We start from the raw sequence: 243,793 nt of genomic DNA on the forward strand, positions 1-243,793 counted from the left end.
CGGGAATCCACTAACATTACCTTCTTCCTATAGACGTACATTGTGCTTATCTGATTACCATGGAGCGTGTGTCCTGCTCAGAAGAAAAGTCAGTCCCTCTACTTGAGCTATAGATTCAGACCTCAACTTCAGGGATTTTGTTCTTCTTTCTTGTACATTCTGTGTTATATTTCTCCCTCTCTATTGGGTGATTTCCACCAAGATAAATACATATTATTCTCTAATTTTTTGAAATCCTCCTCCATCTACTATACCATTTCCCTTATCCTTTTTTGTAGCAAATATTGCTACATTTTTTTCAGTGCCTTCCACCTGGACTTCAATTCCCACCATTCCACAATTTGCTCTTGGGGATTTATAAAGTCCATGCTGTGAAACCCAATAGACTCTTTACCTTGTATCTTTTCCACCCACCCCAGCTTTATTGCAGTACAATTGGTGTGCAAAAATGTGTACATAATTAATGTATACAATTTGGTGAGCTTGGACACACGTATACACTCTCATCTATCCCCTCCCGTAACAAGCAACCCCTGCCCCTCACCATATCCGTCGTCTTCCCTCTTTTTACCCGGAGGCTGGGATGCTCCCTGTGCTCCTCTAGGTCGTTCAGACTCAGCCACTTGGCTTTTCTCTTGCAGCGGCTGGAGTTGAGGCTGGATTTGACCAGGTGGCTGGGTCTGCATGGTTTTGGAAGCAGAAATAAAGAATAGTGTTATCTCTATGTTTATTCATCATCTAAAAGTTATTTTCTGCCTGCCACGTGCCAGACACTGCCGGGGCCTAAAGCAAGGACCTTCCTTTGAAGACCTCACATTCCAGTGACATAAAATAAAAACAACAAATAAGGTATATAGCCACAGTGTGGTCATTGCTAGGGGAAATGCAGAAAAAAATAGCAAAATAAGGGAAATTGGGAGTTACTGGGAAGGTGGGATGTAAAGGGGGCTGGTTGCATTAATTAATGGAGGACAGGTGAGAATCAAAGACTTGAAGGAAGTGAGTGAACGAGGTTACATGAGCTATAGGTGGAGGCAAGACAGCAAATCTTTCAGGTAGAGGTGTCCAAGGAAGAATAAAGTGGCCAGGGCAGCTGGAGCCAAGCAGACCGAGGGGGAGAGAAGCAGGAGAAATCAGAGAGGTAGTTGGTGGGGGGAGGGCATCTGAAGGAATTTTCTCTGACTGCGAAAACGGAAACCCTCATGGGTTGGTGGGAAGAGGAGCCACATGAACCAATTTACCTGGTTCTGTGTTGAGAACAGATTGAGGGGAAGACCCTGGCAAAAACCTGACCATTAAGGTGACCACTTGCAGTGTCCAGCAGGGGGAGCTGGTGGTTTGGACCAGATGTAGTAAAAGAGGTGATGAGAACTAGTCAGAGACTGGCTAGCTAGTCTTGAAAGACAGAGGCAACAGTATCTGTGCCTGTGAAGGGTTTGAGGTAAAAAGAGGAGTCTGGATGAATCAAAAGACTTTGCCTGGGCAACTGGAAGAATATGACTTCTTCAAGTGAAGTGTAGGGGGGCAAGTCAGAAGTGTGAGACATCCATGAGGTATTAGGTCGTGCAGGAAAGGGATCTGGCCAGAGATATCTGGGAATAAGTGGAGATATTTTCTTTAGGTAGAAGCAGAGCTAGTCCCTCAGGGTCTTAGGGAGGGAGATGTGGTAGGGGAAGATGTTGAAGTTTTGTTCTGATGTTCTATTTGTCTCGTTAGGATGGAGGAGGAGGGTGGAAGGTTGAGGCTTTAGTGAAGACAAGAAGGAGAGGGGCATGAGATTCAGAGGAAATGAATGAACCTGGATGGTGTTGTGTGCGTGCCAGGTCAGCAGGGGACCCACTGGAGGTCATAAAAGCAAGTCCCCTCAGCACAGCTGTGGATTCTGCTACATGAATACCAAGTGGATACAGGATAAGATAATACAGAAATGCATGCTCACGGCAGGGATAACAAGTTTAAACCATATTGAAACCTCTGTCCAACTCAGGCTGTTCAAGTACTCTAACGAAGGGTGGGTGCTGTGCCCACCCCAATTTCAACCCTGTAGGCCCAGCTTTTCCGGCACCATGTCCATCCTGGACCATATTAGGCTGATATTGAGCTGCATCTGGCAGGGTCTCAGACCCACCGAGTCTCAGTGGAATGGGAGTGGGGCCCTCTGCCTGATTTTTTTTTTGGGGGGGGGGGAAAGAGAGAGAGTAGAGAGAAGAGAGAAACATCGAGGTGAGAGCAAAACATCAGTCGGCTGCCTCCCACACGTGCCCCTACTGGAGATCAAACCACAGGCTGGGCTTGTGCCTGGACAAGAATCAAACCTGCTACCTCCTGGTGTGCCGCACCCAACTGAGCCACACCAGCTAGGGTGTCTGCCTGATCTCTTGCCCCCCCCTTGTCTCGACCACCAGCTATCCTCAGATTAACCTGCCAGGGGACCTTACTAAATGACATGCACTTGAAAATCCAGAAACATATGCCCTTACCACTTAATACTTCAACCGAATCCCTGCTATTGCCAAGGTAGCTAAATTTTAGCTGCTGTAACTGTCCTTAAATTCAAACCAAGGCTCATCTGTAATCCTCTAGGCAGATTTGTGCAAGTGGATTCACAGTGATTTGTAAGCTTTCAAATATTTTGGGTCATTTTTAAAAAAATGATATTTGTCGTATCAGTTTTTTGTTGACTGCTTACAGAGAAGAAGACGGATATGGTGAGATGCAGGGATGCTTGGTATAGGAGGGGATAGGTTAGAGCAGCAGTGGGCAAACTACGGCCCGTGGGCTGGATCCGGCTGTTCTATCCGGTTCTCTTGCTCTCCCTTCCGCTCCTTTACTTTGAATTTATATTAGTTCACATAAACACTCCTTCCATGCTTTTGTTCCAGCCCTCCGGTCCAGTTTAAGAACCCATGGTGGCCCTCGAGTCAAAAAGTTTACCCACCCCTGGGTTAGAGTGTATACGTGTGTCCAAGCTCACCGGGTTTCTTTGGCCTTGCACTTAAATTTTTTTTAAATCACAAGTTCTTTCTTTTAATATTTTTATAATTGCCTTGTTTGACATTTAAATCTTTGCTGCACACAGTGAATACCCACTTTAATTAAGAGAGAGATCGTTATCTGACACTTTTTCTTGAGCAATCCTGACCTTACCCACTGCTTTGAAATGGCAGTGTTAGCTCATAGAAACCAGCATGCACCCTCAGCTCTAATTCTAAACGCAATTCTGCACTGTCCATGGTGCTCCAGGAACAGCAATGTTCAATTTGCTACATCTTGAAAAAAATTCTAAGGACTAGAAAAAACTAAATCTGCTAAGCACTGGAAAATTCCTGGCTGTTTTTTCAAATGAACTTTAGAATCACTGCATTGAGTTCCAGGATATAACAAATTCTGTTGTCCGTTAATTTGGGGTTGTATTGAATTTAGACATTAATTTAGTTACTCCAAGTTGCAGGGCTTCACTAGGGTTTTCCTGGAAAATCCTTGCACTCATAAGTGATTCCAAAGAAGATGCCTGTATGTGTCCAGGTTACTGCTTAGGTTTAGCTGTAGAAACCGGCCCTGGGTGCCTTCTGGTAGTGGCCATGCCTATTGTGTGTTCTGGTTTGTTTGATTCTGGTTTGTCTGGTGGAGGGTAACCCAGGAGAGAGGGTGTGAGAGAAGAGAAGAGGATCAGAGGAGAAAACTTTGGAGTGTTGGGTTGGATAAGTCCTATTCCTCTTTGCTCAAATGTCACCTCCTCATTGGGGCCTCTCTCAGCCACCCTACCTCAAAATACAAACCCCACCCATCTGGGCCGGCCTGTCTCCCTCGTCTAGTTTATTTTTCTCCAGAATCTTCCAACATACTGTATCATTTGCTTATTGATTTTGTTGTCTACCTCCTAAGCTCCACAAGGCAGGGCTTTTTGTCTGTCTTGTTCACTTCAGCACCCGCAGCACGGTATCCTGGCACAATAAATATTGGTTGACTTGAGTTGCATGCTGGGTGGATGCAGTCGGAAACTTGGTGGAACTAGCCTTGGTCCCACAGAGCCCATAGCCTGCACAGTGCTGGAGATCCTGGCAAACAGCTGCGCCCTATTGGGGACAGGCTCCTGGGAGGACCCCACTCTCCCAGTGACCTGCATGTGGTGGGGGGAGTGGGCCACTTAAGGCCTGGCCTCTCCTGGATGGAGAGCCAGTATATCCTGTAACACTGTCAGCAATAATATTGTAATAATATTAATAATATTAATACTGGTAAAAATAGCAGCTGCAGTAACATTTTATAGGTGCTGGACTTTTCCTCCTGTGTCTGTATTAAGTGTTTCACATTCCTCATTTAAGTCTCATATCATTCCCATGAGGTAATCACATACCCGTTTTAAAGATGAGAAGACTGAGGTGCAGAGAGAGTGCCCCACCATCTCCGGCCACTTTCTAGAGCCTGGCACACAGCAAACATTGAATAAAGGTGCTGTCCTTCTCTACCCCACAAAAGGGGGGCACTGGCGTTGGGCAGGAAGGTGGGGGTTCGTTGGGAGGTGCAGGAGTGAGGATGTGCATCTGGCAGGGAGGATCTTCGCACTGGGAACCAGGGGCCCAGGCAGTGTGTTTCCGGGGGGCGGGGCCGCGCGCTTGACGGGTCCTGACGTCTTGGGGCGCCTGGTCCCGCCCCAACGCAGCCGCAGCTTGGGAGCCCAGCGCCCAGGAGCCGCCACCACCGCCACCACTGCAGGCGCCCGGGACTCGGAACGTCGCGCGCCCAGCCATGGCTTCGGGCCCTGCGGGTGAGGGGGCGCGGGGTGTGGGGCGCAGGGACGGCGGGAGGGCAGCCCCAGGCCCCGGTCCCAGCTTTCTGCTGACCCGCTGTCTTGTCCCACAGGGGCGGAGACCCGGCAAAGGCTGCTGCGCACCGTCAAGAAGGAGGTAGGTGGTGAGGTGGGGGAGGGTGGGGGCGCCACCCCTGAGGGAGGGGGCAGTCGTAGCCCCCCCTCCCAGGAAAGAGTCTCAAAGGCGGGGTTGCCACTGGCAGAAGGGGGCGGCCACCTTGGTTGTGGGCTCACCTGGGTGGGTACTTAACCTCCCTCAGGACTGGAGGCTGCTGAATTTGGGGGTGGGGCTTCAGGTATGGGGGGGTGGGGCTCTGGATGTTTTTCTGCTACGTGCAGGGGTGAATGCAGCGGGAGGGCACTCCCACTGTGGGGCGCTCCTGCGTTTGGGTAGAACCCCCTCATGGAAGAGCCAGTGGGTGGGTCTCACTACAATGAGACAAGCACCTGCGGGCCCGATAGGGCATGGGGGGGGGGTCTGGATGGGGCTACAGAAGGAGGACCAGACTTTAGGAAAGGGGAAAGACAACTCTGTGGGAAAATAAAGCTTCCCCCACACACCTCCATGCCCCCATCTGAATTCTCAGTCCTTGGGCCACCCCAGGAGCCAGGGGACTCCCTCCCTGAAAGTCTCTGGTTAGTGGGTTACTTCATTTGTGGGCATGAGCCCACATTCTCCTGGTAGGCAAGGGCCTCTCAACCCCCCACCCAAGAAGGAGGGTGAGCTGCCCCTCTACCCCTCTCCCTCTCTCCCTGGACTGCAGGGAGCCCAGTCTAGCCTTTAGAGTTAGTGGCCCATGACCCCTGAAGAGAGGGGAGAATCTATAGTGATGGGTGTCTGGGGAAGCATTTAGATGCCTGGACTCTGTGTGTGTGTGTGTGTGTGTGTGTGTGTGTGTTTGTATATGTATGTACATGCCTGTATGGGTAAGGATATATAACTGTGTGTGTATCTGAGAATATCTGTGCATCTGTGTATTGTGTGTACATGTATCTGTGTGTGTGTTTGTATTTTTAGTATGATGTGTATCTGTGTGATGCAGGCATCTGTGTGAATGAGTGAGGCTGTGACTATGTATATACATGTGTGTATCCACGTGTGTGTGTATCCACGTGTGTGTGATGTGTGATGCATGAGTCTGAGTGTGAGTGAGTGAGACTGTGACTGTGTGTATTACCCTCCTCATGTCACTCACATCCCTCAGCCTTGGACCCCTTTGCTGCTGAGCCGGCATCACTGGTGTATCTTGAGTCCTTAGCCTGTAGACCGTGGGGGCTGGCCTGATCCCTCTGTTTCAGTGTGTTTGGGGTGTCAGCATCCGGTGTCCTCATTGAGCACCAAGAAGCCCCTCCCCGCTTGATGGCAGACAGCCAGCACTGGCAGCCTCCAGGCTTCGACCTGTTGCTGCCCCTCCCTCCTCTGGGAGCATCAGGGTGTGTGTGTGTGTGTGTGTGTGTGTGTGTGTGTGTGTGCGCCCCCATGTTGTTTCAAGAAGCAGCCCAGGTTGCACATCCTGGCCTCTCTGAATAAGGAGACACATAGGATACAATGGAATCCCTCAGAAAGGCCCAGAACTTTTCAGCTCAGCCCTCGTAGAGACCCCTGTGGGGACCTGAAGAAAGCTCTGTCTAGATCTAGAACCTCTTTCCAACAAAACCTACAGACCCACACATTATGATGACTATTTCAGGGGAGGGTGTGTATAGACATCCCTCCCCCAAAGCCTTCAGGTTAAAAACCTCCAATATTTTTGTTAATTGTTTAACCAAACCAAATGTTTTCACCTAGAATGGCTGTGTTTTTAAGGAAATGGTTGGCTGGTTCCATTGGGAGGGGGCTGCAAGCAGATGAGCATGTCAGCAAGGCAGCTGGGGAAGGCAGTGCTTTCTGCCTCTGGGCGGGGCTGCAGTTGGGCTCTGGTCTCAGCCCTGCCACCAGATCCCTTGGTGCCCTTGACAAGTCCCCTTCCCTCTCAAGGACTCAGTTTCCACATCTGGAGAAGAGAGCATTGGTCCATTGCGCTTGGAGATCCCATCATACCCGTCTAGTTTGGGTTATTGGCCAAGCTGAGGGGAACACTTTGTCCCTGGTGGCCAGTGGTCTGAGCCTGCATCCTCTCTCCTGGGAGGGGCTGGGTTTGGGGCGCGGAATGAGCTTTCTGCCTGGCTGCCAGCCAAAATCATCTCCTGATCAGAGGGACCTCCTGGCATCCTGCTTGGACCTGAGAGGGGCAGGGGCAACCGAGCAAGTTTGGACAAAGGGCCTAAGTACCTATTGACCCTGGATCTGCACTCAGAAGGCAGGACCTAACCGTCACAAGTTGGTGGCTGTTTCTGAATTCTGCATTTTTGGGGGCACATCATTTTAGTAACCAGAGCTCCCATTCACCCTGCGTGCACAGTGACTTTGTGAGGTCAGCGAGGTTGTCCCATCTTACAGACAAGGAAACAGGCTTGGAGAGGGAGGGTGAGTTGCTCAGAGCACACAGCTAAGAAGGGACAGAGTTGAGGACTTAACCCCAGGTCTGTCTGAGCCAGGCTCTTGGCCCTTATGTCACAAACACGCCCTTCCACAGCTACACGGCGCCATCATTTCAGCATGTGTGTGAGGTACAGTTCCCGCTGTACAGGTGAGGAAACTGGCCCAGAACGAGTAAGTAATGTTTCAAGGGTACAGCCGAGTGAAGAGAAACAAGTTCAAGTCTTCTGTTCTGCGAGCTCCTCTGTTTAGCATGGGTGCCCCCAAGGGCATGGTGACAGGTTTGTTCCCCCCAAAGCAGACCCCTCTCCTTTCCTTGCATGTCCCCCTAATACCAGAGAGCCAGTCTCCAGTGGAATGCCTAAAAATCTGGGGGTCAGGTTGTTACAGAGAACCGGAGTAATCAAACAATGCCGGAGAGTTTGGAGTCACACTTTATTCACCGGTGGGCTTAGAGAAAATGAATTCAAATTCTAAGCAAGGCGACAAGCAGAACTTCCCTTTTTGTTAAAGAGCCAGCCCTATGTGCACTTAGTGGTTATCTCGCTGCTGGCCTTGAAAACAACACAGTTCTAGCCAATTAAAAAATGCACCTGGCCTGGCATTGAGAGTCTGGGCATATCTAGTCTCTGGCCTACAAGGTCAGACAGCTAAGTTTATCTTCCTCATTATTCAAGAAGGCCAAAGCAGGCTAGAAAGCAAAGTTATTTTTTTTAGAATAAGAGTCCATCTAAAAAAACAGCAGAGAATTCCAAGTAGTAGTTTTACAAAATAGGGGTTAGCCTTCTCAGGGTCAACTGTTGCTTCTCCTCACCGTCTGGGTTCAGAGGAGCCACATCCCTGCTGTCATGGTCTGCCTGCAGGCTCCCCACATCCTTCCTGTGGAAGAGCAAGAGGCGGCTTCATAATCAGTGTCTGTAGGTAGGCCTGGCTGGTCCGCAAGCTTTGCCTGAGCCACTGAAGCCACAAAGGCCAGCAGGGCTTGTGGGGCTGGAAGCTCTGTCCAGTGCTGACTCAGGGAGCCACTGTGGAAGCAGGCCAGGAAGGAGCCTTGGGATCCGCCAGAGCTGGGTTCAAATGCCGGTGCACTTATTTACTGAGGGGCACCTGTGTGCCAGAGGCAGGGCTGGACTCTGTGGATGAGGCAGTGAGCAAGATAGGCCCTGCCCTCTTGGGGCTGACTTTCTAGTATGGAAGACAGACCCCAGCAGACATTCTGAGTGTAATTAAAAAGATAATTATAGGCTGTGCACCGCGGTCTGAAGGAGAGGTACTTTGCAGCACAAGAACATAACAGAGAAGTAACTGCATGCACTACGTATCTTAAATTACCTTATGTTTAAGAAGATATGTGAAGGATATGTAAATTTTACTGATTTTTTTTTTTTTTTGAGAGAGAGAGGGAAAGGGAGAGAAAGAGGAAGAAAGAAACATCGATTTGTTGTTCCACTTATTTACTAGTATGCATTCATTGGTTGCTTCTTGTATGTGTCCTGACTGGCGATCGAACCTGCAACCTTGGCGAATGGGGCTGACACTCAAACCAACTGAGCTACCCGGCCAGGGTAACGTGTAGGCCTTTCCTGTGAAGGTGGGAGGTGAGAAGAGACAGAAGAAAACCATTCCTGGCAGAGGGAACTGCATCTGTGGCTGGAGGGGGCACTGTGAACATGAGTAATGGGTGGACTCGGAGTAGGGGGAGTTCCAAGAGAAAGGAGAACAATGTGGACAGAGCGCTTGGTCCTGTCATAAAAGCAGGAGGGAAGGAGTGGGGAGAACTTGGGGAATATGGAAAGAAGAGGGAGAAGCTGACATTGATCGCTTGTAAACTGCACAGTCTTGGATGAGCATCCCTCTTTATATTCACAAGTGTCTGGGTTTCAGTTTATTCATAATGGAGATGAAAATTACTCAAGCATCAGGATAAACAATGTGAAAACACCCACCACATTAGCCTGAGCTTTACCAGGGGGCAGGCATCTTATTTTTTCCATCTCCCCAATGCCACCAAGGGAAAGCTGGAGACAGGGTGGCCCCAGCATGATTTCCTCCGGTTAAACCCAACCAGCTCCATCCTGGCTCCCTTCCCTCCCCACCTCCACCACTTAATTTTGTTTTGGTTTCCAGAGGGAGCAGGCACTGGCTTCCTGTTGCCATGACAACTGCCATTAAAGGAGCTAGCCATGTGACTCAGAGTTGATAAAGGAAGCAAAGTGACTAACTGCCTTGTTTTCCTGCCTCCAGGCTGGGATTAGGAGGCCACTTAATTGGAGGAGAGAAGGCAGGGGCTTGCTGGCCAGAGGGCAGACCCCAGGAAGGAGAGGGGAGGATGAAGTGGTGCTGGAGAGGAAGCTGCTTTAGTTCTGTAGTCTGGAGCTGATGGAAGGGCTATCATTGGGAGCAGTCAGCACAAGGGCTGAGCTGGGCTTGCTTGGGTAGCTAAGCCTCCAGTGCACTGGAAGGCGATAGGGGAGGGAGGTGGGCTGGACTTTCTAAGAAGGTAGGAGGAAGGTGAGAGAAACCACTGATGTTACTACTGGGATGCCATGGTGATTCCACTTCAACCCAGTGGTTTGTAATGAAGGTTCTCAATCCCGCTCCCCCACCCCCCATAGGGTTACCAGATGACATACAGACAGGTCACACAATTAAATTGAATTTCAGATAATGAATAATTTTTAGTATAAGTATATATTGCTGGGTCTGGCAACCTTACCCAGAGGACATCTGGCAATGTGTAGAGACATGGTTGTCACACCTGTGGTTGCTACCAGCAGCTGATAGGTAGAGGCCAGGGATGCTGCTCCACTTCCTTTAATGACAGGGTGGCCCCACCACAAAGGATCCAGCCCACGGTGGCACTACTGTTGAGATTGAGAAGGCTCTGTGCTGGGCACTGTCCCAAAGGCTCCCCAAGTGTCTCCTCCTTCACTCTCGGGACAGGCAGTCCACAGAGAGGCCAGGATTCAAATCCCACTGTGTCAGGACCTGGAGGATGGCTTCATGACCCGGATTCACAGAGGGCAGTGGTAGGGAGCCGTGAGCTTCAGCAGAGTCCCTGGAAACACGGCGTGGGTTCAGATGTGTGCAGGGGAAGGAGATGAGGCAGGAAGAGTCCATTAGTCTAGCTTGTGCAGGGCTGTGAATGCCAGGCTGCAGTGTCTGCTCCATTTGATAGTGGGAGCTATAGAGGACTGATGAGCAAGGAGGGTCTTGTGTGGAATTGTACTTAAGGAATTTTCAGCTGATGGCAGGGGCCAGGATGGACCCTTTCTGTTAGTTCTTAGACAGAAACTTCCTCTCTTCCTTCCTCCTTTACTTTCCCTTCTCTCTTCCTCCCCGCCTCCTTTCTCTCCTGTTCTGCGAGCCCCTCTCCTGCATTCCTTTCCTTCCACTAATATTTATTGACCATCTACTATGTGCCAGGCGCTGTTCTAGGATCTACAGATTGGGAAGTGAGCAAATAACATCCCCGTGCACATGCTCTCATGAAGCACACAGTCCAGTTGGGGGTCAGAGAGATAAGCAATCTATATATATAAAAGCCTAAGTGACGGTTATGACTGAATGACTGGTCGCTATGATGTGCACTGACCACCAGGAGGCAGACACTCAACGCAGGAGCTGCCCCCCTGGTGGTCAGTGCACCCCCACAGGGGGAGTGCTGCTCAGCCAGAAGCCGGGCTCACAGCTGGCGAGTGCAGCTGTGGTGGCAGGAGCTTCTCCTACCTCCATGGCAGTGCTATGGAGTGGCGGCAGCAGGTGGGGCCAGGATGAGCAGCAGTGGAGCTGGGCCTGGCCAGGCTGGGGCTCCTCCCCAGCCACCTGCCGCTTCGGCACTGCTACATCCCTCAGGAAGGTGTCAGACTGAATCCGGATTGTGAGAGGGCGCAGGCCAGGCTGAGGGACCTCACCAGTGCACGAATTTGTGCACTGGGCCTCTAGTAAATATAGTATATTAGGAGTGACAAGCACTATGAGGAAATAAAGCTGGGAAGGGCTGGACAGTGGTGGGAAGGGCTCACCAGAGGAGGGTCAGGGATGGCCTCTCTGATGGGGTGACATATGAGCAGAAGGAAAGGAGGGAGCCATGCTGACAACTGCAGGAAGGGTGTTCCTAGCATAGGGAACAGCATGTACAAAGGCCTTGAGTCATGCATAGCAAGGGGGCCAATGAGGCTGGAGGGAAGTAAGCAAGATGGAGGAGGAGGAGGAAGAGGAGGAGGAGGAAGAGGAGGAGGCTCATCATCCCTTGGAAGCTTTGGCTTTTACTCTGAGTTAATGGGCGCCGTGAGAGGGTTTGAGCAAGCGGGGAACATGAACTCACCTGTGTTGTAGGCTGCTCAGGCCGCAGGGCAAGCAATCATTGTAGGTAACAAATGGGAGCAACACAAAGTCATTAGGCTAGAGAGGAAGCTTCTATCTTGTTCTCTGAGCTTCCAATTCTTGGGCAGGAAATCACAGCTCTCCCTTTACTCCCCTGCTGGGCCAAGTAGGGGTTCCAGAAATGCTTGCAGAAGGAATCTAGACATCTGGATGGGATATTTTGGGGCTCTCTGATGCTGGCAGGGTTGACTCAAACAAGTTCTGTGTGTCATGCTTTCAGGCTTAAGTCGGCAGAACTTCTCTTTATGAATAATGCAACCATATCAGTCGGTGCATTTTGATATTTTTTTTCCAGGTCTCGGACAATGCAGCTTCCAGGAGCTTCTGATAGTAATGGCTTGGGCTTTAGCCCCCTGGCTCAATGTGACAGCAGGGGCCCTGGCTTTCCTGCTTGGTTCTCTCTCCCGTGCAGGCTGGCCTGGTCTCCACTGCAGTAACCTCCCGAGGGGCTCCGGGAGAGGGTGGTAGCCTTTGTTGCTGGTTGGCAGGTAGGAAGGACACTTTTGCCATCACCATGGGGAGTGAGGACACCCGAGTCTTTGACCCAACTCTGCTTCTATTACCTGTGGCCTCCTAGCAGTTCCCCTCTCTCTGTCTCATTCTCCTGCTTTCTAAGTGGACAAGATTGGACAAGATCCAGGACTCTAAGAACCTCGAGTCATCTAATTTGGCTGACATCACTCTCCAAGAGCCAAGTCTTTCTGATATTTTCTGTCTTCTGAATTTGCCAAGTCTGTATTTAAGACTTATTAAAACTCAGTAGTTGATAAGACTTTTTGGGAGCCTTTACTTCACTTAAGGAAACCAAGGACTCAACTGCAGCCATTCTAATGGGATAAAGTTTTTTTTAAAAAAACATCATTTACTGAGCATTTTATATGGATGACCTCATTTAACTATTTCAACACCCCTTGAGGTGGGAAACACTCTCCCTTATAGATAAGGAAATTGAGACACAGAGATGGCAAATAATAGGCCTAAGGCAGTGGTCGGCAAACCGTGGCTCGCGAGCCACATGTGGCTCTTTGGCCCCTTGAGTGTGGCTCTTCCACAAAATACCACGTGCGGGCGCTCATGTACAGTGCGATTGAAATTTCATGGCCCATGAGCGGAAGTCGGTTTTCGGCTCTCAAAAGAAATTTCAGTCATCGTACTGTTGATATTTGGCTCTGTTGACTAATGAGTTTGCCGACCACTGGCCTAAGGGAGCGGAGATCATCAATGGCACAGCTTGGGGATCTGGTTCCAGAACCCTGCTTTTCATCCCTCTGGAGCCAAAATCAGTGACCCACATGTGGTTATGAGCTCTCTGAGAGTGTGGAGTCAGGGAAAGGGCCACCCTTTGGAGCTGGTCAGTCCGGAGTTCAGGTCTTGGCCATGCCATCAGTAGGTGTGTGAATCTCTCTGGCTTCCGTTTCCTCGTGTATCTGAGAGTGGGGGCATCACCTACCGCACAGCAGTGCTGTGTGCCATCCCTGCCTGCCAGGCATTCAACAGAATTTGTGGGTGAGCCAAGCACAGAGTTTGGCTCACCCAGTTAGGAGCCAGATAAACTCAGTTCCACAAGGACATTTTGCCACGCTTTCTGGTCCGACCTGAAGTTGCAGGTGCTCTCAGCATGGGATCTTGTTCTCCCTGGGTAAACCCTGGGCTGGGGTGCTGTGGCCACAGGAGCAGTGCTGTAGACTGGGAAGGTGTATTTATGGGATCCAAAGGTTCGAGCCCTTGCGTAGGAATCAGGAGGACTGAGTCTTGACTGGCTGTATGGCCGTCCTGGTGGGCAGCTGGATCTTCCCTCTGGGTCCAGTTGCTCATTGGCCCCTGAGGTAATCCCTCAGCCTAGGGAGGTCAGAAACCCCCATGAGCCTGCTGGCCCTGCCACTTAGCCGCTAGGAGCCCCTGGGTGAGGCGGCTAAGAGTGCTGAACTCCAGTGGGGAACAGCGTATTTTTCTTTCTTTTGATAATACAAGAAGATAGGAGATGGGCTACGGCCGGGTAGGTCACTTGGTTAGAGCGTCATCCCCATAGGCAAGATTGCAGGTTTGATCCCTGGTCAGGGTACATACAAGAATTAGCCAATGACTGCATAAATAGGGGGACAACAAATCTATGTTTCTCTCTCTCTCTCTCTCCCTCTCCCTCTCCCTCTCCCTCTCCCTGTCTCTCGCTGTGTGTGTGTGTGTGAATATATATATATATATATATATATATATATATATATATATATTTGTGCCTTTTCTTTGCAAAATCTTGAAGGAATTCAGATTGTGGATATTTACAAAGGACATTATCAGGTCCTTTTGCAGTAAGGCTCCGTTTAAAAATCAGAGAATTGAAGTCCTAAGAGTTCAAGAGACTTGGTGATACTTGGGCCCAGAGTGAATTCTTCTTTAATTATTTAGTTAGTAAATTATGTTTAATTAGTAATTTAGAATTACAGCAACTACCATTTCTTTTTTTTTAAAGTATATTTTATTGATTTTTTACAGAGAGGAAGGGAGAGGGACAGAGAGTTAGAAACATCGATGAGAGAGAAACATCGATCAGCTGCCTTTTGCGCACCCCCCACTGGGGATGTGCCCGCAACCAAGTTACATGCCCTTGACCGGAATCGAACCTGGGACCCTTCAGTCCATAGACCGACGGTCTATCCACTGAGCCAAACCGGTCAGGGTGACTACCATTTCTTAAACAATGCTTTACTTTATCTCATTCAGCCCACAAAGCAATCTTCCTATAGAGTAGGTACAAATAGAAACGCCTCTTTACTGATGAGGTTAAGAAGTCGGACCAAGGTTACATAGCTGAGAAGCAGCAGAACAGGATAGTTTAGTGAGCTTCATTCATTTCAAGTTGGATAATAACTTGCTCACAAAACTAACTAGAACAATAAGTAAATATATCAACACAAAGTGAAAAGGAAAAAGAGACACTAAAAATAGATTTACTGGTTTAGGAGTTTTGGATGAGTCCAGCTTCAGGTACAGCTGTATCCAGGTTTTCCAGTGGTGTCCTTAGGACCCCCATCTCTCTCCATCTCTCTGTGCTTCCTTCCTCTGTGTTGGCTTTATGTTCTGCCCTCTCTGTGGGGAGGTAGAATGTTTCCCAGCAGCTCTCAGGGCACAATCTGCCGACTTGGCATCACAACAAAAAGAGAGCTCCCCCGACTCCATGGTTCAAGCAAAAGTCTCAGTTCTCGTTGGACCAGTTTGAGTCAAGTGCTGCTTTGGTGCCAATCACTGTGGGATGGAGTGCTCTGATTGGTCCAGTCTGAGAGGTGAAGTGTGGAGCCAGCTCTCTGAGAGCGAAGGGGGGTCCCAGAGGAGAGTCAAGGTGAAAGGACCAGACAGGGAGATGGAAACCAGGCAGAGAAGTCACAAATGTCCATCTCAGAGGAGTGAGGGCCCCTGCCTTTGGAGCCCAGCCTCTAACAGTGGACGTATGCACTCTTGTGCTCTGTGCCTGGCTGTGATCCCAGGTGCTGCCTGGGTACCTGTGTGCCAGCTGTCTGCCGGATGAGGGATGAGAGACTTCTACTTGGGGGTGTACAGAGCCCTGAAATTGTACCAACAGTTGGTACTTGGTGTGTGGAGAAGGTATCCTTAGCTATCATCATTAGCTCTAAGTGGTCCACAACCCAAATATCCAAATACGGTTCAGAACCACCCTGTAATATGCCAGAATACATAGGTCAGCACAATACAGCGCCATGCTCAGAATGACATGGTGCCTCCTAATGTCTAACCCAGTGAGCCTCTAATGTAACAACCCCTAATGATAATCATAACTAGCATTTATTGGGTACCTGCTGTGTTCCAGATCTGCACTGTCCAATGTGAGCCACAAGTCACACGCCTAGTTATATTTAAATTATGTATAATTAAGTTAATAATACTTCCTGTCCTGGGTGGGTGGCTCAGTTGGTTAGAATGTCATCCTGTATACCACAAAGGTTGCGGGTTTGATTCCTGCTCAAGGCACATACCTAGGTTTCAGGTTCAGTCCCCGGTTGGGGTGCCTGTGGGAGGCAACCGATCTATGTTTCTCACATCGTTGTTTCTCTCTCTCTCCCTTCCTTTCCCTCTAAAAATCAATAAAAACATGTCCTCAAGTGAGGATTTAAAAAAAAAAAAAAAGAAAAGAAAAACTTTGCCAGTCAACTAGCCATGTTTCAAGTACTCAGAAGCCACGTGTGGCTAGTGATACTTACTGTTGGACAACACGGGGTTAGAGCATTTCCAGAGGTTCTATCGTGTCCTAGACTTTGTGCTAAGTGCTTTACATCCATTAACATATTTAATATTTAAAAAAGCCTCAGAGGGGTAGATCCTATTTATTATCCCGTATTCCAGGGAGTAAAGCAAAGCACAGGGAAAGTGAAGTCAGGTCACACAGCTGGTAGGAGGCGGAGCCAGGATGCTAGTCCAGTCTTTAGAGAATATTCAACTGCTTTTCCTCCTAAGCTTGCCTAGAGGTGGTTAGTCTGTTTTCTGGTTCACGCTGTGTGTGTTTTAAGCAACCATCTGTGAATCTCATTTCTTACTTTCCTATAGCTGCCCAGCCCCCGAAGTCTGGGCAGCCTTCCAGAGAATCTAGGTACGCTTGAGAGTCTGTGTGTTTCTCGTGCATGAGGCCCGTGGGTCTGGAAGTGAGGCACGTTGCCAGGGGAGCTGCCACACGCAGTGGGCAGCGTACCCAGGAGAAAGCTGTCTGATCTCCAGGATGTGGGCTGGGAACGTGACACACGGTGCTGTTTTCTCTGGGAGTGGGGGGTGGCCTGGCATTGTCTTCAAGGCCCCATCATCTCCAGCGGTGACTGTGGGTGGGAGCGTAGGCCAGAAGGCCCTTTGCCAAGGTGCCCCCAGGTGAATGCTCCAGGATCAGGCACTGGGAGAACCCCCTTGTCAGGGGCTGTCGGAGGCTCCTGTGCAGGACGGTGATGGGACGCCCGTTTATGGGAACCCCATTCTCAGCCCCAGAATACCCCCTCTATCCAGGTTGTGACACGTTGGCCAGTCTGTGTACTGTTAGGGCACGGTGCTGGCGCCTGTTTATAGCGCACCGGTAAATGATTAACTGGGGTCAGGCTGGCAGCAGCTGAGTGGGAGGCATTCCCGTCTCCTGCCAGCCCTACAGCCACAGTTAGGCCAGGTTAGAAGGGAGGAGCTGGAGGGAGGAGTTTTCTAACACTCCAGAGATCCGCGTGCCACTGCTTTATCCTTGATGTCCCCTCCCCTCCCGCTCACTCCCATCACAGGATGCAGCTGTGGAGGACAGTCCTGTGGCTTTGCTTTCGGAATCTGAGGATGTCAGGGCAGGATGGAGGTGTGGAGGAGGGTGGGGCAGGCTGTCCAGGAACTGAGTGAGAGAGTCCAGAGAAGGAAGCTCTGAGCCATTGGCCAGTGGCTGCCGAGCTCCTGCCAGATGCCCTCAGGCTCCTCTCTGCGAAGGCCCCAAAGCCCCCGGCAGGCCATGAGCGAGGGTGTGGAGGTGCCCATCTGGAAGGAGGCGCTCAGCCTGTCTGCTGAAAGGTCGAGATCCCTGCTGACATCCTCCATTAGTGCCAGAGTGAGGAGAGGACTTTTTTTTTCTTTCATTTTTTTAGAGCAGTTTTAGGTTCACATTAAAAATAGAGTGGTAAGTACAGAGATTTCTCATATACCCCCTATTCCTACATGCACAGCCTCCCCTACTACCAACATCCTGTACCAGAGAGGGTCATTGTCACCCATAGCCCACCGGTATATTTGGATTCACTCTCAATGGTGCCCATTCTATGGGTTTTGGCAAATTCATAATGGCATGTGTCCACCACTGTAATATCATACAGAATAGTTTCCCTGCCCTAAAGTCCTTTGTGTTCTGACTGTTTATCCCTCCTTCCCTGCCGACCCCTGGCAACCGTGGTCTTTCAGCTGTCTCCATGGTTTTGCCTTTTCCAGAATGTCATGTACTCGGAACCACACAGTATGTAGCCTGTTCAGGTTGGCTTCTTTCACTTTGTAATAAGCGTTTCAGGTTGGACATTTCCTTTTGTTACCACAGTTCTCCTTTTGGGAATGGACGTGTAACAGAGAGAGGGAGCGAGGAGGCTCCCGGGTATCCTGGGAGAGATGAACAATGATGCCTGGGGCAGAGGTGGACGCTGGCAGGTGCTGTTGGACCCCGGTTCTGAGAGCAGGGAGTTGACTGTGAATGTGACAGTCAGCTGACTTGGGCTAAGGGAGCAGGTGCATTGGCCACCTGGCTGCTTGGGTCCCCACCTTGACCTGGGACAGTGGAGTAGGAGACCTTGATTCAAATCCCAGCTTCTTCACAGCCAGATGATCTTTGCCCCCCCACCCAGATCAGCTGCCTCATTGGGAAAATGGGACACCTGTGTTGCACAGTTATATTGATTCTTTAGGCTAGTGCATGTAAAGCTCCCACTCGGCTTGTGGGAAGCACCTGTATGTGAACCTACTATGTGCCAGGGTCTGTACAGGATAGACAGTCACAGGTTTGAATTTCCATCCTGCCATTTGCAAGCCACGTGCTCTTGGGCAAGTCATTTAACCTCACCAAGACTCCATTTCCTTGTCTATAAGCCGGGGAGGGTAACTGTACCCATCCCACCTAATTACCCTGAGGATTAGGTGAAATAATGCCCCTAAGCTTGGTGCCAGCACACAGTGAACACTTTATAAATAAATGCTGGTTGTCATCACATAAAACTTACTATGTGGCTGCTCTTGTGTTTAATGCATTTGATGCATTATCTTACACCTGTGAGGCAAGTACTAATGTCACCCATTTTACTGATGGGAATGCTGAGGCTCAGAGAAGGGATGTGCTTTGCCCAAGATCACGAGTGCAAGAGCTGGGATTTGAATTCTGGAAGTTTGACTCCAGAACGCAATACTCATAGCCATAAAGGGGGGTGAGGTGGGAATAATGTCAACTTTGGAGGTTTATGGAGAGAATGAAACGAAGGGCGCCAGGTCCTAGAGGATTTGGTGGTTTTTCCAGAGCTGGAGATGGAGGCGGGAATGGATGGGAATATCAGGTGGAGGGGCTGTGCCAGCAAAGGCAAGGTGGGGGTGGAATCTCGCGGGTCACCCAGGCGGAATGGCACGTGTAGCCAGAGATCAGCATGTGGGAAGGGGAAGGGAGAGGATTTGGCAGGAAAGGAAGATTGGGCCACACCATGAAAACAGTCACAGCTTGCAGGGTGGCACCATCCTCCCCCACCCCCTGCATCATGTCTGTTGGTGTCTAGGCTTGGGAGCTTCCTAAAATATTCCTCCCCCCCCCCCACCGGCAGCCCTGTCCTGCCCCTCCTCTCTCTCACCTCCCGCATGCCTCGCCCATAACAAATGACAAACAAAAAGCCGCCAGCTGTTCCCATGCAGTGCTTTTCCCTGCCACATCCTCCTCACACCTGCTCCTCCTCCGAGCTCCACGGCAGCTCTGGGGGCAGTTGCAGGGAGAGCTTTTTCCTCTGCTTTAAAGTTGGAGAAACCGAGGCCCCAGAGAGTTCCTTTCTACTTGAACTTCAGATCTGGAATGTCACCTCCTTTAGGAAGCCTCCTGACCTCCCTATCCACCCCGTTTTCCATGGATATTTGTTTAATAGAACCAAGTGCTGCTGCTGCAGAGGACGAGCTCATTTTGTAGTTACCCCGTGGTGTGATTTACTTAACGTCTTTACATTGTGCTGGATGTGACCTCCATGAGGATAGGGACTCTGATGGTCACGTGGTGCCAGACACATAGGAGGCACTGATACAAGTTGAGTGAATGAGCAGCAGTTGAGGTTCATGTGGTAAATGCTGGGAAGGCAGGTGTTAGTGGAACGTGGAAGAGGCACACTTATTCCCGTTTGGGGTGTGGATAGTCCAGGAAGGCTCCTGGGAAGTGACACCCGAGCTGAAGCCTGAGTTGCAGGTGGCCAGCGGGAGCACACATGGAGGGACACCTGGCAGAAGGCATCGTGTGAGCAAAGGCAGGGCGATGAACCCATGGCACTGCCTTTGGGGACCTGTGTTCAAGGGTCAGGGGTTTGAACTAGGGCTGGAGATGCTGGCCTGCTAAAGCACATGCACTTTTTAGTATATTGATTTTATGCGAGAGGAAGGGAGGTAGAGATGGGGGCAGGAGGGGGAGAGGGAGGGAGGGAGGGAGGGAAGGAAGGGAGGAAGGTAGGGAAGGAAAAGGAAGGAAGGGAGGGAGGGAGGAAGGAAGGAAGGAAGGAAGGAAGGAAGGAAGGAAGGAAGGAAGGAAGGAAGGAAGAAGGAAGGAAGGAGAAAAGAAAAGAAAGATAAACATCCATTCGTTGTTCTACTTATTTATGCATCGTTGGTTGATTCTTGTATGTGCCATGACCGGAGATGGAACCTGCAACCTTGGTGTATGGGGACAACGCCCTGACCAGGGCCAGGCGTGTGCATTTGTTCTCAGCAGCTGGGGCGCCTGCAGAGCGGCACAGCCATCCTCAGCTCACCCCCCTAGCCCTGGTGGTTGTCAAGGGGCCTTTGAGTCATCCCCCTCTTTTCCCCACAGGCTGTTATTTTTAAAGCCACCTCAAGGCCCCCCAGGCATCCTAATTTAACCATTCTCTCCACCCCTGAGTTTCTTACAAATGTAAGAGTCAGGTTGCCTGGGGGCCTCCCTCTCATAGGCCAGTGCTGGTTCAGCATTAGTCACCCACCTGCACTGCCAGGCACCCACCACCTGAGTCAGGGCTGAGGCAGCAGGCCTCTGAGGAGCAGGTGACAGCTTGATGATATTTATTTAAGTCTGTTATGTGCCACAGGCACTGTGCTGGGTGCTTTAAACCAGGGGGCCCAGTGAGCCAAATCCAGCCTGTTTATGTACTGCCCCTGAGCCAAGAGCAGTTTTGACTTTTTCAAAGGGCTGTACAAACAAAAGAGACTATGCGACATAGACGGTTATGATTGAAAACAGTTTTGCAGATTGAGCAAATAAAATTTCAGAGTGCCTGGTTAAATTTGAATTTCAGAAAAAAAAAAAATCTTTTCGTATGTGTTCCATGCAACATTTGGTACATATACTAAAAAAAAAAAAAAAAAAAAAAAAAAATTTTATCTGAAATTTGGATTTCACTGGGCACCCTGCATTTTATCTGGCAGCCCTAGCTCAAAGCCTAAAATAGTTGCTGTCTGCCTCTTTACAGAAAAAGTTTGCCGACCCCAGCCTTACACATAGCAAACAAGATCGGGTGTCCAAAGGCCTTAGGACACTGCGTGAAGCTGAGGTCCATAAGCACTGGCTGCTGGTACTAGTGTTATTAGTCAGAATGATCACCAAAGAGATAGTGAGCACTTTCCGCATGCCAGGCACTGTCCTAGGAGCTCAAGATCTACGTGGGAGAGACAGACACTAAATGGATAAACCCACAGATGTGTGGGAAAGTCAGGCCGAGCGTAAAGCCAGACACTTTATTTTAGACAGGGTGGTCTAAGCCCTCATCCTTTTTTGAGCTCTGTGCATGTTTTGTTTTAAGTTTTTAAAGCAGGAATTTATATTTAGAAACTCTCAAGAGACTTGAAAAAGGCCCAAAGACGTCCAAGTTTAATAGAAGATCATCCTGAGGCAATGTCTGTTGGTTTCTCCATTACTAAGGCATCTATTTGATCCTTGTTAATGAAACACCCTGATGATTCTTCTGGTTGGGTCCTGGTGATTTCCTCTGATCCCTGGTATCTTTCATAAGTGGCCATCAGCTCACAAACAGTGACAAATTTATTACCAGAAATAATCACGAAACATCTGCAGATTCTACTCCAGTATCCTTTCTGCATTCTTTGAAACCAGGTCCAGTGATTATCAGTTTGGGTAGTGGAGACCTTGGTGAGTGTCATCTGCAAAGACTGGTATGATCGGCAGCTCTTTCAGACAGAAACCAGAGAACACCCTTCAAGACAAAACACCCAGAGCTCTGCGCACGTTTTTATGAAATTCTCCCGTAGCAGCCCTGAGAGGTGGTGTGGGTTTCATCCCCATTTCACAGATGAGGAAACTGAGGCCTGAAGTCACCCAGCCAATGGCACAGCTGGAGTTTGAACTGGGCCTGGTGGCTCTCAAGTTCATGTTCTTACTCAGTGCACTAGAGCCTCCCTTTAGAATTCAGTGGTTCTCAACCTTCCTAATGCCGCGACCCTTTAATACAGTTCCTCATGTTGTGGTGACCCCCAACCATAAAATTATTTTCGTTGCTACTTCATAACTGTAATTTTGCTACTGTTATGAATTGTAATGTAAATATCTGTGTTTTCCGGTGGTCTTAGGCGACCCTGCTAGCGGTTCTCAACCTGTGGGTCGCAACTGTAGAGCCTAAGACCATCGGAAAACACGGATATTTACATTACCATTCATTAACAGTAGCAAAATTACAGTTATGAAGTAGCAACGAAAATAATTTTATGGTTGGGGGTCACCACAACATGAGGAACTGTATTAAAGGGTCGCGGCATTAGGAAGGTTGAGAACCACTGCTTTAGATGGTGCCAACGAGTGCTGGGTCCTGTTTGAGGCCCTTGGCCTGCATTTTCCACAATCCTTTTGACAGCCCTGAACACTGGGCCGTGTTATTTCCGTTCGGAGCTTAGAGAACATGAACACAGCAGTGTGGACCTGCAGGGTTCGAGGTGGGCAGCATGAGGGTACCTGGGTGTGGGCAGGTGGCAGATAGGAGGAGGGGAGTAGACAGGGCAAGCCTGGGAGCCCCAGGAGCCTTCCTTCCTGCTTTGCATATTGGCCAGGATTTCCGTGCCTGACACCCTCCTGAGATTAATCCTCCTCTTAGGTTGTTTAAATATTTGCAGGGAGAGGGAGGGATGGCGGAAGGGCGGGGCTGGTTTCCAAAGGTTTGCAAGGTAGGACTGAAGGTGGGGAGGGCACACGCTCTGAGGTCTGACGTGGAGGGGTGGAGCCAGGCCAGGCCCGCAGGCCAGTGAGGCCCTGATTTGGAACATCCATTGTGGGCCAGGTTGTGGACTGAATAGTTACTGTCGGCTCAAGAGTCCCTACAGTTTGTAGAATTCCTACCAGGTGCCTGCTGCAGGTACTGTCTCCATGATCTCCTTCAAGCCTCTCATTACCCCTGTGAGGTAGGGGTGCTGTTGTCTCCATTTTACAGATGGGGAAACTGGTCCAGCATCATGCAGATAGTGAATGGCCAAGGGTTTGACCTCAAGTCAGTGACTCCACATTCCGGTTTCTTAGCCCCTTTCAGCTGCTTCCTGACATCTTGTCCTTAACATGGCTCCGTGTTCAGGGCTAATCTAGATCCAAATTGATCTGTTCAATGAGAGCCCCATCATTGAAGCAGCTGTTGGACGACTCCTGAGAATGGATGCCAGAGAAGGATAAAAGCTTCTTGACCATTTTGACCTTTGAGGTCCCCTCATCCTACAGACCCCCACAGGAAGTGGTTGGCAGAGTCAGATCCTTACTCCTAGTACTTCTTTTGGTCCCTAAGTTCAGAGAGACTGAGGAATTCCTTCTCACAGGTTTCTCACCACCTTGGGATTTCAGAGGGCCTGACCCAGTAGCGGGCGGGGCCGGCGGCAGAGCTCTGGGTTCAGATCCCAAGTGGGCCCCTTCCTGGCTTTGTCCTTCAGGCAAACTGCATAAACTCTCTGAGCCTCAGTTTATCTGTCTTTTAAATGGGGAAAATAATGCTTTTGTGAGTATTAAATAAAATGTTCTATAAAAAGCACCTGGTGCAGAGGAGGCACTCAGTAAACGTTCTCTCTACTGTAAGCTGGGAAGTAACAAAAGCATTGCTTCTGAATGGCCTCCAGACAAGCAAAGGCCCTGGGTCTGAATCCTGCCTCCTCTGCCTGCCCTTTCATTGAGTGATCTAATCTTTCTGTGTCTCAGTCTCTCCATCTGTAAAATGGGAATAATTTGGGAAACTACCTCATTAAGGTTGTGCCGACAATCAGTCCCTGGAGCATAGTGAATGCTCAGAAAACAAACAAAATAAAACCTGAGCTTCAGTGTCATAAAACTCCCAACTGTTTGCTAGCCCAGCCTACCTTTTCACATGTAACAGCACATTTAATCCTCATCACAGCCCGCAGGACACTAGGTCCACTTTACAGAAGAGGAAACTGAGGCACCAGGAGGGGTGCATAACTGGCTGGGCTCACCTAGGACGTGACTCCGAAGTCACACCAACCACAGCGTTGCCTCTGTGCTTCCAAAATGGGGCGTGATTTCTGGGCCAAAGCTTAGAAAATCACACAGGTTGCCAGGAGCCAGGATTCCTGCCACATTGCTTTCTCCCCCATCTCCAGACCACATGCAGGTCCTTCAAAAATGCTGAACAAGTTCAAGCCCTTGGCTGGGAGGCTGAGGGGGAAAGGTGGTTGAGCTAAATTTCGGAGGTTCTGTGGCTGCCTGGCCCTCTCCCCTGGCTCACAGGTCTGTCTGGTCTGTCCCCTGGGATGGGGAGCAGCATCTTTCTTCCTGCGGTGAGGCAGTGCAGTCTTCTGTGAGCCTCTCGGTGACCTTCTGGGGAAGGCCCCCGTCCACATTGCCTTTTCTATCTCCTCTCCTGGCCTCAGGCTGTCAGCTTGTTATTAACTAGGGCTAGGTTCTAGCCCAGCGGAGCGGTGGGGAGGAGTCCTCACTTGCTGGAACCCGTGGTGCTGCAGTCCCACCTGCACCACCCACTGCCTGAGATCCATCCCCAGGACAGGAGGCCTGGGGCCAGACAGTCACGGGCTCCTCCCTGTAGCAGACTTAGCGGCTGTGCGACTGAGAAAGGGGTTGCCCTTCCTGAAATTCAGGATCCACACTGTAAACAGACAGCCTGCTCTGCTCTGCAGTGTGGACTGGACACAGTGTGTGTAGTCAAGGTGCCAATAGGAAGCAGATGGTCCCCCCAAACGGAGTAAATTAAGGTGACTAATAAAGGGGCTATTGACTAAGGCAAGGGATGCCGGGAGACAAGGAAGGGTGCAGCACCCTGTGACTGTTAATGGGGGCAAGGAGGACCTGAAGCCAGGAGAGGGGGGCTGGCTGTGTGGGAGGGTCCCGGGACAGGAGCTTTGACTGCTCCTGCTCTTCCTTAAGGATCGTGGGAGATCATTTAGATCCTCCCGCTCCTCTTCCCTCCCCACTCTCCCCCTCCTCCTCCTTCCCCTCCAGTCTTCTACTGCAATCTGAGAGCTTGAGAATCACCGGGAAGGCTTCATAATCACCCTGGAGTCTGATTCAGTGGGTCTGGGTGAGCTTGAGCATTTGTATTTGAACACGTTCCCACCGGTGCTGGGCTGCTGGATCCTGCATCTCTCTTAGCTTGTGCTGCCTTGGGCCTCACTGGAGGGGCTTCCCGTCCAGTGAAAGCTGCCCTGTCAGGACCAGATCCCCGCCTGGCACATCAGAGGTGCTTGAGAAGGATTCGTTGAGTGACTGAATCTGGTAGGAAAAGCATGTAGCCTGGGAGTCAGACGCAGGCTGGAATTCTGTCTCCACTCTGGGTGAGTTGCTTCACTTCCCCGAGCCTGTTTCCCCAAATAAGATCACAGATCCAGCTGGCAGGTGACGACTAGGGATTTGAAACCAGGTCTGCCAGATGCCAGGGCTGAACTCTTACACAACACCCTCCTGATTCTTTTATATACCTGTTTTGTTCATTCGTTCGTTCATTCATTCACCGACTCATTTAGAAAATATTCATTGAACACTTACTGTGCACCAGGCACTGTTCTTACTGTGCACCAGGCTCCATGGGCACAGCAGTGAACAAGGCAGATGAGGCCCTGCCCTCGGGCAGTGTATATTCTAGCACAGGGAGACAGACAGTAAACAGCACTTGGGATGGGAATAGTGTGAGTCTTCCTTCTAGAATGGGATGGATGGAGGCGGGAGGGCTGCCTCAGATAATGTGGTCAGGGAAGGAGATGACATCTTGAGTGACACCCGAGAAGAAGACTGCCATGCAAGGAGCCTGAAAGAACGACGCAGTAAAATGTGAAGCGTGGAGTTAGCCCAGGCCACAGGCCTTGGACCTACAGAAGACACGGTGCAGGGGGTGTGGGAAAGCCGTTATCAAAATTCCCCAGACAGCCTGGGAAGGCTCCGGGGGGTCTGCGCCCCAGGTCGCATTGGGGTCTCCCCTCCAGCTGCCTCTGCCTTCCAGGTGAAGCAGATCATGGAGGAGGCCGTCACACGGAAGTTTGTCCACGAAGACAGCAGCCACATCATCTCCTTCTGTGGTGAGTCTGTGGCCCGTGGCCTTAAACAGTGGCTTCTTCCTCTATGCGCTGCCTTGGGAGGGCGTGTTTGAGCAAGGATTCTCACATCATTATTTTGCTTTGTAACTTTGAAAGTATTTTTGGATCCTTTCATTAGGGAATTGGGAAATACAGAAAAGTCTAGAGAGGAAATTAAGCATGACCTCTGTACCCCATGAAGAGGTAATCATGGTTAACATTGGCGGCCTGGCTTCCTCTGCTGTGGGCTCAGTTCACACGACCCTATCCCATGCGACAGGGGTCCTGCATCTGAGGAATAGACTCCATGTCCTTTCCTCACTCTGCCTATGGCTGGCGCCAAGTGAAAGAAGAGGATGGATGGGGACTTTTTAAAAACGGAATTAAGAGCTGTGGACACATCCTGAGGTCCTGAAGGATCCTGTCTAGCTGGCTCAGCAAAGGAGGCAGGACCAGGGCTCAGAGCGTGACTCACTTCTCTCCTTGAACCAGCTCCGCTCACAACGTTCCAGAAATAACCTCACTGCCAGGTTCTTACTGTACATTCCAAATGGCTAGAGACACGTGTTTTGCATGTCCCTGAAGTCAGGATTTAGCTCATAATCAGTGTGTACGTACAAGCAGACGTGTTTCTTTTTTTCTCCCCAAAAAGCTATTTATTTCACGATTGGAGTATCTTGTAATGAAGGACATGCTGTAATTTCCCTCTCCTGGTCTTAGCCCCATGAAGCTTCTGTTCAGATGACTGGGGACACCACCAGGGTCCTGTTACAATGTTATCATGTCAGCTGTCCCTGGAGTCTCAATAGTGATAATGATGATGATGTGGTTCCTTAACACAGATGACGCTCAACAGTCCTGTGGTCCAGTCTCCCCTCCCCCATTAACAGGAGGAATAGGTAACAGTCGGAAAATACTCACTAGGTCCCCGGCTCTGTGCTAAGTGCTTTTCATGCATTTTTCCCACCTCATCCTAACAGCAACCTTATGAGGTTAATGTTCATACTGTCCCCATTTTACAGATGAGGATATAGACTCAGGAAGGGGAAGTCATGGCCTAAGTCACGCAGCTGGGGAGGGGCCGGGAAAGGATGTGAGAGGGGTGGTCTGACCTTGGGCTGTGAGTGTGGGTTAACCACCAAGCTCTCTCTCTCCCTTTTGAGGGGGTTGAAGGTGGAGAGGCATACATGCTTTTCCCTGTGATGTTGTCACAAATCTGCGATTCTGGGGGCTCCCGCTCTCCCAGGTGCCTGTGTGACTGAGCTGGGTGCTGGGGAGCATGGGCAGGGCAGGGCCTGCTGACCATTGTCTCTGCAGCGGCTGTGGAGGCCTGTGTCTTGCACGGGCTGCGGCGGCGGGCGGCTGGCTTCCTGCGCAGCAACAAGATCGCGGCTCTCTTCATGAAGGTGGGCAAGAGCTTCCCTCCAGCTGACGAACTGAGCCACAAGGTCCAGGACCTGGAGCAGCTGATAGAGAATGCGTGAGTGCAGAGCATGGTTGTACAGGCTGGGGTAGTCCCCCAGTCAGTCAGTCCAGGCTCCTCCCTGGGCTCTGTGCGAGCTCCGGCCTCCTAGCACTCTCTCCGCTCTCCTTTCTGCTCCTCTGACCTGTCAGACTCTTTTCCACCCTAGGGCCTTTGCTTATGCTGTGTCCTCTGCCTGGTTCTTGTCCCCCATCTTCCATGGCTGGTTCCTTGTCACAGTCAGGCCTGCCCCTAGCTAAGGGTACAGTCCAACCCTCATCCCATTTCTCTTTCATATCATCTTGTTTATTTTCTTCCCAATTGTTATCACTATCTGTAATTATTCATTCATTTGTTTGTTTACTATTTACTTGATTATTGTCTGTCTCCCCTTTCTGCCTGAACTCCATGAAGACAGGCGACTACATCTGTGTTATTCCCCATTATGTCCCCAGCGTCTGGGAGAGCCTAGCACCTGGTAAATGCCCAAGAAACAGGTGTTGAATGAGTAAGTGCCTCCTGTGAGCTAAGTCCTTTTCTAAATGCAACAAGACCAACGTTTAATAGAACCAGTGTGGTCTTGTTCACATGGGCCTCTGGTTAAACTCACATCGAGGCAACCACTAAAGGGGAGGTGGCTTCACGTGCTCATCTTGGTGGCTGATTGTATGTGTTGGGATGGGGAGAGGGAGGCTCTGGCCTGAGTGTTTGAACATAAGTGCCTCCTGCCAGTGTCACTCCCAGAGTTCTGACCCGGAGCCTGGTCAGGGATGGCAAATAAGCTGCAACTCCAGTGGCTCCTAGTGGCTGCCTGAGGACCATGTTATGAAAGATTCTGCAGCTGTGATTGGGCTTCTTGGGAAAGAGTGCGTGGATTGATTAGCCATGTCTGTTATGGGCAAGGGAAGGGAGAGATATATATGCATGCCATGTGCTTACCATCTCTGCCACGGGTGGTCACTCCACTTCACTGGATGAGAAATGGCCCTTTTCTTGACCTTCAGGCCCTGCCGCCCAGGGCTGCTGGCCAGAACTGCATGATGGGCGGGGCTCTAGATTTGGCATTGCCAGCTCCCATTTGGTATCTGAATCCTCAGCTATTTGGTCTTCAGGATACTCTAGTCCATCTGCTAAATCCCCAGATGCTGCTGATAAATTTCTTAAAGGGATGAGTTTCCATGGGCCTTCCATAATACTGGGAGTGACTTGTTAATGGGGGAATTAGAGATGCCCATAGCCAGTGGTAAAGGAGCGCCATCATTCATTCATGCAATCATGCATTTATGAATAGATATACTGAGCCCCTCCTACCTACCAGGCACTCTGCTAGGCTGTGACATGAAGAGGAACTGTTCTTACCCTGGGGTAGACTCTCAGGAAGTATTGTATTTAAAAATAATTGCATCACTTAGTTCATGCCCTCATGGTCACAGTGTGGAGGGGAAGACAGAAAAGTGAGCAGGAAGTTATGCTTCAGAGTCATAAGGGCACAGAGGAGAGCCCCTCCCCCAGTTCTGGCTGGTCTGAGAGGGCTTCTGCGGGAGGGAACATCCTCACTGAGACCTAAAGAGTAGAAGGGGTGAGCCTGGGAATGGGATGGGGATGGGGAGGGAAAGCAGGAACAAGCAGCTCATGGAAAGTCCTCAGATGAGAGCCTGGCAGCCTCAGAGATCTGCACATTTCTCTGTCTAGCTAGATCATGGGTCAGAAAGGAGAATAGTAAGGAGATGGATGGAGAGGTGATCAGGAGAAAGGACACAGAGCGCCCTGTCTGTCATGTTAAGCTTGCGTTTCAAGGGCAGTCAGGAGCCACTGAAGGATCTATAATCCAAGACTTTCTTTGACCAGCACTCCTTTCTAGCAGAGAGAGAGAGAGAGAGAGAGAGAGAGAGAGAGAGAGATTGAGAGAGAGAAATAACAGTTTGAGATTCTAGCTTACCCATCAACAGTGTATGAAATTGTCTCTTTTTACCACCTCTTCACGCTCACTGGGTATTATTTTTTTCAACTTTTTACCCATTTTCTAAGAGCAATATGGTTTTAGTTGCCATGTCTTCATTTCCTAGATAGGTTGACCATTTTCCCATTTGCATATTGATCCTATTGGATTTTCCTTTTTGGTGAATATCTTTTCTCCTTCCTTCCTGGTCTCAAAGGCGAAACCAGATCCAGGGCCTCCAGGAGAATGTGCGGAAGCTGCCGAAGCTACCCAACCTGTCCCCACTTGCCATCAAGCACCTGTGGATCCGCACGGCCTTGTTTGAGAAGGTCCTGGACAAAATTGTGCATTACCTTGTGGAAAACAGCAGGTGAGCTGGAAAGACCAAACACCTGGGTGCACTCTGCCTCCACCTGTTGGCATTCTTGGAAATTGCACCCCTTGTACAAAGCCACTTTCTTTTTTTCCCCTTGATTGTGCACTTGATTTAAAGTTATCAAACACAGGTCATCTGGACATTTGAATCTGAACTGGCCTAGCTTAGAACCTTAGGAAGATCCAGGTGTTTAGTAGCAATTCGGGATATTCGCATTTGGAGTGAGTTATAGGATCTTGAGATTTTGGTGATCTTTCTTCTCCAGTGAGGTAAGCCCCAGTCTGCTCGCCAACCATATGGCTGCAGGGAAATCACTTAGCTTCTCTGTGCCTCTGTTTCCTCTTTTGGTAAGTGGGATAGGGATTGCTGCCACTCCGAAGAAGAGATGAGAAGGGGAGTCAGTCATTTTGGAAGTGAATAATGACTCTTTTTACATTTTCTCTCCTAGCTCAGAATTACCTGATGTAAAGGTTTTATAGCATGAGTCCTCTTGGCAAGCATTTATCCCTGTATTTATATATTCATCCAGATAAGTAGTGATCATCTACTATGTGCCAGGCACTAACCTAGATGTTGGGGATACATTGCTTTTACCTGTCATATTATGCCAAGAGCAGTGGGCAGCCCTGAAGAATCTATAGTTTGAGATTCCTCATGGCCAGCACTCCTTTCCAGCCAGAGAGAGAGAAATATCTAATAATCTCCCCATCTTTTGGGATAGGAAAGTGCCTGTTTAACTTAACTACATCTTCACGCACAGTGGATATTAGATAATAAAAGAATATCTTATATTTTTTGCCTGTTTGCTAGGAAAATATGTATGGAAGTACAGAGCAAGGTCCTTTCCCTCATGAAGCTGACATTGTAACAAGGGAAACAGTCAGATAGTAATTTAATAATATGTGGTGAGTGTTCCAAGACAAGAGGGTGGTGTTTCATCTCCTCCCGGTGCTTATGGAGAGTGTCCTGGAAGGTATGACAGTTAAGCTTCCATTTGAAAGGTGTGTGAGCATTAATCAGGTGAAGGGGGTGGGGAAGAGTGTTCCCCGCAGAGGGAACAGCAGGTACAAAGGCATTGAGGCAGGAGAGGAACTGAATGAAATCCAGGCTCTGGGGCTGCAGTTAATCTCTTCACCTTCTTGTAAATTGTAACACGTCTCTGTCCCCTGCCCTGTCCCCAGAGCCTCTGAGGTTACCGCCTGTGGTGTGTGACCGTGTGTTTTACTACTGAATATGTCAGTCAAAAGGAATGAGAAATTATTTGAGCATCAATGCTAACTTGCTGTTGCTTCATTAAACTTTTTATTTTGAATTTTAGATTCACACAGAAGTTGCAACATTAGTACAGAGAGTTCTTGCCTCCCCCCAATGATAGCATTCTACACACCCAGAGTACAAGACTCAAAACACGAAGTTGCCATTGGTACAACACTGTTAACTAAACTACAAGCTTTATTTGGGTTTCACCAGTTTTTACATATACTCATGTTTTTGCTATATAGTTCTATGAAATGTTAAAACATGTTGTTTCATATAAACATCACCACACTCAGGATGAAGAACTGTCCGACAGAAACCCATCACCTTAAAGAAACCCTTTCAGGTGCCTTTACAGTCACACCTTGCTCCCAGGCCTCCCTTGTGTTTTTTAAGTCACCATTTCCAAGGTCACATAACTGCCAATTTTTGGAAGGGACACGGAATGGTGGAATGGAAAATGTCTGGAAGTATTATCTTTAGATCTGACACTTAACTGTATAAACTTGTTGAGCATGCCTGGGGCATGTCAGTTATGCCTCAACCAATATTCTGGTTGATAGAAGATTTCTTTGCGGTAAAATTACAATGATGCTGCAGCCATTTAGTGGGAAATTCCTGGTGTCAGAGTTGGTGCTGTTGCTGTACATGCAGGTCAACATTTCATCCTCCCAACAGCCTGGATAGAGGCGTCTGTCATTCCATTTTGCATCGAAGCTCAGAGAGGGTAGTCCCCTGCCCAGGGGCACACAGCGTGGGAGAGAGTAGCCGAGATGGGCTCCCCCTCGGTCTGTCTGACTTCAGATCCTTTGCCCTTCATCCCCACTATAGGATGGAAAGAGCCAAGCCATCTGGGTGTGGCCTCCAGCAGGTTACCCTCTCTGGGGCTGAGATCCGTCAGGAGGTCAGAACATGATCCTTTCCAACTCCGAAATTCCGTTATCTTTAGACCCGTGGTTGGCAAACCGCGGCTTGTGAGCCACATGCGGCTCTTTGGCCCCTTGAGTGTGGCTCTTCCACAAAATGCCACGGCCTGGGTGAGTCTATTTTGAAGAAGTGGCGTTAGAAGAAGTTTAAGTTTAAAAAATGTGGCTCTCAAAAGAAATTTCAATCGTTGTACTGTTGATATTTGGCTCTGTTGACTAATGAGTTTGCCGACCACTGCTTTAGACTATCTAAGGTTTGCACAGACTCACACACCACTACACAACTCAAACAAAAACAAAAACATTCAGCACAAACACTGTAGTCGTGATGGCTTCTCATGTCATTTTGAAGAGCCAGAATCCAGGGGTGTGTGCCAGGCCAGCGTTGTCCACATTAGTTATCTGGACAGGAAGGCCTGTTCATACAGCCTTTTGGGACAGCCACAGCTGAAAAGCATTTTATCGCCTCAATAATATTAGAGGGGTAGATATCATCTGTGCCTCCTAATGACTTCCTGTGTGAAATGGAAGATGCGGTAGAAGCAGACGAAACCAGCCAGGCCTCAGCAGCCTTCTAATTATCCCCATTACCTCATTAAGGCTTTTATTTCAGCCGTGTATTAAGCAGTTACATGCTCAGCCCCAGAGAGGGTAAGTGACTTGCTGGAGTGACTGCGCTAAAATCAGTGCCTTACATCTGTTGTCTCTCTTGAAAGTCCTTCCAAAAACCCTCTGAGATAGATTATCATCTTCCTGTTACAGATAGGGCAGCTGAGGCTTACAGAGGTAACCTCATCACAAGAGGGGGATCGAACCCATTCTGTCTGCTTTTAACCACCGGGCCATGGTGCACCCCCTGCCGGTCACCTCCCAAACCTGCATGTTCTTTCCTCTCTTGCTAGCAAATACTACGAAAAGGAAGCACTCCTGATGGACCCTGTGGATGGCCCCATCCTTGCGTCTCTGTTAGGTAAGCGGTCCAGCGCTCTGAGCTTCATGTGAATCTCTAGTCTCCGCTCACAGGGCCCCTCCTAAGGGCCTCTCTCACTCCCTCCAGCCTCCCCCATCAAAACTCACTTGTTCCCTGTCTGTTGTTCCCAGGGTCTTGTTTCTCGCCTTAGCAGGACTCTGGGGCATCCTAGCTGACCAGATGAGAGGGAGAGTGCAGTGGGTGGCCCACCTGGTGGTAGACGGGAGGGCAGACTTTCAGGGGCCAAGGATTACCAGCCCCTCTGCTCTGCAGTGGGGCCCTGTGCCCTGGAATACACCAAGATGAAGACGGCGGATCACTTCTGGACCGACCCCTCTGCCGACGAGCTCGTCCAGAGGCACCGCATCCACAGCTCGCATCTGCGACAGGACTCGCCCACCAAGCGCCCAGCCCTCTGTGTGAGTGGGGTGGGCAGTGAGACCCTGTGGCAATTAGATAATAAAAGAATATCTGGGCGTGGGGGCAAGGGATGGAGTGGGGCCTTGAAGATCACTCCAGCCTCATCCTCTACCTTCGCTCACACTGCCAGATCCAGAAGAGGCTTTCGAGTGGCAGCATGGATGACCGCCCATCCCTCTCTGCTCGCGACTACGTGGAGTCCCTGCACCAGAACTCCAGGGCCACCCTGCTGTATGGCAAGAACAACGTTCTCGTTCAGCCGGTGAGAGCTCATCGTGGGCCCAGATCTTCCACTGGGAGTCTGGCTCCAGGTTATAGAGAAGTTCCCTTTGGCTCTAGGTTGCTCATTCATTCATCCATCCACCTACTCACCCATCTATTCATTCATCTGCCAGTATTTCCGCTACCCATTCATTCATCTGTATGCTACTATTTCCTTCATTCATGCATCCACATGCCAGTATTTCCTTCTATCAAATCCATCCATGCATCCATTCACATGTCACTATCTCCAGCCAGCCAGCCTTTCACTCCTCTTGCAGTGTCTATAGCCACTATCCCTCTATTCTTGCACTTCCCACCATTCCTTCATCCATCTTCCTGTATTTATATCCACTCACCCATCCATCCATCCATTTGTCCATTTATTTTCTAGTCCATCTGTCCATCTACCTGTTCACCCAGACATCTCTTCATTCATTCTCTCATTACTACTCATTCAGCACACCTTTATATGGAACCTGCTAAGTGTTAGATGCTTAGGATATCAAGATAAACATCTTCATAGTTAATATTTATTAAGCACTTCCTATGTGTCGGGCACTGTGCCAAGTGCTTTTAATTATATCAACTCATTTAAACTTTACAACAACCATTTGAGGCAGGTGCTGTTATCATAGCTGATTACACTGAGGCCCATGAGGGCAGAGTAAGGGACAGAGTTATTATTTAAATTCAGGATGGCTGGTGCCAGAAGTTGCCACTCACCAGTCACCCTCTGTGCCCTGCACTGGGCCAGGCCCCAGGAATAGCGATGAGTAAGGCATATGAAGCCCCTACCCTCATGGGAATTCTCCTTTGCTGTCCCCTCCTCGGGAACATTAGGGTCAGTGTAGTGTTTGGGCTCAGCTGAGAGGAAGCAGAGGGACAGCTGTTGGCCACCCAGCTCTGTGGTCACAGTTAACAATCACTGGGTGACCCTGAGCAAGTCACTCCTCAGTATCCACATCATAGTGGGTACAGCACCCTATTTCCTGAGACCTAAGAAGCATCAATTTAAGATGCACCATTTTTTAACATAACTATCAGGAAATTAAAAGTGCTATTAAATTATATACAGTGTTTTCTCTCTACTTGAAACTCTTATTTTATGTGTTTTGCAAGCTCTTTGAGATTTATTTGGATATAGTTTTAATAAATGCCAGGCCTCCTTCCAAGAACTTTTCTCCATATGTGCAGGAACCGCCATGCACAAAACTTAACTGAAATGACAATGTGAACAGCTGTGACTGAGTTTACATGAGATCAGGCAATGATAACGGCATCCCAGTGGTAAAATGCTGCTGATTATAAGATGCATCCTCGTATTAAGGCACATTGAAATGTGAAAGACAGATGTGCATCTTATAATGGATGAAAGACTGCAACTGTGCTCCGTGGTGGAGCTGCAGGCTTGGGTGGTTAAATTGAGACGTGTGACCCTGAGCCATACTGGATACATACCAGATGCTCAGTAAATGTTAGTTGTTGGTCTACAAATGTTGTTGCGGTGAATTTGGTGGAGGAGCTGCCACCTCTATGGTGAGGCTTAGAGACACCCCTCTCCAGTCCCTTCCCCACTTGGGATACAGAATAGCAGGTGAGAAGCTCTGCAGGCAGATTGGGAAGCCAGAGGCTCAGGCTGCTGGGCGGGGAAGATGCTGCGGGTATTTGGGGAGGGGCTTCTGGGTAATGTCTGGGGGATCAGACAGAGGTTAGCTGTAATTGTTTTCTCCCTTAAGACTGGCTAAAATGATGGTAGATAAATGTCTTCTGCTTTGAAAAGGTGATGTTGACAGGGACAGAGCTCCTTCTTGGTTCTAAAGAATTCCCAGGTCCACCCTTGCAGCAGGGCCCTGGACCTCAGGAGGGAGGTGTGGGTGTGAAAGTGCTAGGGGCAGGTAGCTCTCACAGCTGGGTCTACTAGTATAATACCCATCCTGGGTGGTTGGCTGCAATAGCTTTGCTTAGTATGGCCACTTAGAAGGAGGTTCAGGGTCTTCCAAATAGCCATGACCTTGGAGGGAATGACCCAACCTCTTGGTTCCGGTTATGTGTTCTTGAGTCAAATGGACCATGTTAACTGTTGACTCTGGCACTACAACCAAGCCTGAGTCCTTCTCTCTCTACAGAGGGATGACATGGAGGCTGTCCCAGGGTACCTGTCCCTGCACCAGACTGCTGACCTCATGACCCTGAAGTGGACACCCAACCAGCTGATGAATGGGTCTGTGGGAGATCTGGACTATGAGAAGAGGTAGGGTGCCAGGTCCCTCCCCTTCCCTTGGCACAAGGAACTTTGTGCCCTGTCCCTTGTGCCCTGACCCTGCTCCATCTGGTTGTTACAGCCGCTTGGCCCAGCCTCCCTGTGGCAGTGGCCTCATGGGTAACTCAAGAACTTGGGAGGACCCAGTAACCGACTGGAAGAATCTTAGGGTGTGGGAACTAGGCAGAGCCCTGGCCAAAACACCACCCAGAAATACCTTAACAAAGATTTCATAAGCTTGGCCAAATCAATTGGGAGTTCCCAGGCTAAAGTCTACCATTCGAGGAGTCCCCTGTCCCACAGGAATAGGCCGACACTGGCCCCACTCGTGCTCAGTCCTGGCTGAGAGGGAGTGTGGCCTTGGCATAGCATGGCGGTGCATCCAGGGGGGTGGCCTCTCAGGCCATTGGTCAACTGCTCCCCACAGCAAGGTCTCGGGTCTCCTGAAGGAGTGCATTCCTGTGGCCCCACCTCCCACTGTGTTCTGAGGGGGAAAGCTGAAAAAGGGAAACCTGAAGTAAATCACAGGGCCCATTAACCCAGTACTTTTTAAAATGTATCAGTGCCATGTCGAGCCCTTCAATAGGCGATTCCATTTAATCCTCACAGCAACACTGTGCAGTGGGCATTATCCTCCTCATTTTCAGAGGAGGAAGCTGTGGCTCATAGAAGCCTCTACATCACACTGCTGGGACCTACCTGTGAAGTCAAGGCTGTTGAATGGCTATTCTGACTCCTGCCTGTGGACATAGGGTGGCCTGAAGTTAGGGTCAGCATTAGTCAAGACTCAGGTACCAGTGACAGAAAACCAAACTCAAGCTGACTTAAGCATTTTCACACATGAACTGAAAAACCCCAGGGCAGTGGCTTCAGGCGTGGCTGGATTCAGGGATTCAAGTGAGGAAGACATGAACATTTTCCATCTCCTGGCTCTGCTTCCCTGACTGTTGACTCCATTTTTCTTGCCATAGCCTCACATCTCCAGACTTCTAGCATCCTTACCACTACTTTTCTAGGATCAAGGAGCATCTGTTTCCCAGTAATTCTAATATAAATTTGGTAATTGAATCTCATTGGTTCTGCTTGTGTCATAGGGTCATCCCTGAACCAATCAATCACTGTGGCCAAAACAGTAGAATATGCTGATTGATCAGGCCTCAGTCAGGTGGCCATTCTGGAGTTCTGGTGTGGAGGGTGGGTGAGGTCAGCTTCAGCCACATGGAGTGGGGGCAAGGGAGAAGGGGGTCCTTAGAAAATTGGGGCCAAAGAAGAGGAGATAGTCTGATAGGTACAGATGTTAGGGTCAGGTGGGTCCTGGTGAGAAGGGTGGAGGAACCCATGGGTGTGGTCTTCTGGCCTCCTGGGCCCTCCCCCACGATGATGTGGACAGACATCCTGCAGCTCTAACCTTCCCTCACCTTCCAGCGTCTATTGGGACTATGCCATGACCATCCGCCTGGAAGAGATCGTCTACCTGCACTGCCACCAACAAGGTACGGACTGCCTGCCCCCCCCCGACCCCCCGCTTATTGCCTGTGTAACCTCAGGCAAGTGACTTCACCTCTCTGAGCCTCGGTTTCCTCTCAGTGGGAATCATACCAGGACCTACTCATGGGGTTATTGTGAGGATCAAGTGGCATATGTTAAGGGCTCAGCATCAAACCCATGATGTTAGTTGCTAATACTGAGCAATTATGATGTGCCAAGCATGGCTCTGAGTATTTACATGCCTGTTACTTGGTCAACACAACAACCTAGTGGTAGGGGCTCCGTCACTGCCAGTTCACAGGTGAGGAAGCCGCATGGCACAAAGACATGCAGCTTTTAAGCTCCAGAGCCTGGACCTGAACCCAGGTATTTGTCACTCCAAAGTCAGTGCTCAGCCGATCTGGGATTAATAACTAGCATTCCCCTTTAAAGCTCAAAGAAGGTATATTCATAATCAGAGAGTCATCCTGCTTTGGAAAGCAAGGGACCTATGGCCAACCAAGGTGCAAAACATGTAAGCTTATTTAATGAGATAGAACTGGGTTCCAATGCACACCCTGCCATTAACTAGCTGTGTGACCCTTGGCAAGTGATATAACCTCTCTGAGCCTCGGTTTTATCTTTTGTAAACTAGGCAGTAATAGATATTTTGAGTACTCAATAAGATGGTACCTTTAACGTGATGTGCTTATATACAGTAAGTGCTCAATCCATGCTACTGACAGTTACTACTGCGCTGAGAATGGCTCCATACAAAAACAGATCAAGTAGTTTTGTAGAAGGTGCTTGAGGGGCATGGGTGTTTGGAGGCAGCCCCCTTTGGTGGGGGGCTGTAGGACATGTTCCTCTTGACCATGTCCTACAGTTTCCAGTCAACAATGATCATAGGTGGGATAAGAGGGACTTGGGGGAGGTGAAACTGCCCCTGACCTTCTGTCCAGGCCTGTCCCAGAGCCTCAGAGCAGGTCCATGTGTCTGGGCCTGGAGGTATGTGTTGGCCGGGAGGGCCTGTCACCATGCCTCTTAGTGACTTTCTGCTGGGTCTTCTCTGGTCGGTCACATGGCAGTGGACAGCGGCGGGACGGTGGTGCTGGTCAGCCAGGATGGGATCCAGAGGCCACCCTTCCACTTCCCCAAGGGAGGGCATCTCCTGCAGTTCCTCTCATGCCTGGAGAATGGGCTGCTCCCTCACGGGCAGCTGGACCCACCACTCTGGTCTCAGCGGGGGAAGGTGAGTGATCGTGGCTGGGGGTGGGGTCAGCCAGGGTGAATGGTCATTCTTGCCCAGGGGCCCTTTTGTGGCTTTTCGGGCTCATGCACACCCCATCAACACCCTCATGCCATGCAGTTGGGGGACAGGCGTGTTCCAGGGACTGTGCATTGGGACATGTTCTTTCAGGGCAAAGTATTTCCCAAACTGCGCAAGCGAAGCCCTCAGGCTTCTGCTGAGTCCACAGCTTCAGACAAGGAAGATGACGAGGCCACAGATTACGTGTTCAGGATCATCTACCCCAGCCTGCAGTCCGAGTTCGGTAAGTTGTCCTGTTCCTGGGCCCAGGGAGCCAGCCTTAGCTGATCCTAAAAATGAACTAGGTGTTTGGAAATAGAGGACAAGTTAGGTCTGGATTCTGGGGCTAACAGGGGACCTGGAATTTGTTCTCATATGGGGGCCTTGATTTGCCCCCATATGAGAACAAATAACCACTCTTCTTAGCTAATAAAGATGCCATTGGCTGGGAGGTGGCATGGGATAGTGGCAGTGACATGGACTCTGGAATTCACGTTGAACTTGGGCAAGTCGCTTTAACCCCCTGTGCCTCAGTTTCATCATCTGTAAAATGGGGATGTCTACAGCACATATTTCATGGGGCTTTTGGATGATTAAAGGAGATAAGTCACTTGACACAGAGAGAACACTCAAATGTTAGCGCTATTGTGTTATTATACTTAAACTTATTGTTGTAAGGATTTAATGAGATAATGAGGTGATCAATGTAAAGCTCTTAGAATAAGGCCTTGCACAGAGTAGGCACTCAATAAATGACAGTCAAAGCAGCAGAAGGGAAGCAAAGTGGTTGGCCCTAGCACAGGAGATGATCTGCCTGCTGACTGCCGTGAGACAGATGCTTAGTGAATGGAGATTGTTGCTATTAAGATGATCATTGCCATGAACTGTTGTTAGGATTAAGTGAATTACTATTTGAAAAGTTCTTAGGAGGAGGCCTGGCATTTATTAACACTGTATGGACGCCTGTTAAACAAATCAGTATTAAGTTATACATCCTTTCTGTTATTTAACCCTCTGTGGCCCCATTGATCCAATCAGATGGATAATGGCTTGAAGCCTCCCTTTGCTTAAGTGGCCTCGGCTGGGCAGTGAGAGGCTCTTTTGAAAGCAGATGTCCTTCCCAGCAAGGTTGAACTAACCATGCCCGGCCACTTAGTGCTCCATCTCATCCATCGCTGAGTTGGGTTGGGGTGTGAGGCAGGCTTGGCAGTAAGGTCCTACAGGGCTTGGGTTAGTGTGTTTTCATCCATATATTCCTTCATGAAGAGCCACAGAGTGTCCTGAAGTGTTGGTTAACATGTGCATTCCTGCCCAGGCTGTCTATGCACACAGCCCCACCAGAGAGCTGGTTCATTAGCCCAGACCAGATGCCCTGTGGCCACCTTCCCAGAAAACTCTCTCCACAAGGGCTCATCCTCCAACAGGCTCTTGGCAGAGCCAAGCTGGATTCCCTTATTTGGGGAATATCGATGTGAGCTTCTTGTGGCTGCATGTGCCACCAGGACAGACGCTAGGATTCAAGACACTAGGATGCAACAATTCGTTGTGATGGGGACTGTCCTGTACACTGAAAGATGTTGAGCAACAACCCTGGTCTCCACCTACTAGATGCCAAGTGCCAAATCCATCCCCTGCCCACCAAATGTGGCAACCAGAATGTCTCCAGTCATTGCCAAGAAATTGGAGGCAAAATTGTCTCAGGCTGAGAACTGCTGGTTCAGAGAAAAGCTTACATCACTGCATTCAACTCTGCTGCTGTGTGTGGGGCGGTGGGGGTTGTGGGGAAGAGGGAAGGTTCAAGTCCCGAAGAATTGGTTCTTCGGGTCGGTTCAGTGTTCTGCCCACCTCAGACTTTCCATTTCACCGGTGCTTTTTGTTTTGTGTCTCAAGTTGTTCCCGACCCCTTGGGCAGCACATCCTCGGTCTCCGTGGGCCCTGCCTGGATGGTGGTTCCTGTGGGCCGGTCCATGCTGGTGGTGGCCAGGGGCAGTTGGTTGGCCCAAACCAGATGGGATGCCACCCTTCCCATACCAGGCTTGAAGCAGCAGCCCCCCAGTAATGTCTGGGTCCCCCCATTCCTGGGACTGGGTGCCAGCCACCTCTGCCATGTTGTCATTTGAGTCTTGGTCCTAGTGGAGTTGGAGGTGAAAGACAAATAAGTACCCTTATGCTGTCCAGTTGGTACCCTGCGTGATGCAGCTTGGAGTGTTGTGGGTTCAGGAGTGAAGGGATCCATTGGTGATGTCTACAGGGTGGGAGGGGCTGGGGGCAGAGGCATGCCTGCCACACCTGGGTGGCACAACTGATCAATGCTTTCCTGAAATTGGCTAAGAACTGGGGCTGTTTTTCTAGAACATTTTACAGGGGCTTACTGGTCATTTTTGGCCAGCTTATTGGTGAGTCTACTTGGGAAGGTTTAGTGTAACAAGACACTTTTGGTGGCCCCAAAACCTCATTCTGGAGGCAGCTTTCTCCTATGTCATTGGGTAGGAGCTGACCCTGTCAGCCACTGAGCTCTGATGACAAGTGGGGCTGAATCCACAACTCCCCTCCCCTTGGAGCCTGAGGGAAGATGCCAGGTATTACCACTCAGCCTTGAGGAAGCATGGCACAAAGGTAAATACGCGTCCCTCTTAATTTCCTAGAGCAGGGCTTGGCAAACATGGCCTGCAGGCCAAATCCAGCCTCATTCTGTACAGCCCATGAGCTGAGAATGGTCTTTACATTTTTTGAATAACTGAAAAAATCAAAAGCAGAATAATATTTTGTGACAGGTGATAATGATATGAAAGTTACATTTCAGTGCTCATAAAGTTTTATTAGAACACACCCATGCTTATTTGTTTACATTTTACTTATGGCTACTTTTGCACTACAACAGCAGAGTTGAGTGACTACAAAGCAACCAAGTGGCTCACAAATCCAAAACTATTTTCTACCTGGATCTTTACAGAAAATATTTTTTGAGCCCTATCGAAGAGAAAATAATTTTTGCACCTGTCTCAAACTGCTAAGAGGCCAAGAAGTTAACTATAGAAATTGTGATGTATATGTCACCAGTATGTTTGTTCTGCAGCATCACAGATCCTGCAGTGCTCTTGGAGCTGGGAAAGAAAACAGTGAGGGAAACTTAAGGGCCATATCCTGGGAGCAGTTGATTATGAATCACCAATGTCCAGGAGTTAGGAGCTCAGTCGTGCTTTCTTGGTTTTCAAATGTGGCTGCTATAGCAGAATTGTTTTTGAAATATAGACTCAAGGGATGTATGACCAGGAGGTTTTAATTGGCTAGGTCAGGGGTGGGATACAGGCTTATTGCTTTTTAATAAGTCCCCTGCCCCCATGTGATTCTGGGGGTGGCCAGCCTGCTTGAGACCCATTGGAGCAGCTGGATCAGGACCACGGACAGCACAGGTGCCCTCTTCCTTGTCAGTGGGAGGCTACACTGGGTTCTCGCCCTTGTGTGCCCTGCCTCACCAGATGAGTCAGGCTCCCTCTGTCTCGCCACCAGAGACTCTCTCACCAGAGAGTCTGTCTCTGAGTACTGGAGGCCATCTGCCTTCCCAGAAGCCCCCAGCAGGTCCCCTTTCATGCCAGCCTCCTGTGAGGACAGCTAAATGACAACATGGTGTGAGGCTTGGCCTCCTACTCTGGGATTGGGCCTGTTTTCTTGGCTCTGGTCTCTCTCTGGGTTCTCTTCCACACTCTACTGTCATAAGCACTGCCCATTTGCTGGGGGCCCCAAATTTTGGTGGTGGATTTCACTGGATCAGGCGGGCTTAAGAACTTGGGTCAGACAACGATTGTGGTCGCTGTTTCCTACTGTGACATTAAGGGGCTTTTCCTATCCCTATGCTGGCCTAGGAGTGATCTGCTTGTTTTGGGGTGAGGCTTCTATAACCCACATATGCTCAATCAGGGCTCTTCTTCTGCCCCTTCTACTCCCCACAGTGCCCCAGGACCTGATGGACGTCTCCATGAGCAACCTGCCATCCCTGTGGCAACCCAGTATCCACAAATCCTCTTGCTCATCCTGTTCACAGAGTGGCTCAGGTGATGGTGGCTCAACCAATGGCTGCAAACATGAGAGGTATGAGGGGCTTGAGCTGTGGATGGAGGGAATTGGAAGGATTTACCAAAGATTTAAGAGTTACTTGCCTTGCACTGACTTCAGAGGCTCTGGAATCATCCAGATCTAAGTTAAATCCTAGCCTTGTGAAGTCCTAGCTGTTGGAGCTTCCTTACATGGAAAAAGAAGGTATGTCGCAGTAGCAAACAGCCCTAAAATCTCAGTGGCTGTTACAACAAAGGTTTATTTGTCATGCATGCTATGTGTCTATTATGGATCAGTTGGAGACTCTGCTTTCTGTACATCAAAGGCCCCGCTGATGGAGCCAACACCATCTTGAGTATTGCCAATCACAGGGACCGAGGGAAATGGCTTGGAGGGACTCAAAGCAGCATTTAAATGCTCCAGGTCAAATGAGGCACCTGTCATTTCCACTCACACCTCATTGGCCCTGTCTACAAGGAGCCAGGAAGTGAAGTCCCCCCCATACACTTGCAGGCAGAAACCAGAAATAATATTAAATGACAACCACACGTGCCTAAATGGGACACTAATGCTTACTTTATATAGCTATTATAAGGACAAATCAAATAATGGTTTGAAGTGGCCAACATGTGGTACATGGTAATGCTCAATAAATTACACACTATTTTATTGTATAAAGTTAAATCCCAAGATCAACTCTTTCTTTGCACATGGAACTGTGGTCTCTTTGGAAGAAAGACTCAGCCCATTCATGAGAATGGTCTTGTTTCCTACTGACCTGGCCTGGCCTGCAGGAGTGGAATCCTTTTTTCCCTTCTGGGCCTCTGTCCCAATGGGTGGTCAGTCTTCAGCTGTAGGAACATGAAGGGCCGGGGTCTGGATTCAGATTTTTTAAGTCTTCTAAGCCCTGGAGACCAGAAACCTTATCACTTGAGCAGATTCTCAGTCTCTCATCCCAGACCTGCTGAAGCAGAATCTGCAATTTAACAAGATCCCAAGACCATGTGTACTTTTAAGTTTGAAAAGCACTGATATAACCAAGAGACTAACAGGTTAATGTGCGTCAGAATCCCCTGGGGAGGAAGTAAAACCTACTGGTGCCTAGACTACTTCCTGGAGATCCTGACTGAGTAGGTCTATACGGGGCCCAGGAATCCCCGTGGTGGAGAAATTCCAAGTGATTATGGGCTGGTGGTCCGTGGACCACTGAAAAGTGCTGTTCTAACTTAATAGCCCCTTTCATTGTATCTGTTTACACACTTCTAGTGACAGGGAGCTCACCACCTTGCAGGGAGCTAAGTACACTGTGGGACAGCTGTCAGTGAGATGCTCTTCTCATGTAATCTGAGCAAGCCTGAGTCTTGCCAACCTGAGGGCACAAAGAGGGTGATTTTAAAGTTTAATGCCTCCGGTATACCTGGAGGACTTCGGCCTGCTTTCTGCTCAGTGTCCCTGGGTTTTCCTGGGTGTCCCTTGGGATGATTTTCCTCTACTCTGTTTTTTGCAAGAAGGTATGACACTCTCTTCAGCAGCCGTTGTTTTCTCCAACAATGCTGGGGCCTTATTCCTCTCTCCTCTTTCAGCCAAAAAAGCCCCCCAGAATTCCCATGCAAGGAGAATTTATACGGCATCACCTACTTTGCAATCAGCTAGACTCTGAGTCCAAGTTTGGCTCAGTTTGGTTCAGGTGGGTCACTTCAGAAGTCAGAATTCTTTCTGAAAGTGTCAGAAACCCACTTCAAACTGCTTCAAGTAAAAAGGAAAATCTGCTGACAGAATTGGAAAGTCCACAGGTGCAGTGGCTTCAGGTATGGCTGGATCCAGATGCTCAAAACAGGAATCTCTGTTTGTTCTTTGGCTCTTGCTTCTGTTAGCCACTATGATGGTTTCATGCTTAGGCAGGAGGCCCTTCTATGCAGTAGCAAAAATGGATCCCAGCTGCCACTGCCTCATATCCCATTGGCTTTGGAACTTAATCAGGGGAAAGAGTGTCTGTTTCCCAGTTATCCCAACAAAAGTCCCGGGGCTGATTCTCATTGGTCCAGGTTGGATTACATCACCATCTCTGGCCCAATCACTGTGATTCCAATGTGAGTCATGCACTGGGCAGAATCAGCTCTACCCAAACCACAGGGACAGAGTTATGGAGTGACTCCCAAGCAGATAGCAGAAGGGGCATTGATGCTGTATGAGCAGAAATAATACCCTCACAGCTCCCTTGACCGGCTGGCTTTAATCTGCTCCTAGAGATAACGAGTTGTCTCCTCTCCAGGAAACCTGGGCTGTGTGTGAGTCTGTTCCAAGTGTCTCCCTTTCTCCACCAGCAGGGCTCCCCTGAAGCTTCTCTGTGACAACATGAAGTACCAGATCCTTTCCAGAGCCTTCTATGGATGTGCGTATTGACCTTCTTTGCCATCGTGATCTCCAGAGAACATTCATTGAGTGCCTGCTACGTGCCATCAATATCAGGGGGAGGAGCCTGGCTCTGGAGTTTGAACCCATGCTCCTCTGTTTCCTAGATCCCTGGTTTTAGTGAAGTGATACTAACTTCTCTGAACCTCAGTTTCCTCATCTGTAAATTGGAGATAAATATACTTTGATCCTAAGAGAGGGCAGTGAACAATGGGGTTCCTTGGTGGCAGGGGTTTGGTTTAATCGCCATTGCATTCCCAGTGTCCACCTTAGAGTGTTTGTTTTCAAGACTGAATGAGAAGCATGTATAAAGCCCCTGCAGCTAGGGTTGCACATCCATAGGTGCTCATAACTGTGTGTTCCCTTTTCCTGTGGGCAGAAGCAGAAGAGAAAGGTGGCCTGATCCCTTCCCAAGAACTTAAAAATGAAATTCATAATATAAGTACTCTGATTATTTCATTTTAACAGATGAGGAAACTAAGATACAGAAAGGGGGGAATGACTTGCCCAAGGTCACACAGCTAATAAGCAACAGACTCAAACCCAGGCTTGCCTGACGCAAAGGCTCTGTTCCCCCCACCCCTCTGCTATATCAATTCTTAGCAGGGTTTAGTTCCCCAGTCTCTCAGCCTAAATGTGTGTATTTCAGGATTCTAGAAAAATGTTAAGACATGCTGCATGGGCCTGTGAAATAGCATTGTGCAGGTCCTATCCCTGAGTGCCTGGAGAGGCAGGGAGAGTGTGAGCTCTCCAAGATCAAGGCTTTTGCCTATTCTGTGCTGACCCATCCCCAGTGCCTAATGCAGGGCCTGGCATGGAGCAGGCATTGGGTGAGTATTTATGGAACCCAAATGGAAGAGCCTCCTGGAGGAAGGGGAGAGGGTTTAAAGGGATCTTGAATGATGTCATCACATGATGTGGCTCATCCCTGATGGCAGCTGAGAGCCCAGGTTCTGGAACTAGGCAGTTTGGGTTCAAATCCCAACTCCACACTTCCTGGCTATGAAATCTGAGCAGGTGATGAAGCCAGTCTGTGCTTCAGTTTCTCCATCTATAAGATGGGGATAAGAGTACCTGCTGTGGTGAGAATTAAATGAGTGAAGTTGTGTAAGCTCAGGTGGCAGCTCCCTGGCACATAGTGTGTGCTGTGTGTTAGCCATTATATCATCATCATCATCACTGTTGGTAGGGGTGAGTCCTCAGGCTCAGGAAGGTCCAGGGTCCTCTCTGGGAGTTAAGGATGAGATGGTGGGGAAGATCCAGAAGAAAGATATGCAGTCAGAACCAGCAAAAGCCAGTATTTGCTGAGTGCCTCGTGTTCCAGGCACTGTGCCCTCTAGGTGCCCAGGATGGATTGGGTGAAGGTTGGCAGGCATTCTGATTAGAGTGCAGGGCCATATTTGAAAGCAAACCAGTGCCCTCAACATCCTCTTGGTTATAACTCACTGGGACCTTGTTTATCCAGCTCCACTTTTTCTCCTACTCTCTTTCCCTCTGTGTGTGGGTTGGGGGCACCCAGAGGCACAGGGAGCCTACCCCTACTCTGCTTCCAGCCTGTGAGTTAAACACCTTGGATTCTAGTGGAGGTGGTGTCACCCTGACCAAGGTTGAGAAAGGTGATAGGACCTCCCCACGGTCACAGAGCAGTTAAGTAGTCAAGACCCCCTCTGATTTCCCCCCTCTGAGCCTAAGCTCCTTACCTGGAAAAGTGGGTGATGAGAACTCGTTGGGTCATGAGGGTTCAGGAAGATTATGGGCAGCATTTTGGAGACTCTGAGACAAGGCATGGAGGGTTGGATGGTGGATGATGACCCTTTCTCTGTCTCCCCCCACAGGGCTTGCCTACTGCAGACACCTGTCCACCGTGAGGACCCACCTGTCAGCCCTGGTCAATCACATGATTGTGTCTCCAGACTTGCCCTGTGATGCTGGACACGGGCTGACGGCCGGGATCTGGGAGCAGTACCTGCAGGACAGCACAGTAAGGCTTGGCCTGGCTCGGCCTGTGGTGGGACTGCAGCGGGTGGGGGGCATCTTGCATTCTAAGGAATAGACCTATTTGCTTGTGGGGACTCAAGGATGTTGTGATATCTTTGGGTTCTGCAAACCCAAACTCAAGAGTTCCAAGACCCTTAGCCTGCTTCTGCCCGTTGGGGTGAGGATCAAGGAGGTTGGAAAATACACATGCTCTTCTGGAAGGAGTAAGAACCCACCAGTGGCTAAGCATTTATTAAGCACCAGCTGTATGCTCAGTCCTGCATGAGGTGCTATGAGTCCCCAGTGAGCAGGAATTCATAATGCGGTCGAATCTACTTAGAATGATGAGAGGTGCTAAGTTAGAGGGAGATAAAGTCATCCTAGTGTGTCCCCAAATCATTAGTGTATGCAGAACCAGCTACTAATGTTCACTGTGGATTAATTTGCTTTAAAACAATTTTCTTAGAGTTTAGTTGAGATGAAAAACTCCAAGATAATATTCCCAAATAAGCACAGTATACAAAATGGATTGAAAATTAAGTAGAAATATAAGTTCATTATACCCTGGCTTTTCCTTTTTTCTTTAATAAAAATGAGTTCACACTAGACATGATCTGCATCTTGTTTTTTTTCCACTAACAGTACACATTGAACATCACTTTCTGTAGGTTCTCATAGATGCACCTTTCTACTTTCTGTGTGGTATTCCCATGTCGGGGTGTACTGTTCTCCCATTGGTGGGCCGTTGAGGGGTTCCCAGGGCTTTGCTCTTCATGTCACATTGTAGTGGGTGTTGGGTACATATGGCTTTGCTCATTCATGCCAGCTTTCCTAAGGGCTAGGTGCGAAAAGAAGAACTGGATCACAGCGTCTGCCCCTAACTTCCTGTTGACCAAACAAACCCTTTGCTCTCCCCTGTCTCCCACCACAGAGTTACGAGGAGCAGGAGCTGCTGCGCCTTATCTACTACGGGGGCATCCAGCCCGAGATCCGCAAGGCCGTGTGGCCCTTCCTGCTGGGCCACTACCAGTTCGGGATGACAGAAACGGAAAGGAAGGAGGTTGGTTACCCTGAAGGGCATTGGGGTCTTTGGCAACCGATGGAGCCACGTACTGTGAGGCTGGGGGAGCTCTGGTTCCTTTTGGATCAAGGTGGGGCAGGGAGCTGGGGGGAGCCAGGAAGCTCAAGGCAGCGCTCTCCCATAGAAATACAGCACAAGCCACGGATGTCATTTTTTTAAATAAACATTTATTTTGAGATAATTATAGATTCACATCCTTCTTTATTGCCTTCCTTCTCCCCTTCCTGGCACATAATAGGTGCTCAGTTAATGTCGGTTGAAAGTTATGCCATGAGTGTTAGATGGGTGCTTCCAGGGCTCAGGATCCCAGGTCAGAGCCACCTGGTCTTCCCAGTGGTGTTGGCTTTCCCCAGGGGTCCAAGCACTTCTGATGACCTTGCATCTGCCCTGCAGGTGGACGAGCAGATTCATGCCTGCTATGCACAGACCATGTCCGAATGGCTGGGCTGTGAGGCAATTGTGCGGCAGAGGGAGCGGGAGTCCCACGCAGCTGCCCTGGCCAAATGCTCATCAGGGGCCAGCCTGGATGGTCACCTGCACCGGATGATGCACAGGGACTCCACCATCAGCAACGAGGTGATGGGCGGGTCACCTGAGGGACTGGAGGGTGGGGTGTAAAAGCCAGGATCCTCCCCATCAGGCTGTGGTAGGAATGGTGAGGGCTGGGTGTCTGGGGCCTAAGGACAGAGCCTCACCCCTAGTTTTTGGGTGGAAGGAGACTTTGTAGTTTGACAGACCTAAGTTTGAACTCTAGCCCATTTTCTAGCTCTGGAGCCTCAGGCAAGTCCCCATACTTCTGGGCCTCAGTTTCCTCATCTGTCAAAGGGAAATAATCATTTAGAGGGGAGATTTGTGTGCAGCTTAAATGAGCAGTGTATATAAAGCACCTACCACAGGGCTAGACTTTTATTTATTCAACAAATGCTTATTAAGTGCCTACCATGTGCCAGGTACTGTCAGGAATGTTCTGAGATATCAGGAATACTTCAGTGACCAAGTCAGACATAGCTGTTCTCACAGAGTCTCCAGTTTAGTGGCCCAAAGCAGGAGCTGAAAAAAAAGTTAATTCCCTTCACTAGTGATGTATCAGCTATCATTTTGCTACACTAATACTGCATAACAAGCAATCCTCAAAGGTCAGTGGTTTCCAACAACACACATTTCTTTTTTCTCCTGAGTCTGTGTGTCAGCAAGGCAGTTCTGAACTCTGAAGGTCAACTAAGGTTTTGTTGACCTTCACAGAGCACTCTCACCTGCCTGGACTGACTCAGTTGTGCTCCACGTCTTATCCTCCAGCTGGTTACCTGGGTATGTTCTCACAGTGAACACAGATTATAAAGAGAGACATACACAAGCTCTTTTTCAGGCTCTGCCCTGGTGACTTTGCTAACATCCCATTGGCCAAAGCAGGTCACATGGCCAAGCCTAGCATCAGAGTAGTTAGGAAGTAGAAGTTATAGGGCCAAAAGCACAAATACAGAGGGACTAAAAAAATCAGGCCATTCATACAAGTTACTCTGCGTCTAACTAAAATGTTAACCAGAAGTCTCAAGTAGAGAGCAGTGAAAGATGGGGTTTCCTGCTCGCAGGGGTGGGAGGTGGAGGCCCAGGGGCTGGTGGAGTGGCCTCTGAAGAGGCTCTTGGGAGCAGACAGTGAGACCCCCACCCCTTTCATTTCATAGATAGGAACCTGAGGCCTTGAGCGGGGACCTCCTGAAGTCAGGAATAGAAATGAAACTAGACTTCTGACTCCGGCCCCAGCAACCCCTCCTGAGCTTAGTGCAGGGGCTCTGAGCCGGGATGCTGCAGCCTCACCCAGGCTCCCTCCTGCCTCCTTTTCTCTCAGTCCTCCCAGAGCTGCAGTTCTGGCCACCAGAACATCCGCCTGCAGAGCGACTCCAGCAGCAGCACACAGGTGATCTTCCCAAGGCCACGCCCCCTACCTGCCCATCACCCTCCCTCCAACCTGGAGTAATAATGGACTTGGATGCCCATCATCTCCGAGTCACTTATGGTTTATTTGTTTTAGCTGTTATATTAGCATTAAAGATTGAGTTTTTAATTATGTAAGTAACATGAATCTATTTTCCCTGTAAAAGAGTTAAAATATTGCAGAGAAAGCTAAATTTGGATTTTACTTTCATCATACAAACTTAAGTGCACATAATTTAAGTAAAGTATTAGTTAACAACACGAGGAACAGGTTAAACAAAGCATATTATATCCATGTAAATTCCTTAGTAATCCCTCCACAGAGTCAACTGCAATGCTTCCTTGTTTCTTTCTGGACTATTCTATGCATTTTCATACATATAAATCACTCTTTTATTCTTCACAAATGGGAGCATGTATTGCACCTTGTTCTGCCTCACTCCTTTTGCTGACTGTGTAGTATTCTATCACATGCTTGTTCCATATTTGAGCCAGTCCCCTGTTGATGAACGTTTAGGTTACTGCTGGAAGCAGTGTCCATCCTAGTCCATCTGTCTGTGCACCTTGTCTTCAGGTGTTCGAGTCTGTGGACGAAGTGGAGCAGGTGGAGACAGAAGGCAAGTTGGAGGAGAAACAGCCGAAGATCCCCAATGGGAACCTGGTGAATGGCACCTGTTCCCCGGACTCCGGCCATCCTTCCTCCCACAACTTCTCCTCTGGCCTCTCGGAGCACTCGGAGCCCAGCCTGAGCACAGAGGACAGTGTCATGGACGCCCAGCGCAGTGCCTCCCTGGTGCTTCGACCTGGGGACGGCAGCGTGGATGAAGGGCAGAGTAGCGAGGCTACCACTTCCCGGGACGAGGCTCCGCGTGAGCAGCTGGCCGTGCAGGACAGCCTGGAGAGTGACCTCCTCGCCAATGAGAGCATGGACGAGTTCATGTCCATCCCAGGCAGCATGGACGTGGCTCTGCCTGAAAAGGAGGGCCCCCCGATGGAGGGCTGGGGGGGCAGCGAGGTGAAGTGCAGCCGGGTGGACAGTGAGGACAACCTCTCAGAGGAGCCCGAGATGGAGAGTCTCTTCCCAGCCTTGGCTTCTCTGGCCGTGAGCGCAGCTGCCAACAATGAGACGTCCCCTGTGTCATCCAGCGGTGTCACCTACTCCGTAAGCGTCTCGAATTCTCCACTCAGTTTCCTACAGCTGCGGTAGGGACGGAGTGTACCCCAAACCTCAGTTTCCACACAACCCTGGTTCATTGCATTTTCCCCATCACAGAGTTTTCACTATGGAAACCCATTTGGGGAATGATGATAAAATACTTAAAGAACACAGCCTTAGGGGTCAGACAGTCCTGGGTTTAAGGTGACCAGTTTAGACAGGTCCCTTCATCCTTCTGAGCCTCAGTTTCCCTATCTGTCTTCCTGGGTGTTTTCAAAATTACTGAGTCAGGTCCTCTGGGCCTACCACACCGTGAGCATTCGATCAATCGACAGCAGCCTTGCTGATAAGCATCTTGACTTACACACAGGTCCAGTATCTTTTAAATCTTTGAGTTTGGCTCTTTGGGGTCTTGCATTAATGTGGAAAGTCTCACTAGATTCCTTACCTTGAGGGCGGGGGAACCACAACACCATTAAATCCAAGCTTAAGTGTTCCCGTGTTGGCAACTTCCCTCAAGCAAAAGCCAGCTTTGGTATTTTCTTGCCTTTTTGGATTAATTTTGGCCTTTAAATGTTCTTTTTTTTTTTTTTTCTTGCCATGTTGAGCCATGTCATCCGGATTTGTGGGTCAAGGCATCAGGTCCAGCATATTTCCAGAATTGGACTTCTGTTCAGTTCTTCCACTTCTTATCCAGTCTTCAGCAGAGAGGGACATGCTTCCAGCTACAGTTAGAACTCTCTTTTAGTTTCTTCATCTATAAAATGGGAGTAATATATCCATGCACCTCATAGGATTGCTTTGTGTTATCAAAGAAAAAAATTAAAAGAATACTCCTCATACAAAGTAAAAGAGCATTTCTTAGAAAACCAACAACAAAAACCAAATCAAACCCTCAACTGGGCCAGGTGGAGGATGTCCTTACAGTGGGGACAGGAGAGGGGAAGAGGAGGGGTGAGAATCTCTAAAATTAGCCTCTGAGAGGAGTTGGGGTGTAATTGTTTTCTTCCCCTCCTGTCGGCTGGCAGCCGGAGCTGCTGGACTTGTACACAGTGAACCTGCACCGCATTGAGAAGGACGTGCAGAGGTGCGACCGCAACTACTGGTACTTCACGCCCGCCAACCTGGAGAAGCTGCGCAACATCATGTGCAGGTGGCTGGGGCGGGGCAGGGCTGCATCTGTAGGGGCTCAGGTAGGATGGGGAGGGTAGAATGTGGGCTGCAGAGAGCCCAGCTAGAACTGCAGCCTCTGCAGCTGGCACCATGCCCACCAGATCTTACTCCAGCCCACACTGACAACATAACAGTCATAGTAGTGTTAATAATAGAGGACATTTATTAAGCACGTACTGTATACTAGGCTCTATCCTGAGCCCTTTACTGACATCATCTCACTTAATCCTCACAAGCCTCTGAGATAAGTATTATCCCCCTTTATAGGTGAGGAAATGGAGGCTCAGGGGGTACGGCATTGCTCAAAGTCCTCCAGCTGGGCCGTGGCTGAGCGGGAACTCACCCCCACATCTCTGGGGCTCTGGAATCTGTGCTTTATTTTCTTAAGCCAAGATCTGGGGCTACTTACTACTTTTCATTAAAAATTATTTTTATTTCTAAAAGTACGGAAGTAACCCATGCTAATTAAAAACCTAAATCAACCAAGGAAATCAGTTCATAGATATAAAGAGAAACTTCTCCCATATTCAGCCATCAATACCACTCACCAGAAGAAGTAAGTTACTGCTAATATGTTAGGGAATATTCCTCTAAAGCTATACATATATAACATAGTATATTATATGATATATAATATAATACCATGTTTTATAGTGTAAAATTTTTTTACCTGCATGGAATTATACTACAAACTTTTTCTACAACTTGATTTTTGCACTCAGTAATACATCCTGGACTTCTTTCCATGCTACTCTAACTTGGTTTGGCAAACTGCTATGGCCCACGGCCAGCTCTAGCCCATCACTTGTTTCTGTAAATAAAGCTTTATTAGAACCCAGCCATGCCTATTTGTTTGCATAGTGCTGTGACTGCTTCTGCAGAGTTGAGCAGTTGAGAAGATGTGGCCTACAAAGCTGAAAATAATTGTTGTCTAGACCTCTCGGAAAAGGTTTACTAATCCCTGCTCTAGCTCATTCTTATTAATAAGCACCACTGCTTAACTATTCTCTATTACTGTCCCCCAAGCAACCAAAATTTAGTCTAGAAAATACAAATATAATGTAACATACTAATGTTACATTAAAATGAAAACGTACTGGGGGAGAAGGAAGGATAGACTGATTTTTGCTAGGTTATGGCATTGGAAAAAGTCATGGAAGACACCATAGAGGTGGTGACAATCGAGATGGACAAAATTAGGAAAAACGGAAGAAACCATTTGGCCTACAGGTTAGGAGCACAAACCCTGGGCTGAGATAGCCTGGGTTCAAATCCTGCCTCTGTCCTTTACTATTAGGCATATGACTCTGTGTCACTTATCTCTGCCTGTCTCCATTTGTGAAATGGGATAATAATAGTTCCTTTTTTGTATTATTCTGAAAATTAAACGATGCAATGTATGTATAGTAGGCTGAGTAAACAGTAAATGATCAGCAAATATTCACTACTTTTAAGTGGCAGATGGGAATTCAAGACAGAGGGAACTGCACAAGCACAGGGGCATGAGCGTGTGCTTTATTTGTACAAGTTAAATACTTCCATGTGGCCAGAGAGGAAGAAGTACTGGGGAGTGATGGGTGAGACTGTGAATATGGAAGGGAAGAGACTGCAAATGCCTTGCGCCCCCATTTACTAGTAAGGAGCTTGGATATTGTCTTGTTATACAGTGGAAGGCTGTGAAGGTTTTGAGCATTCAGTGACCTCCTTGAGCTAGACTTTGGGAAGGTCATGCTGGTGTTGAGCATGTGATGTTTGAAGAGAGTGAGATTGGGGATGGGGATGCAGGCAGGAGGTTGAAGGCGTGGTCCAGGTGAGGGGTGGGGAACTGGACCGCAGAGGAGGCAAAGGAAGAATGGGTTGGAGAGGCACGTTGTGAGTGTCCACACTGAGCCCTGTGTCTCTCTCCTAGCTACATCTGGCAGCACATTGAAATCGGCTATGTCCAGGGCATGTGTGACCTCTTGGCTCCCCTGCTGGTCATTCTGGATGACGGTGAGTGTGTTCTGCCCAAGGGCTAGGGGTGCAGTTTCCTTCCTACTGCGGGGGCAGGGTGGGGGTGAACCTTACTTTGTGTCAGGACAGGTGCTTAGAAGGCCTGTCTGGTGAACACATCAGGGTCCTCATGAAATAAAAAGTCCTCTGTTCATGACGGCCTGTGCTGAGTGCCAAGTGCCCGCCACCCAGCCAGGCTGTTGCTAGCCACTGATGGTACAAACAGGAATGGGAATTGAAAGAAAAACCCAGGCCCAGATTAGAATGACACGTGACCTATGTGGTCGTTCTCCCAGTAACCCATAATCCCAGTCTTATCATGATAAAAAGATCAGACAGATTCCAGTAGAGAGGCATTCTGGAAAGTACCTGACAAGTACTCTCCAAAACTCTCAAGGTCATAAAAAACAAAGAAAGCCTGAGAAACTTTCATAGCCAAGTGGAACCTAAGGAGACATGACAACCATGTCTACCCTAGATGGGTTCTTAGAACAGAAGAGGAGCATTAGGTTAAAAACTGTGGTCTTTAGTAAATAATATATTGTCCGTGGGCCATCAGTTATAACAAATGTACCATATTACATATAAGATGTTCGTAATAGGGGAAACTGGGTGTGGGGGTATATGGAAATTCTCTCTACTCTGTTCTCAGTTGTTCTGTACATCTAAACTGTTTTAAAAAATAGTCTTTAAAAAAATGAATGAGATCCTACTGTGCCTTGGGAAACCTCATAACTCTCCCCAAAATTACTAGGTGTAAAGAGAAAAAAGGTACCCCTTTTAAATAAAATTTTTAAACACTGGGTTAAACAATATGAAATAGATTTCTTTATTGTAGGACTTCTCAGAGCTTTTACTTTTCTTTTTTAACGGTATAAACGGCATTTGGTTGCAACAGGAAGTGGAAAAGGAGGGGATATGAGAGCTCCAGATCCTGTGGTGGCTTCAGACTCCGTGGCCGCCCTCGGAAAGCGAGCTTTTGCTTAATATATGTAGTGACTCTCAAAGCAGCTTTTCTCAACATTATGTTAGCATTTCTTTGCATAACGTCCTTCCAGTATTGACGTTTGCTGTTTTAATAAAGAAGTTCCCAGACTTGAGAATTTCATGAACCCTTCCTTGAAATGGAATGCACCAGCATTCCATTGTCCATGTGTTTCTCATTTGTGGCCCAGCTCAGGGCCTGAGACCAGTGGTCGGCAAACTCATTAGTCAACAGAGCCAAATATCAACAGTACAACGATTGAAATTCCTTTTGAGAGCCGAAAACCGACTTCTGCGTATGGGCCACAAAATTTCAATCGCACTGTACGTGAGCGCCCACACGTGGTATTTTGTGGAAGAGCCACACTCAAGGGGCCAAAGAGCCGCATGTGGCTCGCGAGCCGCAGTTTGCCGACCACTGCCTTAGACCATCCCTTTGGGACCTCCAGTTCCTTGGGCAGTGGTGGAGTTGATGGTTTCTCCTGTGCTCTTTCCCCAGAGGCCCTCACCTTCAGCTGCTTCACGGAGCTTATGAAGAGAATGAACCAGAACTTCCCCCATGGAGGTGCCATGGACACACACTTTGCCAACATGAGGTCACTAATCCAGGTATGATTCAGTCCTATTCAATAATATAACTTATTCCAACTCAACCCAATGGACCTCAGGTCAACTTAATAGCCACGCCTAGTTTAACTCAACTTAGTAACTCAGCCCTGCTGACTTGAACTCAGAAACTCAAGTCTGCCCAGCCAGCATGGCTCAGTGGTTGAGTATTGACTTGTGAATCAGTAGGTCAGGGTTTGATTCCTGGTCAGGGCACGTGCTCGGGTTGCGGGCTCGATCCCCAGTGTGGGGCGTACAGGGGGCAGCCGATCAATGATTCTCTCTCATCATTGATGTTTCTATCTCTCTCTTCCTCTCCCTTCCTCTCTGAAATCAATAAAAATATATATTTTTTAAAAACTCAAGTCCACTTAACCTCTGAATTGAACTAAAAAATTTAATTCAGCTCAACCTTAAGTCAACAACTCAAATCAATTCTACAGGATTCATTTTCACTGAGCATTTGCTCAGTCCAGGCTCTATGACCACACAATGACCAAGACATGGCCCCAGCCCTAAAAGGATGTTTGATTGTATTGGTCTTTTTCCTCAAAGTAATGTTTGGGTATATTACACACACACACACACACACACACACACACACACACACACCTTTATTGAGATGTAATCCACATATCATAAAATGTACCCTTTTAAAATGTACAGTTCAGTGGGTTTTAGAATATTCATAGTTGTGGAGCCAACATCACAGTCTAATTTCTGAACATTTTCATCCTCCCAAAAAGAAACTCCATACCCAATAACATCAGTTCCTCTCCCCAGCCCCTGGCAACCACGAGCCTACTTTCTGTCTTACACATTTATCTTTTCTGGACATTTCATATATATGGCATTATACAATATGTTGCTTTTGGGACAGGCTTCTTTCACTTAGCATAATGTTTTCATGGTTCATCCACGTTGTAGCATGTAGTATTTGTTTTTATTGCCAGATAATATTCTATTGAGTGTATATACCATTTTCAATTTACCCATTAATCTGCTGATGGACATTTGGGTAGTTTCCACTTTTTGGCTATTATGAATAACGTTGTACATTCATGTACAAGTTTTTATGTGGACATACGTTTTCATTTCTCTTGGGGGTATATCTATATGCAGCCACACCATTTTACATTCCTACCAGCAGCATATGAGGATTCCAATTTCTCTCCATCTTTATCAACACTTTGCTGCCTGTCATTTTTATTATAGTCATCCTAGTGGTGTCAAATAGCATCTCATTATGGTTTTATTTGCATTTACCTAATAAGTCATGTCGTTGAGAATTTCTCATGTGCTTATTGGCCATTTGCATATCTGTTTTAGAGAAATGACTGGTAGGTTGAGCTAGGCTGATTTCTTCTTCAAATCCTTTCCCACTTTTTACTGCACCTGGTTATTAAGGACTAGCTGGTGTCCGGTAGGGGATGGACCATCATTTTTCCAGCTGTCCCCTCTAGTCTGGCCTTTTCCCAGGAGGCTGATGCCCACCTTTCCATCCTCTGACAGATCCTGGACTCAGAGCTCTTTGAGCTGATGCATCAGAATGGGGACTACACTCACTTCTACTTCTGCTACCGCTGGTTCCTGCTGGATTTCAAACGAGGTACAAACTTCAAACTGGGGCCTTGTTCCCAGACTCTTTGTAGCAGAACTTCAGAGAAGAGATACTACAGAGCAAACGCTAGTAGAAGAGAGCAGCACCTGTTTATTGAATTCTCGTTATCAGTTCACCTCCCTTATCTTGCAGTGACACTATGCAGTAGTATTGTCGCAGTCCCCGTTGTACAGATGAGGAAACTGAGACTGAGAAAATTGGAATTCAGAGCTGGGAGGAATAGAGCCAGGATATGAGCTCCCCTCCTCCTAAGACCAGCTCACTTCCATTCTATTACGCTGCTTATCAGAAGCCAAGAACTCTGAAGCCTTTGGAGCATGTTTCCCATGGGACTTAGATATTATGTAGAACACAGTAGTTACTATTGCGCTCATTTGGGATGATACTGAGAATAACATCTAACACATACAGAGGTGTTCATTAAGTGCCAGGCACTGTGCTGAGCCCTTGTTAGTCTCTTACTACCATCAGCATCACTCCACTTAGAGGTGAGGAAAGAGAGTATCTAGCCCAAGGTCACCTTGGTGGAGCTTGAATTCAGACTGAGTTTATTGGACATAGAAAGTCTTGCTCTCTTTTTTTTCTTTTTGAATTACATTTATTGGGGTTACATAGTAGCATTACGTAAGTTTTAGGTATACAAAGCCTTGCTCTTAACCATTGCTCTATTCTATCTCTTCACTAGACCCAGATGCAGCAGCCAGTTCTGTGTACAGGGGAGAGGGGAGATATACCCCCCATGGGTGCTAAAAGAGATGGGAGGGTACAGGCAGAGAGGGGGAGACTGGTCAAGGGGTAGAACAGGGATAGGTTAGTGTCAGTCAAACTGCACATGCTCATTTCCTCCACTTGCAAAATGTCAGAGCTGGAAACTTACAACCCACCTTATTTGTTAGCCCATTCTACAGATGGGGAAAACTGAGGCTTTTGATGGTCAAATGGCAGAGTCCAGGTCTCCTAGCTCCTGGCTTGAGCTCTGTCTGCTGCACCAGGACAGAAGCTCAGAGCACAGCTGGCCTGGGATTTTTCCAGAGGGTGGGCAGCGCCATGAGCCCTGTGGCTGACTCTCTCCCCATGTGTGTGTGCGTTGGTGTCTGTCTCGGCAGAACTTGTCTATGATGATGTCTTCTCTGTCTGGGAGACCATCTGGGCAGCCAAACACGTCTCATCCACCCACTACGTCCTGTTCATCGCGCTGGCTCTGGTGGAGGTCTACCGTGACATCATCTTGGAGAACAACATGGATTTCACAGACATCATCAAGTTCTTTAATGGTACCCACATGACTGGGGTCTCATCTGAGGGGTGCAGGCTTCTGGAGGGCCCCTTCCTGGGGCCTTGGGAGGGATGGAGATTTACTGAGATTGACACACAGCAGGGGCTGGAGCGGGTTCTGCCCACTTCTTGTGTCTCTTCCCAATGGGTGAGTCGACCTGTGGTAATGCTGAGGATATGTTTCCCCGGGGATCTGGCCGAAGGAGCATGGGTGTTGAAATCAAGCTCGGGGCAAACCCTGGCTCTGCCACTGGCCAGCTGCGCCCATGGACAAGTCACTTCCCCTCTGTAAACATCTGCTTTCTCATCTGTGAAATGGGGTAACGTGTCTGCTTCAGAGGGTTGGTGTGTAGGAAAAGCAGGCGAAGGAAGGCAGTTGACGTGAATGAAAAGGGTATAGCCTTGGAAATCAGAACAGATGTGGATTCTGACCCCCGCTCTGCCGCTCAGGGGTTGGGGGGCCTTAGGCAAATGGCTTCTTGTCTCTGGGCTTCAGATCCTGGAGGATGAAAGGGTGCTAGACCTCAATCACAGAGATGTCAGGAGAGTTAAATGAGACATGAACAAAGCCCATCACATACATGATAGCTAATCCATATGAGGGGCCCATAGCAGGAAGCTGTTGTTACTGTTTTTACTACTTATAACATTTTTTTAACTAAATAAGGTTTTGGAAAAAGCAAAAGAAGAAGAAAAGCCATCTGTGACCTTGCCCTGGAAACATCATTATTTTATTTTAGGATAACTGTAGATTTGCAGAAAAGTTGCAAAGAGAGTACCAAGTGTTCCTGATGCCCCTTACCCAGCTACCCCTAGTGCTAATGAGTACAGTTACTGCTGGGGTGTGTGCGCCCGCTGGACTTGGCCCGCCTTCTCAAGCCTTGGAATTGGGTTGACACCACCACCTTCATTCCCTGTGCCACAGGATTTCCATCCACTTTCTGAAAACCGAGCTGTGCAAAGCTGTAAAGTCATCGACAGGAATACAATGTAGTTTGTGAACTCCCTCACACTAGTGTTCAATAGATGTGGCCTATTGCGGTGTTTCCCTCTAATTTTTTCTGGGTTCACAGTGGTGCCCTCAGGTACCTCGGCACCCAGTTCGGGAACCAGGGTCTTACTGCCTCTTTCCTCTACTAAATGACTTCCTTATGGTATATGTCTAAGTTTATGATTATTCTGCCTTAAAGATTTGACCATTTTGTGTGGCTCTTGATAAATTTACTTATTTATTTTGCTTTCTGTCTTTCCCTCCCCTTCTTTTGCTTCCTTCCCCTCACACTTCTAAGCATTTACTGTGTGCCCAGCATTGCTTTCTTAAAAAGTTCCCAGGCACTGTATTTGTAGGAAGAGGATGCGAAGACCTAACATTTGTAAGCATGCACTGAACCAACGTCATCTCATTTGATCTCACAGTAACCTGGTGAAGCAGGTACTATTACAATCCCCATTTTACAGATGAGGAAACAGGTCCAGAGGTGCCGGCCTTCCCCAAGGTCTCTGCTTCCAGATCCCTCTGGGGATGAAGTTAGATGACAATGATGGGAACGCCCCAGAGACCCTTCCAGGTGCTGGAAGTGTGTCCCGAGGATGGACACAGAAGGAGGCTCACGATCTATCACCTTCTGCTCTTTCAGAAATGGCTGAGCGACACAACACCAAGCAGATCCTGAAGCTGGCCCGGGACCTCGTGTACAAGGTGCAGACTCTGATTGAGAACAAGTGAGGGCCGCCTCACCCAGGCAGCACCAGCCAAGCTGCCACCTGCCTGTCATGCCCACTTTTCCTCCCGGCCACCCGGGGAGCGAGGTCCTGGTGTCTGTCTGTGAGCATGGACTTCTGTGCAAAGAGAAACTGGCCCGACTTTGGCCGCCGGGCCGGTGGGGCCGAGGGCTTGCCCCTTGAGTTCAGCCTTACGTTTTCCTGTTTGACCAAAGATCGCCTGAGTCTGCGATTTCTCCTTGCGGGAATTGTTGGTGGACGGAGGGAACATCCTTGTTCAAGGCCTCCAGACGTCTCCTCTCTTCTCTCCCCATCCCTCCAGACTGTCTTGTCAGATGAGACTTGGAATGGGATTGTTTTGGAAGTTGGTATAGGAGTCTGTGGGGCGCCCTCTGTACTCTGGAAGGGGCCTTTGCAGATGTCCCAGAAGAGCCTGGAAGACCGGCTGGCCGCAGCGTTTCTGCACTTGGCACTGTTGCCATTTGGGCTGGGTCATCCCTTTTTTGGAGGGGGGAGGTGGAGGGAGGGTGTTCTGCACATTGTAGGATGTTGAGCAGCATCCCTGGCCTCTACCCGCCAGATGCCAGTAGTACCCTCCTCCCCACCCCATTGGGACAACCCAGAATGTCCCCATATATTGCCAAATGTCCCCACTGGCTTAGAGGAGGGGCTACCAATGTATCTCCCAACCAGTTCTCTTTCTGCCTAAGCCGCCTGTGTCCTGAGGCCCCTCCCATTTAGAAAAGGCACGCGGGAGGCCTCACACTTCTCCCCTTGAGGTTTGAGATTCTGTTTGCTGTATTCTCTCATTTTTCTCCTCCACCTGACTCTGGGAGAGACTTCTTTTCAAGAAGGGAGTCATCCTGCAGGGCAGTGGGATCCCAGAAGTGTCTGCAGGTGGGAGACAGTCGGGGCTCTTCTGGGTTCGCCCAGAACCCCCTATGATCCCCCCAGGAAAGACTGCCTCTCCTTCCACACATTGGGTCTGGCACTCCAGGAGCTTGGAATGTGTGTGTTGGTTCAGCTTTTCCTAAGTGCCCTTGCTCACTCAGGACGAAGGAAGAGGAAGACAGAGAGCAGCCAGGGTGATGTGTGTGTTTTCCACGGTGGCTCAGGCAGGAAATGGTCCCCACCATGTCTTCTCTCAAAGGGTCGCCAGTCCACAAACGGATCCTGAGTTCGGTGGTTCAGCTGCCCACCTGTCCTCCAGGAAAGTGGTCCTGCCCACTGTGTTCTGATAATGCACCGGAATCGGGGAAACAGAGTCGGGGAACTGCTCTTCCCAAGAATGGCAGGTCGGGTTTTGGAGATGGCAGGAGACACGTAAGCACATTGAAGCATTGAAACGGGGTGCTTAGTCCTCCCACCCTGAGCAAACCGGGACTGGAGAAGTCCCTGCCCTGCGTTCTGGGGAAGCTCTTTCCTCGGTCATAGTGTGAGTCCCCACCTTCCCCTGGGAGGGACAGACAGGCCCAGAGGGCCCTAGCTTCTGAAGAGCAGACATCCTCTCACCCTGGTTCCCCAACTTCCTTGGATGGGAAAAATGTGCGAAAGGCCCCTCCGAGAAAAGCGTATTCTGCCACATAGCTGCTCATTGCAGGGGACGTTTCGTTAGCATGACCCAGGTCCTAGACCCTCTGGTTCTTATTTATTTTTTGACAGACTAGTCACAGAGCACAGCACAAGATTTCCTCTCTGCCTTCTCTCGTGGTGTCCAGAGACACGTCATGGTTGTGGCTTGGACTAACTGCTCTCTGTTCAGCTCTCTGTTTATTCAGGTGTCCGTGTGCTGCGTCCTCGTGTCCTGGAGTTGAGTGTGTGGGAGTCGTTCTGTCTGCAGCGTGCCCTTTCTCAGTGTTACCAGCACATCTTGTAACTGTTTACTGAAGAGTTGTGCCTATATAGAGAGAAAACATATATAAACCGAGAGGTGTGTGAATCTGGGTTGTTGTTTTTTTCTGTGTTTGGGGGAATTTTTTTAATTTGAAAGAAATGTTTGTTTCTGAAGACTCCGTCCTCGCGCCACAGTGGCTCAAACCCCCGATGGACACAGAAGGTCAAGGCAGGTGAATCACTTCGCATCCTTGTATCTTAGCTGTTCCCATGAGTAATGCCGCAGAACAAACCACCCCAAGTCTAATGGCTGAAAGCAGACATTTATTTAGCTTGTGACTCTGTGTCAGCAATATGGGCTGTGTTCAGCTGGGAGGTTCTTCTGGTCTCAGCTGGACTTAATGTGTTTGTGATCAGCTGCTGGGCAGCTGGGCAGCTGGGCTGGCTGTTGGCCAGCCAGTGGGGCAGACGGGGCCCTGTGTCTCGTGTCCTCCAGCCGGCTAGCTCAGGTTGTTTACATGGCCATGACGGCATTTCCAAGACTGAGCAGAAGCATGCAAGGCCTCTGGAGACCAAGACTCGAGATTGGCATTAGGTCATTCCTACCATATTCTCTTGGTCAGTCACATGGCTGAGCTCAGACTCAGAGAATGGGGAGTAGACTCCACCACTCCATGGGAGGCTTTGGAAAGTGACATTGAAAAGGGGTGTGGGCCTGACTGGCATGGCTCAGTATGAACCAGGAGGTCATGGCTCGATTCCCGGTCAGGGCACATGCCCAGGTTGCAGGCTCAATCCCCAGTTTGGGGCGTGCAAGAGGCAGCTAATAAGTGCTTCTCTCATCATTGATGCTTCTAGCTCTCTCTCTCTCTTCCTTTCTGAAATCAATAAAAAAAAATTTTTTTAAGAAAAGGGGTGTGGATACAGGCAGGGAAATCATTGAGGCCATTTTGCAAATAGTGTACCATGTACCCCAAGGTCCATGCACAAGAGTGGTCCCTGGGTGGGGATGGTTTCTTGGTTATGACCCCAGTTTCCCTGAGTTCCCATTATAACAGCCAGATAAGGTAGGCAATATTTCACACACCTTCATTTTACAGAAAAATACAGTGAGGTCCAGAGAGGTAAAGTGGCTTGCCTGAGGTCACAAGGAAGTGGTAGAGGTGGCAGTTGAACCTGGATACGTGGTGATTTCATGTAGCTGTAAAATGGGCTCTTTTTGCTCCTGAGAAAATTTTATTTGCTCACTTCTGGCATAAGGATGATTTTCTCAGTGTCGCTGGAGAAGCGGATGGTCCTCCCCTGTACTTTGGTTGCGCCGGGCCACCTGATGACGGGCAGGATGCTGGCCAGGACTGCGTTGAGGATGGCGGTCACATAGCCCCAGCCCAGCTGGCACTGTCCACTGCAGTACACAGAGGAGGCTCCACAGGCCTCCTTGGCAAATGGGGAGGCCAGGCCGATAGGGAAAGCCAGCAGGCCCACAATGGTGGTGGTGGCTGGAGAGAGCAAGGAAGGAAGCCAGTGTGTCAGGGGCTCTGGGCTAACCTTCCCTCCTGGGACTCCCTCACTCATCCACCCTTCTGTCCACCATCCGTCATCTATGCATCCACCCATTCATCCCTTCATTCACTTATTTATCAGCCTGTCCTTAACATTTTTTATTAAAGTATAGTTGGCATTCAATATAATATTAGTTACAGTTGTACAACTGAAACAAATAGTGATTTGACATTTATATACCTTACGATGTGATCACAATAAGCCTAGTAACAGTCTGTCACCATGCAAAGTTAATACAATAACTCTTCTTCCCTTTTATCCACCCATCACTCAACTGTCCTTGTACCCATTCGTCCATCTACTCATCCACCCATTCAACCATATTCTCATTCACTCATTCTCTCCAGCCCTCTGTCTGCCTATCCATTCACTCATCCAAACATCTAGCCACCTGCCCACTTGGCCACCTGCCCCCTCCCATCTATCCATCCATCCATCTCCACCTTCCATTCATATTCCAACCTACCCATTCATCCTTATCCATTCATCTACTAAGACATCGATTGTCCACTTACTAATTCATCCACCCACTTACCCACCCACTTATTCATTCATTCATTCACCAGTCTACCCATTCATTCACCAGAATTGTTCGAGGTGCTGTTGTGGGCACTGATGATGCTAAGGAAATGGGCTGGACACTCCTCATGTTGGGCTCTCCCAGTGCAGGAGAATCAGGTAAATCCTCAGTCTCCCTTGCTGCTCCTCAGCCACACCAGTCTCCTTGCAGTTTCCTGCACACCCCTGCTCGCTTGTCTCCATGCCTTTGCCCCCGATGTTCCGTTACATGAAATGCCTTTCTATATTTGACCAACTCCCACTTGTCCTTCCAGACTCGGCTCAGGTGATGCCTCCTCCAGGGCATCTTCCTTAACGTCCTTCACCCTCCAGGAATTTTTCCTTGCACCCTGTGCTTATCCCCATTGTGCCAATATCTATTAGTTATACATGCCTGATACACCCCATCCCACTAGCCACTGTGCAAGCCTGGGACAAGGACTGTATCTCCTACTATTGAGCATCTATTATGTGCAAAGCACCATGGTAGGTGCTGGTGGTATTAAGACAGACATATCCTCACCCTCATGGAACTGAGGAGAAATGGACAAGAATCAGGAAAGAGATGGGAGATTTCAGGTAGTAAGTGCTACACAAAACACAAAACAAGGCAAGAAGGAGAATCTAAGGAGAGGGGAGCTCCTACCTGGGGCCACGGAGGACCTCGCGGAGACAGAGCCCTTAATGAAGTAGGGAAGCAAGGTACGTGAAGATGTGAGAACAGGATTGCACGCAGGGGGAACAGGCTGGGTGTATCTGAGCAACAGAAAGCAGGCCGGGGTGGCTGGAGCACGTGGAGCCTGGCAGAGGGGCCCAGAGGTGAGGCTGGTAAGAGAATGGGGCGTTGATCAGGTGGAGCCTCAGGCCACATAAGGAGTTTGGATTTTACTCTGTGAGACAGGACGTCAATGAAGGTGGATAAACCTGTCTGGTGGCAGGATCTGATGTCAGTTTTGACAGGGCCCATTTGGACAGTGTGTGGCAAACATTCTAAGGGGCCAAGGTGGCAGGCAGCAGAGGGGCCCATGAGGTGGTTATTGTTCTAATGCAGATGAGAGATGGTGGAGAATTAATTGGGTATGATTGCCATCAAGGCCTGGGCTAGGTCATTACAGAGACTAAGAGTGAGTCAGAGAAAAGCAACTGTTCAGGGCAGATGCACCCCTGCAGTCTCACAGCTTAGCAAGTGGAGCGTAGGCTGGATTTCAGCATCTGTCAGCCCTCTGCTGGCACCCTGTGCAGTAGCCACGCTGCCCAGCTGTGTGGTGGTCCAGGTAGAGATGATGCAAAGTGGATGGATGAGAGAAATAAAGGGGGGACAGACTATTAGGACTGAGTTTAGCTCAGGGCAGGAGAGGGTGATGTTAAGGATACCATCCCCTCCGCCCCCACCCCCACCCCTGGCCATTTCTGGCTTGCTAAAGGACCAGGAAGAGTCTACACTCACTCCTAGGGCTTATCTCTGAGATTTGACCCAGGAGGCCAGACTCTGCTTACAGGTTTTTCCCTTTCATTCATCATCCATTGCGCAACATGTCTGGACTGCTGACTATGTGACGGGGTTTACCTGCAGCTGCCTGCACCCCCCGCATTTTGCCACTGCCCCTCCTTGGGCACAGCTCTTTGGGGGCCAGGACCCAGGACAGGAGGAGAATTGCATGGAAGGCCACCAGGAGCCAGCCTCCAAGGAGAAGCGCAGCTGAGACCTGCCAGGAGGAGAGAGGAGGGAGAGTGTTGGACTGGGTGGGGACAGGAGGATGTTCCCCTGCATATTGACCAGCTACTGAGTCCTGGAAACCCCGAGAGGTCTGTGCTATTATCCCCTTTTTACACATCAGCAAACTGAGGGCCAAGGAGGTAGAGTCATTTGCCTCAGGGCACACGGCTAATGAGGTAGTAGAGCCAGGATTAAGATCTAGATATACAACCGACTACCTGCTGTACCTTTATAGTTACCGGTTTTGAAGGCTGTATAATTTTCCTTACTGGACTGGACTGGGAGCTCTGCCCCCACTGCCCCCATGGTTGAATTTGGTAATGTGTCTCATAACAGAGACTTCCAACACCTTGGCTGTGGTTTTCCAACCTAGCAGTGCGGCAGGGGTCCTCAAACTTTTTAAACAGGAGGCCAGTTCACTGTCCCTCAGACCGTTGGAGGGCCGGACTATAGTTTAAAAAAAAAATGATGAACAAATTCCTATGCGCACTGCGGGCCCGGGACAAGTCGGCACTAAGCAGGACAGGCAGCGGCACCCGGCGGGCCGGATAAATGTCCTCGGCGGGCCGCATGTGGCCCGCGGGCCGTAGTTTGAGGACGCCTGGTAGAGGATGGCCAGGTAGGTGTGTGCAGATTGTACACTGCACCACTCAGACGCACTGGGATCATAGATTTGCATATTGATTACAGTAATTCTCCAGCAGATGGCAGTATAGTGTCCTGAAGAAGGGGCCCCTTGTCTTAATTTGTACAAAGGTGCTATATGGGCTGACAGCTGCTTTTAGAATCATCCTGTGTGTTTGCTAAAATGCAAATAGCCAGTCCTGACCCCACACCTACAGAGTCAGAAGCTCAGGTCAGGGGTGGTGGTGGTGGTGCAGAACTTGGCTTTGTTTCGCTCCCCGAGTTTTCATAGTCCTCCATCCCCCACACCCCAGGTCCCAGTGAATTGATGAGCAGAAGACTCAACTTCCAGGCAGAGTCCGGAATATCATCCAGGGACCTGAAGATCCCACAGCTCTGGTTCCAGCTGTCACCTTGAGGCCAGGAGCAGTAGGAGAGGACGCCAAAGGAGAAGGTGGGCGTCTGGAACCAGGCAGGGGAGAGGAGGCTGAGGGCCGAGATGCAGGTCAGGGAGAGTCCCAGAGCAACCCACACGCTGCCCACCATCGTGGCAAGTCAGTGACCTGGGGGTCAACGAGCAAGATTAGAGGTGGAGAAGTGGGGCGAGGAGAGGAACGGAGCCTTCAAAGGTGCCCCCACTCCCACCCCGAGCCAGGGATGTGTTTCTGTGTTCATACCCCAGGTCATCAGACTCCCCTCGACCTCACGATGCAATGGGAGATGCTAACAACTGGTGTGGAGAAGTGGTTCTCCCCAACTAGTCCTGGAAGTAGGGACCCCAAATCTCCGAATAAATGTTAGTGCTTAGACCTTTGAATAATCCCACCCTGCGTTGCATGTCATCACCACTGCCCCATGCAAGGCCCCCTCAGTTCCGTTAGTTCATTCGTTTGCTCATTCATTCTCTTTGCCCGTCAAGCCTTGCACTGTCCAAAAGGACTGTTTCTCTCTACCCAGAGGGGTCACCTTTTCTAAGTCACACAAACATGCTGTGTTTCTAGCAACCACCCTGCCCATCAGCGACCATTTTAATTATCTAATGTGTATCTTTTTGTTCGGAGGTATTTTTGCAAAATTGATATTGATCAGTATGCAGGTATCTTTTTTTTTAAGTAAATGGCATTATTTTAGAAAACCACATGGAGACCCAGAGAGGTTATGTGACTTGCCCAAGATCCCCTGGCAAATCGCGAGAACTGGAAATAGAAGCCAGTACTCCTGCCCCTGATTTATAGAAAGAAACACCCCTTCTTCCCCCAGCCATATCCCTACCACTCCTCTTCCCCAAGTTTGTGTCCCCGTGGCTAGATCTGAGAGAGAGAGAGAGAGAGAGAGAGAGGGAGGAAGGGGGGGAGGGGAGAAGGTGGGGAAGGAAGGGAAGGACTCCAGTGATCCAGTGATGGATGGAGAACTGAGAGTGAACCATGAGGACAGGGAGAGTGCGATGATGGAGTGCAAACTGCTACAAAGGGAAGGTGAGACCCCACTTCAACCACTAACCAGTAAGCACCCCTTAGCATCCCCTCCACCCTTCCCTGAAGGGGTGAGCATGACACCCCTCCCTCACACCCTCCTCTCTGCCCTCTCCAACACACACATCAACAAATACAGAGAGTCTATGACATAACCTCGTGCTGCGAGGTACATAGAGAACCTGCTGTAGAGTTTTCCAAATGAGGAATGTGGATGCCACGGTGCTTCTGGTGGTTCTTGGGGGACATATTCCGATGGCACCTGGACCCAGCCTTCAGTGTCACTCAATCATAAAACACCGGAATTGTTTAGTTCTCAGTTCTCCTTCCGTCCCTCTCTACATCTAAGACTAAGTCTCTGTGGAAGCTGATGGGTCTTAAACTCCTCTCAGGCATTTATTTGTCATCCTCTCTCTCTCACAAAGACGGAGCCCCGAGCAGGCAGCAGAGTCAAGTGGGGACCTGGGGATATAGCTGGATTTTCCTTGTATTTGTAATGGTGGCTTTGTTTTTGTTTTTGGCACAAAAGCGATTGCCATTTACCATTAAAATTTATTTCAGTGAAAAAGTGAGTCCATATAAAGTCTGACCTACACAGCAATAGAGGAGGCAGGAAGGGGGTATGCCTGCCCTGTCACTGATGGCCAGAACCGCCCAGGGGGTGGAGCCTACCCAGGGGCACCCAAGGTCAGAAGCAGCTGAGCTGTCAGCCAAGCCAAGAGCCCGTCCTTTTCAACCTTAGTTTCACTTTGGGACGCTAAGCCTGGCCAGCACCTTCCACATGGCAGGAGCCCTGGGCTTGGATGCCGGCCAGTCACTCTGCCATTTCCCAGCTGTGTGACTGGGGCAAGTGGCCCCATTTCTCTGGGCCTCAGTTTCTCCCTCTGTGAGAGCGGATTAGGATCTGGGCCTCAGTTTCTCCCTCTGTGAGAGCGGATTAGGATCTGGGCCTCAGTTTCTCCCTCTGTGAGAGCGGATTAGGATCTGGGCCTCAGTTTCTCCCTCTGTGAGAGCGGATTAGGATCTGGGCCTCAGTTTCTCCCTCTGTGAGAGCGGATTAGGATCTGGGCCTCAGTTTCTCCCTCTGTGAGAGCGGATTAGGATCTGGGCCTCAGTTTCTCCCTCTGTGAGAGCGGACTAGGAATCCCAAGAGGCAGGCGGCACTGGGCTCCCTCACTGAGCAGGGCGATGTTGTAGAACTGCCCTTCCCAGTGCTGTGACCTTGGGGATGTCCCCTCGCCTCTCTGGAAAATGGGGGTGGGGTGGTTGTGAAGGTCAAAAGGAATAAAATCACGTGTGTGTTGCAGAGGGGAGGGGAGAGAAGCCTGGTCAGGTAGGTAGGTAGGTTATGTTGCCTAGACTTTTTATTCCCAGGATTAGAATAACCTCATGGCTGCTGTCCAGCAAGTGAGAGGTGGCCCTTTGAATGAGGGAAGATGGATTTTTTTTCCCTCCTCCACCAAAACCAGCCTCTCCTTGGGGTTTGGCAGGATCCCAAGGGGTGTAATTCCAGCCAGGAAGCCGGGGAGCCCAGGCGGACCGAGGCCCGTGATTTTGCCTCTTTGGCCGTCCCAGTGGCTCTCCGGGCGTTTCTGACCTTGAAAGGAGTTTTGTTCTCCAGATAATGTGCTCAATGTCACCTGGGAAAATCACGCTGACTGTCCAGGTGCCCAGAAAGCTAAATGAGGCATTATAACCCAAAACCACATCCGGCCAGGCTCCCCTGAGCCGGACTCCAGCTAAGGGACGCTTGCAAGGGACTGGGCCATTCCTCCTCCCGCTCAGCATTAACTGTCCGTGGCGGTCAGCGCTTCTTGAGCACCCACCAGCCCTAGCCCCGCGCTAAACACGTGGAGCATCTTGTTTCATTTAAGCCTCACGGCTGCTGCATGGTAAGCGCTGTTGTCCTGGTTCCCATTTTACAGATGACAAAATGAAGGCTAATTTTACACCTGCCAGAGTGGTGGGCCAGGGACTTTCACCCAGGGTATCGGGCACCTGACTCTGGGCCCTAAGCCCAAAGTGATATTAAAGAATTAGATTAAAAGTCAGATACCCCAGTGGTTTCCTGGGGCTGTCCGGGCAGTCGCCCCTCCCATTGCTGCCACCAGGGAGCATGGACAGTCCCGGGGGAGCCCTAGTCGGCCAGCGCGGAAGAGCTGGGGTTTGGGAGCTCAGAGGTGGCTGCTAGAGCTTTGTTATGTCCCCAAGCCAAGTCCCTCTCTTATCCTGGCTTCCAGATCCTCATGGGTCGGCTGAAGGGGTTCATCATTTATTCAGCTGACATGTACCCAGCTCTGTGTGACCCTCACGGATACAGTGTGAACAGAACATAAGTCCCTGCCCTCAAGGAGCTTAGGGCTTTGTGGGCTAGACCAGCGGTCGGCAAACTCCTTAGTCAACAGAGCCAAACATCAACAGTACAACGATTGAAATTTCTTTTGAGAGCCACATTTTTTAAACTTAAACTTCTTCTAACGCCACTTCTTCAAAATAGACTCGCCCAGGCCGTGGTATTTTATGGAAGAGCCACACTCAAGGGGCCAAAGAGCCACATGTGGCTCGCGAGCCGCAGTTTGCCGACTACTGGGCTAGACAGATAAACAGGATAGAACAAATATAGTCCATCTGTCCTTCCATCCACCCATCCACCCCACCCTCCCACCCATCCACCAACTGTTCTAGGTGCTGGGGATTTAGCGAAATTACTGCCCTCGTGGAGCTCACAGTTTTGTGGGGAAGACAGTAAGAAAAGAAACAAGTCAACAAATAAAGTGCCAGATGTTAATAAGTGCCAGAGAAAAATGAGCAGAGAAGGGGGATGGTGAGTGATGGGGCATGGGCATGGAAGCCTCAAAGAAGGTGACCTTTGAGCAAGAGCTGAGGGAGGCAGCCATGTGGGCGTGTGGGGGAGGAATATTCCAGGCAGAGGTGGGGGCAGTGCAAAGGCCCTGGGGTGAGCGGGTGCTTGGCATGTTTGAGAAAGCAAAGGCCCAGGTGACTGGGAGGAACGAGGAAGGAGGTGAGTGGTGGGCCTCGTTGGCAATGGAGATCTCTGGCTGTGATTTCTGAGTGAGTTGGGGAGTCTGCCGATGGTCATGAGCCGAGGAGTCACATGACCTGTCTTGTGTTTTAAGATCGCTCTTGCTGCTGGATGAAGAGTAGGTGGAAGGGAGGACAAGGGAGAAGCAGTCAGGAGGCAGCTCCAGACAGTCAGGTGAGGGACACTGCTGGATGGGGTGGAGGGGCAGAGAGGAAGGGCGGGGCAAGGAGGGGATGGAGTCTAGATCTTTGTTGAAGGTCAAGGGTCAAGCCAACCGGAATTGCTGATGGAGTGGACTTGGAGTGTGAGAGACCTTGAGGAGGCAACGATGCCCCCAGGGCTTTTGACCTTGGCACCTGGGACAGGGGAGCTGCCATTACTGAGATGGGGGATGCAGGGTTGCTAGGAGAGGGACAGGTATCTGAGTGTGATGAAGTTTGAGATGTGCATTTCACCAGCCCTTCGATGAACAGAAGCGAAAGGCAAGCCCCACACCGAGAGAAGGCGCAGGGCCATGTTTGGGGCAGGCATGGAGCAGGGGCCCCTGATCCTGCCGGGGGCACATGATGTCCAGACTGAGATCTGAAGATGGGCAAGTCGGACCGGGGAGGACTTTAACCTGCACCCTTTGTCTCCTCCCAGTGGCACAGCCGAGTAAGCTGGACTTCTGGTTCCGTTCCAGGCTCTGTTACAAGCTGGCTGTGTGAGCTGGGTCTCGTTATGCAGTGCAGTGGCTCAGAGCCTCAGTTTCCCCACTGCAATTGCCCCCCCCCAATTCATATGTTGAAATTCTACCCCCCAAGGTGATGGCCATAGGAGGTGGGCCTCTGGGAGGAGATGAGGCCAGGAGGGTGGTGCCCTCATGTGGGATTAGTACCTTATAAAAAAGACCTCACAGAGCGCTCTTGCCCCTTCCGCCTTGTGAGGCCATTATGAACCAGGAAGTCGGCTCTTACCAGATACCAGATCTGCCTACGTCTCATCTTGGACTTGCCTCCCAGCCTCCAGAACTATGACAACTAGATTTGTGTTGTTTACAAGCCACTCTGTCTGTGGTACTTTAACAGCAGCCTGAACAGACGAAGACACCCACCTCCAAAAGGATGGCCAAGTCCTACACCAGCAACTTAACCTTTCAGATGTGATGGATTTCTTTGAAAATAGGATTTAAAACGATGGATGCATTCCCCCATGCAGGCTCATGTACACATACACACACCACATCACACACACACACACCACATCACACACACACACACACACACACACACCACATCACACACACACACACACACACACACACACACCCCACATCACACACACACACACACACACACACACATCACACACACACCACATCACACACACAATAGTGTATGTAATTTCCGGGGCTCACGGACCCCTGAAGCCCATTATGGCCCCTGGATAATACTTCCCTCCTGACCTCAGAACACTCTTGCTTCCAGACTCACCGCGCTTCAGGTCAAGCCCCTGTACCGTGGCCTCTTCGGCTTGGGCTCCGGTGTTAGGCTAAGTCTGTGACCTCGTAAGTTGTCTCCTTGCCTCTGAGGGAAACACTCAGGTTGGTGAACAAAGCTCAGGTGTGTGATAAGCTGGGGGTGTGTGTATGTTTCTTCCCACTTCCTTCAGTCAACAGCCTTTCATTCTAGGCTGTCCGGTGGGCTGGGCAAAGAGGGAAAAGCCAGCCCCAAATCAAAGCGGGGTGAGGGTGTGGTGTTTCTGGGTGGAGAAGGCATGAACAGGGATTACCGATCCACACCTAAACCTCAGGGTGGACCTTCTTGCCACTGTGCTCTCTACCTTTCTGCCTTGGTCATTCTAGTCCTGCGAACAGATTGACGTATTTCTCTGGGTCCCGAGGATCTCCCCCGCAGGCTGTGAAAGTTATGGGCACTGCCTCTGAAAAGTCTTTACCCCAGCATCCGGCGTAAGACTTGCAGAGCGGGTGCTGGTCTTGTGCTCTGCTATACGCGATGCAGGTACAACTCCGGCAGAAATGGGAAATGTATTGGGCTACATGCTGAAAATGCTGTGGTGCAGCTTTAGGCATGGGGAGCAAGCAGCTCAGGACCTCGCTCTCTCTCCCTCTCTCAGCTGTTTTCTGCTGGAGTGGCTTCACTCTCGGGCACATTCTCCCTCACGGCGGCGTTGGCTTCTGGTGGCTCCAGGCTGACCTTCTGAGGCTTAGCAACCCCAGAGAGAAAATTAAAAAAGCTCCCCTGCACATAGTTGCAGCAAATATTGTGATGAACTCTCATTGGACAAACTTGGGTCACGTGCCCACCCGGGAGCCAATCACTGTGGCCAGGGAAATGGGATGTTTTGATGGCCAGACTTAGGTCCTGCACCCTAGGATTGGTGTTGAGGGATGGAGATTGGGGACCGGGTTGGGGTGTCAGGAGGTTCATTCACCCCACTGGAACTACATGGAGTAAAGGTGGGGGTGGGGTGGTTTCTAGGAGGAAAACCGAGGTGCTGGTGGCAGAGGTTGAGGGATGGATGCTGGGCAGGCGAGAGCCAGAGGTGTCACTAATGCTGGAAATGCTGGGTGACAAATGAGCACGTACCCGTTGGAGGGTTCAGTGAACCATGAGACGGAGGTTCAAGTCCCAGCTCTGCCACTACACTAGGGTGACCTTGATGAGGGCATCTCTGCCTCTCTCGGCCTCAGTTTCTTCACCTGTAAAATGAGGACACTTGGAATAGATAATTGCCAGGGATTTTTCCCACTCCTTCAGTCATTTATTTATACATTTTTTCCTCCCAATTAATATTTGTTCAAGGGCTTGGGAGTGAGTCTGAGCTATTCTGGTGTTTACTCGCTGTATCAGGCTTGACTGATGCACCTTGTTAGGTGTGCTCAGCTGTATCCTTCCCGGGCACCCAGCAGCACTGGACGTCATGCGGTCTCTGCTTGCCTCCCACCGTGGGTGGCCTGGGTCAGTTGCTGCAGTCACGTGGCCAGCTCAGCCTAAAGCGTCATGGTTGAGTTATGGCCCAGTCTCCCAGCATCCCCAGCTGTCGTCCAAGCCATCCTGACCGGAATTCTTGGCAGGGGAGGGGAGGACCTCTTGGCCTCTTCTTCCAGACTCAGGTGAAGGAATTGACTTCCCTTTTGGCTGCCCTAAGGCTCAGGTAACGCAACCCAGAAGTGAGGAGCAGTTGGGCTCAATGGTGGAAGTGAGGAGCAGTTGGGCTAATAGTGAACAGGAGATGGGACATGCTGCGGATGGAGTTCCTGCCCTTCATCCCTGCAATGTTTCCTGTGGCTTTTGCGGAGACACCCTGAGTGACAGAACTCCCGGATGTGTTTTATTGACTCTGTGGCCAACTCAGTAAGGCATGATTTGTATTTGTTTTTCCTCTTTCCCTGTCTCACAGTCCCCTTTCCTTCATTTCTGTTGGGTCCAGATTACATCCCCAGTAAAGCATTAGCATAGAAGTTTTGCCTCAGGCTCTATTTTCTGGGGGAACTCAGAGATGCTGGCTGTGTGACCCTGAGCAATTGACTTACCCTCTCTGAGCCTCAGATCCCTCATCTGCAAAAGGGAGATAATAATAGAGCAGCTATTATAGGATTGTTCAATAAATGATAGCTTTCATTAGTATCATTACTGTGAACCAGGTGCTGGTTGTATCATGTGAAAACATTTATTCAACATTGAATTCCAAGAATATTTATTGAGTGTCAACTGTTCCAGGTTCTCTGCTAGTGTCCGCTCCCAAGATGCTCAAAGTGAGGCAGAGAAGTAATTGGGCAATTATCCTATGGTGTTATCAGTGCTTGAGAAGATTCAGGGGCTAGGCATGGTGGTCCAGGATGGTAGGGATGGCTTCTCAGAGGAGTTGATGTTAAAGCTAAGATCTGAAGGATTTGAGGGAAAATGTTTCAAAGGTTATATTGGCTGTCATAATGAAGAAGCGGGTAAATTATAGGAGAAACAAAGTGGATAAATATACGCTGGCCAAAACCCATGAATATGGTCTCTGCCAAGGAGTGTGTGGGTTATTGTTCAGTATGGGAACCATAGCCACATATGCCTATTTAGATTTAATTAATTAAAATTAAATGAAATTTAAAATTCAGTTCCTCAGTTGCACTGGCCGCATATCAAATGTTCAGTAGCCATCTGTGGCTAATGTTACAGCGCAGACATAAAACATTTCTGTCGTTGCACAAGTGCTATTGGACAGAACTGCCAGAGAGTCCGAGAAGAGTCAGCCAAATCAGGACAGACTTCCTGGAGGAGGGGGTAGAAGATGGCAGAGAAAGGGTTCTGGGAAAGTCCCTGGGTGGCACTGTCCTCTATCATTAGGAAGAGAAAAGCCAGGACTGGGAATGGGGGTGGGTTGTTGGCTCTGGAAACAATGTACAACCTGACACCTCCTTGGTCAGAGTATAATCTCTGGGTATGTGCTGGCTGGCAGCCTCATGCCTGGGAGAGAGGACACAGGAATGAGGGGGAAATCAGCTAGGGTGGGACTGCCAGGAAGTCCCGCCTCTTCAGGGGCCCGGAGGACTCTGGGAGTTGTAGTTTGGTACCCCTCTAAGCGTGATAGGGTTAGAAGAGTTGACACTGGGCCTGGGCTCTTTTGGGGATTAGAGTTGCCGTGGTGAAGCTGGTGAGCTCTGGGGACACCTCTGGGTTTGGGGTTTCCACAGGTAATGTCAGTAGGGAGGCTATCTTCTCTCTCCCAATCTTAAATTCTAGGATAGAGGGGAGATGCCTAGGTGAAGGACTAAGTTGGATGTGGTGTTGAGGGGCATGGAACGTTCAGTTAAACAGAACCCTCAGCCCACACATTCTGGCTGACTGAGATTTGCCCAGGAAAGATAGAAAGTTCCCATAAGGTTAGAGAGGAGAGGCAGCAGGTATTCTATCAGACCATTCTCTGACTCCTGCCACACACACTTCTCCCTGGGAGTAGAAGTCATATTTAAAAGCCATTGAATTGGGCCCCATTGATCACTGTGCTCCAGACATCCAGATGATAAAGGAGAATATTCTGACATGGAGCCTCAAGCTCACCAAGGCTGTAAAAGGGGGGTGGTGATTGTAACTTCAAAAGGATTGCTGTGCAGATTCAGTGAAACAGTGGTGTGTATCTCCTATAACAGGAGTTCCCTTTCTACACACACACACCATACACACACGAGGTCAGAGAGCTCCCTGCCAATTCTCCTGAGGCCACACAGTGATGTTCTTCCCCCCCACTCTAACGTTATTGTCTGATTTACAAAATGTACATATGATTTTAGGACCTTCGGTTACTCATGCTGTGTATGTTTCCCTAGGAACACTTCCCACAAATGCAACTAAATTTGTGCAGTTACTGTTTACAATGTGTGTAAACTCCACCAGTGCCTGGAACTTGCAGGCTGCTTTACCACTATGTCCCCAAGCACCCAGCATATAGTAGGTGCTTAATACAGATCTATGGAATGAAATGAGTAAAGGATAGCAAAACCGGCATTTTCCATTCAAGAGAGACCTCCACCGATTTTCTCAACTTGTCTACACGCCTCACTCCTCAGCCCCCACTTCAACACAATGGTAGAGACTGGCATAGGGCAGGCGCCCCAACTTGGGGAACTCAGGCCAGGCTCCCGGCTCTGGGTGCAGTCTCCAAGCTCGCCACCAGGGGGCGCCAGTGAATCGCGCAGACCCTGCCCGCTCTCTGGCACACGAGCGGTTCAATGGGCAAGCCTTTATCCAGCGCCTCTTGAGGTCCCCGGCTGCATTAGGCTCTCGGGGTCGCAGACTCGGCGGCGCGTCAGTGTCCGTTTTGGGGGATCCCGAGAAACGCCCAGGGAACGGTGGCGGGACCATGAACAATATTCCGAGTCGGGCACGTCACGTTCCGGCCTCTGGGGCCTGGGGCGTTTCCCGGAGGAGTGTCCTGGGAGGACTTGCGACCTCTGACCTGGCGAACCGTCCTCAGGCCCCCGAGCCCGCGGGCCAGCGCGGGTCCGGCAAGTTACGCTCCGCCCTGGGGCTCTCCGCGCAGGCGCCGCCCGCCGCGGTTCCCATGACGACGGGGGGCGCTTCCCCGCCCAAAGCCCCGCCCCCAGCAGGCTAGGCTGCGCGGGGCCGCGGGCGGCGAAGGCAGGTGCTGCGGGCTGCGGGCAGGTGGCGGCGCGCCGCGGGCTGGCGGTGACGGCGGCTCCAGGGTAGGTTGCGCGGCGGCCGCGGGGGGGTGGAGGCCGGCCAAATGCCCCCGGTCCCGGGCCATCGAGGGGGCTGGGGAGGCTGCGGCCGGCGGTGGCCACTAAGTTCTGCTCGGCTGAGGCCCCGGGAGAAAAGTTGGCAAAGTTGGCCGGGGAAGAGGCGGGGAGACCCAGTGGATCTCTCCCCGGGCTCCGGGTCTGCGGGGAGGGGGCAATCCCGATTTGGGACCGAGGAGATCTGTTTCCCGAGACTAGGGAGTGGATCCCACGGGTAGGTACCGCGCCACCCGGTTGAAGATCCCAGAGGGGTCGGGGGCCGGCGGCCTGGGGTTCCACTCGGTCCCAGCCTGGGGGTGACGGTGAACGGTGATTGGAGGCTAGAATCTAGTATCCCCACCCCCCGCCCCCCTCACCCCTCACGCTGGTCCAAGAGGAAATCTGGTGGTCGGGAGCTGGGGGATCCCTGCAGATCCGGGGTACCCAGACTGGAGCTGCTAAGATATGGACGTCGGTGCGGGTTGGAGACCTAGGAGGTGGACACGGGGGAACGGGGTGCCGAGCGAAGCGGAGCTCCGGGCAAAGGGATTCTGCGGGCAGCCGGGGCCGAGGAGAGACCGCGCGCCGGGCCCGCGGGCGCCTGGGCTCTGGACGCGCCCTCCCCGCCCGGCCTGCGCTCCGCTCCTAACGCCTTCCCAGGGCTGAGGCACCCTGATCGGTTTAGGGCTCAGGCTCCCGAGCTCCCAGGCGGGTTCCGTCGGTCCCCACCCCTCTGGCGGCGCCGCCAGGGGCTGCAGGCGGGGCCCTAGGGAAGGGAAGTGGCGCATTGACCCCCACCCAAGCCTGACCTTTCCACACCCTCCTGGCACACACTCTCTTCTCCAGCCGGGGCGCCGCGCCCTGAAACCCTGCTCTGAGCCCTGGAGCCGAGCGTGCGACCTCTGCGATTCGCCTAGGTGGCCAAAGCTTCTTGCCGCTGGACAAGTTTCTCTAGCAGGGAGCAGCCATTACCTTTGGAAAGGAAAGGGCTTGTACCTGTTGCACAAAGAAGGAGCTTTTTCTTTGCAGCTTCTTTGTGACCTTGGGCAAAACCCTTAACCTCTCTGAGTTCAGGCCTCTCCTGTGAGCACCATCAGGTGAGGGTGGGGATCACAACCCTCCCTCTTTGGCTGCAAAGAAGATTAGGGGGTATGATAGGCATGGAACAGATCCTAGTGGGCCCTCCTGTGTGACCCCTCCTCTCCCACATCCCATCCCCTGTGCTTCCTCGACAGTATCTGAGGGCGGCTCCAAGAACCCAACTTGTTACCTTTGTAAACTGCAGGGTTAGAGAGATGTTTAACTTGGTCTTTCTTCCGAAGGGGTTGATTGCCTCTAACTCCCCACCACCCCGCCCTCCCCACCCCACCCCGTCCCACCCTCCTCCAGTCCTTGCAGTGAGAAGCTCTGGGGCTTGGCTAATCAGTAACCAGGGCCTTTGGACAAGGCTTCACCCCCGGCCCAGCTTTCCCTTTGCTGATCCATCGAGGCTCCGGGACAAACATGCAATCACCCCCAGACACAGGCATCTCACCCCGGGGACAGTTCCTGAGGGAGCTGTGCAGACACCAGCTCCCGTCCTGGTGGTTTTAGGGGGAATCAATCCCTAAAGGTGTTTTTTAAAGGATTTACATGCTCGACAAGGGTGCAATTACCTGAGAGGAGAGCCGGGTTTCAATACAGTGTCTGGGCACATGTTTCAGTTGGGCACGTGAGCTGCCTCATTTAGTCACCCGTGTGTGTGTGTGTGTGTGTGTGTGTGTGTGTGTGTGTGTGTGACCTACTGTGTGGCAGTCACTATAGACGTGCTATGGCCCAGTGCAATATAGGATCTGTCCTCCTGGCATTACATTCTAACGGTGGAGTAATCAGCTTGCCCTCCTGTCCAGTGAGGCAGCGGTGCTGGCTCTTGATGGGGATGCAGCCCTCACCCCAGATTCTGAGGCTGGAAGGGCCTCTCATTCCCCTTGGAGGTCCTGGGGGCTGGCTTTTGTTCAGGGCTGACCTTGGCAAGAAAATAGAGGATCCCACTGTCTGGCCCTGAGCATTTCTCCCATGTCAGCATCACCTGTTTCATCTCTGATCCACTGAGAAAAAGAGCCCCTGCAGAATATTTTAAATATTCATTCATTCATTCATCCATCCATCCATCCATCCATTCATCCATCCATCCATCCATCCATCCATTCATCCATTCAACAAGTACTTCAAGACACTGGCAGTCACATCCTTGATGGAGGGGTAAAGCCTTTGTGAACCAAAGCAATTGTTTAGAAGGGGGCAGTTGTGATAATGGGAGGAGGGGCTGATGCCTTCAGGATGGGGGGTGGGGGTGGGGAGGAAGAGGTCCAGGGGTTAGTTATTGGAATGCTTGCTGTGGGAAGAAGAGGTTGGTGTTAGGGCCTGGGAGGGGAAACAGAGATAAACCGGGAGCTTTCCGGAGAAAGCAGTGATGGAAAGGAAGGAGCCAACCAGGGAGGTTTGGAGCCAAATCCTGGCCCTGCCCCTTCCTGGCTGTGGTCTTGGGCAAGGTACTTGTTCTGAGACTTGACTTCCTCATCTGTAAAATGGGCTCATGATAGGCTTTTCACGTGAGTTCAGTGAACCAGTGCATGGAAATGCTGGGCAGCCCTAACTGGTTTGGCTCAGTGGATAGAGCGTCGGCCTGCGGACTGAAGGGTCCCAGGTTCGATTCCGGTCAAGGACATGTACCTTGGTTGCGGGCACATCCCCAGTAGGGGGTGTGCAGGAGGCAGCTGATCGATGTTTCTCTCTCATCGATGTTTCTAACTCTCTATCCCTCTCTCTTCCTCTCTGTAAAAAATCAATAAAATATATTTAAAAAAAAAAAAAGAAATGCTGGGCAGTGTCTGCACTGGTCTGTGCTCACTGAGCAACAGGCATGATTATTAATACAGTCTGGCATTAGGATGTGTTTCAGGCAGGATGTGTGTGAGGGTGGAGGGTGGCGGGGGGTGACCACAGGTGACACGAGCTGAGTTTTCAAGGAGGAGGCAAGGAGGAGAGAATGAACAGTCCAGGCAGTAAGAGCAGCACAGGCAGAGGCATAGCTCATTTGGAGAATTACGTATGGATTGGTATATCCAGAATGAAGGGTGTGTTGAATGAATATAAGTTAGACCATCTGCCACTAAAATTCTCTTTACATGTCCCTGCCCCTCCCTAGATACCCAAACAGGAAAGCTTTAGCAGGTTTGGGATAGAGAGGAAGACAAGAGGATGGTTGTCCAGGAGGTCACGTTCCTTCCCACACTCACCCATCCAGATTATAGAAGTGTGACCCCAGACAAGCCACTTCCTTCTTGGAACCTCAGTTTCTTTCTTCTGTAAAATGGGAGGATTGGAGAGACTATGGGTAAAGCACATAACAGAACAGCTGCTTTTCATTGATTGATTTTTAGAGAGAGAGAGAGAAAACATTGATTTGTTGTTCCACTTTCTTATGCATTCATTGGTTGATTCTTGTATGTGCCCTGACTGGGGATCGAACCTGCAACCTTGGCTTCTCAGGAGGACGCTCTAACCAACTGGGTGACCTGGCCAGGGCGTGGCCTAAGCTCTTTTAAAAATATTATTTATTGCCTGGTCAGTGTGGCTCAGTGGTTGAGCATTGACCTATGAACCAGAAGGTCATGGTTTGATTCCTAGTCGTAGCACATGCCCAGGTTTCGGACTTGATCCCCAGTGTCAGGCCCCGAGGAGGCAGCCAATCAATGATTCTCATCATCGATATCTCTCTCTCTCTCTCTCCGTCTCCCTTCCTCTCTGAAATCAATAAAAAATATTTTAAAATATTTATCTTTTTGTGCTTTTTAAAATTCTTCCCATCAAACCCAGGCAATGCCTGCTTTCGGGACCCTTGATTTTGCGGCTTATGAAACTGCGGCTCGGCGTGGTCCTCCTGCCACTCCCACTGCTCAGACTCCTGTCGTTTAAAAGGAAGCTAGCCGCCTTTGGGTTGAGGGATACACATGCACAACATACACTGTTTCCTTCATTGTGATGAATGATTGATCATCTTACCGGGCAATTCCAAAGAGCCCGTCCTCGGGAACCCGCCCTCAGGAATCTGGTCAGTTGGATGGGAGGGAGGGAGGGAGGGACAAGGCGAAGTGAGGCGGCATACACACGGTTTCACATTGACCCCAGGAGGTAGTATGAACTGCTCCGATAATGACCTTTGAAATGTTCTATGGTCTTGTCTCCATTAAGAATATGAAATACATCCCCAAAGTGTGATCTTTGGGTGTTTACATGACTGAGTCGGATGTGATACACACAGTATCTGTCTATCGCTCTCTTTCCTATCTGTTTAGTATGATGAAAATTACGTGTAACATGTCCCCAAAGCATGAACTCTGGATGTTCAGGTCACTGAGTCAGAAGTGATGTACTCACAGGCTGTGAAAATAACACATACCTGGTAGCATACCAAACACTTCAACGATGGCAAAAATGGTATTGTCTTAAGTGAAGCGTGACCTTCCCACCCCAGCCCCTATCACACTCTGCTACTTGTCTAAATGATTTTGCATCCACGCTGGAGCCAGACAGAGGGAATTGAATCTGGGTTCCACCCCTTATTGGCTGTGTGACTTAGTGCAGGTGGCTTAACCTCTCTGAGCCCCAGTCTCCTTGTCAGTTACGGGGATAATGAGAGATCCTGCCTCGGAGGGGTGCCGTGAGGAGTAAACGGAGGGGCCTGGTACACGCCTGAGCCATGTGCATTGCTGTAACGACCCTTGTTGTTTGTGGCCGTCTTAGCGGACTTGTTATTGTTGCCTCTTTCTCCTCTAGCCTTTACACTCCCCGAAGGCAGAAACCCTGTCTGTCTTCATTCACAGCCGTTTCCTCCAGTTAATCGTGGTGGAATAAACAAATGAATCAGCATATGCAGACCTAGCCTTTTCACAGCAACCATAAAACAATAAATTTCGCACTTCAGTTAAAAATAGATTTGGACACGTTCCCATGTCAGAATGTGTTGACTTAGCCCACTCGTTGAGAAAGCTGCGCAGCGCTCCAGAGCCCGAAGGTGCTGTTCGTCACGGAGCAGATCCCCTGTTGGCTGACAGTGAGTTGTTGTTTTTGCTGTGACTATGCAGCACTGCAATAAACTTCCCCGTCCACGTCTTTGCACACTCACTGCGGTCGACGGGAGTACAGATTTCAGGATGGGGAACTTTACCCCAGGCTGGGCTAAAGCCCGTTTAGAATGGCGATCTAGCCTGCCCCGTTTCCCTCCAGCGTGGTTGTACCTTTCACACTCCCACCAAGGCTGTGCGAGAGACAGAGAGAGAGAGAGAGAGAGAGAGAGAGAGAGAGCGCCACCCCGTTTGTACATTTCAGTGAGAGAGAACAGTGGATGGCTGTGTCTTATCAGTGACCATGGGATACAGCCTCTGGCGTGGTGGTAGGGACGGCTATAGTTCCTCCGGGAAGCAGGTTTTGTGGCTCTTTGTTTTGAATCCAACTGGCTGGGGACTGTGTCTTGGAAGATATCTGCCCGTGTATACACCAGTCCACATGCTTCCTTCTGGAGATACACGGTCCCTGTATTAGTCAGGTTTTTCTATGGTAACGGTGTGTAACAAACATCTCCCAAATCGCAGTGGCCTTTCATAGCGAGCATCGGTTTCATGGTTGTGGGTCTGCGAGTTGTGGCTGGGCTTGGCCGGCAAGACTGGACTCCAGCCTTTGGGTTCATGTCTGCCCCGTGTATCTTCATCTTGATACCCAGGCTGACAGGTAGCAGCCAGCCAGGGAGCCCAACAGGAACCTGCAGTGCCTCTGAATGCCTCCACTTGGAACTGGGAACGTTTCACTGCTGACCTCATTCTGTCGGCCAAAACACGTCACATAGCCATGCCCAACATCAAGGAGGCAGAGAGGGGGTCAGGATGTATTTTCTGAGCAGTTAATACAGCCTGCCAAGATCATGTTTCTGACGGGGCAGCATGGGTCCATGCAGGAGAGAAGGGTCAGTCCGGAATGGTGGTGGGAGTCGTGGCCCATGACTTGTGTGGGACACATCGGAACAGGGCTCTGGGTAAGAGGACCTGGTTTGAGTTTATAACCTGGAATAGGCGGTTCGCCTCTCTGAGCCTCAGTTTCCTCATCTGGAAAATGGGAATAACGCATTCTATCTGACAGAGCTGCTGTTAGTGGGTAAAGAGGTGCTTCATGCCTGTGACATGAGATGTGAAGGGGAGGAACGGTCGCCTCCATGATGACTTTTGCTCTGGGTGTGGTTTACAGCTCCTCAGGCTGTGGCCCGTGGAGTGGGAGCACAGGTGAGGCCAAGGGAGGCTGCACAGGAGACAGACCTGGGTCCAGATCCCAGCTCCGCCCCTAGGGGTCATGTGACCTCCCACCAGTCTCATCGCCTCTCTCAGCCTCAGTGAGTTTGCCTGTTTGTAAGGTGGATACAGGGTGCTTGTGTCATTAGCGGAAAGGACCTGGCATGAACTAGACGATAAATAAATGGTGCCTGTGATTGTGGAGCTAAGTGGGTCCTGGTTGGGTGGAATGAGGAATTCTGCAAAATTGGGCATTGGTTCTGCAGAATTGGTTGCAGAATTAGACATTACCCAAGAACCCTTGTGGATATTACTGGGGACCCAGATCCAGACTGCCTGGGTTCAAATCCCAGCTCCACTACTTTCCAGCTGTGTGACCTTGGCCTGGGCAGTAAACCTGTCGATGCCTTAGTTTCCTCATCTGTACAATGAGAGTAACGGCAGTGCCTGCATCATGAAGTTGATGCACGTTAAGTGAGTTAATATGCAGGACCTGCTAATGAATGGATGGGCATTAGCTGGTTGTGTCATTATTACTAGTACTGTTATCAGTCTGTGAGAGCCCAGGGAAGTTGCTTCTCGTTCTGGGAGACACCAGGGCCTTGGGGGAAGGAGTGGGAAGGAGTGAGGAGGCAGATGCTTTTCATTTATTTATTTTTGACTTTTTATTTATTGAATTTAGAGAAAGAGAGAGAGAGGGAGGGAGTTATTTATGCATTCTCTGGTTGATTCTTGCACGTGCCCTGACCGGGGATCAAACCGGGATCCGGCAGCAACCTTGGGTATCAGGACAATGCTCTGTGCTCTAACCCAGTGGTCGGCAAACTGCGGCTCGCGAGCCACATGCGGCTCTTTGGCCCCTTGAGTGTGGCTCTTCCACAAAATACCATGGCCTGGGCGAGTCTATTTTGAAGAAGTGGTGTTAGAAGAAGTTTAAGTTTAAAAAATTTGGCTCTCCAAAGAAATTTCAGTCATTGTACTGTTGATATTTGGCTCTGTTGACTAATGAGTTTGCCGACCACTGCTCTAACCAACTGAGCTACCTGGCCGGGGCCGGGAGGCAGATGCTTTTAGAGCAGGTGCTTTCCTCTTCTGCTGTAGCTGGAGCCTGTTAATGGGTCCCTGATCACCTGGTCCTCTCCCCAGAGCAAGCCTCGTTCGCCAGGGAGGGACCAAGGGCCTCAACCAACCACTCAGCACCCTTCAACCTGAAGCTGCTGCAGTCCAGCCGGGAAGAGTCGGGGAGCTCTGCATGTAAGGGACAGTCACACTGTTCCCGGGTGGAAGCGCCCAGCAGGCTCCAGGGAGCCCCATGATTATGAGACTCTGCAGGAGGCCATCGGCCCAGGTGCCGGGTTAGAAGTCACCCCTCCTTCATTCATTCGTTCACTGGGCAACGGTTTATCCCGGGTCAATTACGTGGTGAATCCTGTGCTGTTTTTCAGGAAATGGGATTCTGCTGGATGTCCGGGGTGGCTTCTGAAGGAAGCTGGGTCAGGAGGTTGAGAGTTCGGAGTGGCACAGGTGTGGCATTCCTGTGTGACCCTGGGCATGCCACTTCACCTCGCTGAGCATTTCCTTGTCTGTGAAGTGAGTCTCAGGTGGGCCAAGGTGTCCTAGGGGGCGAGAGGGGACAGCCTTTGACTTCTGTGTCGCTGGTGGCTCCTGTCCTGGCCCCTGTGCCTTCAGAAGCTTGAAGGAGAGGACTGAGGCAGCCTTGCCTCCATCTGTGGAGGCCTGGCTTTTGAGAGCAGTAAATGGTCTTCACTGTAGAATAAAAATAACAAGTAGAGAGTATCCATTCTGTCCTAGGTACTGTGCACATCATTGTTTTACTTGATTCTCATGTCCCTATTTTACAGATGGGAAAACTGAGGCTCAGAGAGGGAGTTGCATGCCCAAGGCCGCTACTGGGATGGGGGAATGTGGATCTGTGCAGCCCCTGTGCCCTGAATCTCTCTCCCCACTGGTGAAGCAGGGCAGAGCTGGACTATCCTAGTGTTCCTTCCCATCTCCACCACATCACTGCTGTGTGACTCTGAGCAAGTGACTTTGCCTCGCTGAGCCTCAGTCCCCCTCTACAGAAAGAAGATGCTAAGATTTTCCCCTGTGGGGTCATTGTGGGATTGGGTGCGTTAGCTGCACGTGAAACTCCCCAACCAAGTCACTTCCTTGTAAAAAGATCAGCTGGTGTTAAAAAAAAAAAAAGTGTAAGTTATACCAAAGGATTGCTTTATAAATTACAACGTAGATCTTTCTTGTTTGCAGTGCCAGCAGGAATAGTGGCAGTAATAATAATTTGCATGGGCAGACTGCTGCTTATATGCCAGTTCCTATGCTACATGGCTTTATTCATTTTATCAGACCCTTTACCAAATCCTTTCTTCATCCTGTCAAGCAAGGTGCTGGTGTTGCTCCCACCTTACAGATGAGGAGACCGAGGCCCCCAGAGGTGAAAGGCGTTGTCCAACTTACCGGCTAGTGGCAGGCAGGGCGCCCCAGAGCCTTTGGGCTGAGTCCTGCCTGCTGGGGACACAGCTGTCTTTTCAAAGGCTCCAGGTCAGGGCTGCGGCTCCCAGCCGACTGTGGTATTTCTTTTCTTTTTTTGTTTTGCTTCCTCAGGGATGAAAGCCCTTTCTGGGGGCCATCCTGTTTATCCCCTGACACGGGGAGGCCCTGCCTGGGGAAGGAAACTCGGCGTGTGGGGGACCTCCCAGCAGAAGGCGGCCAGCCAGCAGGCGCACTGGGTACACCAGGGTCGCCCTGTGAACTCATGCAGCCCCGCCTGCCAGGACACGAAGCCTGGGCCTTGATGGGCACTGTGCCCGCCGAGCCCCGCCCGGTGCCCTGGGCCGGGCCGGGGAGTGACTTGGTTGGGGAACTCCCAGGGCCCTTTGGCCTAGGAAGCTGTCCAAGTGTGTCTCTCCCTTTCATTTTAGGCCCCAGCACTGGAAACCTCTTGTCTTTGATCCTGGAACTGACACCTGCATGCCAGGCGCTGTGCCTGGCCTGTGAAGGGCTCCTAGGTCACGGGGAGAATCCAGGGGGTGTGAGAACGGTTCTGATACTGAGTGCTAGTACCAGCTTCTCTGCTGTGTGTCCTTAGGTAAGCCCCTTTCCCTCTCTGGGCCCGAAGAACCGGATGAGTAGGTCCTAGAGCCTCTTATTCCTGCTACCCCTTCTGGGAAGAATCAAAATTAGCCATTTAAAAGGTAGGACCTAGCCAAAACCGGTTTGGCTCAGTGGATAGAGCATCAGCCTGCGGACTGAGGGGTCCCACGTTCGATTCCGGTCAGGGGCACGTAACTTGGTTGCGGGCACATCCCCAGTAGGAGGTGTGCAAGAGGCAGCTGATCGATGTTTCTCTTTCATCGATGTTTCTAACTCTCTATCCCTCTTCCTTCCTCTCTGTAAAAAATCATAAAATATATTTAAAAAAAATAAAATAAAATAAAAGGTAGGACCTACAAAACCACCTTTCTCCAAGGGCCTACTGTGTGCCAGGTCCTTTGCTGGGGAGGTATTGTGTATACATCTCGTCAATCCTCAGAGTTGGTATTACTAACCCCCTTTACAGATAAGCAAACTGAGGCTCAGAGACAGAACGCCCTTTTTGTGTCTCTCAGCTTGAGGTAAGAAGTAGCGGAGGCTGGATTTGAACTCAGGTCTGCTCCCTGCAAACCTCGACCTCCCTGTAATAACTCAACTCGTCAGTTCCCTTCTCGCCGCTCTCCCTGGAGTACTCTCTCTCCTCAGAGCTTCCAGTGCAGTGTGCCCTTGCCTCTCTCGGGTTCGTTGATCATTTTCATTGTTGTTATTTATTAAGCACCTCCTGTGTACCAGAGCCAGGCCCTGGTGTCAGAGCTGCCTGGGACACAGCTCCTGCCCTCCTGGCGAGTGAGATGGGTGGTTACAGAGCAGCATGCCCAAGGCTGTGATGGGGGGGGAGGGAGGGCACTGGGATGGGGGGCACACGTTCTCCTGGAAGCAAACCCCCTTCCCTTGCCACACTCAGGACTTTGAGACTGGGGAGCTCGGCAACCAGCAGACCACCTTCCTGGGAGGCGAGATGCTGGTTACTGTCCATGGAACTCCAGAGCGGAAGTGACAATGCTTCCAATGTGGTCTTTATCCAGATGCCTGATCCCAGCCCCTCTTGCCTCTCTTTCTTTTAGATCATGAAAAGGAAGGGGCGGGAGGGGGGCGGTGGTGGGGGGAAGCGGGTGGAGGCAGCAAAAAGCTTTGGAGGAATTTCTGGAATGCCCAGCATACTGGCTGACCCAGCAGAGCAAGTGTGAGCCATCTGCCCTGGCTCTAGTCGGGGTCAGCTGGGTGTCCCCAGGGGCTCTCTGGGTGTCACCCAGTTCCTGTTCCGAGGCCTGAGTCACCCCCAGGAAGGTGGCTCTTCTGTGGACTGCAGCAGCTGCCTGCCACCAAAGTCACTGCCTGGGTTTGAAGCTGCGCAGCCCCAGGGTCACGTCCTGCCTCTGTCTTCTCCCTTCTTCCCTGGTGTCCACGTTCGTGGAATGGGGGTGCTGGTGCCTGCCTTTCAGCCTGGCCAGGCGCTCTCAGCGAGGTCACATGGTGAATGTTGGGGTGAATGGCGTGGCGATGTTGGATAAAGCCCCCACTGTGCGCACTCATCCCTCTGGAGCACAGTAAGGGTCTTGTACCTTGGTGGGCCCTTCTGCTTTGCTCAGCTGTCACCTGCATGCCTGGCACGTGGTGGCTCATTTCATTTTCCTAATTAATAATTTTATTCTCTTTTTATTACAATACGTTCACATGATAATACATTTTCATTGCCCAGCATTTAGAAATCCAGGTAAATATAAAGGGGGAGATAAAACTCTTATGAACCCGTATTAAAGATAACCAGTGGCTGATACTTTGGAATATGATATTTAGGCCTGTCAGTCATGCCAGGCGTGTGATTGAGAGGTGTCAGCAATGCATCTTGGGGTTTAGAATGCGGGCTTTATTCTCAGGTGGCTTGGAATCAGATCCTGGCTCTGTGACCTCCTAGCCGTGTGCCCTTGGGCAGGTGCCTTCCCCTCTCCGAGCCTCCGTTTCTCCTTTGTAAAATGAGGTTGCTGTGAGGGTTACATGAGTTCATGTCCGTGACGTGCTCAGAGAGGGGCCCCGCACACAGCGCATGCTTAATTCTCACTAGCGTTTTGCACGGATGTGTGCTTTTTCTTGTTTGGTGAGATGAGCCCCTTTCTGGGAGTGCTGTAATTTACAAGCGGGGGCGCTGGACATTAGGTTGGGAGGACCCCAGGTTACCTTCTCCGGGCAGGTATTTCAGAGCTGGGGGCTTGCTCAGCACGGGAATGCTGGTCAGGTAGTTCGGCCCGCACCAAGCAGGTGGGCGCCCACAAGCCAGGCCTGGTCCTTATCCCTCAGGGATGCTTCCTGTCTCCGCCGAGGCCTGGGCATTGTCCAAGCTAAAGCCGCTGGGACCCAGCGGGCTGGAGGTGGCCCCTGTAAGACGAGCTGATCGGGAGCCTTCCTCCACCCCTCCTGGCTGCAGCACTGGCTCCAGGAGGCGCAGCCACACCTGGGAAGAGTGTCTGTAAACGAGGAAGTCATCCACGCCCCAGGGGGGACCCGGACTTGCCAGAGAGAGGAAGGGGCTCATGGAGCCCGGTTTTCAGAAGTGAGGGTGGGGGTGGTGACATCCAGGGGGGCGGGGGAAGGGATGCTGCCCTTTACTAGCTCTGTGACCGTGGGTAAGTGCTACGGCCTCATCCGTCCTCGGTTTCCTTGTCTGTAAAATGGGACGAATCAGAGTAGGTTTCACCTTATAAGGTTGTTGTGCCACAACATATAAAGGCTTCAACACAACCAGGAACATAGTCAGGGCCCCCTCCCCTTCCGAATCCCCCTCCCCCTCCCCCCTCCCCCTCTCCCTCCCCCTCCCCCTCCCCCTCCCCCTCTTCCTTCACCACTTACTCATAACAATAACACTGACAGTCCCTAGGCTAACTCCTTGCTGGGCACCATCTTGTTGAATCCTCACAGTACATTAGAGTTGCCGTCATTGATACTCCTGTCCTGCCGTCTGATTCCGCGTTGCTTGTGAGTGTGTCTAACCACGACTTCACACTGGAGCGGGACGAAACGCTCAGCACACAGTAGGTGATCAAGAAAAGGCGGCCGCGGTGCTGACGCGTCTTATTTTTGCTGGTGCTGCACAGAGCCGTTTGCACCAGGAGCAGCCCCTGGCCCACCCGACGTCCGAAACGGGGAGCGTCGGTCCCTGTGCGTCCTCTTCGGGGGCAGACCTCGGGGACCACGATCATTTCACAGTGTTTACAAACACAGAATCATTACGCTGTACACCCGAAACTAACATAATGTCGTGTGTCAGTTACACTTCCATAAAAAAATTGTACACTTTTAGGAAAGTGTACAATTCAGTGGTTTTTAGTATATTCACAGAGTTCCGCAACCTTCACCACAATCAGTTTTAGAATGTTTCTGTGACCACAGGAAGGAATTCTGCACCCGTTAGCCATCGTTTCCTCATTTCCTCTAATTATGCCAGTCCTTGGTAACCACTGATCTACTTTCTATCTCTGTGGGCTTTTCTGGGCATTTTACATACATGAGATCATACAATATAGGGCTTTTTGTGACTGACTTCCTTCACTTTTCATAACGTCCCAAGGCTCATCCATGCTGTGATATGTATCAGGATTCCATTCCTGTTCCTGGCTGAACAATATTCCATTGTGTGGATAGAACCACCTGGGACTCATTTTTCAAAACTTAACACACATCTTTTTTTAAAAAAATATATTTTATTGAATTTTTTACAGATAGGAAGGGAGAGGGATAGAGAGTCAGAAACAACGATGAGAGAGAAACATCGATGAGCTGCCTCCTGCACACCCCCTACTGGGGATGTGCCCGCAACCAAGGTGCATGCCCTTGATAGGAATCGAACCCAGGACCCTTCAGTCCGCAGGCCAACGCTCTATCCACTGAGCCAAACCAGCCAGGGCTTAACACACATCTTACAAGATGTTCGATGGGCTGGTTACATTTGCTCTAATACACATGGAGATGCATCACATAAAATACAGCGTATGTATCAGGGGATCACACACCCCGTGCTCTGCTGTACCGGGAACCTCACCTGGTAAAGCCATGGGCCACCCGCAGGCGAACTGTCTGCTGTGTGGCTGTTATAGTTGGGTGTGTGTACAAGGTGTTTCCCGTGGTGCCCTGTGAATGAGACACTCCTTCCGCTAACACGGAGGAGAGATTCTGATCCCTGCTCGGTTCTGCTCCCGCTGCCTCCTCCTCCGAGCAGTAATCCCCCGGTCATGCTCAGTTTTGACCAGCAGTTATTGCCCTCGCCCATCCCCCTATGGGGCTGAGAGTGGGAAAGTGCCCTCTTTGTGGGTCAACCACGGTGGACTCTGGTGCTTTCATCCGGGACGTCCTCTGGATGGCCCCACCGAGTAGGCAGCATTGATCCCTTTTTGCAGATGAGAAAACTGAGCCTCCGAGAGGGCAATGAGTCAGGACATGCAGGCAGGACGGGCAGAGCCGGGATCCAAAGTCCCTGCTCCTTTCATCTGGCATGCGGTGCCCCTGGGCACTTGGCGAGGACAGTGCTGACTCACCGGCAGAGGTTGGGAGCTCTGGCTTATTTGCTGAGTCGTGGGAATGGTTGTGCTGCTACATCGACACTCCCCTGGAGTCAGAGTGGGCTCGCTGCTTGGCCGGCCCTGGGGGACGTGGCCAGCGTGGGTGAGCAGCTTGGCTGGGGCCTGAGCAAGGTCACTGATCCCTGTCTCCAGGGCCCCTGACAGCCTGCTGCTCCCTCTCCCTCTCCTGAGCCAGCGACTCGAGGCCCTTGGGGATGCTGAGCCGGGCGGCCGCCCCTGGGGAAGGTGGCTTCACGTTCGCGTTCCCTGTCTGTGCAGCAGGCAGCCCAGTCCCAGGGGCAGGCACTGGATCCGGCCCTGACAAGGCCGTCTGGATCTGTGTGCCTTTCCTTTGGAAGCTCTCCTTTCCCGGGGAGGGAACAAAGGGCTTGGAGAGGACGAGTGTTTCGTTCGAGGTCACACAGCCAGCCGGGAGCCGAGCCTGAGCTGGGCCAAGATGTCAGGATTCCTGCTCCTAATTCCCGCTTCTTCCCACCTCCCTTCTCCCCCCGCCCCCCCCGCCTTGCTGGAGGGACCTGTCCTTGCTGTATATCCCCTCGCACCCCCCTCCCCCCAGATGTGAGCTGGCTCAGGCTGCAGAAGCACTGGTGCTGTCTGGGTGGAGCTCAATACCCTCTGGCCACCTGCCAGGCTCGGGCGCTCCCCTGGGTGACACAGGCCCACAGGGAGGGCAGGTTGTGACATGAAGACGCTTCAGCACCCAGCACTGGGTGGGTGGAGGAACAGGTCTGGGCCCTTTCGCCGCTTGTCCCCGCACACCGGAGCCCACCGCCGGCGGGGCCCGGGGGCCACCTGCCTCTGGACAAAGCCTTAGGGGGGCCCTGCCAGTCGGAGGCGGGGGTGGCCGAAGTCCAGCCCAGCAAAGGGTGATCAGGGCCCCACAAAGAGACAACCCCGAGTGCCAGTGCTGCCCCGGACAAGTCCCGTCCCCTCCTGCTTCAGTTTCCTCGTCTGCAAAATGGGTGTGATTATGAGGCCTGCTTCCAAGGACTGTTTAGGACTGGGCGTGTAGTAGGTGCTCAATAAATGGCCCTGTCTGTGGGGGAGAGGACAGAGCCGAGCAGCTAGGTTCCTGTGTCTGGGAAACCTGGGTTCAAGCTGTTAAAATTGAACTCGGGGCAAGTTCACGCCTCAGTTTCCCTTTCGGTACCGTGGGAACCATAGGAGGACCAACCTGTGAGGACGGGGATGCTGACGTTCTTATTAGCGTGGTGCTGGGCTTGTCTTCGGCTGACGTTCTTATTAGCGTGGTGCTGGGCTTGTCTTCGGCAGCTGTTTTTTTTTTTAAAGTTGATTTTAGAGAGAGAGGAAGGGAGAGAGAGAAACTTCGGTTTGTTTTTCCACTTGTTTATGCATTCATTGGTTGATTCTTGTATGTGCCCTGACTGGGGGGTCGAACCCACAACCTTGGAGTATATCGGGGCGACGCTCTAATCAACTGTGCTACCCTGCCAGGACCGGGATGTATTTCTTTAAATTAAAAAAAAAAGGGAAACCAGCAGGGCAATGAAGGTAGGGGGATGTACAGTGTGACTCCTTAGGAGCTCTTCCTGTCCTGGGATTTTGGATGAGATGTTTGGTCCAAGGCCAGGGACTCTGTGTTCTGCCTGCTCTGGGCACTTAATAAATGGGCTGGTGGCCTGGGAGAAGCTCGTCGGTCAATGGCAGGCAGGTTCCACCCCCAACTTCCCTGGGGAACATTTCCCAGGTCTGGCCTCCTGGAGCCTGTGGGTCGGGGACAGAAAGGCCTGAGTGTGTCTGAGACCCTCTGACCCTGTGGCCACCTGGGGGCACCTGCCTCCCTCCCCCCCACTCCTGGGGTTCTGGTGAGGCCCAGGGGCCTGATGTGCTGATAGTTGGGGCCATGGACTGGCTTCTCGCCTTTAGATTCATAGGGGCGTGGGGAGGAGGAGCAGGGGGAGCAGGGGGAGCTGAGGCCCAGCCAGCCGAGGGCAGAGGGCCCTTGGCCCTGGCTCTGAGCAGGGACATGTAACTATTGCTGAATTGGCCTCTGTCCTCAATGGGTTTAATTTCTCCTCTTCCCTCCTGTGGGAAGTCTTCATTCCTTACTCATCACTGGCACCTGGCATTAAACAAACCACAAGGCCAAAATCCATCCCCGTGGGCCCACGTATTTGTATGCGTGTCCTCCACACTCAGCTCCAGCCGGCTGTGGGGGGGTGGTAGTGACCACCACAGTAGCATAGCTGTTATGACCACCACAGTAACATAGCTGTTAACATGCTGAACACCTACGTGAACCAGGCACTCTGCTAAACAGCACGTGGTTTCATCGTTGTAACGCATTTCATCCTCTCAGTGGCCCCAGGAGGCATGCATTATTATTTCCATACCCATTTTGCAGATGAGGAAACTGAGGCACAGAGGAACGAGGCAGCTGGGTCCAAGCCCTACCTTTTTAAAAGAAGTATTTATTTTTAAATTGTAGTGAAATACACATTCAACATCTTAACTATTTTTACATGTAAAAGTGGCATTAAGTATCTTCACATTGCTGGGCCACCGTCACCACCACCCATCTCTAGAAAGTTTTTAATCTTGCAAAACTGAAACTCCGTCCCCATTAAACACTAACTCCCCGTGCCCCTCCCCCCAGCTCCTGGCAACCACCGTTCCACGTTCTTTCTCTGTGAATTTGACTACTTTACATACCTCGCCTAAGGAGAATCATACAGTATTTGTCTTCTTGTGATTGGCTTATTTCACTTAGCATGATATTACCGCTATGGTAGCACCTGTCAGAACTGTCTTTTTAAGGCTGAGTAATATTCCATTGAATGGAGATATACTTTTTTTTTTTTTCCTTTCTGCAAAAAGCTTTATTGTTTCATTTGGTCCAGTGCATGGGAGAGGGCTTCAGGGCGGTTAGAAGAATGGTTAGCAGTTTCGGGAAGAAGCTCAGGTAAAAGCCAGACACCAGGGGATGCAGAGGGGCCTCTCACAGGCCTCTGGGCTCCAAAGGCTCCTAGTCCTGCTTGAGGGTGAGCCTTTCGCCCCGGGGCCGCCAGCCTGCCCATGTGAGTCACGTGATCACCCATCTTCTTGATGCGTTTCACCTGCTCATCCAGGAAGCGGTTCTGCCGGAAGTCACAGAGCTGAGGGTCTGCGACTGCGCGGGTAGAACCCCCTGTAAGGGCCTGGTCCAGGCTCCTCTCCAAGGCCAGGGCGGCTTCCCTGGCGTCCTGAGTGTTGCCCACTCCTCTCGGGGAGGCTTCAGCACGTCCTGGAGAGAATGCGGCCGCTGCGCTGGGTTTGCATCTTTAAGAGACGCTCAGCGCCCTCGCGCTTCTTCTCCACCAACTCGTGGAAGAAGCGGCCCAGGCCCTGGAGAGCCACATCTTCATGGGCGAAATAGAAGCCCCGAGAGAGGCAGGTTGGCCGGACCGTTAACCGCAGCCTCCACCTCGGTGGAATAATTCTGCCGAATTTGGGAGCTCATGGTTGTTCGGCAATAAGGAGTTAAAGGTTGAAAAAAAAAAACCAACCACAGTGTGTTGGCGGGTCCCGGAGGTGGTTCTGAAGGTGATGACTGGATAAGCCGCAGGAGAGCAGAGTGGTCGGAGGCCGGGAGGATGGGCGTCCCTGGGTCTGTTCGGTGCAAACACTGTTGAAGCAAGAGACAGATGCGGGAGCCGAGAGCACTGCCCGCACTTTGTTTATCCATTTCCCTGTCAATGGACACGGGTTGCTTTCACGTTTTAGCTTGTGAACAAATTGGACGTGTGTGTGCCGATATCTCTGATTTCAGTTCTTTGGGGTCTATACCCAGAATTGCTGGATGATATGATTCTATTTCTAGTTATTTGGGGGACCTCCAGACTGTTTTCCACAGCGGCTGCACCATTTTGCACCCCCTCCCCACTTCCCCCTCCGCCCCGGCAATGCTCCAGGGCTCCGGCTTCTCCCCTCGGCCAGCACCCCTTGTTATTTTCTGGCCTCTGGTACCAGCCGTCCTAATAGGAGTGGCTGGCGCCTCGTTATAATGGGAGAGTCTTAGGATCTGTATCTGTGGGGCCTCGGTTACCGTTAGGACATCTGTTGCATCACGATGTGTTTTCTGGAACTTACCTCGGGCTGCCCCGCCCGACCGTGAACTTTCTCGGGACAAACCTCTGGGCCCCACAGAGAGCTGGCCTGGGTTAGACGCCGAGGAAATGCTAACGAACCACTTCTCCCCGGCCCAGGGCTCGCCCTGGCACGTGTGCTTTTTTGGGAAAACACGTAAGGACTGCGTCTAGTTCTCCCAGGATGCTCCCTGCACACCATCCGCCCACTCACTGGGGGAAGCGGCAGCAGCTGAGCACCTGGGACTTGGCTGCTCAGAAGAACCCCCCCCCCCCCCCCCCCGTACCGGGAGCTTTAAGAAAATGCAGGTGCTGGGACCACCACCTGCAGGCTCAGACTCACTGGGAGTGGGGTGGGGTCTGAGCATCGGTATTAAAAAAAGAAATCTCTTGCCCTGGCTGGTGTGGCTCTGTTGGTTGACCGTCATACCATGCACCGAAAGGTCGTCGGTTCGATTCCCAGTCAGGGCACATGCCCAGGTTGCAGGTTCCATTCCCAGTTGGGGTACATACAGGAGGCAACCAACTGATGTTTCTCACATCGATGTTTCTCTCTTTCCCTCTCGCTTCCTCTCTCTCTCTAAAAAATCCATAAAAACATATAAAATAGATAAAACGAAGGTTAAAAAATCTTAAAAAAAAAAAAAAAAGCAATCTCCCCAGGTGATTCTGAGGGGCACCTGGACCAAGAGGCCTGCACATATTAGGCCATGTGACATATTACTCAGTTCTGGGGAAAGCTGAGGAATATGTCATAGAGTTACCTGAGGAACCTGGTGTATGACTGACTGCCTCTTAGCTAGAGAGTGAGTGAGTGAATGAATGAATGAATGCGGTGCTCCCCAAGCTCTCATTCACACATCATCTTTCTGATTTTTGCCAGGTCTGTATACCTCCGATGTTATTACTCACCTAATATTTTATTATTATTTTTTTCTCACCTAATATTTTAATACAAACCTATGTATTGTTACTATAAATTGAAAAAAAAAAAAAACCACCAAAAAACAGCATCTCTGGCCTAAGTAGAGATTTCCTTAAAAAATACAAACCAAGGAAATCAAACCGTGTCACCATTTTCCAGCCAAGTAAATGCTGCCCTCCCTGCAGCCCGAGGCCTTGCCCTCACTTTGTCAAAAAGGGGTGATTAGCAGGCGTTGCAGGAGTGTTAAGGAGAGACTAGCAGCCCCTGGAGATTCGCCTGGAATGACTTGTCTCCCGTGAGTCAGTGCTGTTTAACGCCCAGCCCTTGGACTGTGTGCCTTCCTGAATGCAGTGAGGCAATGAGGGTGTGTGAGGGAGGGGCCAGGGGTGCGGGGTGAGAGGGAGAGCGGTCCCCTGGGCCAGGCCATGGCTGGAATGGCCCTGCGGGTGTCGGGTAACCCAAGTCCAGGGCATCCCAGAAACCTCAGAGAAGTAGTGAAGAGACTTTATCTAATGGGTTCATTGAGCCCAGACCGGTCTCTGCCAAGGTCAGGCTCTGGGTCGGGCGCAGAGCCCAGAGGCCACGGGCCTGGCAGCTGGGAGTCCGGAGGGAAAAGGAGGCTCACCTGCAGGGGCCACATGCTTGCAGGGGGGGCGTCAGCATCCGGGCTTCCCAGAACACCCGTGTGGAAGCCAGAGGTCTGGGGGCTGGTACCCGCCTCTTCTGCAGTGTGACTTTCCGTGAGTCTCTCAACCCCTCTGAGCGTCCCTTGGTGCATCTGTCAGATTAATTCATCTGCAGACTTCCAGTGGATGCCTGTTGTGAGCCAGGCTCTGAGCTGGTTGCTGCAGGGAGCCCATGGCGGGGACCCCTTCTCTCTGGGCGTTTGTGTGTGGAGGGGATGCGGGCATTTCAGTGGGGGAGCAGGAGGCTTTGAAGAAAGCCGGGAGGTTGCACTTCAGCTGGTGGGTGGGCCCGGGCTTTTCTGAGGAAACAGAATCTGGGTGGCGCAGGACAGCACACATTTATTCTCTCGCGGTCTAGAGTCTCACGGTCTAGACTAGAGGCTAGAAGTCCGCGATCAGGGCGTCAGCAGGCCACGCTCCCCTGAAGGCTGCCGGGGAGAGCCCTTCCTTTCTCTCTCCCGGCTCCTGGGAGCTCCCGGCACCCCTGCTGTTGCTCGGCTTGAATGTGCACATCTGCATCTTCTCCTTTTCTCCTGAGGACACCAGTCCTTGGATTAAGGCCCACCTAACCCAGTGGGACCTCACCGAGACCTAATTAATGACATCTGCAAAGACCAAAGGAGGCCACATTCCCGTCATGACTTTTAGGGGGACATCATTCAACCCACCACACTGCGGAAGGGCCATTAAAGCTGAGACCTAAAGGCTGTGTGTGTGTGTGTGTGTGGAGAGGGGTAAGTGGGGGAGGGAGGAGAGTGGGGGGGCGGGGAGGGCGCGTAGAGTCCTTCCAGGCAGAGGGGACAGCATGGCGGGAGTGCAGGAGAGGCTAGTGTGAGCAAGGTAAGCAGCGGGAGCTGAGGGCGGAGAGAAGGGGGGGCTGGGGCACAGAGCCCGGGAAAGGGGATGGACTTCGTTCTAAGCGCTTCCGGGGGATTTAAGCAGGGGCTCCCTTTTGGGAAAAGGTCATTGTAACTATGGACTGGCAAGGGCCACAGCGAAGACCATCTGTGCACATGCTATAAGGTGTACTCCACGCGCGTGTACTTCCCGGGGGTGCTTTACTCTCCAGGGCTCTGGCAGGTGGGTAGGGCAGTCTGAGGAAATGGAGGCCCAGAGAGGTTGAGCAGTTTTCCCCGGAGCACACAGCTCTGAGGAAGGGCCCTTGCCGGTGTCTTCTGTCTTACGATCACGTGATGCACCTGGAGGTGAAGGTCCTTGGAGCTGTAGGGTCCACCTTCGGATGTAGCTGAGCGGGGAGCATTGATTTTGCACCTGCCTGCCCCAGGTTACGTGCCCAGCCCAGGGAAGGTTAGCTATGGGACCGGCCTAAGGCAGCCATGTAGTGAGTGTGGAGTTAATCGCTTACCGTCTGTGAGCTGCTGCGACCCTGCCCGTTCGTAACGGAGCCCCCCTGAGGAGACAGAGCGGGCACAGAGCGGACACACTGCCCTCTTCACCCAGAGCATTTGGGAGGCTGGGATGAAATCTGGGCCTGAGACCCAGAAGAAACGGCAGGCCAATGACAGCTGTTCTGGAGCTGATGTTCTCTGACTTTGGGGATGTATATGCCATCTCCATGGAAAACAACTGTCGTCTTGGGAAATAAAAATACCTGTCTGCACAGCCGAAAACATCCCGAAGTGTGAGCATATCAACCCCCTTCCCCTGCCCTCAACCCGACCCCCCGCCTGGGAATTAAAACCTAAATTAGGTGCTGTCCCCCAGGTATTGAGGATGCTAATATCCTCCTGAGAGACCAGCTTATTAGCTGGGTGTGAAATTCCCAGTGCCATGCAAGGTCCTTATTTCCTGCTGTCTCTTGTTTCTTTAAAAATATATGTATAATATTTGTATTGATTTCAGAGAGGATAGGAGAGGGAGAGAGAGATAGAAACACCAATGATGAGAGAGAATCATCAATCTGCTGCTTCCCCCACGCCCGCCACCGGGGATCGAGCCCACAACTCAGGCATGCGCCCTGACCGGGGATCGAACTTTGACCTCCTGGTTCATAGGTCAGTGCTCAACCACTGAGCCAGCAGGTTGGGCCTCCTCTTTCTTTAGTTCCCTCTTTGTCTCAGTGCTGAGGGGGGAGGGGAGAAGGAGAGGGAGGAGTCTTTCTGAATTACTGCCTTTCTGTTGAGGATTTTCTGTGTTTTGAGAGTCCTGGGTGCTCCTTCCGGGAGAAAGCTGAGCAGTGACTGCCGATGCCTCCATCCCCCACCCCGACGGCTTTGCTGTGTGTGTGTGTGTGTGTGTGTGTGTGTGTGTGTGTGTGTGTGTGTGTGCTGTCTGGGGGGGAGGTGCGTGGAGGAGAGGAGTTAAATTTGGTGCCAGATCTGAGGGCTGACTTCCTTCCTGTCCCGGTGGAATGAATCACGTCCTCCGTGTAGAGTGCTGGGCTCCCAGAATGAGCATCAAGGCCAGGCTGGTGCTCTCCGGGAGATGCCTGCCCAGGGGATGCCAGGCCCTGACCCAGGAGGTACCCTAAGGGATGATGCCTGTGGCTTCCCCTTTGAGGTTTAGATATTCATTCATTCATTCATTCATCGACCCATTGCAAGCCTGGGATGCTCAGTACACACCCCCACCCCCCACCCCCGTTGGGACTCAGCCCCCTGTTGGGAGTGGGGCCTTGTGTTAATCATCTACCTCCTTTGTTGTTTGAGCACCTGCCTGGCGGACTCGCCCAAGGAAGTGCGGACAAGGTCCTGCGCCCTGGGGCAGGGTCAGCCATAAAGGTCTAGATAGTGAATATTTTTTGGATTTTTTTTTTACCGTATTACCTCCTCACAACTGCTGACCTGTTACTGCACAAGCTGCCAGAGACAGTGGGTAACCGAGGGGGTGCGCCCATCAGATTTTATTTGTGGACCCTGAGATTTGATTTTCATGTATCATGAAATATTATTCTTTTGATTTCCCGTCCCCCAATGATTTAAAAAATGCAAAAGCCATCCTTAGATCACAGGCCATATAAAAATAGGCGGTGGGCCAGACGTGGCCCGTGGCCCATGGCCCAAAGTTTGTCAACCTCTGTTCCAGACAGATACTAAAGGAAGTAAACCATAAAGAGGATAATTTCAGAGAATATAAATATGGCAGGGCCGTGGGACAGGGGCACTGCTGTTGGCTGTTCAGAAAAAGCCCCTTTGAAGAAATGACATTTAAGCAGAGAACTGAAGGTGGAAGAGGCGGCAGTAGAACAGCATGGGCAAAGGTCCTGTGTGGTACAAAGTCGCTGAGGTGGGTGGGGAGGGAGCAGCAAGTGCAAGGGACAGAAAGGTTTGTGGCTGAAGCAGAAGGAGTGAAGTGGAGAGAGATGGGTGGAGAGGTCTTAGAGATGGGAACACCAGTCATCTTGGATTTTTTAAAAAATAAATGTTTTTATTGATTTCAGAGAGCAAGGGAGAGGGAGAGAGAGAAACATTAGAAGCATCAGTGATGAGAGAGAATCATTGATCGACTGCCTCCTGCACCCCCCACACTGGGCCTCGAGCTCACAACCTGGGCAACCCGGACATGTGCCCTGACTGAGAATCGAACCTGGGACCTCTTGGTTCATAGGTCGATGTTCAACCACTGAGCCACATGGGCCGGTGCCTTTTTTCCTTCTGTAGTCAGATCTCCCCTTGCTTCCCTCTTACAAGGACACATGTGATGGCATTCAGAGCCCACCCCGGATGACCCCCCTTCTAAAGATCCTCACGGTCAGCACATCTGCAAAGACCCCTCTCCCAGGGGAGGTAACAGGGCTCTCACTCCAGGAATGAGGCCTGGGTCCCTTCTGGAGGCCCTGTGCAGGGTCGCACGCTCGGGCCTGACTCCAGGCCTCCCTCTTGCCCTCCACCGCTGAATCTCCACGGGGTGCCCGGCGTGAGCTGCCTCGCCATCACAGCCCTGCAGAGGCCCTCCAGGGACTTCCACTCTGGAACACCCTTTCCCGGCTGTTTGCATGGCCGGCTTCTTCTCTTCATTTAGGTCTCAGCTCAGGTGTCACCTCCTCAGAGCATCCTCCCCGTCCTCCCAGTCCTGCCTCTTACTTTCCTGCAACCTGCTGTTGTATTGCCTTCCTAGACCTGGTTGGCTCAGAAATGACTTCGTTCTTTCATTTACCGAAAGCTCCACCTTGCAGAGCAGAGACCCCATCCGTGTGCTTTGTGGCTGTGTCCCCAACACTTCGAGCAGTGCCTAGCACCTGGTAGACGCTTAAATAATGCCTATTTGCCGCCCAGCCGGCGCGGCGCAGTGGTTGAGCGCCGACCTATGAACCAGGAGGTCACAGTTCAATTCCCGGTCAGGGCACATGCCCGGGTTGTGGGCTCCATCCCCAGTAGGGGCCATGCAGGAGGCAGCCGATCAATGGTTCTCTCTCATCCTTGATGTTTCTACCGGTCTCTCCCTCTCCCTTCCGCTGTGAAATCAATAAAAATATATTTTTTAAAAAGTAATGCCTATTTGTTGAGTGAATGGTCCTGGGGAGGAGGTCCAGGCCCCCGCTCCCTGGATGTCCCTGGGCAACTCACGTCCCCTCTCGAGGCTCAGTCTCCTCTGGGGTCTAACCGGGGAGTTTGGGCTGCGTGGTCTTTAAGATGGAAGATTCTGGGTTTCCAGGCCCCAGGAATTCAGGGCCGGTCAGGGCTCTGGGGGGACACGCTGGCTCAAAGTAAGCGTGTGGGAGGAAGGCTGACCCTGAGCCACGGGAAAGGGAGGGTCCTTGGGTGGGGAAGAAACTATTTGGGACGAGTTCCCGAGCCTTAGCAAGAGCTCCCCAGCCCCCTCCCCACGGCCCCCCGAGAAAACACTCGCTGTTGTCTTAGCTGCAGTGTCGGTACCGGGAGGGTGTGTGGGGGAACATCCCCCCACCCGGGACCTCTGCCAAATGGACTTTTGTTTACTTGAGATTTGTACCAAAAAAAAGTCTGTCTTCTTCAAAACGCAGCTCCAGAAACTCATGAGGGTGTGGGGATCTGGACAGAGGATGGCAGGGAGCTTTTCTCGTGGTTAAACATTAAAAAAAAAAAATAAAAAAATCTGGATTGGACAGGATAAAGGCCCGGCAGTAGGAAGAAGAAACGCCATCCGGAAGGCCAGCACAGCACCGTCGGACAAGCGCTGAAACGGTGGGGGGATTTGGTATTTGGGGGGGCGGGGAGGCGGCTGTTTTTCACGTAGGTGGACTCTGCTGATTACATTTTGGAGGGGGAGCAAAACCCCAGATGTAAGCAGCTTTGCACTTTCCTTTTTGCACTTAACCTCATGCCACGAACGGTTTCTCTCATCTCTGGCGTTCAGAAACTTCATCTGGGACAAGTGCATCAATTGCCAAAGGGTAGAGTACCGCGGTCTGGGTGACCAGTCCCCACTCGATGGACATTTAGATTGTTTCACGTTCCTGGCTGGGCCCATCTCTCCAGCCTTGTGGCCCGGGTGTCCTCGGCCCCTGGGGGGCTGTGCACGTTCAGCTCCCCCACGGCACTCCGGCCCCAGGACCTTTGCACAAGCTGCTCTACTGCCTCTCTCTCGTGCCTTCTGGGTGTGCCCCCGTGACTCTCACCAACCACAGTTCGTTTGGAAACCTTTCTGGGGCTCCTCTTTGAGTCCTGCCCCATCTGCCCTTAGTCTAGCCCAGGGGTCCTCAAACTTTTTAAACAGGGGGCCAGTTCACTGTCCCTCAGACTGTTGGAGGGCCGGACTATAGTTTTAAAAAAACAACGATGCGGCCCGCGGGCGGTAGTTTGAGGACGCCTGCGATTCTACCCTGTGTGCGCCCAGAGGACAGGGGTGTGTCACAACGGCCATTCATTGCTGTAACCTGGGGTCCATTTTGAGGTGTCTGGAGGGTGTCAGGGGACTGTTACGTTTCATGCCTCATCCATGTTCCTTCTTGTGTTGTGGACAGGGGCCCTCCGTTTCCTCTGTGTTGAGTGGGGTGTGGATACATGTAATGACGGGGTGGGAAATAAATTTTTATTTTAGCCTCCAAAGCACAAGGAAAAGACGACCCCCACAGATACACAGCATCCCCTCCAGTTCCTCCACCGACTGCCGCCCACGTCGGGACCCACCTGGTGATGGCAGGAAGGCTGCACAGCCAGCGCCTGCACCATCCACTGCTGTACCTGTGCTTGTCCCCAGGCATCCCACACCCACAGCCAGCGCCCCCCCCCACACACACACGTCTGATTACCCACCCAGCCCCCTGCAAATCTGGTCCCTGAACCCGAGCATGTGTGTAGAAACACACGCACACGCACGCACATGCGTGCCGGCCGTGTGCACATCCCAGCCCAGCCCTGGATTGTGGTATTGGCTGTGGGAGGTAGAATATTCCGCCTGTAACCCGGCCTCAGCGTGAACAGGCCACCTCTGGGTATCCACAGGCATGACACAGCAGGTGCAGCCTGTGCCCTGGCCTCGCCCTTCCTCCAGGGCTGGAGTGGACAGATTCACGCGTGCTGGCCTCGTGGACCCCGGCCGTAAGCCTCAATGCCTGTCTTTCCTCCGCAGCCGGAAGGGCTGGGGTTAGCGGGCGTGCCAGGCACCGTGCTAGGCTCTTTTTGTCCAGCTGGGGAAACTGAGGCTCAGGACCCACGGCTGAAGTCGCAAGCCGGGGCCACGGGCGTCCCCCTGTTCACTGACCGGCCAGGCAGCCCCTGGCACTCAGGCCTGCTTTGGGGACCCGCCTCTTTGTGTTTTTAAGGTTGTCCCCTCTCTTCGTTCCTGCCAGTCCTGCTGTGGTTTGGCCTTTTGGCCTCTGGAACTCGACAAGATGAGTGACTTGGGACGACGAGGCAGTTCATCCCCTTAAACCTCAGTTTCCTCCTTTCTCACGTGGGAAAAGGAACAATACCTGTGGTGCCAGGGTAATTGCGAAGAATCCAGGAGATCATCTCGGTCCCGAGTTTATTTTCGAGCTCATGTTTGGGGTCATTTCCGCCGCTGTGGGAGGTCAGGACCTGAGCTTGTCCTGTCCGCTCTCGCCCGCCCCGCTCTCTGCCTGTCCGCTTCTTGGCATGGCCGCATCACATCAGCGTCTTTGGATGTGGGTCTGGTGGACCCCTCCCCGTCCTCTACAGAGCGGGCAGGACATGACTCATGCCCGGGATGACGGACACCGCCCTTGGCATAAGTGACCGCGCCCGCAGCTAATCTCCCGAGAGGCTGGCTCTCAGGTTTAGAGATCTTGCCAGTGGGGGGTGAGGGTAGGTGGCTGGTCTTGGACCTTGCTGTAGCTGAGTTGCCCCTAAAGAGATGAATTCTTTAAAATGTGTGTGTGTGTGTGTGTGTTTCTATTGATTTCAGAGAGAGGAAGGGAGAGGGAGAGAGGGATCAAAACATCAGTGATGAGAAAGAATAATTCATCGGCTGCCTCCTGTACGCCCCCTAGTGGGGATCGAACCCACAACCCTGATCGGGAATTGAACCATGACCTCCTGGTTCATGGGCCAACGCTCAACCATTGAGGCACACCGACCGGGCAAGAGCTGAATTCTTTAAGGATGCCGTGCTTGGGTCTCGGCCAGGAGACAAAAGCCTTAATCTGCAGGCTTCAGGTTGTAGCTGTAGGCTGTGGGTTTTGGTGGGGGACAGGGTCTCAGATTGAGGGAACACACCTACTGTACATTCATAAAATCTCGTGCTTGTGATTACTGACTTGTGTGAGCATCGCATGTCTCCCCTGCCCCACCCAGCTGGCCCCGGCTCCCAGGACAGTGCCTGGTGCATTGACCAGCAGGAGACCAGGAAAAGTGGAATCGGTTAATAAACAGTGCCAAGGGCTTTTACATGGACCACAGGCTCTTAGCAAATCTCTCAGCCGATTTTGGAAATACGAGGGATTATTCACCCACTTGACAGGTGAGCAAACCGAGGCTGAGGAAGATAAGAAACTTGCCGAAGCTCATAAAGGCAGGAGAGGCGTGTGAGTCTGAGGGTGATGAACGGCTATCCAAAGCTCTCTTCCGACTCAGACGCCCACTTACCGGGTGCTGATCGCAAAGCACCTCCCTCCGTCTCTCTCTAGCTGCCTTGAAGCCAGCAATTCTCACCTGGACGCACAGGATAGAGGATGCTGACATGTGAGACGCCCTCCCCCGGGACTTGGGGGCTCAGTGTGGCTCCTGGCAGGCGGGCGGTAACTCCACCCTCTCCCACTCAGAGAAGCAGATCAGAATGTAAGGGAGACAGGGAGAGGAAGGTGATTCTGGGAGAGCCTCAGATGCACTGTCACAGGCGGCCTCAGAGCCCTGTAGGATCTGCTCAGCACCCCCTCTCCGGACTCAGCCCATGCCCCCTCCCTGCACTCCACTCAGCCAGACTGGCAGAAACTTCCATCCCATCAGTCCCCCGAGCTCTCTTTTTAACTAGTCCTCATGGTCTCCCCTTGGCCGGCTCCCTCTGGTCCTTTAGGTCATGCAGCTGAAATGCCACCTCCCCCAGGAAGCCTTCCTTGATTACCCAGTCTGTGGGGCCCACCTGTGATTCTTATCACCGACCAGTTCCCTTCACCTGCCTTGCCATATGCTGCTGTCTTGTCCTGGCATGTTGCCTTATCCATTCCCTGTCTTTTCTACTCCCCGACTCGAAACTCTATGTAAACTGGGACCCCCGACTTTTGGGGTTATCAGTATCTTCCCATCATGTGGGCGGACACGTAGTGGGTCAATAAACCTTTTGAATGAATTGGTAAAGAGCAACCAAAAAAATTCAGCCAGCGCAAACGTGGGAACCTCACATCACCGTGGTAGTCAGCGTGTTGTGGACCCATTTCACAATGGGCTGTGTCTCATCATCATGTCAGGACACCCTGGGGGAGAACGGGTGTTCTGAACAAGTCCATCTCTTATGCGTCAGTGGTTCTAGGAAAGAGGGGTGTCTCAGGTTGGGCTCCCCCAGAGGCAGAGCCTGAGCCAAGGGTGCCTGGGCAAGTGGTTTACTTGACTGATGGTACACCATTAGGGTGTGTTGGTGAGCAGGTTACCTGTGTGGGCGGGACCTTTAAATGGTCCCACCAGCAGGAGAAAGCTGTCCACCTGTGCCAGGAGGGTTTGGGTGAGGCTCAGCCAGCATCAGCTGTGCCCAGGCAGGCCCTGCCCCTGGTGGCTGACAGGTGGTGAGCTCTGCTGCCTCCTGCAGGCAGAGGGCGACTGAGGCTCAGGTGAACCGAGCTCAGAGGCTGTGACCAGGGAGAAGCGCCCTGTGCCTGCGTTTGCCCCAGGTCTGGGGCTGTTTGCACGAAATTGCCGCACTGCACATAGAAGGATCCCTGAGCCCAGAGAGGTTGTTCCCTTGGGTCCCTTTCTGAGGAGGGATTTTACAATAAGCAGAGCTCCTGTATACTGTTTGCTGAGTGCCTGCTGTCTACACTTGTCAGGCCTCTTTAGTTCCGTGTGATCGTTGGGATGCCAGCCATAGCCTGTCCCTCCTCCTGTTTCACTACTTTTTCCTGCACATGTGCAGGCTCTGACCAGCAGTCTAATTCCACAGGCACCCCCTCGTCCTGGTCTCTCTAAATGATTAAAAATAATACTGTCGATGAGGACAGTAATCGATGCATGTGGCAACCACAGGCATTGTAGCAAGCACTTCACACTTTTTTCTTTAATCCTCACCCGAGGATATTTTTTCCATTGATTTCTAGAGATAAAGTGGAAGGGAGGGAGGAGGGGAAGAGAGAGAGAAACATTGATGTGAGAGAGACACATTGATTTGTTGCCTCCCGCATGTGCCCCTACCAGGGCTGGGGAACCTGCAACCAAGGTACATGCTCTTGACTGGGAATCAAACCCGAGACCCTTCAGTTCTCGGGCTGACGCTCTATCCACTGAGCCAAAATGGCCAGGGCACATATATGTAATCTTTAATCCTCAGAAAAGCACGTGACTATACACTCTTCAAGATGAGGAAGCCATGGCTCAGAGAGGTGGAGTGACTTGCCTAAGGTCACACAGCTGGTAGAGTGCTAGGTGGGACTGGACTGCCAGCTGGTTGACGCGGGATATCCATGCTCTGCACAGTCATGCGGAGTGACACAGGCAGGGCCAGGGACCGGGGGCTCCTGGCTGCCAGTCCTGCATGTTATCCCCCGGACACTGTGGCCGCTGAGCTCTGAATAACTGGTGATTATGCTGGGCAAAATTAGGGTCTGGGAGAACGGAGAGCAGACGGTGTTTATCTGCATTTGGGAGATTGTATAGTGTTTTCTGTGACCTGGCCGGGTGAGCTGCCTTCAGGGGAGGGGCTCACAGTGACTCCTGGGGAATGACCCCTGTCTGCCCAGGTGGCATTTCTGGCAGGATGTCTCCGTGGAGGCCTCTCTGGACTCAGCGGGACCTTTTAGAGCAGCCTTGGGCAAACTACGGCCCCGCGGGCCGGATCCGGCTGTTCTATCCGGTTCTCTTGCTCTCCCTTCCGCTCCTTTACTTTGAATTTATATTAGTTTACACAAACACTCCATCCATGCTTTTGTTCCGGCCCTCCGGTCCAGTTTAAGAACCCATTGTGGCCCTCGAGTCAAAAAGTTTGCCCACCCCTGTTTTAGAGCGTCAGTGCCGGTGGCTGAAAAGCAGGGATATTTCTTTTTTTTTTTTTTTTTTAAAAATAATATTATTTTTTAATCTTTTTTGTACATAGTCTAGACATAGTATGCTTTTTTTTTTTCAAATTTTTATTAAGGTATTATATGTGTACATATCTTACCATTGCCCCCCCCCACCCCACTCCCATACCTGCCCTCACCCCCCAATGTTTTGCATCCGTTGGTTACTCTTATATGCATGCATACAAGTCCTTCAGTTGATCTCTTATTTCCCCCACCTCTCCCTAACCTTACCGCTGTAATTAGACACTCTGTTTGATGCTTTACTGCCTCTGTAACTATCTTTTGGTTCATCAGTTTATAATGTTTTTCATTATCCCTAAATGAGTGAGATCATGTGGTATTTTTCTTTCATTGACTGGCTTATTTCACTTAGCATAATGTTCTCTAATTCCATCCAGGTGTCTACAAATGGTAGTAATTCCTTCTTTTTTATGGCAGCATAGTATTCCATTGTGTAGATGTACCATAGTTTTCTGATCCAGTCATCTGCTGACGGGCACCTAGGCTGTTTCCAAATCTTAGCTATTGTAAATTGTGCTGCTATGAACATAGGGGTGCATATATCCTTTCTGATTGGTGTTTCTGGTTTCTTAGGATATATTCCTAGGAGTGGGATTACTGGGTCAAATGGGAGTTCCATTTTCAGTTTTTTGAGGAAACTCCATACTGTTCTCCACAAAGCAGGGATATTTCGATGGGGTCCTTCTGCGTGTCTTTTAGAGATAAAAGTGAAAGGATTTGAAATGGAGGGTAGACTTTCCCCAACATGCACACACCCTAATGGACATTGCCTCCCCTGCGGGCTGGGCTCCTGGCATGTCCTGAGTTCATCACTGCCATTGCCACTCATTTTATTTTTGTTTTTTAATAGAAATGACCTTTTTTTTGTATGTTCACCAAGTTGCTTTATTCGTGTGTGTGTGTGTGTGTGTGTGTGTGTGTGTGTGTGTGTGTGTTTATTGATTTCAGAGAGGAAGGGAGAGATAGAAACATCAATGATGAGAGAGAATCATTGATTGGCTGCCTCTTGCATGCCCCACATGTGCTCTGACTGGGAATCGAACCGTGACCTCCTGGTTCATAGGTCGACACTCAACCACTGAGCCACGCCAGCCGGGCTATTTTTTAAAGTTTATTAAGGGAGGGAGGGAGGGAGGGAAGCAGAGGGGCCAGGGGAGGAGAAGCTGTCTCAGCTGAGTTTAAAACCGGTTAAGCTGCCATGCGTCCAAAATGGAAACCATCCCCACATGCCACGATAATTTGAATTTAATTTAAAAAATCAATTTGCCATGAATATTATAAAAATAAATATATTCCTCACCATTCGGGTGTTCTTGAATATTTTCAGCAGAAAATTGTCACGAAAAAAATGATTTTAAAGTTGGTCAGGGCCGCCACTTAGGGAAAACATTTTTTTTTTTTTTTTAATAGATGCACGTGGTGTGTGGGGAAGGTCCACCGCTGGCATCTAGAGATGCTTATGGCGTACAGTGGGTTAACTTCAGCCTAATCCCACTGGAGCGGGTGGCTGGAGCCACAGAATAAATCCTGCCTATGGCATCATTGGCGATGGATGCCATAGTTTGGGGGGGAGGGTTTACAGAGAGGGACGGGGGACGGGGGTCTTGGGCCAGCCTATTGGAGGACAGCTCTCCTGGAACAGGGTGCACCAGTGAACTGTTAGCAGACAAACCTCACAGCAGTGGCGGGGGGTGGAGAAGGGTGCAGCCCCAGGACAGGGGATCTGGTGGGGTGTGTGTGTTGGGGGGGGTGGGTACAACTGTTTCAGGGAGGTGCTGTGCTGCATTTGTGCCTGATAGGCTGTGAGACCTCAGGCAAGTCACTTGCCCTCTCTGGGTCCAAATTTCACCTTCTATACACTGAGGGGGTGGCCTAGAATCACTCTTGGCCCCACCCCATTCTCATCCTCCCTCAAATGACTCCTTTTCCCACTGGAACATTCATTTGCTTCAGTGAAAGTTTACTGTGGACCTACTGTGTTCCAGGCACCTTGCTGAGCTCTGGCAGTGAGGCAGGGAACAGGACAGAGAGGGTCTCAGCCCTCACAGGGCAAGGCAGACAGGTAAACAGGCTTAAAACAGTGAGGTCAATGTCACAAAGAAGCTGAGAGCTGTGGGAACCAGAGCCTATGATGGGGGGGAGGGGGCGCGTGGAGGGGGGTCCTGGGAAGACTCCCTGGAAGAAGAGGCATCTGATCAGGGTCCTGCCGCTGCATTAGCACACGTGAGTGCTCACATCACCCAGGAAAAAGGGACGGTGGCTGGCAGTTTCCTGCGGGTCTGTTTCCCACCCAAGGGTGGGTTTGTGCAGGTCCTGACTCCTTCCATGTTCAAGCAAACTGAGACCTCCAGGGGGCGTGGAGCCAGGAGAAAGGGGGCGGGGAGAGGATCTGGCAAGCGATGGGTCCCTGGGGATAGGATGCAGGGCTATGGTGAGGGCTGGGGCTTTCTTTCGTAAGCGCCCCGAGGCCACTGGGAATCTCAGGTTTGGTTTCTTAGGCGTAACTGACGTGTAGGGAAGTACGCAAACCGTAAGTGTAAACCTGATCCATGTTTGCATGTGTACACAGCATGGAACCACCACCCATATCAAGATACAGGACATTTCCAGGCCTCCAGAAAGCTTGCTTGTATCCCTCCTGATCAGTAATCCCCACATGGACCGGATCTACCTTCATTCACCGTCGAGTAGCTTTGCCTGTTTCCCGAACTTCATGAAGTTTTACGGCACATGCCCTTTGGGGCCCTCCTTATTTAGCTCCGCATTATGTCTGCGCTTGCCAATGTCCCTCTCTGTCATTCTGGCCATTATGGCAGGTGTGGGGTAGCATCGCATTGTGACTTTAATTTGTTTTTCTGACGACCAGTGAAGTTGAGCATTTTTTTCAAGTGCTTATTAGTCATCTGGAGAATTTTTACTGCGTGTGTAAGGTCTTTTTGTCCTTAAAAAAGGAAAACCAAACCAGATTGTCTTTTTCCTATTGGTTTAGAGTCCTTCACATATTCTGGAGAGTCCTTATGAACTGTGTATATGTGTACATGTAAAATATACTTGTGAATATAATATCCATATGTGCTGTGCGTTGTATACTTTACATGTAAGTTTATCCCAGTGCATATCTCGCCTTTTCACCCTCTGAATGGTGCCTGCTGAAGAAGAGGGTTTGCTTCCCTTGATTTAGTTTATCCCGTGTTTTCTTCTGGAAAGTTCATTGTTCGGCTCTGCTCCGCGTGGAGGAAACCAGGAAGGAGGCTGCTGGGGTCCTCCAGGCTGGCCCCAGGGAGCGGGCGCGGAGAAGTGGGGGCTTGGAGAGAGATGTGAGCAGCAGATTGAATAGGAGCGGATGCGGGTGGTGATCTCTTAGCACCCTCCAGGGCACGTTCTGTTTTAAAGAGTGCTAGCCCATGCGTGCCGGACTGGACCGACTGGCCAGGCTGGTCTGGCCTTTTCCGAGCCAGGCCGGCAGAGTGGCTGGTAGCCTTCCGATGATGCTGGGTGGTGGTGCTGGCAGCTGGCTCCGGATTCCTGTAGCTGGGAGAACCGGTATTTATAGAACCCTTGAGCAAAAACAATCTTCATTTCATATAAATAAGTATATACTATGTTGATATCATGTAAATAAATATATAAGTGAGTATATAATGGCAAGCATTGTGTTGTATGGATTATATAAAATATACAATGCCTAGAAAGTATTTAATAATAATACCTATAAATACATATAAATGCATATAGTCATATGTATACATGTTACATATAAAAAATTGCTTAAAGCCAAAACCGGTTTGGCTCAGTGGATAGAGCGTCAGCCTGCGGACTGAAAGGTCCCAGGTTCGATTCCGGTCAAGGGCACGTAACTTGGTTGCGGGCACATCCCCAGTAGGAGGTGTGCAGGAGGCAGCTGATCGATGTTTCTCTCTCATCGATGTTTCTAACTCTCTATCCCTCTTCCTTCCTCTCTGTAAAAAATCAATAAAATATTAAAAAAAAAATTGCTTAATGATCAGGGACCCCAAGTTCTAGTTGTAATTCTGACGGCTGTGCCCGCCTCTGCGTTGGGACACATTCTCTCCCAACATAGTTCCCCTGGGGTCACCTCCTTCTCGGCGTCCTGCCTTGAAGAGACTAAGGTCACGCAGGGTCAGCTCATTTCTGGAGTCAGCCTTTGTCCCGGAGGTGCCATAGTTTAAAGATCCAGGACGAACACCACTTGGAGTCTTTTCCCAACCCCTGGGGAGTGCTTGGCAGCCGGCTGTCACTGTGAAGGGAGGGCGGGGGCTGCTCCTGGTTACCACTGGTAACCACGGACACAGGCAGAGATGCTGGGCACCCAGAGGTGCTGTAGTGGGGCTCCCCCAGCACTGAGCCCTGAGGTCCGGATGGGAGCATGTGAGTGGTTCTTTGAGGAGGTGACCCCAGGAAACACTAGTGGCGAGAGTGGAGGTGGGACACGGAAGGCAAGGAGCTGATGGTGTGTTATGAAGACAGTGCAGCCCGGCCGGCATGGCTCAATGGTTGAGCGTCAACCTATGAACCAGCCTCCTTCCTGGTTTCCTCCACGCGGAGCAGAGCTGAACAATGAACTTTCTAGAAGAAAACACGGGATAAACTAAATCAAGGGAAGCTAACCCTCTTCATCAGCAGGCACCATTCAGAGGGTGAAAAGGAGAGATATGCACTGGGATAAACTTACATATAAAGTATACTACGCACAGCACATATGGATATTATATTCACAAGTATATTTTACATATACACATATACACAGTTCATAAGGACTCTCTAGAATATATGAAGGACTCTAAATATATGAAGGAGGACGCGGTTCAATTCCCTGTCAGGGCACATGCCTGGGTTGCAGGCTCGATCCCCAGTGTGGGGCATGCAAGGTGATCCATGATTCTCTCTCATCATTGATGTTTCTGTCTCTCTCTCTCCCTCTCCCTTCCTCTCGGAAATCAATAAATATAAAAAAAGGAAAAGACAGTGCAGATCACTCACCTCAGAGATGTCCCCAGAGAGGGAGGAAGCTGGGATTGATACCCCAGTTCCCCCCAGTCTGTTTTTGGTGGAGACCTGCCCCGGGGCATTGACCCCCAGGCACTCTGGCCAGTGCTCCCAGGGCAGAAACCAAGCCCCCAGACAGTGAATGGCAGGCCCCTCTGGAAGCAGCCTTCTGCGTTCGGGCTGAGGGTGCGGGGCACCGAAGGCGTCTGCCGCCTCCTCCTTGAGAAACGCTTGCACACTCGGAGGTTCGTATTCTGTTGAGAAATTCAGTCCGTTTCCCTTCGTGCTTTCACTTAGCTTTAAAAAACGTTTCTTTATTACAAACACATTCATTTTTATCAGAAGGCAGCACCGCAGAGGAATTGAGAGGGTGGGCCTCGTGATCTTAGTATCTCTGAGCCTCAGTTTCCCCATCTGTAGAATGGGAGTAAGATACTCCCTGCCTCAGAGGTTGCTGGGAGAAATGAGTTTTTGCCTGTGAAGTGTTTCACATGAAACCGGCTGCACACTCAATAAACAGAAACTACTTTGTTGTTGTTGTTGTAAAAATTAAAAAACTTATAACTAAGCAAAAAGATTAAAATCAACTATAGTCTCATCTTCCCCTCTTAATAGTTAACCTCTCGAAACATTTCCTATATATTCCTCCATTACTTTCTCGAAGGATCCATACGTTCAAATGTAAAATGGAAGTGGGATCTTTGTTTGAAATATATTTTTATTGATTTCAGAGAGAGTGGGAGAGAGAGAGAGACACAAACATCAGTGATGAGAGAAAATCATCAATCTGCTGCTTCCTGCATGCCTCCCACTGGGGATCAAGCCCACAACCCAGGCATATGCTCTGATTGGGACTCAAACCTTGACCTCCTGGTTCACAGGTCGAGGCTCAACCCTGAGCCACTCGGGCCGGGCGAGAAGTGAGATCTTAATGGTCCATATTGCACCTCAGTGTTTTACATTTTAACTCTTATTTATTTGGCTAGGGCTAGGCAGTGCACTCTCAAGATTCAGAGTGGGAAGTGACCCAAGTGCAGACAGTGAGAAATCTCCCTCCCACCTCTGTCCCCCACCCACCCATTTCCCCGCCTCCCAGGGAGCGAATTTAAAACTTACTTTTCATTGTAGTTTTCCCCCCTGAAACTCTTTGTAACTGCCTTTAGCTCAAAGGGTAAAAGATTGATTGTACTCATTGTAACTCATTATACGTCCCCCAGCGAATCCCAGGAGAATGCCTTATAACCTCGGGAATTGATCCGCCGTGCCCTCTTGTACGTATCGCAGAATTCCGGCCCTGGAGGTAGAGATGGGTCAGCGCCCTGTGTTCCACTTGGTAACGGTGATGGACCTGGAGCCGAGGGGGCAAGGGTCACCGCGGGGACATGTGGCAATCCTCAGTCTAAACCGCAGATGCTCTGTGCCCCGAGTGGATGCATGGCTTCATTCCTGGAGCCGCCGTGAAGCGGAACCTTTCATTAACCAAAGCCGTTCCTCTACCCACCTGTGTTTAAGGCAGAGGGACAGAGAGGTCAAAACAAACTGTTCTCGTTCTCATGACGTTACAGGTCATGACTCCTTACAGCGGGTAAATAACTTATGGTTCAGTTCAATCTTTACCTTCTGAAACCTCAGTTTACCAACCTCTAAAATGGGGATAATAATATTCTCAACCCCAGAAAGTCATTTGTTGAACTGATTGAAAGAAAGTAATCCCTTCAATGAATTAAATGAAATTGATTTAATTAAGGGTAGAGCGCTCGGCACAGTGCCCAGTCCATGGTAGCAACGAATAACACAGCAACTGTTGATGCTGCCAGGATTAATAGGGTGGGATGGGGAGTGTGGCTCCACCCCTTGGGCAAATTGCTAAACCTCCCCAGGCCTTATCTGCACCCATCAAGTGGGTCTAATCCTATGACCCACCTCAGAGGGTGGATTAAATGGGGGAAACCCATTGAATGTGCCATTTGGCACAAAATCAGGGCTCAACTAGTGATTTGATGATGGTAATTATTAATTCCAGGCTTTCCGAGGGCCCCGCACTTAATTGGTGGGGAGACAAAGCAATCGAATAGACTTGGAACAGCTCAGTGGGGTCTCCTTCTGGTAGTGGGGCGGGGTATATATCTCCAGCAGAGGCCCGCCTGGGTTCTGTGCCAAGAGCAGGGCCTGTCTGTCATGCCCTGAGGCTGCCAGGCCAGGCCCTGACAGGTTTATGAGGTGCTAGAGCTAGAAGCTGGTCCAGGAGGAACTGGTTGCCTGCAGGGCGTGGGAGGCACAGTTATCCTCCTGGGAAAGCCAGGAGAGGCCGTGTCACCTGTCCTGCAGGTTGATTGCCATGACAGCGTGCACGTGGGGATGGCTGGTGGGGGTGGGCGGGGACGGGGCAGCAGCCTGAGCCTGTCACATCTCGGGGACATGGGTTCAGTCTCCATCATCCTGTAGGTTTTTCTTTTTTTTTTTTTATATATATTTTATTGATTTTTTACAGAGAGGAAGGAAGAGGGATAGAGAGTTAGAAACATCGATGAGAGAGAAACATCGATCAGCTGCCTCTTGCACACCCCCTACTGGGGATGTGCCCGCAACCAAGTTACGTGCCCTTGACCAGAATCGAACCTGGGACCCTTCAGTCCACAGGCCGACGCTCTATCCACTGAGCCAAACCGGTTTTGGCAATCCTGTAGGTTTTTCTTGCACCCTGGTTTGGGGGGTGCTGTTTGGGGTTTATATTCTTCGGCACTTCCCTCCCCCCACCCCAGCCCTCCCCGATTTTCCTCAAAGCTTGTGTAGATGACAGGCGGATATTGGATCTTAGGCAGCCTTGCAGATAGTATCCAGTTAGTCAGTTGCCCTTCCTTTCTCTCTCCCCAGCTGTGAAAGGGGTACAATTTGAGCATAGGTAAGGGTGGTCTCCCCTGAATCACTGTCTCTCCCAGATTTCTTCACCAGACAGCTGTTTCTTTAGGTCTTAAAGAATTTGAATCCTGCCCCCCTCCCCCCCCCCAAAAAAATATTCCACCAACCCACAAATCCCTCCCGTAGGCTTCATGGTCTGTTCATTTCTTCACTCATTCATTTATGCATTTGCAGAAACCTACTATGTGCTAAGTCTACTGATAGGTGTTTTACAGATGCCGTCTCCTTTCAGCCTAAGAGTCCTTTGAGGTAGGTCTCATGGAACTTAATTTACCCATGAAAATAAATAAGCTTTCAGAAGTGAAGTGGCTTGTCAAAAGCACTATATTCACTGCGGTTACTTAGAAGACATTTGCCCGCTTACCCAGTTTGTACCAAGCTCCCTGTGTTCGATAGGAATGGTTTTGCCTTTCTGTAATAGAAAACTATCTAACAATGGCTTAAATAGTACCTTGTTATTCTTTTACATAACAACAACAACAAAAATCCAGAGGAGAGTGGTTCAAAGTTAGTACAGTGGCTCAGCTATGGCATCAATATCATTTCCATGCCACTAGCCTTAAAGTAGCCCTTATTACCTCATGGTCCCAAGATGGTTGCCAGGGCTCCGGGCATCACATCTTTGTTCCAGGTAGGAAGAAGGAGAGGGAGCACTGCAAGCTGCACCTGCCTGTTTTATCAGCTAGCAAAAGCCTCCCTAGAAGTTTTCTAGCCGTTTCTCTTTACGGGTAAGTCTCTTTGGTCAGAACCGTATCGCATGGCCCCTCCTAGCTGCAAAGGAGGCTAGGAAAGCTTGTGTCTGCCTTCGCTTTAAGAAGGGAAGCTTCTAGAGAGCCTGCACCTGCGGCTTTTGACTCCACTTTACCGGTGATTTCCATAACCCCTGTATCATTATTTTATTTTTAAACTGTTCACTTTTTCTTTTTTTTAAATATATTTTATTGATTTTTTACAGAGAGGAAGGGAGAGGGATAGAGAGTCAGAAACATCGATGAGAGAGAAACATCGATCAGCTGCCTCCTGCACACCTCCTACTGGGGATGTGCCCGCAACCAAGGTACATGCCCTTGAGCGGAATCGAACCTGGGACCTTTCAGTCCACATGCCGACGCTCTATCCACTGAGCCAAACCAGTCAGGGCTAAACTGGTCACTTTTTCAAAAGTCAAATACAATTTTAAAATAACCTATGGAGACAAAAAAAAAACACAAAAAACATAAAATAAAATAACCTATGAAAAACTGTATTGTAAATAGTAAGCCAGTGTCACTTATCTTAAATAAAAAATAACGGTAAAATTAAATGCAATGCAAATAAAATTATGTTTTAAAACCTACTGCTCTAGCTGGTGGTCTGAGCTTGGGGTTGTCTGTCTGCTCATTGTTAAATTGGGAGGTTAGCAGATAATGCAGATGTAGGTGTTCAAGGCGGACCAAGCAGAGACCACCTCAGGGACTGCATGAGAAGGCTCCCGAGACTCAGAAAGGAAGCAGCTTTCACAGAACGCCATTCACAGAAGCTTAATGCTGTGCCTGGGCATCAAAGCATCCTAAGTGTTACCCCAAACCATCTCATGTCCCACAGGGGCTGCCTCCCGCTTGGGGGAACCCCACACTCTCCTATTCTGCCTTCCATGCACCAGGCATTAAGGAGGTTCTAGGAAGGGGAACCCTGAATGCAGGGGTCTATGCCCTGGGTGGACTGGGGAGGGGAGACTGTAAATCTTGCAAGGGGGAGAGCCTCAGGCATTATAATCAGGTAACATGACCAAGGAAGGTTGGAAGGCAATCAGGATAGGCTCCCTGGAGGAGGTGTCCCTTAACAGGGTTCTAAAAGGATGGGTGGGATTTGGGCAAATGGAAATTGTGCTATAGATAAAGGGCTCGCATGGAGAAGGAATAAGTGAAAAAGACACTCGAGTCCTAGAACCCTTTGGGAATTTGGGAGTGTAGGCAGGGCCTGCAGTGTAGAGTAGGTTAACTAGTATTGGGGTGGTCTCGACCTTGTCCAAGGCAACGGACAATGGGAGCCATTTATTTTAGAGCGGGGAGCATCATGACCAGACCTTCCCAGAGTTTGAGCTTTTCACATAAGCCAGCTCTCGGGCCAAAAGAAGCAAATTCCTTCAGAAATCTATTTGTACTTTGAGGGAACGAATTTTTTTTCTTCTTCTTCTGAAATGCAATCTGCACTCCTCAGCCTCCCTAAAGAGGGAGCGTGTTGTCTCCCATTTTTCTGAATCCAGCATTGTGCTGCGTGCCGTGTGTTGAATTGAGCTTTGAGATTGAATTTCCTCTGCTATTCCCGGCTGGGTCTTCCTTCCTAGCCCCTCGTCCACGGCCAGGCCGGACATGGCCTCTGGGCTTGACCCAGACTCGCTGTGAGCAGTTCTAATTGCCCTAACAATCAAGTTTGTGATGATTCTGCCATAAACAAGAACCAGTAAAATTCCCAGTGAGGGCATGGCCAGCCGGTGGCCCCGGTTTATGGCTCATTAGACATCTTTATTGGGTCTGCCCCAGGGAGAGGTTGAGAACCCTGACCTCCAAGCTTTGAATGAAGTCAGCAGGGGATGTGTTTCCCTTAGGTGTGCAGGTGCATTCTGCATCTATCAAAAGCTCTAAAAAGGTTGTGCACCCCTTGAAGCAGCCTGCCCACTTCTAGGCAAAAATTTAGTGCATGGTGGGGGAGGTGTCCATTGCAGGTTTTGATGGTCAGGGATTGGAGACAGCCTAGCGATCCAGTGGTGGGGGTGGATTATCTGATGATGAGCGCGTGCACAGAGCACCACAGAAGCACTAGAAGCGGCTGTGTAGGTCGCGCAGCTCGGGATGTGAAAGATGTCCAGGACCAATTTTGACATTAAACAACCAAAAAAAAAAGGCGAGTTCCTGAAGAACATGCACGATCTGATTTCATTTTTCTTTTGACCAAAAGTTTCCATTTACATTGGAAACGCACACGTCGATGGGCATCGGAATGCCACGTCTTGGGCTGTGCCAAACATGTTTGCTCACGTGCATTTTTTAATTTCCTGCGGTTAGCATGTGGGACATCTGAGGAGATCTGGTGGAGGCCTGGGCCACAGCCAGAGGGGTGGGAGAGCCTTGGATGGTTTAAGGAGGGGAATGTCACCCTGGCAGGTGTTCTTAAGTGGTTAGAGCATCGGCCTGCAGACCTAAGGGTCGAGGGTTCGATTACTGGTCAAGGGCAAGTATCTAGGTTGCAGGTTCAAGCCCCTCGGGGCAGGTGTGGGAGGCAACCAGTTGATCTCTCTCTCCCTCCCTCTCCTCTCTCTTTCTCTTCCTCCTCCCTCCTTTCCACTCTCGTTCTAAAGATCAATGGACAAAATATCCTTGGTGAGGATTTTAAAAACAAATAAATAAATAGGGAAATGTCACATCCTTGTCCAGTTTCTCAGGGGACTGAGTTTTCCACAGTCTAGAGGAGGTGTCCCCAAACCCTTGAAGATTGTAGGCTTTCTGGGTTACACAGCTTCTGAGGCAACTACTCAGCCCTGTCTTCAGACCTAGGAAGAAGGCGGTAGATCACGTATGTAAATAAATGGGCTGTGTTCCAATAAAACTTTATTTACAAAAACAGGCAGTGGGCCGGATGTGGCTGGCAGACTACAGTTTGGCCCTCCCCGATCTAGGCAAAAACAAACAAACAAAGTACAGCTTGATGAATGGTTTCAGGGAGTGCTTCAGCCAGTTCAGAAATAGCACAAATAGCAGGAAGGAACAGGCCCAGGAACATTGAAAAGGCGGATGTTTAGGTAGAGGCGCAAAGATAAGCTGTAATGTTCCTCCTGCTGCGGACCAGCAGCCGCACCTGGACCAGGGGAGAGGAAGGGGGGGAAGCAGTTTGGGGGTGGGGCAGATTGGGGGAAAACCAATTGATCTGAGTCAGAAGTATTGAACGCTGGCTGTGCTTTTCACTAGCGTGGGATCTGGCTCATTGTCTGAACTGCGTTTTCCTCATCTGTAGAACGGTAACCATTTGAAAGGCACAAGGTTGTTGAGAGTGTTAAATGGGAGAGGGCAGAAAGTGCACCGAGTCCCTTGGTATGGTGCCTGACTCAAAAAGTATTAGTTGGAAGTGAATATCGCCAAATTGCTTTTATGACTTTCATTAGCCCTGGGAGCAGATGAGCATATCAATTTCTCCACACCCACGCCTGCATTGGATGTTATTATTTTCCTCTCTCAAGGATGCTCTCCCTTCACGTATTTTTTGCACACGGATTTTATGTCCAGTGTGGTGGTCAGACCCTGGGAATACAGCTGTGAACTGGACCCAGGTCCCTCCTGGCCAGGAGCTCCCAGTGGAGGAAAGAGGGGCAGTTACCAGGTATGCCCTCAGTGCTGGGCGAGGGAGAAGTACCAGGAGTTTGATACCAGGCTCCCAGGAGTCACCTGAACCTGCCCTGGGGCATCAGGGAGGGCTTCCTGGAGGAGGTGGCAGCTTGGAGCTGAAAATTGAGGGATGGCTAGAGATCGGCCAGGTCGTAGGAAATGGCAGTGTGGAGGCTTGAAAGCGTGTCTTGTGACCTGTCTGGGGTTCATTGTGCTGAAGTAAGAATGTGAGAGCATCTGAGAGACAGACAGACGGATAGACAGACGGATGGATGGGAGGTGTCGATCATTAGACTGAAGCTGGTGAGATGAAAAGGAGCCAGATCCTGCCGGGAAGGAGTTTGATCTTTATCCAGAGGTTGGTGGGGAGACTGCATGGGCTTGGCGCAGGGGGGTGAGGTGGTGGTGCTCGCCTATCAGAACCACTCCGGCTGCTGCTAGGAGAGTAGATTGGAGGCATGTCAGCGGGGAAGGCGGATTTTAAATGTCTCTTCTCAGCAAAGTTTCTCTCCTTTGTTGTCATTTATCTAACGTTCTGTATATCTTGCTTATTTATGTTCATTGTCTGTTCCCCTCTTCTTTTAGACAAATTTTGTTTAATTATTGATTTGAGAGAGAGGAAGAGAGAGAGAGAGAGAGAGAAAGAGAGAGAGAGAGAGAGAGGTTGATTTGTTGTTCCTCTTAGCTGTGCATTCATTGGTTGCTTCTTAATATGTGCCCTGATTGGGGATCAAACCTGCAACCTTGGTGTGTCATTGGCCAGGGCCTGTTCCCCTTTTCTTGACTATCAGCTCCACACAGGGACAAGGCTTTCTGGATATGTGTCCCCAGAACTCAGTACATAGTGGGTGCTCAGTGAATGAATGAGCGAAGGAAGCAGCCATGGGGACGGAGAAGAGAGGATGCCTGCGTTCCAGTGACGTGCGGCATCGGGCTGTTTTCATCTGGGGCCTGTGGATGGATGAACCACACGCATTTTCTGCATCCTGGCTCCTCTGGGAGGCCCCGGGCATGCAGGTGGCCCTTTGCACAGTGCCCAACACAGATGCAGACTTGGGAGGCCAGGTCACATTCCGGAAGGTGCTGCAGGGTGTCAGGACTGGCTCGCACCCCTCACCAGATGGTGGCATTCCCAGGGAACAGCACCCAGAGATGGCTGAGTGAATGACTGGTGAGCTCCCAGATCGGATTTGAGGGTATAATTATGAAGAATTGGCAACAGCTGTTAGAATGAATCAACGCCTCTGAATCCGAGCGGAAAAGCTGCCAAACTGTTGGGTTTTGAATGGAAGCACTTCTCTGGCCTCCTCCCGGTGCGGTTCTCTCGGATTTCCCCGGAGACTTTGAGCTCCGTGGCTGCGCCCCCAGCACCGAGCCCAGGGCCCGGTTTGTGGAAGGAAGGTCAGAAGGATGGACGAATGAATGAATGCCCTTGAGAGACACCTGTCTAATTGCAGCAGCTATTGGTCTTGGTGACTCAATTCCCAGGAAAAAAAAAAAATGGTTTTCTCTGCATGAAATCATAGGAAATGGAATTTTAAATTTTGCAAATCAGTTCAGTGAAATCAAGCCTGTGGACTTGGCAGGTTTAGCAAAAGCAGAGACATACCCATCACCACCCTCTGCTCCAGGTCTGCTTGAGGTCTGACATCCTCCGTCTCCTGGTCTAGTGTAGCCTCCTGACCTCCCAGGTCAGCCTTGCTCCCAGTCTGTCCCCCAGGGCGACCTCCATGATGGCTCACCCTGGCCTGTGTGGCTCAGTTGATTGGGTGTCGTTCTGTGCACCGAAAGATTGCAGGCTCGATCCCTGGTAGGGGGTGTGCTGCAGGAGGCAGCCAATCTATGTTTCACTCTCACATCAATGTTTCTCTCTCTCCCACACTCAGTAATTATGTAATTGGTGCTATTATATGCCAGGCCACTGTGCTGACTACTGGGGATTCAGGGTGCCCTCTGGGGGCTTACCAGGGAACTACCGCACTATTAAATGTAACTGCGTAGCTATGATGAAGCCTGCTGAGATTCTGTGGGGCTCCGTGGCCATATAAGAGGGAGATTGTACCAGGTTGGAGAGGGACAGGGATGCCTGAGCAGTGATCTCAGGGGTGGGCCTGTGCCTGCGCAAGAGGGGTCTCTCAGAGAGCAGGCACAGCATGTGCAAAGGCCCTGAGGCAGCATTTGAGAACCACCAAGAGATGCGACGTACAAACACGACTGAGCAGGAGAAGCAGCTCCCAAGTCAGCCAGCACCTGAGTGTTCGTGAGTCACCTCCACTAAGCCGAGGAAGCTTCCAGAACCACCACTGCCACTTCTAGGCGGTTAATCCTCCTCGCCCTGTGCTCCCAGGTACCCCTTTAGGGACCATGATGGATGTTTGTTGCCCATTGCATGTGTGCGTTTCCCACACAGGACTGTGAGTTCCCTGAAAGCAGGGGATATTTCTTGTTCACCTCTGTGCACATAGTAGGTGCTCAATAAACACGTATCCGAGGAACGGGGGAGATTTTTACTGAGCACCTACTGTGGACTCGGCACTGTTTACACGCATGTATATGTAAGGCTGCACTATTGAGAAGCCGGAAGGAGCGTGAGTTTGACAGGCTGGGGGAGATGCCAGCGGACGCAGTTGGAGCTCCAGAGCTCTTGTACCGTCTGTGCACAAATCGCTGGAACCCGGGCTGCCGTCCCTGTCTCCCCAGTCCTGCGGAAACTCAGCCTGCGGGGACGAGTCTTCCCTTCCTCCCCCACGGCTCCTGCCATGGGAGTGTGGGGACAGCCCTGCTGGCGATGAGATGTGACACCATTGGCTTTCTCTGGCAGTCACACATCCCCTGCTAGGGCCTGCCGGCTCCGGTAAGTGGGGCTGGAGTGTCCAGGGGGTGGAGGGTGCCTGCGAGTTCTGCCGGGAATTTTCTCTCTGTCCTTGGAGCCCTGTTATTGCCGTGTCTCATGTTCGGGCTGTGTCTGTGACCCTGAGCAGGGTTGCCAGAGGTCACGGGGGCTGCTCTGAAGCTGGACAGCCCTGATTGTGGGCAGGACCCCCCGTGTCACTGCGGGTAGAATTCTCCCTCTGTCAGATTCCCTGATTCTCCGTCTCTGTCCCTCTCTTCTGCTTCTGACGTGTCTAGACAGCGTTTTCTGGTTTGGGGAGAAGGAATCTGTTAGCACCATGGAGCGTGTAAAGGAAGAGAAAATATCAAAATCTGTCTGCCTTTCTCTCCTGCAGGCTGCCGAGTGCGTCAGAGCCGGTGCAGCCGTGCGGGGCCTCGGGCGGGGAGCGGGGGGCTTGCATCGAACTGAAACACCCTCCAATGTTAGTCCATCCAGGCGGGGGCAGGCTGGGGGCAGTTTTTCGGGGAACGGGGACACTGGTGTGACGGTGGGGACAGGGTGGGGGAGGAATCAAGAACAGTGACTCGTCTGGCACTTTTTAAGACCAGAAAGGAATACAACGTAATTTTTCAAAAAGCCAGAGTCGAATGGATTGAGGACCCGAGGCCAAGTTTCAGCTGTGTGATGTAGGCAGGTCAGACGACCTCTCTGGGCCCTTTGCCTTTATCTCTGTGACGGAGATACCGACCATACCTGGCCCTCGGCGTTGTCGGAGGATTAAGGAGAGAAGAGGGCCCCTGCTTTGAGAGAGCAGGTCATAGACAGCTGGATGGACAAGGGGCTGTGCCCGAGCCTCAAAGGAGGTCGGGTCATCACTGTACCCACCTCGTAGGGTGGTGAGGATGGTACGATTTCTAAAACCCAGGGAGCGCTTGGCTTACCTCAAGCCCTCAGTCGTGGCATATATGCCCTCACCATTAGCTGTGGCTCTTGCTGAGACCATGGAGACAGCCAGCGAGAAGTAGGCATCCGTAGAAAGGAACCCAAAGGCAAATGACCACCGTAGGTGAGTGGCAAGTCAAGGTGGCTTTTCGGAAGGCATCTGGACGGGTGGGGGAGGGGAAGATAAAGGGCAGGCCGGTGGGGCCGGGGGCTGCGGCTTGGGTTCTGTGGACCATTCACCACTTCTGTGACCTCAGGGGCTCTGGCTTTGGGCAACTGTGTGAGCTGGGGCTGGCCACTTACCCTCTCTGAGCGTGGCGCCCCACACAGGCTCGTGAGGGGTTCAGCTGGGATGCCTGAGGCCCGGTGGGCAGGCTCTGAAGTGGGAAAATGGTGACAGGAGACCGGGAACTCGAGGGTGCCGTCAGGGGGCTGATGCTGGGAGCGTGCAGAGTGAGTGTCGCATCCCGACTATGCTCCTTGCTTTCTGAGTGATTCAGGCCGGGTGCTTGGCCTCTCTGAGCCCATTTCCTTATCTGCACAGCAGAGATAAGCCCTCGTTACCTTGACTTGAGCTGAGTCAGGAAAGTCCTGGAGAATGTTGGCGCCTTCCCCCCACCCTTTGATCTGGAAGGAACTGATCAGAAACAGCCGGAGTCCGGAGGGATGGAGGGACTGGCCCAGGCGTGCCCGGCGCGTGGGGAGTTGTTGTCCAGAACTCGGGGCTCCGGCTGCTTCGACCGGACGCTGGCTGAATTTTAAATCCTCCCCCCCCCTTTTTTTTTTTTTTTAGCTGTGGCTTCTCCATTTCGGATGTTTTGAATCCCCATGGATCCACAACCGTAACCATGGTGACGCGGGTGGAGGTCGGCTCCATCACGCCCCTGACAGGAGTGCCAGGCCTCGGTGAGATCGCCAAGGAGGAGACCCTGACGCGGACCTACTTCCGCCAGGCGGGCGACACCTCTGGGGCCCCCTCGGCGCGGCTCTTGGAAGGAAAGAGCCCCCTCAGGAGCCCCGCACGCCTGCTCCCTCTGCCCAGACTCGCCCCCAAGCCCTTCTTCAAGGAGAAGGCCCCGGCCGTGAAGGCCCCAGGGCCCGGCCCAGCCAGGCCCTCTCCCTCCTGTGGGTCGCCCCAGGCTGCGGTGGCAAAGGACCTGGGCGAGAAGATGCCCAGCCTGGGGGGGCAGGAGGCAGGCGACGAGGGCCTGCGGAGAGGCTCGTCCCTATTCCCCAAGGCCACGTTCCTGCGGCCCAGCGCCAGCACCCTGATCCTCTTCGAAACCACCAAAGCCGGCCCTGCCCTGGGGAAGGGGCTCAGCGAGGGGGCCCCCGAGGCCAAGGCGGGCGTGTCTCAGGAGTCCCCCTCGAGCTCGAGGCCTGAAGTGGCCGCCAAGCCCGCCCTGCCCGCCCGGAGGCCTGGGGGGACCCTTCCCCGACCGGCCTCCCTGTCACAGGACACCAGGCTGGCCGCCACCCGAGAGGACACAGGCCCCAGTGAGCCCCTCCCCAAGGCCAGCGGCGGGGAGGACACGGGCAGCCCCGCGGTGGAGCCCCGGCCTCGCCCCAAGAGAAGGCCCGTGTCAGCTATTTTCACGGACTCCATTCAGCCTCAGCGGCTGGGCCCGGGCGGGGCGGCTGCGGTGGGGAAAGCACCCCCCACCCCGCCCGAGAAGACGTGGGTGAGGAGGCCCCGGCCCCTGTCCATGGACCTCACGGCCCCGTTTGAGAGCAGAGAGGCCTTGCTGAGGAAGGCCGCTGGGGAGGCCGCCGCAGGTCCCACCAGCCAGCGCCGGGGACCCGAGAGGCCCCACCCGGAGCCCCACGTGGACGGGGAGCGTCTGGTCAAAGCAGAGGCTCCCCCCGCTGACGCAGACTCCGACTTCCTGGAGGTGGCCAAGAAGATCCGCGAACGGAAGGAGAAGGTGCTCTCTAAGCAGGCCGAGCTGGGCGGCCTCAGAACTGCAGGGGGCTCAGCCAGGGTCACCCCCACAGATGACCAGAAGCCCGGGGAAGAGAAAGCCAGGCTGGACACAGAGCCAGAGAAGGCTCCCGAGTGCCCTCCGCCCAGGCCGGGCAAAGGCCGAGAAACAGCGGAGGTCAAGAGCAGAGCGTCCGACGGGGAAACCCAGACCCGGGGAGAGTGGGTCTCTAGGGGCAGCGTCAAGAAGCGCCTCAGCCTGTTTGGGGAGGAGAACGCCTTGGCCTTGGCAGTGGGGTCTGAACCCCCACTGGCCACCCCCGAGTCCCCATCGGCTGCTCCAGAGCCCGAGAAAGCGGGACTGAGCGTCCAGGATCGGATCAAAGGCTGGGCCACCGAGAGCTCCAAGGTCAAGCCGGAGGTCAGGAGGAGGGCGTTTCAGGCTCGGCCACTGTCAGCGGATATGACCAAACTGTGAGTGGGAACGTCTCATAGGGCTCCCTCTGTCCCTGAGCTGCCTCAAACCCCCGCCAGGGCCCCCCGGGATGAGGCACTGCGGGCGCCAGGCTCCGTGCTGAGCACCTGCCACCGCCTCTCGGGGTTCATCCGCAGCCTCAGGAGGAAGCGGCGTTAGCTGCCATTTCTCAGCTGAGGTGTGTGCCAGCAGTGGGGCCCGGAGCTCGGTTTTCTTGTCTCTTCCCATCTTTGCACTGGGGAGATATTGTGCCCATTTCACAGATCGGGGTAGGAAAGGTCAAGTACCGTGAGGAAGTCGATGTATTCCAGCTCAGCCTGTCTCCATAGCTAAGCTTTCTTCTCCCAAAGTCTGTGGTCACCTAATACATGGCCGAAACCCCCACGAGTGGCCGGCAAAATAACACCAGATGGGTGATGATAACTCGAGCCTCCGTTTCTTCATCTCATGATACTAAGACCTTTCTTAAAGGTAAAGACCCAGAGACGTAACACTGGGAATCACTCTGCCCATGGGAAGCCCTCAGTGCGTTGTAGCTTTAAATGATATTACTAACCCTGTGAGTCGTCCTTTTCTAGGTTCGCCCAGCCTCTGATATCTCTTGTGCCTTTGTTTTCCCACAAACGGCTTCTTGGTTACAACAGGGAGATGCCACTGGGCGTGTCCACTAGCTCAGTAATGACATGCATGCCGCTGACATACTCTGTCGGGGATGGAGCGTCCAGGGGGCAGGACCTCTGGGCAGACTGCCCTCCCAGCCCTGGGAACTAGGGCAGCCAGCTGGGCCAGAATTAGACGGGTGCTCTCAGCATTTGGAATCACCGGGAAAAAATACCAGTGCCTGGGTCCCACCGCCCGAGATTCTGATTCAGTTGGTCTAGGGAGAGGGTCTCCTCGCTTGATTGCTTTTAAAGCTTCTGGGGGTGATTCTCATGTGTGGGCCTGAGAACCCCTGAGCTCAGATAACAGAGAAACGGGCATCAATGTCAGGGACCTCACACCTCCTCTCCCTGCAGTGCCTTGGATTATTCCCATTGGACAGATGGATAAACTGAGGCTCCAAGTGTGGGTCAGGTTTCAGAGTTTTGATTTCTCTCCTTTCTTTCCTCTGCAGTCCCCCCACCCCCGCCCTAAACTAATCTTTAGGAATCCACTCTAAGGAACTTTTCAGAGATGGTAAAATTCTAGCTCAGAGCTCCCCTTTCTCCCTCTTCCCCTTCACAAGTGGGGAAGCAGGCCCAGAGAGGGACAATAACTTGGCCAACGTCACCCGGAGAGGCAGAGACAGGCCCGTGCCCCCACACATTCCCCCAGTCCAGTCCCGTGACCGGTGTGCAGTGTGGCCGCTGTGGTGCCTGTGGTTGCTAACAACAGTCATTAATTATTCCTCCCGGGGCATCCTTGGTCTTCCCTGAACGCCCTCAGGTAGCTATTAGGGCTCTGGGTAGCCTCTTATCCGCCCTACAAAAGGCGATGGGGAGGTGTTAATTATCCCCATTTTATAGATGAAGAGACAGAGGCTCAGGTGAGGTCACAAGCCTGACCCAAGCTCCCACGGTGGGAAGTTGGTAGAGCTGGCATTAGCACCCAGATCTCTTCCCCCCAGCCTGGGGCTCCCGGTACCCCGATGATGCTGTGTTTAAGGTAGGCCGTCCCTCCTGGGCCCTTTTCTGTTGGTTTGATGACCAGGAAGGAAATGTCTTTTCTCAGAGCAAATCGGGCACTGTCGCTTTGATGATCTCCGATTCCACCCTGGGTCCCTGAGTGGGTTGTGGCGTGTGGGATGGAGGGGAGTTGTGGCTGCTGGCCCAGCCAAGTAACCCGGATCTCTGTACCTGGATCTCTGTCCCAGGTTTTCAAGTTCAGCTTCAAGCAGTGAAGTCAAGTATGAGAGATGCTCGGAGCCGAGTGGCGAGCTTGCTAAGGAGCCGAGAGAAAAGGTGAGGAGTCACTGTGTTTGGTAGCTACACTTACTGGAACGGTTTTTCTGACCTGCGAGACCCAGAAAGAATCGGAAGCCTCCCACAAACAACAACACAGTTGAATGCCGAGACTGTTCAAGTCCCTTCCGGCACGCTGGCTGCAAGCCCCCGTTCCCTCGTGCTAAATGCTTTTCACAAACGCGATCGCCAGGTCTGTGTGTGCACAGAGGGAAAGGGACATGGCGTTCCCCTGTGAGAATGCCTGCTTTGTTAAGAAATGAATAAAGCTTAAAAAATGTTCATAGAGCCCTAACTGGTTTGGCTCAGTGCATAGAGCATCAGCCTGCGGACTGAGAGGTCCCAGGTTCGATTCCGGTCAAGGGCATGTACCTGGGTTGCGGGCACATCCCCAGTAGGAGGTGTGCAAGAGGCAGCTGATCGATGTTTCTCTCTCATCGATGTTTCTAACTCTCTATCCCTCTTTCTTCCTCTCTGTAAAAAATCAATAAAATATATATTTTTTAAAAAATGTTCATAGAAACCCCCTCCATTTCCCTAATTATGGCCCCTGCTTCCTTCTCCACTCTGACTTTCACCTAGCAGCCACAGGAGGGAAATTACCGGCAATTAAATTGCTCAAAAAGTGTCTTTATTTAGTTCATTTTGGAAGAAAAAAAACTCATCAAAGAACTCCTAGGGGTAACTGGGTTGTGGTTAATCCCTTCGGCAGAGTTGTAATTTTCTAAAACAGCTTTATTGAGGTATCACTGGCCCACCGTGAACACACATTGAAAGTGTGCAGGTGAAGAGTTCGACACCTGTGAAGCTGCCATCACAATCAGGATAACCGGCACCCAGCACACCTAGGTTTCCTCCTCGCAGTCCCTCCCTCCTCCTCCTCCTCCGAGCAACCACTGACCTGCTTTCTGTTGCAACAGATTCGTATGCATTTTCCAGATTGTTCTATAAATGGGACCAGTGCTCTTTATTCCCCCCCCCCCTCGGTTTTCCTTCTTTCACTCAGAATAGTTATTTTGAGATTCGTCACACTGTAGTGTGTATTAATAATTCATTCCTTTTCTTTGCTGAGTAGTATTCCATTGTATGGGTCAACCACAGTGTATCCTATTCATCCTTTGATGGACATTTGGGTTGTTTCCAGTTTGGGGCCCATGGCAAATAAAACTCCTTGTGGTCACCTCAAAATACTCTGGTGGCAACAAGAGCAAGAACAAGAAGAGCCATGTGAAGCAAGTTGGGTGAAATGTCATTGTCATTGAATTTAGGGGATGGGTTGAGGCAAACTTACTATCTCTGTAAGTTTGTAAATGTTTGAAAACTTTTTTTAAAAATTAACTTTAGGGAGAGAGGAAGTGGAGAGAGAGAGAGAGAGAGAGAGAGAGAGAGAGAGAGAAACATCGATTTGTTGTTCCACTTACCTGTGCATTCATTGGTTTGAGTGTTGTATGTGCCCTGACCACCTGCTTTTAATCCTTTGGGTTACATACCCAGGAATGGAATTAATTGGTGGGTCCTATGGTTAATTCTCTTTTTTAACTTGTTGAAGTAGACTTAGCTCTAACAGAAAAAAATATATATATTTAAAAAATTACTAAGTAGTACGTGCATGTTATGAAAATCAAACAGAACCAAAGAATGTCGGATTAAAAGATGATTTTTTCATCTTTATTCCTTCCTCCTACTCACAGTTCGATTTATATCTTTACTCCACTGTCCATCTACCTGTGTATACACACACAGGTGCAGTTTTTTTTTTTTTTAAATGGTCTTAAATCATGAAGATATACTGTCCTGCAGCTGCTGTTCTCCCATCGACGGGACGTTTTGTGTGTCTTGGGTGCTATGACGGGGGGCCCCCCCTCCTGTGGATGCAAGGGCCTGTGTGGTCCTCCACCGTTTGGACAGATCAAAATGGTCTTAGCCACCGCCTTTCAGACTCACTGGCTTTCACAGACCATGTGGTCTGAACTTTCTTGCTCACATAGACTTGTGCTCATGAGCGAAGAAGGAATCCTGAGAGGAAATTGGCCGGATGAAAGGAAATGAGAATTTTAAAATCATGAGAGATATACTGAATTGTCAGCACGTCTTTTACGTTCTCTCCAACAGTGTCCGAGAGTGTCCATTTCCCCACATCCTCACCCGCATTGGATGGTTTCGTCTTTAAATTGCTATGGTTTATGATTTTAAGAGCAGCCATTTCAGTGACCGCCCCTCTTCCTTTCCATTTCGAATCCTTTAACTTAAGTTTCTTCTTCTTCTTCTTCTTTTTTTTTTTTTCTCAGCAAAAGGAAGGGCCTGGTTTGGACGGAACACCTGCTCCAAGGAGCCCCTGGAAGCCTGGGACGCCCCGGGAGAAGTCCAGGCAGGCCCCGCGGAAGGACAGTTCTAACCAGGTCCCCAGCAGCTGTCGCGGGGCAGGCTCGGCGGGGGCCCTGAGCTCCTCAGACAGCACCCCAGAAGACGAGGGAAGCTTCCAGACCGTGAGGGCCACAGTGTTTGAGCATCACGTGGAGAGACACACTGTGGCTGACCAGTCGGGACGCTGTCCCTCGGCCACACCCCCTGGTGCTGTGACCCACGTCTCGGAGCCCCGACCCAGGCCCGAGAGAGGCTCGTGGCTGGGGAAGGACCCTCCAGAAAAGACGATCCTCAAGAAAGAGAATTCCAGGTGGTCGGAAAACCCCGACACCGAGAGAGGGGGACGGACTGCCCTCTTGAATGGGGACCCCAAACAGTATCACACGCCTCTCCCGGAAAGGTCCCCTCTGGGGGAGAAACGCAGTAGTCATCCCTTCCTGAAGTGCTTGGAGCACCCTCCCAGGTCACAGAGGGTTGAGCCCAAGTACGACGTCATGCACACAGTGGGGGAGCGTGCGCACAGTGAGGCTGTCCCCACGGCGCCCGAGGAGAAAGCCGTGGAGCTCCGGAGCGGCAGCGGCAGGGCCCGGCTCTCGCTGAAGGGGAGGCAGCTGTCCCCCGACGTCACCCCTGCTGACCCAGAGTGCAGGCCGGACAGTCAGGCGGGCTCCGTCCAAAGGGCCAGTCTGATCTGGGAAGCTCGAGGGACGCAGGAGGTCAGCGGGCCCATCCCTGACCCCCGAGAGCCGCAGGGCACGTTCGGGGGCAGTGGCCTGTCACCCAAGTGGAAAGGTGGGGCGGCCGGGAACTGGCACAGAGCCACGCTGGTGGTCAGCGATGACGGCGGCTCGGCAGTGAGCCCCGCGGTCCCCAGCGAGCGTTCGGCCAGGCCCTGTGGCCCCGAGGCCACCTGTGTGAGGACCGTCCAGGCCGCCAGCAGCGAGGCCCAGCCCCGGGGGCCCGAAGGGGCCGGGAACAAGCCGGGAGGCTGTGCTTCAGCGGGAGACAGGGCTGCTCTCCGCGGCTGCCCGCCCGACGCTCCTTCCAGAGCCAAGGATGAGCCCTCGGACCTCCGAGCGCGGCCACCCGCTGACGGGCTTGTGCAGAAAGGGCCCCGCGTGGTGGCCGCCGCCGGGGAGGGTGAGCGGAGGCCGGCCCCGGCCCCCGAGCCTGAAGTCAGGATGCGGAGGGGGAGCCCCGGGGACCAGAGATTCGAGAAGTGGAGGCGGCGGACGTTACCCCACGATGTGAAGTTTGAGGAGTTCAGCTTCCTGCCTTCGGAGGTGGAGCAGCCACGCCCCGATTACCTGAGCCCCACCGCAGGCGTAAGGAAACCTCAGCCATCCCGCAACAGGGCGGAGGCCCAGGAGGGGGACCCCGGTGTTTCCCGGGACTCGGCTCTCCCAGCCGTGAGGCAAGGGCCGTCTGGGGAACCCAAGGCGACCTTTTTTGCAGTGACATATCAGATTCCCGATGCTCAAAAAGCAAAAGGTGTTGTTAAGCCAGGGCCCGGAAACTTGACGGAACATTCTAGAAAAACAGCTCCACCTCCCTCGCCTCATCCTTTCGCTTCCACCTTGGTTTCTCCCAACCCCGAGGAGCCGCTGGAGACCGTGGGCAGTAAGAGCCGGGTGCAGGGCAGAGAGCGTGACAACGCCAGCTTTTCCAACACTCTAAAGCCAACGGATGTGTCATCGCCTCCTGGGGACAGGATTCTGGATCTTTCTGCCGAAAGAACCTTCGACGCAGACGCTGTATGTGTCCATCGGCGACCAGAAGGCCGCACTGGGTTTCAGAACGACTGGAGGGAAGGTGGGAGCAAGACGTCCCCCAGTAGCGCTCCCCAAACCATCCCTGCTTTCCAAAGTTGCCCGAAAGCCGGGGACCCCCTCGTCAGGAGGAGGATCGAGGTGGTCAGCGAGACGTCCCTGGGCAGAGGCACAGGTGGCTACAGATCCAGCGTTCTTGACATAGACGCCCTGATGGCCGAGTACAAGAAGCCGGAGGCCCCGGCGCGGACGGAGGGGCCGCCCGCAGAGCCTGGCTGGGCCCAGGAGCGGCCAGGCCAGCGAGGCGGGGTGGACCGGAGACGGAGGAGCCTGAAGGAGGGCCCCGAAGATGAGGGTCCCCGGAAACAAGCCAGTTTTGCTGAAACAAACCACGGTTCTAGCTCAGCCTCTGGCAAGCAGCTGGCCGAGACCCCGGGGGCCGCCACGAGCCCCAAACTCAGCTCTCCTCTGTGGGCTTTGCCTCCCGGGGCTCCTGAAAAACAGCCAGGGGCCTCTCCCGGCCCCGGGGGTCCCGGGAAGAAGGTCTCGGGAATCGCTGAGGACGAAGCCAAGGCCTTTGCTAGTAAACATCACGGTGCAAAGCGTCAGGATTACCCAGCCGCCTGGGAGGACCCCAGCAGCGGAGCCGGGGTGTTGCCCAAATCCTCCCCAGTGGACAAGAAGAAAGGGACCCCGAGGAAATCTACCGGGCGGGGAGAGGAGGGCCATGTGGCCCAGTGGGGTGACCACCCGCAATATGGCAGGTCACCGCTGGACGTCAAAAGGGCCTCTTCGGAGAAGGGTGCCCCTGCCAAAATCCGCGAGGGCCTGTCCATCATGCAGGAAGCCAGAGAGAGGAGGCGAGAGCAGCCCGAAGGGAGGCCCAGCCTCCCTGGGGAGAGTTCAGAGGCCAAGGAAACCAAAACGGGGCCCTGTCGGCGGGACTCGGGGACTCGAGACAGTCCAAAGGTGAGTGTGAAGGCCGTGTCTGTGTTGTGAGACGTTGGTTAAACATGGAGGCCAGGGGATCAAACTGAGAACCTACGTGGGCCAGGTGGGTAGGGAAATGAGAGTCAAGCTGGGTGTGAGACTAGGGCAGTGGTTCTCAACCTTTCTAATGCCGCGACCCTTTAATACAGTTCCTCGTGTTGTGGTGACCCCCAACCATAAAATTATGTTCGTTGCTACTTCATAACTGTAATTTTGCTACTGTTATGAGTCGTAATGTAAATATCTGTGTTTTCCGATGGTCTTAGGCGACCCTGCTAGCGGTTCTGAACCTGTGGGTCGCGACATTAGAAAGGTTGAGAACCACTGCTGTAGAGCCTAAGATCATCGGAAAACACAGATATTTACATTAGGATTCATAACAGTAGCAAAATTACAGTTATGAAGTAGCAACGAACATAATTTTATGGTTGGGGGTCACCACAACACGAGGAACTGTATTAAAGGGTCGCGGCATTAGAAAGGTTGAGAACCACTACTCTAGGGTGGGGTGGGGATGGTGGCTAATGGAAAGCTCATGCCTTGTCTGAAGGGACAATTGCTGCTCATTTCTTGCTGATTCTTGACCAGTGAGAATGGTGGTCCTGAGACCGCAGATCTGGTTTATCAAGAGAATCTGAAAAAAACAATCCAGGTTTTTATATGTAATTTCCCCATGAAATGAGGACAGCTTACTAAAAAATTCTGTTCAGTCCAAATGAATAAAAATAAAAGTGTCTGCTGGCTCCATTTAGCCACAAGTTTGAAACCTCTGGCCTAGAATGATAATAGTAGGTATCATTTATTGAGCACCTGCTGTATTCCAGTGTGTTGTATCAAGTTCATTATTGTACCCCAGAGGTCAGCATTCTGCTTGACATTTTGTGAACATTTAAGAAATATTTGTTGAATGTGTGAATGAGCCATCTTATGTGAGCCTCGTGTGGCAATCCCTCTTTTGTGGTGTGGGTTTCCACAGAAGCAGGTTCTTGCAAGTATTGTTTGAAGAGGTGATCCTCAGAGGAGCTGGAAGAGGAGTGGAGCGGGGAGGCAGGGAAGGGAAGGCAGATGATGAAGGTACCACTCTGGGCCGCTAACCCCCATTCTCACTGGAGGCCTCAGGGGAGCAGCATCGAACACTTCCGAGTCATCCTGTCCAAGGGGCAAGGAACCTGGAGCATTTATTTTCCCGTTTGTTTCTGTCTTTGCCTGAGGCTGTTTTTGGGGATTTTAACGTTCAGACTCTTCCATTCAGTAATGGAAGGAAAAACCCTCACACATCCCAGCTGGTGTGGCTCAGTGGTTGAGTGTCAACATATGAACCAGGAGGTCACGGTTCAATTCCCAGTCGGGGCACATGCCTGGGTTGCAGGCTCAATCCCCATTGGGGAAGTGCAGGAGGCAGCCAATCGATGATGATCTTCTCTCATCATGTTTCTATCTCTCTATCCCTCTCCCTTCCTCTCTCTCTAAAAATCAATAAAAACATACACACACACACACACACACACACACACACATATATATTTTTTTAAGAGGGTCCAACCTGGAAAGGGATGTTGTGGAAATGCAACATTAGAATTATATCAGTGGAGATCATGAGATGAAGATTCACCCAAGGTTAGGGGTGGAGTTTGGCTTTGAACCCACATCTCTACTCTGCCACTTACCAGCTGTGTGTAAAGCAGGAACTTGGCCTCCTTGAGCCTCAGTTTCCCCACCAGAGTTAACAGGGATCCCTGCCTCAAAGTCCTGTTCCTAGGCTGAATGGAGATAAAGCACCCAGCACACGCCGGGCACCCATTGGGCATGAGCTCAGGGGCCTGCCCCTGGCTTCTGTACAGGTGCTTCTCGAGAGGGGATCCACCTGTCCTCACCCCCAGGGTTATTGTGGGAGCGCGGGGAGAGGGAGGAGACCAGGGAAATGCGACACTGAGGCTGTTTGCAGTGCCTTTTCGGGGCCCTGCTGGCAGCGGAGCCTGCAGGATGGAGGGCCCGCCCGGCCTTGGACGCCCGCCCGGGGTGTGCGGGCCCAGCAGCGCTGTTGTCAGGGGATCTGTTTCCTCACTAAGGACTGGGAGGCCTTGGACCAGCTCCCGTGGCTCTCCTCTCCTGCCCAAAGATATCTTTTTCTTCATCTTTAAAAAATGAAAATCCATACAAGCAACACAGAAGTGCACAATGTTGGTTGCTGAAGATTCAGACCTTACCGAAGTGCCTAAAAGAGTGTTCCCCCGGGACCCCATCCCCTTTTCCGTCCCCCAGATGCAGCCAATGGGGCAGTTTTTGATGTCCTGTGGGACTCTCCTACACAATAGATTGTCTATCATATATGATTACTTATAATAGTTGTATTTTCCTTATTGCAGAAGGCAGTGCATGCTGGTGTAAAACTTAAAATATTATAGAAACAGACGTTTTAGAAAGAAAACCCCCCTTGAAAGGATGGGTCTGGTGCAGGAACTGGGGCACGCCCCTCCAGGCCCATTCACGCTTCTCCGTCTTGCAGAGTTTGCCCCCAGGGCCCATTTGACAAAGTTTGAGACTTTTTTTGTTGTGACAACTGGGGGAGAGTGTGTTCCTGGCATCCAGTGGCCGGAGACCAGGGTTGCTTCCCAGCCCCTCCAAATGCCCAGGACGGCCCCACTGCAGACAGTCATCAGCCGCACGGGGACGAACGCGGCTCCCAGGCCGAGGAACCCTGGGCTAGACACAGATGGAGGGAACATAGAGCACATTCTGTCTATGAAACACGGCAACATTCTTCAGAGCATCTTACAACTTGCTTTTTTTTTTTTTTTTTTTTTTTATCTTAACAGTAAAAAACAGTTCTATTACTTGGTTATTTTGAGTGGCTGCAAAGTATCTTATAATGGGATTGAGCCCCAATTTTTTTATCCAGGTTCTTGTTGATGGACATTTGGATTGGTTCCACTTTGGGGGTTAGAAGCAGGATGCCACTGAGCATTTTGAGGCACATCTTTGCTTCCCCGGGTGAGGACTTCTTGATTCACAGCCAGTTCTGCTCATGTACTGTGCATGAGTGTGATTGTAATTAAAGTGGTCCCTCCCTCTTCCTCTCCCTCCCTTCTTCCCTTCCTTTCTCTCTTTCTTTGTTTCACTTAACATTTATTGAAACTTTGTCCCACGCCTGGTTATTCTATTTCATGTAATTAAATTACTTATTTTTGTTTCAGAAGACCGAATATTTTCACGTGGCTCTAAAAATATTTAAAGGTATGGAGTCAAAATTCCCCCATACCTCTCGTTCCCCATCTTCCCATTCCTCCTCGCCCAGTAATTACTTCCATTCCTGTTTGTACAAATTCCTTTAGAGTTTCTTTCTGAAAATACAAGCAAGTAGGAATGCATATTCTTGGTTTTGCCTCTTTTTTTCTTTTCTTTTTTTTTTTTTTTTTTCACAAAAGAGCATTCTGTACAAGTGGTTGAAACTTTGGTTGCCTGTGGGAGTAACCCCCGGAATCGTAAAAAGAAGTAATGCAGGGAGGGGCCTCACCCCAGACCGGTTCCATTGGGATCTCCGGGGTGGGGTGCGCCTTTGTTAGTTGTAAAAGCTCCCAGGGGATTCTGCTGAACCACAGATCGGCCACTTGCCTTTTTTTCGTAAATGCATCTGGGAGAGTTTTTGGATTCAGCCCACGGAGAGCGGGCTCATTCTTTCTGGTTGCTGCACAGACGGGAACATTGAGGCCCAGAGAGCTCTGGCTGCGACTAGGTGGCCTGAGTCACAGCTGGGGTGTACGTACCTTGTGCGTGCCTACGTCATTCTGCACATGCGCAGTTTCAGCCGGTCCTCGAATGACGTTCATTTCGTTCAGCGCTGAGAAGAGAAAAATGGCTCCCCAGCCGGGGCCACTGTCTGTTGTGGAGTTTGCACGCTCTCCCCATGTCCGCGTGGGCTTCTCCGGGTACCCCGGTTTCCTCGCACACTGCGGAGGTGTGGAGGTGTGCGCGCTGGGGTTCTCGGTGTGTCTGCATCGTCCTCACCTTGGTGAGTACGGGTGTGAGCGGCCTGGGATGGACAGGTGTCCTGTCCAGGGTGGGTGCCCGCCTTGGGCCCCGAGCTGCCGAGAGAGGCTTTGGCCCCCCACGAACTGGAATAATGGGTTGGAAGATTATCGTCTTGTGTGTTGTTGTTTTTTAATCTTTACCTGAGGAATAAGGATATTTTTTTTTCCATTGAATTTTAGAAAGAGTGAAAGGGAGGTGGGGTGGGAGTGGGGGGGAGAGCGAGAGCGAGAGAGAGAGAGAGAGAAACAGTAATTGGTTGCCTCCTGCACGCCCCCCCCCCCCCTCCGGGGCCGGGGATTGAACCTTCTCTCCAGGTGGGTGCCCTTGGTGAGGAATGGAACCTGCGACCCCCTGGGCACAGGCCCAGCCTAACCCTGGAGCCTGGCCGGCCAGCGCCATCATCTTGTTTGTAGTCATCTTTCTTTTTTATTTATTTTTTAAATATATTTTATTGATTTTTTACAGAGAGGAAGGGATAGAGAGTTAGAAACATCGATCAGCTGCCTCCTGCACACCTCCTACTGGGGATGTGCCCACAACCAAGGTACATGCCCTTGACCAGAATCGAACCTGGGACCCTTGAGTCCACAGGCCGACGCTCTATCCACTGAGCCAAACCGGTTAGGGCTGTAGTCATCTTTCTTAAATGTATGCATAGCTCGCATTTATTTCTGTTCTTAATGTTAGGTGGTTTGGGTCTTTATTTAGAGGTGTGATGATGTTTTTGTGACCAGATACATGTCCTAGGAACTTCTGTTTAGATCAATGAGCCTGTGATCCGTTGTTTTGCTTAAAGTCACAGTTTCAAGGCCCTCGGGATGATGCTCAGTGTGGACTTAGTGTCCGTCTGTGGGGTCAGGATGGCGATCGCCTGTCTAGGAGTGGACACGGTTGTCATTTTGCAGGACCCGCTGGTTTGCCCCGCAGTGGGGCTGTCCCAGTTTGCATCCTCACCGTCAACAACAGGGCCCACTTCCCTCAGCCTTGCCAGCCAGATGTGGCCTCAGACTCAGGGGCTCATGGCCCCAATGAGTGCCCCTCGCCCTCGTCTTGTCCCGAGGCTGAGGCCGTCTGTCCTTCCCTCCTGTAACCCGCTTGCTTACCTTCCGCCTGCTTTTCTCATTGAGCTCCTTATGAGGAAGATGAGCCCTTTGTGCTTTTCTGATTTCATGTCTCCCTGGACTGCCGCTTGGGCAGACCTGGGACCAGGCCCTAGCTTTGTGACTTACTTGCTGTGTCACTCTGGGCACTTTGCCAGACCTTTCTGAGCCTCAGTTTCCTCATCTGCAGAATGGGGATCCTCCCTGCTTCACAGACTTGTTGGGGTTTATCAGGAAATCATGTGTGGCCTAGCCCCAGGCCCCGGGGCCTGATGTGAAGGAGGTTTGAGGAGCTAAACTTCCAGGTTAACCTTCATCCCTTCACCTATTTACTACGTTTAGTCAGTGTCCTAACCCCAGGCCAAGCCCTGTTCTGTGGATGGCTCCGGACGCACCTGCCTTTAGACCTTCCCTTGAGATGCGGGGAAACTGAGAAGGACCAGCCAGGGAGGGAAGAGGAGACCCAGAGAGTCTCATAGGGCAGTGGTCGGCAAATTGCGGCTCGCGAGCCACGGTTTGCCGCTCTGTTAACTAATGAGTTTGCCGACCACTGACCTAGACTCTCGATTCCAATAATTACAGGCTGTTGTTGTTCCTTGTGATTAAGCCCCTATCCCAGTGGTCGGCAAACTCATTAGTCAACAGAGCGGCAAACGGCTCGCGAGCCGCAGTTTGCTGACCACTGTATAGGGGGCATCAAAGAAAGACTCTGAGGCAAGAGATCGGGAATCCAGCCTTGCTCTTCACTGGTGCTGCGTGCCCTCAAGCAGGTGCCATCGCTCCCTGGGCTTTCTTCCCCTTCTCTGTGTGGGGAGAGGAGGAGACATGTAAGACCCATTCTGGAGTCCTGTATGCACTGGCCTGTGAACGTATCCTCTACATATAGCTGAGGGGGAAAAGAACGACAGGATTCAGACTAGTGTAGACAGGACTGTTTATATACCTAGATATAGACTATTTGTGTGTCTCTGCATGTGTGCATATGTGTTTGGATGTATGGAGAGATGTCTAAAATGAGGGCACCCAAAGTTACCAGTGGCAGTAATAAGGCTGGATGGCATTTATGGGCTCCCCCTTGACAGGCATGACAGAGAGAATAGTGTGAGACAAGTCAGGTGCCCAGGACCTGTACACGTCCGCCCCCTGGTGGCAGCACTATGTCATACACTTTCTATGTGCAGATCCCAGCTTGGTTCTCCGTGAACCTAGAAGCTGAATACTGTTATTATTGGTCATTTTCCACATGGTCAAGGATCAGAGAGGTTAAGGCACTCACCTGAGCTCACACAGTTATTAATGGCTGAGGCCAGGCTGAATCCAGACTTGCTGATCCTGCATATTACCTCCTATCATTGAGGCTGTGGGGTCAGAGTGTGTGTGTGTGTGGCGGGGGGGAACAGAGGGGAGGAGTGTTGCAGCTTTAATTTTATTTTCCCCCTTTTAGGTACAGAATGGACTCTTGTGGTGTGACCTATTCTTCTTGCATATGGCAAAGCCCCAGTAAAGTCCTTTCCTTGTGTCCTGTCTCAGGTGACATCACGAGACCTGGGGAGGGAGGAGGCCCTCCAGGACAGCGATCCGCCTCTCCAGCAGGTATCCCCTGTGGCTTTGGGTCCCCGGAGGAGCCACAGCTTCTGCAAGGACAAGAGGAGCGGGGCCTTCGTGGTGAGTGATACCGGCGTGGCCGGAGTGGATTTGCAGGTGGTACTGGTCCTCGGACACCACTGGGAATGTGGCTGTGTGGAGCAGGGGTCCTCAAACTACGGCCCGCAGGCCACATGCGGCCCGCCGAGGACATGTATCCGGCCTGCCGGGTGCCGCTGTCTGTCCTGCTTAGCAGCCGACTCGTCCCGGGCCCGCAGTGCACATAGGAATTTGTTCATAGTTTTTTTTTTAAACTATAGTCCAGCCCTCCAACGGTGTGAGGGACAGTGAACTGGCCCCCTGTTTAAAAAGTTTGAGGACCCCTGGTGTGGAGAGTCAGGACTGGCACGGGGGCCTGAGGGGTCAAGGCCAGGCAGGCGCCTGTCTGGAAATGTGGTGTTGTCCAACCCGCCCGGCTGCGGTTCCCGATGTAGAGGAGGTTTGGAGGCTCTGCGAGAAAGCCTTCCTCCCTCTCAGGTTTCCGGCCCAGTGCGGAGAGGTAACCCCAGCTACGGGCATGGACCCGTTAAGAGAACGTGTGCTGGGGTCTGAAAGTCCTGGGTTTGAATCCCACCACCCTCTCCTTTTAGCCTGTTTGAGCAATTTGCTTCATTTCTCTGTGCTTTAGTTTCTTCACTGGCAAATGGGATCACGAGTCTTAATTCTGCACCATTGGGAGGACGGAGTAAGAATGTGCGTAGGGCCTAGCACACAGCACAGTCTCTGGTAGTGGTGGTCCTCGTGGGAGGCAGTGTTAGGCTGGCGGAGCCAGATCGCCAGGGTTCAGATCCTAGCTCTGCATGCAAATGGGCCTCTGGCCTCAGTTTCCTCATTTGTAAAACGGGGATAATAATAGTATCTACTTCACAGGGCAGATGTGGGGGTCGGATAGGGTCATGTGAGGAGTGTTTAGCATGGTCCCTAGTTCACAGCAAACACCTTATTAAGTGTTATTGTTGTTATTATTATTATTATTATTACTACTGTTTTTGCGTCTTCTGGGGCCAGCACCTCCTCTCCCTCGGCCTGTTTCCTCACCTGTGGAAGGAGGCGGGTCAGTGATGCAGCAGGACCCAGGGAAGCTCCCTTCTCCAGAGCCTGTGTCCCCAAATGGGTTCCAGGGCTTCACCACCTTAGATTTTCAGTGATTTCCTTTCCTTTTCTGTTTTTGGCCTTTAGTTCCATGATACTTGGAGATCTGCTGAGCACTACGCTTGCTCATGAGGTCCCTCCCGGGTCCGGGGCCCATGTGGGGGCCTCTAAGATAGGTGTTTCCTTAATGAGGCAGCTCTCGTTCTGCTCACAGGTCCTTTTTGCTCGCACAGTTTTGTGCATGTCAGCAATGCCTGTGCCCGGGCTCATGTCTCTGAGATAGGGGATCCCCCAGCATGTAAATCCTAGGCCCGTTCCTCCCAGCTTTATGGCCGTGGGCAAGAAACGTCACTCCCCCGACCTTGGCTTCCTCCTCTGGAAAATGGGGTGAAGAAGGCGCCCTGGTAGGGTTTGTGCAGGGACCTGATGGGGTAATGGCTGCAACAAAGTTAAAAAGCCTGACTGTGGGGCTGGGGCGGCAGAGCCAGAGGAACTGGGACCTCTGGAGTCATCTGCCGAGCAGCCCCGGAAAGGTTTCCAGTGCCAGATCTCAACCGCAGGCTTGTAGACTCTCATACATTTGAAACCTGCCCGGTGTTTCCGTCGAAGGCTCCCTTCCACTGATTTCTGTCTTACCCTTTCCTCCATTCACTGTCCAGTGCACCGACTCTGCTTATCTGATTGTACTTGAACTTTTGTGTGTGGGGGTAAAGACAAAGGTTATAGAGAGAAAGCATTTAAAACCGTCTTTCTATAGTCTTGGCACACTGGCACCCACCCTGGTCCCCCGGCTCCTCCTCTTCCACTCGCTGCCATTGAGGCGCCTTTGTCCTTGGAGTCTTGGCATGGCTTGCCTTGGCACCATCCTTCAGGCCCCCAGGCCCCTGCCCCACTGCTGCCTGCTTGATTTTCTCTCCTTCAGAGGTAGATGGGTGCGTCCTGAACCCCATAGGCTGGGATGGAAGACCTCATTTCTCTGCTTCCAGCATTCATGCCTGCAATTCTGTGGAGTGGCCACCAGGAGGTGCTGATGTTCAGCTCACTTTCTGATGGCTTCAAAGCCTGACTCTGGGACCTTAGCATTGGGCTTTGCAGGCTGAAAGAAGTGGGTTCATGTTCTGGCTCTGACACTGTGTGACCCTGAGCAAGTGACTCGATGGACCTTTTTGAACCTCAGTTTTTCTTCCCTAAAGTGAGGATGTCCTATCTGGCCTCAGGAGTATTTTTGTGAGCAGTGAGATTACTCAGCGCTCAGAATGGTCAGTGGTCACTTTTCCTTTCTCCCAATCTCCTTCCTTTTTCCCATATCCCCTCCTTCTCTTCTAGCTCCCTTTCCCTTCTTCCTCCTCCTGGCTCCTTCTCTTCCTCTGCTCTCCCTTTTTCCTCACTTTTCAACTCTCTCATTATAAATGGGGAAACTGAGGCCTAGAGAGTGGGCCTGACTTGGCCAGAGTGACCTTCCAGTTGGGGACTGGGGTCCTGTGCCCTGGGCCCTGCTGGTAGCCCCTACTCCTCTGGCAGTAGGCTGGACCTGCGTTTTGAGGGGGGCTCACTGATAAATGTCTGCTTTTATTCCCACACTGTTTTTTGAATGATTTTGTGCTGTTGGTTCCAATTTAGGGTCAAATTCTTCCCCGTCTTTGAGACTGTGTCTCAGACCTTGCTGGGCTATCTCCATGTGGGGGAGTCTCACAGAGGAGGGACACGAGTGGGAAGTCTCGAAGGATGAACCGGTGTTTGCCAGTTGGGTGTGGTCTGAGAAGAGGGGGTTTGCCTGGTGGAAGGAGCGGCCTGGGCAAAGGTTTAGGGGTGTGACACTGCTCTACACGAGGGACATGTTCCAGAGTCCAGGGGATGGCTTGGCATCGCTTTTAATCTTTACTTTGATGCGTCCTTCCTGGGCACCCCAGTGTGACTTTGTAATGTTGAGCTCAGACTTCCACATCGCTTGCTGAGGAAACTGTGGGCCTTGCTTTGGAGGGGTGGCACCGCCTCCCAGCCCCTCTGTCGTCACAGTGCCCTTGCTGTACAAGCATCTGCCAGGGCCACCAGGAAGGTTTGGAAGCATTTGGCCCTGATGACTCTTGCAGTGACTGGAGAATGGGGGTGGGGCGGTTCGGATTCTAATGACCAGACTGGGATTTCCTGTGAATGCAGTCCACCTGAGGTCGCCCCCAATGGACACACCGCTGGTCCTGGTTCCAGATTCTCTTTGAATTCCAGTTGGCTGACTAGGCGTTCCAATGGGAAGCGGGGGGGAAATAAAAATGAAAGAGTACATATGGACTGCTAGAAAGAACTCCTCAAAGGTTGTGCTTAAAAGACAAGTTGAGAATAAAGGTTTTGTGGCTTCCTGTCTGTCTGGGATGTGGACTCTCCTTCCCACACGTGATGTTACCGTGTGCTGAAGCTCACCTTCGCTGCAGCCTGTGTCAGGGCTTCATCGCTCCTTATGTGAACAGTCTTCTCATGTGAACACACCACGTTTGGGTTATCTGTTCGTCGATTGGTAGACAGTTGTTTTCCCCCCACTTACTGGCTCTCATGAACACACCCATCATTTTTATAATCCCATTGCCCTCGTTTACTGTCTTCACAACTCTGACCTCTCTCTGCACTCAGTATTTTGTTTTCTGGTTCTTGTCTCCCTGCCCCAGATGAGAATTGCAGGAGGGGGGTCTTGATTCCCTGTTTGACTCTGTGTTGTTGTTGATGTTCAGTTGAATAAATGAATGAGTGAGCGAGTGAACGTCTGAATCAGCAACCAGGGGGGCAGAGTGATTTGTCCCCCTTGACTTGGTTGTGGGGGAGCCAGAAAGGCTTGGGGTAACATCAGAGCTGGGTCTTGAGAGTGAGGAGGAGGGGGCAGGCAGGAAGGGCCACCTGGGCAGAAGGCTCAGCCCAAGCAAGGCCAGGAGGCTTGAAACTGTGATGCAACAGTGACTTGTTCTGGACACGTAGTTCCTGAGTGGGGACCCTCGTGTTCTCAGGGCGGCTTGTCCTTGCTGAACAGAGGCAGTTTGGGAGGAAAATGGAGAAATTAGTGGGGAGGGGGCAGAGTTCCAAGGGTCAAGTCATACTCCATCCGCCTCAGACGTCCCCTGATCTGGTGATTGCTAAATGTCCAGCCTCAGACATGCCCCAGGTCACCTCGGGGCTTCTGAACCCACATTTGCAGGTGCTTTCCCTCGAGATCCTGTCAGGAGCTCCACGCAGAAGCCAGGCTGGGCAGGGACGGGGATTTTGTGGTAAATGGGGAGGAAGGAGGGAAGCACTGTTGCATTCCAGCTTGTCCTTGCCCTGAGGGGTTGGACCATCTGGTATTTCAAGAAAAACTGAGGATCTTGATCTTAATGTGAAATCTCACCATTTTTACATGTTGGAACAAAATATATATTTATTTAATTATGTATATATTTAATTTAGCCATACCCAGCTGCCTTCACATGGGGTATTGGCAGTCTTGTGTCACACACGTTATCTCTCTGAATCCTTGCCACAATTTATGGGGAAACTGAGGCCTGAGGAAGTGACATGACTTGGCCTAGGCTCATACAATAAATAGGCAGGTGCCACAGGCAGGACTCCATGTTAGGTGACATCAGAAATAACCTGAGCATCCTCCAGGGGGTGTTCTATCTGCAGTTCCTCTCTTTCCCCCCATCCTATCTTCCAGATTAAGGAAGGCACCAGTTTCCTTGTGCGGTGTTCAAGAGTGGCCACCAGGGGGCAGGATGGAGGCAATCTATTTTCAACAGTACATTTTATTACTTGTTTTTAACCCCTTCTGCATTAGGACCTTCTCTCTAAACTGAAAAAGCCGTTTTTCATGACCATTTAGATTATTTTTAATGCATGCTGGATTTAGGCACACGTGTCACTCAGCTCTGTTACCCATCACGCTTCTTGTCAGTTTCCATTTACAAGCCAGACATCAGAGCTGCTCGGCTGAGGTGGGGACAGTTCTTCTGCAGCCTCACTGCCCTGGCCCCCCTCCCCATTTGTCTTCACTGATGGCTCCTCCCCCTCCTCCGCCTCATCCTCCTCTTCCTCCCCCTCTTCCTCCTCCCTTTCCCCCTCCTCCTCCTTCTCCTCACCCTCCTTCTCTTCCTCCTCTTTCTCTTCCTCCCCCCTCCTCCTCCCCCTTCTCCCCCTCCTTCTTTTCCTCTTTCTTTCTTCTCCTCCCCTTCCAAAGCTTATAAAGGTATAATGTACAGATTATAAAATTCACTTATTTTAAGTGTACAACTTAATACTTTATAGTAAATTTTCAAAGTTGCACAGCCATCACCCCTATCTAATTCCAGAAACGTTTCATCACCCCAGGGAGAAACCCCGTCTCCATTAGCAGTCACTCCCTCCCCCCCTATCTCCAGCCCCCATAGACCTCTGATCTCCCCGACTCCCCCAGTTTGCCTTGTCTGGGGTGTCCTGTCCCTGGAATTGTGTGGCATGTGTTCTTCACGCCTGACGTCTTTCCCCAAGGACATGTTTTCGGTGCAGCTCCGTGTAGCATGTTGGTCGTCCGTGCTGACTGGCTCCTTCTTGTCTTTGTCGCCTTCCTTCCCCGGCCTCCGCTGTGTACCCCTCTGCGTGGTCCAGAGGAGTGCAGGCTGGCAAGAGGGGGTGAAAGTGTTGTCCTTCTTTTATTTCCAGTTGTGTGTTTGAAGTGATTTCAAACATCCTGCCGTCGATAACACCTGAAAGGTTAGCGTGGGTGGTGTGCACACAGGTAAATAGCCATCCCAGAGAGTGATCAAAGAAAACGAATGTATTTAAGGAGAAGGGGGTGGAGATGGGGATTCCAGAGGGAAGGGCTACACAAAGAAAAGGGGCCGTGGAGGCAGGCTCAGGGGTTAGCCCGGGATGAGCTGCCACTGCCCATTGCTCCCTTGGTTGCGAGTCTCCTGGGGCCCCTTAGAGGTTAGTGGTTGTGCGCATATGGGGAATGGGAGGAGCGTGCTCCTTGGAGGGGGAGCACACACTGGGTCCTTTGTCCAGAGCGTATTTATCTTTCTTGCAGGTGGAAATCTTAGGGGAAGTCTCAGGGGAGGGTCTTAGTAGAATTAATTCATCAGCTTTCCAGGTGTGACTTTCAGGGTCCTGTCTCCGCTGATTGGTTGGCATCAGGGCAGGGAGTCATTGGTCAATGCAGCTGGTCCTGAGGCAGCCGCGGGGCCATTCGTCTGGTTTTGCTACTTTTCTGGACCTGGAGCTGAAATACAAGCAAGGCCTAGATGTTATCTTCAGGGAGGAAAGGTCGGGGGTCTAAACCGCCTGACCAGAGACATGCTAGGGGAGGATAGGTTACCCTGGGGCCGAGGTTCCTGTTTTCCCAGGTTTGCCCTTTGCTAGGCATCCAGGGCCTTCTGGCCTCATGCGTTTCTGTCCCTGGTCCATCGTCCTTGCTCTGGGAGGTTCGAACACCCTGTGCAGTGGCTCTGCCCTTGTGGGATGAGCTCAGAGCTACCTGTTTGGGGTCGGTAATCCCTGGCCCTGAGGGGCTTTCCTTGTTACCCTGCCAGGCAGCATGGCTGAACTGATAGGACAACAGGAAGTCATGGCTGAGATGCTTGGAGTGCTTACTGAGCTCTGGGCTCTGAGCATGTAACCATGTATGACCTCATTTCCCCTCCCAGTGACCCTGTGGGGCAGGCAGGCACTGTCGTCACCCCTAATTTTCTTGAGGGAACTAGGGCACAGAGAGGTTAACAACCAGCCCAACATCGCACAGCTAGCTAGTGCTGGGGTAAGGATTTGAACGCAGGTCGTCTGCCCTCAGCGTCCACACCCTCACCAGTGCCCTGGCTGCCTCTGGGAGACATGCCATCCTCTCCCAAGGTCTGTAAACTCAGATGCCTGTGCCCTGGCTGGCATGGCTCAGTTGGTTGGGCATCATCCTGTGCACTGAAAGGTCGCTGGTTCGATTCCTGGTCAGGGCACATGCCTGGCCTGCATTCTTGATCCCCGGTAGGTGGTGTGCAGGAGACAGCCAATGGATGTTTCCTTCTCACATCGATTTCCCTCCCTCCCTCTCTCCCCCTCCTCTCCTTTCCTCTCTCACTAAAAATCCATTTTAAAGCCTCCAGATGCCTGGGAGGGCCAGCATGTGGTCTGGGCCAGGGCTGTGGGGAGTGGGAGGAATGAGGTGGATCCAGGCCCCAGACAGTAGGTGCAGTGCCTGCCTGTCTGTCCCCACACAGGAATGCAGACCCATGGGGAGGCCAGCCTGCCGTCTTTATAGAGAAGCCAGGGGTCTGCATTGCCACATGAAATTCTTCTGATGCCTAAATGTTGGCAACTAATTAAAAAAACAAAAAAGTGCACCTGCCTTCCCTGTCCTCTTCACTCCCACCCCCCCAAAAAAAAACTAACACCCAAGCAAAATCACTCCGGGAGGGGGTGCAAGCTTTCTGTTTGGTGTGTGTGTGTGTGTGTGTGTGTGTGTGTGTGTGTGTGTGTTTTGTGAATGCTGATGTCAATTTTAAAACCTCCCATCTTTTTTATGGATGGGAGTTTCTGCTAAAAGCTAAGCACGTTGAGTAGGTTTATAGGAGGTTTGGACAGTCTGTCTTTCTTTGGAATGAATGAATAATGTTAATAAGAATTGTCCCAGGACCTGCTGCGGCCAGGTGTTAGGATGAGGGCAGCCAGGCTGACAGGGTGGGCCCTGGGGGAGCTGACCTGTGAGGAGAGGTTGAAGGAGGAATTACAAAGAGGAAGAATGTTCCCCCAAAGAGGTGCTCTGAGACCCTGAGGGGTGTGGTTGGGGGGCTGCCTTTGGCCTGGCTGGAGGCTGCAGAGGAGGCGGAAGGGTTGGCTCTTCAGCTGGAGGCCTCACCAGGAATAGGAGCAAACGGGGGGAGGGGGAGCACATTCTCTTTCGTGGCTGCCATGGGAGTTACCACACCCTTGACAGCCTAAAACAATAGATATTTATTCTCTCACAGCTCCGAGGCCAGAAGTCAGAAATCGAGGTGTCAGCAAGGGAAGGGCCCTGCTCCCTGCAAGGATACTGGGGAGGCCCCTCCTGCCTCTTGCAGATCCTGGGGCCCCAGGCGTTCCTAGCATGCCCCAGTCCTGCCTCTGTCTCCACCTGTCCTGTGTTTGCGACTTCCCTTCGGGCTCTTACATTATACTCACTGGATTTAGGGCTCATACCAGGAAATCCTGGACGATCTCATTTCAACATCCTTAACTTGGTTATATCAATAAAGATCTTTTTCCAAATAAGGTGCTGTGTTGACACATATTTCTGAGGACCAGCTTTCAAGGAATAGCAGAGCAAGCGCCCTGAGGGTGGGGCGGGGCGGGAGTAGGGTCAGGTGGTGGAAGGTGGGCAAGGTGTGTGGTGGGAGAGAGCAGTTTGTTGGGGAGCCAGGGAAGGCTTCCAATGTGTGGGGTACCATTGTCACTTTAGTGCAGGTGGTTCCCCTGGCCAGAGGAGAAGCAGCCTACGGCGCAGGCTGGGACCGGCTGACCAGAGTGAGATAACCCAGACTAGGTAGGGGTCACTTCCACCTGGGGTGAGGGGTGCGGTGGGGGTCTTCTGCTCCAGGTGGGGGGGCGGGGAAGGGCAACCTCTGTCACTTTTCCGTTAGCCCCCTCAGTTAGCAGGGCCCAACTTCCAGACTTTACTGTTATTTAGTCCACCACCACCTCCCCCACCCCCAACACACACATATACCCCAGCTGATACATAGCTAGCCTGCAGGAGCCAGCCCGGCTGCTGTACCATTAGCCAGTGAGCGGGGCCAGCCTTAGGGCCGTCCCACAGCCAAGACTGCCCTCTGACTGCACTGTCAGCCAGTCAGTGAGACAGGCCTTCTGACTGCACTGTCGGGGCGGGGAGGGGGGATGGGGGAGTGAGCAGGGCTCGGCCCTCCAGCTGTACTGTCTGTGGGCAGTGAATGGCTGGGCCCATGGCTTGCGGATGTGGTGCTGAGAATGGAGGAAGCCACAGGCCGGCTTGTGAAGAGCTTTGAAGTTTGCTGTGGTTTCCTCAGCCGCTGAGCTCAGCTTCTCCCTCGTGTTCAGGGGATTTCCTGCCAGTGGCTGGCCTCTGCCCATGCTGGGCTGGGGGCTGAAGCGTGTGGACCAGATGGGCCCAGGGTCCACCGGGAGCTGGCACCTCTGCCAAGTGCCTGCACCCCTTCCTCGTCTTCCTCCTCGGAAAGGGGGGCTCTTGACAGGGGCTCTGGGGCTGCCCTATTGCTAGTAGCCACAGACCCCAATGCCTTTGAGCTTCAGTTTCTTCCTCTGGCTGGTGGGCAGGATAACGCCTCCCAGTGGAAGCGCTGTGTGGCCTAAGCTAGGTGTGTGATTCTACCTCATCCACCGGAACAAGGTGCCCTCCCATTGCACAGAAAAGGCAACCGAGGCTCAGAGCGGTGGACTTGGCAAGATCATGCTCCTTTGAAGGAAGCATCTAAGCTAGGTCACCTTGGGGTGGCCTTGGGAGCTATAATTTGCATTCTTAGTCCCTGAAAATGGATGCTCCTCCCACCCCCGTGGTGCAGCGGGCAGATGGTGACCCTGAGAGCTGGTCTCTCCCTTCCTCAGTACCCCCACCCTCTCAGGAGTGGACGGAGTCCAGGACTCATGGTCAGGAGGCCCGCATTCCAGCCTTGGCTCGTTTTCTAACCCGCTGTGTGGCCTTGACCAATCAGCCCTCTCTGGGCCTCGGTTTTTCCCTCTGTGTAATGGGGACAACCAGGTGCTCCTTCCAGGGCTGCTCAGCAGTGTGGAAGGAACCTGACTGAGGCCAGAAGGGACTGTGTGACCCAACAGGATCCTGAGTTCATTTATTTCCTTTCTGAGTTAGGAGCTGGGGGCTCTCCCCCTTGAGGTGCGGTTTGGGGAGAAACCACACACACTGCTACTCACACGTTCCCTCATACCATGCTTGCACACACACCAGCACACACATCCACACACTAGCACAAACACACCCTTGTGTAAAACTCACATTCACACACAATCACACTGTCTCACACACATATCCTGGCTTTTCCTGCCACCCAGCTGGGAACCCTGCCATACCCCAGCACCTCCAGGAGGGCTGAAGGTTCCAGACAGCTCCTGGCTTTAGGAGGAGCCACTCCTGGCCCCGCCCTGCTGGACAGGCCACCAAAGGTGCTGCAGGCGGGGCTCACGGGTTCACCGGCTCATGGGACCTGAGCAGTGGCTCTCGGCCCGGCAGGCAGCGTGGCCATTAGCAGGGCGCAGGGTGTCTGGCTAGTCTCCTGGCTGCCAGCCGGCCTCTGAATGATTCATGCCGCCTTGAACTTGATTCCTGCGTGACCAGCCCTGAGGGAAGAGCCGCCCCCTCCCGAGGAAAACGGGAAGCACTCAGATGCGCTCTGTACAGCCCAGGCACGGCAGAGCAGAGCGATGGAGTACTATTACTGCCCCGGCTTGCTGAAGCTCCTGCGCTACCTCTGGGTGAGTGGTGCCAGGCTGCGGCTTCTCTTCTCCTTCCTTCTCCTCTGCCTCACGCCAAGTTTGCCTCTGGGCTCTGCCTGCCAGCACCGTCTCTGTTTTCTTGAACAAATGGTGGTGGTTTCAGGGAACAGGGGTGTCGGGGTGGGGAGGGGGCTTGTGGAAGAGCAGGGAATCCTGACTCTCTTGGGATCAGTGGTCCACAGGCGGTCACAAGTGGCCTGAGGGGCAGGGGAGACCAGAAAAACAAGGACAGCTTTGCTGAGTTTTCCGGAGAGTGACATTTCTTTGATTTAAAGGGCTATTCTGTGTTCTGAAATTATATCCTCTTGCTTTTGTGTGTGTGTGAAAATGCCCCGGCTTTTATGAGATGAGAATAGATTCGTTTTTCTTTCAATGAACTGACTGAGCAAACGTAAAAAGTGGAAACCCTCATGTTGTTGCGTCTTCTCCTCTATATAACAGAAAAAAACCTGAAACTTTTTCTGGCGAAATGCCAAAGGCAGGGAACCCATGCGGAAGTGGTTTTGGGGGTATGCAGTACTTTTCACATCTTGTTTTGACTCTGAGGCTGACCTGCTGTGTGTCCCTGGACAAATCGCTTCCCCTCTCTGGACCTCTGTTTTTTTTCATCTGTGACACTACAGGGTGGGCAGTAGGTGATGGAGGTTTAGATGACATTCATCAGGTCTCTGTGATCAGAGGGGCTTAATGAGGAATTGTCACGGGGGGGCCTTGGAATTTTCTAGAACATTTGCCACTGGGTTGAGAATGCCCAAAAGGGGAAAGACTTGGAAAATATTATTTTTCCTCCTGCTGAATGTTTGCAAATACTTCAGATGCCTCTCGCCCAGGGAATTTTCCGGAGGCCCTCAAAATACAATTTTAGGAGACGTCCTTCAGCTGCTTCTCCCCAAGAGTGGGCCCTCCCTCCCGGACCCCCTGGAGCAGTTGAAAAACAGGAGCCCCTCCTGGTCCGTATCCTTGGCTTATTGACCTTTGGACCTGGTCATATTACACCTGTAGGGTGACATAGATTGACTTAGATTTGTGGCTTTTTAATTACAAAAACAATCTGTGGACATGGTAGAAAACTTGGGAAGTCCTGAAGAGCATGAGGAAGAGATAAGTTGCCCACAATCGCCTGTGTTTTTTAATTCTGCCGTCCACAGGGTCCTCGTGGCCTTGATGTGCTCGGCTGGGTGTCAGACTGTGGGCTTGGTGTTCGGGAGGCTGTGATATTGTGATTCATAGTAAGAAATATCCCTCCAGCTGGTGTTGCTCAGTTGGTTGGGCATCATCCCGTGTACTGAGGGATTGCAGGTTTGATTCCTGGTCAGGGCACAGGCCAGGTTGTGGGCTCGATCCCTGGTAAGGGCTGTGCAGGAGGTTGCCGAACAGTGTTTCTCACATCACTCCCTCCCCCTTCCTCTCTCTCTAAGGAAAAAAACAACTATTCTTTAAAAATATATATATTTGGTCTTTCTCCTCCACCCTTTCCGTCACAGACCTCTTTGTGCCTGACAGCCCTGGGAGCCACTAAAACCCATGGTATTGCCTAAGTCAGTGGTCGGCAAACTCAGTCAACAGAGCCTAAGTGATCAGAGCAATAAAGATGCCTTGATATTCATAACCAACCCCCTTAAGCCACACCTGAGGTAAGGATAGGAGCTGGTTGCCAGGGAAACCAACCAGTGATGAGAGAGTGGGAACTTTCAGTCCCAGCCCTGACCTCCAGGGAGGGGAGGGGGCTGGAGGTCAAATCGGTCACTAATGGCTAGTGATATAATCAATCATGCCTATATAATGAAGCCCCTTAAAATCTAAAAGGATGGGGTTCAGGAGCTTCTGGGTTGGTGAACACACAGATTCAGGGAGAGGTACACACTCAGAGAAGCTCCGCCCCTTCCCACATACCTTGCCCCAGGCACCTCTGCCATCTGGCTCTTCCTGAGTTGTAGCCTTTTATTGTAGCCTGGTCATCTAGTACGTAACATGTTTCCCTTAGCAAATCAATGGAACCCAAGGAAGGGGGTCATGGGAACCTCTGATTTCTAGCCAGAAATGCAGGTGACAACCTGGAGTTGCCACTGGTGTCTGACGTGTGTGTGGGCGGGAGGGCGTCTTGTGGGACTGAGCCCTTCTTCACCGGTGGGATCTGATGCTGACTTCAGATGAGAGTGTGAAAGTTGGTTTAAATTGTAGGACACCCTGCTGGTATAGGAGAATTGCTTGGTGGTGTTGGAATTGGTGTCAGATTTGGAGGTGCAGAGATGACTGAGGTGCAGGCTGCCATCCCCAGGAACGGGGAGCTCAGTGCGGGTGCTGGGAGCATCAGCAGCCGGCTACCAACATATAGTCATTCAACACACACTGAGCAGCAGTTCCGAGCCGGGGTCAGGTACTTGGAGCACAGGGTGAGCAATCCAGACATGGTCACTGACCTGTGGGACTTGCAGTCTAGTGTCGACATGGACCCTGCACAAGACCTTGGGGCAGTGACCGTGTGTGTGCGAGGCGGGGCCATGCCCAGAGCTGTGGGGACATGGTCTCATCGTGGGGTTCCACGAGCACCCGAGGAAGCCAAGCCCTGGGGGATACATAGTGATGCTGTGGTGGGGCAGGGGAAGGGTGTGGTGGGCAGAGGGAACAGCATGTGCAAAGGGCTGAGATGGGTGTGAGAAAACGCAAGACCCATTGGCATGCTTGTGGTCGGCCCCAGGAGCCAGCACACAGTCTGGCGGGTGGGAGGTGGGAAGGAGGACCCAGGGGCTGCTTTGGGGGTAGACATGCACCACGCCCCTCACCTGGCTTTGCCCCAACTCTCAATGTGACCTTGGGCACATCTTTGCTTCTCTAAGCCTCAGTTTCCCCATCTGAACTGTGAAGAGGTAAGGCGAGACGGTTTAGAAGGTTTTTCCTGGGTGTGAAGCCAGGAGAGATTTCCACTCAGTCACCAGCCTCCTGTGGGTGACAAGGTCTCAGAGCATGTGGGCTCGCTGCTGGTTTTGCACTGTGCCTACGATTTCCTCATCCCTCCGGGTCACTGAAGATGGCCTGGTTCACGCGTAGCAGATTAGCCCGGTGTCTGGCATGCTAAGATGAGCACTCTTGCTTGTTGAGCTCCCGGGGAAGCTCGGGAATGCAGAAGATCCACAGGCTTCAGATTGCGACAAAGCCAGGTGGCCTTGGGCAGGCCCCTTGGCCTCCCCAGGCCTCAGCTTTGTCATCTGCAAAGTGGGGACGCGCTACCTTCCTATCTGCTATTTGGGACATTCCTGTGACCCCTGGAAGCTGCTCCCCAGCAAATGTTAGCTCCTCCTCTTTCCCCGGAAGCCTCTGTCTGATTGAGCGGGACCAACCGACCAGGAACTGCTGCCCAGGTCCAGGGTGGTCTCCCCTCCCGACTGCAGCTTTGCATGGGAATGTGCATCCACCCATTGTCCCTCAGCCCCGTCCTCCCTGCTCGCACATTTCTGCCGGTGTCTCATCTTCTCAGGGTCTTCACTGACACCGCTGGCTGAAACAGTGCCCCCCACTCCCCTTCCTGTTTAAATGAGACTTCATTTTGGAATGCTTTAGATTTCTAGAAAGTCAAGCTGCTATGATAGTAGAGGAAGTTCCAGTGTTCCCCTCATGTTAGCATCTTACAGTAACCAGGGTATCACCACAGGTGCAATACTGTGAACCAAGCTCCAGACTTGATTCCGGTGGTGCTTATCCCAGGCCGACCTTCAGGGCACATTTGACAATGTCTCGTGGTATTATTTGATGGTCACAACCAGGGGGATGCTACTACAGCCGTGGGCAAACTATGGCCCGCGGGCCGGATCCGGCCCGTTCGGCTGTTCTATCCGGCCCGCGGAGCCGAAAGAGCGGAGGGTTCTCTTGCTCTCCCCTCCACTCCTTTACTTTGAATTTATATTAGTTCACACAAACACTCCATCCATGCTTTTGTTCCGGCCCTCCGGTCCAGTTTAAGAACCCATTGTGGCCCTTGAGTCAAAAAGTTTGCCCACCCCTGGTAGCTAGTGGATAGAGGCTGGGGATGATGCCTAACATCCTACAGGGCTCAGGGCAGCACCCCCACCTCCACCACAAAGAAGGGCCTGGCCCCAAACGTTACAGCCCCGAGGCTGAGAAACACTGCCCCCTTCACCAGATTTCGACTAATGTCCGGGATCCACATCCTGTTTGCCTCTGTGAGTTTCATCCATAGGTGCGCCTGGCTGACTGCTCTAGAGTGCATGAGCGATGCCGGGTACACACAGCTCTCTGCCTGTGCGTGCCCACGGATGACAGGAACGTGCCCATGTTATTTAAAAATGCTTTGCAAACATGCTGTTGGATGGTGCCTCACAGGCCCACCCATTGTCAGCCTGGACGCATTCGCCGTGCCCCTGTGGTCGGGCACTTGGGTGGCTCCTGGGCTGTCACTATCCACAACTCATTGATGATTCTGCTCCACCTCAGGCCTCTGCTCACCCTTCACGTCACTCCTCACATCCACTTCTCAGAAGTGGGCCAGGTGTGGGCTGCAGCCGGCTTCTGCCGAGTCGTCATTTGTTATGGGATGCCAGCGGCTTCCTGTGGGCGGCCCACGTCCGCTCTGTAGCTGCAGTTCTGCTCTGGGGCAGAAGCCACCCACCCCTGCTGTCAGGCCCCCGCTGTCAGGCCCCGTCACTGGCAGCATCAGCTGGGAAGTGGGGGAGGAAGATCAAGTGTCTTTTTCAGATCATTAGTAACTGTAGCTGGTGGCCACTGCTGCCACGGCTGTTTTGAGTTACTTAATCTCCTCTGTTGTTGAGATAACCGAGCCAGGCGGTCCCAGCACCTGGCCTTGCTGGGACACTGGCATCAAGATGGCTGCTATGGTTGTCAATTACAGTCATAGTAGTAATAATATGGTACCCCCCCCCCCCCCAGCACTCTCAGCATCCTGGGTGCCTCATCATATCCTCACAGGGACCCTCTGGGTAGATCTCATGATTATCCTCATGTTGCATTTAGGAAACCAGAGAGGTTAAGCAGCTCACCTAAGATCCCCCAGCCAGGAAATGTTGGACGGAGCCTGTATCGGAGCCCGGGTCTCCCTCTGTGTCATTTTAACTACTTCATTGAGTTGGATCTTCTGGTTCCTCAGATGGGGAAACCGAAGCCCACGGGCTGGAGGCAGCTTGCCAGCCCACAGGAGAGCTTTATATTCACGTCAGGCTTTGCAGGGCGGAGGGTTATGGAAGGATATCACCCTGGGCCAAGCTGGGCTCTGGAGGGAGAGGGCCCTGACCGAGAATCCCAGCTTCATCCAAAGCAAGTCACATCGCCACTCCAAGCCTCAGTTTCCCACCTGTGAGTGGGGTGGTCAGTCCCGCGTCACAGGACAGTGCTGGGGATCAGCTTAAATGAGGGGCATTGCATCCTGACACGGGGCAGGACTTAGTATCTAGAAACAGGTATTCTTTTCTGTGGGAGGGGATATAACAGCGATGAGCCTGGGAGGCCAGCTTGTGGCTGGCCACCTCCCTCTGCTCCATGTCACCTACAGCTAAGGAGGTTGCCGGAGGGTCACGTCTCACAGTGCCTTCAGGAAGATGCCATGTGCTATGGATTCCGAGACGCAGGACGGCCCCCCGAACTGTTGGCTGCGGTCCCTCACTGGCCCCCTCTCAGGTGCCTCCTTGCCGGGCTTTGTGGTTGGAAGTCCCATTCTCCGTGGGATGAGGGGAAACTGCTTGGTCCTCCGCTGTGGTTGGTGGGCTCTGTCTCCCCATGCTGGGCTCCATGGCCAGATTGTTTTCCAAGGAAAAATGTCCAAATGTCTAAATATGGGGAGGCTGGCTGCTCTGTGCCCAGGCTTTCTTGCTTTGCTACTGTTTGCTTAGCTGTATCCCTCCCCCAGGCTGTCATCACCGCCAGGAATAAAAATAAAGGTCTTGAGGCAACAGCATGTCTGCTTCCCTTTCCCTCCAAGCACTTCCCTATGTGGCATCTTGATTAGGCCTCACAACACCCCCGAGAGGTGGGGTGTGTCATTATCTTACAGGTGGGGGCCCAAACTCCAAGAGGATGCGTGCCCACCTGATGTTAAACAGCTGCGATGGAGATGCTGCCTTCGCTCCCATTCTACAGGTGGCAAACCGACCATCTGAGAGGTTTAGAGACTCGCCGGAGGCCCTAGACCCCATTAGTAAGTGGCTGAGAAGCCAGGGAGCCTGGCGCCAACCCTGTCCTCTACTCTGCAACCGGGATTAAAGGGCACCCACAACTCGAGTCAGATGCAGACATCTCACGACGCAAGCTGTCCTGTGACCCAGACCCTCAGGCCCAACTGAACAGCGCAAAAATAGCCAGTTCTTCTCTTCTAACCGCACACGCTGCAAAGCCAAACTAGACCCTCAGCACAAGCCAAAGGCACCAATTCCTGAGATTCAGGAGCTAGTAATATAAATAACAGCGACAGCAGCATGTCACGTTCAGGCTCCAGCCATTTCCATCCCCACAACCCCTTTGGCAGACTGGGTCGTTTGGGTGGCCCATCAGCCCACGTCTACCGAGCACCTACTATGTGCCAGGCACTATAACCGGCTGGGGCGTCGGCAGTGAACGGGACAGACAGCCTCCCTGCCTGGGGAGGCTGGGTGCTGTAACCAAGCATATTAGCTTCAATGCCAGACTTCCCAAGTTCAAATCCCAGCTCCACCCCTATGATGGGATGGCTGAGCTTTCCTTACGGCACCTGCAGTGGGGCTCAGATCATCTGGGCATCGCTGCTCCACCTCTGAAGAGTGCTTTGGGACCGGGAAGCTGAACTCCTCAAACTTCATATCGTGGGGTAACGTCTGCCGTCTCCACCTCTTGAATCTCTGGTTCCCCGGGCTCCCCCTCCGCATCCTGACTTCAGGCTTCTGGGCCGGGGCTGGCCTCTGTTTACCCTCCCCAGCAGCTACCACGAGGGGCCCTTTCTGCACAAGCCTGTCAGCGTGTGGCAGTGCTCTGGACTTGTTGAATTTGAAATGTCCGTTAGACACACAGTGTCATCACATTCCCTATCCTTCCCCAGCCTCCCTTTTCCCATCTGTATAATGGGAAGGTAATTCCTGTCCTTCCTGTATCTAGAGGTTGTTGAGATGCTTGGGCAGGAGTTGCAGAGGACCTCCCAGGAGGATTAAAACACCAAGCCCACATCATGAGATTGTTTTACCCGTTTAGATATTTCCCGGCATTTCTGAGCCCCTAGGAAGAGGCACTCAGAATCTTTTAAGCATGACCAGGCCCCACTAACTCCACTGTAGGGTTTATAAGAATTCAGCTGGACCAAGGCCAGTTCCCCCTGGCATGTCCTTCATTGTGGCGAGTTCCAACTCTTTTCCACCCGTTAGGGCCCCTCCAGCAGGACCACTGCCCCTGTAAGGCCGTAGTATCCTTAACATAAGGTGAAACGAGAGCCCTGTGATGCTGATGGCTCCCCTGCCTTGAAAGCCCCTCCTGGTCCTCAGTGGGCCATGGCCAGCCTCGTGCTGTTGGGAACCTCATGCGGATGGGCGGGGAAGAGGGGCTGGCAATCCTTGCTGTCCCGAGGGAGCCGTTGCTGCGTTTCAGACATTCCAGGCTTAGAGCGGTGAGAAGGGACACGCCGATCCTGTGACCGCTGAAAGGAATGATAAACGCAGGGTAGAAGCTCCAGAGGGGTGGGCATGTGGGCAAAACACTTCTGGGTGCCAGGGGTCTGGGGAGTAATTGCTGTGTGACTCTGAGGCAGTTACTTGTCCTCTCTGCGCCTCAGTTTCTCTGTTGGCCCGATGAAATATTGGAGTGGACCTCCTTAAGGTCTGTTACTGTGTACAGTCTCTCAATTCTAGGGCTCCGGTAAAGAATGAAGCTTTGGGGTCAGACAGATCTGGGTTCAAATCCAGCCCTCCCTCCTGTGTGACCTTGAGCAAGTGGCTTCATGTCTCTGAGCCTCAGTTTTCTCATCTGGGGATGAGAAATCCCCCTTTCTTTTCAAGTGAGGATTATGTCAGCATCTCATTGTGGAGAACAATAGGGAGAGTGCAGGGCACATAGTAGGCTCTAAATAAATGGGAGCCTTATCTTTTTACATATCTTCCCAAGGGTTTTTATTATGTTGGTACAGGGCGTCAGCTGGTTGCCTCACAGGCAGAGTGATTTCTAGATCCAGACACTAGAGGGCGCTCCTGTCCTAACAAATGGCCTTTTCAAAGCAGGTGCGAGACTACACCCCTTACACACCTGAGCATGGGTAGTCCTCTCCATAGAGGTGGGTGGTCTGATTATCCCTATTTCACAGATGGGAACACTGAGGGAAACCTGACTTGCCCAGGGTCGCACAGAGGGGAGGGGTCAGAACTGGGTTTACGGGCAAAGCTTTTTATCCTGGAGTTCACGTTTTGCTGTCACTCAGGTCTCCTGCCGCCTGAGTTCTAAGGCCAGTGAGGGGTGAGGAGCCCTGAAAGCTGTGTCGCCACCAAGATAAGCGTTGGTGGGAGAAGCCAGGGCAGCTTCTGACCTCTGGTTGTTTCAGCTGGAAAATTCAAAATCAGGAGGGATGTGGTGTGGAGTGTAAATGATGGGGAGGGAGTTCTGATAAGTTTCACTAAATCCTAGGATGTTCCTGCTTGGAGAGAAGCCGCACCTATTTTTTGTAACAAATCTGACTTCAGGCCATAAGCAGTGGAGGAATGAAAAGCTTGATGCGGGCCAACGCCCATTCTGCCACTTCGTTTTGTCTCTGGGGACCAAAGGATTTTCCAGAGTTGAACAGGGACTTGGATTTGGGAGTTTCAAGCTGAAGGAACACATGGTTTTCCTGTTTGAGGCAGAACTGATGAGCAGGGAGGCCTGGGCTAGGAGGAGAGCCTTACTGAATTGGGAGCCAGGAAACTGGTGCCTAGTCCCAGCTGTGTGACACTGGGCCAGTCACTGCGCCTCTCTGGGCCCAGCATCTTCATCTTTGAAGTGCACTCGTTGGCTTACCTCCAAGTTGGCTTGCTGTGCATGTGTATTGAGTGCTTGCTCTGGGCTGGGTCTTAAAGCCTGAGGATGGCAGGGCGTCGGGGCATTCAGGTGGCAGGATGAGCATGTGCAGAGGCCTGGCAGTTCTGGAAGAGGAGGGAGAATTGAGGGTGTCTCTGTTTGGACTCCAAAGACACAGTGTAAATATTTCCTCCATGAATGTGAAATAATGCAGGGTTGAGAAGGCTGTCAAGGAATTTGATCTGAATTGTTTAAGAAAAACGCTTTTACCATGTCAACTGTAATTGAAAAGTAAATTTTTAAGTATTGGGGAAAAAACCCCTCTTTACTTTCTTTTTAAGAGCACCTGATGTTTTATGTAGAAATTCTTAGGTAAAGAGGGACAATTGTGAGCAGATGGAGTCTGTTTAGTGTTATACTAATATTTTGTATTAAACGTACTTATGTTAAAATAAGCAATTAATGTTAACATAATATTATCTCACAATTATAAATGCAATAAATAATATAGTTATAGGATTTCTCTTCCTACATGCTAGTGTATGTATTTGCTAGGGCTGCCATAGCAAAATACCACCGATGGAATGGCTTACACAACAGAAAATAATTTCCTCACAGTTCTGGAGGCTGCAAGTCCAAGATCAGGTGTGGACAGGTTTGGTTTCTCCTGAGGCCTCACTCCTTGGCTTGCAGAGGGTCACCTTCTCGCTGTGTCCTCATGTGGCTTTGTCTCGTGCGCACACCCTTGTGTCTTTCTCTGTCCGAATTTCCTCTTCTTGTAAGGCCACTGGACAGATTGGATAAGGGCCCACCCTAATGGCCTCATTTTACCTTAATCATCCCTTTAAAGGGCCTCTCTCCAAATACAGTCTCATTCTGAGGTGCTGGGAATGGGGCTTCGACATATAAATTTTGGGAAAACACAATTCAGCCCACAGCAGCCAGGCACTAGGCAAAGCGCTTTATGTTGCTTCATTTTATCCTCGCAGCAGTCCTGGGAGAGAGATGCTATTATCATCCCCATTTTACAGATGACAAAACTGAGGCTCAGAGAGAGGTTGAGTCACTTACGGAAGATTATGTGGCTGGTCAGTGGTGGAGCTGGGGTTTGCCCCCATGCTATCTGGCCTTGGAGCCCACACTGTTAATTTATGTTTATCATTTGACTTTAATCCTGTGGGTTTTTTTTAAACCTTGCATGTTTGATTGAATTGATGCAATATTTCCCTATTTCCTCTCTGAACTCTGCCCTGTCCTTGTTTTAGGTGTGATTGGAAAAAGCCTGGAGGGGGAGGGAAGGCCCTTGCTAGACCCCAGTGCTGCCCAGCTTATCTAGGCCTCACCCTGCCTGTTGTTGTCCTCCTTTGCAAAGGGGGAGTGCGGGGGGCAGGGGCGTGTTGTGGGGGGGGGGGGGGCGTGTTGGGGGCCAGCCTGCTGCCCGCTCTGTCCCAGACTGCCCGCCTGTGTTTGCCTAGAGCAGCCAGTGAAAGCAGCCTTTGTCCTCCAGTCCATTCCTCCAGAGGGATGACCTAAGTCCCGTTTGGGGAACAAAGGGGCGACCTGCCACGTGAGTTCAGGTCAGCTCAGTAGCCCGCAGTCTCCCAGGCTAAGCAGGGCAGGGGATGGCCTTGGTTTCAGGGCTACAGAGTTAGGTGGGGTTCTGTGTCCTGGGTGATGATGCTGGGGGCTCCTGTGTGCACAGACTTTACAGTTTATAAAACTGTTCCAGGCTTTCTAGTTTAGCGGATCCTCCCAGGTTATAGAGGCCAGGGACACGGGGGGGGCAGGTGTCAGTTGTCACGAGGAACGCTAAAACATATGTGTATAAACCAACCACTTCTTTATGCTGGTAATATTCAGTGGCTCAGGAAACAGGGCGGGGTCAATGGGGACACTGCTCCACGGTATTGGGGTATCAACTGGGAGCCCTGAATGACTGAATCATCCAGAGACTTCTTTACTCACCTGTCTGGCACCTGTGATGTCACAGGCCCGGCTTCTTTGGGATATGTGGCCTCTGCTGTCGCTTGGGCTTCCCCACATCATGGTGGCTCAGGGCTCCCAGAGCGAGTGTTGTGGTGGAGGCTGACCTCCCTTTATGATGGACGCAGCCTTAGAAGTCACACAGTGTCCCTTCTGCTGTCCTCTGTTGATCGAAGCATTCATAAGCACCCCAGATTCAAGGGGAGGGCACATGGGCCCCACCTCTCAGTGGGAGGCATACCAAACGATATGCGGCCATATTTGAAAGCCTCCACAGTCAGAAGTAAAAGAAAACGATACTAGGTAACACTTGTTGACCACCTGCTATGTGCCAGGCACTGCGCCAAGGGCTTCACATGGGTGAACCTATGTTTTCCTCCCGACAGCCCCATGGAATGATAGATTCAAAGCCTATTGTTGTTTATTTTACAAGCATTTTGGCCCAAAAGACTGGAAGAACCTGCAATGCCACTGGGCTGTTGGCAGTTTGGTGTTGAACATGCCACAGTGGGAACTTGTGAGCTGATATTTTTTCCTTCCTCTTCTAAACTTAGACTATTCCTTGAGTTCTTGAAAATTCTCACTTAGGTGTCTGATTCATCTCCTCCTTACTCACCAGTTCGCCCCTTTGGTGTTTATGTGAGCAATCTCTCTCTCCCTGCGTGCTGGGTGCCCCCTCACCCCATAGCTCTGCAGTTCTCTGGGAAGGGTGGGTTGCAAATTTCCCAACCATCTGCCTCTCTCCCAGCTTTTGAGGAACCATTGGTTAGGCCTCATGGTCTTGACAGGGGAACCAAGCCATCACTCACCCTGGGTGTGCGGGTTTTTCTGTTCCTCCAGGGAGTCATCCTCTGCTTCCCTAGGGTCTGACATACAATAGGTGCCTAATATGTGTTTGGTGAGCTGAACCCATAAAAGATGAAGGAAGGCTGGCTATTCAAGGGTGGAGAATCCCTCTTATGCACACCTGTGTCCCTGACATACAGTAGGCATTCAATAAATGTTCACTGTACCAAATGCACAGGTGGGCGAGAGACTGAGAGCAGCAACTGGGCCATATATTTATCTCCTTGTCACGTACACAGTACCGGACACCCATTCATTCCATCAGTGAGTGTTTCGCTGAATGAGAGAAGGAGCCACTAAAGTCACTTCTGGACCAGATGTGTCTTACTTCACATCTGTGTCCACGGTGCTTAGCAGAGGGCCGGGAACACAGCAAGTGCTCAATCATTGTTTATAGAACTGAATGAAAGAAAGAGTGAATGAAAAGCATGACTGAGTAAATGAAACTTCTTACCATCAGGGACCTTGTCCTGTTCATCTCTGTCTCTCCAGTTCCTAGCATAAAGTCTTGCATACAGTAGGGGCTCATTAAATGTTAAATTGAATGAATGAATGAGTGAATGAAAGGTGAAATTTTTTGAGGGTAGGAACATGTCTTATTTGTGTCTACATTCCCTAGAATGGGGGTTGGTATACAGTAGGTGCTCAATAAATGCATATTGAATACATGAATGAATGAATGAATGAATGAATGAAACTTGTGAAGGATAGGCCTGTATCTTGTTCATGTCTTTACTCAGGTCCTAATACAGACCAGGCATACAGTAGGTGTTTAGCACATTCTTCTTGCACTGCCTGGGGATGGATTGAGGAGGGAAGCTGGGCTGGGAGGACCTCACCCATCTGGATTTGCCCCCTGCCCACTGGGCCCCACTGCAGACTTTTCCTGTTGTTCAGTTTGCACAGGTGGACAGGAAACCCCCAAAGACCTGCCCAGAGTTCCTTGTCATGTTTTCTTCATGCTGGGCTGGCCTTGAGTTGGACCATGGCGCCACGCCGAGCCCCAGTGCTGTCTGGCTGTGGAGCAGTGCCCCCGAGGGACCCCTCTCCCTGACCATGTTAGCAGTTCTCTTTTAGAACTGGCTATGCAGTCTGCAAGTGAGGCCTGGGTGAATGCTCCGCTCAGAGCCAGCTCCTAAAATCACCTTGTTCTGATGCTGGCCAGGCCTGTTAACCCCCTAACAGCTGAGCATCAGCCAAGAGCGGAGAGTCAAGGCTTTGGGGTAAGAGAGAGTAGGGTTCAAATCTCCCTGGGTGACTTTAAGTTGAGCCTCAATGTTTTTCACCTGTAAAATGGGTGTGATAAACCTTTTTTAGGGGATCCTATTTCCCAATCTTGGCTACGTGCCTGTTGCTTTTGCAAACGCCTCTGCTGGGGCTGCCCACTCCCAGAGGTGTGGTTTCAGGAGATTCTCAGCCACTGTGTTTACGGAACTGTACCCCCCAGTTGGTTTGAGAGGCAGTGTCCCAGGCTGGGTCCTCTAGACCCAGAGCCCGAGATGGGAACTCATGTGCATGTAATTTAGTGACAGAGAACTCCAGTCAGCCTGATCCTGGAGGAGTTCAGAGGGTAAACCACAAAATAAATCCACCTTGGAGCCACTGGGCAGTTCTTCCGCCACTGGTCAAGGTCTGTTGTTGGAGACCAAAATGCTGTAGCAGCCAGCGCCCCAGAATCGGGGGGATGGGTGTCCCAGTCAGGACAGGGGACCTGGGCAGGGCACCAATAGCCTCTACTATGGTCAGCCGGGGTTGATTCAGTTCAGCGAGAAGCTGGGTATGAATTGTCTGGCATGGAGCAGTCGGAGGTTAATAAATAGTAACTTGGTAAAAATGGAAAGCTCTTAAGAAGATGGAAGTCAATATATGGGTGTTAAAGGTGTCATGTGTTCCTCTGGCACTTATTCTCAGCAGAGGGCCTGGCACACAGTAGGCATTTAATGAATGTTTGTTGAATGACTAAGTAAACTAGTGAAGGTTAAAGTAAAATTAATGGTTCCTTTCATTACAAACAAAACTTCTGTTTGCTTATCATCGTACTTGTTAGTATGATGATTTGGTTTCTACTCAGAATTAGATTCACATTTCTAAAAATGAAACTCATCTATCTTTGCAACCAGTTTATCCCGTCGGGATCTGACAGTTTGCTTGTTTTAACTCTGGAAGCAAATGAAGATAGCTATTCTGTAGAATACCACCAGGGAAAGAAATCAGAACATTTTCTTTAGAAATTTCTGCATCATAAGTTAAAGCGAGATGGAACTGTACTTGAAATTTTCAGTTGCCATGGCTACTGGGTAATACAGTGAAGCGAATTCTTACATATGGCCTCCACTCTGCCTTCCATAGCTCAGTTACAGAGTTTTGGCTCCTGAGAGCGTGTGATGCAGTGAGGGGCTGAGAAGAGATTCCTTCGGCTGTCTCTGCCTTCTGAGATGCTCTAAGCAGCTCCTGGGCCCAAGTCCACCGGGGTTCACCTCCGTCACCATCCTGCGGGGGTTGGGTTGCCACCTCCATTTTAGAGATGAGCAAACTGAGCCCCTGGAGTTTGAGATGTGCATTTGTATATTCACTGCACTCTGTAATTTGTTTGTTCATTCATTTATTCCTTTGTTTATCTGCTCAACAAGTATTCACTGAGCCCAGGCGCTGGTCTAGGCCCTGAGCCTCAGTGCGGAATAAGAAGAGCACAGTTCCTGCCCTGGCAACATGCGTGTGCCTGTGGGAAGGTCATAATACCTACAGACAGTACATGCTGGTAAATGCATGCGGACACTACAGCAGAATGCCGTGGCAGAGAGACTGGGAAGGGGTGTGGCTTGAAGGCCTCTGAGAGGATGTGGCATTTGAGCAGAGATCTGGAAAAAAGGAGCTCACCATGTGAGGACCTGGGGCAGGAGTGTTTCAGGCAGTGGGAACAGCGGGTGCAAAGGCCCTGAGGTGGGAACCAGCTTGGAGGGGTTAAAGCCAATATGGGTGGCCCAGTAGTGATCAAGGTGGGGAAGAAGGTGGGGTCCTTGAGCGCCAGGACCAAGCATTTGGGGTTTCTTCTGGCTGTGGTAGAGAGCCAAGGGGCACTTTGGTGGAGGCTAACATGATGGGAGGGAGAATTATAAAGCTCATCCAGGCTGCTGTGCAGGGTGGGGGCTTAGGGGTGGACTAGCGGGGCGGAGGGAAAGTAGGGAGGCCAGAGGTGATGAGGGCTTGAGTCTGATGCTGAGGTGGGGACTCTGTGAACTAGTCAAGGTTAGAGTACTGGTTCCTTCCATCACTAACAAAACTGTTTGCTTATAACAGTATGTATGATGATGATGATGTGGGTCCTATTCTCAGAATTAGACTAGTGTTTTTTAAATGGGGGAAGAAGCGATCTGGTCCAGGCTGGTGCTGAGGGTGGGGGTGTGAGGGGGGAAGGCACTAAGGGAGGTTCCGGGCTGCTGGCCAGGACAGCGGGTGGTGGCAGTGCTTTTTGCTGGACAGAGAAGAGAGTGGAAGAAGCAGATTTGGGGCCCAGATTTCTCTTCCAAGAGAAGATGGGACCTAGGGTGGGGGTGGGGGTAGGGGTGGGGGTGGGGGTGGGGTGAGGGCTTTTGGCAGAACATCAGGGACATAAAAGGTATGGTGTCTAACCCTGAGCTGGGCCCACGGTGGGTGCATGTGGTGGCCGCCCCTCCCCTGACCTGTTTCTGTTCGCTCAGCTTCCACTAAGTGACACTGGCTGTGGCATCTCATTACTGCACACCGTTTTCAGTTGCTTCGGGAAGTCCTTCCTCCAAGGGACCTCATTAAGTCATTGGAAATGAGCACGCTTGGCGGGGAGGGAAGGCAGTTAGAAGTTTTTATTATACTCTGCAAATGACTTGTCTGGGTAAGAACGGAGAGGCCCTGATCTTCCCTGACACTCTCAACTCCCCACATACCCCCACACACTCTCTCACTGTCCCCACCCCTTTCTTGTGTGGGTGGCTCAAGACTTTGATGTCAGCTGCAAGCCGGACAGACCCAGGTTCCAGGCCTATCTCTGCCACTTCGCAGCTGAGCAACCTGGGGCATCACACTGTATGCCTCTGAGCCTCAGTTTCCCTCTGCATGTTGTCCATCTCACAGTGTGGAACTAGAGGTTTTATGAAAAAAGTGGTTCTTATAAAATATGGGACTCTGTGTGGTCCAGCCTTTGCACTGAATCACATCCTAGCATCCAAGAGCAAAATAAAATAAAAATTACGTGTAGTGTTTATATATGTCTCTACAAGAACAGGTAAGCTAGAAGCTGCAGGAATCCTGGTGACTTGTAAATCTCCCTGACACATCTCTGCATGCCAGTCGACTCAGTTATTTCCTCTGCCTGGTCTGTCTCTCCCCTTGTCCCTTATGGTTTAGCTAGCCCGACCCCCTGGTTACCCCTGACTGCCTGTCCCTGCCCCAGGCCTATTGCTCCCTGGCCAGGAAAGACAGCTCCTGTAGAGGGGGAGGAAGGCCAGGGTTCCACCGGGCCTCCTAGCAGTCAGACAGTCCCTGGGACCAGGTGGAGGAGGAGGATCTGAAGCTGCAGACCCAGACGTGTTCCCCGCCTGCTGCAGATGGTGCCACTGAGCTGGGAGTTCTGCCTATTCTCTCCGGGATGAGTGGGGGAAAGTCTCAGGCTACAGGGAATTCTGGTGTGCGCCCTGGGTCTCCTCAGACGAGAGGAGACTAGCTGCGGGGTGCCGGGTGAACTGGCGCCCCACACACCAGCTCCGACACCTGGTGGGAAGTCCAAAAAGGACTTGTGGGCAGTCGGCCCAGCCTACATGGGTCCCAGAGGCTGGAGTGGCCATCAGGGCCAGGAAGGAAGAATACTCTTCCTTGGTTGTATTTTTCTAGGCTGGTTCTTCGATTAGTTTCCTGGTGCCCAGTTGTTTTGAGTGGGTTTGAGCTGGGTACCAAGTCACCCTGTGCATCCTGGGCCTCAGTCCCTTCATCGAGATTTGGGGAGAGTGTTGTCTCCTTTAAGAAATGTTGAGGAGCAAGGGCATGCCTAATGTATGACACACAGTCGGTGCTCAGTAAATGCTGTCCCTCTTACCCCTCCACTGTATTGCTGAGTCGCCTACCGCGAGTCAGGCCTCAGGGTAGGCCCTGCGATTCAGAATGAAATTGACACAGCCCTGACCTTCACACTGTCTACAGCTGATGGGTAGACGGGTGGGGAAATTGGCCCTGATAGTACAGCAAAGAGGATACTGTGATGGGGAGCCAGGAGTTGGAGAGCCCAGAGGAGGCACTGAACTGAGTGGGGAGGGTAGCAGGGAACTGGGCGTCTTGCCTTGATGATGCTTGTAGTGGGGCGGCGGGGATTCTGGAAAGCTTTGCCAGGCTAGCCCAGGGTCCCAGGACTGCGAGGCTGCTGGAATGTGCCTTGTACCAACAAGTTGAGCTGCTGTGAGGACCTGTGTGGAGACACACCTTTGTGCCCAGACTGCCTGGCTGCCCGCCTCCCTGCCCTCCCTGTCCAGTGCAACATGGCCCTTGGAACAGTGTGGGCCACACAGAGGAGGGCTCTCTGCATGAGAAGTGAGGCTCTAGAATAGACCCCCAGCAGGATCGGGAGAAAGCTCCTGTGTGGAGGCGTCCGTGAGGGGACTTCTGCTCACAGCGGCTTTGACAGGAGAGGACGTCTGAGGGCTGACGAGCTGAGTGATGGGAATGAGGGGGTGGGCATGGGAGGCCGCAGGTACTGACTCCCAAGTTCCCACTGTATGCTTGCGCACTGAGCCACAGCTGCAGAGAGGGGTGTTGGGAGCACAGGCCTCCAAGCCAGATTTTGCCACTGAATTGCTGTGCAGCCTTCAGTCTTTACTCTCTCTGCCTCATCTGTATAATGGGCATAGTTGTTCTCATGAGATGGTCAGAACACACATCATGTAACCTTCAGCACCACCTGAGAAGTGGGGGACCATTTTTATTCCATTTTAAAGACCAAGAAGGAGAGGCTCAGAGAAGGCAAACCACTTGCCCAGGGTCACACAGTGAGGAATCAGTCTTGGGAGCCCCTGCCCTTAACCGTGTTTGTCCCTACATGAGTCTCCTTTCCTGGTCTCTACAATGGCGTCATGGTTACAACCTTCCTAGGTAATACAGGTTCAGGAGGTGGCAGGGCGCACAGTAGGCCCTCGGCAAGTGTGAACTACTTCAGTTTGTTATTTTACTTACTGCAAAGCCCAAATAAAACCCTCTTGGGGCCAGGGATCAGCTACTTTATTCATTGTCTCCCCAGCGTCTGGCACATAGTAGGTGCTCAATTAAATATGTACTGAAGTCAGAAGGGAGGAAGGAAGGGGCCAAGGAAAGAAAGGCCTTCTATCATTCTTCCAGTCTTCTATTATCCTCACAGAGATCCTTAAAATCTTGGGGTGCTGCTTAGGTGGCAGTTCAATAGCAAGCTCACTGCTCAGAAATAAGTGTCTTAGGGGACATCGTGCAACCCTCATCCCAGTTCTAATTGTTGCTCCCCAAGAACATCTTGCTCTTTTGCTAATTGATCCAAAAGGGGGGAAATTCAGTGGCTGTGGTGGGAAGGAACGTGCTGACCAACCCGAGGCAAGGTGACCAGACAGAGTTCCAGGAGGTCCTCTCCTTCACTATGTGCTCGAGCAGAGAGTGGCAGCGTCCTGGAGTCCAGTGTCCACAAAGCCAGTGGACAGCCCAGTGGGATGAATTAGGTGGTACCCTCAGCCCAACCTGTTTCCATTTTAGAGGAGGCCTGGGCGCCCAGTTTTATTAGGGCCCAGCCCTTGAAGAGGGGCTGTAATTACAGACTGGCCTCGCCACGCCAGGCGGGGCCACACGGTAGCTCTCTCCAGCGTGGAAAATGTCACTTTCCACTTGAGCTCAGGGTGGGGCCTGATGAAGAAGGGAGATGAGTTCCTAGCTGTTTCTAGAAAGATTTCCTTTCCAGATGATTTTTTCCCTCTCCTCCCAAGGTTAATTAAGGGCATCTTGGGCCTTTAAAATGACTGTTGAATAAGAACGTAATAAATGAACACTAGGAAATAGTCTTGGGCTCGGTTTGTAAATAATCTGGGATTGACTTGTAAAATCAAGTCAGTTCTGGTGTTTTTTGGTATATATTTTTCTCCATATCAGACTTCTTTTCCCCGTTGCCTTGGAAACAAGCCTAGGGAGAGGAATGTTGGGAGTGGTGTGACTTAGGGTGAAGCCTCAATGGCTCCTCCATTTTACCCAGTAGGCATGGCGAGTGCCTGCTGAACGCTGCATACTGAGACTCAAGGGTGAACAGGACATGTTTCTGCCACCCTTGGGCTCATGGTAAATCAAGTTTCAGCCCAGTGTGCTAATGATGCAGTGGGGGTAATGTGGCAGGGTGGGAGCCTAGAGGTGACCTTCCATAGGCTCAAAGAATCAGGGCAGGCTTCTTGGAGGAGGCTCTGCCTAAGCTGAGTTATGAAGGACAATAGATAATGACCAGGTGAGGAAGAGTGGAATGGTGTCTTAGCCATAGGGAACAACAGCATGTGCAAAGGGCTGATTAAGAGGCACTGTGGTGCATCCTAGGATGGCAATTCGTACAGTTTGGCTGCGGTGGAGAGAAGCTGGGAGAATAGGTTAGACATGAGGCCCGAGACCCTGCAGAGTCCTGATCATGAGTGACTCCTGGGAAATCAGAGGGCGCCTGCCACAGATTTACTGTGGGCCCTGAGCCAGTCATCCACCAGGGCCTGTTTCTTCAGTGAAATGGAAAGGGTGGCAAGTCTCTCTGCTGGCTGTTCCAGTTCTGACCATCTAGGATCCTGTGATTTGAACAATGAGATGCTATGAATTAGAACAGAATAATTATCATCCTTTATGGCTGCCATTTATTGAGCATTTATTCTGTTCTGACATGGTAGACATCCTCTACCTTGTCAAAGGTGTGAGGCTTAGTTGTTCTTTACCACAGCTTTTTGAAGTGGGTGGACTTTCTGATCTCCTCTTTATGATAGGGTTAAATGAGGTGAGGTGTGTGGGTAACCAGTTCCTGGCACATAGTAAATCCTTAATTAATCATTGTTATTTTTACTGCACCATCTTCCTCATAATATAATATTAGTATATTTCTAGGCCCACGATGCACACTCCTGGAATGTCAAATATTTAGGGAAGCAGGATGTGAAGAGGGTCATATAAGTAAGACCTCCTGGGAGAGATTTAGGCAAGTTGCCAAAAGTAGTCTTGGGATGAGGGGAGATCCAGGAGAGATGGGAAAATAGGGAAAAGCAGCCTTAGGCAGGGATACAGCATGTGCAAAAGCCGAGAGGCAAGGCTGAATATGGCCATGCCCCGAGTCTTTTGCACATATTGTTCTCAGTCAGCCTTCTTGGAGTACTCCTAATCAACCTTCAAAACCCCACCCAGATACTCCTTCCAATTGCAGATCCTCAATAAATGGCCATCTTCCCTTTGCTCTTCTTTCCTCAACTTCCCACTTTCCTGGTTGAGTTTCAATGTTCCCATAGCATGTTACTCACTTGTCCATCATAGCTCTTGACACATGTATTATAGTTGGTCATTCTCTTCTGGCTTTTTCTTCCATTTGACCAGGAATTCTTTAGAGTGTGCATGTTTGTACCAGACTTTTTGGAGAAAGTAGAAGCCTCAGGTCTGAGGTGGTCCATTGGGCTCCCCTCCCTCCTTTTAATGGCTGAGCATCAGGGAGCTACCCTGAGCTCTGCAGGTCCTCTCAGGGCCAGCACAGCTCACACAAAGTAATGCACAGGGGATGTTTGTTGAATGAATGAGTGACCAATGCTCTGATTTTTGTAACTGCATACGCTTGTCTCGAAACAGTGCTGTCTAGGCCCTACCTCACATTGTGGATCAAATTCCCATTTGTTTCCTGGATCTCAGCAGCCCCCTCCAGCATATTTTGGATTAATTATGTAAGGAGATGGCTTTCTTTCCTTTTCAATGCCCAGCACCATCCCAGGAGTTTCCTGGAGAGAACAGAAGAGTTTGCAGAAAAAGTCCCCCGGAAGGAAAAACGCTTGCACTGCCCCAGTTTTTCGAGTGACGCTTTTTATAGTCACAGTCTCAGAGCACATTGTACCTCTAGGGAGGCTGGAGGGAACAGGCAAGCAGTCTGGCTTTTCAGCTCCCTTCTGCACCCTTCTCCTGGCTTGGGAAGGAGGCAGAGCTATGCGATCCTGCCCACCACGTGGTCTCCTCTGTTCTTCCTGACACTTGTTTTCCATCCAGACTGATTTGGCAAGGCCCAGGATATCCTCCTCTACCTTGTCAAAGGTGTGAGGCTGGGACTAGCAAACTCCACCACTTAATAGCTATATGCCTTGGACTGGTCACTGAACTTCCCTTTGCCTCAGTTTTCCATCTATAAAATGGGGGTAATAATCACAGCCCAAACTTCATTTTATTGTTGAGAGAAGATGATATAATGTTGATGTAATAACAGAGAGTAAGTGCTACTGACAGCATCCATGACCATGATGAGTTGGATGATTTCATCTTTGAAAATCTGAGTGGTTAAGGAACTTACTCAGGATCACACAGCTAATAAGAGCTTGAGGCAGATTTGAATCATGATACTATATTGATTTAGCAAATCCGGGGCTGAGACTAAAATGAGGTGACTTAAGCATTCGCCTAGCATGCAAAATTTAAAGCAGGACCAAAACATATCAACAATCAAGATAAATAATATTGTAATGCAATATTTTAAAAAATAAAAATTAATGCAAAAATCCATGATGAACAAATGATCAACATTGTAAAAAAAAGTATCCGTATTACTGATTTGTTTTCTTTTGCCTCTGATGTCCTATGACTCAGTGCTGTGCTGAGCAAGTCTCTTTTTGTTGGACAATTAGGTTCTGACTACTTTTTCACAAATCTATAATAATAAAAGCATAATATGCTAATTAGACCAGACATCCTTCCGGACGACCTTCCAGACGAAGCCACGGCAGTTGGGGCCGAGTCAGAGGCAGTTTCCGTGGTGGTGGGGGCTGAGCCCTGTGCACAAATTTTGTGCATCGGGCCTTTGATATATATGTGATATATTCTTGAAGCAAATATTTGTATAGATTATTCTCATTTCTAAAGGCAGATTATGGGATGTGGAATTCATGAACTTCAGGGTTAAAAAGCATGCACGTCCTCCCACCCCCAGCCTTTTGGTATGAAATTTTTCAAAATATAGGATTGTACAGTGCACACACACATATACCCATCAGCTAGATTCTTATAATTGCTAACATTTGCTTTGTAAAAATCTAGCCATTCATCCATTCCTTAGTATATCTTTTTTTTTTTTTCTGCATGTCAAAGTTAAGTTATAGACATTGTCAGTACATTTCAGCCTGTATGTCATTAACTGGCAGGTCATTATTTTTAAAACTTTTGATCTCTGGAGTGTTAAATTCCTTTCAGGAATATATACTGATTTCCATCTCCATCTGCTGTGGACATGTATGTCTCTTCCACCACAGCCTGGCCAGCCACTGGGTGTTATCATTTTAGAGGTATTTTACTTACTTCATTGATTTAATGTTTTTCTTCCCAAAGGTTCCCGGTAGATTACCCACCTCTGTGTCCTGACTATCTGTTCAGAAGCTCTGATCCTTTCCAGCCCTTCAGTTATTTCTGGGGTGGGAAGGACTCAGCGCTTTCTCGTATCTGCTTCTATCTTGAAGTTCCTATCCCCAGGGGGAGGGAGCAGGGCCACAAGGTGGCCTGCCTGCTGCAGGAGGCTGGCTGTGCACACTCTATGTGAAGAAAATGAATAAACCCTGGGGTCCAGGAGGCCTGGGACCCTGAAGGCTCCACAGGTGGCGGGTGGGGCCCTGCGAGTTTCCTTGTCTGCCTTATGGGTGATGCTTCCTAACGATAGGATCCGCTGCTGCTGGGTGAGCCCCTTGTTGCCCTCCCCTTCCCCCCATTCTGCTCCAGCCCTTGGATCCTGATGGGCCAGGCACTGTCCTCTGGGCATTTGCATCTCTTGTGGGTCAGGAGCTTGGGAGTGGCTTGGCTGGGTGGCTTCGGCTTAGGGTCTCTCATGAGGTTGCATTCAAAGTGTCTGCAGAGCAGCGGCCATCTGAAGGTCTGACCTGGGATGCAGGGTCTCACTCACATGGCCGCATGGTGGTGCTCTCTGTTTGCTGAGGCCTCCGATTCTCTCCACGTGGGCTTGTCCATAGGGCTGTTTAGCATCCTCACAACATGGTGACTGGCTACCACCAGTGTGATCTCAGAGAGCCAAGTGGAAGCTGTGACGCCTTTTATGACTTAGCCGTGACTGTCACTTCTGCCTTCTTTGGAGTACCTAGACTAACCCTGTGGTCATAGGGGACCACACTGGGGTGTGAATAACGGGGCAAGAATCACTGGGTACCATCTTGGAGGCTGCCTGCCACATTGTGTGACCTCAGCAGATGACTTCTGGGCCTCAGTCTCTTCCTCTGTCAACTGGATTCATGGGAGGATTCATGAGTTAATTCCTGGGGGCACTTGGAATGGCATCGGGAACTCAGACTCCAGTAAATATTGGCACCACTGTAATGTCCTGCTGGCCTGTGAGCTCAGCAGCAGGGACTGTTCTCAGTCTCTGAACCAGTGCCTGGAGAGGAGCAGGCACCTCTAGTGTTTACGTGGACAAGTGAGAGAATGAATGAGTGAATGAACAGCATGCGGACTAGGAGTCTAGAGAAGGAAGAGATCTGTGCAGTCGGATGCCTTTGTGAAAAACTCAAGCGAGGCCCGTCAATCAGTGTCTAGGGAGCAAACACTTACTCGAGACCAAGGTGATGCGGTTGGGGAGCGCTCGAGATCAGTCAGACGGACCAGAGTTTCTGTGTGGGACCTGGCGTTCGAACAGTAAATATATACTGAGCTCCAACTCTGGTCCAGGTGCCCTCTTGGACCTTGAAACGGTGGGGAGGGAACCACCTCTGTCCATGCCCTGGTGGTACCCTTGCTGTGTACCTCAGGCAAGTGAATCTCTGTCTCTGATCCTGCATTTCTTCATCTGTAACATGGGGGTAACAGGAGAAAGCAACAAGTGAGCTTCCCCTCCGGGATCCAGCTGCTGCTGACGCTCCCGACAACCTTCTCTGGTCTCTGTCTTGTCTCCTCACACTCACCCCACCCCCATTCCAGCCTCTCCAGCTCCATAAGAGTTAAAATTCAGGCACTCATGTGACCCAGTGTAAACCAGGAATCATTCCCATTGCTCCCTGTGCTAAGAGCCTGCCCGCCCAGGATGGGGCAGATGCTGTGCCCCCAGGTTGCCATGGCAACTCCGCCTGTACTGAAATACAGCCCAGCCCAGTTCCTTCCTTGGGGGACCTCCAGGGTTGTTTCACCTGGCTCTGTGCTGCCTTCCAGGGAGGGAGGGAGGGAGGAAAAAAAAAAGAGGTGTGGTGGGGGAGGGAGAGAGGTGGAAATTTGAGACTCGGAGAGGGAGGAGAGAACCTGATAGAGAAACAACAGACCACCAGAGGGAGACAGACTGACAGCGGCCAGAGGTCCTGAGCAGCCGCCTGTCACCCTAGAGGCAGTTTCTCAACTGTTCCAACCTTCCGGGGGCTGCCAGGTCTCCACATCCGTGTGCACACGTGCTAGTGTGCACCGCGGGCGGCCGAAGCTCCCCCTGCGCCTGCAGTGAGGGCACTGGGCGGGTAGCAGCCTGGTGGGTAAATCCACTGTCAACCCCGCGGGACAGTGAGCGAGTTGAGACTTGGGGGAAAAAAATGGGGGCGGACGTAAGCTCCCTGGGCGTCAGCCTCTCTGAGGCCCCTCCTGCATTCCTGGGCAGCGAAGCCCCTCGCTAAGACAGGCACTGATGTCATCCCGGGCCGCTTGGCCAGGGGACCCGGGGCCCTGGTGGCTGCTTCCGGAAATGAGCTAGCTGCCGGCCGACAGGTTTGGAGTCTCTGGCCAGAGGACAGGAAACCTGCATGGGTCAGGTGAGCGGGGCCCGGCTGTGGGCAGCTGGGCAGGGGGCAGCGGCGGGCTGCAGCCTGCCCACCGGATCCTTCCTGTGTGCTCCTGGGAGGGGCTGCCTCCCTGGGGGAAAGTGAGGACCAGGTGCCCAGGGCCACTCTTCCTCCCCCACCTCAAGGGACGGTCACACCCTGGAGCCAGTGCCATTGACTCTCTTAAGCTCCTGGTCCCAGCCGGTTCAGTGGGGTGATTGCCAGGGACTGGTTGTTGGACCTCCCAGCGTGTTGACTTTGCATCCCTGTGGGTGGACTCCCAGCCCGACCCTGAACTCTCTCCTGATTCTGAGCGAGACCCGCGGACGCAGCCGGCTGCTGGCTCAGTGATGTGGATTCACTCTGGGTTCAGCTGAAGAGGGCTGCTGGCTTTCTCTCCACACAAGTCCCGCACTTCGAGGAGCTGCGAGTGGGAAGAGGGCAAGGACCCTGGCCTTGTGATCGCTTTCCTCCCTCTCATCGCCCGGCCCCATGGATTACCTGGGAGACAAACTGAGTGTGGCTCAGACCCACATGACCCAGTGGATGGGCACCGTGAGGAGGTCCTTCCAGGATGCCCTCAACTTAGTGACCACCACGGTGAGCCACGAGCGGGCGGGCGGGGAGCCCACCAGCCGGACCCCCTTCAAGCGCACCTCCTCCTTCCGCCACCTTGCCTCCCGGAGCCGGGAATCTTTCCGCCGCTTCTCCGCTCGCAGTCAGCAGAGGTTTTCTTCCCTAAGGAAAAGGCACCCGGATTCGGAGCCACCAGATTTTGTAAGCTTATTCTGTTTTTAAAAAATATTAAAATAGCAGTCAAAACTCCTCCCCTCCCAAACTCCCCAGGTGGGGAAGGAGGGGGGTCTCCATAGATCCAGCCAGGGAAATTGCCTCTTCCTGAATAATTGTCCATCAGGCCCCACTGTTTCCTCTCCCCATGCCTGGGAAAGAGACAGGTGGGGTGATCCTCCTGATGGTGGAGTTACTCTCTACCCTGAAGTGGTCGGGAAATTTATACTGGGTCCAGCATCTGTGTGGACGGGCTAGCTTTGCCAGTTGACTTATCTGTAAGCGCCGACACTCCGGCCCCTGAGAGAAATGCTTGTCTGCCCCTATTTTTAGGAAGGATTAGCTGGCACCTGCTTCATCTCCTCTCACCCTCCAGGATGACTGAGTGTCCATGTCCTATGCATGTTGAGTTGTGGCTTTTGTTGTCTTGTCATCGAGCAAAATCTAGAGGTCGCCTCTGATTATCTAAGGAGACCCCAGGTGGTGGGTGGGTTTGCCCACTGGCCCATGAACCTGGAGCTTGATGTGAGTGGGCCAGGCTGGGTCCTGGGGCTCTGCCATCTCTCTCAGACAAGCTTGATGGGGCTTGGAAGACAGGCTGGAATGTCAGCTAATGATTAAAAGCCTGACCTGTGTCGCTAGGGCATGGTGCAGAATCAGTCTCAAGGACCTCACTGATGATTTGGAGAGGTGGGCCCAGAGAGGGAGAGGCACCTGCCTGGGGTAGCACAGCGAGGGAGTAGCAAAGCTAGAGGTTCTGATCCCCAACTCGGCTCTCTCTAGCCAAGCTCCTGGAATAAGGATTTCTCCAGAACTTCCTGAAAACTTCAGGGCTCCCTCTTTAGCAACCAGGACTGAACTCCAAGAGAGGGCTGGCATTTTCACACCTGACTGTGTCGGCCCGGGTTGTAGGAGGCGGAAGACGGGCAAAGGGCAAAGCCAGCTCCTTCCCTGCGTCTAGCCTTGCGATGAGTCCCGATGGTCATTATGGGACCAGGTGTTTAGGGACAGAGTCCTGGGGTGCACCAGGTGTCAAGCCGGCCACCTGCACAATTGAGGTCAAAAACGCTCACACCTGTCCTCAAGGTGTAGGGACTGACCCGGCATCCCCTTGGCTGGTCCAGAGAGGTGCAGTGACTTTTGGGGGGCCACACAGCAGCCAGAGCAGTCAGGTGCAAACAGGTGTCTTATTAATATGACATCTCTCATGGGTCTGTGTTCCTTGTGGCCCCGGACAAATCAGTGGGGTCTGAATTTATGAGACAGGTCCCCCAACCCAACCTCTGTAAAGGGGAGAAGGCCTCTTGTTCATTCTTTCTGTTCCTCTGCCTCTGTCTCTAAGTGCATATCTCTCTGTCTCTCTCTTTCACTCCCGATCCCTCTCTGGCAATGCGGTTAAGGGTGTGGGGTCGATAACATTCAGCTCTCCCACCTTGGTAGCCATGGATCCTGGGCCTCCTTGCCTGGTGTAACGTGTGTGTACCGCTACATGAATGAATGAAGTTAGGCTCTGCAGGCCGCTGCCTCCTCTGTTCACAGTTCTCACGGTGCCTCCAACAAAGCGAACATGCGCTCAATAAATCTGGGCTTCGGGTTCCTGCCCATTTAGCATTTGGCATCTACTGAGTGGTGGGCACCAGCTGTCATTGGGTTGAGGGCTTGAAACAGACTCCGACACGTCCATGCGGAGGGAACTTGACTGGTTCTCAAGCCTGTTTCTTCCTCTGTCAGCAGGATGAGGGCAAAGTTGGGATGGGCACACATGCTCTGTCGCCGAGGTTCAAATCCTGGCTCTGCCACCTCCCAGTGGGCTACCGTGGTGAGCTCCTCCCCTCAGTGTGCCTCCGTTTCCTCACCTGTGAAATGGGGATTGTCATCATTTCACATTCACACTTCTCATTGTTATCATTTTCGGGCAGTGATTTAACCGTGTGATGCCACGTGGTACGTGTGCCTTAACAGTCAGCGATGAGGACAACCAGACCTTCTCTCCCAAACCACTTTTTTCAAAGCTTCCCAGTGAACTGGAAAATACACACACATCCCCTTTTACCTGGGGCTTTCACTTAAATATTTGTTTTATGGGAGGAAAATTTTAAAACCACAGACAATAAGAGTTTAGGGTCAGGAGCAATATCCATAGGTGGTATTAAGAGGGGGGCAGGGTTTCAGTCTTTACGACTTGGACTTGTACACAATTTATCTAAATAATCAGTTCAGTTCCAATCCTGCCTGAGGCTGGTATTTACTCAGAGGCGTGCCCTGAAATGTTTTCCAAAGCCAGCCTTGAAATAATTTGCTAATGGCCTGCCTCTGCCTTAAGAAAGAAAAGGGGGAATGGAGGAAATCAAACGCATTGTCTCAGAGCCACAAAAGCAGGAAGAGGCATGTTGTGTGAAGCCCAGCAGACTAGGTGGACTCCAGTAGAGGCCAGAAGAACATTCCAGAACCCAGGAACAATGGCAATGCCACGGAGGCTGAGGCTGGAATAAACGTGGGAAGTGGGGGTTTCCAGGGCCGGGGGTGTTCTACGAATAGGGCTTTGGACTTGGACAGACTTAGGCTCAAGCCTCAGCTCCACTATATGCTGGCCGAGCGACCCTGGGCAAGTTAAATCACCCATTTCAGCCTCGGTGTCTTCATCTGTAAAATGGGGATTCTCCTGGTGGGTGGTCCAATGGGTTGGAGAAAGTAAGAACCCACACAGCCCTGCACCTGTTAAACACCTGACATACAGGAAGTGCTTAACAAATGTGCATTTCACATCACTTTTGGGGGGTGTGGGGAGGTTGTGGCCTGTGGATGAGTCCCACCTGCCTAGATGGCCAGACCCGTCTTCCCGCTGACCTCAGTTGGGAGAAGGACAGGGGTCTTACCCATTGAGTACCTCCTACTTGCCAGGAACTGGTCTCATCGAATCTGCACAACTGCCCCTGAGGGAAACGGGCTACAGTCCCATATTTAGTGGATGAGAAAGCTGAAGCACAGAGAGGTGAAGTCACAGGCCTGGGATCACTGAGGCTGGGACTCCAGCAATACAGTGTGTGTCGCCCTTGCTGGGCCTACAACCCGCCCTGTGCTGGAGATTCACAGTTTAGGCATCGGCACCTGTGCTGAGCATTCAGCCTCCAGCGAAGGCTGAGTGGGAGTATTTGGTTCTGCGTCAATTATAGAGTGAAATGGATGCCTAAAATATTCAGCAGGGCTCAGCGTCCACCCCCCTTCCTTACCCCCAGACACATATAACCCCCTCTTTATTTTAGCGAGTGGGAGAGAATGTGAGAGTAAAAGGATGTTTGTGACTCTCATCTTCAGTCAATACCTCCCCTGCACTAATTTCTTAAGTCTGCCATAATACATTGCCACAAACTTCAGAGCTGGAAACAACAGAAATTTATCTCTCAAAAGGAAGGGAGGGAAGGATGGAACAAGGGAGGAAGGAATTTCTCAAGGTCTTGGAGGCCAGAAGTCCAAAATCAAGGTGTTGTCAGGCCATGCCACCTTCCTAGGGCTCTTAGGAGGATCCTTCCTGCCTCTTCCAGCCTCTGATGGCTCTACGCATTCCCTGGCTTATGGCCGCATCCCTCCAATCTCTGCCTCCGAGTTCATAAAGCTTCTCCTGTTTCTTCTGAAGACGCTTGGCAGTGGATTCAGGGCCCAAGAGATACTCCAGTATGATCTCATCTTGAGATCCTTAACTTAGTTACACCTGCAAAGACTTTTTTTCCCAAGTCAAGTCACATTCTTAGGTGCCAGGGGTTAGGATGTGGACATACCATTTTGGAGGCCTCTATTCAACTTACCCTCCTCACAACTTTCACTCTGGCCCTCTCCCCTCCAGTCCATTCTCCACCCAGGAACCCAAGGGGTCAGGTCATTCCCCTGGCTCACCCTGGACTTAGAAAGCCCCAGCTTCTTGCTGTGGCCTGCAAGGCCCTGTGGGATCTGACCCTGCCTCCCTTTTGACCTCAGCTCTTATTGCTGCCTTCCATGCTCACTCTTCCATGCTCACTCTTCCATGCTCACTCTTCCATGCTCACTCTTCCATGCTCACTCCTGCCACTCTGACCTCCTGCTCTTCTTCAGTCAACGCACGTTCATTCCAGACCAGGGGCCTTTGCCCACAGTTCCCTCGGCCTAGAATGCTCTTCTCTCTCTCTCCATCTGCACAGATACACAGAGAGGCTGCCTGACAGCTGAGGTGGAGGCGATCCCCACCACACTTCTCTCCACCCCACCCCTGCTAATGTCCTCCGGGCACTCGTCTCAGTCTACACTTGCTTTATTTCACTCTTTAATTCTCTGTCTCCTCCACTAGAATGTAAGACCTGCGAGGGCTGAGATTTGGGCAGCCTGGTATCCCCAGTGCTTGGAATAGTGTTTGGCATGTCTAGGAGCTCACCGAGTATCTGGCTTCCTGAAATTCACTCTCCTTTATTCTTGTGTCCACCTTGTATACCATCTCCATATTGTAGATGGGTAAACTGAGGCCCAGAGAATATCAGTGACTTGGCCCTGCGGCACACCTCCTAAGAATTGACACCAAGATTTCTCCCGGAGACCTGGGCTTCAGGGGAGTAGGCTCAGCTGCCATGACCCTCTCCTCCATCTCTTGCTGTCTGTGCCAAATGCCGCCCACCACTGCGTGTCCAGAGCCCTGCCAGGGCTCCGGCTTCAGACTGCCCCTTAGGATGTGGCACTGAGGTGCTGGCCTAACTGCAGCTCCAAGGCCAGTGTGACAGGACAGCGCCTCCGCTCTGCTGAGGATAGGCAGGCAGGATGGACCGCTTTCTCTTGCGCTGGCCGCACCCAATTTCAGGTCTCCTTTCCACCCTCCAGGCAGCAGGGTGATGTCACCCAGAGAACAATGGCCCCTTCATGAACCCAGCCCGGCGAAGGCCCAGACTCCGGGAGAGGGACCTGGAGTGATAGGCAGGGCAGGACAAAGGGCTTGGCCGCTCCACTGGGCTCTGCCTGTGTAAAGTAGCGTCCATCACCTATCCCCTCCCTCCAACTAAAAAAGTAGGTGCGCTCATTTCATATTTGGAAACTATAGAAAAACAAAACCCACCCATTATCCTGACATCATGAAAACCAGTCTTGGCATTCAAATGCATTTCCTTCCTGTCTTTTTTCCTTCTAGCCTTCTGTCTTTTTCCATCTTTTAAAAAAAACAAAAAACTAAGTTTTATAGGTCTTGGGTGAAGACCATTTTATTGCCCATGCAACATGCAGCTGCATGCAGGCTCTATAAGGTATGAACCCCTCTGACTGGGTGTTTGGGTTGGTCCCATTTGGGGCTTTCAGGAATGCCTGCAGGGGCGGGCCTGGGTGTGCACTTCTTTGTGGGGTTTCTGAGAGGTTTCTGAGATTTAAACAAGCTCCTTTCCATCTTTGGAGCCCAAAGGCCCCTCTGTTACTCTCACTTTCCCTCCCTCTTCCAGTGTTTTCAGATCTCAGATGTTTTGTTCAGACAGATGCCTCTTGCTTCCTCACCAGGAAGTCAGAAACTTCAGGAAGGAAATCTGGATTGATCCACATCACAGGGAAGGTTATATTTTTAGATTTCATGGGGAGTGTGCTCTTTAGCAAGGAGTCATACAAGATAATTCCTTATTAGAGGAAATGGTGTGCTGGGTCAGCTACAGTGGGCTGCTGGTAAATGGTTTTTTTCCTTGTTTGTTTCTTTAAAATGTATTTTTATTGATTCCAGAGAGAAAGGGAGAGGGAGAGAGAGAAAGATAAAAACATCCATGATGAGAGAGAATTATTGATTGGCTGCCTCCTGCACACCCCTACTGAGGATCGAGCCCACAACCCGGGCATGTGCCTTGACCAGGAATAGAACCGTGACCTCCTGGTTCATAGGTTGATGCTCAACCACTGAGCCACGCCAGCCAGGCTGCTGGTAAATGTTTAACAACGGGGTTTGGGAGAGCAAAAGTCCTGATTTGTAGTGCTGTATCCCACCAGAGCCAATTTTAAGCTATTAATTAGCACAAGGAGCTGGGGAAAGTTGCATAGTATGTCATTATTATAGAGTATGTGTACCATACAGATTGAGTATACGTAGATGATCTGAAGGCCATAGATAATAGTAAATATCGTAATTGGAAAGTGATACAGTGTGCATATTTTGTTACCTTTGCTTTTAATATGATATATTTCATTGTAAGTTTATATAATTTAAATTTTAGCAGTGTCGTATAGCAAGTGGCTCACAGAGGGCTCCTAAAAATGTCACTGTTGCCTCTGGGAAGCCAGGACCTGCCAGCTCCAGCAAACCACCCTTGGATAAGAAGGCAAGTTGTGGGATCCAAGAGTTGTGGGTGTAAGTCCTGGTTCCGCCTCTTGCTTGCTCTGTGACTTTGAGTAGGCTACTTGGTCTATTTATGCCTCCATTTCTTCTGTGAAATGGGGCCAGTCATGTTACATTGTTCCACATCTGTGGTGGAGATTATTTTGAGGCAATGCACATGAACACTTCACACAGTACTTGGTGTATAGTAGGATCTCAATAAATCGTTTCTTCATTATCATCGTCATCATCATTGTTTTTTGTTTAGTGTTGAATTGTTGTTGGCAAGACACATTCAGACACTGGTCAGCAGCCGCCAGGTTGGCCCCCAAGGATTCTCATCTTTTGATATTCACTCCATTATGAAGTCCCCTCCTGTACCAGGTTGGTCAGTGTGACCAATAGAATATAGCAGAAGTGATGGTGTCACTTGTGAGATCAGGTTACAGAAGACACTGTGACTCTCCTCCTGGTCACTCTCCCCTTTTGGAGCATTTACTATGGAGGGAAGTCAGGCAGCCCCATAGAGGGGCTCACATGGCAAGGAACTGAAGTCTCTGCTGTCAGCCAGGAAGTGAAACCTGCCAACAACCATTCCAGTGAGCTTAAACCACTCAGCTGAGCCCCTCCTGGATCCCTGACTTCCAGACACTATGAGAGAGAACATTTGTTGTTTCGGGCCAATGAGTTTGGGGCTATTTGTTATGCAGCAGTAGATAACTGATACAAGTTCCTTTTCATTTCTACCTACCACAACAGTCTGAGGATGACCAGGAAGTGTTACTTAATCCCTCATCTCACAGATGAGTAAATTGAGGTGAGAAGAACTCAGGTGATCTGCCCAAGGTCTATAATGTGGTAGCCCTTAGAGTTCCCAGTGGGTGCTTTTCTCATCTCAGGAGTCCTTGCTTGTAAAGGAGGCTGCTCAGCCAGCCTAGGTTTGTGGTCCAGGGGCTTTTGAGCAACTCACCCTTTTAGGAATTGGCATGAATCTGGCATCCATTTCTTGGATCCTAAGTGCTCATCACCCCATTTAACTCATCAAACATTCATCGTAAGGGCTGGGCCATGAACAGCAGTGAACTCTGCACGGATTTGAGAGCAAGGCATACTACATCGATTTCTAGGCCCTTTGGATTGTCCTGCTCCATTTAAAGGAGGGTCCTCAAGCGTAAGTTCTAACCAAGAGTTAAACATTGCGAAGTTTGTGAACAGTTTTTACTATTTTTAAACAGATTTGGAACCCTTGGCTGTCATTTCTTGATTAAATAAAAAAAGGGATGCAGGTAGAATTAGGTCAGTCCAATTAAGAGCTTGGCTTTCTCTTTAATGCAGATCTGAGTTTGAATCCCAGCTTTGCCACTAACTAGCTATGGGACCTCAGACAAGCGACTTTACTTCTGTGAGACTGTTTCCTTGTGAAGTACTTAGCACAGGGCCTGGAGCCTAGAAAGTGCAGAATAAATATTGGCTGCTTCGTTACCCATGAAAGTTTTTATAGGAGTCCTGGGCGCAAGTGTAAATGGGTCGTGAGGGGCAGAATGTCGGCATGGAGTTACTCCTCCTCCGGAAGCTGCTCCTGAGCCTTGATTGTCAGCACATCTAGATCATTCCAGTCCACCCTTTCATGTTAGTTTGGGAAGCCAAGGCCCAGAGAGGGAAAGAGACCTACACGAAGTCACACAGCAAGTCAGTAACAGACCTAGGGCTGGAGCTTACATCTCTAAGTTCAAAGTTGGGGCATTCAGAGGCCATGAGATCCTCAACCTGATGTCCTTCAAAGTCGAGCAGCAGACATTTACTGAGCTGCTACTGTTTGCAAAACTCTGCAGTCAGCTGTGTGAGGCATTAAAAATAACAAGATAAACTCACACCTTTGGGAAGTCTTCCGAAAAATGGCCCCAGCTGTGCAGCTTTGCACCATTCCCTTCTTGTAGCACAGGCTCTGGGTCTCCGTTTCCCCATCTGTAAAAAGGGAGTCATAGTACGTATGTCGTGGTAGTGAGAATCCTGCGTGGCAATGAGTAAAGCACTCAGCAGGGCATCCGGCATGTGGTGAGCACTCAGTAGCTAGTTAATCTTCCTGATTGCCTCACTATACCTGGCCTTCCTTGCCAACCACCTGGGGCTGCTCTCAGCTCTGGGATAACCGGCCCTCTTCCCTGCCTTGGCACAAGCCATTCCCTCCATCTGGAATGATGGAGCAGGGACACAGGCTCCATCAGAGTTGGAAGGTCAAGCCTCCCCTTAAAAGTGTGCTGTTTTGTCACCAGAATGACCCCCCCATCTGCATGTATTGTTTGGTGGGCCTGGTCTACAGGGACAGAGCCCGTGGCTCCCAGCCTCCCCACTTCCCCTGGGCTCCCCACCCTTGCAGCATGCCCTGTGCCCTCCTCCCTTCCTCCTGCCTCCCAGGGCTACTTGAAGTGAAAACATATTAGGGTCATTAACAGCCCTGGCTAACTAGGAAGGAGGCAGCGTGCAGGGTTAAAGAAGAGGCTGAGGGCAGACCAGTTGGAGATTGTCCTACCCTGGCTGTTGTTCCCTTTCTCTTGCATAAATACAGGCCCTCTTGGGGGAGGGATAAAAAAAGAATGGAGGCCTTCGGAGCTCAGCTTAATGAGTTTCCTAATCTCTTCATATAATGTGGAGCCCTGTGGATTTTCAGCAGCTCAGTGCCGCGCCGGGGGTGGGAATGGAACCCTGCCAGGCTGCAGAGCTGAAGAGCTGACCTGAGGAAGCGTCTGTGCCGCCTGAGTGTTTTCTGACAGCCTGAGTGGGGGCTGGGGGCAGAGGAAACAGCAGGAGTTGTAGAGTCCTGGGTTTGAATCCCGGCTCTGATCCTTCCTGTGTCTGGGACCTTGGCCAAGGGTCTTGACTGCTTTGAGCTGTTGTGTCCTTGGGTACAAAGGGGGCTTAAACCGTGAGGACTGAACTCAAACTTTAGTGGGCGCCTTGGATACTAGTTTGGTGAGTGGAGTCCCAGGTGTGGGGTCTCAGGGATCTGCAGTATAGCCAGAGCCCCACGTGAGTCCCATTTGGAGACTGTCATGTGGGCACAACCCTTGGAGAAACAATTCCTGAAAGCAGTGCCCCCAGTCAGCAAACCATCTGTGTGCCAGGCCCAGGGATCCCTCAGAGAACAAGACAGAGGTGGCCCCAGCCCTCATAGACAATATGACCTTACAGAGGGCTTGCTGCAGATTTGCTTCAACAAATATCGTGTGCTTGAATGAATGAATGAATGAATGAGCAAATGATGGCGGCACGAATTGTTAATATACCCTTCTGCTCATCGAGGTGTCTCTGCACCTTCTTCCAAATTCTTACCAGCAGTTCTTGCTAGACCACAAAGCAATACTGAGAAGTATTCGCACTTACACATCCTCGGAGCCCAACGCTATGCCTGGCACACTTGTGACACTCAGTGAATAGCTGATAAATGAATGAGTGAATGAATGCATAGATGAAGGTGTAAATGGACTCTGAGCTCCCAGGTGGCCACCAGCCACATTTGTTAGGTGGGTGGCTAGAACTCGGTGGAGCGGTGGTTTTGCTAGGAGCTTGGTTTGGAGAGCTCTGGTTTGTAGATATGGAGCTCTCTGTGCAATGGCAAACTGTCCCGTGGGGTCACGGCTGTCCTCTCCTCATGAGGATCACAGAAGACTCATGGTCTGTTGTGGTCGAGAATCAAGACCTTGAGCAGCAGAAACCCCAGCGTGTTTTCCCTCTTCAGGCCACCGCAGTTTTATGTGGGTGCCCCTGCTCCATATCTGTGGGTGTCCCCCATCAGCCATCTTGCTGGACCCCAAGATTCTCATAGCTGTGCTACGCATACAGGCATTCATTGATGGGGCTGCATGGGGTTGGAGGCGGCAGCCTTCCTGAGAGTTCGTGTGGAATCCGCTCTGAACTGATGGGAGGTGTCGCCTAAGGGAGGTCCCCGAAGCTTCTCTTTAGGTGGATCCCATCCTCTGCACATGTATTCAGCTAACCTGCGCTGAGGGGCAGCTGCGTGCCAGGCACAGTGTGGGTGCGTTCACGTACTTCACCCTCCTCTCAGCCTGGGGGTGGCTGAGAATCAGAAAAAGTTGGTTTGGTGGCTAAAAGCACAGCTCTGGAGCCAGATGGTGTCTGTTCCAACCCCAGCTTTGCAGTCTCCTAGCTGTGTGATGTAGGCATATGTGCCTTGGTTTCCCTATCTCTAAAATGGGGATAATTATAGAACTTCACAGGGTTGTCATGAAGGATATATTGTTTAACGTATGGGAAGCACCTGGGATAATGCCTGGCTTGGAGTAAGCTCTGAAACATGTTCAGTATGGGTATTAATATTACTATATTCACTATGTTATCAGAATACTATGAATAAACACATAACATATTATGAGTCGATATTTTGAGGTGTGGTTTACACACAGCCAACTTGTATGTATACCTTAAGCATACAGTTTGCTGAGTTTTGACAAGTGCAGGCCAATGTAACACACATCTTCCTCAAGATCTAAAACATTATCGTTACCCCAAAAAATTCTTTCATGCTCCTGCCAGTCAGTCCTCCTGCCCTGACGCATCATAAACACTTTCTGAGTGAACGAGTGGGTGATGAGATCCATTGTGTCTGATCCCATCCCTCGGTAGGCCAGTTGTGCTTGTAATCATCATTACATAACTTGACTGGCTGTGATGTCAAAATGTATGAAATAGGAGTGTGAAAAAAGAGTGGCCCTACCATGAAAACTTAAACATGTTGAAAAGACTCCAGAAAGGTGCATTCCTAAAAAAAATCGTGTCCTATTGGGGCGGAGGTGACTGGGAAATCACACACACCTAGGTGGGTTCCCCGCTCCCAGATTCCCCAGGTGTCTGTCTGGGCCTCCGCTCAGAGCTCAGGCACTGCCTGTGCCCTCGCTGGCACCGCAGCACAGGGACCCCCATCCTCCGGGCCAGGAGCCCCTCTCTCCGCTGCTATCCAAGCATGTTCCTTCCGGGGAAGCAGATCTGCCTGCAGGAGGTGGAGAAGCTTCATCCTGCTCGTGGTTTTCATGGGAATGAGGGCCCAGAAGGAGAGAGGTGGGTCCCAGGGTCCTCAGCCCCTACCGCACCCCAAACTAGTGTTGCTTCTTGATCCTTGCAATATATTGGACTCCTTGATTTTGCCTGGAGTTTTCATATGTGTGTGTGTGTGTGTGTGTGTGTGTGTGTGTGTGTGTTTATTGATTTCAGAGAGGAAGAGAGAGATAGAAACATCAGTGATGAGAAAGAATCATTGATCAGCTGCCTCCTGCACACTCCACACTGGGGTTCGAGCCCAAAACCCGGACATGTGCCCTGACCAGGGATCGAACCGTGACCTCCTGGTTCATAGGTCAGTGCTCAACCACTGAGCCACACCGGCCGGGCTGGAGTTTTCTGAAACTAACAAAGGAGAAGGGAAATGGAAAATGGTGCTGTGAGGCCACCCCCTGCCCTCCCCAGAGGCAAGATGTTCCCACGGGGCAGGTGCCTTGCCAGTGACAGGGGCTGTTCCCATTTTGGACTTCCCACTTTGAGCTCTGAGCCTTTTCCTGGGTTCCCAGTCAGGTGCTGTCCCCCTGGAGAGCACATCTAGGGACCCTACCTTCAGCCCAGCCCATGTGACCCCATTTCGGGATCTTGGATGCACAGGATACCCAGCGTGTACCTGGTACCTTGCACAGGTGGTGCCCGATTCGAGGGCCTGAGCAGGTCCCGCTGCTTCTCAGGGGACCTGCTGTGCTTTGGGTCTTGGGTTCCGCTCCTCTCCCTCCAGGCCTGGCAGCTGCTGGGAGCTGCTCATTCCCTCTGGGGAGGTGGGGTGAAGTCACCCTCCAGGCCACTGGGCCTCGTGGCTGGTCAGGTGAAGGGGCCATTGCACTGGCTCAGGCTGATGTCATCCCGGGAAACCATTTGGCTCTGGGGACCGCCTTCAGCCTGGCTGCCTGCCCGCCTGTCTGTCGCTTTTGTCCTGTTTTGTTTGTTATGTGGGGCGGGCTCAGGGAGGGCCTCGAGGCTCACGAAGAAGGTCTTCTCTCTGCCCTCTGGGAACAGGTGACACTGATGCCATCCCTTTCCTCACTGAGGCACCTCAGGTGTGGGGCAGACTGGTTTGAGGTTCAGTTCCCACCTCGGACACCTCCCTGCTGAGTGGCTGTGGGCAGGTTATTGTGCCCCTCTGTGCCTCAGGTTCTTCCTCTCCAGAAAGGGGCGACAGGGCATCGCCTGCTAGGGTTGTTCTAAGGGTGACTGAGGTGATGCTGGTAAAGCTGCTGAGCGTGATGGCTGCCCTCGGGAATGCCTGTGGCCACGGTCTCGATTATGGAGGTGGCGGCAATGGCTGTCATTTTTTTTGCATTCCCAGAATTGATTTAAGTCAAGCTTAAAAAACATACAAAACGATACACTTGCGCCTTCTTGGCTCCCCACCTGTTTTAAATGAATGCGATTTAACTAGACACAGAATCTGTGAGCAGGATGGGTCATTCCCAAAACCTTTGCTCTGGCAAAGCTCTCAGCCTTTCAATTTGCAAACTATTGCTAGGGAATGGAGCTTCTCAAAAATGCAGGTGCTCAGGCCCCCCTCTCAGGCGACTGACATTATTGATCTGGGCCACTGTCCAGGAAGCTAGTTTTCAAAGCTCCCAGATGACTGCAAGGTGCCACCAGGCTGAGTGCCACTGGGCCGGGCGACAGAACAGAAAGTAAGAGAGGTGAAGGGTCACCTCTCAGGGCAACTTCCTCCACCTCCCAGGCCCTCGGTTTCCTTGTCTTCAAGATGCTTCAAGAGGCTGTTGGGAGGGACCTGAGGGATGTGAAGGAGTTGATGAGTCAAAGGGTGGACAAGTCACAGATGTGTTCCCTGGACACCAGGCTGGGGCAGGGACCTTAAGACACTGCTCAGCCAGCCAGCCCCACTCCCCACCGAGGATCCCGATTCCTGGTCTCCCCCTCACTTTTCTGGTCTGGGAGTTTCCCAGATTCTTTTTTGCTACACTTGACACGTGGATAGGTGTTCCATGAATAAAGAATACCAGAGAAAATACACTGAAAAATCACTTGGTTAAACAATGTTGTTAATGCAGGACTTTTCAGAGCCTTTTACCATGCAGATATACATCAGGAACCTCCAGAGATGGTCCTTGGCATCCTGGAGTGCCTGGAGGTCTGAGACCTCAGTCCCAGGAAGTGCTGTGGATTCGCTGGCTGACCTGAGGAGGGGAAGTGTCACTGCAGGGAGTGCACCTGCCCTCAGGAATGCTGAATCTGGGGGTGGGGTCCTGCCTCCAAAGGAGGGGTTAGTAGCACTCAGCACTCAGGACAGAATTGGTATCTGCATTGCACACTCCTAATGGGTCCAGTCTTTTCCCCTCTAGAATGATATACCTTGGCTTCCAGTAAAAGACTGTTCTCCAAGCTGCCTTATAAAGTCAACATTCATTTATTCTCTCCTCTATTTTTATTGGGCAGAGAGGAAGATGGGTGTATGCATGTGTAAATCATGTCATCCGAGTGTGGATGGGATGGGCCTAGCAGGGCCCCAAGATTCCACAAGAGGAGCTCTCCATCTGGTCTAGGCGCCCCACCCCCCTTTGTTTAGAGGAGGGGCTGAGGCTCAGAGATGGAAGAGACTTGGCCAAGGTCATGAGCCCCTCCGAGGCCATCCTGTCCCAGGATTTTTTGCTGTTGTCCATCTTGGCAGAGGAGCTTGCAAGCTGTTTGTACATCCTGAATCTGGTTGGCCTCCAGTTATTATTGAAATGAGTGGAGGTTTCCGGGAACAGAGCAGATCCAAAGAGTTTAATTAATGAATGCCCCGAGGGCTTGGCAGCTGGATTCCATGTTTACCTCAGGCTCGCCTGGCACGCAGTTCAGGAACTGCGGGAGGGCGGTGTCCATCTCCCCACCTACCCTGCCCTCCTGGTGTGTGTGTGTGTGTGAGAGAGAGAACCTGAGATCTCCCTACTCCTTTTACAGCCCTGTGACTGCATATGACTTCCTTAATTGTTTTGAAAAGTGCTAGCGTTTTGTTTTTCGAATTCTTTATCAATTTGTTGAAATGAAAGCATCCCTCAGAGACCCTGGAAATAGAAGGAAGTGTCCCTGACCTAGGCAGACCTAAGTGGAAGTGCTGTTGTCAGTTGTTACCGGCACATTAGACCAGACTGGGGCCTGTGGCCAGCGGTAAAGCCGAGGTAACCTCCGTGCGCTGAACCCCGAGATAGGAGGCAGCGGAGCCAAGGCGAATGCTCTGCAATGTTGCCTGGCAGGACCTTGTAGTGGCCACAAGGCTCAGCGTCAGGCAGCCCAAGTTTAAACCCCACATCTGTCACTTGCCTACTCTGTGTCCTGGAGCAAACACCTGACGTCTCTGAACCTCAGTGTCTTCTTAGGTAGGATGGGGATACGGATTGCATTCGCTGATGCAGGCAGAGCACATAGCAGGATGTCTCCTAGCAAACACTGTCAATGTGAGCAACGATCATAGTCATCGTCACATGCATTCCCTGTCATAGTGTGACAGCCGAGTCAGGAGAGGGTCGCCGACTTGCCATTTGGGACAGCACTGGAATTATATGTTTGTCTGTGACCAGCCTCGCCACTCCTTCATATGGACACATCGTTGGGGGACCCGGCCCTTTGGCTGTCCATCCGAATGCTTGTCGTTGTGTGGATGCCACATGGCTTCCTGGAGCAGTGCTGCTCGGCTTTCCCTCCACATTCACACTTTGGCAATTTCCTTCCCACTCCCGAAGTCCCAAGACACCCAGCCAGACATGTGACTCATTAACCCCTCTGAAGTGGGGACATAATAATGACTTTAGATGTCATTAAAGTGGCAGCCACCGAAAGAAGGGGATCCTGTCCCTCCCATGGCTGCCTGATGGGTGTCAGCTCCGGAGATGGACAGCGAGACCATCTCCTTCCCCGCTGTCCCTTTGGGTCCTCCTTCATCCTCCATGTCCCTGGGGAGAGCTGCCTAGTGCTCTGCCGAGTGCTCACTGGGTGACAGGCTGTCCCGAGTGATTAGCATGCCTAGATGGTTTAATCCTTACAAACATCTTGCGAGGGAGTACTGTTATCCCCTGGACAGTTTGGGGAACTGAGGCTCAGGGAGGTGAAATGACCTGCTCAGGTCATGGGCCTGGGTGGATGCAGAACTGGCATTAGACACAGGGCTTTGGACTTGAGCCTGTGAGCATGACCATGATGCCAGCCAGGGTATAAGCTCTGCAGCTAACGGGAGCTCTGCATGGGAAACTGCCCGACCCCATTCAGAGGAGGAAGAGGGGAGGGAGCTGATCTTCCTTTTGTAGCTACTCTGGGCTTCATGTGCCAGATGGTATGAGCCCTTTACATATAACTCCCATTTAGTTCTCTTTTTTCATATACTCCCTTCTCTCTCTCCCTCCCCCCTCACATACACACACACGCACACGCACGCACACATGCACACACACACACACATGCACACACCATTAGCATTATGATCCCTGTTTTTTGGATGAAGAAATAAGCCTCAGAGCCATTAAGGGGCTTTCCCCGATCACACAGCCAGTAAACATCAGAATTCGCACCCAGGTCTAGAGGATTCTGAGCCCATAGTTTTCCACACCAAGCCAGATGGTGGCATTTCTGGTCCTGTCCTCACAGAGGAGAGGGATGATGTGAATATGGAGCTTGGCTCATGGAAACAGCCTAAGACCAGGCGTCAGGAAACCGGGAACTTAGTCCTGGTTCTGGCAGGATCCTGCGGGCCAGAGAAAATCATGCCCCTGCTTTTCCTTCATTATTCCATTTGTAGAGAGTTCGTCTCCCTGGTTTCTGAGCCCCTTTCACATGCCAGCATCTCCTGTGCATTCTGGTCATAGCAAAAGAAGCCCGGCTGTGTGTCCCGGAGAAGACACAGCTCAGGGCAGACCCGCAGGCCTCCTTGGGGTGTGGGGAGGAAGCACATCTGTGTCTCCCAGGCAGAACTTAGACCAATAATGGGATTTTTACTTAACAAATGAGGATGTTTTCCTAGTAGCAGAATGGACAGGCTCCATCACTGGGATACATTTCCGAGGCTGTAACTGTTCAGTTTGTGCAGTCACAGCTCATGTTAGGGAATGTGGAGTGGGGAGTCTCCCGTCTCTGGTGGAGAGCAAGCAGAGGCTGGATGCTCTCATATGAGGCAGATTAGAGTGACCTCTCAGATACCTCTCAGCCCCGAAATCCCATGATTCTGATAAAAGGTAATCAGCTGATAAGCCAACAGCAGGGTACCAAATAGATCTCCAGCCACCTGCTAACTCTAAATGACTGACTGACTGCCTGCGGTTGTCTGAGCTCCATTCTGTAATTGATTATTGATGTCTGCCATGGCAACCAATGGCGTGTTGTTACTTTCTGCATTTTGCTGTTTTCTAAAGAGTAACGCGTTGTGTTTCCAACATGAAATTATTACTATGTATTTTTTTTTAATCCGGGGACAGGATGGCGTGGATGTCAGCAGCCATAGTAGCAGCAACCACCAACTGCACACCTGGGGTTCTCTGTCCCACGTTATCAGGCACGTGCGTTCTGCCTGTAAAGGCCTTTGGTCTGGCAGAATTTAGCAACAGCCAGTAATTGAGGTTAACAGAAGCAGGTAATAAGGACATTTGAGATGCATCTCTTCTGTGTCTTTCGGGGCACCATTGTATATCTGCCTAATTTTCAGAGCTTACTGGACATGTGCTGGAGGAAGCAAGATAGGTGTAGTTACCAGTTTCCCTAACTCTGTGCAGTGACAGTAGCTGTCAGGTTCTCATCAAGTGATTTTCTTTCAAAACAAAATAAAAGTCACTCATCTCTTCCTGGGAGAGTTTGTCCACCTGCCAGGACCTGTGAATAGCAGGGGAAGTTTCCAGCAAGTAAACAGTTTGTAGTGGGGAGGACCAAGACCCTGAGAGGGTAAGTCACTGATGCCTAAGACCACACGGACAAAAACCAGAGAAATGGGGCCTGTTTGCCTCAAAAGCTCCTGCTCTTAAATACGGCAAGTGAAATGCATCAGGGTAGGCAAGGCTATGCTGCAGTAACAAACAACTCCCAAACTTCAGTGGTTAAAACAGAAAAAAAAGTTTCTTTCTTGAGTGCTCCACCTGTCCACTGACGTTAATTATGTCTGTGTTTCCTGTCACTGTCAGTCTGGGGCCCAGATTGATGGAACAGCTTTCCTGGGACATGGCCAAGCATGTTGCTGAGGGAAAGTGAACATGGACTCTTAAAGTTTCTGCCTGGAAACAAATGACATCACTTCCTCTCACATTTCATTGGCTAGGGTGAGTCACATGAACATACCTGCATTTAAGAGGGGTGTATAAACCTTCTGCAGGGAGAGGCTGCAAATATGTAAGCCTCATAATACAGCCTGCCTGCCATAGTCTCAGCATGAACTTTATGGATTCGTCTGTGGAAAGTAGTTTGCACTGGCCCATTTTTTCCCCTTCCCTATAGCATGAGCCATCCTTTGGAGTAACTGTTCTTGGTTCTTGGATTTATCAAGGTGCCCCAGGTTGAACATATACCCATTACCAAGTACAGCACAATTTCTCATTCTGACATTTCCACTTATTCATCTGTTGGTTCATCCTCAAGATGGACTGCCAACCTGCATTAGTGAAAGAAAAAAAAACTTCCAGTACCAGAGTTCTTCAAAGGAATTCAGAGTTCCTTAAAGGAGTGTAGGCCTCCCTCTCCCCAGCTCACAGAAGTGCTGCTGAGAGGACCCTGGGGCCTGGGTGGCTCCAGGTGGGCAGCATTTATCAAGACCTGCTGTGAACCAGATGCATATGCATCAGAATTAGGGTGCTCTTCGGCTACCGGCTGTCTCAGGAGGGTCCCAGGGAACTCAGGGAGACATTTGCTTCAGTGCTTGGGAATTCCGCCCCCGCCTGTTCTCCCTCCAAGGGAAAGGAAAACCCAGGTTCAGTGCTAGACCAGAGGAAGCCCCAGCCATCTACCCCGCCCCCCAACCCTCCACACTAGCCCCTGACTGAGAAGCAGTGAAGGAACTATTAATAAAGGGTCTAGGCATAGTCTTAAGGGGTCCCCTGAGTATGTGTGCTCATCTCTTCTTATTTGGAAATTTGGGGATGCTGCTCTGAAAACAATTATAAAAGAAACGCTTATTGCCTGGGATGCTCAGAGAGGCAATTACTAGTACATAGGAAGAAGAGGGGAGCTGAGGCCCCCTTGATGTGGCTCACCTGGGAGGGTGGTGGGAATGGGAAGCTGTGGGCTTGGCAGGCTATGGCCTCCAGACCTGCTCCCAGGACAGGGAGCCTGATCAGAAGGAGGCCTCTCTGTTACAGGGGAGGCCCTGGGAGATGGGAGGAGAGCTGTATGGTGTATAGATGAGGTCTGACAGACTTGCCTTGGTTCCCAATTCTGCCATCTCCTTGCTGTGCAGCCTTGAGTAAATCACATTGCCTCTCTGAGCCTTAGTTTCCTCTTGTCCTAGAAAAATGACATTAACACTATCCAGTTGTCAAAAGTGTTATAGTGGCTCCTCAGCTTACCTGGGAAAATCAGACAGTAAACAAATCATCACACTGGCACATTGCCCCTCCAGTCTGATCCCAGCCTTATAAAATACTGAACAGCCCTAACCGGTTTGGCTCAGTGGATAGAGCGTCGGCCTGCGGACTCAAGGGTCCCAGGTTCGATTCCGGTCAAGGGCATGTACCGTGGTTGCGGGCACATACCCAGTAGGGAGTGTGCAGGAGGCAGCTGATCGATATTTCTCTCTCATCAATGTTTCTAACTCTCTATCCCTCTCCCTTCCTCTCTGTAAAAAAATCAATAAAATATATATTTTATAAAATACTGAACAGACATCTCGACCAAGAAGCTCAGTTGGTTAGAGCAGCGGTCGCCAACCTTTTGGACCTCACAGACCACCAGTTAGCGACCGCTGGGTTAGAGCATAGTCCCGATACATCAATGTTGTGGATTCAATCCCTGGTCAGGGCACATACAAGAAGCAACCAATGAATGCATGCATAAATGGAACAGCTGACCAATGCTTTCCCCTCTCTCTGTCTCTCCCTCCTCTGTCTCTCTCCTCTTCCTTGCTTTCTCTCAAAATCAATAAAGTAAAATAAAATACTGATCAGAAGTCCGATAGGGAGTAAATTTAATTCACCCATATTTTAACAGTGATTCTCTTTGATGGTGGCATTGTGGGTGTTATTTATTTTCTTGTAACATTTTATTGTTAACAGATATCTTATGTCTAGATCTATATTTCTATTTTACAGAGAAATTGTGTAAATTCTGACTGCCAGGGCTTTGGGGTTGGCATATCCCTTTTTTACACCCTCCAACCATGCTCATTACAGCCGATCGGGAGGCTGTGCATCTCCCCATACTTATTTTACTTCAAAAGGTGGTCTGTCCAAGTGGATTTTCATTTTTCAACTTCCTGAAAGCTGAGTTCTCGTGGTTTTGATTTACACCATGAGCTCATGGTGTGTCTGGCATCTTGCAGAGTCCAGAGTTCAGTAGATATGAACTTGAATTTGAACCCTGGCTCCACTATGTACTAGCTCTGTGACCTTGGGCAAGCCACCTCCTCTCTCTCCAGCCTCAGTCCCCCTGGCTTTGAATGGGATAAGCATAGCCTTGCTTCATAGGGACGGATGGTAGGAAAAGCAATGGGGTGAGTCATATGGAGGCACCTCACAACCTATAAAACACCGCAAAAATGGTCATTTGTTCAAAATTAAAAATTAATGAGCCACACATTCTTTATCAAGCATTTCTGTGGGCAGACCTTTAACATCTGCAGTACCTCCCATAGTTCCAGTCCCAGGGGGTGGGGTAGGGGGTGGGATGTGCTCTGTAGCCGCTGCCTCTGGTTGCCTAGCAACTGGAAACACATGGAGGTAGATATTCTAATCTGTCAGAATGGTTTACCCGCTGAGATGGAGCTGATATCCAGTTACCTGAGAAGGAAAAGAAAATAAGCTGTGTGCACAGCCCTGCCCACGAGCTGCAGAATCCGATCCCTTCCCAGAGCCTTCTCACGCCATAGTTAAGATTTTAGAGGCCACCAAAGAGTCGTGAAACTGGTTCTTTCACCGCAGGGAGCGCGTCATTCCCCATGAATTTTCAGCTCCAGCTGCCACCTTGGCCTGTGGGTCTGGCTTTGAAATGGTGTTTTGGGTTGAGGCGAGTGGGATACTGTTGCTGTCGATCCATCTGGGCTCCTTTTAAAGCAAGTGGATGAAACCTAAGGTGCTCTCGGGCCTCGCCTAGAAATTGAACGGGCCTGCTCTTTGGAAGCCCAGCTGGCCACTCTCAAACTTGGGAGCCAAGGCCAGTCATTGCTGTAAGCATTCTCACAGTTCCTGTAAGTTCTGCCCGATCCTCGAAGAGGGTGTTGACTGGGGTGTCGGCGCTGCAGTGAGCTGCACCAAGAATTTGGAAAGCACCTCCTTTCTAAAAGCTTCTGGTATCACGCTGCCTCTTTGGCTCTTTGGCTCCGGCTGGTTTCAGAGCCACAGAGAGGTGATTCTGACTTCTGAGCATCATGACGACATCACTCATTCCTTGAGTACCTGCCATGTGTCAGGCACCACGCTCAGCACTTTACATAGATCATTAGCCCGTGCAATGCTGGCATCAGCTCTGAATGTTGAAGTGGTTCTCTGCTATCACTGAGACTCAGAGAGGTAGAGTGACTTACCCAAGGCCACATAGCTTCTGTGTGATAGGGAGCCAAGATTGGAGCCAGGGTGTGTTTGACCCCAAGGCTCCTGCCAACCTGGCATCTCTTTTTCTTTAGTCCCTGTGACCTGCATGGTCTGCAGCTAACATTCCAGACCCTATGGGGGAGGCACCAAACCCTCCCTGAGGAATTCCCTGGAGGTGCAGACAGGCATCTGGGAGGAGGCAAGTGCTTGCCTGGCTGGGTATGTTATGGATCCTTTTCCTCTTTTAAAAAAACTGCAAAACCCAGACATGCTCACTGTAGAGAAGTAATATCATAGACGAAAAGGAATTTTAAAAAATTTACTCATTGTCTCACCCCCCAGAAATAGTCCTTGTAACATGTCTATATGTCTTAAGATTTTTGCATATGTATGCAAAATATATATACACTAGAGGCCCGGTGCATGAAATTCGTGCACGGGTTGCGGGGGTCCCCTCAGTTCAGCCTGCACCCTCTCCAATCTGGGACCCCTCAGGGGATGTCCGACTGCCGGTTTAGGCCCGATCCCTCAGACATCCCTCTCGCAATCCGGGATCACTGGCTGCTAACCGCTCACCTGCCTGCCTACCTGATCACCCCTAACCACTCTGCCTGTCGGCCTGCTTGCCCCCGACTGCCCCCCCACCACCGGCCTGGTCACCCCTCACGGTCCCCCCGCCAGCCTGGTCGCCCCACACACACATCCTGCTGTTCAGTTGTTTGGTCGTCCCTCACTAACCCCCCTGCCGGCCTGGTCACCCCATGCAGCCTGCTTGTTCAGTCGTTTGGTTGTCCCTCACTAACCCCCCTGCCAGTCTGGTCGTAGGCAGCCATCTTGTGAGAGTGTGATGGTCAATTTGCAGATTACCTCTTTATTATATAGGATATATGAATGTATGATAAATACATACACATATATTAAATACACACTTTTGCATACATGCAATATATATTGCACATAATATAATGATATAATGCACTATATATGCAATATATACATATTTTGCATATATGCAAATAGATCAATAAAATGTAATTTTGAACTCTTTTATACCCAGTTTTCTGTCATCTTTTTCTACTATGACTAACTTCCCATGTCAGTGAAATGGACCTGCGTTCTTATTTTCAATGGTAACAGCATCTTCCATTTTTCAGGTTGTGCTGACTTTACATGGTCAGGCCCCAATGGATTTTGGACACTCAGGTTATTTTTGTCTTATAAATAACAGTAAAAATCGCTGGACATTCATTGTCACCCACCTGCATAATCGGAATAACTTTTAGAAGTAGAGTAAGAGTAACTGGAACAGAGGCAAACAGCCTGTGCAATTTTAAGGCGATGCTTGTTGCTAAGGGAGTTCAAGTTCGTCGCCAGAGTCATTGACATTGCCTTGGAGGCCGTGTGGAGGCCATGTGTGTGTGTGGCGCTTAAATCCCTCCCTCGCTGTCAGCCAGCCCTCTGCGTGAGCGCACGCGCACACACACACACACACACACACACACGGCAAGTTGCATAATTCCTCTGGGCGTCTGTTTTCTCCTGTATAAAATGGAACTCCATGTTGCAATCCCTAATCCACCATTCCAGAATCCACAAAGCTCTCATTTGAGGCAGAACTACCCCATACCAATTGTGCTGATGTGAAGTAATTAATAGTATTTATTTATCCCACGTGATGTGACTGTTCATACATGTTGCTAGAGAAATAGTAACACACTTGCCTGTGGGATGTTGCCCTACACCACTATCCACTTTTTGAAGGGGGGCGGTCATTATTATTCCCTAAAGAGCCTTTTTCAACATTTTTTCTTAATTGCCTTTCCATGAAATGTTATATCATGGCTACATTATATATCTGTGTATATACTGTATGCAGTAAAAAATAAGATTTTTTACACCCTGGCCGAGTGGCTCAGTTAATTGGAGCATCATCCCATACACAGAAAGGTTGTGGGTTCAATTACTGATCAAGGCACATACCCAGGTTTCAGGTTGCACCCCCAGTCAGGGCACATACGGAGGCAACCGATCAATGTTTCCCTTTCACATCAGTGTTTGCTTGTTTTCTCTTTCCCTCCCTCCCACCTCTCTCTCTAAAATCAATAAAAACATATCCTCAGGTGAGGGTTAAAAAATAATAAATAATATTTTTTCACCTCCTTCCCAAGAGCCAGTTTTCACTCCCTTGGGGAGGGGACAGTGTCACTCCTATGGAGAACGCATGACCTAGACCAGTGGTTCTGAAGCATGGGTGACTTTGCCCCTCAGGGGACACTTGGCTATGTTAGAGGCATTTTTGGTTGTCAGGACTGGCGGGGGGCCGGGCGGGGGAGGCGGCGGTTGCTACTGGCATTCGTTGGTACAGACAGGGATGCTGCTAAACATCCTACAGTGTGCAGGGCAGCCCCACCGCGTGCTCTAGTGCTGAGGCTGGGAGCCCTGCCCTAGACCCCCACCGTGTGCCCACCTGCTATCTTTCTAAAACCTGTCCAGTCCCAAGTTTGAAATGCACTTTGCCTCTGGGTTTGGGATTGGGCCAGTGGAGCTGTGACACTGGAACCCACTTCACAGGTTGGTGGGAGGACCCTTTGGGGCTGATGCAGGAAAGCATGTTGCTGGGTACCTGGCCTTGGTGTGTGCTCACCCAAGGTAAACCAAGATGCCCAAGTGCCAGGTTGCTGGCATCCCCAGTGCCTGGATGTTGCCCCCAAATTGAGAAAAGGGCCCTTCTGCAGCTGGACATCTGGCCGCACATTTCAGCAGCCTTGGGAACCTGTCACAACCGCTAGGTCTGACTTCCAAGTCCTACCAAGTGAGCTCTGGCCCCAAGGGTGCCCGGCTCTGCAACTGCCTGAAGCCTGTGTGGGCCCCAGCTCTTCCACATCAGGCCGTTGTTTTGTTTGTGGCCTTTGCCAAGGCCCAGTGTCTGCCTGAACAGGTCTCAGGCTCTGCCCGTGCGCCAATCTGCAGCCAGCTGATAAGCTGGCTCCGCGGTGCTGGGGCCCGGCCCTGGGCCTGGAGCTCTCGGCTTCGGCTTCGGCTTCCAGAGCGCTCTCCCCAACTTGTGACCCAGGGAGCCATGTGATGAGCTGGCGGGAACCCTGTGGGACGAGGCTCTGCCCCAACCTGGGCCCTATGAAGCGTTAGCCAAGAAGATAGCATCCAGGCGGGCGTTTTCCAGGGCCTCTGGCCTACCTATTGAGGGCTAGGTTGTGAGTTACATCAGGCGGCGCCCTGGGCCCTGGGCAGGGTCTTTGAACAAAGCCACAATCTGGGCTGGGCACCAGAATGAAAGGGAGCCCTTGGCTCTGTCCCGGGCGATGGAATGTCAGCCCAACTGGTTTTGCTCCTTCACTGGAGCTGGTGTTCCTTAACAAGGGTGCTAGCGTGCCCGTTGAGGGTGGTGGGCATCCACGCTCAGCCCCTACCTCTGCCCAGCCCCCACTCCAAGGAAAGAAGCACCCCATTCATGCTTGGTGCTTTGAGCTCTCCTCTCCTCACCCGGCCCGGACAGCCTGGAGACACCAGCCCCTTGTCTGTAAGGCGGGTCTAGTCTCCCCTGCAGGGCTGCTTCGCAGAGGGGATGGAATGGGGCTGTCCAGTCCACAACATAGCAATAAAGACAGCATCTCCCTCCCCCGCCTCACCTTCTCCCAGCCTGACCCCTCACCCGCACTGCCTTCTCTGTCTCCCACACCTGTCCCTATCTGACCCACTTATCAAGGCCTGGGCCATGTCACATGCCCTCCACGAGGCCACCTGTCACCTACCCCTCGTCACCCTTGTGCCTCCTTCCCTCGAGTTCCTTGGGTACCTGGAGTACCCAGGAGTACCTTGGGCACCTGGGATTGGAAACTATTAATCTCGGGGCCCAGGGGAGTTTAAGGCAGAATTTTCGTGAACTATCTACAGTGGCTTTGACATCTTTCCATGTCAGCGCCTAACATTCTCCCTCATTGTTTTTACTGGCAGCTCCGTGTTCCCTTGAAGGATAATCCAGGGTTTGTTTGTACCTCAGATGCCCTTGTAGAAAGGCCTCTTTTACCCAAAGCAGTGCTGTTTGTTTGTGTGTATGTATATGTCTATGTGTATTTGTGTGTGTGTTATGTATATGTGTAATTATATTTGTGTATATGTTTGTGTATATATTTGCATGTGTGTATAGTGTATGTGTTTGTGTATATGTATTGGTGTATATGTTTACATGTGTGTACATTTGTGTATTTTGTGTATATGTGTGTTTGTATTTGAGTATATGTGTTGGTGTATATATTTGTACGTGTGTATATTTGTGTGTGCATCTGTGTTTGAGTGCGTTTCTCTGCTGGATGAGTCACCAGAGGGGGCTTGGGGAGCAGTGTTATGACACTGGAATGTGCTTCTGCCACTGTTCACGGGGTGGGGAGACGCTGCAGGAGTGGAGTCCTCAGGCAGAGAGGGACACACTACTCCCTGCCTTCCAGCAGGGTCACACTTACATGTTCGAGGCTGCAATTCTGTCTCCTGACAAGTTGAGCCCTGGCCTGAAATAAACATGAGAGATGTTTTGACATGTGATGGTTAAAAAAAAGAATCCAAATTTGGCAGAGACTGTTTTAAGAATCCAGGAGGAGCCAAGTCTGGCTGGGTCGGAGCCAATTCCGTGAAAAGGAAAAGCTGGGAAACAAAAGAATTATATATTTATGTAGAATGGTACTTTTTAACGTTTTTTAAAAATTACTAACCATAGTGTTACAAAATACAAAAAGGTAAATTAAAATCTATGTCTGCTTCTGCGCTGCACCCCCTTCCCCCCCCCCCCCCCCGCCATCACCCAGTTCCCTCCCAGAGACAAGCAACTCGGTTTCCTGTCCTCCGAGGGTCTCTACGTTCACGTGTGTACGTCTCTATTGCTTCCCCACAGACAGACTGCAGCATACGCCCTCTGGGTTTCGTGTCTTGCTTTATACACTTGATCATGTATCTCGGAGCCCATTCCATACACACCTGCCTTATCCTTGTAACAGCTCTTTTTAACAAATAAATAGTATTCCACATTATGGTTGTGCTATCATTTAGGTTAAATGCATTTTTAAAAGCCCCCCCCCCCCCAATTCTCTTTTCCCTTGGCTCATCCTAACCATACAACTGTGGACCTTTTATTAATAGAGCATTAGACTTAAGAGGGAAATTTAATTTGTCTGTTTTCATGCAAAAGTATCTCAGTACTTCTGGAATGTTCTACACCCCCTTCCGTCCCCTGCACGAAGGTTCTTGATTGTTTAGAGCAGTGGTCGGCAAATTCATTAGTCAACAGAGCGGCAAACCGCAGCTCATGAGCCGCAGTTTGCTGACCACTGGTTTAGAGGATTTCCTGGATCAATCTCTCCTATTTTGCACCTTAAAGAAAGTCACAGTAGCCAGTTAACTTTTATTCTTTGCCAGCACACTGAGTGTGGTGTTTTAAGGGGGAAAAAGGTTTATTTTAAAAGTAACAAAAATTAACTATTAAGGGCATATAGATATATCAAGAGAGCGTGACTAAACAGCAATATTATCACAGACCTTAGAGAGGGGGATCATTTATGGGTTCGTTCATTCATTCACTCATTCATTCATTCATCTGTTTCTTTTCAGTTGCTCCCTAGCCACAGTGGCTATCTCTTTACTTGGCACAGGGGTTTGAAGGTTAACAGACCCCAGTACCTACCCTCAGGGAGCTCACAGTTTGGAGGAGACAGACAAACTGGAAGCAAGTACAGCCAGCACCTTAAGTCCTATGATGGCTGGGCACAGGGTGCTCTGTGGGGGCCCGAGGAGAGACCCCATTCAGCTGTGGTTGGAGGCAGTCGGGAGAGGCTTCCTGGAGGAGGCGATGCCTGAGCTCTGTTTTATTTATTTATTTTTTAAAATATATTTTATTGATTTTTTTACAGAGAGGAAGGGAGAGGGATAGAGAGTTAGAAACATCAATGAGAGAGAAACATCGATCAGCTGCCTCCTGCAGACCGCCTCTACTGGGGATGTGCCCGCAACCAAGGTACATGCCCTTGACTGGAATCGAACCTGTGACCCTTCATTCCGCAGGCTGACGCTCTATCCACTGAGCCAAACCAGTTAGGGCTGAGCTCTGTTTTAGGGGCACATTCCAAGCAGACCTGGGGCCAGCATTGGCCGGTGGCTGGCAGACTGTACCAAGGAGTCTCTCGGAGGAGCGTTTCCTGGGTGAAGTTGCTAATAGGAGTTGTTAGAGTGGGAAGGGGTAGGTAACAGGCCATAGACTCAGAGCCCAATGCCTGGGTTTGAATCAGGCTCTTTCACTCACTCGTGAGGCCCTTGGCAAGTCCCTTCACCTCTCTGTGCCTCAGCCTTCTTATCTGGAAAGTCGGGGTAGTAACAGCTGCTACTTAAGGTTGTTAGGAATACTAAATATGGCAACTTGGCACACAGTAAGCGAGCGCCATGTAAGTGTCTATTGTTGTTACTATTTAATTTCTCACAGCCTCAGCTACCTCATCTGAGAAATGGGGACATTAATAGTATCTACTATGGAATTAAACGAGATGGTCCATGTAAGGAATTGGATGCGGTGCCAGGCACAGTCAGTGCTCCTTAAATGTTCAGGGTTATTACTATTCTTGCCTGCTCCTCTCTCACCTCTGACGCCGGATGGGCTCCTGGAGCCTGGGGGCCTCTGTGTCGAGGCTGCCAAGAGCCTGGGCCCCCAACCCAGCTGTCATGTCTGTTTATAGCCTCTGAGACCTTCGGGGCAGCAAGGCAGCCCCGGCCCTGGAGCCTTGTCGGGCACTCCCAACTGAAACCAAACACGCCGCCCGAGGACCAGCTGCAGACGTGTGTCCCTGTCACTTCGGGCGAACACTTGTCCATGGTTTCTAGGCCTGGCCAGGCACCTGATCCCCTCCCTTCAAGCCCGAGCTAGGAGAATGCAGCGGCTTTGGGGAGCTCAGACAAACCGGGTTCAAATCCAAGCTCCCCCACTTTCTAACTGTGACCTTGGGCATGCCAGTTTGCCTCGCAGGGCCTCAGTCTCCTCTCCTGTGAGATGGGTCCATGACAGTTCCTGCTGCACAGGCCTGTTGAGAACAGTGGAAGGCAAAGTGAATGGCACACCATCGGTGCCCTGTGTTAGCCTTCGACACTTTCATTACCATTGCCGCCCAGTCCTTGTGCGGGTCTGACCCGGACATAGGACAGGAAGGCACTGAGACAGAGCTAGGTTCCCACGCCAGCCCAGGCCCCATGACCGCAGAGCTCCCTGCACAGCTGGGGTGTAGAGTTGCAGAGGAGGTGGGACACACGTCTTAAATTGCTCAGAATCGCTCTGTCATCTGTGGGCCACCAAGCGCTGCCCTGACTCAGGGTTCTTTCTTAGGCGGATGTGTCAGACACCCCAAAATACATGCAGGCATAATATTCTCTCCTTTCCCTGGCCCGTCGCTAGCTCCATTCTCTTTTCTGGATAAGAAGCTCACACCTACTCATTGGAAAAAAGTTATTTTCAGGAACATATTCTTCAAACAGACATTTATTCAACAATTACTCTAGGCCAAGCACAGTTCTGAGTGCTGGGACACAGACTAAAGGCTGTAGATCGGGGGCCACATCCAGCCAGCCACCTCTTTGTCAATAAAGCTTTATTGGAACACAGCCACGTGCACTCACATATTGCTCACACTGCTTTGTTGGTAGCAGTGGCAGAGTGGAGTAGCTGGGACAGAGACAGGGTGGCCCATAAAGCCCCAAATATTTACTGCCTGGCCCTTTACGGAGAAAGCTTGCTGGTCTCTAATGCAAAGGAGCAAATAAAGATGGCGGGGTTGTTCTCACTCCCAGCCTTGTGAGCATCTTGTCCACAGCATCCCTCAAACATCATGGGGTACACAGTGTCCCCAAAAGTTGACAGCAAGAGAATGGGTAGGAAGTGGGCACTTACTGGGCCAGGTGCTGTGCTAGGAGCTGTCGTTGCATCTGTGCCCTTGGGGTGACCACTGTTGCCTTACTGAAGCCCTATAACGTCTCTGCATCAGAAAGGGAGGCGAAGGTCACGCACAGCTTTCCGCGGGCGCACACTCGTTTTGCTGGACCACGTGTGCTTGCTCGGTGAGGGGCAGTTCCACAGAAGCTGGGAAGAGGCACGCTCCCACTTCTGGCAGGAAGACAAGCTGTTCAGGAGAGGGTCCTGCCCCCTTCACTAAGCGCCTACCGCATGGGGAACAAAGATGATGGAGTGTCCTGACCTTGAAGGGTGTGCATCAGCAGTTACAGACTCTCAGCATCTGTGTTGTGATCCTACCCCCATCCTTAGTGCCTGGCACATAGTAGGTGCTCAGTAAATATCTGTTGAGTTAATAACTTCTATGTCAAACTTGCCTGCACATAGGTGAGTCCGGGTTAGGCAGGAAGAGTTCAGGAGGAGGAGAGAGCCCTGTGGGTTGCCATGACTCTGGGTAGGGAGGATGGATAGGAAGAGGGAACAGCACAAGCAAAGCCAGAGGCCAGGAATGTGTGAGGTTCGGGTGGGGTATGGCGAGTAGGTCAGGAGAGTGGATGGAGGGCTTGTTTGGGGTGGGGGTGGGAGTTGGGACTGGACAGGAAATTTGGGGCTCAATTACAAGGGGTGTTGGATGTCAGTAGGAGGACAGTAGGGAGCCATAGAAGGGTTTTGAGCAAGAGATGAATGCCATGCATATGCAGAATATGCCTCCTGACCTCAAATAGAACATAGAAGTGGTCTTTCTGGAGTTGGGGGCAAGGTTGCTGTCATCCCCTCACCCCATCTCCCTCCGTATTCCTCCTCTCCTGGCCTCGGGTCGTCAAAAGATGGTCTCTGGGAACACCCTTCAAACCTCAGGAGCCAAAGCCATTTGAATTGTTACTGTGCCAGTGGCCGCCCGGTGGGGAGTGGGGGGGAGTTTGGTTTCTTCTTGACTGCTCCATCTTCTCCCACGTGAACAAGTTGAGAAGCCAGCAGTTCACTCACTTAATGGAGATCTATGGGCTCCCGCCATCTGCCAGGCACGGGTGGGCCCTGCAGCCAAATCTGTGGTAACCAGCATCTCCCCAAAGGCCCAGGCCGAGCACAGAGACCAGGAACTGAGCAGGTGGTGACAGAACCAAGAGATCCAGGCCATGTGGGCCCAGTGGTTACCAGTTTGGACTTGCAGGTCCAAGCCCCCTGCCCGGGTTTGAGTTCCACTTGGTCTCTTCACCTCCTAAGCCTCAATGTTCTCATCTGTGAAATGGGGATTGTGATAAGCTCCACCTCATAGGTTGCCGGGGGACTGCAGTTTAGCGAGGTGATATGTACACAACTTGGTGACCACCAGGCACAAGTTCAATGCTCCAGGGATGCTATGCCAGGTGGTCTTGAGCAGGGAAGCCTGGCGGCCATTGGAACCCTGGGTGAGGTGCATGTGGGGGGTGCCCTAACCAGACTGGTAAGTCCTGGGAGCATCCAAGGTGGAGAGAAGTTGGGCCTGGCTGCAGTGCAGATGGAGATGGGCACTGAGGAGGGTCGGGGAGCGCCCAGCAGAACCCTGCTTGCTGAGGAGGGTAGCCCCTTCGGCCCGGTTTGCCCGGCTTTAGCACCGACGGTCCTGCATCCTATGATGTCTTAGGCAAACTTGGACGGTTGGTCACTTAGCTCCCGCCAAGACATCTGGACCCACCTCTGAGAGCAGTGGCGGGTTAAGCCCGGTGATATGTTAGGATTTACGCCAGCTGGGAACAGGTTCTGAGCATTTTCCCCAACAGTAACCCCTGGTCTGGCCTTCCCTTGCAGGATCAGCTGAAACAGTGCTTCTCCAGGCGGCCCCCTGAGGCCAAGGACACCGACACCCTCGTACAGGAAGCCGACAGCCAGTATGGGACATGGAGGGACCAGCACCAGAGCGGGGAGAGGTAGGTGGGGTGTGCGAGGCCCCTGGCTACGGGGCAGGGCGGCTGGGCAGGGATCTGGGCAAGTTACTGGAACTTGTTTTGTCTGTAATTGTAAGAGTAAACCATTCTTGTTGTAAAAAATAAATTTAGAAAGTATTAAAAAAAATAATAAATGATATGTGAAATATCCAGAATAGGCAAATCCATCGAGACAGAAAGCAGATTAGTGGTTGTGGGGAGGCGAGAGGAGGGGCAGGAAGGGAGATTGGGAATGACTGCTAAGCAGGTACCAGTTTCCTTTTGGGGTGATAAGATGTTCTAGAACTACATGGTAGTGTTGGTCACACAACGTTGTAAATGTACTGTATCTCACTAGTGGTAAATTCTATGTTATGCATATTTGCCACAAATTAAAAAACATGAAAACACCAGTAATCCCAGCACACAGCTATTAACCTTCAGTAATGTTTTTGTCTTTCTAGAATTTTTCAGTATATCTGTTTGTTTATAAATATGAGAACATATACATATTGCTTTATACTCTGCCTGCGTTTAATGTGGCCACTGTCAACGGCCTGTAGGTCCTCAGGTGTCAGCCTGGCTCGGTGGGATGCTAGGATCCTGGCAGAAGCCCGAAGGTTATCCAGGGTAGCCCGGATTCAGGAGGCAGGCAGGTCTGAATCCCAGCTCCAGCCCAGCCGGCTGTGGGACGGCCTGGCCCACTGTTATTCTCTCTCTGGGTCTCCAGTGCCCCTCTACTGGGACCTGGGATCTCCCAGGGCGGTGGGTGCCTCATCCTGTCTCCTAGAGGCACTGCATCGCCCCCTCCTGGACGGTCCCAGGAGCCGCTGTGCTCCCAGCCCTAGCTAGCAGTGCCATCTGCTGCCACCTCGATGGTATTTCTCCTTATTTTTTGTGGATCTGGCTCAACCCCACCCCATACCCCTAAATCCTGCCTATTTCAAGTAACAAAATCATCCCAGAGCTGACAAAAAGCATCTCTGTGCTCCCAGTACACCTGGGTCGAAGGGTCTGCTTAAGGGTGCAGCTGTGGGGATGGGAGGGGGTGTCTTTCCGGATAGACCCTCCTATTAGGGAGGTGGTGTCTGGCGTGCCTACACACCCTTCCCCAGGTAGGGCTTCCTGTGCTCTGGTCTTTGGTGTCTTTTTGTGGACAGGGAGAGCCTTTTTAATGTAAGGACTTGATTTATGTATAAATTTCCTATTGTATGTGATGCCCATTATCCAAGTGGTACCTGAATATATGGTCGTGGGAAGAAATTCGGAAGTAGAAGGGGGTCAGGGATGTGGGTTCTAGAGTCAGTTCTGCCCTTTTGGGCCAGCTGCCTCATGTTTCTGTGCCTCAGGTTCCTCATCTTCCGTGAGGTTCATATTTCATTTCAGGAGGTTAACCCTCCCATTCCACAGCTGGCCAGGTATTCTAGAGGCATGATCAGCACCTGGCTGTGTGCCCAAGGTGGTTCTCCTGGGATGTCTGTCTCCTGCTTCCTGGTGTATAGAGCACACCTCCCACCCCACTTTCTGTGCCTTCTTTACCCTGATACTCAGTCCTCGGAAACAGCCTGCATAACCATGTCCCCTTCCTTCCTTCCTTCCTTCCTTCCTTCCTTCCTTCCTTCCTTCCTTCCTTCCTTCCTTCCTTCCTTCCTTCCTTCCTTCCTTCCTCACAGCGTGGCCCCTGAGTCTCCGTCCCCGGACAGCAGTGCAGCGTCGGCATGGAAGCAGCCCTCCAGCAGCCGCTTGTCCTCACTGTCCTCCCCGACGGAGGCCACTTCGGCCGGGGACCAGCATGACGGCCCCAGGGACCAGCGGAGCACCAGTGTGGACCGCTCCAGCACTGACCTGGAGTCCACTGACGGGACGGAGGGGCCGCCCCCGCCGGACACCTGCTCTACAAAGAAAATAGATGACTTCTCCTTTATCAATGTAAGTCGGTTCTTGGGAGCGTGTGTTGGAAACACTTACTACTTCTTAAAGGGACATACTAGCATCTCCTGGCGGATTGCCCCTTTCCAGGGTAGAATCTGTGTGGGTGCAGAGGGCACAGTCTGAGAAGGAACTGATGTCTGCCTGTGGCTTGGACCTGCCGTACACCAGCTGGGTGTCTTGGGGCAAATGCTTTCACATCCCTGAGCCTTGGCTTCCTTATCCACTTGTAACCGGCAGGGTGGGCTCCACAGCCTCAAATACAATCACATGTGTTCAAATTGAAGCTGATCCCAGCCCACGCCTGTTAGGTGACCAGGAAGTCTGACCTCACCCTGCCAGGTGCTCTTAGTGAGATGTGTCCCTAGTGCCAGGGCGTACAGGTCTCTCTGTAAACGGGGAGCCGTGGTTCTAAGAAGGGGAGACCCCCTCAGGTGTGGGTCCCCAGAGGCAGCCCTTACAACTCAGCTTTCTAGGTGCCAAGCAGAGGCAATGCCCGCTGCCAGGTCCAACTGCTCCTGCTCCAGCCCCTTCCAGACTGCCGCCTGTCCTCTTCCTCCCCCACCCGAGGATCCCCCCTGCAGGGGGCAGGCAGACTTTCCTTGTCAACCCTTGAGACATGAAGATCTCATTATTCTGCTTCCCTGACAGTGGGGCTGCCCTCCCACTCTCCTGAAGATGCAACATCAAAATGGTGCAGAATCGAAAAGGGACCCGCTCTCCTGGCAGTAAAGCCTCATGCCCACACTCTTAGGGACGGCTGCCCAGATTCCTCCTGAGAAAGAACCCCACTGCTTTGGGAGGGGGACTCCCTCTAGGGCCTCAAAGGGGATTCCCCTTCCTAAGTATAGTCAGCTGGCACCTCTGGGTAAGAACAGAGATGGGGAAAGACACAAGTTCAGTCTCCCCTGGGGCACCCCGCTATATAAACATGGACATGGTATGGAGTATAGGGATTTAATTAGGTGATGTCTTCTGTTATTCACTCAACAAACATGTATGGAGCTCCTGCTATGTATTGAGCACTGTTCTAGCTTATATGCTCGTATAATGTCACCAGGAGGGGAAAGGCATTTCCATTGTGTGCCCACTATGTGCCAGGCACAGTGCCAGGGCACTCAAACTTCATTTTATTCTTGTAATCAACCTACGTGGTTTGTTTCATGAAGAAATTTTGACTTCGGGTGTCAGGTTAGTACTAAAATGCAGAAATGGTGGCCCATGTGCCACCTAGATAGGGTCTTGTGCATCAGCGAAGCTTCACACACTTCTCTTGGGTGGTGCCCTCAGTGAATGGTTCCCTTGTTTTTCCTCTCTTCCTCCCTACTGCTCCCAAAGCAAACCTCAGTCCTCGACTCAAGTGCCCTCAAGACCCGGGTACAGCTCAGCAAGAAAAGCCGCCGCCGGGCTCCCATCTCCCACTCCCTCCGGCGCAGCCGAGTCAGCGAGTCGGAGAGCAGGTCTCCTCTGGAGGAGGAGGATGACACCATGTGGATGTTCAAGGATTCAACAGGTACACCCCTTGCCTCCATATATACCACACTGAACAGCAAGAAGGATGGAGGTTAAACACTAGAAGGAACTTCCTGTGAGTTGAAGGCTATAGGATATTAGAACATAATTACATAGGAAATTGATTTCTTGTTCTGCACAGCTTATTAGAAACTAAGTACAAAATTCTTTTTGAGGGATGATGTATTAATTGGGGCTCTGCAGGTTGCAGGGGACAGAGCCACAACTTAACAGGGTTTCATGATTTCTGCTTTTATCCTTATTAAATTCATCCTATACTCTCATCAGGTTTGTTTGCTGGTCTTTTTTTCTAGATTCTTCAGTTAAAAGATCAGTTTATTTATCAGTCTTATTTGGTTTCTAGTGAATTATTTTAAGGCTATGCATTTTCCTCTGAGGATTTATTTGGCTGCATTTTGTATCAAATCCTGAGCTGAATTTTAAAGGGCAGGTAGGGATTAGCCAGGGAAGGGTATTCCAAACAGAAATATTAACAGGACCAAAGAGGCAGAGGTGTGGAAAGAACATTCTCTGTATGTTTCAGGTGCCTCTCTAACTGGTTCAAGCCAGTAGTAGCAGGAATTATGCTGGAAAAGTAGGTGGGGCCAAGTGGTGGGAAGTCACGATTCTTTGCCAAGAAGTTAGGCTTCTTCTGTAAAGAGTTTTAAGCAGAATCTTTTCTTGTAATGGAAACCATAGCAGGTGACCTCCTCACTGTACACATAGACAGCCTTAGTCCCCCACAGGCTACTGTAGGGACTTGTGTTCACTTGTCAAACAGTAGGATGTCAGACCAGCTTGGAGCTGAGTGAGGGCACAGCTTCTGACCAGATACCTGAAATGCTTGGAGGGCTATCTCTCCCTCTCCCATCTCATGCCTGTCATTCAAGGAAATGTTTAAATGCCTTGAGTAAGATTTCTCTCTGCACACTTTCTTGGTTCTCTGAGCCAAATTTCACAGAGCTGTTTGACCAAGTAAAAACGAAAGTAAAGACAAAAGCCCACAATTACCCCTAAAAAGCATGTAATTACCCCTACCTCCCACCCCGCTGGGGGACATACAAGAGCTCCTGGTTCCCAGCAGCCTTGAGGAACCAGCCAGGCGCTGGGGAGAGCCTGGGGATACCCTTTCTGGACATGCCTCAGTTTCCTGCTTGGCCTGGGGCCCCAGAGGACCAGGCATTGCCTCCTTCCCCACTTCCCACTGTGCCCAGTCCTGGGTCCAAGTCTCTATGAGGTTGAAACTCCGCCCCTCACCCCTAGAAGAGTGGGGACAGCTGTCTATCTTCCAGAAGTCTCACTACGAGGCTGGAGTGTGATGATGGAGTTAAGCCCCAGAGAGGGGGGTTTGGGTGAAGGAGGGTGGCCTCCCGATCCAACACCAACTCCGAGCAGCCCTTCCACAGACACGGGATCCTTCCCGCTCTCTTCTGAGAGCATGACCCAGGGGCATTGGGGCTGAAAGCACTTCTGGCTCCTTCCCTGCCTCTACCAAAGGGCTCCTTCTACTTCCCTGCCTGGGAAAGAGGTGGGAACGAGGAGGAACCCCATCCTGCCCTACTGAGCACATCTCTTGGCAAGAGCTGTGGAGAAGGAAGGTCATGAGAGCAAGCCCTAAGTGTGTCCTTATCTGTCAGATGGCCCAGGAATGCCCAGATGGTCAGGGCTGGTGTGAGGATTGCCCGAGGGTCTGTGTGCAGAGCATCTGGAACCCGTGCCTCAGTGCACGGGGGCTGCCAGTGACATCGGCGCCCTTTTCTTTGCAACAGAAGAGAAATCCCCCAGGAGAGAAGAGTCCGATGAGGAGGAGAAGCGGTCCGAGAGGTCACCCAGCAGCCATCCCCAGAGGATGCCCGTGTTTCCGGGCATCGACCCGGCCATGCTCAAGGTATGGAACCTCGCACTCGGAGCTACTCTCGTCTCTGGTAGCAAAAAGAACAGAAAGAGCAGGCCCCATAATTCTTGCCCTCCCTCCCTGCCTCCTTCCCTCCCTTCTGCTGTCCTCCAAATACGGGTGAGAATCCACCCTGCCTTCTTCCTGTGGGAATCCGACAGTCCAAAGCTTCATCTTATTCAAATGGATGCAGGAGCATGGAGCTGGACAGAGCTGAGTTGCATCTGCAGGATGAGTTGGTGGCCCCACCTCAGGGCTGCAGGCCTGGCCACCGATCTTCTTTCCCCCCACCCCCAGGTCAGCCAGCATCTCCCCTGCCCCGGGGCTTCCTGCCTGTGGAGGCCCCGGCATCACCGTGCAGTGGCAGTGCCGTGGGATGGGACCCTCTCCAGGCAACAGGTGGTTACAGACTCGGCTCTCTCCTCTCCTAGGCGCAGCTGCACAAGAGGCCAGAGGCGGACAGTCCCAGCGAGAGCCCCGGCTGGGCTCCCCAGCCCAAGACCCCCAAGTCCCCCTTCCAGCTGGGCAGTCGCGTGCTACCCACCAGCGTTGAGAAGGACGAGAGGTGAGGGGTCTTGGGGATGAGTGCCCTGCCCCCCTTGGGGATGTAATTTGCGGGGAGGGGGGCTGCCTGTTGGGTTTTAGAGCTGAATGACCGAGGATGAAAGGAGGAAGTGTGGGCACTGCTTGTAGACATGCTCAATAAAGGATAGTGGAATTCTTCTTAGGAGTCCTGTTAACATGTAAAAGCTAGGGTTTATTCATGATGCTGACATTGTCATATAATAAGTGCTATGATAGAGCAGGGGCTCTCAAACTATAGGCCACAGGTCAAATTCATCTCATTGTGTTTTTGTTTAAATGAAGTCTTTTTGGCACACAGTCACACCCATTCATTTATAGGTTGTCTGCTAATGCTTTCCTGATGCAGCTGCAGAGCTGACTGGTTGTAACAGACAACCTGTAACCCCCCAAAAATATTTAGTCTGGTTCTTGATTTGACCCTGTCATAGAGGACTAACTGGTAAACTAGACTTAAGAAAGAAAGGTGTGGGAAAGGTTTCTAAGGGGAGACACCTGAGCTGAGTCATGGTGTCCACAGAGGTGGCAGCGTGAGGGGTCCTGGGCTGAAGTCATGGCATGTACAAAGGCCTGGAGACCCAATAGTGCCAGGGGCTGCAAGGAGTGCGTGCTATTGGAGCACAGAGCAGGCTGCAGGAAGCAGAGAACCCGAGGCTGAGAGGGACAAGGCCATGGCCAAGATCATGCCTATCATGCTCTGGGGACGCCAGATCTGTAAGCCTGGCTCCAGAGTCAGCATCGCAGCTGGGGGAGCCCCCAGGCCAGGTCTCAGAGGCACCACTGGAGGCCTGGTCTTGTGCCTCCACCATCAGATAAGGCTTGCTTGGTCTGCTTGGTCTGCTCTCCTTCCTCACAGACTCCCCGACTCCCCCAGGCAGGTCAGGAACTTCCCTGAGCCTCCAGACTGAGCCCTCCAGGACCACATGGTCTGGAGCTTTCTCTGAGATCAGCATAAGTCAGGTCTTATGTGTACGAGATAGATAGATAGATAGATAGATAGATAGATAGATAGATAGATGTATATGAAGGAATTGTCTCATGATTTTGGAGGCTGGCAAGTCCACAGTGTGCAGAGCAGGCTGGCAGGCTGGAGACCCAGGGAAGATCTGATGTTGCAGTTTGAATCCCAAAGTCAGTCTATTGGCAGAATTCCCTCTTCTTCAGGGGAAGTCAGTCCTTTTCTATTAAGATCTACAACTGATTGGGTAAGGCCTGCCCATAATATGGAGGGTAATCTGCTTGGCTCAAAATCTACTGATTTAAATGCTAATCTCTAAAAAAATACCTTGACAGAAACACCTAGAGTGACGTTTGACCATATATTTGGGTACCATAGCCTAGCCACGTTGACACATAAAATGAACCACCACAGAATTTACATGGGTGAGAGATGGCAGGATAAATGGATGGAAATGATTTTATATAAGCATGATGGGATAGCTGCAGATTATTTCATAGAGTGGATGTACCAGGGTTTATGTAACATTCCCATTGTTGAGTGCTTTGGTTAATTGCAGTTTCTTGCCTGTCAATCATGTGAGCATGGGCATGTTTGCCATCTGTGAGTGCCCTGCTCAGCGTCTACCGTGGCACGGCAGATGGAGAGTTGGGTACCTCACAGCGCTGCCTGCAAGTTGCCCTCGTTCTCACTCACACTTGACTCTCCCTGTCTTTGTGGTTTCAGATCAGGAGAGACCTCACCCCAGTGGCTAAAGGATCTGAAATCTAAGAAGAGGCAAAGCCTGTATGAGAATCAAGCTTGACCAGGTAGGAAGGGCTCTGGTGGGGGAGACCTGGACGGAGCCCACAACTCAAGGGATAGGGAATGTGGGCGGGAAGGCACAGGTTCAGAGATTTGGGATGTTGTACCCTAAGAGGGAGAAGGAAAACTGTGGGTGTGGGTGTTCCGGTTCCTGTAAAGGGTATAGCAATGCCTGCTTCCTCTTAGGGATACAGTCACAGCTGGACCACCTCGAGTGGCAGGGGTAACGTAGCCTCTGGCTGGCCCTTCTCCTGCGTCTCCATCCCCTTTTATAACATGAGAGAGCAGAACATCGAAGATCAACTTAATCTGAAAGGTTCCCAATCTACATTTATATACTCCCTGTATAATTAAAAATTAATTTGGAAAAAAAAAAGATTAAAAAAACACAAACGATTTGATATAGCCTGGTGTGGGTCCCGAACAGCTGAACACCTTGGACTTTAGTTTCCCCGTCTGTAAAATGGGCTGACAGCACCCATGCGGCTGAGTGGTTCAGGAGCTCCCTGCAAATGCACCTCCAGTGCCTCCTGTGCATCCTCAGGATGGGAGTACACAGTCCACGCCCAGAAAAACTGGCTCTGGGAGGCACAGCACAGCAGACCTCTGCCTGCCTCCCTGCCCCCCGCCCTGGCACCACCACCTCCCCTCCGTGTCCACAAGTGGAAGCCAGAGCCCTCTGACAGGGAAGCATCTACCTCTCAGAGGCCAAACCTGCCCTGCGTGGATTTAATGCTGCTTAGGCTGTCTCCTCTTTCTATGAATATCCATACGTGACACTGCAGGCATATTGTGTGCTTGCTTATGGGCTGTTGCATATATTACGCTCTATATATATATACACACACACACACACACATACATATATACATATATATGCATATATGGGTATGTATTTGTGTATCATAAACCCCAAAAAGAATTCTAAATTCTGCATGAAGCTGTGCTCCGGGGTTTGGATGAGGGATGGAGCCTGTTTGTGTGTGTTTCGAGCTGTGCAGGTGATGTCTGTTAGGCTCCAGTCACCCATGTGAGGACGCTGAGGCTGGAACCCCAACTTGACTCAGTTTCACCTCCATGCCACCGCATCCAGCCGCCCGCCACCTTCCTCGTCCCAGCCCTTAAACAGCAACAAACCCCACATCATCCTTCCCAGCCTGCGGCCTGTGGTGTGGCCGTCTTGGGGAGTCCCAGCAAAGGTCCTGAGGCCTGAAGCTAGAGAGTAACTGGGCCCCTGTTGCCCCTACTGACAGGGCTCTCCCTTCCTCTCCAGACGGGGACACCGCCACGTCTAAAGAACAGAAGCCTTAACTGTCAGACCCCCAAGACGAGGCCACGCTGCTGCCGTTCCCTCCTGCACAGCGGTCACCTGCCTGGGCCCCGCCTTCCGGTCAGTGCAGATGCTGTCCGGGCTCCACCCTCCGCAGGCTCTCAGGATGGACCAGATCGGACCGGATCGGGCGGAAAGGCTCCCTCTTCACGCACCTGCACGCCTGCCAGATAGCACTTCAGGCTGGGAAAGAAGCCAGGGGCCCAGAAATGTCCCTGTTGGCGGTTTTTACTGTAAAAGTGCATTTCCGCCCACATAAGCAGCAGCTCTGGGAGACGGGTCAGTTCTGGAAAGCACCTGAACTGTGAAGCGCCTCCTCCCTTCCCAGGGCAGGTCTTCCCCAGAGGACTTTCCGAGGAGGGAGGAGCCGCTCGTTTCCTGCTGGTGTGTCAGGCAGCACGGGGCGGGCGTCCTGATGGCTTTTCGGCCAGTTCCCCCTCCCTCTCGGAGGCTCAGAAGTTCTGATGTTAAGCGTCCCCTTCCTGTGTTTATCCTTCCACGGGGCTGTGCGCATAGCTGACCTCCTTTCTTGCGTGTCGCGTTTGTTTGCTTTCGAAGGTGACAAAGCAATAATGCAGCCAGTTTCCCTTGAACATGGACATGGATATAAGTTTTCACATTAAGGAACGGGAGGAAAGAGGCGTGGCTGCTTTGCCAGGAGTATCTGATCATCTCAGGTTATCTTGTCCCTATCCGAGCTTTTTGTAAAAATTCTGATTGTCACCCTTAAGTATAGCTCCCTGGTTTCTTTCCCTTCTGAGCTCTGGTTTCTGTGGAGGGACCTTTGTCCCTTGGCCTCCCGGTTCATAAGCTGCAGCCCCTGGCAGTGCCTTTCCCACCCTGCCGTCAGACCCGCCTGGGGATTTTCCCAGCGTTGATTTCCATCACTGCCTGCGCTACAGGGAAGAGCCGGTCCGCAGTGGCCTCGCTGAGCAGATGCAGGAATGAGGGGCTCTTGTATTTCTACTCACCTCTTCCTTTACCAACCCTCCCCCTGCATCCACCATCTTTTTAGGTCCAGATGGAGGGAAGAGGTCTTGCTGAAAGCCCTTCTCGGCAGGGGAGCCCCCAGGCCAGGGACGCAGACAGAGCGCAGGATGCTGGGGGACGGAGCGGAGGTTTACCTGCCTCTTTCCCTTGCTGTCTCTCCTCTGACCTTCTCTTTGGAAATCCTCCACACCGGCCTCCTCCACCGGCGAAGCCCAAGGCCCCGGCAGACGTCCCAGAGATGCCTGCTGGCCACCTGCCATGCCTGGAGTCGCCATAAACTGTGTGCCAACCTCCCCTGGGAGACGCCCTTTGGTGAGAGAGATGTTTGGGCAGCTCACAGGGCAGCTGGTGGTGGCTGAGGGGCCCTTGGGCTCCGTTTCCTCGTGGACACATAGACAGCATTCGCTAGATACAGACACATGCTCCCCACCCCACCCCACCCCCGCAACTCCCCAAAAGGTGAAAACCTTAAATCCCATTATTTGCAAATGGTGTCAAAGCATACCTCCCTTCTTCCCAGCCACCTCTCCAGGAGTCCCTGTGTGTCTGCCCATCGCTCTTTTGCATCATCTCCCTTTACCTCCCTCGCTCCTCTTGGGAGTGGGGAGTGGGTGGACAGCAGTCGTGTGTCTCTGGGTTAAGACAGCCTATGCCCAGGGGAGCGGTTCGCTTCAGCACCGTAGACAGTGACCGGAGTCGCCTTCCCTGAGTCCTGCGGGCTGAGCTTTGCCTGCTTCCTGATGGGCACTGGTTGGACCCTGTCGCCCACCCATCCTGTGGGTCTGGAAGCCTCGTGCGTCTGTATGTGGAGGTCTGGCCTTTTCCCTGAGGAAGTGGTTGATCCGCTCTCTCTGGCCGTTTGGGGATTTAATTCCTCCAGGAACTGCTGGTTGACTTTGTTGCTCATGCTTTACAGCAGCGTTGATGTGGTGGCTTTCCTGGTCAGGAGGCCCCTTGGGCACTGCCGATTCCTTTCTCAGCTGCTGCTCTCTTTGTCCTTCTGAGGTGGGAAGGCCCCCTTGGCACCATCTCAGGCAGTCGGAGTGGCCCACCCCATTCTGTCCAGTGAGTGTAGCGCACTCACCATGCAAAACTCAGTTCTGAATTAGTCTTGTTTTAGCCCAAGTTTACCCGACAGGAAAGAAAAACACTTGAAAAAGAGATCCTTTGCTACCCTATCCTCCTCCCCCTCCCCCTCCCCCCGGCTGGACCTAAAAGTCCAAACTGATTCCGTGGTGATTGAGACACACAAAGTCCGCCCCTTTCAGCTGACTAGAGCAGACCCTGAACCTTCTCCCACCTTCTTTTCTCTCCGGCGGCCTCCTCTCTCCATGCAGAGCAGACAATCACAGTGGGTCAGGAGGGACCCTACCAGTGTAGCCTCCCCCCAACCCTCCGCCTCAGGATCCCCTTGAGGTCAGTGCATCAAGGTTAGAAGGATTGACGTCCAAGCCTGTGCAGACGGCTGGCCAGTGGGGTGTGTGCGTCTCCTCTTTCTAAACTGGGTGAGCTCTTCGGGGCAAAGCAAGGGTTTGTACTTGAGTTTCTCGAGTGAGGCTGGGGTCATCTTTGGAAATCTGTCTCCTTTTACACTAACTGAATATGCCTTAATCATCTGTGTGCAATCAAGCCCCTGCCCTCCTCTCTCCGTCCTGCCCTGGGCCGTTGGCTCTCCTTAGTGAGAGTCTTGCACAGAAAGCCAATTGCTACAGATGCACCATCTCAGCCACCTCTCTCCTTCCTCCCTCCCCCTCCCTCTCCACACACACCCTTTGACCCTTTGCGCATCCGCATCTTGGCAGATGACCTCTCGACAAGCCTATATGTTCCCCCAGTACGCCCCTTCCTCCTGGCCTCTTGTCTGAGGAGGCAGAGGCCTCTGGCCTGTGACCTTCCCGGCACAGCCTCGGCATCGGTGCTGCGGAGAATGACGGTGCCACCGGAGGAATGCTGGGGCCGGGACCTCGCAGTGTTTGGGACGCTGGGGATGACGGCCTCGGGGTGTCTGGGTTTGGGGCCAGGACAGTCAGATGGGGATGTTTTCCAGGGGGACAAGCCGCGTCCTGAGCTCTCGGACAAATGTGTTTTCTTCTGTGCAGCCCGGGAAGTGAGGCCAACTCCAGGTATTGCGAAGGAGAGACTAGATGAGGCCCAGGCCTGAGATCCCACTAGTAAACCTGAAGAGGCTGCGCAAGGGATTTAGGAAAACCCTAGGCGTGATTTCACAAAGGAGCTGCCCCACCTGGTGCTGAGAGCTGCCTTGTCCATTCACGCTTTTCCATGTCCCACCAGGGCACCCCGGGTTGCCACAGGCTCCGGGCATAACTGCAAAGCTAAATGTCCACAGGGGTGCGGGCGGATCACCTGCAGCACGAAATGCTTTCTTAAAGGTGACTCAGGCCCACGTGGAAGACAGCGCCCACCCACGGAGAGGGCTCTTGCCCGCAGCCCCTGCGGTCCCTCCCACGAAGCCCTGTCCCTTAACACAGGAAGCTGGATATCGGCCGCCTTTGTATGAACTAGCATTTGGGGTGGGCCTGCGGGGAGGGGGAGGCGGGAGAAAAGCGCTCTCAGCGGGACATTCCAGCCCCTCCTTGGAGCCGTGGCAGGTCATTTCCATGATGGACAGACTGTGCCTTTCCTCCCCGGGAGCAGCATCCGCGAATCCGACAGGCACTTTCGGACCATCTCTGGTGGTGTCGCGCCCGCGCAGAATCCGACGCCGTTGTCTACAGAAGAACTTGAGCCTTTTTAACGATCTCACTCCACATGGCCTTATAGATCCTGTAAATAAGGGGCTGACAAAAGTAATATATTGTGTTACGGACGACATTTTGTACTGGGCTGTTTCCTAAATCAAACCAATATTCTAGAAGTCAAGCACTTCCCACCTGATTTTGATCCTCGAATGCTTTGTAAGACGGGGGAGTGGAAATATATATACATAGACTGTATATTTTCCTAGCCTTTCTTCCGGGTCCCTTCGTCAGAGAGTTGAGTCACGACAGAGAGGGAACCCCAGTCGGGTGTGTAGGAAAGTTAAGCTCCTACCCGCTGGCATCCTCGCAGTTGCCTTAGAATTTGCCAGCCCTGGAGTTCTGCACAGGAGGAGGCGAGAGGCACTTTATCCAACCCCAGAGGGAACCTTGAATCGTGTAACTGACATTTCACCTAGAAAAAAGCCTATATTTTTAACATTGAAACCACGGGGCTCCCTGGACCTACCCGAGTATTGGACTTCGACAAGTGCTTTTATATTTTGTAACTGTAAAGAGTTTCATACGCACATCGAGAGCAGTTGGGAAGCCGGCCAACTGCCCCCAAACGAGATGACCTTTGCATGTACAGAGATGTTGCATTCAGACCATGAAAACAGAAATAAAGCTTTGGTGCAAGTTGCACTGCAGAAGTCGGTGTGTTCGTGTGCGAATGAATGGGCACCCAGGCCTGCACGCCTGCCACCTGCTGCATCAGGCTCGTGTCGGTGCCGAGCTGGGGCCAGGCCACGGGAGGGGGCTGGGGTCCTGGACACAAAGCTGGGTTTCCATTCAACGTGGGGCTGACTCCCCTTTCTGCCACCTCCTGGCTGTGGGACCTCCCTGAGCCTCGGTTCTCTGCGATGGGGTGGTGGTAGCAACATCAGGGCAAGAGTTTAAGGCAGTGGTTCTCCTGGGTGCGTGGAGCTCCCCGGGTGACTTCTGGCAGCGACAGGACATGTTTGGTTGTCACAAGGAGGGGAGGGGCTGCTCCGGGCATCAGTGGGTGGAGGCTGGGATGCTGCTCAGCATCCTACGTGCACAGGACGGTCCCATCACAAAGAACGGGCCCATCCCGAATGGCAGTAGCGCTGAGGCTGAGAGCTCAGTGACAGTGCCGGGTGCATAGTGAGTCCTCGGGGTCCTGAAGGGTCTGATGGGAGGGAGTCCTGCCCCCATGTGGGCTGCCCACCTCTGTCTTCCCCTTACACTCCTAGCAGGCGGTGACTGCACCCCAAGTTAAGGGGTTGGAACCTACTGCACTATCCATGGTCACCCCAGGAAGGGCCCTCTCGGTGTGAACTGTCCGCCGTAGGCAGGGTCCTCAGAGAACAAAAGTGAGGCAGTGATAGGCTGTGCTGAGTGCTTGGCCGTCAGTCTGTCCGTGAGTCGGGTAGAGAGAAGGTTCTCCATTTCCAGACGAGGAGCCTGTGGCTCTGAGACCTTCAGGAACTCACCCAAGGCCACACAGGGTCCTTCTGTCATCCCGGGTCCTACCAACATATCAGGGATGGGGGGGGGGGGGCGGTAAATAGGTTTTATGCTGACATGAGGATTTTCACCAAAAATAACAGCAAAAGAAACCCTTGCTGTTTAGCAGTTTGTCCCTTGTTTTATTTATTCGATGGTCATTATTCAGTACCCGTGATGGCGAACGTACGATGTTAGACATTTAAAAACGTACGGATCTATTTCTTTGGTCATAAATAAGGTGACTGTCATTGTCACCTGTGTTTCTGTCGAGGCTAAAAGCCGGGCCCTGGAGCAGGCCAGCCCTCCCTCCTCTGCTGTGAGACCTGGGTGAGTGACTTCACCTCTCTGAGCTCAGTTTCTGAACCATCTATGAAACAGGGAGTTCCTCCCCACAGGGGGCTGGTGAGGAGCAAACACAGCGTTCACGAAGCTGGCACAGTGACTCGCACATAGTAGGTCTTCAGTAAACGGCAGCTGTTGTATATACATGCTTTTTATATGGAGAAGATGAATCTTCGGTGGGCCTGCTACAGCATCCCACAGCAATGGGTGGATGGATTCGCACCCAGTTTGGAAGGTAGCTTTAAGGTGATAGGGCTTAAACCTCAGGCCACATGGCATAGGGAAAAACAGGAATTCGGGGGCCCCTCACATCAAGAACTGGAGCCTTGCCAAGGGTGTCATGTGTTGCTACAGGAAGATGGTGGCACTGAGGAGTCAAAGAAGGAGTGGGGGAGGTCACGGGGAAATTTACGCCCTCATCCCACCCTCCTGGCGCTGTAGGGCTTCCCACAAAGCTGACAGGTCTGTCTGCCCCCAGAAGTCATCGAGGCCATGGCTGAGGACACACAGGCACTGGGGCCTCATGGGGCCGTTATTGGAGTGAAACAGCCTGAACGGAATCGGGTGGACAGGCCGCTGCCTCAGCAGCCGGGTGTGCTGGCCTGTCAAAACGCGCCCATAAGTAGGACGCGCCTTGCGAAGGCAGATTGTCTGCAGTGGTGCCGGCGCCTGTTCCTCCCGAGGCGACAGCAACAGGTTCATGCTGGGATAGGTGGGGTGGGACAGCAGAGCTGCTCTAGCCCCAGGGGGGTGGTCCCCATGGGGCAGGCAGGGCTGGCCCTGCCCGAACTGGGGGTCCACTGGAGGCTTGGAACCGAGAGGAAGGACCCAAGACAGCCACCACACTCAGCCATTGTCAGAGGGCAGTGCTGGGGTGAGCCCCTGGCTGTGCTCCGGGCAGGCAGCCTGAAAAGACGGGGCACAGATGAGGAAGGGGACTGGGCACATTTGGGGGCTGCCGTGTCTTCTGAGAGCCCTCCCCGAGCTGGACCAGGCCCTAGTTCCTGCTGAGACTGGGCACAAGTCCGACAGCCCGCCAACAGGCCATGCATCATCGGGCCTGTGTCCTGAGTATATGGGTCACGCAGCTGTGCGTGCCAGGGTGGGAGTGTGGGAGCCGTGGGTGGGTGGCAGCCGGGTGTGGGGTGTAGATATGGGTGCCTGTGGAGCACTGTGGATATCTGAGATGGGCATATATATGAATGCATGTCCATGTGTGTGCACATGCATGTGTGTGTGTCCCCTTTGCATGTGCATGCATGTGCCCGTGCTGATAAACCAGAGAACAGTCCCATGTGTCTGTGTGTGTCTGACAATCAGGAGCACCTCCCATGTGACTACTGCCGGGCCTGTGCTGCGTCATCCCCGTAGGGATGAAGGGAAGCTGTCCATGTCTGTGTTTCTTTAAGAGGCTGGTAGACAGCAGGTGCTCCATCAGTGTGTATGGAATGAATAACCAAATGAATGGAAACTGGGCTGGAGCAGGTGTCTGGGGACCTGCTCCTCTGGATGTCTACCAGTATATGTCTGTCTGTCTGTCTGTCCATCTCTCATCAGTCTCTGGTCTCCTGTTCACCTAGTCACCCAGCACAGGGCCGGGCACTGAGCGGGTGCTCATGGAATCTGAGGAATAGAGTAAGGAGTGAGCTAGAGGCTGCAGCCTGGGGTGTGGAGGTGGGAGCGACCCCTGCAGAGACCCTCGACCAGGCCTGGAGGTGGTGTCTGCACAGAGCCCCGAGGGCCCTGTTTGGGGGGAGCAGTTGAGTATGGGTGAAGGGCATGGGCTTCCCAGCCTCAGGGAAGTGGCCTCACCTCACTGGGTCTTGGGGTTCCTCTCTGCAAAATGGAGTTCCTGATCCCACTGACCCATGGTAGGTGCTCAGTGGATGTTTGTTGAATGACTGAAAGTCTGGACGTAGGTGTGAGTAATGGCCACGCCGCAGGCAGCAAGGTCCTGTAGCTCATCATCGAATGGACCTAGTGACCATTTCCTTTGGTTGAAGCAGAGGAGTTCCTGCGGAGATGGCTGAGCAGCATGGGGCGCCGGAGCAGGCTGTCGCCGGCAAGAGCCACGGAGGCCTCGGGGGCAGCTACAAGGTACTGGGCAAGGAGGGGACCTGGGGCTCTAGCCCAGGGCTGCTCTTAGGCCTCGGGGTGTAACAGCCTGCCGGGCTCTGGGCCAGATCCACGCACGGTGACACCGGGCTGGCCTTGCCCTGCAGACCATCGGGCCCCTCCTGGGGAGAGTGCAGCGTTATCTACTGACCTCTAAGGGCCTTGGCGAGTCCCCAGAGGCAGCTGCCCAGCGGGAAGGTGGGTGCCACGGCTGGGCCTTCCTGCCTCCTTTTGCATCTGTGGGCCTTGCCCTGTGCACACCAGTGCACGGGAGCAAAGAGCTGGCTGACTTAACAAACTCAGTGCCTGCACTTCATTTGCTGTGCAGCCCGAGACAAGTGACTTACCCTTTCTGAGCCTTCTATAAAAAGGCCAGCCTAGCCGGTTTGACTCAGTGGATAGATCATCAGCCTGTGGACTGAAGGATCCCAGGTGCGATTCCGGTCAAGGGCACCCGATGCCCCGGTTGTGGGCTCAACCCCCAGTAGGGGGCGTGCAGAAAGCAGCCAATCAGTGATTCTCATCTTTGATGATTCTATCTCTCTCTCCCTCTCTCTCCCTCTCTCTCCCTCTCTGAAATCAGTAAAATGTATGTGTATGGATGTATGTGTGTGTGTGTATATATATATATATATACATATATATATATATATATACACACACACACATACACACACATACATACATACATATACACATATACACATATATATATATATAAAGGCCAGAGCAGACATTCCCCACGGACCTCCTACAGACACAGTGTGTGCTTGCAGGGAGGGAGGGAGGGGCAACACCTTCCTTTGCCTTTGCAGACCCTTCCTCTCTGGGCCTGGGGCAGGTGAAGGTCAACCCAGAGGTTGCAAACTGGTGGTTCATCTGTCCTGCTCAGGCTTTTAAAAATGGGGATGTTTCACATGAAGGAAAATATAGATTTTTGGCTTCAATTGAAAAGTTTAGAACAGGGTCCACATTCCTTCCTGGCTGTAAGCAGCTTCCTTTCCCTACAGTCTTCCCTCGGGGTCCTGACTGGCTCCTGCTAGAGTGGCAACCCCGGCTTAACTGAAGTTCCTGGAGGCGGTCCCCTGCTTGGCCACCAGGGGGCAGTGCAAGCCCGCAGCGGTGCCGGCTCCAGGCTGGTAGCAGGAGGAGCTGTTGGAGCTGATGACTGTACCTAGGAGGACCACGCAGAGTAGGGGCTGGGACTGGGAGCCCCACCCTGATGTGATGCTCAGGATGCTGCCCCTTCCAGGTGACCGTGTATGAAATGGAGAACTTCCAGGGCAAAAGCTGTGAGCTCTCGACAGAGTGCCCCAACCTGACGGACAGCCTGCTGGAGAAGGTGGGCTCCATCCGAGTGGAGTCGGGGCCGTGAGTACCTGGACCCCAGGGCCCCTCCTCACAGCCCTGAGCCTTCTGGGAGTCGGGAGGTCCAGGCTCAAGCCCTAGATCCGCTGTGGGGCCTTAGGCAACTCTCTTCCCCTCTCTTTCCCCATCTGTGAAATGCGGGGGCGGACCTGTGGTGCTCTTCGCATCCTTCTCGCTCTCCATCTCTCTGCTCAATAGCAGGGGCAGTGGACAGGGACAGAGGACACAGCCCAGCACCCAGCTCAGTGCCTGCCTGGTGGGGTTTACTCACTATAGTTTCCATAATCATTGCACCACCTAAGATTTAACATGTGTTCTGTCACCGAATCCTTACAACTGCCCTGGGAGAGAGGTGCCATTCTTGTCCCCATCGGACAGGTGAAGAAATGAGGCCCCAGAGGTGAAGTGTCAGGCCCACGTCCACACGGCAAGCAGGGGTCCCGGCTGGACTCAGTTCTCAACCTTGGATTGAAAGCTGGTTGCCTGCATGGTCCTGGGCAAGGTGCTCACCCTCTGGACCTCTGTTTTCTCATCCGTTAAATGGGGATAACGATGGGACATCCTGCAGAGAGGTTTTGTGAAGTGCATGGAGTGGTGCACATAAATAATGACAAGATAATAGAAACAGTAAGAATAAGTCATCCGTGGGGTACTCACTGTGTGCCCGACATTGTGCAAAGGGCTTCCCTCAGCGCCTACACAGGGGCTGCGCACAGAATAGATGCTCAGTACTATTCCCCGGGATGGTTTTCTGGCTTAGAGTCTCAGCCCCCTATGTCACAGCAGATTCTTCACTAATAGGACCCGGGATCAGAAATAGGGTTGGCAGGAGGGAGCCAGGTCAAAGGTCAGCAGCTATGGGCTCTTCTCTCACCAGACTTGGGTCCTCCCTCACCTGCAGAGGTGAGCCTGCCTCTCTCACCTGCAGGTGGCTGGCCTTCGAGCGCAAGGCCTTCCACGGGGAGCAGTTTGTGCTGGAGAAGGGGGACTACCCTCGCTGGGACGCCTGGTCCAACAGCCACCACAGCGACAGCCTCCTGTCCCTCCGGCCGCTGCACATGGTGAGTGCAGCTGCTGCCCCCTGCAGGCAGTGTTGGGAAGCGGGACATGCAGGGAGCTGGTCAGACCTGCTCATTTCTTAAGCTTGGCCCAGGGCTTGGCCCGTGTGGACCAGGCCTGGGAAGGGCCCTCATCATGTCTGACCCAAACGATTGTGCCGGCTTCTTAGATGGCAGGGGGTTTGGGGAGGGCGTCATTTTGGGGTAACTCTCTCCTCCCTGCACCTGGAGTCCTGACCCGTGCTCTGGGCCCGGGAGTAGCCACTCACGCCAAGACCTTGCCCCCAGGATGGTCCGGATCACAGGCTCCACCTGTTCGAGAGCCCGGCTTTCGGGGGCCGCAAGATGGAGATCGCCAACGACGATGTGCCCAGCCTCTGGGCTCACGGCTTCCAGGACCGGGTGGCCAGCGTCCGGGCCGTCAGCGGCACGTAAGGGCCCCAACCCCGCTCACGCCCCTGCCCAGCCGGCCTCCGGGCCGTCACCTCTGACTGTAGACAGATCTCTGTTCACTGTTTCCTAGATGTTCCCTCATTCCCTCCTCCATCCTTGCTCAGAGCCCGAGAGAGAGAGCCCTCATGAGGCGAGTCTCCACTCGCTTGTGCTCTTGGGCCCCTGGATTTCCAGGAGGCCTTACCGTATCCAGGGGTGGGCAAACTTTTTGACTCGAGGGCCACAATGGGTTCTTAAACTGGACCGGAGGGCCGGAACAAAAGCATGGATGGAGTGTTTGTGTGAACTAATATAAATTCCAAGTAAAGGAGCGGAGGGGAGAGCAAGAGAACCGGATCGAACAGTCGGATCCGGCCCGCGGGCCGTAGTTTGCCCACGGCTGGATAGACAGTCCTATCTTTTTAAAAAACCAACTGAGTCTGTTTCCCCTACCTGTCCCCATCGAAGTCTTCACTCCTTTTCCGAACATCTCTCCGCTCTTGGACTGATGCTCAGGTTTTTTTCCCTCTATGTAATCTTTGTCCTACTTACAAGGGGAAGAGGTGACAGAGCAGTTCTCTGGGTGTGGCTGAGTAATACCTGGGGAGCATGCTCACCTCCTCCCTCCTTCTGGGCTCCAGAGCTGATAATGCAATCTTAGGGTCACCTTCCCTTTGTCGGTGACCACAGCTCTCTTGTGGGCTTGTAATCTGGGGGGTGAGCCTTGAAAAGCGCCACCTCTCCCTGGTAATGATTTACTCAGCACTGTTCACTGCGCACCTACTCCGTGCGGAGTATGGGAGCAGTAAGAGTGACACCGCCTCTGCCCTCGAAAGCATTTCCTAGTCTGATAGGGAGACGGACCAGGAAAAAGGGGTGCATAGTTCAGGGTTCACCGGGGCTCTGGGAGTCCCAACGAGGCACTTGAATCAGCCTGAGGGAGTCAGGGAGGGCTTTCTGGAGGAGGAGACATTCCGATGGAGGTGTGAAGAAAATGACTGAAAGAGGGAAAGGGATGAGGATGAGGCAAGGAACCGTGTCTCAGGCAGAAGGAACAGCATGTGCAAAGGCTCAGAGACATGCAAGTCCAAGGATAGCAGAATCAGAGAGGCTGGAGGCCGGGGCGTGAAGAAGGACTGTTGAGAGGTGAGGGAGAGATGGTGAGTGAAGGGTCTTGTGAGCAGGGTAAGGCGTTTGAATTCACCCCGAGGGCACTGGAGAGCCACGGTGGGTTCAGCCGGTGGAGAGCAGGTCAGATGCTGGCTTGAAAGGCTCAGTTGGGCCGGAGGTGGGAGACCGGAGGCTGACGGTCCTCTCCCCAACCCCGGCGTCCCGGCAGGTGGGTTGGCTACGAGTTCCCCGGCTACCGCGGGCGCCAGTACGTGTTCGAGCGAGGCGAGTACCGCCACTGGAACGAGTGGGCCGCCAGCCAGCCGCAGCTGCAATCCGTGCGCCGCATCCGGGACCAGAAGTGGCACAAGCGGGGCTGCTTCCTCAGCAGCTGAGGGGCTTCTGGGCCTGCCCGTCCACCCTTCCCGAACCTGCCCAATAAAGCCTGGGCCGGTCCCACCTGCCATGCTCCTCTGCAGTCACTTCCTGTGTGGCCAGGCCTGGGCGAGCCTGGGGAGGGGCGGGCTGAAGGAGCTTGAGGGTTTGAGACCCCCAAGGGAGGGCTGTGGGCTGTGCTCGGACCCTGGGCCCTAGTCCTTCGAGCAGACTTGTGTCTGTCTGCCTGTCCGTGTCTCCACCTGTCTGTCAGTCCATCCATCCATCCATCCATCCATCCATCCTTCCTTCCACCTTTTTACATTTTCTTCTTCCCATCCTTCCTTCCACCTCTCCATGTTTCTATCCATCCTTCCACACATTCTTCCATTGATCTATCCATCCTCTCCTCTCTCATTCTTCCATCCTTTCACCCGTTAATTCATCCATCCATCCACCCATCCATCAATCCTTCCTTCCTTCCTCCTTCACTCCCTTCCTTCCTTCCACCCATCGATCCTTCCATCCATCTGTCCATCATTTCCCCTCTCTCTGTCCATCTCTGTTTTCATTAATTTATCAGTAAATGCCGGGCCCTATTCAAGGCCTGAACACAAAGTCCACCCCTCACAGAGCTCCCCTTCCGTGGGAGAGACGGAAGTTGAACACGTAGATTGTACATGTGATGTTGGGGGTGGCAAGTGCAAGGACAAGGAGGTGGGTACGAGGCTGGAGGGTGAGGGGGGCGCTGCTCTGAGGAGGTGACTTTGGAGCAAAAACCTGAATGAGCCGGGAGGACATTCAGGCGGAGGAGTGACAGGTGAAGACCCCGGGTAGGAGCGCGTCTGGTGGGGACACAGGAGGCCGCGTCTGGAATGAGTCAGTGCTGGGATGGGGAGGAGGTCCGAGAGGGAGGGGCTGGGATGGGGAGGAGGTCCGAGAGGGAGGGGCTGGGATGGGGAGGAGGTCCGAGAGGGAGGAGCAGGGCTGGGGAGGAGGTCCGAGAGGGAGGGCCAGGGCTGGGGAGGAGGTCTGAGAGGGAGGGGCAGGGATGGAGAGGAGGTCCGAGAGGGAGGGGCAGGGCTGGGGAGGAGGTCCGAGAGGGAGGGGCAGGGCTGGGGAGGAGGTCCGAGAGGGAGGGGCAGGGCTGGGGAAGAGGTCCGAGAGGGAGGGGCAGGGCTGGGGAGGAGGTCCGAGAGGGAGGGGCAGGGCGTGGAGGGCCCGCAGGCTCTGGGACACTTGGACTCTCTGAGGAACGGGAGCCGGGGAGAGTTTGAGTGATGGGAGGCGCCATCTGCCTCAGGGTTTAGCAGAGTGGCTCTGGCTGTGGCACAGGGCGGAGACCTTGGGACCCGGGGTCTCGGGGAGGCCCCTGTGGATCTGTGTGAGCCACGGTGGTCACCTCCCGGCGTCTCTCCCATGCACCAGGCACTCTGTCCCCTGGCCACAGCCCTCTGCGGCCCTGGCTGGGGGATTAAGTCCCCGGCCCACGTCCCACCACCGATCCTCACTGCTCATCGGGCCCTGGGCCAGCGCCACCAGCGTAAGTGGGAGTCGCCTCTGGCCCCAGTGGGAAGAGGAGGGAGTCTCCTGACATTCAGGTGACAGCTGGTTTCAGGGGACCCGGTGCCCCCCACCCCCACATTCCCAGGAGCCAGTCCTGCCTCCCTTCCCTGGCTGTGCTCACCTGCCGTGCCCAGAGCCTCCGCTACCTCTGCGGCCTGCCCTCGCCCTGCAGCTGGCGTGTGGGGGCCGGGGGGCCTCAGGACGGGATTGAAAAGAATACAACGATCTTCAGTGACCTCAACCTGCGTATATTTTTAAAAATATGCATAGTCAATGTGTTCCTATATGCATAACCCATGGACAGAGACAATAGGGCGGTGGAGGCCTGGGGCGGGGGGCGGGGTGGCTAGAAGGGGTCAACGGGAGAAAAGGGGGGACATATGTAACACTTACAACAATAAAGATTTTTTTAAAATATGCATAGTCAAGAAATCGCCTTGAATTATTTTTATTGTGGTGTGGAGGGGAGAGCTGGTGCGGGGGGGGGGGGCGGGGGGGCCTCAGGCTTGGGGAGGGGCACCCTGCGTGGATGGCAGCCACCCCCGCCCCTCAGCCCTTGCTCCTGCCAGGACCTCCCTCCTCCCCCTCAGAGAGAGGCCTGTTCATGGCTGTGTGAGCAGCCACTCCCCGTGACCCGATGATGAGGGACAAGTGGACACAAGGGAACGAGAGCAGAACCCGGCTGAGCAGGGCTCCTGGAGACAGGACTGGAGCCCGGGGACCTGGGGAGCTGGGTGGCAGGCCCGCGGGCATTCTAGGTGTCGCAGCTGACGAGCCTCAGTGGATGCATCCCCCCTCCTGGGTCCCTTGGGGGCTTCTTCCTACTTCCTGCTACCGGCTGCCCCCCCCCCCCACCCAGCCTTACCCTGGACGTCTTATCTCCCCTGGATGCCCATAGATCTGTAGGCGCTTCCCCATATCCCTTACAACTGACAGCGTTGGTGTGTGAGGGCCACTTCCAGCTGCCAACATCTGCATGCCTTCATTCCGGGGGGCGACTGCAGTTCCGGGGAGTTAATACCTATTAGGAGCAGCTGTCATTCGGTGACTATAGGGATTGGTGTGTAAACACCCCCGCTCCCTCCCCTCCGGTGGGGACTTTCCCAGGCCTCTGGCCCCATCCTGGAAAATCCTGGCGCCCATGTCGATGTTGTGTTTGCAGCACCAGTAAGTCCCACCCCACTGAGTCCACAGCTGACACGCAGTAGGTGCTCAGGATGTGGAAATGAATGAATGAATGAGTGCAGAGAACGCCCAGGTTTCTGACAACCTCTGGCCTCACACCTTGGAGTGAGGGCCAGAGGTTGAAAAAGGAATAGACATAAAAGGCTTTGAAAAGGTTGCAGTCCATGTAGATGCAACAATAATGAATAAAGGAAGAGGTAGAGTCACGGACTGCTTTATATGGGTTAGAAACTCTACGGAGGGCTTCTCACAATGGGCTCATTTTACAAAGGGTATAATTATAAATGCTACAATATTTGAATTCTTACAAGTTTGGAAGAGAAGGAAACTTCAATTTGCAAGTGAGAAAACGGAGGTAAGAGGAGAGAAGCAGTGTAAGGTGAAGGCTCTGGAGTCTTAAGAACCCTGAGTTCTGAGTTCAAATCCTGCCTCTACCACTTTTTTGCTGTGTGACATTGGACAGGTTAACCTAAGCCTCAGCTTCTCACCTGTAATAGGAGATGCTCACATCTCCTTCAAAGATGGTTGTGAGAATGGAGTTTAATGAGACAGCAGATATAGGGTCCTTCAATGAGCTTAGTAGGGGCTCAATCCACAAAGCCCAACTCTGCTCCTCGCTGACTGTGCAACCTTGGGCAAGTTGCTTGATCTCTCTGAGCCTCGACTTCCTCTCCTCTAAAACGGAACGATTGATTAATGCAACACTTACCTCTTGGATTTGTTGGGAGGATTGGAAGAGCTGATACGGACAGTGCCCGTCTTGTGATGAGATCTCTTACTACCTACATGTTAGCAATTCTTATTGAGACACAGCCAGGTCTTGAATCCATCTATTTACTCAGCTAATCTGATCTAACATTTGTTATGGGTTGAATTGTGTCCCCAAAAATGTATGTTGAAGCCCTAAGCCCCAATACTCAGAACGTGACCTTATTTGAACACAGGGTGTTGACAGAGGTAACTGAGTCACAGGGAGGGCCTGTAGGTGGGCCTGGATCCAGGAGGACAGGCGTCCCTATAAACCGGGAAATCTGGACACAGCGGCAGACACGCACAGAGGAAAGACGACGGAAGACAGAGGGAGAAGACGGCCACGTGACAGTGGTGCCTCTACCCACCAAGGATGGCAGGAAAATTCCAGGAGCCAGAGGAGCCAGGTAAGGGTTCTCAGCTGGAGCTGTCAGAGACAGCACGCCGTGCCCACGCCTCGATTCCAGCCCCCAGCCCCCAGGACAGAGAGACAGTGCATTTCAGGGGTGGGAGTTGACGTGACCTTCGCTGTGGTAAAATGTAACATACAGTCAACCATTTCAATGGCTTTACGTGTACAGTTGGGTGGCGTTCAGCACATTCACATGGTTGTACAGTTATGACCCTCCGTCTCCAAGTTTATTCATTTTGCAAAACTGAAACTCAGCACCCAATAAACACCTGCTCCCCATACCTCCCTCCTTCAGGCCCCTGGCACCCACCGTTCCACTTCCTGCCTCTATGACTTTAACTGCCCGAGGACCCCCACGTGAGTGCGATGATATGGCATTTGTGTGTACCAGGCTCACGCATGTTGCAGATGGGCCCGAATTCCCTTCCATGCTAAGCTGAGCGGCATTTCACTGTGTGGACAGAGCACATCTTGTTCAGGCGTTTGGTCAGCGATGGACACTTGTCTTTGAAAATCCAGCAAATTGGAGAGTAGCGTGATGCCAGGGGGTGGGAAGTGCTGCGGAGGGGTAACAGCTTGGCTAGCGGGCTGGGGCGTGGGTGGTGCGTGTGCGTGCGTGTGTGCACGGGCGCAGGAGTGCGTGCGCGCGTTTGCACGTGTGCGTGCGCGTGAATGTGTGTGCGCCTGTGCCGGAAGCATAAAAGATGGGGAGAGCGGTTCTCCTCACTTGAACCCCGTCTCCAAGCCGCAGCGCTGTCCCCTCTCCTGCCTGACCTTGGATCGTCAAGACACAGAGCGACAGAGGAGCTGCAAGGAAGGAACGCGTAAAGGCCGTGGAGAGGCCGCCATGGGGCGGGCAGCGGGGATCCCCAGAGGTTTCTCCCAACCTCAAGGGCCTGGGGGCCTGGGGGCACCTCCCCTGAGAACAGCAGGTGCTGGGACAACCAGGGGCCTTCAGCATGAAGTTCGCTCTCCTCGCCCTGCGCCATCAGGCCCTCCCCCCTCGGCCATCTAGCCTCGGCCCTGCCCCTGCTGGCACTGTCCTCCCCACCTGCTCCCAGGCTAATTTCTCCTGATCCCGGAGGACTCTTCTCTTCCCGTGAGCTTTCCAGGGAGGTCCAGGCTGACACCACCTCCTAGAACAGAGCATGGCACCACGCAGATGTCTGGTGAGTAGGTGTTGGATGGATGGATGGATGGATGGATGGATGGTGCTTGTACTTGAGTTTGTACCCAGGGCCACTGAGTTTTGCCTCTGTCTGCCTTCCCCCAGAGCTCCCCTGACCACGCTGGTGAACCCAGCATGCCCCGGCCCTGGCAGCCAGACAGCTGATGCATGCAAAGCGGGCATCTCCTTGCCCGGCCGCCTGACCACCCTGGCGTGGCCAAATCTGAAAGCTAATGACATTATTGTGCGGAGACACAATGTCTGTGGGCATTTGCTGACCTGGCCTTTGGTGCGGGCTTAATCCCCCATTCTCGGCCCGCTTTCCCCGGGGACGCGGCCTTGGCACCGGCACTCCGGGGGGAGATATAAAGGCCACCTCCCGCCGGCCGGCCTCCCAGGCACTCTCGGGGGCCGGTGTCGCTGGTAAGAACGCCTCTCTGGCTTGCCTTGCCTTTTCCTCTCATGCTCATCCCTGATGGAAACTGGGAGACCTGGGTTCGAACCCAGATGCCACTACTTCCTGCCAAGGTGACCTGGGCAAAGGCTGCAGCGCTCTAAGCCTCAGCTCTAGGGCAGCCTGCGACCAGGCAGTGAACAGGCAAGGCCTGCAGTGCTGGGGCCTGAGTCCCCCCGGTGAGAAAGCCGAGGGCCCGCAAGGTCCTCACTGCCATCCCCCCCGCCCCGTGTCCTCCAGGTCATTCTTGCACAGGACAGCCCACCATGGCCTCGGACCACCAGACCCAACCGGGCAAGCCACAGCCCCTCAACCCCAAGGTAGGTGCCACGTGGGAGGGGTGCAGGGGGCCTGGCAGAGCGCCTCTACCAGTCTCAGAGTCCCTTCTGTGGAGTGGGGTTGGCATCTGCCTCCCGGGCCTCCCTCTCTCTGCCTCTGCCCTCCCTGTGCCTCAGTGTCCCCCCTTGCATGGGGCGGGTGGGGAGGGAGGGCGCTGATTCTGAAGGCTCCTCTCTGGCCCACAACGGGCAGGTCAGAACCCCAGCACCAGCTCTGGCTTTGGAGACTTAAGTTTCTTTGCCTTACCATCCCCCATCCCCCCACACACTATTGTCCATGGGGGCCCCGTAGGGCCAGGGTGGACCCTCGTCCCAGCTAAGAAAGGCCTTGTGAAGGGGAGATGGGGTTTGGGTCCTGGCTCCACACGGCTGTGTGACCCTGGCCAGCCTCTTGGCCGCTCTGAGCCTCGGTTCCCTCAGTCACAGCGTAAAGAGAATTGAATTCACGACGTAGGGTGATTGCGAAGAGGCAAAGCACAGACCCAGCCTCACGCCCGGCTGTGGGGTCCACCAAGGCCAGCTGCTGTGTCTTCTTTGCTTTCTCACCCTCCCCGTCCTTATCCCCATGTAAGCTCATCACACCCAACCTGCCCCAAACCTCTCCCTTCACGTCCGCCAGGCTGCCTCTGTTTCCCTCTGCACTGGGGCCTGGGCAGGGCGTCCACCCCGGAACTGCCCTCTGTCACCCCATTCTGTCCCCTGAGGGGCTCACTTTCTAGAGGAAAGACAGTCAACAAACAACCCAGTAAATATATGACTTCAAGGAGTGAGAAGTGTTGCAAGGAAACAAAAGTGAGGGTTCCTGAGAGTCAGGGTGCACGAGGCAGGCGTGATAGCTAAGGTGCTCGGAGAGGGCTTCTCTGAGGAGGTGGCATTCGAACAAAGACCCAGGTCAAGTCAGGGAGCAGCCACGTGAGAATCGGGGCGCAGGGCAGGGGAGAGCATTCCAGGCAGAGGGCACAGCGGGTGCAAAGGCCCGGGGGTCGGAAGGAGCTGGGTGGCTTTGAGGAACAGCAGAAAGGCGGGTGTCACGTGACTTAGAGCAGCTCTGTCCAATCGACGTAAAACCGGAGCCCCATAGACGTCATCTAGGGCTTCCTCGTGGCCACGCTCAGAAAGTGCAAAGAAACAGATGAGACGAATCTTCCTGCCATATTTTATTAAACCCAGTCTAGTCTAATGTGAAATCAATAGGCCCATTATGAGGGAGCTGCATTACATGATTTTCCTCATACTAAATCTTACAAACCTGATGTGTATTTTACAGCGATAACACATCTTCATTCAGGCCAGTTGCCCCTGCTCATAGGTCTATGTAGCTAATGCACAGCGCAGGTTTAAAGGGTTAGAAACGTGTAAAACGTTAGCATCCATTTGCCGATAAATAACCGCCACACGAATAGCTCCTGGGCCCTCTGAGGCCTTTCTAATGAACGGAAGGGCTGGCATTCCTCGCTCGCTCCACCCCTGCAAGCCCTCGTCTCCCAGGCCAGGGCAATGACAAAGCAGCCCCTCACTTCCATGTTCTTGACTCTCCTTGGTGACCCCGCAAAATAGGTGCGAGCCCCCATTTCACAGATGGGAAAGCCGAGGCTCGGAGCAGTCGGGCTGCTTCCTAGGGTTGCACAGCTGGATGCAGGAGAGGTAACACGGATGCCCGCGCCTCCTGACCATCTTGTGGAGTCGGTGACCCTAAAGGCGGAATGGAGCCCCGGAATGTGTCTCTGAGCCCTGGCCGGCCTCCCTTCCCCGGCTTTCTGTGGCTAATCCCTGGCTTTCTGTGGCTAATCCCTGGCCTGGGAGAGAGGGGCACGGTCACCCAGCCTCTGCTGGCCAGGCGGGTTGCACGGCTGCCCTCCCGGGAGGCCGCTGCCCTGAGCCCCCTTCTTCATCCAGAGGCAGCCCCTGGGGAAGTGGCTGGAAAACCTCTGCCCTCCCCCCCCCCGCCCTCCCCCCTTTCCCCGTGCCCCAGATGCTCTTTGGAATCATAAAAAGTGGCAACTGGCCTCCCCTTAGCACTTGGCTCTGAGGCCTTGGGCTGGTGAGAGGACCGGGTGAGTCCTGGGGGCAGGCCCGAGGGAGACCTGCAAAGCCTCTGAGGCGTCCAGAAAGGCCCAGGTATGTGTGGTTTCGCTGGCGATGCGGGCAAGGGTGTGGGTGGCAGCGGTGCTAGGCCAGCTCCCACAGGAGCAGGAGAAACTCCAGCGCGTGGGTGAGCATCTCGCTGCGCCTACGGTGCCCTGCGGCCCCGTGGTACCAGCCCCGCCTGGGAGCTCCCTGGAAAGGCAGACCTGCTGGCTGGGACCCCAGGGAGGAACCCTGCAGCCTCCTCCGAGGCTCCCTGAGTCCCCTCCCCGCCCACCGCCCTGCGGCCCGTGGCGACAGGGGCTGACTTTCTCCTGTCGTTACAGATCGTCATCTTTGAGCAGGAGAACTTCCAGGGCCACTCACATGAGCTGAGCGGGCCCTGCCCCAACCTGAAGGAGACGGGCGTGGACAAGGCAGGCTCCGTGCTGGTGCAGGCTGGACCGTAGGTACCGGGGAGGCCGCCCCTGCGCGGGGTGCCAGGCTGGGGCAATCGGGGGACCAGGATCCGGGGCCCGGCAGCCTTGCGGGAGGATGTGTGCTTCGGAGTCGGAGAGAGCTGGGTTCGGATCCTGCCTCCACCACTTCTGGGCTAGGTGGCTTCCCTCCCGGAGCCTCAGTTTCCCCCTCTGTAGGATGAGGACAGCCATGTCCTCCGGAAGACGAAGGGGCAGGGCTCATGTGAAAAGTCTGACCCGGAGGTCAGCTGCTTCTTCGAGGCAGGGGGTCGGTCACAGTCACGGTTGTGGGCCTTTTGAGAACGGCCCGTCTCTGGCTCTAGTAATGTCCTCTCTCCCGGGAGGTTTAGGGCTGGCTGTTCCAGCTCTGTATCCACCCTCCCTTCCCCAATTTTTTTAAAATATATGTTTTTATTGATTTTTAGAGAGAGAGAAAGGGAGAGGGAGAGATAGAAACATCATCCATTGGCTGCCTCCTGCACACCCCCTACTGAGGATCGAGCCGGAAACCCAGGCATGTGCCTGGATCGGAATCGAACCCGTGACCTTTTGGTGCAGGGGATGATGGATGCTCAACTGACTGAGCCACACCAGCCAGGGCTATCAGCTGTGAGCTCTTAAAAAACAAAAAAACAACTTTATTGTTGAAAGTATTACTGATGTCCCCTTCTTTCTCCCCCCATTGCCCCTCTCCACCCGGATCCCACCCCGCCCGAGGCCTTCTATTGTCCGTGTCCATGGGTCATGCATATAAATTCTGTGTTTAATCTCTTCCCACCCCTCCCCACTTCCGTCTCAGACTCGTTAGTCTGTTCCATGTTCCCATGCCTCTGGCTCTATTTTATTCACCAGTTTATTTTGTTCATTAGGTCCCTTGTTCATTTATTTTAATTTTTAGATTCAACTACCGATAGGTATGTATTCATTGCCATTTGGCTGTTCAACTTTTTTTCTTTGCTTTCTTTCTTCTTCTTAAAGAAGACCCTTTACCCTTTCATGCAATATTACACAAAACCCCGCCTCTGAGATTCACAGGAGACAAGAAATAGTGCCTTAAAGGGAAGGATTGCCTCCGGGGACACGTGACTAGTAGAGGAAAGAGGAGAATGGGGTCAAGGAGACACCACTTCCAAAGGCCTAGCGTGTTGAGGCGGTTCGTCGCCAGGGTGAGCCTGCAGCTGGTGCCGTAACGGCTGTGAGAATGGTCACCTAAGTCGTTAATGGAAGGGGTGAGCTTGTTTCTTGCTGCTTTTAGAAGAGGACATACTCCATCCGGCAGTCTTGCTCTAGGCAGCGGGTCCTTAGGAAGCAGCTGTCAAGAGCTCACGGACGCCTATCAGCATGCTGGCATGTGGAAGTGCGTGTCCGCCGTGGAGGGAGCATTCACACGGGGGAAATGGGCAAATGCCGCCATCAGAGTTTTGTTTTATGGTTTTGAGTGCCGGCTGTTGGCTCCGGCATACCCTGGGCCCTGGCGCATGGGCCTGGAGGTCTGTATTTGCTGCCCGGCCGTCTGGCTTATTTCCTGCTTGATTTCCAGATGGTTGAAGTCAGCAGAGCGCTGGGTTCTGGATAACTGAGGTGATTGTGCTCTTGGATTCGCTGTACTTGGACTTGGGTGGGGCTTCTATTCCTTGATGAGCTGAGCAGGTGTGAGCCTCTCTCTCTCTCTCTCTCTCTCTCTCTCTCTCTCTCTCTCTCCACACTGCAGCTGGGTGGGCTACGAACAAGCCAACTGCAAGGGCGAGCAGTTTGTGTTTGAGAAGGGGGAGTACCCCCGCTGGGACTCGTGGACCAGCAGTCGGAGGACGGACTCCCTCAGCTCCCTGAGGCCCATCAAAGTGGTGAGCCCCTGCCCCTCATCCTTCTGCCTCCTTATCGCCTTGGATGAGGGGGTCTAGGGACCAGGTAGAAGCCTTCGCCTCCAGCAGTGTGCCCTGCTGATTGGCAGGGGACTTCCTGGCTGTGTGACCTTGCGAAAGTCCCTTCCCTCTCCCCGAGCCTCCGTTTTCTCCTCTGTAAAATGGGGATATTCGTCTACTGTCCTGAGATGCCATCATGCTCAGCCCGAGCTGCCCCACCCCACGGAGCTCCATTCACAGGACTTCAAACGGTCCAGGGGGGCGCTGTTCACACTCTGTATGTGTGGCCGGCGTTTCCAGGGTTTCCAGCTCTTCCCACAGAGCAGTCGCTCCGTCGGGTGTAGCCGTTGTAAGCACGAGAAGGACTTCGGGTGGCTGTGTGCAGAGGGGCTTAGCTCTTACTCACAGCTCCAGCCGGTGTGACCTGTCGCCTTTCTCCGGTCCTGATTCTTCCTGGTGTCTGAACTCGGGGGGCACAGGGCCCAGCAGGGCTCCGCCACACGCCCAGCCTTCCCAGCCCTGTCCAGTTCTCCCCAAGCCTGACGGAAGGTTGGGGAACATTGGACGGAGCCTTCTACCCACCTGGGTTCCTACGTTGCTCTGTCACTGGCAGCTGTGTGACCTTGGGAAAGTCACTTGACCTGTCTGAGCCTCAGTTTCCTCATCGGCCAAATGGCACAAGTGGTTGAAGGGATGGGAGGAGAAGCCTAGGAAACACGGCGCAGGAGCAGGAGGACGGGAGGAGACTGGAGACGCAGGAACGCCAGAATATGTCATGTCACCTAGAGGCACCCTGAGGCCGTGTGTGTGTGTGTGTGTGTATGTGTGTGAGTGTGTGTATGTGTGTATGTGAGTGTGTGTATGAGTGTGTGTGTATGTGTGTATGTGAGTGTGTGTGTATGTGTGTGTGAGTGTGTGTATGTATGTGTGTATGTGAGTGTGTGTATGAGTGTGTGTGTATGTGTGTATGTGAGTGTGTGTATGTATGTGTATGTGTGTATGTGTGTGTATATGTGTGTATATGAGTGTATGTGTGTATGTGAGTGTGTGTATGTGTGTATGTGAGTGTGTGTTTGTGTGTGTATGTGTGTGTGTGAGTGTATGTGTGTATGTGAGTGTGTGTTTGTGTGTGTGTGTGTATGTGTGTATATGTGTATGTGAGTGTGTATATGTGTGTGTATGCATGTGTGTATGCATGTGTGTATGAGTGTGTGTGTATGTGAGTGTGTGTGTATGTGTGTATGTGTGTATGTGAGCATGTGTATGTGTGTGTATGTGAGTGTGTGTATGTGTGTGTGTGAGTGTATGTGTATGTGAGTGTGTGTGTATGTGAGTGTGTGTATGGGTGTATGTGAGTGTGTGTATGTAAGTATGTGTGTATGTGTGTGTATGTGAGTGTGTGTGTGTGTATGTGTGTATGTGAGTGTGTATGTGTATGTGTGTATATGTGTATGTGAGTATGTGTGTATGTGTGTGTGTGTGTGTGTGTGTGTGTGTGTGTGTGTAGCTCGTGGCTGTCATTTATGTTAAACAGGGAGCTGAGGCTGTGGGAGGGAAAATGACATTTCAGAATCAAATATTCCCCCAGGTGTAGACTTTGGAGTGTCCGTTTCAGGACAGCAGCCCAAAAGGCTCTCAACTAACAGCCGCTGTTCACTGGCAATTGTCACAGACCCTCGGGTGGTGGGGTCCCGGGCAGAGGCCATGGTGTAGCTGCTGATCCCAGCTCCAAGGCGTAAGGAGGGGTGGGGGGCTCACTGTGGCCCCCCCTCGGCACTGATCCCCCCACGCCCCGTCAGCAGGACAGCCAGGAGCCCAAGATCGTCCTCTATGAGAACCCCAACTTCACGGGGAAGAAGATGGAGATCATCGACGATGACGTGCCCAGCTTCCACGCCCACGGCTACCAGGAGAGGGTGTCCTCCGTGCGGGTGCAGAGCGGCACGTGAGTACACACCAGCCCGGCGCCCCCGCGCCAGGAGCCGGGACCCTGGGTCCTAAGTCCCGCCCTGCCCTGAGCGCTGGTGTCCCTGCTCACTCCCCACCACAGTCTGCACAGCGGAAGCTGGGCGTGATGCCACCCGCCACCTGTGGTGCTTTCAGCCCTGAAGCTCCACCCGACCTGCCTTTTGGGCAACAACCTACCTTCAGAGGAGGGAGACCGGGGCCTTAACCTCAAGGTTCCTGTTGGTGGGGAGGTCTGGGGGAAGAAGGGGGGAGACACAGGGGTGGTAGCAGAAGCCTGAGAATGAGCTGAGTGTCCTACAAAGCTGTGAGGCAGGGAGCCTATCCCTTGCTGGCCTCCCCCCGCCCCCCAATTGATTTTAGAGAAAGAGAGAGGAAGGAAGAGGGAGGGAGAGAGAGAAACATCGATTTGTTGTTGCACTTACTGATGCATTCATTGGTTGATTCTTGTATGTGCCCTGGCCGGGGATCCAACCCGCACCTTGGCCTATTGGGACAACACTAACCACTGAACTACCCAACCAGGGCAGACCGTGCTGGCCTGATCTTGCGTGAACTCCTGAGTTGGGTAGAAGGAGTTGTCATTTCCCACCACATGGACCTTCTTTGGCACATGAAGCTTGGTCTCCAGCACCGGGGGATGTCTCACTGGGGGACATTTCGATGTCAGAGGGTCCACGGGGGGGCTTGGGCAGCGGTGTGCTGCGGCCGGCTTATACCAGCTTGCAAGAGACAACTGTTAATTTTTCAGAATTTGCATAAGCTGGTGGTTGAATCATTGGCAGCTTGTAATCAGCCATTGTGGGAGCATGAACACCACGGGAATTGGGGAACATGCTACAAATCAAGACGTTGTTCCCCCACGGGGGGTAGTTTACCATCACCGACTGGCATCCTGGGGTCTGTCCAACTCCCCAGAGCGCCCTTCACCCTTCACTCACTGTCGATTCGTCCACTGGTCCCACTCGCCGAGTGCCGCCATGTGCCGGGCCCTGTATGAGCGGCCTGGCCTCTCCCTGCATAGCTGACAGTCTAGTCGGGGACAACTGTAAGGGATTTAAGAATCACACACATCTGGACTCCTTCCCCGGGGAAGGGACTCGTGAGCTGAGATCTCAGAAAAGAGCAGGAATTGCAGGGTCCAGAGGGACCCCTGGTGAGCGGGAGGGACTCTGCAGAGGCCAGAGCGGCAGGGGTGCCGGCGCGTGGGGACCCCCAGACTGAGGAGCAGAACTGAGGTGTCCCCGGGGCGGGCCAGGTGTCTGTGGGCCAGGCTGTGTGATGTTTTCTGGGGAGAAGATACTCTATCGGGTACCGGAAAGAGTGAGGGATCCCCTCGATCAGGCGTCCTCAAACTACGGCCCGCGGGCCACATGCGGCCCGCCGAGGACATTGATCCGGCCCGCTGGGTGCCGCTGCCTGTCCTGCTTAGCAGCCGACTCGTCCCGGGCCCGCAGTGCGCATAGGAATTTGTCCATAGTTTTTTTCCAACGGTCTGAGGGACAGTGACCTGGCCCCCTGTTTAAAAAGTTTGAGGACCCCTGCCCTCTATGTTGACAGCGTCAGATGGGCCTCTCCAAGCCTGCTGGTTCCTCTGGCGGCCTTGCCACTGGGCTTGGGCTTGGGGGAAGAGGCCTGTCTTGTTCTAAACGTAAGTGAACTCAAGATCAACTCCTTCCACGGATCCCAGTCTCAGGCCTTCAGTCAAAAGGTGCTTCATGGGGCAGTGAGCTCCCCATCAGGAGAAGGAAGGAAGCAGAGGCGGGATGCTAAGGGTGAAACCGGGGGGCTCAGTCTTCAGGAGATGGAGACATCAGCACAAGCGATCCAGTCCACCGTTTCTGGATGGACTCCCCCCGCCCCCCCTCTCTCATCTGTTTCTCCTTCTGTCTCCCATGTGCCCTCCCGCCTCCGGGCCTGCAGGTGGGTCGGCTACCAGTACCCTGGCTACCGCGGGCTGCAGTACCTGCTGGAGAAGGGAGATTACAAGGACAGCAGTGACTTTGGGGCTCCCCACCCCCAGGTGCAGTCTGTGCGCCGCATCCGTGACATGCAGTGGCACCAGCGGGGCGCCTTCCACCCCTCCAACTAATGCCCCCCATTTCCTCCTTCCCAGGGGCCTGGTCTGCTGCCCAGGACCCTCCCCCCTGCCCCCAGGCCTCTTGGCGAGTAAATAAAGTGTGACTTGCAACTGGTCCGCTGCAGTCTCTTCTATGTCCAATGGGACTAGGGTGCAATGTGTGTGTGTGTGAGAGAGAGAGAGAGAGAAGCAGAAACTGCGGGCAAAGGGTAGGACAACAGAGCCCTCGTTCAGTCTTATGGCTCTGCAGCTACTTAGCTGTGTGACCTTGGGCACAGGGCCCAACCTCTCTGAGCCTCTGTTTCTTGCCTGACTGACCACACCTTTGCCCCGACCTCAGGCTGGCTTGGCTGATCACCTGGGCTCCCTCTTAAAGTGATTGCCCCCAGGGGCCTGTGGTGGATGCCCCTCCATAGGAATTATTTTAACCATTTTAGCTCATTCAACAGTTTTTCTTAAAGACAACGAGTAGGCACTTTTTATTCACCGGACTCGGTCCACCTTCATATGGTTCGTCTCCTCATCAGATCTTCCCATGAACCCCTCACCTTCTTTGCACAAGTATTGTGATTGCTCACAATTCGTTTGCCCCTCCTTCCTAACACAACTGGACACTTCCTGAGGGCAGGGGTGGGGTCTGCGGGCGCCACCGCCCTGTTCCCTGCGCACTCAGAGGATCCCTAGCTGCACGCATGCCTGAGCCACCCTCCTCTCTCGGAGAAGCCAACCCCCACCCCCCTCCTCCGATGACCTCGCGTGCTCCAGGAGCCCCTGTAACAGGAAGGAAACTGGGCTCGATCGCTTGTGCGGATCTCTCCATCTTCTGAAATCAGCTCATTGCTCAGGCCCCAGCAGCGATGCTTCCTCCCCCTGGCATGGGGCACCATTCCCAGGGCGACCCTCCAGGGCACAGACTCGGGAGCCTGTCCCAGGGCGAGATGTCCATCCTCACTCTTCATCGCCCTGCGCCTTACGTAACCCCGCCCACTGTTCTCATGGGAACGGCTCATGGGGCTCATTCAGCAGGAACCGGCCCGGAGCCAGCCACCTGAAGGCTCTTATTGTATTTTTTTTTATATATATATTTTAATTGATTTCAGAGAGAGGAAGGGAGGGATAAAACATCCGTGATGAGAGAGAATCATTGACCCGCTGCCTTCTGCACGCCCCCTACTGGGGATACAGCGCAACTGGACATGTGCACAG

The 243,793-nt window shown here is 51.9% G+C and overlaps 5 protein-coding genes across 9 annotated transcripts; 4 read left to right on the forward strand and 1 right to left on the reverse strand.

The window, feature by feature from the left end:
• Positions 1-4,647: 4,647 nt before the first annotated feature.
• On the forward strand, positions 4,648-62,481 carry SGSM1 (small G protein signaling modulator 1). Of its 2 annotated transcripts, none has more exons than XM_080650086.1 (25): positions 4,648-4,768; positions 4,864-4,907; positions 25,832-25,907; positions 27,222-27,384; positions 29,523-29,675; positions 32,767-32,834; positions 33,108-33,253; positions 33,385-33,516; positions 35,645-35,769; positions 37,204-37,271; positions 38,334-38,497; positions 38,666-38,798; positions 42,505-42,643; positions 44,932-44,999; positions 46,855-47,000; positions 47,928-48,056; positions 48,471-48,653; positions 49,924-49,992; positions 50,584-51,171; positions 52,194-52,318; positions 54,248-54,330; positions 55,814-55,923; positions 57,433-57,529; positions 58,648-58,815; positions 60,454-62,481. In XM_080650086.1, the coding sequence occupies exons 1-25, from the start codon at positions 4,750-4,752 to the stop codon at positions 60,540-60,542; spliced, it is 3,285 nt and encodes a 1,094-aa protein (XP_080506212.1). In that variant the 5' UTR covers positions 4,648-4,749; the 3' UTR covers positions 60,543-62,481. The 2 variants fall into 2 exon arrangements, with proteins under 2 accessions (XP_080506212.1, XP_080506213.1); XM_080650087.1 differs by having other exon boundaries at positions 44,935-44,999.
• A 1,126-nt stretch (positions 62,482-63,607) lies between these two features.
• Positions 63,608-67,529, reverse strand: LHFPL7 (LHFPL tetraspan subfamily member 7; the record flags this gene model as incomplete). The annotated part of the gene is made up of 3 exons (XM_080650088.1): positions 67,179-67,529; positions 66,060-66,198; positions 63,608-63,870 (listed from the first exon to the last, which is right to left on the reverse strand). The coding sequence occupies exons 1-3, from the start codon at positions 67,377-67,379 to the stop codon at positions 63,608-63,610; spliced, it is 603 nt and encodes a 200-aa protein (XP_080506214.1). The 5' UTR covers positions 67,380-67,529.
• Positions 67,530-77,463: 9,934 nt separating this feature from the next.
• KIAA1671 lies at positions 77,464-220,636 on the forward strand. Of its 4 annotated transcripts, none has more exons than XM_080649780.1 (12): positions 77,464-77,541; positions 124,749-126,350; positions 128,204-128,291; positions 130,580-133,393; positions 140,074-140,208; positions 207,121-207,239; positions 208,910-209,165; positions 210,504-210,678; positions 212,447-212,565; positions 213,003-213,136; positions 214,838-214,920; positions 216,169-220,636. In XM_080649780.1, the coding sequence occupies exons 2-11, from the start codon at positions 124,804-124,806 to the stop codon at positions 214,914-214,916; spliced, it is 5,466 nt and encodes a 1,821-aa protein (XP_080505906.1). In that variant the 5' UTR covers positions 77,464-77,541; positions 124,749-124,803; the 3' UTR covers positions 214,917-214,920; positions 216,169-220,636. The 4 variants fall into 4 exon arrangements, with proteins under 4 accessions (XP_080505906.1, XP_080505905.1, XP_080505907.1 ...); XM_080649779.1 differs by having other exon boundaries at positions 216,189-220,636; XM_080649781.1 differs by lacking the exon at positions 140,074-140,208 and having other exon boundaries at positions 216,189-220,636.
• A 2,725-nt stretch (positions 220,637-223,361) lies between these two features.
• On the forward strand, positions 223,362-228,354 carry CRYBB3 (crystallin beta B3). The gene is made up of 5 exons (XM_080649783.1): positions 223,362-223,903; positions 225,174-225,292; positions 226,218-226,350; positions 226,636-226,778; positions 228,119-228,354. Exons 1-5 carry the CDS (start codon positions 223,829-223,831, stop codon positions 228,282-228,284), a joined length of 636 nt encoding a protein of 211 aa, XP_080505909.1. The 5' UTR covers positions 223,362-223,828; the 3' UTR covers positions 228,285-228,354.
• A 5,389-nt stretch (positions 228,355-233,743) lies between these two features.
• On the forward strand, positions 233,744-242,599 carry CRYBB2 (crystallin beta B2; the record flags this gene model as incomplete). Its single annotated transcript, XM_080650000.1, has 6 exons — positions 233,744-233,768; positions 234,040-234,119; positions 236,549-236,667; positions 238,392-238,524; positions 240,345-240,487; positions 242,431-242,599. Exons 2-6 carry the CDS (start codon positions 234,066-234,068, stop codon positions 242,597-242,599), a joined length of 618 nt encoding a protein of 205 aa, XP_080506126.1. The 5' UTR covers positions 233,744-233,768; positions 234,040-234,065.
• Positions 242,600-243,793: the final 1,194 nt, after the last annotated feature.

This window comes from Plecotus auritus, assembly GCF_963455305.1.
Source record: "Plecotus auritus genome assembly, chromosome: 13".
NCBI classification, from domain to species: domain Eukaryota; kingdom Metazoa; phylum Chordata; class Mammalia; order Chiroptera; family Vespertilionidae; genus Plecotus; species Plecotus auritus.

Bases quoted from the DNA above. Each gene is read 5' to 3' on its own strand.
- SGSM1 (XM_080650086.1), top strand. The intron at 25,908-27,221 runs GTGAGTCTGTGG...TTGTCTCTGCAG, and splicing joins CCACATCATCTCCTTCTGTG to CGGCTGTGGAGGCCTGTGTC. The intron at 48,654-49,923 runs GTGATGGGCGGG...CTTTTCTCTCAG, and splicing joins ACTCCACCATCAGCAACGAG to TCCTCCCAGAGCTGCAGTTC.
- KIAA1671 (XM_080649780.1), top strand. From the start codon at position 124,804: ATGGTGACGCGGGTGGAGGTCGGCTCCATCACGCCCCTGACAGGAGTG. The intron at 126,351-128,203 runs GTGAGTGGGAAC...TCTCTGTCCCAG, and splicing joins TCAGCGGATATGACCAAACT to GTTTTCAAGTTCAGCTTCAA. The intron at 212,566-213,002 runs GTATGGAACCTC...CTCCTCTCCTAG, and splicing joins TCGACCCGGCCATGCTCAAG to GCGCAGCTGCACAAGAGGCC.
- CRYBB3 (XM_080649783.1), top strand. From the start codon at position 223,829: ATGGCTGAGCAGCATGGGGCGCCGGAGCAGGCTGTCGCCGGCAAGAGC. The intron at 226,351-226,635 runs GTGAGTGCAGCT...CCTTGCCCCCAG, and splicing joins CCCTCCGGCCGCTGCACATG to GATGGTCCGGATCACAGGCT. The intron at 226,779-228,118 runs GTAAGGGCCCCA...GCGTCCCGGCAG, and splicing joins GTCCGGGCCGTCAGCGGCAC to GTGGGTTGGCTACGAGTTCC.